Here is a 255566-nt window from a genome sequence, read left to right as displayed (position 1 = left end):
CAGTGGCTGCCATCCCCCCAACTAATGGAAGAACTCTCCTATTTCAAAAGGCAAGAAAACCCTGCTTTCACACTGAGAAAGTCCTTGCATTTCCATGTACATTTCCATGTCCATGAAGTCTAGCTTTAATTTTTTTATTATGTAATGTTAGTCACCATACAGTAGTACATCATTAGTTTTTGATGTAGTGTTCCATGATTCATTGTTTGTGTATAACACCCAGTGCTCCATGCAGTACGTGCCCTCCTTAATCCCCATCACTGGGCTAACCCATCCCCCCCCCTAAAACCCCCAGTTTGTTTCCCAGAGTCCATAGTCTCTCATGGTTCGTCTCCCCCTCTGGTTCCCCCCCTTCATTTCTCCCTTCCTTCTCCTAATGTCCTCCCTGCTATTCTTTATGTTCCACAAATAAGTGAAACCATATGGTAATTGGCCTTCTCTGCTTGACTTATTTCACTTGGCATCATCTCCTCCAGTCCCGTCCATGTTGATGCAAAAGTTGGGTATTCATCCTTTCTGATGGCTGAGTACTATTCCATTGTGTATACGGACCACATCTTCTTTATCCATCCATCTGTTGATGGACATCTCAGCTCTTTCCACAGTTTGACTATTGCGGACATTGCTGCTAGGAACATTGGGGTGCATATGGCCCTTCTTTTCACTGCATCAGTGTCTTTGGGGTAAATACCCAGTAGTGCAATTGCTGGGTCATAGGGTAGCTCTATTTTTAATTTTTTGAGGCACCTCCACACTGTTTTCCAAAGTGGCTGTACCAACTTGCATTTCTGTGTTTCTGTGGGAAAACCATGGATGGGACTTCCTACTCTGCCATCTTGCTGATGTTACTCTTCAGATTGTTTTTGACATAAAGCTGCAACATTTACTCTTTGCTGGGTCTCCAGCCCGCTGGTCTACCCTGATGATTTTGGACTTTCCAGCCTCCATAACTGTGAGAAATTCCTTAAAGTTCCTTAAAATAAACCCCCCACACTCTTTCCCTCTCTTCCTCTATGTATGTGTACACACATGCACACACATGCATGCACCCTATCTGTTCATTTCTCTCTCGAGATTCTGGACTAATTGATTAATACTTATGGCAAAAGAATAAATAATATTCTATATTGCAAGAGATGTTTAAGTTAGGATTTTGAGCAAAGGAACTTATCCTGGATTATCTTGCTGGGCCCCAAATGTTATCATGTATACTCTTATAGACAGAGGCAGAGGAAGTTTTGAGGGAGAAGAGGAGGCATGTGACCATGGACGCAGTAAGTAGACTGATGTAGCCACAAGGAAAGAAACACCTGCGGCCACAAGGTGGAAGAGGCAAGGAAGGGTTTTACTTTTCTGGGGCTACCATAACAAGTGATTACAAACTGGATAGTTTAAAACAACAGCCATCTATTCTCTCAAAGTTCTGGAGGCCGGAGGTCTGAAATCAAGGTGCTTCCAGTGCTGTGCGCTCTCCAGTTTCTAGAGAAGATACCCATGTTCTTTGTTTATTTGGGAGTTCAACCACATTTGTGACTCAATATAAGTTCTGGGAGATTACCCTAAAGAGCCCTCAGGTAAAAACCTCTTGCATTTCTTTCTGGCAGCTCTCCTTAGGATTACAGGTTGTACCAAAGTATTGCTATTGAAGAACAAAAGAGTTCAGAAAGTTCCTTGTCTTCAGCAAAGGAACACACACAACCAGCAATTATGTCTCTTCTTCTGTGAGTGCTCTTGGTCCCTGTCCTAGTGTTACTACCTCTCCCTACACATAGAACATGCTATCGAGTGGTACAGGACACTGCTGGCTCTTTAGGCAGGCCAGGAAAGGAGAGGCTACCATATGGACCTCAGTCTAGGAGCAGGTGACTTCGAAGCACCTGCAAGAGGGTTAACTGATTCTTGCCCACCAGTGACCAGTATAGTTTCCTAAATGCAGGATCTAAACAAGTGTCCATCAGCTGGAAAGAGATCAGGAGGAAAGAAGTGGTGGGAACAATAGGGGTTTTATGCTCTACAGTTTGAGTATCATAATTCAGGATAAAGAGGTTGATGGTAGAACCATGCATTCAATGTGGTGATATGATAAAAGCAATTTACAAAATTGTTCTGTAACTTGTTCTGGAATTCTGAAAAAAGCCAGATTATCTCTGACTTCTGTTTGAGTTCTGTCAACAGAGCCCCAGGCTTCTTCCCACTGGGCTCAGCAACAGCTTGCTTGGTTTTGTGTTCCAGGAAGATAAGACTATAAACAGTAAACTGTTTAAGCAGACTATTTCAGCAACGGATCTAATTTACAAATGCTTGTCAATCTCTGCCCAGATCCCAGTCCTAGTAAACTCCTGCCTTAAAACTCCCCTAATTCCTTACTAAAAACAAAGAAACAAAACAAAAAAAGACCCTTACAAAATCCAAGTGCTCAAAATATTGAGGAGATAATTTGATGAATTCATTTGGTCAGTGGAACTTTTGCCTGACAAGTTTCTAATAAACCCAGCTTGTGAGATTGTTTTTCTCAATCAAAAAAAATTTTTCTCCTGGTGGTTTTATGGGGAGCTTTAAATCTAGCCAAAATCCCCTCATCCATTTTGGCCCAAGACCCCACATCAGTAACCCCCTGAGTACCCTGATCTGAGGTCCTCAGCTCTCACAGCCACTGAGTCTCCAACATTAAGTCTGAGTTCCCATTCCTTTCCTGTGAACTCTCTAGCTGCAATTATTTTAATTCAATCATTATCCTTCAGGAATTGTTCAACTTTCAGTAAATTTCTATTCAAATTCCTTGTTAGAAAACTGACGAAGCATTTATTTACCATTTTTTGTTCTTTTTGCCTCTCATGTTTTCTGTCTATAAGAGGAAGCTCTAAGGGTAGGGGGCATACATAGGTCTGATAAGTCTACCTCTAAACTGGCCCTGAGGATAAATGAATAAAAGGTCTTATTAGTCTGGCTTCCTTTCTTAGACATCTTTTTCTTGATTCACCCATCAAAACTTTATAACAGCTTTCTTTAGTTTGGTCTACATGTAAGAAATTGCTTCTAGAAAAGATCTCTCACCATACCCCATCTTCCAGGGCCATTGATTTATCATTTCAATGACAGGAAATGGCTCAACTTCAGGTTGAGGGGCCCAAGACATGGGTTATAGAAACAACACTTCCTACTGACTCCTCGCCAATTCCACATGGATTCACCTGCTAACGAATACATCTACAATTCTTCCTGGCAGAGATCTGGCTGGCTACATGTATTCTCACTTAATCCCAACCCCTGCTGCTGTGCCTTTATATGTCACAATTCCACCAAGGGTCGTATGAATTTGCAGGTGCTACTTTGGTGAATTTTTGATATGACAATTGATCATCTAAGGGGTACATTAAAAGAGAGACAAAACAAAACCCCTAATATTTTTGGTCAACACTTTTGACTGATATGAGTAAGTTTCAAAAAGAAATTCAGATTCAAAATTGGACCTTTACAATATAGCTTAGCCAAAGCTAATAAAAAAGGTGTAAAGCTTAAAACTGTGTGTCCATTAGATTCATCATGAGCAAACACATACCATGTATAAATCTACTTCCCCCTCCTCACACCCACATGCCTGCTCTACCTTTTGCTCTCTACCTGGCTCTGACTCTTTTTATTGTCCTGCTGGTCTACCTGAATCACCTAAGGCTCAATAGCTCCTTAAAGTCAGACAACTGGAAACCTTAAAACAGACTTGAAACCACTGTCTGGGTCAGAATTCAGAGCTATCAATGACTATCCTAACATTTTACTGAGAACTTAGAATAGTCATATGAATTTATAATTCTGGACTGCCAGGCCTATATTGACTAGTTCACACACTGGTGGACTCCTCAGATGTCAAATCTTGGATGAAAAAAGACTCACTAGGATGAGACCACAGAGAATGTTAGGAACCCTGAATTTCTTAGGACAGTCAGTGGGGTCAGCAAGGATAGAAGACACTCTCCTAAAGATCACATCAGACACATCTTGTAAAGATAGACTAGGTTCTTCCTCAGTTTTATAAACAAGGCAAAGATGAAAGTATGGTCAATTCAAAGACAGATTATTAAGCAACACTTAGCATAGATGCTGGGGTCAATTTCAGTATAGACCTGTTTTTATTGTTCATCAATGAATGAAAACCTTATTGGATATTTGACTAGCAAAAGCAAGTTAGAGTGGAAAATAACTCCCTTCCCTCAACTACAGCACTCAGAAGAATACTTTTAGAGGGGAAGAGATCAAACCCAGAATAAAACTCAGAATAATAAACTTAAGGTTTTCCAACTTAAACAGCGACATGTTTCAGGCACCTGGGTGGCTCAGCCGGTTAAGCATTGATCTTCAGCTCAGGTCATGATCCCAGCATCCTGGGATCAAGCCCTCCATCAGGCTCCCTGGTCGCTGGGGAACCTGCTTCTCCTTCTCCCTTTGCCCCTCTCTCCCACTCATGCGCGTGCTCTCCTCTCTCTCTCTCTCTCTCTCTCTGCACTCTCTCTCTCAAATAAATAAATAAAATCTTTAAAAAAAATAAAAATAGGGGCGCCTGGGTGGCTCAGTTGGTTAAGCGACTGCCTTTGGCTCAGGTCATGAACTCAGGGTCCTGGGATCGAGCCCCACATCAGGCTCCCTGCTCAGTGGGAAGCCTGCTTCTCCCTCTCCCACTCCCACTACCCCTGCTTGTGTTCCCTGTCTCGCTGTGTCTCTCTCTGTCAAATAAATAAATAAAATCTTTAAAAAAAATAAAAATAAAAAAGTAAAAATAAACAATGACATGTTTCCCACAGAAATAATTGCTAGAACCATAAACAAGGAGATTCCCAGGAAAGTGAGCTTACAGATACTGCAAGCAAAAGGGGAGAATGGGAAAAATAATTATCCTGTATTAGCCATGAAATAAAAAGAGAAAATTAAGATGCCCAAACAGAAAAACAAGCATCCAATGCCCTATTGTAACTTTAAGTTCACATGGAAACATTTATCTAAATATAAAGGACAAACATGCAAATTTGATTGATGTGGATATTAGGTTCAATAGGGTCCTCAAAAAATTCATGTCTACCCTGAGATTGTGAATGTGATCTTATTTGGAAACCGGGCTTTTGCAGTTGTAATGAAGTAAACATGAGGCCATGCCAGAATAGAGTGGGCCCTATAAAAACTGGTGTCTTTATAAGAAGGCCATATGAAGACACTGAAGATATCCAGGGAGAATCCCATGTAACAACAGAGTCAGAGATTAGGGTGGTGCTTCTATAAACCAAAGGGATGCCAAGAATTGCTGACAACCACCAAAGCCTAGGAAGAGGCAAGAAAGGATTCTTCTCTAGAGTCTTCATGGCCCTGTCAGTGCCCTGTTCTTAGACGTTAAGCCTTCAGTATGGAAAGAATATTTTGTTTGTTCGTTTTAAGCCACCCAGTCTGTGGCAATTTGTTATAGCAAACACAGGAAATGAATACAATATGGATACTACCAAACAACAGTGAATGTACCACTAACATACTTCCTTCAGAAGTAAAGGCCAGCCCACCAATCCCCAAATCCTATGTCCAAACACTTAGTTTTCACTTTTGGACTTTAACAGAAGGACATTCCTCCTTTCTTTGTGGTACCTCATCTCCTCATTTAAGAGAGAAACACTCACTATGCCAATGGAATTGCCAGATGAAATGACCTTCCAGAAATTTCCTCTTGAAATTCTGAAGATTCCCCTATTTATAATCAGGTTAAAATTAATTTAGACATTAACTTACCACTGCCCTTATGTTTAAATTAACCCCAAATTGAGGAACTCTGTACTGCTTTAGGACAAAGAATTCCGTTGACATTAGGAGAATTATTGGAGCTGAAGTCATTAAGTTACAGATTGATCCATGTAACTTGAAATTTCATGGTACCCTCACAGACCAGAAATTAAAACATAAAGCCTTGTAATGCAAATTATGATAGAAAGAAAATTTATCATGCCTAACAGAAATGTGATGGAGAAATCCAATAGACAAAGCTATTGATTCATCCAGGACTTTGCAGACATAAATACAAACAGTCATACCTTATTTTTCTGTGGTATTAAACCCCAATACCATCCTATCGTTAATGCTACCTGAAATCACTTTATTTAGTCATAGACCTGTCCATTGCCTTCCTTAGCACCTTCTAGATCAGGACACCAATGCCTGTTTATAGAGCTTGGTAAGAGACAAAGTAAGAGACAAATTATGCAAATAGAAAATTCCTCTCTTATAGAGTTCCTACAAGGAAAAGCTGGTCTCCTGAACTATGAATCTACCTGCTGATCTCCACCGTATATTTTACTGTCTGGTGCTCAGTTACACTTGTTGACTTGTGTCAAAGCTGGAGGATACAATCAGACAACCTCATAGGGGTATTTTGGCCAACAGTGGGTCATTGGATGGCCCCCAATGACTGATAATGGATTTGTCCTACAAAAAGGAAGGAGGGAGGGAAGGAAGGAAGGAAGGAAGGAAGGAAGGAAGGAAGGAAGGAAGGAAGGAAGGAAGGGAAAAGAGAAGAAAAGAGAAGGGAAGAGAAGAAAAGAAAAGAAAAAAGAAAAGAAAGAAACTTGTTGGCTACTGCTCACAGATTAGACAGTGACTTACCATCTCAATATACTGATGCCCACTGTGAGGAAATTCCCTGATCTTCCTGTGGGACCATTTGGCCCTCTGATTTTCCCTCTTAAGAAAAAGCAGTCTTGGGGCACCTGGGTGGCTCAGTCAGTTGTGCGTCTGCCTTTGGCTCAGGTCGTGATCTCGAGTCCTGGGATCGAGCCTTGCGTCGGGCTCCTTGCTCAGTGGGGAGCCTGCTTCTCCCTCTCCCTGCCCCCCACTCATGTTCTCTCTCTCTCTCTCTCTCTAATGAATGGATAAAATCTTAAAAAAAAAAAAAAAGTTCAAAAAAAAAAGCAGTCTTTAGACCTCTTAATTCAAGAAGGAGAAAATATGAGCCTCAATTTGAAACCTCAAATTTTAACCTCTAAGGAAAAATTCTGGGCTGCTTTGTTCTGTCCTCAGGAATACCCATTTCCCACTTTAAAGAAGGTTCCAAAAGTGGTGCCAAAAACCCTACATGCTGTGGTTCAGGGAATGACAGCAAAACCAGACAGTGCCACTAAGGCTAAAGATCTCCTTGCCTGAGAAATTTGTAAGATTGGACAGAGAGTGGATTAAAACAGAGTCATGCTAGACATATTATAGCCTTCTCAAGGCAGAACATGTGCCATCTTAAAGAAAGAATGTCGTACCTCCATCCCTATGGAAGTCTTCTTTGATCTTTAATGTTAATTAAAGAGATCTAGAAAACAAAGATATTAGAAAATTCAGTAATCCGGAGAGTACCCCATATTTGGTTCAACAGACTCCTCAAATTGGGGTAAGATCTGTTTTCTTGGCTTAAACTGGACATACTTGGCTTAGAAGTAGACTGCCAACTCAGTATTTGTCAGTGTCCCATGATCAAATATATGACTCCACAGAATCTTAAATATTGCCCCACAGCTGCTTTATCAAATGATCTTGTTGACAGAAGCAAAATATTGAAACTCAAGTGACCTCCATCATGACTAAGTACTTAAGCCAGTGGCATAGCTCTAGACTGATCACATAGTCCAGGATGTGGTCTGTCCCATAGATACGGTTGAAGTAAAATCCAAAAAGTATGACTGTGAGAAAGGTGAAGCATTTATCTCTTGCCAACCAGATAAACTATACAGAAACCACAAACTTTAAGTACAGGAAGACTGTTTAAGCTGAAACAGCTTGACCATAGTTTGCTTGGTGGCCTTGTATGTTTCCAAAGAATAAGCTCAGAGAAAAACTATTCAGATACAAACTATTTCAACAACTCTCCTAATTTATAAATTCTGACCAACTCCAGTTTAGATTTCAACTTCTAATTTCTTCCTGTGACTAACAATCCAAACAAAACCTTATAAGATTCAATAGTTCAAGAACCTAGGGGAGGCTATTAGATGAAATCCATTCAACCAGTGACTCCCTTGCTTGGCAAGTTTCTGATAAACTTAAGCTTTTGTTATTTCTTTTTTAGTAACCACAGATTTTTCTGATAGTTTCATGTGGGCTCTTTGATAGCTCCTTGGGTAATAATCAGGAAAAAGTAAATAGGACCTTTTATTCCCTTGAACTTGCTTTCCTCCATACTGCTTATCACCAACAATTCTGGGATGGGAAGTATAAGAATGAGGAAGCGGTTTTCTCAGATTGCATATCCCTTTACCTTACCGATTCTCTAGCAAAACCTGCTATGCAACTCAAAACTGAGAAGCACAACTGCAGTAAGCCAGTCAGTAATAGAGGCATGATACATCCCCCAGTAGTGCTGGAGAAAAAAATCTGTTGAAACTACAAGATTATACATCACTACTGCAAACCTACATAGGTAGAAGATACGACAATAAGTTACTATAATTGATTTTTTTAAAACTATGACTTTAAGAAGTACCTCTCCAGGTCACTGTTCCCATCTCTCTCTCCCGTGTGATATTGCACGCTTCCGGGGCAGGTGAGAAGTGTGTGTGTGTGTGTGTGTGGTGGTGGTGATGGCGGCGGCGGCGGCGGCGGCGGCGGCGGCGGCGGCGGTAGGGGGACATGGGAGAAGCATCAGAGGTAGCAACTTCACTGGAGGTGATGTGAGGCAACATGATGTGGGGCCTGGAACTGCTATCACTGTTCACATTTTTGGTGCTGCTAGTGCTGTTTCCCACCCCAATCCCATGTTCTAAAGCACTTCTGACCTTCCTGCACGTCCATTCCACACTGAAAGCCTTGACGGACAGCTAGTACTGGAAATACGACCAAGCCCTTGGCAAGGCCGGTCTTTAACGATAATTGTGAAGGGCAGAGAAGCAGACAGCTTCTAAGAAAGTGCTGGTTCTGTACTCAAAGAGGGCAAGGAGAGATCAAAGAAAGAGGCAGACCACTCCAGATTGTTAGGTGGCAAGTTCAATAAGCAAGGGAACTTATTTACAAGGCTTGTCTTGGGTGGCTGTTAAGATGAGTATATCTCTGCACCCAGCCACCAGAATCTTAAAAGTTTTTATGGAGGCCTTAACTGGGTGCAGGCAGATGGCACAGGACAGACAGTCTCCACAACACCTTACTCTCTCAAGGCTATGTCCTTGAAAACAGCTCCCACTATGGGGACGGTGGGACAGAGCATACATTCCAAGGAAAGGGGAGGGATAAGGGGCCTTCAACAGCCCAGGTCTGGCCAGAGGGTCAACCAGTGGTCACATCCCCTCAATGACCTACTCCAACAAAAACCTGTGAGATTTCTCAAATCCTTAGGATCTATGCATTAACTTACATCTCCTCCAAGATGGAGAAGATGACCGAGCATGGGGAAACTCTCTTGGTGTTCAGGAGGAAGATCAGAAGTTTCAAACAGAAGACACAAATCCAGGAGGCAGTTTATAAGAACATACATCCTGCAGGATTCAAGTTGCTGATTTTGGAGAACGCAGTTCTTAATAAAGCTTATGAGGTTTACCTAATGGTATAGACACCCATTCACTACAAGGTGCAGAAAACCTGACAAGGAAAATTACAGAACTCTTAATGCTTTTTGACCAATATGAACTGAAGGTTCATAGGATTCCTATGAACCAAAGGACTCCTGACTCAGCCTGTTGCCATTTTGGTCCAAAAAACATCATGGTTATAGCATTGTATTTGGGACAGTGTAACCTCATCCTCCGAATCAGGAACATCTATACTCAAGATCTTCAATGCAGGTACTCCAACAATTGATCCGAATTCCAAGGGCCACTTTAGGTGGGTGTTATCAAGACCAGCCTCTGGGATATCTCAGCCTCTCAAGCAACTGTCCCTCACAAGAAGCTCCACACTAAGAGCACGGTGCTCGCTACCCAGAGGACTCTCAGGCAGAGGCCATCAGTGGCCAGCTTCAGCTGGAGCAAGAAGTCTTTGACTTCCCAGCAGGTGGGATCTCACCACAGAACTGGGGTTTGCTGCTACTCTAAGTCAGCTCCTCTGCCCCCATCCAGATGCGCAGGTTAACTTGGGCACAAAGATGACCATTCTTAAGTTCCCTGACTCTATCTCCAGCACCTACTTCCCCACAGACCAGAGCACCAAGGAGTCCTTCTGCCCAGGTCTCCATGCCAACCAGGCTCGTGTTTTCAGCTCTAGTTGGAGATCAGGGTCTTCGGTGCCAAGGAGATTCTAGGGATGAAACCCAGAAATAAAGTGCAGGTCCTAGCTGTGCTGGCCATTGTGAAGGATCCTTCAGGCTGCCTCACTTCCCCGCATGCATAGTCCTGCAACCAGCAGTCAGTGACCTCTGCGCACTGCTCTGGTCTTATCCGTCCCCATGACCACCAGGCTATCACCAACCTGGGCATGGTGACCTTTGCAGTCAGAGTCAGCCTCCTTCTTGGAGTCCTCCAGGTCACCTTCTTCAAGCTGTTTGTGCTGCTGGCTCAGACTCTCTGTTCTGACTGCCCCAGGGGTTTGCCACCCACCAGGGCTTTGCCCCCATAACCAGCCTGCAGCACAACCGGAAACTTTTCCTACAGCATCTCTAACACCACTGCACATCCTGCTTCTAGGATGCTGTGAACCCAGCCTACCCTTCTCATGTATCAGCTTAAAGAGTCAAACAGAACAGATAAGCCAGGTCCTCCCAGGTACAGCCTCAGAGACTAGCATGCCTCTAAAAATAGTGACACCCACGGGGCACCCGGGTGGCTCAGTCCATTGAGCGTCCGGCTCAGGTCATGATCTCTGGGTCCTGGGATCGGACCCTGCATCGGGCTCCACGCTCAGTGGTGAGTCGGCTTGAGATTCTCTCTCTCCCTCTCCTTCTGCCCCTCCTCCTGCTTTCTCTCTAAGTACATATAAATCTTTCAAAAACTTAAAAATAGTGACACCCTGTGTCCACACCAGAGCTATCCCCAGGAGACCCCCTTTCTTGATGCAGATTTCACTGTCCCATCTAGGGATATGTGGCAGTGAATATCCCAAAGATATCTTTGGCTCTTAAATCCATAAAATCTCTTTCAATACATGTTTCTGTACTTAGCACACACACCCTTCCATTTAATGGCATTATCTTGAGCCTTCTAAAAATAAGAGGCTTGAGTGGGAGAACAACACCAACAGTCCCATAGAACAGGGTAGAGTAGCATTTCTTGAGCACCTACTATGTGTTTCACCTTTGCTTTTTGCCTCCAATTTGGGATCCTCATAGAGCTCTTCAGCTTTTTTAAAATTTTATTTTCTGATTGGAAATAGGGAGCCACATTTGAGAAAACATCCTTTTAATGTGTGTGGTGCTAGCTTGGGTTTCATAAAAAATGAGTTTACTAGTTCCTGCTAATTGTATCATAACCCTTAAGGTATTCACTGAGAGATCAGCTCACAAGAGTCATAGATTTCTGGTATACCTTAACTTTATTTGGTATGCATCTTGGGTTTGTGGAGTTGGCCCTATTTGGGGAAATCAGTGTGATTCTAGAATAAGGTATTTCACAAAAAGCTAAATGCAAGATACACTTCTTTCTTACCTAGAACAAGTATTGGAGGCATCCAAAGACTAGTAAACTGGGACACAATTAGAAAGTTGTTGGGGAAGGGCACCTGGGTGGCTCAGTTGGTTAAGCGACTGCCTTCGGCTCAGCTCATGATCCTGGAGTCCCGGGATCGAGTCCCGCATCAGGCTCCCTGCTCAGCAGTGAATCTGCTTCTCCCTCGTACCCTCCCCCCTCTCATGCTCTCTCTATTTCATTCTCTCTCAAATAAATAAAATCTTTAAAAAAAAAAGTTGTCGGGGAAACTCACTAACCAGGGAGGTGGATGTTAATATTAATAGCTAAGTTATCCAGTGCTTACTAGGTGTGCCTTTTGAGAGATGTTTATGCATTTTAGAGATATTCTTGTATAGTCCTCATAATGACTCTATGAGCTGGTATTACTATAACCCCGTTTCACAGGGGAGGAAACAGGCTTCAAACATAATGGGACTATAAAGAAATCAGTGAAACTGAATGCAACTAGTCTGTGCTGAAGCCTTATCATCATTCCTCCCCCAAGATGAACACACAGGCAAAGTAAAAACCAAGTGTGTGACCGGGACAGACCGGGAAGGGTGAGAGAGCGCCATCTAGTGACCATCCTACTGGTGAGAAGCAGTTGGATTTTTTTTGTTTCTTTTCTTTTCTTTTCTTTCTTTTTTAAGTAAACTCTCTGCCCAACCCGGGCTTGAACTCACAACCCTGAGATCAAGAGTTGCATACTCTACCGACTGAGGCAGCCAAGTGCCCCTGGATTTTTTCTTTTAAGTAGTATTTAAGATATGTACACAAGACAAACAATACAATATTGATGAACCACCACGCAGTTTAAGACTTTTAAATTTTTTCTTCACTTATTTTAAATATATGCACGCCAATAAAAAAAATCAAAACGAATGAAAGATACACACTCTAAAGTCAGCCTCCATATCCCGCAGGTACCCAGTTCTCCCCAGAAGCTAGTACTGTTACCAATTTCTTGTGTGCCCTTCCAGAGATAGTCTGTTTTTAAATAAATATTTCTTATACACAAAGGTGCATACTACAGGCAAAATAATGCCTTCTCCCCAAGAGGTCCACATCCTAATCCTTAGAACCTGTGAAAAGATTCCTTTACAGGACAAAGGGGATTTTGCAGGTGTCCTTCAGATTAAAGATTTTGAGATGGGGAGACTATCCTGGATTATCCAGGTGGGCCTAATGTCATCATATACTAACCCTTAAAGCTGAGAATTTTTCTAGGTTGTGGACAGATGTGACTACGGAAGAATGGTCAGGCATGCAACATTGCTAGCTTTGAAGAGGTAGGAAGCCAAGGGATACAGGCAGCCTCAGAAGCTGGAAAAGGCAAACAAAACAAAATAAAATAAAAACAATTACGGGCGCCTGGGTGGCTCAGTCAGTTAAGCATCTGTCTTCGGCTCAGGTCATGATCTCTGAGTCCTGGAATTGATCGACTGATGGCACCCTGAGGTTGGGCTCCCTGCTCAGCAGGGAGACTGCTTCTCCCTCCACCTCTGCTCCCCCTACTCCCACTCAAGTGCTCTCGCGTGTGCCCTCTCCCAAATAAATAAATAAATTCAGTTAGCCAACACATAGTAAGTACATCATTAATTTTTGATATAGTGTTCAATGATCAGTTGCGTCTAACACCCAGTGCTCATCACATCACGTGCCCTCCTTAATGGAATTTAAATAAATAAGTTTAAGTAAATAAATAAATAATTCTCCCCTAGAACCTCCAGAAAGGAATGCAGCGGCTAACACCTTAATTTTAGCCCAGTCAAGACCTGTGTCAGGCTTCCCACCTATGGAATTGTAAGATAATAAATTTGTGTTGTATTAAGCCGTGGAATTTGTGATAATTTGCAGCAGCAACAAAAATCTATGTACACACAACATGGTACTATGCTTTTCTCATTTAGTATATTTTTAAGCCACTTCCATTTCACTACATTTAGAGCTGCCTTATTCTTTTTAACGGATATTTATCCATTCTGTCAAGGACGGTCATGAGGCTGTTTGAGTTGCATACAAATGAGTTCTAAATAAGACTGTGATGTCGTAATTCCCAGTTTTTCTCATCTGATAGCACACACAGATATGTTGCTGTTTATATAAAACGCAGCAGTGAGTCGGAGGCACAGAGGCCATTTACACTGAGCCTTGATAGAAAAGATTACAGTATTTTCTTTATATTACATAATTACGAGAATATAGAACACTAAGGAAGATAGTAAATATTGAATGTGTATAAAACTTCTCAAGTCTTTTCAATCTTTAAGTGAGAAAGTTGATTTTCTTCAATTAATTTTTTTTATTTATTAAAAATAAATAGGGCTTGGCCCCACCTTTCACCGCCCCAGCAGCGCCAGCCGGCCGCCGGGCACACACCGTCCTGCACGCCCGCGCCCTCTGCAACATGTTGCGCACCGCTGCCCTCGCCGCCGCTGGCCTCGGGCCTCGCCTGGGCCGCCGTCTCCTGTCGGCCGCCACCACGCAGGCGGTGCCGGCCCCCAACCAGCAGCCTGAAGTCTTCTACAACCAGATCTTCATAAACAATGAGTGGCATGATGCTGTCAGCAAGAAAACATTCCCCACCATCAATCCATGCACCGGAGAAGTCATCTGTCAGGTAGCCGAAGGAGACAAGGAAGACGTGGACAAGGCAGCAAAGGCTGCCCGGGCCGCCTTCCAGCGGGGCTCACCCTGGCGCCGCATGGATGCGTCTGACAGGGGCCGCCTGCTGAACCGCCTGGCTGATCTGATTGAGCGGGACCGGACCTACCTAGCAGCCTTGGAGACCCTGGATAACGGCAAGCCCTATGTCATCTCCTACCGGGTGGATCTGGACATGGTTCTCAAATGCTTCCGTTATTACGCTGGCTGGGCTGATAAGTACCACGGGAAAACTATTCCCATCGATGGGGACTTCTTCAGCTATACCCGCCATGAACCCGTCGGGGTGTGCGGGCAGATCATTCCGTGGAACTTCCCGCTCCTGACGCAAGCCTGGAAACTCGGCCCAGCCCTGGCGACCGGAAATGTGGTTGTGATGAAGGTAGCTGAGCAGACTCCACTGACTGCCCTCTATGTGGCCAACCTGATTAAGGAGGCCGGCTTTCCTCCTGGCGTGGTCAATATTATTCCCGGATTTGGCCCCACAGCTGGGGCCGCCATCACCTCCCATGAGGATGTGGACAAAGTGGCCTTCACAGGCTCCAGCGAGGTTGGCCGCCTAGTCCAAGTTGCTGCAGGGAGGAGTAACCTCAAGAGAGTGACCCTGGAGCTGGAGGGAAAGAGCCCCAATATCATCATGTCAGATGCAGATATGAACTGGGCTGTGGAGCAGGCCCACTTCGCCCTGTTCTTCAACCAGGGCCAGTGCTGCTGTGCGGGCTCCCGGACCTTTGTGCAAGAAGATGTGTACGCCGAGTTTGTGGAGAGGAGCGTTGCCCGGGCCAAGTCTCGTGTGGTCGGGAACCCCTTTGACAGCCAGACTGAGCAGGGGCCGCAGGTGGATGAAACTCAGTTTAGGAAGATCCTTGGTTATATCAAATCTGGGAAGGAGGAGGGGGCAAAGCTGCTGTGTGGTGGAGGGGCGGCTGCTGACCGTGGCTACTTCATCCAGCCCACCGTGTTCGGAGATGTGCAAGACAGCATGACTATCGCCAGGGAGGAGATCTTTGGGCCAGTGATGCAGATCCTGAAGTTCAAGACCATAGAGGAAGTCATTGGGAGAGCCAACAATTCCAACTATGGGCTGGCTGCAGCTGTCTTCACCAAGGACTTGGACAAGGCCAATTATCTGTCCCAAGCCCTCCAGGCTGGCACTGTGTGGGTCAACTGCTATGATGTGTTTGGGGCCCAGTCCCCATTCGGCGGCTACAAGATGTCCGGGAGCGGCCGGGGGCTAGGAGAGTATGGGCTGCAGGCATACACCGAAGTGAAAACCGTCACGGTCAAAGTGCCTCAGAAGAACTCCTGAAGAACTGTGCCGACTCCTGGTGGAGGTCAAGGACATCAGCAGCAAAACCAAGAAAAATGACACTTGTACACTAGAAGTCTCGAAAGAGAAATTCTCTCACAAAATCTCTTGATCAAGAAAGTCTCAGGGGTGCCTGGGTGGCTCAGTTGGTTAAGCGACTGCCTTCGGCTCAGGTCATGATCCTGGAGTCCCGGGATCGAGTCCCACATCGGGCTCCCTGCTCAGCAGGGAGTCTGCTTCTCCCTCTGACCTTCTTCCCTCTCATGCTCTCTCTCTACCATTCTCTCTCTCTCTCTCTCTCTCTCTCTCAATAAATAAATAAATAAATAAATCATTTAAAAAATAGTGTTTATTTATTAAAAATCAACAGGCTGTGTGCATGAGAGAGTTGATTCCCATTACTCACAGTAGTTAGTGACGCTCTGTAGAGTCCCTGCAAACACTGCATTAGTAACTACTGGACTATTTCTTAGGGTCAGGTTCCTGCAAGCCTCTGGTAGAATGTTTTCAACCAAGAGGCCATTTGTGTTATATGGATTCATTTGCCAACATCCTTGTAAAACGAGCCAGTTTCATTAACACTGAAAACCTGCTCTTCCACACACGACATGTTTATTTGGACACACGTGAGCCAGCCAAGAAGGGCATAACAATTCTCCTGATGCCGGGTAACGTGACTGTGAATTTCTTTGGCTTTCAGCCACCCAACAGTGCTCTCCACTGCAATTTTTAATTGTTTTTTAAAGAATAGTCATCTCATAAATCCACACATTTGGCCCCGTTTCTTTCTTCTCCGTTCCATCACACACTATAGGTGTTACTTTAGTACTTTCCAGAGCAGCCTCCTGTACAGGTCTGCACATTTCTTACTCCTTTCTCTGGATGGAACGTACTTTTCGTGCATTAACATTAAACTCACCACCACAGCACCAAAACATGAAGGGTGGCAGAATATGCCACCCAACACTGATTACTTTGAACTGAAGACACTGGAAAACAGCAGGTGCAGGAGAGACTCTGATCTCCCTCACCTGCTGAAGACAGCTCCTCCAAAGGACCTCAGGGTCGTCATCAATCCCCTCCCGGAGTGTCTTCAGCAGGGAAGACAGAATCTCATCGCAGGAGACGAGACTAGAAGTCAGCACCGCACCCAGACACACTCTGTCCAGAACTGTCGGCCTCCCATCTAGCCTTCTGAGGGCCCCGTTAACTTTCCTAAAAACCATCTGCTGTGCCCCAAGAGACCTACATCCCCTCCCCTTCCCCCATGAGGATGGCATTTAATCCTGAGTTCTAAGCCACCTCGAGGAGTTACTCATAGTTCCCTATATATCTCCCACCTATACACGAGGTAGATGTGTTAATAAACTTCTGTTTGACTCAGCCATTTGCGACAACGTGGATGGACCTACAGGGTATTGTGCTAAGTGAAATAAGTCCGACAGAGAAAGACAAATACCATATGATTTCACTTACATGTGGGATCTTAAAAACAAAACATGAAGAAACAAACAAGGAGCCATAAATGCAGAGAACACACTGCTTGCTGCCGGGGCGGGGCGGGGGGGGGTGGGCAAAATGGGCGAAGGCGAGTGGGAGGCACAGGTTTCCAGTTTCAGAATGAATAAGTCATGGGGATGGATAAAAGGCACAGCATAGGGGATGCAGTCAGTGGCATTGTGATCGTGCTGTATGGTGACAGATGGCAGCTACCCTTGCAGGGAGCACAACACAGCTCCAGACTTGTAGTACCTGAAACTAATGGAACATTATGTGTCAACCAGACTTCAATAGAAACAAAGCAAAGCAAATTACATGGTAATAAACAAACAAGATAGGTTTTTTTTTTTTCTTGTTAATCTTTTACTACAGGGGTCTCAGCTAAGAACCCAGAAGGGTAGAGGGACAATTATTTTTCCTCCCCTACAAACTCGTGCCTGAAGGAAGCTTATCTAACATGTAGATTTTCTCCATGAGGCACATCCCAGCCTTCCTGGGCTTACGACACTAGACAGCACTGCGGCTCTAACCCCGGGGCCATTTCCAACAGCAGAATCACCAACGAAAAGCACAGATATGTGAAAAAAAAGGTCAATAAATAAACCAAAAAAAGGACACTTGTATACAGTATGAAAGAAGAAACAAGAAGGCAGAGTGTCACTTTTTTTAACCTCAGCTGGAAAACTGCACTTTGCACCACCCAAATATTTTGCCACACTGTTCACCTCTGCAATGACTCTGAGAGCCCTGGAAGCAACGACTGGGGGGTTACAAACGAATCTTAGTGAGTGGACAAATTGACAAACACGGGTTCATGAATAATGAAGACCAAGTGTGTATGCAATCCCTGACCAAGATGACTTTCTAAAGATGATCTCTTCCCATTTTTTTAGAGTTACCACTGATGGACAGCTTCATCTGCACAAGTAGGCAGTAACAGGGCTGCCTGGATGGCTGTCGGTTGAGTGTCTGCCTTCTGCTCAGGTCATGATCCCAGGGTCCTGGCGTGGAGCCCCGCTTTGGGTTCCCTGCTCAGCAGGAGGCCTGCTTCTCCCTCTCTCTCTGCCCCTCCCCCTGCTTCTTTTCTCTCTCTCTCTCTCTCAAATAAAATTAAAAAAAAAAAAAAGGAAACAAGTAGGCAGTAACAAACAGGAGACTGTTTCCCCATTTTCCAAAAGTTCTCTGTTCTTGCCATTAACCAGGTTTCAGATAATTCAGTCTCTTTAATGCAGAGTTCAGAGAAATGATCCATTCTTTAAATCTAGCAGCTTTTGTTTTTATTCACAGATTAATGTTTTCTTGTGATCCCGCCAAAGGATTGTAAATCCAGCCAAACTTTTCCATTTCAAATCAGCAATCCCCAAAAGAAACAGAATGTGAGCCACAAATGCAATTACATGTAACTTTAAATTTTGTAGTAGCTACATTAGAGTAAAAAGAAACTGGTAAAATTAGTTTGAATGTATTTAACCCAACACAACCAAAATACCATCATTGTAACATGTCATGAGTAGGAAAAATATTAGTGAGATCATTTACAATTTTTTTAACTAAGTCTTTAATTTTAATGTTATGGCACATCTGCATGTAGACTAGTTACATTTCAAGTGTTTGATAGCCACATGTAGTCGGTGGCTACCATATTTGACACAGTTTTATTTTAAAATAACAGTGAAGCCTCTCCTCAAGCATGTACAGACGTTACTCTCCTGTCTAATTCTTTTTTAGGATTCAATTTATTAGACTAGTGATTGCTACTACACAATTTCTAAACTTTTTCAAAAGTTGCAGTTTTGCTTTAAAAATGCAAACTTTTTCAACATACATTCATATATAAGTACACACGCATATAAAATATATTTTCACGTGGTCCATGCAATATTCTTTAAGTTCAGGTGTTCAGATGCCAGTTAAAACACACCCAGACTTGACCTAATATTTACTGCCTAATGAGCGACTTCAAATTATTTTGCGACCAGGTCAATCTGGGGAGTCAGATGACTTTTCCAGTGGAGCCAGCCAAGATTGTCACATGATCCCTGCCTATTATTAATATCCTTGTGTAGGCTCTTCCCACACTGGATCAGAGTGGATCTGTGTGGCCAGACAACATGGCAAAGTAATGACATGTAACTTGTGAACCTAGACCTTAAAAGACATTTTGACTTCTTTCTGCTTGTCTCCTGGCTCACTCACTCTGGAGGAAGCAGGTGCCAATCTTGAAGATACTCAAGCTGCCTGTGAAGTCTGCAGGGCTAAGAACCGGGGCCTCCAACAAAAGGCCATCTTGGAAGGGATCCTCCAGCCCCAGTAAAGCCTTTGCATGACTGCAGCCCCAACTGACATCTAACTGCAACCTCATGAGACACCTTCAACCAGAAGGTTGCACAGCAAAGCCACGCCCAAATTCCTTATCTCCATAGGGTTGCTGGGGTGGCTCAGTTGGTGGAGCATCCAGCTCTTGGTCTCAGCTCTTGGTCTCAGGGTTGTGAATTCAAACCCTGTGTTGGGTGTGTAGCCTGCTTAAAAAAAATAAAAAATAAATAAAAATTCCTTATCTCCAGAAACTGTGAGAAAACACCTGTTTCTTGTTTTAAACCACTGGACTTTGGAGTAATATGTTATGCAGCAATAAGTTGCTAAACCACAGCTTTAATTTTAAAATTAAAATTGGTAATGGGGAACTATATCTGTCAAATTCTATTTAGATATAAAGTATTTGAGGGATTGAAGACATTAACAGTTTCACAAATTTGATATTTCAAAAAAAAAAGTTTTACATCAGCCACTTCTTCAGAACACTTTAAAACAAATCAATTATTAAAAAATTTTAAGCATAGGGGCGCCTGGGTGGCTCAGTCGGTTAAGCGACTGCCTTCGGCTCAGGTCATGATCCTGGAGTCCCAGGATCGAGTCCCACATCGGGCTCCCTGCTCGGCAGGGAGTCTGCTTCTCCCTCTGACCCTCCTCTCGTGCTCGCTATCTCTCATTCTCTCTCTCTCAAATAAATAAATAAAATCTTTAAAAAATAAATAAATAAATAAATAAATAAATTTAAGCACAGATGAGCAAATTAGAACACTGAAATGTTTTATTTAAAATTCTGAAAAACTGACAAAATATACACATGTACTTTTGAAAAATTTACTTTGAAAGCCATAAAGTCTATAATGTCTTTATTGTATCACCTTTATTATATCCAATTAATACTTTTATTCTTTTTTAAGATTTTATTTATTTATTTGAGAGAGAGAATGAGAGACAGAGAGCACAAGAGGGAAGAGGGTCAGAGGGAGAAGCAGACTCCCCGCTGAGCAGGGAGCCCAATGTGGGACTCGATCCCGGGACTCCAGGACCATGACCAGAGCCGAAGGCAGTCACTTAACCGACTGAGCCACCCAGACGCCCTCCAATTAATACTTTTAAAGATAAATATTTATGGGGCAGCTGGGTGGCTCAGTCGGTTAAGCGGCTGTCTTCAGCTCAGGTCATGGTCCCAGGATCCTGGGATCGAGCCCCACATCGGGCTCCCTGCTCAGCGAGGAGCCTGCTTCTCCCTCTCCCTCTGCCTGCTGCTCTGCCTACTTGTGCTCTCTCTCTCTCTCTCTCTGCAAATAAATAAATAAAATCTTTAAAAAATAAATAAATAGGGGTGCCTGGGTGGCTCAGTCGTTAAGCATCTGCCTTCGGCTCAGGTCATGATCCCAGGGTCCTGATGGAGCCCCGCATCGGGCTCCCTGCTCCGCGGGAAGCCTGCTTCTCCCTCTCCCACTCCCCCTGCTTGTGTTCCCTCTCTCGCTGTCTCTCTCTCTCAAATAAATAAATAAAGTCTTTAAAAAATAAATAAATAAAGATAACTATTTCTATGAACTAAAAGTTCATTATAAAATCTTATCAAGGGACACCTGGGTGGCTCAGTGGGTTAAGCATCTGCCTCTGGCTCAGGTCATGTTCCTGGGGTCCTGGGATCAAGCCCCAAGTCGGGCTCCCAGGGAGCCTGCTTCACCCTCTCTCCCTCTGATGTTCCCCCTGCTTGTGCTCTCTCTCTCTCTCAAATAAATACGATCTTTTTTAAAAAAATAAAATAAAGTCTTATCAAGAATCAGACTTGCTAAATGTGAACTTCAAAAGTCAGTGCAACACAGATGAACCCTGAAACATTATGTTAAGTGAAAGAAGTCCGTCACAAAAGACCACACATCTTAAGGTTCCAGTCAAATGAAACATCCAGAATAGACCAATCTATAGACAGGAATTAGGTTAGTGGCTGCCTAGTGCTGGGGGCATGGGTATAACTACAAATGGGTATAGGGCTTCTTTTGGAGGGGTGATGAAAATATTCTAAAACTGTGGTGATGGCTGAACAATTCTGTGAACATACTAAAAACCATTAAAATTGTAGGCTTTCAACGGGTACACTGTTCAGTACGTGAATTATATCTCAAAGCTGTTTTTCTAAAAAGGGAGGGTTCAAAGAACAAGAGCTGCCAAATAGCAGAAGATAAATATATCTTTTGACAGCAGCACAAGATTCTTTTCCAAGGAATGTGAGGTCTGGAAAATGATTGCTAAAGAATCTTTTCCTCTGTAGACCACTGATAATTGAGAATAGCCATAACCAGTTGAAACAAAGAGGAGCAGAAAGCACAGAGACAGCTATGGAAGAAAATCAGTGTTACAACCTAGATGATTTAAAGTCTTTTTTTTTTTTTTTAAGATGTATTTATTTGAGAGAGAGAGAGCACGCAAGGGGGCGGGGGTAGGGGCATGGGGACAGACTCCCCGCTGAGCATCGAGCTGGAGCAGAATCGATCTCAGGACCCTGAGATCATGACCTGAGCCAAAATCAAGAATCAGACACCCAACCAGCTGAGCCATCCAGGTGCCCCATAAAGCTGTTTTTGAAAGGGTTCCCCCAAGCGAGACTCTACAGTGTAGTGAACCTTGTATGATAATGGGATGAGTTGCAGTGTGAAGCACTAAAAGCAGCAACTTGTTCTGGGCAAGAACTCAGCAGATTAGCTATCATTTCTTTTACAAGCCAGGGAGGAAGGTAGGGAAGAGAAAGTTGACAGTCCAGTTAAGCTCCGTAGAGATACCTAATACCCCATACAAGAACAACAGTAAAGTTAGCATATATAACTTCCGTGGTGATAGAAAAAAGTGTGCGTATCAGAGCAAATTACAGCAAAAGAAAACTAGTGTTATGTATGCGGACAAGAATCCTCATTCGTGATAAACAACAGCTCGGGACTAAGTCAATTATTAGATTAATTAAAATGAATCAATAGAACGGTTAAGGAAAGATTCTGTAGGAGGTTGAAAGTGTCCGCCCAAAATTCATGTCCACCCGCAACCACAGAACATGACCTTATTTTGGAAAGAGGGTCTTTGCAGATGTAATTAGTGAAGATGAGGTCATGCTAGATCAGGGAGGGCCCTAAATCCAAAGACTGGTATCTTGAAAAGAAGGGAAGAAGACACACACAGACACACAGGGGAAGAGGCAGGGATGGGGATGATGCAACCACAGACCACTGAACCCCAAGGATTGCCGGCAACCACCAGAAGTTGGAAGAGACAAGGAAGGATTCTTTGCTAGAACCTTGAGAGGGAGCATGGCCCTGTCAACACCTTGATACCGCACCTCTGGCCTCCAGAACTATAACAGAATACATTTCTGTGGGGCGCCTGGGTGGCTCAGTTGGTTGAGCGACTGCCTTCGGCTCAGGTCATGATCCTGGAGTCCCGGGATCGAGTCCCGCATCAGGCTCCCTGCTCAGCAGGGAGTCGGCTTCTCCCTCTGACCCTCCCTCCTCTCATGTGCTCTCTCTCTCTCATTTTCTCTCTCAAATAAATAAATAAAATCTTTTTAAAAATTAAAAAAAAAAAAGAATACATTTCTGTGGTTTTAAGCCCCCAGTTTGTGGTACTTGATATGACAGCCACAGGAGATGGATCCAGATGCCATGAAGTTTGGCCACTTGACCACCAGAGAGCACTGTCTACCAGCAAGTCCTGCATACACATAAACCAGGGCCCAAGACAGAAGTTTATAGAGCACGCCACACAACGTTCAGACCATTTAAACACTTACACATTTTTAATGATGGTAAACAAGTTATAATTTATCACTTACAAAAATTACAACCATTATCCTCTTGCTGGGTAACGCGTGACCTTTGCAACCACTTGGCTGGGAGCTTTTAAAGAACATCCTTGCCCTGCTGCCATTTTGTACCCATGGGAGGGTATCTGTAGGATAAATTCCTCCTAACAATTTCCCTTCCCAGAACAGGTGTATATTCCGAATTTCAAAAGACGGCCTAATTCCTCCGCAAGGCGGTAATACCCTGTTACATACGTACCAGAAATGTACAAGAATGGCGGGTTTTCCCAACCTTGGCAATACTGCTCTAGAACAAGCAGTGAGGTGGGTCCCAAGGGCAGGGCTAAGGGCCCTTAGACCCACATCTCCCAGTTCAGGGGACTCACCAGTGTGATGGGTACTAACGATCCCCAGTCTTCCGAAATTTCTCCAGCCAAGCATGGGCACAACTGATTCCCTTTTCAGGCATGGAGCCCAGCCTTTCAGACAACACACTACACTGGTTCACACCACACTGCAGGGAGAAGGTCTGGCTCCAAGACTGTGATGTTTCTAATAAGCAGCACTCCTTTCCCTCAGTCCCTCTGAGTACAGAGGCCTGAAACCAATGCCAGGGTGCCACAGGCAGAGCCACCATGGCGTCCTCAACAACAGCCCTCACGCGCAAGCATATACTAATATTTGACAAGGGAGCCAAGAATACCCAGTGGAGAAAAGACATTTTCTTTTCAAAAAACGGTGCTGGGAAATTGGATAGTCACATGAAAAAAAAAATGAAACTAGACGACCGCCATCTTACACCACTCACAAAAATTAACTTGGAAAGGATTAAAGACATGTAAGCATAAGACTAGAAACCAGAAGAAGAAAAGTAGGAAGAAAGCTCCTTGGCATGGGTCTTGGCAATGATTTTTTTGATATGCTATCTAAAGCACAAACAACAAAACAAAAAACAAACAAGTGGGACTACCTCAAATTAAAAATCTTCTGTACAGCAAAGGAAACCATCAAGATGAAAAGACAATCTACAGAATGGGAAAATATTTGCAAATCATATATGTGATTAGAGGTTAATATCAAAAATATATTAAAAAGTCATACAACTCGATAACAAAAAAAAAACACAAAAAATAATCCATTTTTAAAAGTGGACAAAGGACCTGAATAGACTTCTTTCCAAAGAAGATAAACAAATGACCAACAGGTACATAAAAAGGTGCTCAACATCACTTATCATCAGGGAAATGCAAATCAAAACTGTGAGAGACTGCCTCATAACTTCCAGTTATAATATACACAAGTCTTGGAGAGGCAATGCACAGCGTGCTGGCTGCAGTCAACAATACCGTATTGTGTATTTGAAGTTGCTAGGAAAGTAGATGGTAAAAATATCCATCACTAGAAAATATTTGTAACTAGGTGATGGACGTTCATTAAACTTAGTATGGTCATCATTCCACAGTATATACGTACATCAAATCATTATGTTTCCCACCTTAAACTTACACAGTATTATATGTCAGTCTTTCTGAGAGCCTTTTGTGGCAAAAACCTGCCCCCCAGCTCTCTCAATCCACACTGGGAATCAAGTGATCAAGATGTCATCCTTGACTTTTCTTTGCCCCCATAGTCCATCCACCATCAAGTCCTATGGGTTTATCCCCCAAAATAGATCTCAAAGCTATGCATGTGCTTCCATCTGGACCACCACCCCTCAGCTACCACCAGCTCCTCCCTGGACTGCTGCAGTTTCCCAACTCGACCCCTGCTTCTACTTCTGCTCTACCCAATCCATTACACAAATTGCAACCCAAGGAGTTTTTTGAATTACAAACAGACCAAAGTAATATCTCTCCCCTGCTTGAGCTCTTCAGTAGCACCCCACATGCTTAGAGAAGAGTTCAAGTGTCTTACCACAGTCAACAAAATCTTGCATGATCTGTCCTGCACAGCTATCTAACCTCCATTGCCATCGTTTGCCCTTTGCACATTATAGTTCAGCCATGCTCCCTTAATACAGTTTTCCCAGAAGCAGTCCCCGAGACAAGGATTTTGGTTCAAGTAGATAATCTGAGAGAAGATCCCAGGCAGCATGGTGAGCGAGTGGGAAAGTGTAACAGGGCATATTAATGAGTGGATTACCTCTGTGAACAACTGGGGATCAGCGCCACTGGGGACCCTCTGTGTGGACATGCCTCCAAGTCATCCCAGCTCAGAGTGAGGAAGGTGGGGAGTTTATCCACCATGCCCCATCTCTCACTGTTGAGCATCATTCTGGAGATGTAACTTCCCAGTGCTCTGTCGGGTGCCCATCCAGGGCTGGAGAACACTCTTCAGAAGACACGGGAAGCCATGACCACCTAGACAGACTGAGAGGACCTGGATGGAATACCACCAGCTCCTTCAGGACTATTCAGTATGTGGTCCCCAGACCAGCTCCCTTCCACAGAATGTAACCAGTCTGTGATGAGATGAGGAGCTTGGGCCAGAATGTTGATCAGCTACATCATTAAAACATACTAGATTCTACTGACATTTTATTCATAGCAAGACTTCCTCAGTGAATCAAGCACCACACACTGTGCACTCTGGTATAAGCTCCTTACCATGTCACAGCCTGGCACAGAGCCACAGACCGGTACTTTGAATAGCCCTGCAGATTTTCTTCTGTGTTTTGCTAGAACACTTCAGGTTTATGATCTCTATCCTCACCATTCCCACTGCCTGAAGTTACCTTCCCCTGGCTCCTTCCCAGCCTTCATATAGTCGACATAGTCCCACCTCAGGAAGGCCTCCCTGACTTCCCATGTAAAATATCTACCAATCCATTATCCTTTGTCATAGCACCCTGTTTATCTTCTTCAAGGTGCTAATCACATTCTACTTAATCTAGGAGTTTGTCGGCTGGCATATTGTCCATCTCCCCACTTGAATATATATGCTTGATGGGGCAGCCAACTGGCCTGTCTCCTTTGCCATCATATCGCCAGCACCAAGCACAAGATTGATGCTCAATAAACATGGAATGGATGAATGAATGAATGAGTTTGAAACCAAATCCATTTATGGGATATCCTCCTCCCGTCCGAAAGGTGCTTGGTGCTGATGTGCCCTCCCCCTGGTGTCAACAGGAACACAGTTCCCCACACTCAACACTGTGCTCCCACAGAAGACCCCAAGTTGTAGCTCACCCATTGTGATAGCCACATCTGACTTTCCAAGCCCACGCCTTCTCTATCCCTGAAATGTAGCATACCAACACCTTTGGAGCAGTCTACCCGTGTGGTTAAAAGCACTGGCTTAGGAATTAGACACACACAGCTTCAAACCCCAGGTCTGCCCCTGACCAGTTGAGTGCTTGAGTGGATGAGTTCACCCCTGTGAACCTCAACTTTCTCACCAGGGTTGTTGTAGGGATTACAGTAGATCACTTGCACACAGCAGGGTTTTTCAGCCTGGGCACTAGTGACAGTTCAAGCTTGGTCATTCTTTGTCAGGGGTAGGACTGGGGGTGCTGTCCTGTACATTGTAGGGTGCATAGCAACATCCCTGGTCTCTACATATTAGAGGCCAGTAGCAACACCCCTCAACATCATGTGACAACCAAAAACTGTCTCCAGACATTGTCAAGTGTTCCCTGGGGGGAATGAGGACCCCCCCCCAAATCAGTGCTGGTTGATAGCCACTGGTATAGAGCCTTTAACACAGCACCAGACAAGCTTGTTGCACTCTGTACCTCAGTTTCCTTACCTGTCAAATAGGCATAAGAATGATGCCTAATTCATAGATCGGTGTGAGGAGTAAATGAAACAACATAAAGGATGTAAATGGGTAAAATAATATGAAGGAGTAAATAATACAATGTACATGCCTTAGCAGAATACCTTGCACATACTAGAGCTTTTAAAACAAAAGGCTATTGGAGCGCCTGGGCAGCTCAGTCAGTTAAGTGTCCAACTCTTGGTTTTGGCTCAGGTCATGATCTCAGGGTCGTGAGATTGAGCCCCGCATCAGGCTCTGTGCTCAGCATGGAATCTGCTTGACATTCTCTCTCCCAATCTCTCTCTCTAAAATAAATAAATCTTTAAAAATAAGTAAACATGGGGTAACTGGGTGATGGACATTAAGGAGGGCCCATGATATTATAATGAGCACTGGGTGTTACAGAAGACTGATGAATCACTGAACTCTACCTCAAACTAATAATACACTATATGTTAATTAATTGAATTTAAATTTAAAAATACTGAAAAAACAAGAAAATAGATAAAAGAAAAAACAAAAATAAAACAAAGGGCTACATGTGAGGTGACAGATATGTTAATTAACTTGATTATGGTGATCATTTCACAATGTCTATGTATATTAAATCATCACGTTGTATACCTTTAAAAAAAGTCTAAATATGTGCAATTTTTGCTTGTCTATCATACCTCCACAAAGCTGGGGGGAAAAGAAACAAAAACATGCTGTTTTCTGTAAAGAAAAACAAATAAAACAAAAACTATTTTTATCATAAAAAAATATTCTATGTCAGAGCTCAGTAAAGCTGGAAAAAAGATAGGATACTTTGACTCTTGGGTAGTTTAATAGAAATAAGACCTGAATGGACCTGCTAGTGGCACTAACCCTGGTCCTGGTCAAGACAATAATGTCGTTGAGAGAAAATTCAACTGGAAGTTTGAGACCTACTTTTAGTCCTGGAGGCATCAACATGCAGTACAACCACCTGCAGGCCTTCAAGAAAGCAGTCGAATGCGCACCCCCCATGTTCACTGCAGCATTATTTACAACAGCCGAGAGGTGGAAGCAACTTAAGTGTCCACTGATGGGTAAAGAAAATGTGGCGCAGGGTGCCTGGGTGGCTCAGTAGGTGAAGCGTCTGCCTTCATCTCAGGTCATGATCCTGGGGTCCTGGGACCAAGTCCTGCATTGAGCTCCTTGCTCAGCAGGGAGTCTGCTTCTCCCTCTGCCCCTCCCCCTACTCATGCACATGCTCCCTCTCACACGTGCGTGCAAAAATAAAATCTTTAAAAAATGTGATGTATACATACAATGGAATATTATACAGTCTTAAAAAATAAGGGAACCCTGTCACACACTACACCACGGATGAACCTTGAGGACATTATACCAAATGAAATAAGCCAATCATAAAAAGACAAATACTGCCTGATGCCACTTATATGAGGTCCCTAAAGTGGTCAAATGTGCAGAAACAGAAAGTAGAATGTGGTTAAGGGACTGGGGGGCAGGAGGGAACAGGGAGTTGTTCAAGGGGCACAAAGTTTCAGTTATGAAAGATGAAAACCTGCTCCACAATAGGCACGTGGTTAACGCCGCTTTACTGTACACTTACAAATGGTTAAGGGGCAATATTTTACGTTATATGTTCCTTACAACAGTAAAAATATATACGATAAAAGAAGAAGAAGAAGAGCATCCCACACCTGCTTGTCCGGCCTCTTGCCTGCCTGGTCAAGCCTTGCTGGGGCCTGGGATGAGCCCCTGTCCGCAGGTAGGTGCAAAGCGACAGGACGGTGGGGGGCACCGGAGGCAGGCAGCGCTGCCAAGATTTGCCTCCCCACCCCCACAGCCTGCCTGGCACTCAACAGCTCCATGGTTCTGCCTCTGAACCACTTCACTGTGCACTCCTGGGAAGGGCAGGGGCTGAAGAACTGGGGATGGAGAAGAGGAGGAGAGCAGTTACCACACTGTGTTGACTTCTTCATTTGACTCAGGGATCTGACCTTAATCTTACTTCCAGAGAGACAATGGCCCCATTCTTGCCCGGGCCTGCCTTGAGCTTCCTAAGTGTTCTGAGAAGCTGCAGGAGTCAACAGTACTTCCTTGAAGGCGAGGCTGGAGGCAGGTTCTCCTTGTCTCCGACCTCTGACCTCTGCCAACGCTGCTGTCTCCAGCAAAGCAGTGTCAGCAGTTCTAACAATGCCTAGTGCCACCCCTGTTTCCAGGAGGACCTCAATACGGGCCTGTAAGCGCTCGGGTGTGTTGGTTTTAGAGGACTGACTGCCTCCCCTTGCTGGAGAATATAACCAGCAAACATGTCTAAAGGGTTCCCCTTTGCAAGTACGACTCGAAGCACCTTTATAATATTAACTCATTTAACCCATATACCAGTCCTAAGAACTGAGCACTGTAATCATTCCCATTTTACAAATGGCCAGACTGAGTTCAGTAAGCAGGAAAGCTAAGAGCTGCTCCATGGGGGCAGAGAGCTGTCCCCCGTCTGTTCGTTCCTAAATACGCTTGGAACCTAACTGATGTTCAAACATTCCCCAGAGGGATGCAGATGAGTGAATGAATGCCGTGGACACCCAGTCCCCGAGGTGAAAATGTGCCTTTTGGAGAAGAACCATGGACACAGCATGTTGCTGGTGAATACTTTGGTTCTTACCCTCAGGATTTAGGAACACGAAGGGATGGTAGCCTCAGTGAGGGAGTGCAAAGGCAGTCGAAGAAGAATCACAGCTGTAAAAAACAAAACAAAACAAAAAAAAACCCACACCAGAACCCCTAACTCTTCGGAATAGGTACCCACTGCTATTCAAATGGTGGCAACTTGGATTAGGAGTTTGCCCTGCACTTCTGCTTTTAGTTGACATCAACCCACCATCCGAGTCAAGTTTTCTGTGAGACAGATGATGTCAAGCATCTTGCTCCCTTTCATTCATTCTTCCCCAATCCTCAGGAAATGTATCAAAGCTTTTTTTTCCCCAAACCAGTCCTTTTCTTTAAAAATGTGTTCATGATGCCAATCCTTTGTATGATGCTGTGCTGGGTCCAAGTGAAGGGTGTTTTCCTGACATCCTGGAGGTGAGGCAAGAATCCTCGAAGAAACCAGTGGCTGCCAGTGCAAATTAGCACAAACTCAGTGGCTTACAACAACACAAGTTCATCATCTTACAGTTGTAGAGGTCGTAAGTCCTAAAGTCAAGATGTCAACAGAGCTGCAGTCTTTCTGGATGTGAGGGAGGGGGGAGGGTTTACTTGGGTTTTCCAGCTTCTGAAGGCTGCCTACATTCCTGGGTTCCTGGCCCCTTCTGTGGTCTTCAGAGTCAGCAGTACAGCATCTTCCAATTTCTCTCTCTCCCCTCTGTTTTGTCTCTCATCTCCTCTGCCTCTGAGCTTCCTGCTTCCCTTTAATAAGGACCCTGTGGGGGGAAGGGGGAGGGAACACCTGGCTAGCTCAGTTAGTAGTACATGTGACTCTTGATCTCAGGGTCATGAGTTCAAGCCCCACACTGGGTGTAAAGATTACTAAATCATAATTATAAAATAAAATGTAATTAAGGATCTTTGGGATTGCACTGGGCCCACCAAGATACTCCGAGGTAATCACCCCACCACAAGATCCTCGACTGAATCACATCTGCAAAGTCCCCTTTGCCGTGTAAAGCAACATTCCCAGGTTCTGGAGATTAGGCCAGGAACCCCTGGGAGCATTGCTTATTCTGTCTACCACAATAACCTGTGCCAAACCTTTTCTCAGCTTTTCTCTTTTGAAATCACCAACTCTTTCAAAGATCATGCCGATTTTAACCAATCAACCCACCTTGCTACTCTAACCCAATGGCTACCAACCTTTGCTGGACACCAGAATCACCAGCAGAGCTTTTAGGAGTCCCAGTGCTTAGGTCACACCCCAGACCAATGAAATCACAATGTCTGGGGATGGAGCCAGGCATCTGTATTTGTGTTTTGGTTTTTTTTTTTTTTTTCCTGAAGATCCCCAGGAGATTCTAACATGAAAAACTTGGGCCCCATTGTTTTTGTTTTTGTTTTAAGATTTTATTTATTTATTTATTTGAGAGAGAGAGAGAGAAACAGCATGAGAGGGGAAAGGGTCAGAGGGAGAAGCAGGCTCCCCGCTGAGCCAGGAGCCTGATGTGGGACTCGATCCCAGGACTCCGGGATCATGACCCGAGCCGAAGGCAGTCGCTTAACCAACTGAGCCACCCAGATGCCCGGGGCCCCATTGTTATGAGTGACACACGTCCTTCAAGCCAATCTCACCACATACCCCTTCATTCATGGGGGTGACAAGAACCTGCTACATAATTTGCAGGGCCCAGTGCCAAATGAAGATGAGGGACCCTTATTTAAAAAACCAAGAATTTCGGGGCGCCTGGGTGGCTCAGTTGGTTAAGCGACTGCCTTCGGCTCAGGTCATGATCCTGGAGTCCCAGGATCGAGTCCCACATCGGGCTCCCTGCTCAGCAAGGAGTCTGCTTCTTCCTCTGACCCTCCCCCCTCTCATGCTCTCTATCTCATTCTATCTCTCAAATAAATAAAACCTTTTAAAAAAAAAAAAACCAAGAATTTCAGGACAGCAACAGCAGAAGGGCACACGCCTTGAGGCCCATGGCTCAATATCTTCTTCCTCTCCACACCTGTCCTCATCTCTGATGAGGTCAGAAGCCATCCAGGATCTTGGCTTCCCAGTCCCTTGACCTCCGTCACCCCAACAAGATTTCCCTGCCCCCTTTACATGGTTCATCCACACAACCTCCGAGACCTCCATCTCAAAACATCCCACAGTGACGCCCCAAGACCTGGCTTCCTCCAGAGGTGTCCTGCCTTCGGAGACCTCCCCTTCTATCAACCCTACTGTTTTTCCCTCATGATAAATGAGGGAACATGTCCCTTCCTCTATCCTTTGAGGCCATAGCCCTACACTATAATCCTTTCCTTGCAAACACCCTTCATGCTGTTGTGTGTGCCTGGCAAAACACCAACCCTCAACTTCACCACCATTCCCAGCCTACACTAGCAGCTAGACATGCTGGGGGTTGGGGGGGGCGGGGCAATTGCAGGAAGCTGATCATGCTGTCTTGACATTTATGATCACAGATCACAAATGGGGCCCCAGCTCCACTAGTTAATGCTGCCCAGTTCCCTAATACATTCACCTCCACACTCCACAAGATGGCTATTATTTCCTCAAATCTCCCAGACTGAAACCTCTTGCTAATGACCTCAAACGGCTCATTTTTCAAAGAGAAAATAATGCCTTCAAGAATGACCTAGATAGACCCACACACTCTGCTTTCCTCCTGTTACAAGAAGTGCCTGCTTCCAATGACAAGCCCCCATCTGAGCCCTAGATCCCAACTGCGTCTGCCTCCCACACATTTTGTTCTTGAATTATTCCCTTTCTCTCCATCACCAATTTATACCTCCCTTTGAGAGTATTACCACTGCACAAAAACATGTTTTAATATTTCTCTCCCCGCTTTTAAAACTCTTTAAGAATTCAGGTCTTACACAGTATGTTCTCCAATTACAATGGAATTAAGTTAGAAATCAGTAACAGAAAGATATCTGGAAAACCTCCAAATAGTTGGAAATTTAAAAAAAATACACTTCCTGGGCACCTGGCTGGGTCAGCCAGTAGAGCATGCTACCTTTTTTTCTTTCTTTTTTTTTTTTTTTAAAGATTTACTTATTTGGGAAAGAGAGAAAGAGAGCACACATGAGCAGGAGAGGGGCTAAGGGGCAGAGGAGCAGAGGGAGAAGCAGACTCCCTGCTGAGCGGGGAGTCTGATCTGGGGCTCGATCCCAGGACCCTGAGATCATGACCTGAGCCGAAGGCAGATCCTTAACCCACTGAGCCACCCAGGCGCCCCAAGCATGCAACTTTTAATCTCAGGGACTGTGAGTTTGAGCCCTACGTTGGGTGTGGAGATTATTTAAAAATAAAATATTTTCTTAAAATGTTTTTAAAAATACTTCTAGGGCGCCTGGGTGGCTCAGTTGGTTAAGCGACTGCCTTCGGCTCAGGTCATGATCCTGGAGTCCCGGGATCGAGTCCCGCATCGGGCTCCCTGCTCAGCGGGGAGTCTGCTTCTCCCTCTGATCCTCCCCCCTCTCATGCTCTCTCTCTCTCTCTCTCTCTCAAATAAATAAATAAAATCTTTAAAAAAAAATAAAAATACTTCTAAATACAAGTCAAAGAAGATATCAATAAGCAAATTAGAAAGTATTTTAAACTGATTAAAATTGAAAAGTCAACATATGGATGTTTATGTGATGCCAACAGCAGTACTTAAACGGAAATTAATAGGGGCCCAGGGTGGCTCAGTCGGCTAAGCATCTGATTTTTTTATTTTAGCTCAGGTCATGATCTTAGGATCATGAGATCAAACCCCACATAGGGCTCCTTGCTCAACATGGAGTCTGCTTGAGAGTCTCTCTTTCCCTCCCCCTTTCAAAAATAAATAAATAAAAATAAAGGGAAATTAATAGCCCTCAACACCTGTATAGAAAAGAAGAAAGATCTCAAATTAAGGACCTCAGCATCCATGGTGAGAAACTAGAAAAAGTAAACAAAACCCAAAGTGAGCAAAAGAAAGGAAGTAAAGGTTAGAATAAAAATATAATCAGGAAAAAAAAGAGAAAAATATCAGTAAAAGCAAAAGATGCTTCCTTGAGGGGGAAAAAAAATCCAGAAAATTGACAAACCTTTCCCCAGGCAAAACAGGAGAAAAAATATGACCAACATCAGGAATAAAGGACGTGGCATCACTATCAATATTAAAAGGACTAATCAGAGCATATGATTAACAACTTCACATCAAAAGAATCAACAACTTAGATGAAATAAACAAATTTTTTGAAAAACACGAATTAATCTCAGAAAGAAATAGAAATCCTGAATAGCCCTGCATATTTAAAATAAAGTTCCAAATAATTTTTAGAGGGGAAAAAACTGCAGGTTGAGCCACAGGAGGGGACCACACAGCAAGAGCCCACCTTCCTGACCTCCCTTATTGATTTGATGGAGAAGGATGGAGTCAATGTGACAAGACACAAGCAGCGTAGCCAGCTCTGCTTGGGAAAAGCTGAGTCACAATGAGGTCGCAGCTGTCCATAAATCTAAGTGTCACTAATCAAACACCTTCAGATTACACTAAAGCCGGGGGGGGGGGAGGGGCAGTTCTAATTGCCTGTGCAGACCTCGACACACCTGGGGATTCATTTTCATTTTCATTTGAACTTCCTGGGTGCACAGGTTTCACTGGGAGGAAAAAAAAATATATCGATATCCATCCTCCTTGGACAAACCTAAAATGCAGACATTTAGCACCCACATGAGTTATGTAAGGATTAATAAAAACATTCCAGTAAGAGGCTTGGCACACAAGAGCTTCGTTAACACTCCCTCCCACTTGGGGGCGCACTGGGAATCACACACAGAGAAGAACCCTGCCCACACCTGTGAATCTACACATAGGACCTTTTCTCTCATTGCCTTTCTTGAGTTTAAGCAAAAAGGGGGAATCTATGTCCTGAGAAGCAGTTACCGTGTCTAAATACTTTCATCGCATTTGAGGAAAAGGCAAACATTTTCATTTTGCAGCGGATGGTGGGCGCACGCCCAAGAAAATTACTCAGCCCTTGTTTTTCTCCTTTAGGGGTTTTCCTAAAATAGTTTCTTTCAATCCAACTGCAATGCATCTCTAGACCCCATCGACCCATCACCATCCGCTTTGGCTTTGGGAAAACTACAACCACTCCACCCCGCAGACCACCACTTGACTCGGGGGCGGGATCCAGAGCGCGCAGCGCCGGGGGAAGGGGCGGGCCCGGGAGTGAGCCGTTACGAAACCTTGGGGAACAGACGGCCACTCCTCGCAGGGGAGGGACCGAGGGCTGGGGCCTCGTCCTCTTGAAGTCGCAGCACTGGATCGCAGAACTCAGTTCTCTGTGGCTTCTCTGTGTCTACGCCTCTGCAGCGCGCTCCCCGGTGGCCCACAGCCGGGTCCGCTCTCCACGCGCCAAGTGCCTCCCCCGACCATGTCGTCCTGCAGCCGCGTGGCGCTGGTGACCGGGGCCAACAAGGGCATCGGCTTCGCCATCGCGCGCGACCTGTGCCGGCAGTTCTCCGGGGACGTGGTGCTCACGGCGCGGGACGAGGCGCGGGGCCGCGCGGCCGTGCAGCAGCTCCAGGCCGAGGGCCTGAGTCCCCGCTTCCACCTGCTGGACATCGACGACCTGCAGAGCATCCGCGTCCTGCGCGACTTCCTGCGCAAGGAGTACGGGGGCCTCAACGTGTTGGTCAACAACGCGGGCATCGCCTTCAAGCGTAGGTCGGGGGTGGGTCCCTGGGCGCGCCAAGGGTTCGGGGCAGAAAGCCGCAGGCATCCGCCGCTCGTCCACTCGAGTGATCGCGGAGCGCAGCGCCGGCTCCTCGGGACGCGCTCAGCACTGGCCTCGCGCGGTGGATTCTCGCTTTCCACGGAGTCGCCAGAGCGGTTCGCTCAGCGCAGGGCGGGCGGGACGCAGCCTAGGGCCTTCCCGGAGCCGTCAGCCGCTGCGGTTTGCCAGAAAATCGGCCTCCGGGGAGGGGGACCACGCCCCGCCAAGCTCATCAGCTTTCTGTCTAATGCAAAAAACATTTTCTCTGCGAAGGGTCTCCGACCTCACTTTGGGCTTTCGCTTTCCTTGAAAGGGTGCATTCATAGATGCCCAGAGGCATCTGCTCGGGACAGGAAATGAATCGCTGAGACGCGATCAGCGCGCACTTTGCACATTAGTGGACTTGAGATTTCGTTTAATGGAGAGCTTTGATAGGCTCAGGCAGAAAGGAAGCGAGCCTTGTTCCCTCCCCCCGGGAATTTGTTGTTTGTCATCAAACATACATTTAACTGTGATTTGAAGCAGCATCTTTGGAGGGGAGAAAAAGTCAAGGAGATTAATTTCTCTGTTGCTCTATTTAGAAATTGAGCTACCTTGTGTCGGGGGTAGAAAGAATAATCAAGCCAGCCTCATTTACCAACCTAATGGGGAAGAGAAACCCAAGAGGCAGAACAGAGTAAAAACTAGTGTGAGGCCCTGATCGATTCCCGCCCCGGCCTTGCCCCCTCACCGTCGCTGTGCATCCGCACCTCCAAATCAGCCTGCGGGCTTTCTGGCAGCGCAGGCGGGAAGCGGCCGGCACCCGCTGGAGCACTCCTCAGCGTCTGATTGACGACTGACGAATAGGTACTCCGCTTCCTGGAACACAAGTCGACTGGAAGCCCCCGCCCCCTCAACAGTGTGGGAGGTGGACCAGCTGCACCTGTAGCTAAGGCCTCATGCCACACCTGCTGAATCAGAATTTGCGTTTTAACAGAATCCCCAGCTGCGTCCCAAACCCGTTCAGGATTGAGGAGCAGCCGTGAAAGCCGGGATTTCTCAGTGGGGCCAGACCAGTAGCTGCAGCGTCCACCTGGGAACGCGTTAGAAATGCAAATTCTGGAGCCTCACCCCAGCCCTTCTCAGTCCCAAACTCTGGGGGCGGAGCCCAGAACGCTGTGTTTTAACAGGCCCTGCAGGTGATTCAGATACACGCTTGAAGTTTTGAGAACCACCGACCTATGGGGTTTAAAAATCGTTTTAAAGTTAGCTTGTTTTTCCTTTGATTAGAGGTAAGATGCGCTTTGTCATATAATTTCAGGGGGAAATGCGTGACTTTGTTTCCTTCTCTTTTCGGAAGGTGATGATCCAACGCCCTTTGACATTCAAGCTGAGATAACACTAAAGACAAACTTTTTTGGCACAAGAAATGTCTGCATCGAGTTACTGCCAATAATAAAACCTCATGGTAAGTCCAGCCATGTGGATTGTCAGGTTGCATCCCTCAGCAGGAAGTGGGCCATGGGGCTGTCCCTCAGGAGTGACCTAGGGATGCCATTTCCCCGGGGGGGGGGGGGACAGAAAACTGCACTATTTTCTCACAAGAGCTGGCTCCTCACCTGCACATCTTAGCTTTAAAAGATATGTATGGTACATGGCAATGCCCTTCAGTCCCATGTCATGAACTCAACCCTAGAATGATAAGGTGTTACAAGTCCCCAAAGTCCTCTTGCCTCTGAGCAATCTCAGTGGGTCCTTCTCAGCTCCCCAGGGTAGTGGGGCCACACCCAGCTCATTTGGGGGCCTGAGGGAAGGATCTGTTTTAGCATTTTTATAACTTTCCCCACGTTCCTGTCTTCAAGCTGATGCAGAACCTCCCAAAGAAATTTTTCTTTATTAGGGAGTATCTTACCTGCACTCCCAAGTATTCAATAAATAACTTTTATTACTTTTTCCACAAATACTGGAGGGCCTACCATAACCCAGGTGTTGGGGACACAGTGGTAAGCACAGTGGACAGGGACAATCCCTGACCACAGACCATTGAGTCTAATGGAGAAGACTGTCATTGATGAAGAATCATACAACTGTGCTGGGAAGGAGGGAGGCAGAAAAGACTCTTTTCCCCCAGAAAGGCAGCTTTGATTCTTAGGAAGAATAACTCTGTGGTTCTTATTAGAAATGTGCTTTTCTCAGACATTTATCATATGATCTCACTGATATGTGGAATTTAAGAAACAAGGCAGAGGATCATAAGGGAAGAGAGGAAAAAATGAAACAAGATGAAACCAGAGAGGGAGACAAACTGTAAGAGACTCTTAATCATAGGAAACAAACTGAGGGTTGCTGGAGTGGAGGGGGGTGGGAGGGATGGGGTGGCTGGGTGATGGACACTGGGGAGGGTATGTGTTGTAATGAGCACTGAGTATTATATGACTGATGAATCACAAACCTGTATGCCTGAAACAAATAATACATTAAAAAGCTTCCAAATCTCAACCAGTCAAACTAGAAGGAGCAGTATCTAGAATTGCTTTCCTTTTCCTGTTATGCATGCATTTTTAATTAAAATAACTACATAATAAAAATGTGCTTTTCTCAAGTTAACATTTTGAATGAAGATGATCTCTAGTGCAAACATTTAAAATCTAAAAAGATGCATGGTGAGAGTTGCACCCGGACTCCTGCCCCCCCCCCCCCCCCCCCCGCTTGCTCAGTTCCTGTCCCCAGCCCCTACAGGCAATTCCCTTTATCCTTTCCTCGTGGGATTAGCTCACAGAAAGAGGCAGAGTTGCAGGTACTGGCTGAAGAAAGCCTTGGGTCCGGGTGCATGGATTTGGTGAGTGCCCAGGGCCAAGGGGATGGAGATTTGTTTTGTTCTGTTCTAACTAGGCTCCATGCCCCGCATGGAACCCAACAGGGGGCTTGAACTCACCATCCTGAGATTAAGACCTGAGCTGAGGTCAAGAGTTGGACACTTAACCGACTGAGCCACCCAGGCGTGCCCTCAGGATGGAGTTTTTTAATCCAAATCTAAATGCATATTTCTTTTGCTCCCTTTTTTACACAAAGGGAACATTAGTTTGCCACTTTGCTTTCTTCACTTACTATATCTGGGACTCTTTCTAGATTAGGACAGAAAGCTTTCTTACTTTTTACAGCTGCATAGTCTTTTATTGCAAGGGTGCCTTTTACCAAGTATCCGGAAGTCCTCTCTCTGTGGGCTTTAGAAGCCTAGAATTTGAAAGCTGCAAGGTATTAAAGAAACCTTACATTCCTAGGTCTTCATTTTACAGAGAAGGAAACTGAGACCCAAAGATGTGAACACAGACAGGTAGTAATAGAGCTGGCAACAGTGTTCAGGTTTCCTGACTTAACCCCTCAATCAAATCAGGATAATTCATTCCAGTGAAGGGAAGGATCATAACGCCAAATGATTAAAAACCAAGCCGTTTTGAAAGATAAAAGGTGGCTTTGGGGAGGGTGGGGCTCCGGCAACAACCCAGAGCAGGTGAATCACTGGCTTTAACCAGTTCTCTGTAACAGTAATTCCCAAAGTGAGAATCTGGTTTACAACACACAGAATATTTGTGATTTTTTGGTAAAACTCATATTTACTTGGAGGGTAAAAAGCTGAGGATTATTGCCTCTTGATTTGTAGGGAATCACTTTCTCCCCAAACAAAATGAGTTAATATTCATATTAACAATAATTCACAGCTACTAAAGAGACCTTTTTGTCTATAAAAAAATATGCAGGCCCGAAACTATAAGACAATTTGAAGTACTGATGGAAATCCCCAAACTAGTAAATGTGTGAATTTATGCAGTTCATCCAACATCAAAAACCACCATATTTGGGGCCACATTTTATTTAGTGTTAAAATTATCTCTTTATAGAAAGTTATCCCTCTTGCTTATTCATTTAAGATTGAGTGAATAGGTTAATCAAATGTTTGCCCACTAGGCGGAGCTACTTGCACACTATTTCTAAGAATGGGGTAGGGCTTGTTTCTGGATCCTGGGTCCCCCAGGACCTCAGCAAAGGGAGGTGTGGGTGGTGTGGGTGCAGCCCTTCTCAGGGATGATTGGACCCATCCGGCTGTTGAGAAGGTCACCCCTTGGCCTTTCTCCCAGAGGTGTCCCCTGAGATCAAAGAGGACACCTCTTACTCTTAGAAGTTTTTAATTTCCACCAAAGGCACAGAGTCACTCCTGTATTGTTTTTCTTTCCTCCGTTCCCTTTTGAATTTAATTCCTCCTAACAGCCAAGTGATTAAGAACAAAGCCATTTAGAAAGTAATGAAGAACACAATGTCATCAAAGTAGTTGTAGTCTGGCCAAACTATTGAAGTGAATCTAATTATAAGATAATCATACCTGGGATGTCTGGGTGGCTCAGTTGGTTAAGCCTCTGCCTCCGGCTCAGGTCATGATCCCAGGGTCCTGGAATCGAGTCCCACGTCGGGCTCCCTGCCCAGCAGGGAGCCTGCTTCTCCCTCTGCCTGCCACTCCCCCTGCTTGTGCATGCTCTCTCTCTCTGAGAAATAAATAAAATCTTTTTTAAAAATCATGCTAATCCAAGTTGGGACAAATACTACAAAATAATGGCCTAGAGTCTTCAAAAAGATCATTGTTAACTATTCTAGATTAAAATAGACTAAAGAGAGGGGCGCCTGGGTGGCTCAGTCAGTTAAGCATCTGTCTCTTGGTCTCGGCTCAGGTCCTGATCTCAGGGTCATGGGATCAAGCCCCACATCGGACTCGCTGCTCAGCATGGAGTTTGCTTGGGATTCTCTCCCTTTCCCTCTGCCCCTCGCCCCGCCCCCTTCTCTAAAAATAAATAAATAAATCTTTAAAAAAATATATATATATATACAGGGATGCCTGGGTGGCTCAGTTGGTTGAGTGTCTGCCTTCAGCTCAGGTCATGATCCCTGGGTTCCAGAATTGAGTCCAGCATTGGGCTCCCTGCTCAGCGGGGAGCCTGCTTCTCCCTCTGCCTGCTGCTCCCCCGCTTGTGCTCTCTCTCAGACAAATAAATAATATCTTTAAAAACATAGACTAAAGAGACAAGACCACTAAATGTAATCCATGATCCCTCATGGGAGCCTGGATGAAAACAGACCTATAAAGGAAGATTATTGAGATAATTGGAGTCCTCTGAATGTGAACTGTACTTTAGGTAATAGTTTTGTACCATGATAAAGGGCTTGAGTGTGAGCACTCTTGTGGTTATATAAAGTAATACCCTTGTTATCATATATATACTAACATGTTTAGGGCAAAGTTTTATATTTGTCTGCAATTAAGAGAAAGAGAAAGCAAATGTGGCAAAATGTTAATAATTGAGGAACTTAGGTGAAAGGTATATGGGTGTTGATTGAACTATTCTTGCAAACTTCTCTATAGGTTTCAATTTCTCACAGTTAAGATTTTGAGAAAGAAAGAAATATGTATTACAAGAGAGAGAGAAAATTACTGAAGAGTCTTAAGTACCTGGAGATAAGTGAGGTGCTTGTGTTCAAGACAAAGTGAGGGCATCCGTGTGGGGTTGGTCGACAAAGATATCTAGTAGAATGTGCAACACCCTCCCCACCCCCACCCCCAACTCCCGCCCCATCTCCATGGTGAATGAATGCCACTCAAAAAATGCAATAAAATCCAATTATCCCGGTGCACCTGGGTCGCTCTGTTGGTTAAGTGTCCGACTCTTGATCTCAGCTCAGGTCTTGGTCTTGATCTCAGGGTCGTGAGTTCAATCAAGCCCCATGTTGGGCTCCATGCTCCATAAGTAGGCATGGAGCCTACTTAAAAAACAAAACAAAACAAAAAAACGATTATCCTATTGGATGCACGGGAAGTGGATTCAGGATAATACGTAAGAAAAGAACCCCCCAATATGGTGGTTTTTGATGTTGGATGAACTGTATAAATTCACACATTTACTGGTTTGGGGATTTCCATCAATACTTCAAATTGTCTTATAGTTTTGGGCCTGCATATTTTTTTATAGACAAAACTGTCTCTTTAGTAGCTGTGAATTATTGTTAATATGACTAACTCATTAATTACATTATACTTACTTTTTAGCTATGGGCTAAAAAAATGATGAAAATCAAAACTGGGTGAAGAATCAACCCACTCCATGTGTGAAAGTAGCCATCATTAAGGATAGACACGGCATTGCTTGACCCTGATTTTTGGTACTCAGAGATAAAGAGGTGGTTGCCCGTGGCCCTAGGAAATTGTGCAAGCCAAGAAAGAGATTTAATCCTCAGGGTGAGGGTGCTGTCTCTAGGAGAGTAAGTTCACAGGCACCTGGAGTGTTCATGGGTGCAGGGGGATGCTTTTATAAAAGCACCTGGTGATTCCACTCCAGACCTACCTCCTGCTCACATAATGAATAATCACTGCTTTTAGCCCCTGTTGCTGATGGGAATGCATCATTCCCTTTCGGGGAAGAGAGCACAATATAATGTTAAAACCTACTGGTGCCTTCTAGAGTCATTTTTTAAAAATCAGCGGTTAAGCCTGCAGTATGAATCAAATTGCATGTTGGGTAGAGTCAACCAACCATTGTTTATTTGTGACATGCTTCCGTGTTTTTACTATTCTGTTTCAGGCAGGGTGGTGAATATCAGTAGTTTAGAGGGTTCAAAGGCTCTTGAAAATTGCAGTGCAGATCTACAGAAGAAGTTCCGATGTGAGATGCTTATGGAGGAGGACCTGGTGGACCTCATGAAGAAGTTTGTGGAGGATACAAACAATGAAGTGCATGAGAAGGAAGGCTGGCCCAACTCAGCTTATGGGGTGTCCAAGCTGGGGGTCACGGTCTTATCAAGAATCTTGGCCCGGCGTCTGGATGAGAAGAGAAAAGCTGACAGGATTCTGCTGAACGCATGCTGCCCAGGGTGGGTGAAGACGGACATGGGTGGGGCTCATGGTCCCAGGACTGTGGAGGAGGGAGCCGAGACCCCTGTCTACTTGGCCCTGCTGCCTCCAGATGCTACCGAGCCTCATGGCCAGCTAGTCCATGACAAAGTCGTCCAAAACTGGTGAATGTCTGCTTTGGTGCTTAATGCTTAATAAATGTGGAATGAATGAATGAATTCTGGTGCTGTAGTCTGCTTCTGTTTCTGTCCTTGGGGAATGTTGATTACAATCTCCCTGGGAGAAAGTGTCTTGTTCTAGAATCAGGCTGAGCGATTTTGCTATGTCCAAACTCTAGCCTGAAAGGGCGAAGAACCTGGTCCAATGGTTCTACAGTGTCAGGGCATCAGGACTACCTGGAGCGTATGTTAAAACATTGCCCAGAGTTGGGGCCCCATCATGTGCATTTCTGACAAGTTCCCAGGTGCTGCTGGTGCTGGGACAGCAGTTTAAGAACCACTGGTCTAGCAAGAGTTCTCAGGCTACGGAGCAGTTTCCAGCCATATTCCAGCCATCCCTTGCTGATTCTAGGTTGTTAACTCTGTAAGGACATGATTTATCCTGTTTCCATAGTTCTGCAATCCTACTTTGTGTCACATTCTGTTTCATTACATTTGAGCACATTTTCATTGGTTCTTATGGCTTGAAAGACTCAGGGAAAATGTCCTTTTTTTCAACGGGGTATGATTTCTTCCACACTGTGGTTTTCACTTGGGTTTTGCGATCTGTGTTCCCAGAAGGTTTGCAAAGTTGCCATGCCCCTTCTTTCAAATTGTTCCTGCATGGGCAACTTTGTCCAGACCATCTCTTTGCTCTGACACATGCAGATACCTTCTCCCAGACCTATTCCTGCTCCCCTCGGAGCTACAGCCCAAGGTGACCCTTCAGATGCCTCCTTGAGCCCCTTTTGTAACCTCTGACAATAAGCAATGGGATTGGTTTTATAATCGGCCTCCTGGGTTCTGGTTATACCCTGTAGAAAAAGGACTTGGAAACTAAAGAATCTTATGAAAGAGAAGTACACTTGTGAAGAACGTTTGCTAGGGAGTCGACCTCAGAAGGAATGGCTAGCCAAACAACAGAAATACAACAGGTGCACAATGGACAAAGGAATGAAAATTTACCAAGTTTACGATGGGCTGTTCATCATGAGATACAGCAATGTTGTCACTTGATTATGACCACAAAGGTCACATTGTATCACCTAACGATGGCATTGCAGAAATAAGGGATAAGACCATTTTCCTTTTGGGATGCCTGGGTGGCTCAGTCGTTAAGCGTCTGCCTTCGGCTCAGGTCATGATCCCAGGGTCCTGGGATCTCTGCTGAGCAGAGAGCCTGCTTCTCCCTCTCCCACTCCCCCTGCTTGTGTTCCCTCTCTTTCTGTGTCTCTTTCTGTCAAATAAATGAAATCTTTAAAAAAAAAAAAAGACCATTTCCTTTTGAGAAGCAGTAGAATATGGAAATGCTCAAGGTTTCATTTATTTGGGGGAACTAGGACTATGCAGGTAACCGTATTATTTGTATATCACAGCATGCAAAGTGCTTCTGGACTCTCCAACTTAATGATGGCAGCATGGCAAAGTGTCATTTAGCTCTGACAACCCATACCTCACTTCTTCATCCACTTTGGGTAGAGGGACGTCTGAATCCCACCCAAACTGCATCTCATTTCCTTTAGCCATCTCTACATTGCCTAATCAAATCCAGCTTGCTCTTGTATTTGTCTAGGACCATAGCTCCCAAGACATCTTAATGACTTCTTGTCTGGCTCTAAAAACATTTTAATGGTTTTCAATATGTTTCCTCGATATCTTTCGTACTCTGGTCTCCAACTGCAGCCAGCCTCCAGAACCCTGCCAATGATGAGCAGTAGCACCAGGACTGCAGAGTACTTTCAGGTTCTGCCTAATGGAGTCACAGACAGGAAATGCACAAGTAAACAGACCAGTTCCTTTTATTTCTTCTCCCTTTTTTGTCTCTAGCCAAGCATCATGTTGACATTTTTGGATCAGTGTGTACCTGCTTAGAAGACTGTTAATTGTAAACTGCTGATCAGAACAGCATGTCTCATGTTTATGGAAAGGTCATAGGGGACCCTTATGGGATGGTCTGCCCAACACCCTCCACCCACTGCTTCTTCCCATGTTTGCAGCTGCCACAGCCACAAGGTGACTTTGTCCTGCTAGCCTCTGTTGATTGTTCCAGCTGTAGGCCTGTCTTCTAAGGAGGAGGACTAGCTAGACTGGATCAGGGAAAGCTCAGAGCTATTACTGTGGGTGGCCCCGCCCCGCCCCACATGGTCTATGGAGCAGAGGGAACCAAGTATAGCCAGAAAAAGAAGCAACCAATTCTCAAGGGACACACTTACAGAGTGGCCCCAAGAGAAACTGTCCCAACTCCCATCGTGGCATCCCTTACCTGGCCTCAGACTATTCCTGAGATCCCAGATTCGAAGAGCTGCTCCAAGATACCCCTGAATCCTTAAATGTTCCTATTCCTTAAGCTAGTTTGAATTATGTTATTGCTTGCAACTGAAAGGAATCTAACTAATACATGTGAATGTTTCACAGTGTGCTGTAGTGAAAAAAATAATTAGGTTTAAATCAGAAGGAAAAAAAAATCATGAATTGAGAACCATGGCATACTCGGCCATATGCCATGCTTAATATTTTCCCTATGTTGTTTTATGTATTTCTTACAGCTGTCCTTTGAGATAGGTATTAATATCATTTTTTAAATAAAGAAAAAGGCTTGGAGAAGTTGATTAACTTGTCCAAGATCCCACAGCTAAGAGCCAAGAGCCAAGAGCCAGGATCGTATCCAGGTGAAAAACCAGGATTGCAATTTCTTGGTTTTTCTCGGTGCCTAGTGCTTGGCATGCCCAGCTTCACTATTACAAGTCTAGAGACCAGGGCAACTCCCTTGGTGTAAAAATTAGGGGAGATGATACATCGAATCTAAGTGATTTGTAAGCCATCTGGTTATTAGATCCCCCATTTAGCCTCTGTATGAACTTTTCCATAAAATAGGTAAATGAAACATGGTTTAAATGGGGCATATTTTAAGTGGATTATCCCATTCTGTGTGTTTTGAGACACCAAATGGAGCCAGTGATCCTGTCCGAACCAGCTTCTCCGTGATACACTTTTCTAGGCTGACACGTGTGTTAAACCCACATACAGTATCAGCTTTAGGCCTGGCCTTTGGGCTTCTCCTTCACCTAGTGAACTTCAGTAAAGAGTATCACAGACCAAGATCCTGAACAGTGATGTAGTGTGATAATGACGGGTGATAATGATGATCCTGACACAGGTTTACTTGTTACTACAAATCAACCACAAAGTGGGCACAGCATCATATATAGAACTATACAGGACTTTGTCCAGATGGGGTGGTGGAGAATCTAGTTTACAGAAAAGACAGGGTGAGAGGATCACCAGGATTTGCATATGGAAATTCAGAATGTGTTTACCTGGCCAATCCCTCTAACAGGTGGGCCAGCCTGAGCCAGAGAATGTAGTCACATCTTATTTATAACCCCTTCTTTATTATCGGAAGGGGCAAGGATTAAAGTTCTGGTTCAAATTAAATCTGAAATGCTCTGATTAGCATATTATTATGTGAGTAACAGGCTCTATTTATATGTCTTAAACAGATAAACACAGCTTAGTAGACTTTTAAGTGTGACAACTTGACCCACGGAAACATTTCGTTTAGGAATAAACTTTCAAATCTTAATGCTGTCAATCCTGATTATAAATGTAGTGGTTCTTTTAAGGGTTTATGATACTTGAATCTGTCAAAATTAATTTAAATTAACTTTCCACACACCTGGAGTTTTTTGGAGATTGGTGACAAATACAAGGCATGTATTTTATTTTAATGTATTAGGACAAAGTTATACATGGTGGTTTTGACATGAATAGACTGGTTCTCCCTTTCAGTGGGGAGTATAAGCAGTTCTTTCATTATTAGTTAAATGCAGTGTGGAATGTGGCTAGGATTTGAGGAGCCTAAAACAAAACCAAAAAAACCCCACCTCACCTCTTTGGCAACTGTTTTTATAAAAATGGAGTTTCTCATATCTTCATCAGGAAATTAGTTTCATGAAATTATTTTTTTCCCACTAAATGCTTCATCCTTTAGCTTTCCTCTGCTTCTACTTTAAGACCACTCCTAAAATTGACCATTAGAGGATTTACATCTGGTGCACTTGGTATATGCCAAATGCAGATGGAATCAGAATCAGAAGCCTGGGAAGGGGGTCCAGCGTCCCAAACGATGAAAATATTCTTGGTGATTTGGGGGCCCGCGATAGATCCCCTTGGGAATCTGATACGAACTATATACCCTTTTCCAGAAGCATATACACAAAATGTTCTGTACAATTTCAAAGTGTTCGTGGACTTCCCACTCCCACCTCCTAACTCTTTCAGGGGGGCCTAGCTTTTAGGAGCCCCAGATTAGATCTGAAAATTCCTTAAGGGACTGTCAAGGGTTAAATAGCCAGAGGCCTGTGCAGAAATTACTACCTCAATCAACAGGTGCCGCAGCTTTGGTTGGCTGGGAGCCCCAGCTGGTGCAATCAGGATGCACAGGTGAACTCTGCCTGACTCCACTCCTTCAAGGTGCGTGTGCCCCTGCAGCTGTCAGGCCAGGTTGGGTGGGTCTGAGCTGTGCAGGTCCGGAGGCTCCTGAGGACGACAGGAAGGGGTTAGAGTTTATCTGGAAATATTAATGCTCTTTAGAATTGACTGAGGTCTCCTTCTGAGCCAGAACCCACATAATGAAACTCATTCCACGAATTAATTCCCTCGCCTCTGACGCCAAGGTCAAGAAAGATGCGGCCTCTGGGGGCGGGGGCGCCTTAATCAGGTCCCCGGGGCTTCCTGCGGCCCCAGGGTGTATGGAAGGATTCATTTCACCTCCTCCCCGAGGGTTTGGGTGTGGTCCCAGCGGAAAGGATGGGGTGAGCCATGTGCCATCGGCCCCACTTTTCTTGGGCCCCACGGTTCTCGTCCGTAACTCCAAAGCCCCTCCTGGAGCACGGTGATAAACTGACCGCTGTCCCCTTCCGTTTGGGTGTGCCGGGGAAGCCCCAGCTGAAACTCGGAGCCACCCCGCCCACCTATGCAGGCCTTCCTCCGAGCAGCTCCGCTGCTAGGGCGGCACTTAGTCGCGGCCGCTGAGAGCTACGCCCAACCGCCCGGAAGCTGTGGCGGACTAGGGATTAGAGCCCCACGCCCCAGAGCCGACGCCCAGGACCCGCCCCCCGCGCGCTGCGGTACCACCTCCTGATCCCGTCCCCCGGGTCAAAGGCCCGCCTCCGGGTTCTGCAACCGCACTGTGGGCTCTCGCTTGGTCCCGCCCCGGCTCGCCGAGGGCCCGCCCCCTGCTCCGCCCCGCGCGCTGAGGGCCCGCCCTGACCCCGCCCCCCTTGACAAGGGCCCTCCTCACTGTCCCGCCCCGCCCCGCCGGCTGGGGCCGCGGCCGCTCGGGCTCGGGCGCGGCGCTTCCTCCACGGTCTCGGCTCCCGGCTGAGCTGCAGCGGCCGCTCGCTCTACCTGCCACAGCCCGGCCAGTTCCTCCGCGCCGCTGGTGGGCGCGCCCGTCGACAAGGGACGCTGCTGCTGCCGGTAAGCCGGCCCCACGCCCTCGGCCGCTGGGCGAAGCCCGGGCAGCCGTGGTGTCTCCTCCCGCGGGCCCGGGAGCGACGAGGCGGCGCGGGCGTCCTCCCCAGGGTGCTCAGGGTTCGAGCAGCGCTGTGGGGGCGGTCCCGGGGCGAGGGGGACTCCCCGACCGCGGCCCGGGCCCGCGGCGTGCACTGCTGCAGTGCGGGGACCGCCCCGGAGAGGCCGCGCGTGGGCGTGGGCCCCGGCCCGGGACCCCGAGGGGCAGCCCGGGGTCCCTCAGGCTCCCCGGCCCCCCGCGGCAAAGGAAGGGAGGCCAAGCCCTCGCCGGCCCCGCGCGGCCTCCCGTCGGGCAGGTGGAGGTCAGGAGGGTCACCGCCCGCCCTCCCTTCACCTCGGCCGGCGGACTACGGAAAGCCGCGCCTTTGTTTGCCGTGCGGTCCTGGTCCCGGCGGAGGGCTAAGGACAGAAACCTTCGTAAAATGAGGGCTTTTATGTTAAGGGAAGACCTTAGAGTCTCCCAGACTGTCCCCTGGAAAAGGGATGGGAGCCGCAGTGCGCGCGCTGTCCCCGCCCGGTCCGGGAGTCTTGCAGGATCGCCGCCAGCTGCCGGGTGGATGGACCTTTAGCAACTCGTAGGGCGACTGCTGTTATCCGCAGGTGTTTCCCTAACCTGGGACAGTCGCTCTGCATTTGGAGAAACCTTTGTAGGATTTTTTGGTAAGGCGATGGAGGCCTTCCCCTCCCCCCCAGCCTGCTCCCGTTAGTCTTAAAATTTTTTCCGCTGCAATTTAATTACCACTCTGAAAGACCAAATTCAAAATAATGTGCCCCAGAGTTGATTAAACCAATGGCAGAAGAGTGTTTCTGTGCTGTCGACAAAGAGTCATTATCTAATGTTCTTGCTCGTGAGAGGGTGGCTATTTGTGATTTTTCACTCTTTTCATCTAATTCACATGTTCCTTCATGTAAACATCTTTACAGTTGACTTCCTTCTGATCTGGCAGTTGATTTTTCGCCTAAACTTGTTTTTCTAAGAAATGTAGAATGGATAAGATGAGAAATTTCTTACATATTTAGCTTTAAGGCAGATACATCTGGTCAGATATACTTGTTTATATGATTACTTCTTTGTGTTTCTAATCGTTAGTAGGCTGTGGAACTCTTATCAGTTTTACAGAGCTGAGTCTCTCACAGGAAAGGTATTCAGGATAGGTTGCAAGATCATTGTCAGAAGAGCTATTTAGGGGCTGAACTGTTAATTTACCTGTAGCATAATGTAGTAAATAAAGGCTCTGTGCCATTGTGCTAACCTGAGCTGGATTCCTAACTCTGCCAGTTGGTTGTTGAGGGCTCTGGGTAATTTTCTGGGGGCCTGATTCCCAATATACTCCTCTTGAGCAGCCTCAAGATAATACCCATGTCATAGGATTCTTGTGTGTTGCATAAGATAAATGCATGCATAATGATGGATTTACCAAGCCCACCCAGACTTGCCTAGTAGCATAGTATTGAATGCCCCATATTTTGAAATAAAGGAGCTTGTTTGAATGACTATTTCTAAACTTCTCATCTGTGCTTTTAGTTACACAGAATAGTACTTTCTTCGTGTAGCCAACCATAACATTGAACTGCTCCAGTTACCTGCTCTACGTGGTCAACACCTGCCTTTGCCATGAGCAGTGGTGCCTTTTTGCCACCCCAGCTCCTAATTACAAACTATCGCAGATGAAGGCTCTCCCTTGTTTTTTGTTTTTTTAAGATTTATTTATTTATTTGAGAGAGAGAGCAGCAGAGGGAGAGGGAGACCCGCTGAGCTAGGAGTCCCATGTGGGGCTCCATCCCAGGCCCCGGGGATCATGACCTGAGCCGAAGCAGACGCTCCATGGACTGAGCCACCCCAGTACCCCAAGGCTCTCTTCCTACTAACTAGCCACCCACATTTTGACTCTGAGCTCTCCTCTGCTGGTACTTGGGCTTCTTCTGTCTTTTCCTTGTGCCAGTGTTAACTCAGGACACCTTCTGTCACTGTGTGTGCCACCTTAAATGGAAATTATGTGTTTAGGTGTTTCCTCTTGTATTGTTATGAACTATGAAAGTGGAACCCTGTTTTTTTCCCCATGTTTCTTTGTCCAGTGCTTAGACACAATATGGTGAAGACCATGCATGGAGTTTTGCAGTGGTTGAGATTTTACATTTCAAACCTGTAAATTTCCTTAAAAAAAAAAGCTATGGACTATTTGGATGTACTAACGTCTTACTTGGGAAAATAAACAACCATTTCTCCTTGCCATCCTTTAATATTTTTTAAAAAGTGTGAAGGCGGGCTCCTGGGTGGCTCAGTTGGTTAAGCAGCTGCCTTCGGCTCAGGTCATGATCCTGGAGTCTCGGGATTGAGTCCCACATCGGGGCTCCCTGCTCAGCAGGGAGCCTGCTTCTCCCTCTGACCCTCTTCCTTCTCGTGCTCTCTGGCTCTCATTGTCTCTCTCTCAAATAAATAAATAAAATCTTTAAAAAAAAAAGTGTGAAGGCAAAGGGCATCTGGGTGGCTCATTTGGTTAAGCGACCAACTCTTAATTTTGGCTCAGCTGATGATCTCAGGGTCCTGGGATGGAGCTGCACATTGGGGTCTGCGCTCAGTGCAGAGTTGGCTTGAGGATTCTCTCCTCCCTCTGTCCCTCTCCCTGCTTGCAGGCTCTCTCTGTCTCTCTCTAAAAATAAATAAATCTTTAAAAAAAAAGTGTAAAGGCTAGTATTTCGGAAAAGGAGGCCTTCCCAAGAATCAGTGAGCAATCTTATTGTGTATGTTCATATACAAAGTACAGTATATTTTTGCAGAGAGCCACAGCATGTGCAAAGGGTCTGTGATAGGCAGAGTCAGCTTTAGGATAAGCAGAGTGCCTTGAAGAGAGAGGCCCTTGTAGGCCATGGGGTGGGGAAGTTTGGATTATTATAAACTTAATGGGAAGAGTTTAAACATGGTGGGGATGTGCTGTAATTTATGTTTTAAGAGGATTCTTGGACTGCTGTGTGAAAACCATTGGAGAGGGGTGAGAGTGAAGGAGAACCATGAGGAAGTGTCTGCAGGCTTATAGGGGAAAGGTGGCTTGCGCAGTGGTGTGGCAGAGATGGAGAGCAATCGAGTCCACAGGTGTTCTGGAAGGACAAGAAGCAGGACTTGGGTGAGTAAGAGAAGGAAGAGCGGGGCGCCTGGCTGGCTCAGTCGTTAAGGGACTGCCTTCGGCTCAGGTCATGGTCCCAGGGTCCTGGGATCGAGCCCCGCATCGGGCTCCCTGCTCCGCAGGAAGCCTGCTTCTCCCTCTCCCACTCCCCCTGCTTGTGTTCCCTCTCTAGCTCTCTCTCTCTCTGTCAAATAAATAAATAAAATCTTAAAAAAAAAAAAAAAAAAGGAAGAGTCCAGGGGGATGTCAAAGGTCCCATGAATGGTGGGGCCACTTCCTGAAGAAAGGAAGACTGGAGAAGGAGCACTGAGCAGGTAGAATCAAGAGTATAGGGATTTTTTAAGAACAGCTTTACTGAGGTGCAGTTTTTTTTAAAAAGATCTTATTTATTCATTAGGGAGAGGGAGAGAGCATAAGCCGGAGTGGGGGGAGGGTCAGGGGGAGAGGAGAAGCAGACTCCCCACTGAGCAGGGAGCCCAACATGGGGCTCCATCCCGGGACCCTGAGATCATGACTCCAGCTGAAGGTAGACGCTTAACCGACCGAGGCCCCAGACACCCCCTCAAGGTGTAATTTATGGACCATAAGTCTATACATTGATTTCAGTGTACAAGTCAGTGATTTTTAGTAAATTTACAGAGTTGTGCAGCCATCGCCGTAATTCAATTTTAGCACGTTTCCATTACCCCAGGAAGATTCCTGTGCCCATTTGCAGTTCCTCCTTGTTGCTACTCCCTTCCCTAGGCGACCACTAATCCACTTACCATCTCTACAGATTCACGGGTTCTGGACATGTAATATGAATGGAATCATACGATATGTGGCCTTTTGTGTGGCTTCTTCCGCTATGTTATTTCTCAGGTTCACCCTTACTGTCATATATATCAGTACTTTGTTCATTGTATGGCTAGACCATATTTTGTTGTTGGATGTTTGGGATGCACTAAGTTTGAGACACCTATGCCACATCTGGGCAGATGAGTCAAGTAGGTATTTGCGTGAATCTGGACCTCAGAGGGGAAGGTTTGGGCAGGCATTATAAATCCATGGGTCATTAGCATGAAGATGGTATTTGTAAGTTGTAGGAATGGGGAGATGGCCAAGGATAGAAAGAGAACAAAACTTGGTGCCAGGAAATGGCAATATCTGGCAGTAGGATAGAGGAGGATTAGCTGGCAGAGGAGAAGGAACAGTGGAGAGGTGGAAACTGGCACAGGGCTGGTGGGGCCAGAGGAGGGTATGGGCTGAAAGGAGGCTGTTTTGGGAAGGAGGGAATGGTCTGCTGCACAGTACTGCTGAGAGGTAAAAAGTCCGCTGATGTTGGAAACTTAGAAGTTGTGGTGGTCTTGGGAATATCGGAATGGGCGCAGAATGACCAGAAAGTGAAGTAGCAGATACCATGGGATTCTCAGAAATTCACCAATAAATGAAAGACTCAGGTTTAAAGAACATGTTGTACCTACAGTTCAGTTTCTTTCCACTGTGATATTTGCCATTTTGCCTGAGGACACACAACTTGGTTAGCTAACTACAGCATTCTGTGTGTTTAACGATATCCCATTGCTCTATATTTTACTGTCTTTTCAGACTGTGTAGTAGTGAAATACTGTCCTCGTATATCAGGATTGTGTTTGGTTGTGAGTAGCAGAAAACTTGATTGAACGGTGGCTTAGATCAGCTCTTCTGTGCAGAAAACATCGAGTCCGGGGTTGACGTGGTGCCTTCTTAAAGTCATCTCTGGCTTCAGCTGCTGTGTCTCTCTACTTACCCACAAAAGTCGTACACCCAGGATGGCTTTTGCCTCTTGCTTGCCACACATGGCTTCACCTCCAACATCAAACCTTTGTTCCAGGCAGAAAGAGGGGCAGGAGTAAAGGCAAGAGGCCCAGGCCAGAGGAGTCTACCTCCTTTCAAACTGCTTTCCTGGAGGCCCCACCACCAGCTTCTACTGACCCCTCATTGCCTAGAGCTGTGCGTGGCTACCCCATAGAGCTGTTAGCACTACCCTGAACAAAATTTGGGTTCCCTTAGTATGGAAAAGGGGACAAGGAATTTTAGGGTAGGTGCCTGCCACGCTTTAAGTAGATCTTCATCAGATGAAGACTAAAGAAGGAGGGCAAATCAGAACGCTAAGGCGTCCCTTTTGAGAAAATGCCAAAGGATGGAACTTGATGCCAGATCAAGGGAACCACTGAACATTTCCATATCTTGTGGAAAATCTCTCAGAGTTGTAATTTGTTTGAATAAACTGATAGATTGACCTACAGATTTTTTTTGTTAATGAAAGAATAAAAACAAAACTTGACATAAGCATGCACTCGTATTGCGTCCATTGTCACGTATAAATGTTGGATATTTTCATGTAGTCAGATGAGTGCAGCATTCCGTGTTGTTCTTCGTTTCCTTTTGTCACCTTGGAGATAAAAAGAGAAAATGGTTGCTGTTGGAACCAGGATGAGACCGTATTGGTCTCAGGCTTTATAATAGCTGCAGTGGTTCATACATAATGAATGCATCTAGCCACAGGAAAAAAATAAAAGAATCCGTCAAAGAACATACAAGGTCAAGAAGAATAAAATGGTGATTGCTTGGGCCCTGGCATCACCACCCCATGTCCAGGCTCTACGCATGGAGGCGTGAAGCTGTCAGGGCAGCGGCTGGTTGGGGGGATTGGTGGGTGATTGGAGCTTAGTAGTTAAACAGGCACCTGGTGGATTTCTGGCAACACTGATTTCAGACAGTGTACTCTTACATCCTTATTTTTTAAACTTTTTTTTTCCCTATCAGTTTTTCTTCTAGAATATTTCCAATCCTCTAACATAGTCTAGTTGTAAAGGATTGGATGACTAAAGAGGTTGCTCTGGTTAATAGCATTGACCTGCTTTTCCTTAGCTTTTATAAATGTCCTACAGTAGGAAGGGCTGCCTGCATTCAGAATTACCAGCGGGCAATAATATTTAGTGAGCGGCTTTGTAAGTTTCACTGCTAGAATTAATTTTGTCAGTTAAGAGGAATCCTGGCATTTTTGCTTCTTTTCTGCTCTGCATTTGTCTCCCTCAGAATCCAAGAGGACCGGAACTGTTTGCCTTTTATCTACCACAGTGCCTGGCCCAGGAGCCTTGCTAAATATTTCAGTTGCGTTGCTGAGTGCATTAGTGCACGGTTGTGTCTGTGGACACATGTCCACTGCAGCTCTGGACCGAGAATGCTCTGTGTCCTTGAGTAGCTCCCTCATTTCTTTCTTGATTCACTTTCAGATACTTTCTCCACTGTGAGAATGTAAGATGGATCCAGAAGAGCAGGAACTCTTGAATGATTACAGATACAGAACTTACTCTTCGGTGATAGAAAAGGCCTTAAGAAATTTCGAGTCCTCAAGTGAATGGGCGGATCTCATATCTTCACTGGGCAAGCTCAACAAGGTATGTGGAGTGTAGAGTATTTAGATTGCATGGAGGCGGGGACACAGCTGTCTTTTTATTGTTTCAAGGAATTCTCTTTATTATTATATGACATGCTGATTATAACAATTAGAAAATGCTGATAAGAAAATCTACCCATAATTCTGTAATTCTAGTTACCTGCTGTTAACCTGGTCAGTATACTTACTTCCAGCTTTTTTTTTTTTCCTTCTGGGCATAGAATTATACCGTGGATATAGTCGATGGAATAGCTGAACAGTCTTTTTCTCAACTATATTTACATCTAAATAAGATAAACTTTAAAACTGACCAATCAGTTATTCAAAGATAAATTATCTTTTTTTTTTAACATTTTATTTATTTGAGAGAGAGAGAAAGGGGGGGAGGTGCAGAGGCAGAGGGAGAGAATCTCATTTAGACTCCCCGCTGAGCATGGAGCCCAACGCAGGGCTGGATCCCAGGACCCCAAGATGATGACCTGAGCCGAAACCAAGAATCAGAGGTTCAACCTACTACACCACCCAGGCGCCCCAAAGATGAATTATCTTTCATGTGCTACTTAGGATTTTTATGGCTTTTTCTTCTTTGGTCCATTTTTTGGCCATTTGACTGCTAATGGGTAACTCATGGAAGACCAAGGGATGACATAAATACTGAAATCTGCCCAGAAATTGTGAGTGTGTTTGGATGAGGAGAAAAGGGTCTGGTCTAGGAAGATCAAAACTGGTCACATGCAGGCTTGACCTTGTATTCTGTAGACGGGACCACTGTGTGTTCCTGTCCTGCCCAAAAGGATGACCTAGTAAAACCCAAGGCTTCTACTCTAGGTAGAAGATATTTGGGCTTGAAGACACTGTTCCCAGGCTTTGTTGCTGCCTGGCTGGGGCTCCTGTCTAGGATACCTGACTTTGGAACCCTAGTGCCATATGGGACTTGGGAGATGCCCATGCGTCCTCTTCAGCTCTCCGCTCATGAGGTCATACACCCCCGGGGTCTTCTAATGAAGAGAAAGAATTTCTCCATTCAACTCCTCAGGAATGCAGGGAGGGCGTGAGGAGGCAGTGAAGAATGCCAGCAGTTATGACAGGTAGTGGCCAGGAAACTACGTGGTCTCTAGCAAGATGTATTTACTACACGTGAGTGTCATGGCTGGCCTGTCTGGGATAGACAGAGGTAGTAAAACAGCAGATAAGAGCTTGAGAGTGCTTTGGCTGTAGAGCCCTAACTCAGGAATTCTCAAGCTGAAGAGAACAGTGACCATGAAGGTGGGTCTCTTTTTTAGGGGAAAGGGAAAAGCGCTGAAATGGGATTTAGGCATTTTCAAGTTCTTCTAGGTGTTTCAGTATTTTATTTAGTACTTGACTCTCCTGGAATCTAAAAATAGCAACTTACTTTGGGAGGGGGTGTGTTCATTATTTTTTTTTGTTGAGGTAAAATCCACAAAACCTAGAATTTGTCATTTAACCATTTTAGAGCATACAGTTATGTGGCTTTTACTAAGTTGGAGTGTTGTGCAACCATCACCACCAACTAGTTCCAGAACGTTTTCACCAACCCAAAAGGAAACCCTCCCATCCCTACCCCCCACCAGGCCCTAGCAACCACTAATCGACTTTCCGTGTCTATGGACATTTCATATACATGCACACATACAATATCCTTTTGTGTCTGACTTCTTCCACTTAGCGTGTTTTCACGTTCATCCATGTTGTAGCGTGTATCAGTGCTTCATTGATTTTTGGAGCTGAATAATACTCCATTATATGGACACACCATATTTTGTTTATCCACTCATCTATTGATGGACATCTGTGTTTCTACCTTTTGGCTGTTGTGAATAGTGTTGCTGTGAACATTCGTGTACAGATTTGTGTACACCTGTCTACACTTCTTTGGGGTATAGACCAGAGCAGTGGAATTACTGATTCTATGTGTAACTATGAGGAACCACCAGCCTGCTTTCTCAGAGGCTGCACTGTTTTATGTGCCCACCGGCAATGGACGAGAGTTTTAGTTTCTTCATATCCTCACTAATGCTTCAGAGTTTTTTTATTTCAATGATAGCTTTTGTAGTGATGTCTCATTATGGTTCTGATTTGCATTTCCCAATAATGACTAATAATTTGGGTATCTTTTCATGTGCTTATTGGCCATCTGTGTATCTTCTTTGGAGGAATTTCTGTTCAAATACTTTGCCCATTTTTTTAAACTGGGTTGTTTGTCTTTTTGTTGTTGTTTCTAAGATTCTCGACATATTCTGGATACTAGACCCTTATTGGATATATGGTTTGCAGATATTTGTTTCCCATTCTTAGGTTTTTTGGTTTTTTTTTTTAAGATTTTATTTATTTATTTGACAGAGAGATAGAGTTAGCAAGAGCAGAAACACAAGCAGGGGGAGTGGGAGAGGGAGAAGCAGGCTTCCTGCTGAGCAGAGAGCCCAATGTGGGACTCGATCCCAGGACCCTGGGATCATGACCTGAGCTGAAGGCAGACGGTTAACGACTGAGCCACCCAGGCACCCCACTTAGGTTGTAGGTTGCCTTTTCACCTTTTTGATGGTACCCTTAATGCAAAAGTTTTAAATTTCTTTTTTCTTTTTTTTAAGTAAGCTCCATGCCCAGCGTGGAGCCCAACACGGGGCTTGAACTCACGACCCTGAGATCAAGGCCTGAGCTGAGATAAAAGTCAGATGCTTAACTACCTGAGCCACCCAGGCTCCCCAGAAGTTTTTAATTTTTATGGAGTCCAAGCTACGTACTTTTTCTTCTGTTGCGCTTTTGGTGTCATATCTAAGAAACCATTGCGAATCCAAGATCATGAAGATTTTCCCTTGTATTTTCTTCTGAGAGTTTTATGTCTTAGCTCTTACATTTAGGTCTTTGATCCATTTTGAGTTAGTATTTATGCGTGGTGTGAAGTAAGGCTCTGAATGTATTCTTTTGTAGGAAATCCAGTTGTCCCAGCACCATCTGTTGGAGAGACTGTTCTTTCCAAAGGCCTTGGAACCCTTGTTGAAAATCAGTAGGCCATAAGTAGATGGCTTCATTTCTGGACTTCCATTTCTTTTCCATTGACCTATCTGTCTGTCCTTAGGCCAGTGCCATACATTTTGATTATTGTAGCTTTGTAGTAAGTTTTGAAATGGGGAAATGACTTTGTTGTTCCAACTTTGTTGTGCTGGATTGTTTTGGCTATTCTGGATCCCTTGAAATGCCATATGCATTTTAGGATCAGCTTGTCACTTTTTGCCAGCACGCCAATGGGATTTTGATAGGGATTGCAGTGACTCTGTAGATCACTTGGGGAGAATTGCCATGTGAACAATATTAAGTCTTCCAAGTCCGTGAACACTGGATGTCTTCCATTTATTTAGGAATATACACATTTTGAACTAGCTAAAATAATAAACTTGGTCAGTGCAATTCTCAAGGCATGAGGTATCCTGTTAAACAAGCCTTGTTTCAGTATGCCTGAAAAACTTCCTAAAATGTTTAATCATTTTAACCCACCTTTTAAAATGCAGGTTATCAAGTACAGATGAACCCTTCTTGGGGGAGTTTTAAAAGCATTGGCTCTTCATGCATTCAGTAGCTGTGTGAGTCCCTACAATGGGCTAGTACTGTCCTGGACATCAGGGCACAGCAGAGAGCAAAACCAACAAGACCCTGCCCACATGGGGGCCAGGGGAAAGCCGGATGATAAACAAAATATACAGGATGGCAGGTAGTGACGAGTGTGTGGGAACAGTAATGAAGGCGACGGTGAGCCGTTGAGGATGCACTGTGATACCAAGTGGGGTCTTTAAGGAAGGCCTTGCTGAGAAGGCACCCTTTGACCAGTGCAGAGGCTCTCGTGTGTCTGAGGCCAGTGAGGTCACAGCTCAAGCGAGGGATGGGGAGAGTGTAGGACACAAGGCCACGGGGGTAAGGGGTGGGGGGCATCCAGTCTTGTAGGTCCTTTAAAACTGGAGTCTGACGGTGGCCACTGAGTCAGGGGCTGGCGGGTGCCCCGGAGGGCAGCCGAGCCAGGAGCATGGCCTGGCTTAGCACGCTAGAGCAGGTTCCAGCTGCTCTGTAGGGGGTAGAGAATGGGTGGGGGTCAGGCAAGGCAGAAACAGGGAGACCATTTAGGAGCTGTTGCTGTAACATAGGTGGGCCAGTGGAGAAGGGTTTGGATTTTGAATATACTTTGAAGGTATAAACAATTTGTTTATGGATCAAATTTGGGATGCAAGAGAAATAGAGGAGTCAAGTAGGACACACAGGTTTTCTCCCAGAAGCCACAAGGTGCAATGGGGAGGGAGCCTGGGGAGGACCCCGCTCCGTGGGGTAGGCAGGGAGCCCAGGGGTTCACTTTGGGACTGGCCAGTTTGAGGTGTCTGTTCGATGTTCCCATCTGATGTCTGTAGGCAGTTGGATATGAGTGATACTGAATAAAAGTTTAAAAAGACAACTTTTTGTTATAGTCGGTACCCAATTCTGTGTAATGGCACTACTGTGTTTTCTATGCTCAAGCTTTCTGTTTTGTGTTGCTGTGTATGATTAAGTGATGAACGAAAAAATTTGCAAGACATCAGTGGGCTGAGGTGACACTGTCCCTCTTTGCCTCAGCCCTGCCCCTGACAGCTGACATTCCGAGAGCATACCATGTGCTAAGGACTTGATGTGCATTATTTTATAATAACAGCGTATCTGGAGATTGGTCTCAGACTAAGCAACTTCTGCAAGATGAGAGCCAGCAAGTGCAGAGAGAGCTCAAACCTTGACTGCCTGGCTGCCAAGCCCACGCTCTTGAGCTTTTTTCATGTCACTATCTGTTGGCTCACATAAAGGGACAGGAATACACCTTTTTGATGTCAGGGGCACCGTCTTCACTATCCAAATGAAGCAGGTACAATGAATTACTAAGACTTATTTTACTGACGGAAGTTAACTAACTTGCCCGATGTCACTCGGCTGCTACGTGGTTGTTATGGGTTGAGTTGTGTCCTCCAAAAAAAATATATTGATGTCCTAACCCCCAGTGTCTCAGAGTGTGACCTTATTTGGAGACTGGGTCTTTACAGAGCTAATGGAGTTAAAGTGAAGTCATTAGGGTGGGCCTGATCCACTCTGACTGGAGTCCTTATAAAAAGGGGCAATTTGGACACAGACACAGACATGCATAGAGGGATGACGCCATGTGAAGAGGAAGGCAGAGATCTGGCTGATGCGATTATAAGGCTCAGAACGGGAGAGATTGCCGGCAAACTGCCAGAAGCAAGAAGAGCAGTCGGGAGTGTATTCTCCCTCGCGCCCCCAGAAGGAAGCAACCAGCTGACACCTTCATCTTGGACTTCCAGCCTCCAGAACTGAGAGACAATCTGTTTCTGTTGTTTAAGCCATCCAACGTGTGGTGCCATGTTACTGCAGCCCGGCAAACTGATACAGTGGTAGGACCAAGATATATTGAACACCTGGGTGCTGGGGATACGGCATTGAACACAAGTTCATAAGGCTTTGTTCGCAGAAGACGGACAATGAATAAATATGTGCTATCAGCTGCTGGATGCTAAGGAAAAATAAAGCAGGCAAGGGAGCCAGGGTAGGGAGGAAGGAAGGTTGGGTGTTAGATCAGACAGGAATGGCTCTGATAACATGACATTTGAGATTTGAGCAGAGGCCTGGATGCAGTGAGCGAGCTGGCGGGGAGACCATCTGGGGCGTGGGCCTGTGTCCAAGGTACAGTAGGGGGCGGGTGTGGCTGGAGTGGAGAGGTGATAGGAGCTGAGGGAGGAGAGGTAGCCAGGGCAGATCACACGGTCTTTTGTTCCACAAGGGAGGAAGAACCACTGAGCAAGGTGCCCGCTGGCTTCGTTACCTGCTGGAAGCATCCCTCTGGCTGATGCGTGGGCAGTGAGCCTGAGCGTGGGAGCCTGCTGCGGTGGCTGTGGGTAGCTTTTGCAGCTAGATCAGAGGTACTGGGGCAGAGGATTTGGGAAGGTGCTGGATGGAGCAAGTCCCAGTCAGTGTCGGCATTCACTTAACTCCTGGGAGACTCACAACTTCTGCATTCGGGGAACCTGATGAGAGTTTATGTGAATAAGGAGGTTAAGGCTTTGGCAATGGTCAGATTGCTTGGACTCATACATGTACACAGAAATTCAGGGAGTAAATTAGTAACGAATTAGTAAAAGATCTTTATAATGCGAACAGAAACACTATTGTAGGTTAATAATAAGGTTAAGTCAAGATGCTTTTTAATTAAGGTGGGTGATTGTTGGTTATAAAACATTAACCATAGACAAGAACGAAAGGCTCACCTAGCTCAACTCTTGGATGAGAAAACTGGGCCCCAAGAGGTCTTGGTTTGTTAGACTATGAGCTCTAATTATATCAGTTTTTAAACTTCTGGTATCATTTTCTGAATTTCATGTATTAGAGAAAAGTTTACCTTTTATGGCTTTCAGGTATAGCAACATGAATAGGGTAATTTTTGCTTGTTTATCTGAGACTTCAAGCCATCATCTTTCACTGATTATTTTTAGACAAATTTTAATTAACAAGTACAAATTGAGCCCTGGCAAACCCAACCCCTTGCCAAGCCTGGGTTACAACTTTGATTATGGAAACGGAGGGTAGTAGAAATGAATAAACTCTGTGCATTTAAAAACTTTATGGGGCACCTGGATGGCTCAGTCGTTAAAACATCCGCCTTTGGCTCAGGTCATGGTCCCGGGGTCCTGAGATCAAGCCCCGTATTGGGCTCCCTGCTCAGTGGGGCGCCTGCTTCTCCCTCTCCCTCTGCTCCCCCCACACTTGTGCTTTCTCTCTGTCAAATAAAAAAAGATTTTATTTATTTATTTGACAGAGAGAGAGCGAGAGAGGGAACACAAGCAGGGGGAGTGGGAGAGGGAGAAGCAGGCTTCCCATGGAGCAGGAAGCCTGATGCAGGGCTCAATCCCAGGACCCGGGGATTATGACCTGAGCCGAAGGCAGATGCTTAACGACTGAGCCACCCAGGCGCCCCTAAATAAATAAAATCTTTAAAAAAACAAAAAACCTGATCTTTGAAACTCCTTTTTAAAAAACGTCATAATGGTCCTTAACGAAGCACCTTTTTTTTTAATGCTTTTTTTCAGCACCCTACTGTTTCATGAAATGGCCAGAAAGCAGGTGACATGAATAGCAAGAGAAATAGGAGGTGCTGGATATTGTTAGTTTCAGCTTCTCAAGTCTTAGCGCTTAAGGACAGCACCTCCTTGTTAACGCAGAGCCTCCTTGTGGCATTTCAGACTTAGCGCTGCATTATTTCCAGAAGAATGTGGGCTGGAGATGGGAGACCAGGTGAACTGTTCTGGTCTACAGCTGAACTGATCAGCTTCGGGACCTCTCTACCTGGAAACTCCATGAGTCTGAGCTGGATTCTGATTCTTACCCTAACCCTAATCAACTACTTTTCTCTGTTAGATAGTATTAGTTCAGATAAAGCTTCTTTAGTCTGAGTTCCATATTAGTCAGCTAAGCTGTCATAGCAAAATCCCACATACTCGGCGACTTAACAGAAATTACCTTTTGCACAGTTCTGGAGGCTGGAAGTCCGAGATCAAGGTGCCAGCAGATTTGGTTTCTTCTGAGGCCTCTCTCCTTGTCTTGTAAGTGGCCACCTTCTCCCTGTGGCCTCATGTGGTCTCTCCACTGTGCGTGTCTAGGTCTTAGTCTCCTCTTACAAGGACGTCAGTCATATTGGACATCACCTGGACAGTGACATTTTACCTTAATTGCCTTTCCAAAGGCCCTGTCTCCAGATAGTCACATTGTAAGGTACTGGGGGTGAGGGTTTCAACATAGGAATTTGGGGGACACCATTTAGCCTGTAACAGGGTCTGACAATGAAGTGCAGCTTGTCTCTCCATATACCAGTTTTTTCAAAAAGCTTCTTTCTGATGGAATCCCAGATGGTTTTCCATCACACCCCTTATGGAACATTAGAGCGTTACTTCTTTGATCTTATTTTTACTGCCCTGCGACATCGTGAAGAACTTCACTTCTGGCACGTGTGGTGATTGGATGTGTGCCAAGAACTTCCCGACTGTCTCAGTCTGTGTGGACTGTAACAGAACACCTGAGACCGGATTCGGAATAGCATGCCTTCCTCTCTCACGGTTCTGGAGGCTGGGGTTCAAGATCAGGGCACTGGCAGAGTCAGGGTCTGGTGCGGGCTGCTTCCTGGTTCACAGATAGTTGTTCCATTGTGTCCTCACATGGCGGAGGGGCCAGGGAGCGCTGTGAGGTCCCTTTTATAAGGGCACTAATCCCAATCATGAGGGCCCCACCTTCATGACTTAGTTGTCCCCCCAACCCCTCCCCCCCCGGTGCTGTCATACTGCAGGACGCAAACATTCAGACCATAACACCGATGATTCGTGTCTCATCTGACTTCACCTCATAAGCTCTGCACCAGCTTTCTCGTAGGGGCTTTGTTGTGGGGTATCTTTTGGGGGGGGTGTTGTCCTTCCGGTTGGCCTTTCCCATGTATCTCCTTATGTCCTCCTCCCCAGCCTCTTTCTCTTTCCTGTGAGATGAGATTTATTTTTTTATTTTTATTTTTTTAAGATTTTACTTATTTATTTGCCAGAGAGAGAGAGCAAGAGAGCACAAGCAGGGGGAGCGGCAGGCAGAGGGAGAGGGGGAAGCAGGTTCCCCGCAGAGCAGGGAGCCCGATGCGGGGCTCCATCCCAGGACCTGGGGATCATGACCTGAGCCGAAGGCAGACACTTCACCAACCGAGCCACCCAGGCATCTCGTGAGATGTGATTGAAATCACTGCTCCTGATCCCCCTGGACCAGACTCTGTCTAGCCAGTGACCTGGGGCAGGACCTGAGCCCCTCCCAGCCTTCACTGCTGATGAATTGCGGCGCTGAGCCTGTGACGCCTGGTTCCTTGTCATCTCACTGTGAGGGGCCATTTTTTTTTCAAAGATTTTTATTTATTTTTATTTGACACAGAGACAGAGATAGAGAGCATAAGCAGGGGGAGCAGCAGGCAGGCAGAGGGAGAGGGAGAAGCAGGCTTCCCGCTGAGCAGGGAGCCTGATGCGGGGCTCGATCCCAGGACCCTGGGATCATGACCTGAGCTGAAGGCAGCTGTGTAACCGACTGAGCCACCAGGCGCCCCAGAGGGGCCGTTTTGTTAGAGGGTGATACCTCAGTTTGGGGCAGTTGTCTCAGTTGTTTCCCAGAGATCTGCTGCTGCCACCTATGGCAGTGACCCCAGGGGTAGAAGCGTTCAGGTAAGCGTGGTGTTAGGGTCATTCTAGAAAGATGTGGCCTGAATGCCTTCTGGGAAGAGACCAAATTGGAAGGTTGTCTGTGGCAATTACTGATTCTTCACGTGTCAGCAAAGTAGAACTGTTTCTTTGAAGGATGGTGGTAAACAGCAGGCCTGTTTGCTTCTGGCAGTGTGCTGATGTCCTTGGCACCAGAAGTTAGAAGACGTAGCTAATAGAAAGTCCGGTGGAACTCCCCACTCTACTGTGGCAGAGGCTGCCAAGTCCCCTGCTGCTGTTCTCTCCTCCTCCTCTTGGTAGGTGACGCGTCGGGGCTCACGTGGCATTATTGCTCCGTACCCTGTCCCATGTTCTCCAGAAGGAGCTGAGAAATCGGCAAGGGGGTCGCTGATTCGGGCTTGTGGGAGCTGCCTCACTGTGAGGCTGACACGGTCCTTTTGGAAAGAACATTTCTCTGCTGAAATCAGGAGACTGATACACTTTCAGTAATTTATAGCTAGGTAGTGTATATATTTTGCATGTCAATAGAGGATATTTTTGCTGTTCTTTGAGATCTGCTGGAGGGGTGGAAATAGTCCAGCTCTGGGCAGGTGAATTGTTCCCCCAGTAAGCTAATAGCAAAAGCACATCTGGGGGCAGAAAAAGCTCATCTAGCAGAATTGAGTTTATGGATAAGGAAAGAGCTTGTTGTCTGCTTAACGTTTTATAAATTCTGTCAAGAAAGTTATGAAACTAGAAATTTCACGTCAGGCCGTGGTAAGGAAGGTGCTATGGACTGAATTATGTCTCCCCTATCCCCACCAAACTCGTGTGTTGGAGGCCTAAGCCTCAGTGTGACTGTATCTGGAGATACATCTTCAGGAAGTAATTAAGATTAAATGAGGTCATTCATTAGGGTGGGGCCCTAATCCAATAGGTTAGTGGCCTTATAAAAAGAGGGAGAGAACAAGAGATGTCTCTCCTCCATGTGGTGAGCACACAGCGAGAAGGTGGCGGGAGAACCGAGTTAGCACCTTGATCTTGGACTTCTAGCTTCCAGAGCTGTAAGAAGTAAGTTTCTGTTGTTTGAGCCACCTAGTCTGTGATATTTTGTTACAACAGCTCAAGCAAACTAATACAGAAGGCATTAAGTTAAACTTGGCTATTTTTCAAAAAGGACAGCTGATTGAACGTGAATGCCTGTGTTCAGGCTTGTATGTGAGCCAAATACAGGCATTCCCATTTATTTATCTTTTTTTAAATGGTCTTTTCCTTTTTCCTTTTCTTTTATTTTCCGGCTTTGCTGACATGCAATAAACTACATATACTTGAAGTATATAATTTGATGAGTTTTGACATGTGTATATCCCTTGAAGATAAGGGGCATGTATCTATCACCCCCAGAAGTTTCCTCCCCTCCTTGCCTCCCCCCGTCCCTCTCTGCCCCCATCTCCAGGCAGCCGCTGATCTGCTAGTTTGCATTTTCTAAAATTTTATATAAACAGAATCATACAGTATGTACCCTTTACTCCCTGGTCTGGTGTCTTTCACTTGGCAAAACCAGTTTGAGAGTCAGCCAGGTGATTGTGTAGATTGACAGTTCATTCCTTTTTACTGCTGAGTAGGATGCCGTGGATGTATACCACTTATTTGTCCATTTCCCTATTAATGGACATTTTGGATTACTTCCAGTAGATACATATTTAACTTTTTAAAAAACTGGCAAATCGTTTTCCAAAGTGGTTGTATCATTTTATAACCCTCCAGCAGTGTACAGGAACTCCAGTTATTCCATATTCTTGCCAGTGCTCAGCATGGCCAGTCTTTATTTTAGCCATTTTAGTGGGAGTGTAGTAGTAGCTCCTTGTGGCTTTTGCATTTCTCATTTAAATGACCACCAGTTAGAGGGGCGCCTGGGTGGCTCAGTCGGTTAAGCATCTGCCTTCGGCTCAGGTCATGATCCCAGGGTCCTGGGGTTGAGCCCCATGTCGGGCTCCCTGCTCAGTGGGGAGCCTGCTTCTCCCTCTCCCCCCAGCTCCTGCACTCTTCTCGCTCTCTGTCTCTCAAATAAATAAAATCTTAAAAAAATAAAAATAAATGACTGCCAATTAGAGAGTTAGTACATGATCACTGTAAATTTGTGTTAATCTTATAGAAATACAATACAAAGATAACCATAAGAATCTACACTACTTTATTGTATGGAATAGGAACAAAGCGAATGTGGCCACCCTCAGTAGGCGAGCGGCAGTAGGAGAAGTCCTGCCACCCCAGTGTGATGACCTATGCAACCATCCAAAGTGAGGTAGCTCTGTCGACACCCCTGTGAAAGAGGCTCATGATAAAACAGGGGCAAAAAAGGCTAGTTGAACAGTCATATATACCTCTAGTCTTGGATGTGGGGGAGAGAAAATGGGGGGCGGGGTTGTACGGAAGGGGGCGAGGTCTGGAAGCCATTACTGCTGGACTTGTTTCCGGATTTTCCTGATTCTAAATGAAGCTCTCGTGAACATCTTCGTGCGCATGGCTGATGTTGCCAATGCACATCACCAGAGGTGGAGAGGCTGTGTCCGTGGGCATAGAGCTAACCCCTTGGTCACACGAGTTTGCGATCCGCTGGTCGGTCTGCACTGACGTCACGGCCCTTACACAGCTGCGCTTCAGAGTGTGTCTGTCCCCAGGACTGGGTTCTCTACACTGACCTAACCCTCCTCTGTTTCAGAGTCTTTCTACTGGTGCCAGGCTGTTTTCCTCCAATGAACTTTAGAATCATTTGTGAAGTTACATCTTGGGGGGGAGGGTGCGGTTGATTGGCGTGGGGTAACAAGGACAGCATGTTTGGGGAAGAAGAGACACATCTGTGCACAGTTGGCCCTCCCACATGGAAATGTGGTCCTTCTCTTCATTGGGGAAAAGGTATTCACTTTTGTCCCAAAGAATTGGGTCATTTTTCTTACGTAAGTCCTTCCTGTTTTCTAAATACATTAGATATTCTGTGCATGTATTTTGCTGCTGTGAATGGGTTTATTTCCCACTCTATGTTTTAACTGGTTGTTGGTGTGTACAAAACGATTAACTTACAGAGTTTAGAAACTGGCCATCTTTGTGAATTTATTTCTAAGTTTTTTTTTCAGCTAATGGTTTTGAGTTCTGTGGCTAGACAGGCGTACATATCATCAACCAATACTGAATTTGTTGTGTTTTTTTTTTCCTGGTATTTTGCTAGCATTTTCTGGAACAGTGTTCATTAGTGATGATACTTGCAGTGTATTAGTTACAGTAATGTCAGCTGCTGTAACAAAGCCATCCAAAAACCCAGGGCCACCAGTAAGATAGAAGTTTCTCTCTCCTCTGTCAGTTCAGCATGGTGTTCCAGATTGGGCAGCTCTCTTCCCCATGGTTATTCTAGAGACTCAAGCCTGGGACTCTGCCATTTTTAACACATGGCTTCTAGAGTTGCTCTGTTTGCTGCCCATATAGGAGCATGCATAGATCTTAATGGCACACATTCCCTCCACTCATATCTTCAAGGGGGAAAAATATTCTCTGGTGGAGCAACCAGGGCCCGGCTACCACTTTTACCACAGAAGCAGGGAGCATGATTCGGATGGACGTTGCAGTCCCTGCCCCCACGTGGTGCGCACTGATTTTGATGGGGGCACCTCCTGTCTCACGATTATCTCAGACCTGCAGGCCCATCAGATTGCGGTCCCCTGAAACATCAGTTTAGTCTTTATTTACTAACTTAAATGCTTATCTTTATATGGCCAGAAAGTATGCCATTTCATTACCTGATCGGTTGGTAAAGTGTTGAATTGCTTTTCTCAAAGCCACACAGTTCTGCCTTAACATTTTATTCATGTGTTTTTGGTGATGATGGTACTCAAACTGATTCTCCCAATGCCTGAGATCGGCCTCGGAAGCAAATCTGCTGCAAAGTACGATAATTCAGATGTTGTGGAGTGAAGGAAGGAAAGAGCTCTCGGGTTCACGTTCAGGCTCACCACTTCTTCTGAGGTTGAGATGCATGTGCTGGTTGTCTACCCCGCTGTTCACCCTCCGCCTTCTCAGTTATGTCTAGGGGTCAGGTGGCGAAGCGCTGCAGGGTGGGAGCACCCATCTCCCAGCCTCAGCAGTCAGTGTTACTGTTATAGGACTTCTTCCTAGTAATTCCGTTTTCCTTGGCAGAGATTGATTCAGACATGAGCATGTGACCTTCCCTGACCTATGAGTTGTGGCCAGCTGGCTTCTGGAAAGGGTTTCCTCTAATACAGAGGGATAGGAAAGGAACAAACACTTAACTTTTTTTGTTCCTTTCTTTAATTGTGGGAGAATGTAATGCCTGATGTGCGGCAGACATCTGAGGCCACAGCAGGGCAAGGCCAAGGATAAGTCAACTCACCATGAGGAGCATGTAAGCACGAAAAGGCTTGTCCTTTTAGGATGTTACTGAGCCCTTGCATTAGCCAAATATAGGAATGTGCTCCCCCAGACCAGTTGCTTGGCCTTGGCACCGTTGACCTTCCGTGATGGGGCAGGGAGTGCTGTCCTCTGCATTCTAGGACGTTCATCAGCATCTTGGCCTTTGTTCACCAGATGCCAACCCCCATTGTAGCAGCCAGAAATGCCTCCAGACATTGTCCAATGTCCCTCAGGGGCAGAACTACCCCAGTTTGAAAACCACTGCTCTAGACTTTTGGTTGTGAGGTGATACATTTCTTCATTTCGATTTTGTATAGTTGGATGAGCTATGCTTTACAGCCCAATGCTGGGTAAATGACTCCACAATATCAGACCATCCTTAACCCACGGGAACCCGTTTCCTCTGTGGGCAGAAGCAGGCATACTTGTTTCTCAACAGTAAAGGTGTTTGTCCTTAAAAGATATAGCATGTGCCATGCTGATTGGCACCCTAACCATCTGCATTGGCGTGGTTCTGGCTGGAATCAAGACATGTACAGAGAAACTGCGGAGGATTTTGTCTCCCCGCCCTGGTTTCATCCTCACTGCACAAGCCCTGTTGTGTTTCTGAGGAGGTAATGTTCCTTCAGTGCCTGCTTTATGCCTCCCTTGTGTTCAGCGTCTTGGTTCTGGGTGGCCCGGGCAGTTTTACAGTGGTTGGGTTCTGGAGAGCGGAGCCAGCTTGGGCTTGAAGGGATCTGGAGAGAGCCCCTTTCATGCCTCAGTCACCATTCCCGGGTGCTTTGTTAGCAGCCTTCTTCCTCCCATCATTGTTCTTTAACTGCCCCCTGCTTCTATGCAGATAGCTTATCTCCGGGACCCAGAGGATTCAGATCAGAGTGAACAGGCAGAGCAGCGTTGAAGTGTGTTCTTCACCTCCCACTACAACTCTGAATTAGTTCCTTGCTGCATGTGCAGGTCACATGATCCCAGCTCCCAGTGTGGTGCCTGAGGCTCCGTACTGGCAGAACCAGAGCACTCAGGGAGGATGCATCCCAAGCTCCACACAGCCATTCTGAATCCACTTTGCTACAGCACCAAGGATTGGAAAGTGTGGCTCCGGAGATCTCAAGAAATCTGCTCTCTACAGGAGATAACATCTCGTCTTATTTGAGTGTGCCAATTCTGTTCTTCTGGGTGTGAATTTTAAAGAATATTGAGTTCTACCAGTAGAACTTTTGGGACTGAAGCCTGTTTGGGATTTGTAATGAGACTCTTTCCCCAAGATATTCTTGCTGCTTTTCTGGCTCTGACTAACAAGTTGGTTTCCATATAATAGGCTTTTGGTTTGTTTGTTAAATATATCATTTGTATGTGGGTTAAAATACATTTAAACAGCAGAAAAGAAGGTGAGTCCAGACAGCAAGTCATTTAGTATCTTAAGATATGCTCACTTTTATGAGATCTTCTGGTTTGCGGTTATAAATTCTTAAGTATTTTAGTGTTCTCTGCATCACATATGTGTCAGTGTTTAGTCCTGAAGGGCATGTTTGCCCCACATGTTCATTTCCTTTAATGTGGTTCACTATCGAACTCTGCTGCCTTGACCTCCTCCCGCCCTTGTCCATCATTCCAGCCTCTTGGCTCATAGCCCCCACAATAGAATGATTCCCTTTAGTGAGCCCCTGTTACGAGCTTGTCACTCATCGTTTCTCAGACCTATAATCCTCTGCAGTTGGTGCTGTTCAACCCCTTTTACTGGTGAGGACACCGCGGGAAGCTCAGGCTTGCTTGAGGCTTCCTCGTTCAGCGTACAGTGTCCAGCTCAGCCTGCGCGGCTGCAGAGCCCACGTACAGGTGCATGGCCGGGAGTGCGGGCTCAGGACCCGCAGTGCACTGCGAAAAGGCTAAGGTGCAAGTCTGGGAACATGGAGGGCATTACAGCTAGCCATCTAAGGTTTCTGTGTGGGAAGACAGGGAAGACTGCTATTAGTGGTGAGAGGGAGTGGTTTCTACAAAAATGTTGTAATAAACTCACAAGGGGAAAAATAAAGAGCAGTATTTGGGCATGTGTATTGCAGCTTGCCTTCTGTGAGGTAGCAATGCGATGTTGTGGTTTGTTTGGGGTTTGTTTGGGGTTTTTTGTTTTTAGGAGAGAGGGAAGGGGCAAGGGGAGAGAGAGAGAGAGAGGAGAATCCAAGCAGACTCCACACCCAGTGTGGACCCCAGCGCAGGGCTTGTTCCCACAACCCTGAGATCATGACCTGAGCCAAAATCAAGAGTCAGACGCTTAACCGGTTGAGTCACCCAGGTGCCCTGTCATGTTTTTTTTTTAAAGATTTTCTTTATTTAATTAAGAGAGAGACACACACACACACAGCAAGAGAGGGAACACAAGCAGGGGGAGTGGGAGAGGGAGAAGCAGGCTCTCCACTGAGCAGGGAGCCCGATGTGGGGCTCGATCCCAGGACCCTGGGATCATGACCCGAGCCGAAGGCAGTCTCTTAACAACTGAGCCACCCAGGCGCCCCACCCTGTCATGTTTTAAGAAGGAGTTTTCTGACCCAGTGTAGAGATTCCCAAGTCCTCTCAACCGAGAGCCTGGACCTGGTATTCGTGTCACAGGGGTACAGATGCGTGCATTCCTTGTGAATCCGATGCCCTGGGGAAATGGGAATGGCATGAACACCCGGGATGTTTCGGCTCCTTTTGAGCCTCACCTGCCCGACCAGGTCCCTGTGCTCAGGGAACCTGTGCTGGGCTAGGCAGCGGAGGAAGGGTGGCGCCCGACTGGGCCCCAGGTCGGCGCGTTCCGAGACTGTGCTTTCCGTGACACTTCCCCTGCCTCGCTTTGTCATGAGTTAGACCAGCAGCATGTTCTCCCCACAGCAGAGCCACCTCTGGGTCAGCTGAGAAAAAGGAGTTTCACAGACTGCAGCTCGGAGGCGTCGTCGGCCCAGGGCTTGCGGTATCAGGCCGTCGTGCCCGTGGACGTGTCGTCGGTGGCCACCGGCCGTGGGTCGGCCTGCTGTCCCCGCCCTGGCCTGGGGTAGCCACCGCCTTCACCTCTGGGCCGCGCTTGTAAAGCCTCCCGTGGTGTGTGTGCTCAGCTGTCGGTGGGGCTCCTAGCAGGCAGCGCGATGAGAAAGTGTAAGTTAGTATTAGCTCCGGCAGTAAGACAGAGCCAATTCAAAAGGAATAAAAATAATTGTAAGACATTTTTAAAAGCAAAACATGTATTCTGATGTGTCTCTACCTCATGTGGAAGGTCGGGTGAAGCAGAGAATGCTGTGCCCTGCTAGCAGCTTTCCTGCAAGCCGAGGTCGTGGTTGGGTGGGGGGGGTGGGGGGGAGGTGGGTGTTGGAAGGCAAGCGGTGACGACTCAGCCGGGGCACGGCTCGACAGGTTTGCCCTCAGCGGGCTGCGGATGCGACAGCGCCACACAGCCATGTGTCAGTCCGGGACCTTCTCAAGAAGCAAGCGCTCATTTCCAGGGAGGATGTACGGGTGTCACTGCCCCAGTTAAACAGAAGCGGACTTCATGGGTCCTCTGTGAAATCCCCACTGCCTGTCCTGCCTGTTAGGGCCCTGTTGCTGCTCCTGTCTCTTGCCGTCCCCGCCCTCCCAAGCTGGCACGGGGGCCAAGTCACTGCCATTTCAGGGGGACATGACGCTCTTCACCATCTCCGCCTGCAGGACTTGGCCTACTTTCATGTGGGAAGTCCTGGCCAGTTGGTTATTAGTGTCTGTCCTGTTTTCCTTCTGTCTGAAGGGCACCATTGGTGGTCCTTGGCAGGGATTTAATGAGTGTTCAAGCTTGTGCCTCCTGGCCAGCCTTACTCATGGTACAGCTTCGGTTTTGGGCATGAAATGAACAGCCTTTTAAAGATGACCAACTTCCAGAAGGAAAACCTGCTGGTATTTTACCATTTGCTTGATGCGAGCCCTGCTTTTAAATTGGCTTGCTTGTGTGTTTCTTTATAGACGAGCATCTGGCATTCCAAAGTCAGTCTTATCACCGCAAAGAGCAGGTCTGGGCGATCTCTTCTGGGAACTTCTGAAAATCAAACGTAACTCACCCCCTTCCCACATTGTTTAATTTCTCCTTAAAAATTTTTCAATTGTGATAAGATATACTTAACATACAATTTAGTCTTAACCATTTTTTAAGTGTATTGAAGTACTTTCTGAGTCCGTGGTCTGCCTTTTTGAAATTTTTAACCGTTTCTTACACAGACCCAGTCTACATCGTGCTGAGTCCTGCCAGATAGCATGATGTCAAAGTAAAAGTGCAGTGCAGACATTCTCATGGGTGAAGCAAGGCGAGATACCTCCTGGTCTCTATTAACGAAGCTTGGATGTGGTTCCAACCTTCCTTTCTCAAACTTATGTTTTATAAATTTTTTTATTATTTTAAGGTCAGCCTGCCGAGCCAATGCAGACAGTGAGGTCCAAACTATTACATCTTGATTATAGCTCAAGGAATGCTTTTAAAATACTGTCATTCTTGAGGAAAATAAGGAAGGAAGGTTTATTTCTGGTTTAATCGTAGCTTTTCCTTTCTGTTTAGCACTTAGCAGTTGGGTGACACACAGCATTCATTTCTTTTTTCTTTTTGGGTGATAAAATATACATAAAATTTACCATTTTAACTGTTTACGAGTGTACTGTTCCGTGGCATTCAGTATGTTTACATTGTTGTACAACCAGCACCACCATCCAAAACTGAGACCATTCCCATTAAACGCAGGCTGCCCTCCCCCTCCCCCAGCCCCGGTCCCCTCCCCCATTCACTTTCTGTGTCTGTCACTTGGACGACTCTAGGGACCTCGTGTAAGTGGAATCGTACAGCGTGTGTTCTTTTACGTCTGGCTTATTGCATTGAGTGCAGTGTCTTCGGGGTTCATCCATGTGGTAGCGTGCCTCAGGATTTCCTTCCTTGTTAAGGCTGAGTAACAGTCCACTGTATGTATAGACCACATTTTATTGATCCATTCTTAACATTTGGGTTGTTTTCACCTTTTGGCTATTGTGAATAGCGCTGCAGTGAACATGGGTGTGCAAATACCTGTTTGAGTCCTTGCTCTCAGTTCTTCTGCACATGTGCTCAGAAGTGGAATTGTTGGATCATACAGTAATTTGGTAAACGTCAAATATTTAATCTTTTTTTAAACAATTTTGTTTTTTATAAATAATTTTTTATTATTATGTTAATCACCATACATTACATCATTAGTTTTTGATGTAGTGTTCCATGATTCATTGTTTGTGCATAACACCCAGTGCTCCACGCAGATTGTGCCCTCTTTAATACCCATCACCAGGCTAACCCATCCCCCCGCCCCAGAACCCTCAGTTTGTTTTTCAGAGTCCATCGTCTCTAATGGTCCGTCTCCCCCTCCGATTTACTCCCCTTCATTCTTTCCCTCCTGCTATCTTCTTCTTTTTTTTTTCTTAACATATATTGCATTATTTGTTTCAGAAGTACAGATCCGTGATTCATCAGTCTTGTACAATTCACAGTGCTCACCATAGCCCATACCCTCCCCAATGTCTATCACCCAGCCACCCCATCCCTCCCACCCCCCACCACTCCAGCAACCCTCAGTTTGTTTCCTGAGATTAAGAATTCCTCATATCAGTGAGGTCATATGATACATGTCTTTCTCTGATTGACTTATTTCACTCAGCATAACACCCTCCAGTTCTATCCACATCGTTGCAAATGGCAAGATCTCATTCCTTTTGATGGCTGCATAATATTCCATTGTGTATATATACCACATCTTCTTTATCCATTCATCTATCGATGGACATCTTGGCTCTTTCCACAGTTTGGCTATTGTGGACATTGCTGCCATAAACATTGGGGTGCACGTACCCCTTCGGATCCCTACATTTGTATCTTTGGGGTCACTACCCAGTAGTGCAATTGCCAGATCGTATGGTAGCTCTATTTTCAACTGTTTGAGGAACCTCCATACTGTTTTCCAGAGGGGTTACACCAGCTTGCATTCCCACCAACAGTGTAGGAGGGTTCCCCTTTCTCCACATCTCCGCCAACATCTGTCGTTTCCTGACTTGTTAATTTTAGCCATTCTGACGGGTGTGCGGTGGTATCTCATTGAGGTTTTGATTTGGATTTCCCTGATGCCGAGCGATGTTGAGCACTTTTTCATGTGTCTGTTGGCCATTTGGATGTCTTCTTTGGAAAAATGTCTGTTCATGTCTTCTGCCCATTTCTTGATTGGATTATTTGTTCTTTGGGTGTTGAGTTTGTTAAGTTCTTTATAGATTTTGGATACTAGCCCTTTATCTGATATGTCATTTGCAAATATTTTCTCCCATTCTGTCGGTTGTCTTTTGGTTTTGTGGACTGTTTCTTTTGCTGTGTGAAAGCTTTTTATCTTGATGAAATCCCAATAGTTCATTTTTGCCCTGGCTTCCCTTGCCTTTGGCGCTGTTTCTAGGAAGAAGTTGCTGTGGCTGCGGTCGAAGAGGTTTCTGCCTGTGTTCTCCTTTAGGATTTTGATGGACTCCTGTCTCACATTTAGGTCTTTCAAACATTTGGAGTCTATTTTTGTGTGTGGTGTAAGGAAGTGGTCCAGTTTCATTCTTCTGCATGTGGCTGTCCAATTTTCCCAACACCATGTGTTGAAGAGACTGTCTTTTTTCCATTGGACATTCTTTCCTGCTTTGTCAAAGATAAGTTGACCATAGAGTTGAGGGTCCATTTCTGGGCTCTCGATTCTGTTCCATTGATCTATGTGTCTGTTTTTGTGCCAGTACCATACTGTCTTGATGATGACAGCTTTGTAATAGAGCTGGAAGTCCGGAATTGTGATGCCGCCAGCTTTGCTTTTCTTTTTCAATATTCCTCTGGCTATTCGGGGTCTCTTCTGGTTCCATACAAATTTTAGGATTATTTGTTCCATTTCTTTGAAAAAGGTGGACAGTATTTTGATGGGGATTGCATTGAATGTGTAGATTGCTCTAGGTAGCACTGACATCTTCACAATGTTTGTTCTTCCAATCCATGAGCATGGAACGTTTTTCCATTTCTTTGTGTCAATTTCTTTCATGAGTATTTTATAGTTTTCTGAGTACAGGTCCTTTGCCTCTTTGGTTAAATTTATTCCTAGGTAGCTTATGGTTTTGGGTGCAATTGTGAATGGGATCGACTCCTTGATTTGACTCTCTTCTGTCTTGTGGCTGGTGTATAGGAATGCCACTGATTTCTGTGCATTGACTTTATATCCTGCCACTTTACTGAATTCCTGTAGGAGTTCTAGCAGTTTAGGGGTGGAGTCTTTTGGGTTTTCCACATACAGTATCATATCATGTGCAAGGAGTGAGAGTTTGACTTCCTCTTTGCCGATTTGGATGCATTTGATTTCTTTTTGTTGTCTGATTGCTGTGGCTAAGACTTCTAATAGTATGTTGAATAGCAGTGGTGAGAGTGGACATCCCTGCGGTGTTCCTGACCTTAGGGGAAAAGCTCTCAGCTTTTCCCCATTGAGAATGATATTCGCTGTAGGTTTTTCATAGATGGCTTTTCTGATAATTGAGGTATGTACCCTCTATCCCTATACTCTGAAGAGTTTTGATCAAGAAAGGATGCTGTACTTTGTCAAATGGTTTTTCTGCATCTGTTGAGAGGATCATATGATTCTTGTTCTTTCTTTTGTTAATGTATTGTATCACGTTGATTGATTTGCTGATGTTGAACCAGCCTTGCAGCCCAGGGATAAATCCCACTTGGTCGTGGTGAATAATCCTTTTAATGTACTGTTGGATCCCATTGGCTAGTATTTTGGTGAGAATTTTTGCAACCATGTTCATCAAGGATATTGGTCTGTAATTCTCCTTTTTGATGGGGTCTTTGTCTGGTTTGGGGATCAAGGTAATGCTGGCCTCATAAAATGAGTTTGGAAGTTTTCCTTCCATTTCTATTTTTTGGAACAGTTTCAGGAGAATAGGTATTAATTCTTCTTTAAATGTCTGATAGAATTCCCCCGGGAAGCCATCTGGCCCTGGGCTTTTGTTTCTTGGGAGATTTTTGATGACTGCTTCAATTTCCTTAGTGGCTATAGGTCTGTTCAGGTTTTCTATTTCTTCCTGGTTCAATTTTGGTAGTTGATACATCCCTAGGAATGCACCCATTTCTTCCAGGTTATCTAATTTGCTGGCATAGAGTTGCTCATAATATGTTCTTCTAATTGTTTGTATTTCTTTGGTGTTGGTTGTGATCTCTCCTCTTTCATTCATGATTTTGTTGATTTGGGTCATTTCTCTTTTCTTTTTGATCAGTCTGGCCAGGGGTTTATCAATCTTGTTAATTCTTTCAAAGAACCAGCTCCTAGTTTCGTTGATCTGTTCTACTGTTCTTTTGGTTTCTAGTTCATTGACTTCTGCTCTGATCTTTATTATTTCTCTTCTCCTGCTGGGTTTAGGCTTTATTTGCTGTTCTTTCTCCAGCTCCTTTAGGTGTAGGGTTAGGTTGTGTATTTGAGACCTTTCTTGTTTCTTGAGAAAGGCTTGTCTTGCTATATACTTTCCTCTCAGGACTGCCTTTGCTGTATCTCAAAGATTTTGAACAGTTGTGTTTTCATTTTCATTGGTTTCCATGAATTTTTTTAATTCTTCTTTAATTTCCTGGTTGACCCACTTATTCTTTAGTAGGATGCTCTTTAGCCTCCATGTATTTGAGTTCTTTCTGACTTTCCTCTTGTGATTGAGTTCTAGTTTCAAAGCATTGTGGTCTGAAAATATGCAGGGAATAATCCCAGTCTTTCGGTACCGGTTGAGACCTGCTTTGTGACCTAGGATGTGATCAATTCTGGAGAATGTTCCATGGGCACTAGAGAAGAATGTGTATTCCGTTGCTTTGAGATGGAATGTTCTGAATATGTCTGTGAAGTCCATTTGGTCCAGTGGGTCATTTGAAGTCTTTATTTCCTTGTTGATCTTTTGCTTAGATGATCTGTCCATTTCAGTCAGGGGGGTGTTAAAGTCATTTAACAATACAATTATTGTATTGTTGTCAATGTGTTTCTTCGCTTTTGTTATTAATTGCCTTATATAATTGGCTGCTCCCGTGTTAGGGGCATAGATATTTACAATTGTTAGATCTTCTTGTTGGATAGACACTTTAAGTAGGATATAGTGTCCTTCTTCATCTCTTATTACAGTCTTTGTTTTAAAATCTAATTTGTCTGATATAAGGATTGCCACCCCAGCTTTCTTTTGGTGTTCATTAGCATGGTAAATGGTTTTCCACCCCCTCACTTTCAATCTGGGGGTGTCTTTGGGTCTAAAACGAGTCTCTTGCAGACAGTATATGGATGGGTCTTGTTTTTTAATCCAATCTGATAGCCTGTGTCTTTTGATTGGGGCATTGAGCCCATTTACATTCAGGGTAACTATTGAAAGGTATGAATTTAGTGCCATTGTATTGCCTGTAAGGTGACTGTGACTGTATATTGTCTGTGTTCCTTTCTGATCTATGCCGCTTTTAGGCTCTCTTTTTGCTTAGAGGACCTCTTTCAATATTTCTTGTAGGGCTGGTTTTGTTTGCAAATTCCTTTAGTTTTTGTTTGTCCTGGAAGCTTTTTATCTCTCCATTTTCAATGATAGCCTAGCTGGATATAGTATTCTTGGCTGCATATTTTTCTCGTTTAGTGCTCTGAAGATATCTTGCCAGTCCTTTCTGGCCTGCCAGGTCTCTGTGGATAGGTCTGTTGCCAATCTAATGTTTCTACCATTGTAGGTTACAGATCTCTTCTCCCGAGCTGCTTGCAGGATTTTCTCTTTGTCTCTGAGACTCGTAAGTTTTACTCTTAGATGTCGGGGTGTTGACCTATTTTTATTGATTTTGAGAGGGGTTCTCTGTGCCTGCTGGATTTTGATGCCTGTTTCCTTCCCCACATTAGGGACGTTCTCTGCTATTATTTGCTCCAATATACCTTCTGCCCCTCTCTCTCTTTCTTCTTCTTCTGGGATCCCAATTATTGTAATGTTGTTTTGTCTTATCGTATCGCTTATCTCTCGAATTCTGCCCTCGTGATCCTGTAGTTGTTTCTCTTTTTCTCAGCCTCTTTATTTTTCATCATTTGGTCTTCTATATCGCTAATTCTCTCTTCTGCCTCATTTATCCTAGCAGTTAGTGCCCCCATTTTTGATTGCACCTCATTAATAGCCTTTTTGATTTCGACTTGATTAGATTTTAGTTCTTTTATTTCTCCAGAAAGGGTTTCTCTAATAACTTCCACGCTTTTTTCAAGCCCAGCTAGTATCTTTAAAGTCATGATTCTGAACTCTAGGTCCGACATTGTACTAATGTCCGTATTGAGTAGGTCCCTGGCTGACGGTACTACCTCTTGTTCTTTTTGCTGAGGTGATTTTTTTCGTCTTGTCATTTTGTCCAGAGGAGAATAGATGAATGAGAGAACAGAATGCTAACAGGTTAACAGCGTCTCCAGCAAATATACTCTATACAAATCAGAAAAGACCTGAAACCAGGGGACAAGAAAGGGAAAGAAAGAAGAGGAAAAAGAAAGGAAAAAGAAAAAGATAAAAACAAACAAAAACAGAACAAAACAAACAGAATAGATCAAATATGATCAGGCTAGTGCATAGATCAGTGCCACACACTAGCTTTTGGGCATATTTTGGTCTGTTAGAAGAAAGTGCCTGCTAAAATTTTAAAGGAAGAAAGACTTATATATGTACAAAATAAGGGTTGATACAATGAAGGGATGGAAGATGACTGTAAAGATGAAAATTATAAAAGATTTTATAAAAGGAATTGATAAGTTGTTTTTAAAAAGAAAGAAGATTTAAAAAGAAAAAGAAAAAAGAAAAAAAAAGGGAGAGAATGTGATCAGGCAGGAGACTAGAACAAAGCCATACACTAGTGATTTAGGGTATATTTTGATCTGTTAGAAGAAATTGTATCTCAAAATTTTAAAGAGAGAACAACATATATATATATATATATATATGCCAAAAATAAGGGTAACTACTATGAAGGGATAAAAATATGACTCTAAAAATGAAAAATAAAAAATGTTTTTTTAAAAAAGGGATTGATAAGATGTTGTTTGAAAAAGGGAAAAAGAAAAATTCAAAAAAAAACAGTTAAAGAAATTAACTTTGAAAAACTAATGAATTATGGTAAAAAAAGCCATGAATTCTATGTGCAGTATTCTCCTAGCGCTGGAGTTCTCCCGTCCTCATTGATCGGTAAACTTGGTCTTGGCTTGCTGGCTGTTCGTGCTGATCTTCTGGGGGAGGGGCCTGTTGCCGTGGTTCCCAAATGTCTTTGCCGGAGGCTGAATTGCCCCGCCCTTGTGAGTCCGGGCTAAGCAAGCTGCTGGGGTTTGCTCTCAGGAGCTTTTGTTCCCTGCAAGCTCTCGGTACAGCTTTGGAGGACCAGGGTGAAAATGGTGGCCTCCCAATCTCCGCCCGGAGGAGCTGAGAACTCGGGGCCCCGCTCCTCAGTGCGCTCCCAGAGAAAAGCAGTCACTCCCGTCTCCCCGGTCTCCGGCCGCACTCCGCGCTCACCCGCCTGTGACCGAGCGTTTCTGTCTCTGGCACCCGACCCCGTGTGGAGTCTCCAAACCCAGCAGATCCCTGCGGTGCGCTCCCGCACCGCTCCTCCTGGGGGAGGAAGGGGAGTCTCCCTGAATCTGCGGCTTGTTGGGTCCCTGCTGGAGGAGCAGTGGCCCGACTGGGCCGCGGATCACAGTTTATGGCCACCCCGAGCTGAGAGCCCGCGCCTCGGCTCCGTCTCTGCAGCCGGCTTCCCCGCTCCGATACCTGGGAGCTCTGCCGCACTCAGGCACCCCTGGTCTTTCTGTGACCCCAAGGGTCCTGAGACCACACTGTCCCGCGAGGATTCCACCCCCCCAGCTCCCCCCCCCCCCCCCCCCCCCCCCGCTTAGCCACTGGAGCGACGTCCCTCAGCGGAGCTGACTTCTAAAAGTTCGATTTTGTGCTCTGCGGCTCTAGCACTTGCCAGAAGCGGCCGACGGAGGCCCCCCTCCCCCACCGTCTATTCCCCCCCCAATATCGCCTCGGATTCACTTCTCCGCACGTCCTACCTTCCAGTAAGTGGTCGCTTCTCTGTTCAGAGTTGTTGCTACTCTCTTCCATCTCCTGTTGAGTTCGTAGGTGTTCAGAATGGTTTGATCCCTATTCAGCTGAATTCCTGAGACCAGACGAAATCCAGGTCTCCTACTCCTCTGCCATCTTGCTCTGCCAATTTTGTTTGTTTTTTTTAAGTAAACTCTCCACCCAAGGTGGGGCTTGAACTTATGACCCCCTGATCAACAGTCACGTGCTCTGCCGACTGAGCCAGCCAGGCACCCCTAATCTTTTGAGGATCTACCATCCTGTTTGCACAGCAATTGCACCATTTTACATTCCCACCAGCAATGCACAGCACTCAGTTTTGAAACCTCCTAGGCCAGGGCTCTTCTAAATAGAACATTTTCTTTTTGAAAAGCTGCGACAGCCGTGGGCATCTGGCTTGATCTTGCTCTCAGCAAGGATGCAGCAGAAGGCCTCCAGTTTCCTACTGAGAGGTGTTTTTCAGATCCTAAAAGTGGGCTGGCCACATGGGCCAAACACTTCCTTGTGTCCAGGGATGCCTGAGTCGACAGCTCCCAGGTAGAGGAGCTCCTGAGTCGGTGGCTCACGGAAGAAAGCAACCATGGCTGAACCACCACCCTGAGCTCTAAATCTTTAGCAGCCAAAGTGGGGGAATGAATCATTGGATGACTTGTTCCCTTTTAAGTTTGCCCTGAAAACATGGAATGGTCCCCTCCTGGCCATGCATTAGCCCTCAGCGACCTAAAGAAAAAGTCTTGGAGAATTTGGGAGAGCCAGAGTGGGAACCTTCGTGGTGGCCACTGTTTCCTTAGCGGCACCAAGAGTTGGCTTGTGTTCCCCTTCAGGGACGTTTGCGAGATGCTACTTAATACTGCTCACCCAGAAGCTGTTTGTTTTGCTTTGTTGTTCTTGTTGTTTTTTAATTCATTTAGCCAATGTATAGTATATCATTAGTTTCAGATGTAGTGTTCAGTAATTCATCAGTTGCATATAACACCCAGTGCTCATCACGTCACATGCCCTCCTTAATGCCCATCACCCAGTTACCCCATCCCCCCACCCACCTCCCCTCCAGCAATCCTCAGTTTGTTTCCTAGAGTTGAGAGTCTCTCATGGTTTTTCTCCCTCTCTGATGACTTCCCATTCAGTTTTCCCTCCCTTCCCCTATGATCCTCTGTGCTGTTTCTTATATTCCACACATGAGTGAAGCCACATGATAATTGTCTTTCTCATTGACTGATTTTGCTCAGCATAATACTCTCCAGTTCCATTCACGTCGATGTAAATGTTAGGTATTCATCCTTTCTGATGGCTGAGTAATATTCCATTGTATATATGGACCACATCTTCTTTTTCCATTCATCTGTTGAAGGGCATCTTGGCTCCTTCCACAGTTTGGCTATTGTGGACATTGCTGCTATGACCGTTAGGGTGCAGTTGCCCCTTCGGATCACTACATCTGTATCTTTGGGGTAAATACCCAGGAGTGCAATTGCTGGGTCATAGGGTAGCTCTATTTTTAACTTTTTGAGGAACCTCCATACTGTTCTCCAGAGTGGCTGCACCAGCTTGCATTCCCACCAACAGTGTAGGAGGGTTCCCCTTTCTCTGCATCCTCACTAACATCTGTCGTTTCCTGACTTGTTAATTTTAGCCATTCTGACCAGTGTGAGGTGGTATCTCATTGTCATTTTGATTTGTATTTCTCTGATGCCAGGTGATGTGAAGCATTTTTTCATGTGTCTGTTGGCCATTTGTATGTCTTCTTTGGAGAAAGAACATTTTATTTCTTGCAAAAAAAAAAGTCTTGCAAAGACTTGCAAAATGTTTGTTTAGAAATTTTCCTTAAATATCATTTAGGAAATATTTTATTTTCCCTTTTAATCCTGTTCATGTCTTCTGCCCATTTCTTGACTGGATTGTTTTTTTTTGGGTGTTGAGTTTGATAAGTTCTTTATAGATCTTGGAGACTAGCCCTTTATCTGATATGTCATTTACAAATGTCTTTTCCCATTCTGTCGGTTGTCTTTTAGTTTTCTTAACTGTTTCCTTTGCTGTGCGTCCCAGTAGTTCATTTTTGCTTTTGTTTCCCTTGCCTTTGGAGACCCGTCTAGCAAGAAGTTGCTGCAGCTGAGGTTGAAGAGGTTGCTGCCTGTGTCCTCTAGGATTTTGATGGATTCTCACATTTAGGTCTTTCATCCATTTTGAGTTTATCTTTGTGTGTGGTGTAAGAAAATGGTCCAGTTTCATTCTTCTGCATGTGGCTGTCCAATTCTCCCAGCACCATTTATTGAAGAGACTGTCTTTTTTCCATTGGATATTCTTTCCTGCTTTGTCCAAGATTAGTTGACCATAGAGCTGAGGGTCCATTTCTGGGTTCTTTATTCTATTCTGTTGGTTTATGTGTCTGTTTTTGTGCCAGTACCATACTGTCTTGATGATTATAGCTTTGTAATATAGCTTGAAGTCTGACATTTTGATGTTGCCAGCTTTGGTTTTCTTTTTCAACATTCCTCTGGCTATTCAGGGTCTTTTCTGGTTCCATACAAATTTTAGGATTATTCCAGCTCTGTGAAAAAAGTTGATGGTATTTTGATAGGGATTGCATTGAATGTATAGATTGTTCTGGGTAACATAGACATTTTAACATATCTCAATATCATAAAAGTCATCTATGAAAAGCCCACAGCGAATATCATTCTCAATGGGGAAAAACTGAGAGCATTTCCCCGAAGGTCAGGAACACGACAAGGATGTCCACTATCACCACTGTTGTTCAACATAGTACTAGAAGTCCTAGCCTCAGCAATCAGACAACAAAAAGAAAAGGCATTCAAACTGGCAATGAAGAAGTCAAACTCTTCGCAGATAACATGATACTTTATGTGGAAAACCCAAAAGGCTCCGCCTCCAAATTGCTAGAACTCATCCAGGAATTCGGCAACGTGGCAGGATGTGAAATCAGATGCATTTCTATACACTAACAATGAGACAGAAAAAAAAGAAAGGATCAATCCCATTTACAATTGCACAAAAAACCATAATATACGTAGGAATAAACCTAACCAAAGAGGTAAAGGATCTGTACTCTAAAAACTACAAAACACTTATGAAAGAAATTGAGGAAGCCACAAAGAGATGGAAAAACAGTCCATGCTCACAGAAGGTGTTTTTAAATGGGGCTCACAGCCTCATTTCCTGCATGAAGTCTGTCGCTCTGGGGGAGGAGGAGCTCTGTTAGGGGAATCCTTTGTTTCCAGAAGTGCTCCGAATCCACTGCATGCAAAGTATTTTCAACTGGTGATTCTAATCTTCAGTTTTAAGACTCGCAAAATGTTGGGGCGCCTGGGTGGCTAAGTGTCTGCCTTCGGCTGAGGTCATGATCCCAGGGTCTTGGGGTGGAGCCTTGGGCTCCTTGCTCAGCAGGGAGCCTGCTTCTCCCTCTCCTCTGCCTGCCCTCCCCCTGCTTGTTTATTCTCTCTCTCACTATCTTTCTCGCTCTGTCAAATAAATAAAATCTTCAAAAAAAAAAAAAGACTTGCAAAATGTTTGTTTAGAAATTTTCCTTAAATATCATTTAGGAAATATTTTATTTTCCCTTTTAATCCTAAATATTAATTACTATTTATCTTTTACTCTGTCTTCTTAAAAGGAAATTTCATGTTCCCCAACTGCACCTCATCAATGCAGATTTCCTCCTTGGCTACAGTGTCTCTTGGGATTTTCATCATATTTTGGGTCTGCAGGGATCTTACCTCCAAACACAGAGCAGTTTGAGCTTTGCTTTTCTGATTCGATGTATTTCTCATCCTTCTTCATCAACATACCTAACTAGTGTCCTTGTTTACTTTTGGGACAGTAAAGGGCATTACCTGTAAATGACTGGGCTTCAGTGGATTGTCTTAGAATGCATCTGCTGTCCATCTCTCTGTTGTGCTTCATTTTTGGTTTGTCATGATAAGAGGTCGTGTTTGCTGGCTGCCTCCTGGGTGGCAGACATTGCTCTACTCTTTGTAGGGGGTGTCTCATTTGATGCTTGCAACTTTGTGAGGTGCCGTGATTTCCATTTTTATAGATGAAACCATAGTCAGAAATTGCCCAACGAGCAAATGGTGGGATGGAATGTCAGCTTCTCATCCTCAAGCTCACGTGGTAAACCAGAATTATAATATTGCAGTCTTGTTTGTTTGCCTGGCCTCAGTGTGAAAGCACCTGTTAAGTGCCAGGCTCTATGGGAAGTGGGTTAGCACAGCCACTATGACCTAGGCACAATTTTAGCCCCATGATTAGTGATGAAAATGATGCAGAAATGTTCAATCTCCTAACCACCCCAAGGAGCAGGCTTGCAGGGTCTGTCTGGCCACATCCTAACTCGGTGAAGAACTCAGCTTGGCTCACGGTCTCTCTGTGGCTGTGCTCCGCTCCTGAACTTGTGTGCTTTGATCTAACTTGACAGCCTGATGTGTGAAAAGAATAGTACTTTCTTGTAGTTTTAATTGCGTTTTTCTTACCAGGAACGACAAGCAGTTTCTCATTTTTTAAGTATGGTCTGTTTATATCCTTTGTTTTTGCTGAATTTTCAGATCCGACAGCTTCCTTTATCTTTCCACCTTTCCCTCGACAGCACTGAGTCCCTTTCTCAGACATGCCATGTTTGCGTGGATTAACACAGACAGCACACAGTGAATAATCTATTCCTCGTTTACTGGTCACAGCCTCAGTGCTTGTTATGTTTCTTTTCCTATGTCTTCTTTCAAATAAATTAAGTCACACATTTAAATGAAAAAGAAATAGCAAGCAGCCTCATTCATTTGGAATGGATGGTTGTGGTTCGTTGTAATTGCATTTATGTGGGAAGAGGTTTATCAGTCAGGATAGAGAGGATTACGCCATGGTAACAAACAATCCCTAATCTCAGTGAGTTTTACATGGTTGAGTTCTGCCTCACTGGGTCAGCACGTGATTTCTGTTCTATAATTTCTGAGGGAGCCAGGCTGGGAGGAGCTTCAGCTCAACCCACATGTCCATGATCTTAGAGTCAAGAAAAGAGAATGCAACAAGCTTTGAGTTGGCTTTTAAAGTCTGTGGCCTGCATGACACGTATTGTTCCACTCACCCCACTGGCCAGAGTCAGTCATTCTGCCACACCCAGGGTCAAAGGGCAGAGAAATGGGATTCTGGACATGCACAGCCCAAGGAAGACAAATGCTGGTGAGTCCCAGGTGACCCACCACCCTGGGTGTGCCCCATCTTTTCTGTCTCAAGCAGCAGGAGTCCTTGGAATACACTGAGCAATGTGAGAGTGGGTAGTGACTTAATAAACAGGTGCTTGGGGGCACCTGGGCGGCTCAGTCGGTGAAGCGTCTGACTTTGGCTCAGGTCATCATCTCAGGGTCCTGGGATTGAGCCCCGTGTCCAGCTCCACACCCAGCGGGGAGTCTGCTTCTCCCTCTGCCTCTCCCCTCCCCTCGCTCATACTCTCTCTGTCTCTCTCTCTCAAATAAATAAAATCTTAGAAAAAAACCCACACAAGTGCTTGCTCTTGACAAAAACAGTTGCTACAGGTGAAGACAGAGGCCCTCCCTCGTGCTCTTGAATCCCTGGAGAAAGCCCACGGCCGGCTGAGTCACAGACGTGATTTTCTAAAAGCCGAGTCTTCAGGACTGGCCGGCACTGGATACTCGTTGAAGCCAGGGGAGGGTTATATTGCTGTTCCGTCTGCTTTTCTATGTGTTTGAAAATGTCCATAATAAAATGCAGTTTCCTGTGCATTTGGCACATTCATTTCCCCTCCGCCAAAGCTGTCTCACTTTGTTCTTATCCTGTTACAGCGTGTGTTTCAGCTTACCTCAGGATTTGTTTTGACAGGAGCACATTAAAAAAAAATTATTTTGGGGGCACCTGGGTGGCTCAGTCAGTTAAGTGTCTGACTCTTGATTTCAGCTCAGGTCATGATATCAGGGTCGTGAGTTCAATCAAGCCCCATGTTGGGCTCCATGCTCCATAAGTAGGCATGGAGCCTACTTAAAAAAAAAAAAATCCGATTATCCTATTGGATGCACAGGAAGTGGCTCTGTGCTCAGCATGGAGTCTGCTTGAGATTCTCTCTCCCTCTCTCTCTCTCTCATAAATAAAATCGTTAAAAAATTATTTTGTTGGCTTTCCCTTCGTTTTAAAATAAAAGATTTTTATATATAATGTTTTAAGGTATTTCTCGATGACCTCTAGTTATATGGTTTTTTTTTTTTCCCCGAGATGCGGTTTTATTGAATTTGAGCGTTCAATTAGACTACAGGCTTTCGATGAAAAATATTATTTTCCTTCCTTTCCCTTTACCTCCTGCATAACCTCAGCATATATTTTAGGGGCAGGATTGTTTTCTTTGTTTATAAAAAGAAAGCTGTCATGGCCCTAAGACCATATGGTCCAGGGACCAGCGGTTGGGAGACACAGATAGAATGCGGTTGGCATCACACACATCTTGTGACATTCTTCCAGAACACCTGCTTTGTTTTAGGCTCTGTGCAGAGTGTTGAAAACCACAGAGGAGAAGACTGCATACCCAGCCCTCCAGTTGCTCCCCGCCTAAGTCAGCCCCGGAGCTGATAATCATTAGGACAGTTGTAAATCGGTGACAGATGTGCACATGTAGCCCAGGGCAGGAGTCACTAAACATGCAGGATGGGGCGCCCTGCCAGGGCAGGGACCATTCTGCCTCCAGGAAAGGAGATGCTAAATCTCATGTGAGGAAAATTAGCCAGGTGGACAGGAAGGAGGTTGGGCAGAGGGGCAGGCAGGAACCACAGATGGATCTGTGTTGCTACAAAGTTTGAAGCTGAAGTATTAAGAGATGGGGATGGGGGCAGAGGAGGCAAAGCAGGCAGGAGTCATGCTATGGAGGACTTTGAGTGGCTTTTTAAGAAGCGTGGACTTCACCCTGTAGGCTTTGAGCAAATATTTGTGGATTGTTCCATAATGACAGACACTTGGTATTATAAGATTGAGTCATGAGGAGCCACCCAGCCACAGCACTCTGCCCATGGTCACTTGAGGCTGTGCAGAACGGCAGTGATCCGCTCACACTCCTGCCCATGTTCCTCAGCTACCACAAATACCCAGGCTGCTTTAGTGTAGACAAGGTCTGTGTCCAGTCTGCAGAGGCCTGGCAGAGTGGGGCATTTCTCCTGTGGGACGTGGATCCTTCCCACCCAGCAGGATCACCAACTGCTGAAGATGCCAGGAGTCATGGCCTAGAGGTGTGCCCCCCCGTTTCTTCTGGGGTGACCCCTCACTCAGAGCCACCTGCCTGTGAAGCTGAGCTAGGAGAATGATGGGGAAAATTCATTCAGACCTCTTCTTCCCCAGAAGATGCCAAGGGCTTCCCCAGCGCACAGACAAGGGTCTTCTTAGGGATGAGGGTCAAGTCCCCCCCCCACCCCGCATATAGTCTATGTTCTGCTTAGCCTCGGGTGTGGACTGGAGCCCTCACCGGTACCCGGGTTTCCGTGTGTGACTGAGGAGTTGGTCTTATGGTGACAGGGTCTCTCTTGCTCTTGATTCTGATGCCTGCCTCATCTCCAGCATTGCTAGGGGCTTTGCTGATACCCATGTCCCTGGTCCCTGGCTCATGGCCCCCCCGGTGTTCCCCATGCAGGCCCTGTATCTTCCTTTTGCATCTGCTCATGTCTTCCTGGCCCTGGAAGATTTACTTTACATGGTAAATGTCGCTCCCTTCTTCCTCATGTTTTCCCTCTTGTTTTCCAGGCCCTTCAGAGTAACCTGAGGTATTCCTTATTGCCAAGACGGCTCATTATCAGCAAGAGGTTAGCTCAGTGCTTGCATCCTGCTTTGCCCAGCGGTGTGCACCTAAAAGCCCTAGAAACCTATGAGATTATCTTCAAAATTGTGGGGACCAAATGGCTGGCCAAGGATTTGTTTCTATACAGGTATAGTAGCTTCCCTACCATATTACATTCTTATTACCTGAATAATCCGTATTTCGGTTCATAAGATGAGAAAATGGCAAAATAGGGAGTGGTGAGCAACAATTCATCATAAAGACGCCAGCAGGAGATAACCAGCGCTCACGTCTGGAGCACCCCCTCCCAGGCCTTTCTTTAAGTGTGTTCCAGGTACAACCATGACGGACCTACTGTCTAGATGCCTGCTCTTTGCAGAACAGTATGATGGGACCATCCCGTGATAAGCAAACGTCTACAGCCCCAGTGTAAACGGCTGGCTGGCTGCTTTTGAAAACTCCCTGTGGCTGGGTGATGGTTGCAAACTTCCGATTCGGTGTCTCATTTGTCCCTCCTCTCCCTTTTTTCTTTTCCAAAGCTGTGGCTTGTTTCCTCTTCTGGCAAACGCGGCCATGTCGGTGAGGCCCGTGCTGCTCGGCCTGTACGAGAAGTACTTTCTACCACTGCAGAAGCTGCTCCTGCCCAGTCTCCAGGCCTTCATTGTGGGCCTGCTGCCTGGCCTGGAGGAGGGCTCTGAGATCTATGACAGGTGGGTCTCATCCTGACGGATGTGCTGACAGTTCTGTGGCTTGTGTGTGATGCTGCTGCTTTGGGAGAAGCGGGGAGGGAGGTACAGGGGTCTGTGCGGCAGGGAAAGGTACAGAAGTCGGGGTGATGCTTGACATTGCTGTGCTGGTCTCTGACCAAATACCGTGTCCTCCTGGGAATTGCCTGCAGTCACAGGTGAGAGTCAGAAAGTGAGAAGGTTTCCCAGAGTCCCACGGTCAGCGAGTGGCAGAGCTGGGATCCTAAGCCACATAGGTCAGATTCCAAAGCCTTCCTTCTTCCCGTTATACTAGGCTGCTTCTCTGGCGAAGCAGAGCCATGCTTCATTGATGGCTGGGGCTCGCAAAGGCAATGCTAAGCAGAATAGCTTGACAAATTTCAGCAGCACTTTGGGGAAATTTGTAAAGCTCGTATGCATAAAAGTTCATGCAGGGGTTATTTTTGGTCATGCTTAGGAGCAGAAGAAAGCATAAATCCATCCAGACTATTGGGTGTACACAGTATCCTGTTTCTCTGGGGAATCATCACATTAAGAGCTCACTACCATCATATTACTCATTCTGAGTGATCGCTGTGATTAACCTCTTAATAGGACCTGCTTTAAGAGCCCATGTGCAACCTGAATGGGAGGTTTAGAAACCTCTGTGCTTGCAAAAGTTTCCATTTGATTACACCATGCACTGCTCACATTTCCCCCATGCCAGAGGCCCCAGCCACACCGCCTTTGTCACATTGGCTGTGACTGGGGGGGGGGTGGCTGGGGTGGAATCAAGGAATCAATCCAAGGTCTATTTGGAGTGCTCCCCTAAACTCAGAGAAACCAAATAATTAGAATGGTTTGAGGGATTGTGGCCAGTGACCAAGGGTACATTTAAGTCATGAGCATTTACAGTAGAATTTGATAAACCTAACCAAAAATTTGCACTTCAGACATTTCAAGCTTTCACATAGAGCAGGTGGTGGCTTCCCACTTCCCAGTAATGAGTCCACCTTTGCAGTGGGTCGGGTCGGTAGGACCTACTTCCTTAGGAGGCGGAGTCTGTCTTGGGGCTACTTTAAGCCTGTGGCCAAGCGCAGGATTGGTAGGTGTGTGGAGGGAATGAGCGGAAGGTCATGTAGAAGTCAGCGAGAGACGCTTCTCAGATCTGCCCCAGGCTCCTTCTAGAAGTTCTGGCCCGTTCGTGTTTCCCAAACAGATCCGTGTATCACAGTGTATATAAATGTTTTTTCCATCATCTGACAGATGAGCACATCAGTTCCCAAAATGTATTGCAGTTGTTTTTTTTTTTTTTAATTTGTAAGAATGAATCACACCAGAAGAGTGTAAATAGTTGGGGTGTGTTTGTGCGTTGTCTTAGCTGATCAGTGAGGGTTCATTTGAACATTTGCTAAAGTTGCTTAACATGGATTTTTTGGGTGTGATTTCTTGACATCGAACCAAGAGCTGAGTAGAGCTGCATGAATCACTGAGTAGATGGAGCCATGAGAGAAAACCAGGCCCAGTGTCGGCAGCACCCCAAAGCCATTCGTTATCAGCTCTCCGAGGTGGATGCTGGTCGAGAGTTCTAGAATCTGAGTGGGTGTGTATGGGCACAGTAATTGGGATGACTGCACCAGAGTCTTTGGTCTCTGTATCCATGTCAGTTTGAGAGAAGTTGGCAACTCTTTCTTCCCCTAAGTGCTCAGGAGCCGAGGCAGACACCCCCAGCAAACACTGTGCAGGAACAGGAAAGGGAGGGGTGGGGGGTGAAGGGGAGGGTCCTGATGTCCCTGTTGGCAGCAAACACAGAGGGCTAAGTTAGGCTGGGACCGCTGCAGGCCGGGTGACTCACAAGTTCCCTGGGGGCGCAGACTGTTCCTGGCTTGTGCTTGTCCATGAAACTCTGGCCAGTGTTAGGACTAATGCTTCACCCTGGCTTTCTAATCCTCGTGTGCCTGCAAATTACTCCTGGCCAGATTTTCTTCTTTCAAGTGCCCATGAAGTAGCTTCACAACTGCGTTTTGCTGCACTGAGAAAGCAGAAGTAGTGTGGAGAAAGTTCCAGACTCCTCTTCTGAGGATTTGGGGGAAAGGTGACTATTCGCAGAGGTCTGTAAGCAAGCAGAAATGTGAGTCCGCGGTTCTCAGCTGGGCTGATTCGTATCCCCCAGGGACGTTTGGCATCATTCTTTCGGCTGTTACCACAGGGTAGAGAGGGTGCTACTGGCGTCTAGCGCTAAACATCCTGCAGTGACATGATTGTCCCTGTGACGAAGGCTTATCTGGCCCAAAGTCCATCATGTCAGGGTTGAGAGAGCCCCATTTAAATAGTAGTTGAAACATATATATATATATATTTTTTTAAGATTATTTATTTTAGAGAGAGCGTGCAAGTGAGTAGGGGGAGGGGCAAAGGAAGAGGGAGAGAGAGAATCTCAAGCAGACTCCCCGCTGAGCATGGAGCCCAACTCGAGGCTCAATCCCATGAGCCATGAGATCATGAGCTGAGCTAGAATCAAGAGTTGGACGCTTAACTGACTGAGCCACCCAGGCGCCTGGAAACATATTTATTGACCTTTCTTTTGGTTGATTCCAGGCACCACGGTGAGCTCTGCTGGTTCTAGAATTTTTTTTACCCCTCTGGACATGGACCTGACCTGTGGTGGTACAGGTCGCTGTTGTCACTGTTGTGCTCCTTCAGATGCTCACGCCCCAAGCTCTTTGCTCTTGTGATAGCCTGGCTTTCCAGGACCGTCCACTAGGCAAGTGGCTACACGGCCAAAGTTGGGAAAGGCTTCGGGTTCATGGCAAGCAGTCTGTGTCACTTGCTGTCCATCGAATAGAGGAGAGAGTGTTGGTGTCATGCGAGTGAGCTGGTGTTCACAGGAGGCATGAGCGCGCCAGCCAGGGTGAGGCAGGAGGGATGGAAGTAGGAAGGGTTTGGAGGTTGCTGGTTGATTCTAAATAGAAAAGATTCGAAAAGATTCTAAATAGAAAAGATTCGATTTCTAATAGAAAAGACTCTCAAATGTGTGTGCTAATTTTGGAATTTCACATCTGAGATGATGGGAGTGATTCTTATTTAGTAGAGAGTTACTTGCCTCTTAACCCAGTTATCTTGCTCTTCGCTGTGCTTTCCGTAGCCAAGGCTTGTCATAATCACCGTTTTGTGAGCCATGGCATCGTTTACTTTTTTAATGTCTATTTTTTTAGGATAAAATGAGACTTAAGCTGCATTTCTTTAATAAAGAAAACTAGCTGGTGCACTCTGAATATTGAAGAAGAGATAGCTGAGGTGGCATTACCCAGATTTCTTGTCTGTGGACCAGCTCGTGGCCAGTGTTCTGTGCAACTGACTTTGGGAATACACTGTTCTGAGCGAAGGGGAATGTGGTATCAGTGTGTATACACTGCAGTGTTTGCCATGGGTTTTATCTAAGCGTCAGTCTTCCCCTGAGGGAGATCCTGGGGAGAGGGGAGCACTCCCAGGGGCTTTCTCAATTAATCTCCTACTGTAGGAATCTGCCTAGCTCAGGGACATCCTGTCTGCCCAGGGGACAGTGACCCATCTGCCCCACCTGCTGCACCATGCTTCTGCCTCAAATTGGGGCCTTTGCTGCGCTATTTTCAGAGCTGGGCAAGATAAGCCGTATTTGTTTGCTCAGCCTCAATAGGAGATCAGTTGGTATCTTTAGCCAGTAAACCCTTTTGTATGCTTTTCCTAAACATTTGGCTGTTACTCATACCTCTTCAGTTTTGTTTTTCTATAAAGATGATACTGTGCATCATTTGCACGGTAAAATTCACATATTTTATGAGACAAAAGAGTTCAGACTAGCTTTAAAAAGAACAAAATTCACTATTAATATAAAAAGGTAGGAGGGGCACCTGGGTGGCTTAGTCGGATAAGCATCTGACTCCTTATTTTGGCTCAGGTCATGATCTCAGGGTCGTGGGATCGAGCCCTGTGTTGGGCACCTCACTCAGTGGGGAGTCTGCTTGAGATTCTCTCTCTCTTCCTCTGCCCCTCCCCCTTCATGTGCATGCATGCACTCTCTCTCTCTCTTTCTCAAATCTTAAAAAAAAAAAAAATGGTAGTAGATAAATTTTTGTATGAAAAGTCTTTGTATACCCTGAACTGATTATTGAAAAGTAAGCTGAAGACGATTTGAGTCGTAATAAAAGGGAAGGAGTGGCATTCATTTCACAATGGTTTTGAGCGCAACCTGTGTGGCCGGTGATCATCCGGATGCTAAGGACGCAGACCCGGTGGTCATGGCAGGCAGTGGGGCCCGAGCGCTGACTCTGTTCGTCCATGCGGGGTTTTACACGAGACTCTCCAGTCCTGCTCAGAACATCTCTCCCTCTCTCTTCTGTATCTCCTAGCTGACAGCTAACATGTACATTCGTCCTAGGGACCACTGCCAGGAAGCAGACACGGGATTTGGACAACAGAGGCCTGACTCCAGGAAGCTGGGTAGCCCACTGCATCACACTGGGCTGCTCCTTCTGTGATGTTTGTGTGTCTTCTTTGCAAATAGGAGACGCGAGGGGTGGAATGCCTTTGGATTTTGAGTCCGTCCACTCATTCAGTGAAATCCCCCTGTGGGAATTTGATTCTGCTGTTTTATCAACAGCTGCTCTCATCGGCCTACCAAAGCTGTTTCCATTGTTGACAGGGCAGGTGCCCTAGTCAGCTGCACACAGGCCACGGAGCAGAGGCGGGGGGCCTGGCCTTGGTCAGTATCCATGGAAAAAACAAACCCAGACCTGCTGATGACACTGCTTCTCTTAAAGGACGGACATGAAGTTGCTGATGGCGTGTCAGGGGAGAGAGACCCAGATAGAGATAAGGGACAAAGAAATGTCAGGCATCAGCAGGAGAACGTTCCAGAGCGGAAGTCAACATACGGGCGCGCTTTGTGGAAGCCCGGGCAGAGTGGGCAGAGTGACAGGCTTTGTGGAATTTGTGTCGAGTGGGAGGCCCCAGCAAATTTTATCCCCATTGTTTCTAAAGTCAGATGTCCCCTGACTGTGCTCAAGTGGGGGGATCTTTATCATTTCTTAAGTCTCCAGTCAGTTGCACCATCTCTTGAGGCTGATCCGCTCGTCCCTTTGTGGCGGTGGAATGGCCCTTCCTGCAGATCCACAGACACAACCAGTCAGACACTTCCTATTGGCCAAGAGGCCGTACATCTTGGGGACATGTTTGTCTTAGCAAACTCCATTTCAGTGACCACTGGCAGGTGGACAGAACATAAAGGCAAGAGATGGCCGCCACTCAGGAGGATGAGGAAATGGGGTTCCATGGGGGCAGGGGGGAAGAGGTCAAGCAAGCGGTGGCTGCTGGGACCGAGCCCTTACAGTCCGTATCTCTTGTCCACAGGACAGACGCTCTGCTCCTGAGACTGTCCCTGGTGGTCGGTAGAGAGGTGTTTTACGCTGCCCTTTGGGGGAGCGTCCTGGTGAGCCCGGCCATCCGCCTTCCCGCCTCGCTCTTTGTGGTGGGCCACATCAGCAGGGACTGCCCGGGCAAGGAGCAGAAGTACATGCTGGGGACGGATTACCATCTCACGGTGGGTGCTTTGCTCATCAGGGGGGCAGAGCGGGGCAGGCGGGGCCGGCTTCCTCGTGCACGGGTTGTCAGCTGGGGCTGCAAAGGGACATTGGTGTGAGCAGCAGGGAAATGGAGGTGTCCTGGACGTCAGAGTGTGTGCGCTCTGCTTAAGAGCAAGACAGGAGGCGTCAGTGCGCAGGATGAAACCCAGGACGGTGGTGGTGGTCTTTCACATATGCATTAAGGATTTACATATTCAGGTACATATCTGCCCCTAAAGAGGGCCCTGCTGGAGGCGCCCCCAGACTTCAGTGGTACGGTTGGCTGTAAGCAGCGCTCCAGGGGCCTCGTAGAGTCTCCTGCTTTAGCTAGAACCTTGCTTCCTCCCCGGCCTGTGTCTCACTGCCCCCCCCCCCAGGCTCCCTCCTCCTCCGGTCTCCGTCTCTCAGTCCTGCCCCTGCCGTCGTCCTCTCCTCTGGCTGCTCTCAAGCCAAGATTGCCAGAGTTCTTCGGATATCCACCCCCAGGCCCGTCGGAGGGCTGCTTCCTTCCCTGGCGAGGCTGTCTCCTCATGACCCTCCCGGATCTTTCCCTTCTCCCCAAACTTGCCGCTTGTGTGTCTGATGGCCTGCAGTCTGTCGCCACCTGGTGGTAAACCCTAACAGCCTTGTGTGTCTCCATTTTCACTGCTTCCTTCAGTTTCTGATGCTTGCTTGGACCTTGCCGTAATCTTCCAACTGGCTCCTCCCCATCCCATCCTCTGCCCATCCAGGCTTTTTTGATCGCTCTTAGCTCTTTGCTTTGCTAAAACATAGCTTTGCTTAGCTTGAAATATATCTGGATTCCTCTTGCCTACAGATAAAGTCCAAACTCAAGAGTATTGTAAGTCCACTCCCAACCCACCAATGCCTTGCCCTCCCTTCAGGCCTTCTGCACTCCCAAATGGACTGCCCAGCCTGGCCTGTAGGTCTGTGATGCCACCTCCTGGCGCCTTGCACTCACTCCCCATCCCTTCTTGATGACCTCCATGCACATCCCCGCTGTCCTTCCAGCTCAGCCTCCCCACAGACTTGGGTTGTTTTCCCCAGTTGAGTGATCTCTCCCTCCCCTCTTCTAAAGTCTCGTAGCTTTTTATTAGCATTTCTCTTATGGCTCTTCTGTATCACATGTATCTGTATTTGGAAAAGACACACAAAATATGTATTGACTTGGTTTGGAGTCCATTTAATGGAATGTCTTTGGAGTTTTAGGTTAGCCAGAAGTCCCTATTGGAACCTAAAGGCATTCCTTTCTAGGATCATAGAATTTGAGGTCTTAGAACCTGACCCTCTGGTCCAAGCCTCTCGAGCTCTCAGATGGAACATGCGAGGGCTGCAGCTGACCGATTCTTCGATGTCACACTGTTAGTTAACAGCCTCCTTGGGAGCTTCTGGGTGTCACCCGAAACTGGCCCGTGTATGCAGTGGGCAGGGAGAGACCAAAGAGAGAGGCAAGCCACTCCAGATTGGTAGGTGGACAGTTTAATAAGCAAGGGAACTTACTTGGCTTGTCTTGGGTGGCCACAGGTCCAGTAGATCTCCGCGTCTGTTCTGAAGAAAAGATTCACAGCAGCCGTACTCTCAGTTTTGAAGGGGAAAAAACACTTTTTTGATATTATAAAAATCTAATCAAAACAAGAAAAGGGAAATCTGTGTATAGATGAGGGCAATAGTAAGCAGTAAAGGAGAATAAGACAGAGTTCCATCAAATCGGGTACTTACAACATCCAACCTCACTAGCTGGGGAAACCCCGTGGAGACAGCCAGGCTGGAGTCCCGATGGAGAGGCCTGGGCGGAGCGTCCTCCCCTCAGCTGAGACTGACTATCCCCATAAGGCCGTATTTATAGAGCATATGATGAGGTCTGAAGTTAAACAGTTATTCACCTATGTTCAGTTTGGTGCGAACTGCATTCTTATTTTATCATGTCTTTATATCTTCAAGGAGCCTGGACTGGGTGTGCTCGCCTCCTCGCCCGGATTCCATTCCGGGGGGGCCAGCCCAACCTGGAGCAGGAGGGGATGCAAGGCAAATTTCATAACTCTTGGCATCCAGACCAAAAGGGCCAGTTCTGACCTGGAGGTCAGCTAATGTCCACTAACCAGCTCCTGAGGTCACCTATGCGGCACGAGTCTCACACACAACATTCCTTAACCTGCCTGCGTACGTGCAGGTCAGGGTGGTTGGTTTTGCAGGACAAATCCCAGAAGCCTCCATCCATACAATACAGTACCCACCTGCCAAATCTTAAAAGTTTATGTAGAGGCCTTAACTGGGCTCAATCACATATACTGCGTGGGTGTTTTCAAAGCCACATCTGTCTCAAGGCTGTGTCCCTCGGGGACCTCTGGAGCAGGGGGGGCAAGCAGAATGCACATTCCAGGACCAGGGAGGTGAGGCATCTCCAGCTCCACAGGTCAGCCAGGTCACGTCTTGTCGATGACCTCCTCCAACACACCCTGCCCCCCAGCTTCTAGGGCTAGAACCCACATTTCCCACATTTACACCTTACTGATCTGTTCCACATGATTTCGCACAGTGGTTTCAAGATTCCCAGGAAAAGTTAGTTTCATTTTTATGACTGTAAACAATAGCCTGCAAATGCTGCCAAATGTCTTGGGAGTGAAATGTTCATGCTGTTTTACCATTCACAGGTAAAGTCTCTGTGTGCCTCACTGTTGGACTCAAATGTCCTGGTGCAAAGAAATAACCTGGAAATTGTTCTGTTCTTCTTTCCATTTTATACCTGTCTGGTAAGTCACTTGTGTTCTTCCAGGGAAGTCACTGGTATTTCCTGAGGACGTGGGGCAGGTGGGATAGACCTCAGGCAGTTGGCAGATCCCAGTTTGCTTTCAGCCAATTAAAGATCCTTGTGCCTTTTTGTGAGGATGACGTTTCCATAGCAAAAACTGAATGGCTTCTGTCTGTGGGCATTGTGGAGAACCAACTCCTTTTGAGAATGACCTTTTTAAGATAAAGCTTTGTAGACTGGTAGGAGGGGCCTCGGGTCAGAAAGCCAATAATCTACTTCATCATCCCTTTGCAGTAAAGTGTTCTTTGTCCTCCAATAGGATTCCAGTGAGAGAGCCATTCCCCTGCTCAGATCTGAAATCGTGCAGATCCTGTCAGCAGCCACCCAGACCCTACTGAGGAGAGACATGTCTCTGAACAGAAGACTTTATGCGTGGTTACTAGGTACTGAGCAGTATCCAACAAGTGAAAGTCAAAGTTAACGTGAAACCTTTTAGTGCTGATTTTTGGAACAAGTTTCAATCTTTGTGATACGTTTCTGAATTATGAGATATGGAAAGTTAGCATGCTGACTGAATATGGCCCAGTCAGTTGAGTTCTGCTACACTGTAGCTTTGGTTATGTTGCAGGTATTACATTTAAAAACAGGGACATAAATAAGTGGGATATTTATTGAATATTGAATATTGAACTCCATTTTAAGAAGCTTGAAATACCACAAAAAAATTGTAGCTAAACCTTATTCAAGTAGAAGCTTGTTGCTATAAAGAAGTCTCATCGGTTTGGGGGTGTGAGAGAAGACCCACAAATGTTACGGAGTTTGTGTAAAAGATGGTTTGGGATGGATGGGAATGTCTGTGGCATTGACAGTTTTGTAAGACATTTGGGTAACTTAAGGGGAGAGCTTAAGAACCCAGGCTTGTGTTTCTGCAGACAGCCTGTAAACTTGTAGGAGCCCCTGACTGTTGGTTGGAAGGCTTCACAGGCACAAGAGTCGGGCTAGGAGGCTAGCGCTTTCTGAATTTTATAAATCCCCACATTCGTGTACCTGAGCAGAAGCGGTATACCAAGCAACCGTGAAAGGATTCCATAGCTTTTTTTTTTTTTTAAGACTCTTTTTTTTTTTTTAGAGCAGTTTTAGGTTCACATCAAAACTAAGAGGAAGGTGGAAAGAGTTCCCAGCTTCCCCCAGGCGCCCCTCCCCCCACCAGGGTGGCACATTTGTCCCAGTCGATGAACCAGCGCTGGCATGTCATCACCCAGACTCCATGGTTTCCATCAGGGCTTGCTCTTGGCTGGTGTGCTTTCTGTGGGTGTAGACAGATGTGTAAGGACATGCGTCCACCATGACGCATCCACGCAGAGTAGTCTCACTGCTCCTCTGCTTCACCGCTTTTTTTTTTTTTTTTTTAAGATTTTGTTTATTTATTTGACAGAGAGAGACGCAGCGAGAGAGGGAACACAAGCAGGGGGAGTGGGAGAGGGAGAAGCAGGCTTCCCGCCGAGCAGGGAGCCCAACGTGGGGCTCGATCCCAGGACCCTGAGATCATGACCTGAGCCGAAGGCAGACGCTTAACGACTGAGCCACCCAGGCGCCCCTGCTTCACCGCTTTTATAACCCTCAACATAGAGGTCTTCTCACACCCAAGTCAGGAAGTTCTCTGAGCCCTTTCTTTCCTCTCTTCTCCCTGGCTATCGAACTTTCAGAACCCATTGTATGGAAGCTTATGAAGAATAGAAGAATATTTACAGGCTCTTTAAGCATTTTTATCAAAAGGATGATTTTGCTAAACGCTCAGCTCCGTCCTAGTTGGCCTTGACTTGCTGTGTATAGAGAGGACCCAGGATCCAAGTTCAGTGCTGGGTCCGACCTGTTAGCCTCGGCCCCAGAGTCCACGCTCTCTCCTTGTACCATGAGTTGCCTCCCCTTGTCCCGAAGACCTCACAGACTTACCCAGGGCTCAAAATAAGGGCATATAGATGAGAACAGCTTGATTTCACATACTGCCATACAAACACTGGTTTTTAAAACTGATCCTCATTCCGTTAGATCCTTGTAATCAGACTTGTCAAAGACACTGAGGGTGAATTCTCAGGACAGACTAAATTGATGCCTATTGAGGTGGAATCCTTAGTACACCACATTTTTGTCAGAAGAAAATGTGACTTAGTCTTGCCAGATTGGAATTTGGTTTTCTGTTGGAGGAATTCTATTTTTAAAAATGCTGGAGCATGAGACCTTTGTACAATATTATGCACCTTAAAACTGTAGATCTTGTTAACAGCTCATGGTCCTTGTTCTTTTATAGGTTCAGATATTAAAGGAAATACCATTGTGCCAGAATCTGAACTCTCAAATTCTTACGAAGACCAGTCCTCGTATTTTTTTGAAAAATATTCCAAGGATCTTTTAGTTGAGGTAAAGGAGCCTTTCTGGAAAGTAGATCCCAATCAGAACATTCCTGATCATGATTCCTCAGTGGATTGATGGGCAGGACCTCAAAGCAGACACGGGCCATGCCCTGGATCCACAGTGGGGAAACCTTCTGTGTGCTTATTCTGTGCTGTGTGACTGGTTTTCTCTCTGTCCCAGCGTATTTACAAGTAGAACAACTAATAATGTCAAACTGTGCTATGTACAGTATCCTGATCTGTGGCTTTTAAAAAAAAAAAAAAAAAACACAGGGTCTAGCTGAAATACTGCACCAGAAGTTCTCAGATGCCGATGTAGAGGAACGTCACCACGCGTACCTGAAGCCGTTCCGCGTCCTCGTCAGTCTGCTTGACAAGCCGGAAATAGGTAATGTGCAAAGTGCGGTCGCCATCATGGGCCCACTGTGGATGGCCTGTGTGAGACACAATCAACACGTTATTTTGAATGTAATTCCGTCATTGGAGTTTCCAAATCTTGAAGTACTTTAGTCATGTGTTCAGTTATCATATCTAGGCACCACTTAAAAGTTTTGCACAATATTCTGAACATTTTCATTAGAAAAATACCTTTGAGCTCCTCTTGTGCACACCTGTGTATGCACCTACAGAGCACATACCGTACTTTGTGAGAATGTTTCTTCAGTCAAATATCAGGCTTCAAATGAGCTTTGATTTTATTTTCAAGGGGTTGGGGTAGGAGACCCTCCTCCATCTTTTTGCCTTGTGACCTGGGGCAAGCCACTTCCGCCTTGTGGGCTTCAGTCCGTTCCTCTGCCAAATGAACCAGGTTGAACTAGACTCCGGTTCCTAAAGGTTCCCCTGTTACACACTGTGGTCCTGTGAGCATCAGCTAAAAAAATGACCTTCTCTCCCTTGCTTAAAGAATGGAAATTGCTCTGATATCCATTCACAGTAAGATCTTAATATCCAAGGCACCTGGGTGGCTCAGTCAGGCATCTGCCTTTGGCTCAGGTCATGATCCTGGGGTCCTGGGATTGAGCCCCACATTGGGCTCCTTGCTCAACAGGGAGCCTGCTTCTCCCTCTCCCTCTGCTTGTGCTCTCTCTCTCTCTCTCAAATAAATAAATAAAATCTTTAAAAAAAAAAAAAAGATCTTAACATCCAGTCACTTGAACACCATAATGGGGTCCTCATCTTCTCCGGGATTTCGAGGGGTTTTTTGTTAATTATTGTTTTTTGTTTTTAAAGATTTTATTTATTTGAGAGAGCAGGAGAGCACGGGTGGGGGGAGGGGCAGAGGGAGAGGAAGAAGCAGACTCCCCGCTGAGTAGGGAGCCCGACAACGTGGGGCTCTATCCCAGGACCCCCGGATCATGACCTGAGCTGAAGGCAGATGCTTAACCGACTGAGCTACCCAGGCGCCCTGGGATTTCAAGTTTGATGGTATCATCTGAGCGCTCAGGATTTGCACACTGCCTGGTAGCTGTTTGCAGAGAACAAGAATCGAGTGCATTTTTGAGGTCCCTTCTCCCTCTGGTCTTAGAGTGGAGGATGGAGACCCTTCATTTATTCACTCAGGGGCACACATGGAGCATTTGCTGTGTGGCAGGGACGATGCTCGGCTCTAGGGATGCAAAGGGGAAAAAAGGCATCCAGTCAAGTTGTATGGAAGGGACACTCTGAGGTCCTCATGTGTTTTTACTGTTGTTAATAATAACAGCTGACATTTTTTGAGCAGTTTTTTTGTGTGAAGTGATTTGTACATGTCGTCTAATGTACGTTTCCATACGTACCTCCTTGCCTCCAACAACCCTGAAGTGGGTTTTCTCACTGTTCCCATCTTACAGATGGAAAGACTAAGGTTGAGTAAGAGTAAGTGATTTGCTACGCTGGCAAATCTCTGCCCAGGAGCTGAGATTAAAGCGTGGTCGGTTTGACTCTAGAGCCTAAGCTGACAGGACACAGCTGCTTACCTGATTGCACGCAGACCCACCATACCCGAGATGCTCAGTCATGTAACACAGATGACCTTGTATCCCATGACATGTACGCTCTAACTGCTCTTAACCAAAGTCAAAGCGTGAAGCATTTGTCCCTCCAAGCTCGGCCTTAAGTGCCATCTGAAGCTGCCCTGTGCCCTTCCCCCCATCCTTCCCCTCCCCTGCTACCTCAACCAGTGATGGCTCCATTAGATTTTCCTCTTTCGAGTGACTGCAGCTCAGAAAAATCATGATTTTGGCTAAAAAATGAAGTGAGCTATGTAAGTGTATGGGGAGCTTCCTGCATAACTTGGGGAAATATCCAGAGCAAAAACGTAACCACATTTTGGAGGATGGGTGTTTTAGGTCTCGACCCTGCACCTGGGTGAGCCAAGTGAAATGTTGCTGTCAGCTTGAGCTCCCCCCACCGCCGCCCTGTCGTTTCCAGAAGGGGGTGAATGGCAGGCTTCTGCCTGATCTAACAGTCTAAGTTTTCTGTCTGTTAATTTCTAAGTCTAAAATTTCTATCTGTCCCCAGGGAGGATGTACTTGAGAGGCAGAGGAGTGGATCACACAGAAGTAGAGCTGGAAGGCCCAGCGCGGTCATTCTTTTGCTACCAGGCTTCACCCACTGCCTCGTTTTCTCCTTCAATCATGGCAACAAACTTGCCTTCATTTGTAAAAAGCATTCAGCTCTCTTATACAATAGATAAAATGTATGTGGGCCTTATCGTGGAAAAAGTTTTCTCAGAGGCACATCCTCTGTTTTTATGAAAAGGAAGCATAAAAGATTGGATCCATCTTTGCTTTTTAACACAGATATATTGACAGAGCTTTCATTTCCTCTGAATCGATCCTGTTTTCATCCGTTTGTGTACATGGGTGAGAAGTCAGTCCCTTCCCTGCCTGATGGTTGCTGTGTGTAGAGCGGAAATATCTAGTTGCCTTCCACCTGCCTAATCGGCAGGAATGCTTCCCTAACCTGCAGCTGGTTATATTCTTTTGTGCCATTTAGTAAGCTTTGCTTATTAGTGGTGGTATTTCTTTTGTGGGGTTCTAGCTCATGATTAAAAGAATTTAGAGGGGCAACTGGCTGGCTCAGTCAGTGGAGCATGCGACTCTTGATCTGAGTCATGAGTTCGAGCCCCATGCTGGGTGTAGAGATTACTTAAAAAAATAAAATAGAAAATAGGGGCGCCAGGGTGGGGCAGTTGGTGAAGTGTCTGACTCTTGGTTTTGGCTCAGGTTGCAATCCCAGGGTCATGAGATTGAGCCCCACGTTGGGCTCGTACTCGGTGTAGAGTCTGCTTGGGTTTCTCTCTGTGTCCCTCCCACTCCCCGCTCGCTCACTCTCTCTCTAAAATGAATAAATAAATCTTGAAAAAAAATAAAAATGTAAAAAAGTTTTTAAAAGAATGTAAAGCAGGAAAATTGCCCTATTCCATTGGTATTTATGCTGAGTAGTGTCTCTGGCCAAGCAGTTTATACACACTTATGGACACTGAGCATGCGTCTTGGCTCCCCCAGACAGAGTCTGGCCTGGAGTAGTTCCTTCACCTCTCGGTCCCTGTCCCCTTCTCTGTAGTCAGTACAACAACGTAATACCTGGTCATATGGCTACTTAAGGAGTAAATAAGGTAACAGATACAAAATATTTAGAACAGTATCCAGCACATGGTAAGTGCTACAAAAATATTGGCCATTTTTTTTTTTAAGATTTTATTTATTTATTTGACAGAGTCACAGCGAGAGAGGGAACACAAGCAGGGGGAGTGGGAGAGGGAGAGGCAGGCTTCCCCGCGGAGCAGGGAGCCCGATGTGGGGCTCGATCCCAGGACCCTGGGATCATGACCCAAGCCAAAGGCAGACGCTTAATGACTGAGCCACCCAGAAAAAAAGAATATCGGCCATTTTAATGGATGTTATTCCCCCAGTAAAGTTGTCATTGTCAAACTAAAGTTTCTGAGCATTTTAGGCAATAAAATTGTGTGTATAGTTACTCTGTTTCACGCATATGTCATTTATTGATTTAAATATGGATTATTCATCTCTGACCATTTTCTTTTTAATTGCAGGGCCTCGAGTGGTTGGGAATTTGTTTCTCGAAGTCATCCGGGCCTTTTATTCTTACTGCAGAGACGCTCTCGGCTCCGATCTTAAACTTAGCTATACCCAGAGTGGAAACTCGCTAATAAGGTATGGGTTTGGGTTTGGCCCCCAGCTTTGCGCTTCCTACCCCTCTCTAATGGCACGAGTCTCATTTCCCTATGTTTATTAGAAGTTGTGTGGTGCTAGAGAAAGCGGGCGTGCAAGGGATCACACCACTCATGAAAATAACCGATGCTCTTAAGTCAGTCACCACGAATGGCCTGTTTCCTGTTGCATACTGTGAAGAGTTTCAAAGGCATTTGAGCTGGTCTCTGCCCAGCCCAGGCTGTACAAACCATATTTACTGAGCAGGTGTGAAAGCCGTTGAAGGGCAGCTGGATCTGGTGTGCCCATGCGGTGACTTACAGGGAGGACGGCGGGGGCAGGGGGCGGGTCAGGACGTGGAGCCAGGGTCCAGTGGTAGAGGGGAGAGCCCGCCAGGGGCATCCTGAGGACATGTGCTGCAGGACCCCGAAGCAGAGCAGGTGGCGTTCAGGACACAGCAGACATGTTGCCTTGGGGCATGTAGTTATCTCTCAACCCTGGGTTTTGTTCTTGTTATTTTTTTTTTAAAGATTTTATTTATTTATTCATGAGAGACAGAGAGGCAGAAGGAGAAGCAGTCTCCCAAGGAGCAGGGAGCCCGATGTGGGGCTCGATCCCAGGATTTTCATATTTTGTTTGTTAGAGAGATCGGTGGTGGGGCGGGGAGGAAGAGTTGAGGGAGAAGCAGGCTCCCCGAGGAGCAGGGAGTCCCACATGGGGCTCGATCCCAGGACCCCAGGATCATGACCTGAGCGGAAGGCAGACGCTTAACCGACTGAGCCACCCAGGCGCCCGTTGCCTTTGTTCCTTTTAAGATAATAGTCTCTTCCTTTTTACTTTATTCTTGATGTAATTTCCTTCTGCCCGAATTGGCATTGGGTATATTGAAAATATAAATCTATTTGAAGATTTCTCTGGCTTCTTAATTGTAAATGTACCAAGAATTCTGAATGTTTGCTTTTTTTCTCCCAGAATGTTTGTTCTTTCTCCCAGAATTACTACTTTTCTGAATATGAAAGTAATACATGCTCTTTGTGGAATATACTGATATTTGAAGGTATCAAGAAAAAAGATATCACCCACAATCCCACCGCCCTTGAGAGAAAACATTTTCATTTCTTTCCAGACTTTGAATGCATACAAAAAATGTATATATTTTTTAAAGATGGAATTAGAGGGGAGCCTAGGTGGCTGAGTTGGTTAAGCGTCCAGCTCTTGATTTCGGCTCAGGTCATGATCTCAGGGTCATGGGATCAAGCCCTGTGTTGGGCTCCAGAGTCAGTGGGGAGTTTGCTTGAGATTCTCTTCCTCTGCCCCTCCCCCAGCTCACGCTCACGCACATGCTCTCTGTCAAATAAATAAATAAATCTTTTAAAAAATCATATTTAGGGGCGACTAGGTGGCTGAGTGTGTGAAGCGTCTGCCTTTGGCTCAGGTCATGATCTCAGGGTCCTGGGATCGAGCCCTGCATCAGGCTCCCTGCTCCGCGGGAAGCCTGCTTCTCCCTCTCCCACTCCCCCTGCTTGTGTTCCCTCTCTCGCTGTGTCTCTCTCTGTCAAATAAATAAATAAAATATTTTTTAAAAATAATATATAAAGTTGGAATTGCATTAGCTATTTAGTTGCCTGTTTTTTTTTTAAATGCAAGTTGTGAGTAGCTCTCCCGTCTTCTGCAATGGAACATAACGTTGCCTTAGGTTCCTCAGTAAGGATTTATCACTTACTTAAATAAATCCTGACTGACCAATCCCCTATTGATTGGCTGTTAGGTGGCTTCTACTTTTTCAGTATTTTTATATGACGTTGCAGTGGTATCCACATGCATACATCCTTGTGTGCCTATACAAGGACTTCTGTAGGAGAAATCCCTAGAATAAATTTCCTGAGTCACAGAAGACGCACATTTAAATTTTAGCCAAATTTCATGCCCAGATGGGTGTACCATGTTATTTCACCAACAGGGTATCTAAGGACTCACAGCCGGACTAAAACTGGTTTTCTACACCAGATTCTTTTCACATTAGCTCTTACACTTATTTCTGGGAGGATGTGTCAATACAAATACTGTTAAGGATGGCGTCATGCAAACTCCTCCCTATATCAGACCAGTAACATTTTTATCTTTGTTGGGATTTGTCCGTCTCTCTAGAAATAAATACACGAATTACAGTTTTTCAGACACGTGTTCTCATGATAGAGGGTTTCTCATAGATCTATTCATGAGCATCCACCTTCCTTTACAGTTCAATAAAAGAAAACAGAAATGCCTCTGAGATTGTTAAAACAGTGAATTTGCTGATCACTTCCCTCAGCACAGACTTTCTCTGGGACTATATGACCAGGTGTTTTGAGGACTGCTTTAGGTAAGTATCCAGTTCAGGATTATGGAATGTTTAGGAAGGAGTGGAAGCTTTCATGTTTTCATAGCTGCTTACTGTGGCTCAGGTTGGGTGGTCTCTGCTGAGCACAGGATGGAAAAGAATTCCCTTTAAATTGTAGTAGAATAAAAACGTTGCCATTAAGAAGGTTGAGGTAATCTCTGCCCCATAACTCTGGAGCTTTTTTATTTATTAATTCTAACTCAAGAAAACCCTCTGCATTTTCTAGTTGCAGTGACCAAATATATCTCCTTCACACAGCGCTCCTAGAGGCTCATTTGTTTAAAGGGGCTGAGTTCTTTGGTTCTGTGACTAGAGCGAGTGGTTTTAAAATCATCAGTCTTCTAAAATTCTTACTGAAATTTTTTATCACTGGTCAGATAAAGGCATTAATGTCTTAAGCTGCCCTAATCAGCTTTATGTCACCGTTCATCTGGTCAGTGGCTTGTACCACCTCGCCGTCATGGACAGTGGCATGCTCTGGGGACCCACGTGTTTCCCTGAGAGCCTCTCCCAGGCCCCTCTCCCCACAGTAGGAGGGATAGTGTAATCTCTCAGACCCTGTCTTGTCCTGAGTCACACGGTTAGGCTTCCTTGCTGTCACTGTTCTTCCCCTACCTAGCAACTCAGTAGAAGCTTTACTTACTGTTTGCTGTGGGCTCTCCTCTGGCGTACTCATTAGCTCCTCAGGACATCCCAAAGAGAAGTAGGCACTTGGATCACATAAGAAAGCCAGAGCCCAGAGATGGGAGGTCCCTTGTGTGGTATTGCCCAGGAAATTAGCAGCGGCCAGCCAAAACAGGAACCCAGGAATGCCTGACCTCCCAGCCGTTCCCACCGTGCTCACCCGTGTCCCCTAGAGCCAGGTCCCGGTGGGCATTCAAATCTGTGATGAATCCATTAACTGTAGCTGGGCCCATGGGCGGCAGCAAGGCCATGTTATACTGAAGCTAGAGTATATTTTGGTCAGCCTATTTCCATTTCAGAGTTACAAGGTGTGCTTTCCTTTTTTTAAAAAAAAAATAATAAACTATGGAATATTTCAAATGTAAGAAAGAATAAGAAATAATGCCAGACACACATGCACTTATTAATGAAATTATACACTTGGCCATTGTTTTTCAGATTTTTTTAAAAAGGAATTAAATGTTGCTACCCAGATAGAACTAACTCCCACCTTCCAGCACCTTCTCCTTTCATACTGTCCTGCCCATGATGTTGTCTGTGCTTTTGTAACATGTGTTTCCAGAGATGACATAGTCTAGTGTGTCTGTTCAAGTTTTACACAAGGGGTATCAAGTTTTATATAACTTTCTGCAGTGTGCTGTTTTGGGGGTTGGCTAACAATCCTCTTGAGATCTGTCTGTACATCCAGCTGAAACACCAGTTTCCATTTTTTCCTTGTTGCAATAGTACTTTGTTCTGTCTCTTCACAGACCTCTGCGGGGTTCCCTTAGAGCAGACTGGGAGAACGGTTGCTAGGTTAGTGTACACAGCTCAAGAGAGGCCTTCTCTTCCTCAGACTCCAAGATAACTAAGTGCTAATTTGCAGGGAAGACAATTAATTCAGGTTGAGTTGTCCTGTGATTGGAGATGAATCCAAAGTTCCTCTGTTTTGAGAACCAACATGTATATGTTTTTTAACTTACCTATTAAACCAGTTGCCTGCTTATTTAAAAAGAAGTGTTACATTTTAATATAAGCAGCTCCCCATAGAGCTGACTGGTGAAGTTTCGCTTCTCTATGGAAGCTGGAGAAACTAAGCAGCTCGTGTGGATGAGCTCATGGGTGTCGTGCAAGAGGAGCCATCTCAGGTTGCTCCTACAGCAGGTGGGACTGCTGTTCAGCCCGTGTCTTCTCTAGCCAGGCAGCTTCCCTTGGAACATGCCATTGGTTTGAGGTGGGGGGACCTAGCATTTGCTCCTGTCGATAGAGCTCCAGATCCCCTGGGTGTGGCATCCCACCTGGGCATGGGTCCACCCTCGTCTGAACAGATGAAGTTCAAGTCTGAGTGAACCTGTTTTGGAGACAAGCAACTTCAAGACAGACTGACACTTCTCTGTGTCTGATAGTTTTAGTCACTAAAGCTTACTTATTTATTAGAACAACAGGGCTGCCTTTCATTATGTTTGAAATAGAGTAACTTGATTGGACATCATAAGAAATGCGTGAAGGTATTACAGGATTTGGTTTTCTTTCCTGTGACTTATGTAGACCGGCAAAGCGGAGTTACACTGTTGGGAAGAACATCAGCCCTCCCCCAACGGTGTCAGAGCTCTGCACCCTCCTGGTGTTCCTTCTGGATGTTATCCCCTTGGTAAGGCCCCTTGCCAGGAAGAGGCGGCTCCACGCGTGCTTGTTTATGTTCTGGTTTGTGTCCTTGGCCTGATAACCCTCGCCTTCCTGAAAAGTGGGTGTGCATAAATGCACAGCGCTTTCAGTGTTGTGGCATGAAAGATGTAGCTGAATGTAATCTCTTATGTCTTTTATGTCTTATTTAAAAGAGGTTATAAAACTTTGAGCCAGTTGTAACTGGCCTGAGCCAAAGTTATGTCAACCAGAGGTGAACTAGCATCACCCTGCACTTCAGTTGTTTAGGAGTGAGAGTAAATGTATTTCTAGGTAAAACTGTGCTGTTGGCTAATTTTCTTAAAGGAAACTAGTTTCCTTAATATAGAAATAAACATGGCAATGATCTTCTATTAAGAAAAGTAAAGACACTTGAGGGGCACCTGGGTGGCTCAGTCGGTTGAGCGTCTGACTCTTGATCTCAGGGCTCTGAGATCAAGCCTCACATGGGGCTCTGTGCTGAGTGTGGAGCCTGTTTAAGATTCTCTCCCCCTGCCCTTTTCCCTCTGCTCATGCACTCTTGCTCGCACATGTGCTCTCTCTCTCTCTCTTAAATAAATCTTTAGGAAAAAAACCATAAAAAAGGTAAAAAGACACTTGAAAAGAGAAGAAGAATGTCCATTGATTTGTCTAGATTAAAAAGAAGTATTTTGTTTTCTGATTTGGGAATGAACACGAAACTTATTCAGGCTCTAAAAAAATTGACTTTTCAGGGCACCCGGGTGGCTCAGTCCATTGAGTGTCTGACTTTGGCTCAGGTCACGATCTCAGGGTCCTGGGATCGAGCCCCACGTTGGGCTCCCTGCTTAGTGGGGAGTCTGTTTGTCCTTCTGCTCCTCCCCCTGCTCGTTCTCGCTCTTTCTCTCTCTCATATCTCATAAATAAATAAAATCTTTAAAAAATTGACTTTTTTAAGGCGCCATTTTGAGGTGCATTTTTTTTTTTCTGACCAGAAATTGGAAACCTGTTAGTTAACTCATTTCTGTTTTCCACAGGAACTTTACTCCGAGGTGCAAACCCAGTACCTCCCTCAGGTCCTGGGCTGTCTGGTGCAGCCTCTGGCTGAGGAGATGGAGGTGTTAAGCTTACCCGAGCTGACGCATGCCTTGAAGACATGTTTCAAAGTGCTCAGTAAGGTCCAGATGCCACCTTCCTACCTGGACATGGAGCCCGCAAGTGGAAGCACGGTATGCCCCCCGGGGAGCTGACGGGGTTCTCTGGGCTGGGCTTATACCTTCCTGGGAGCGGGAAGTAATTAGGGTTGGTCAGGGTAGGAGTAAAGATCAGAGGATATAAAGGTAATATCTAAAATATGCTGCTAAAATCCTCAAACACTTCCCAAGAGCTTTTAGCGTGGAAGCTGACCACCCCCCTTCCCTTTGCGCACCCCCGCCACTTCCTCCGACAGTTACTGGTTCAATTCAGCTCACGGTCCAGACCTTGTTATGTGTGTGTTTGTATTTGTGTGATGTTGGTGTCTTTTTACTTCTTTATTTTTATTTTTATTTTTTTTTAAAGATTTTTATTTATTTATTTATTTGACAGAGACAGGGAACCCAAGCAGAGGGAGTGGGAGAGGGAAAAGCAGGCCTCCTGCTGAGCAGGTAGCTCCATGCGGGGCTCGATCCCAGGACCCCGGGATCATGACCCGAGCCGAAGGCAGACGCCCAACGACTGAGCCACCCAGGCTTATGTTTTAAACACATAATTGAGGGCGCCTGGGTGGCTCAGTCCGTTGAGCATCTGCCTTTGGCTCAGGTCACTATCCCAGAGTCCCGGGATCGAGTCCCGCATCAGGTTCCCTGCTCCATGGGGAGCCTGCTTCTCCCTCTGCCCCTCACCCTGCTCGTGCTCGCTCGCGCTCTCTCTCTCAAATAAATAAATAAAATTTAAAAAATGAAAATAAACACAAAAGTGAGATATTCATTTATACCAGTGACTGACTTAAATAAGAGGACGTTATTGTCTCACGGTTCTGGAGGTCAGAAACCCGAGGTCCCAGTGTGGGCAGGGTTGGTTTTCTCTGAGTGGGGAGGGGGCGAGTCTGCTCCATCCTCTGTTCCAGCTCTGGTGGTGCGGGCTGTCTCTGGTGTCCCTCTGCTGTAGACTCGTCACCCTGCTCTGTCTTCATCCCCACCCTGTCTGTGTCCAGATTTCCTTTTCGTAAGGACGTCAGTCACGTTGGATTGGGGCCCACCCTAATGAGCTCATTTTAACCAGACCATCTGCAAAGAGCCTATTTCCAAATAAGGTCACATTTACAAGTATCGGGGGTAGGACTGCTTCATCTTTTGAGGGGGACACAGTTCAACCATAACATACACTGTTCTCTGACTTGCTTTGGTTCTCAAACAGTGTTCTGGGGACCTCGTTCTATACTGGTTTATGTAGAGATAGCTTCCTCTCGTGTGGCTTCTATGGGATAGTCTAGGTGCGGCTTTACCCTGTCTTCTCTCTTCCCCTGTCAAGGGCATTTAGGTGATTTCTGGTTTTTCACTATTACCAACAGCGCTGCACTAAGCATCCTTGCACAGCTAGTTTGTGGTTGCAGGTTTCTCTGAAGGATCAATCGCTCTCCTTGCAGTCAAACCCATTTCTTTGTAAACTGGGAGAGATGCATGCTCCTTCTAAATTGGCAAGGATGTTGCCAAACGGTCCTCCCAGAAGATGGTAACAGAGTTCCCCAAGCAGTTCAAGGCCTGCAGTTGTTGGATTATTTTTATTTTTTACTTTGCTCAAGGCTTTGAAAACTCTGCCCTTGACACCCATTCAGTGCAGCTGTGGCGGGAGCGCAAGCCGACTGGGCAGCAGGCACTCCACAAAGGGAGCTGCTCCCAGCGCTCAGGGTGCAGACTTACTCACAGACTGTTAATTTCCCTTCCAAAGTTAGTCCTTTTATTGTTCTTCTAGCTATTATAGCTAATTTTAAAAAGTCCCTTAAATGATTGAAGATTCAAAGTTTCATAAGCCTGTGTCTTCAAATATAATTATCAGTGTTTCACAAAGTGTGTACTATTTCAGTGTTTCCTATAGAGCACAGTGGTTTAAATGCTGAAATGTTTTAAATTTAATGGAATATTATCTACATTAGCAGTGTAAGAGGAGAGGTTGGCTGATTATAGGTTGCAGTGTCATCCCTTTGAAAAAACTATGGAGTGCACGTGTGTGCACACAGAGGGTGGGCACGTGGATGGGTGGGCGGGTACTATACACACATGGGTAAGCACTTTATTCTGGCTTTCTGCTCTCATGTCATTTCTTCATGCCTTTATCTTACCCTCAGCCCAATGTCCTCGTTCAGTTTTTTTAATTTAAATATGTCAGAAACTTTTTATTTTTTTTATTTTGTTTTTTTAAAGATTTTATTTATTTAATTGACAGAGAGAGACAGCAAGAGAGAGGAACACAAGCAGGGGGAGTGGGAGAGGGAGAAGCAGGCTTCCCGCCGAGCAGGGAGCCCGATGCGGGGCTCGATCCCAGGACCCTGGGACCATGACCTGAGCTGAAGGCAGTCACTTAACCAACTGAGCCACCCAGGTGCCCCATGTCAGAAACTGTTTTTAAATAACGTTTTTGAACCTTGAACCTAAATAAATAATACAAAGTGGGCTCAAAACCCGCCTGCCCAGAGAGCATGGGGTCCCAGCAGCCTCCTCTTCAGACTTGCTCCCGGTCCTTCCCTGTGCTGTGCCTTCCTCATTTTATTATACACTTTTACACAGGGGTTCTCTTGGTGTAGAGAATAAGGATTTCGAAAAACAGGAAGTACCTATTCATGGTTTGCCCGATTCAGCTGATACTTGAATTCCTTGGCCTCACGAGATGGGTACAACACAAATTTCCATCTTTTTTTTTTTTTTTTTTGCAGAGTCCAGTAAAAGGTGAAAACAGTGAAATGATTATAGACACAAAGGCAGTGATTCCGGCTGATGAAGATGCTTCGTTTCCTCCCCTTAAATCTGAAGACAGCGGGATCGGGCTCAGCGCCTCGTCGCCAGAGCTCTCGGAGCGCTGGAGGGTCCCCAGGGTTTCTCCTGAAAAAGATGATGTTTGGAAGAAGGGTGGGAGTATGCAGAGGACGTTTGTTTGCATCCAGGAGCTGATTGCCAACTTTGCCCACAAGAACATTTTTGGAGTGCGGCTGACGGGGTCCAGAGAAGAGAGCCAGTGTGAGGAGCCCGCGGGCCAGAGGGACGAGGGTGGGCCGCCGAGCTCGGCGGGCAGTGACTCCAACAGGAAGAACCTGTCGGACGCGAAGCCCATCAGCGTGCCCCAGTTTAAGCAGATGCTCTCAGACTTGTTCACAGCTCGAGGGTCTCCATTTAAGACAAAAAGTGCAGAGTTGCCATCGCCTCTGCCCAGGAGCCCTGGCCGAAAAAAGGAGGGGGACTGGGCTGTGGAACAGGTGGTCATTGAGCTGGGCAGCTCTGGAGAGGGCTGCCGGGAAGCCTTCGCTGCCGCCTGCCGCCTGCTGCTGGACTGCGCCACCTTCCCTGTCTACCTGTCCGAGCAGGAGACAGAGCGGCTCTGCGAAACGCTCTTCCAGCTTCCCGGTGAGAGGGCTGCCCGCCCCGGGGTCCGCCCTGAGGAGTCCTGTCACGTAGCTGGTGTTTACAGACGAGCCAAACCCCCCTCTGCCACGTGCGCTTTTGTCGTTTGTGGTGTGTGCTTTTGACTTGCTTCTTGAAGATGGCAGATTGGTGAGGCTGGGACCGTATTTTTAAACTTGAGGTGTCCCGCAACAGCCCATTAAGAGGTCTGGAACATGAAAGGTGCTTCATGATAATCAGGAAATAGAGTAGTTCATCAGACCGGTTGTTAAGGATTTGTGTTCGTTTGCTAAGATTGCCGTAACGAAGTACCACAAACTAAGTGACTTAAACAACAAAAATGTACTGCCTCACAGTTCTGGAGGCAGAAGTCTGAGATCAGCATATTGGCAGGGCTGTTCTCCCTTTGAAGGTTCAGAAGGATGTGTTCTAGCCTCGCCCCTAGCTTCTGGTGTTTCCTTGGCTCATGACATCATAACTCCAGTCTTTGCGTGGATTCCCCCTGTGTATGTGTATACGTCCTGTGTTCAGTTTCCTTTTTATGAGGACACCAGTTATATTGGATTAGGGGCCCACTCCAATATGACCTTGTTTGAACTCATTACATCTGCATCGACCCTATTTCCTTTTTTTTTTTTTAAATCTTTTTTTTTTTTTTACAATTTTATTTATTTGTTTGAGAGAGAGAGAATGAGAATAGAGAGCACGAGAGGGAAGAGGGTCAGAGGGAGAAGCAGACTCCCCGCTGAGCAGGGAGCCTGATGCGGGACTCGATCCCGGGACTCCAGGATCATGACCTGAGCCGAAGGCAGTCGCCTAACCAACTGAGCCACCCAGGTGCCCAACCCTATTTCCAAATAAGGTCACATTCTCAGGTCCTAAAGGGACTTATGACTGCAACATAAGAATTTTGGGGAGTTGGGGGGACACAGTTCAACCCATAACAGGCAGTGTCTTAGAAGCTCAGGCTGCCATAACAGAATACCACAGATTGAGTGGCTCAAGCAACAGAAATGTCTTTCTCAGAGCTCTGAAGGCTAGAAGTTTGAGATCAGGGTGCCAGCATCATCAGTTTCTGATGAGAGCTCTCCCCTTGGTTATAGATGACCACCTTCTCACAGGGTGCTCACATCCTGGGGGGATGGGGGGGTCTCACTGGTGTCTTATTATAGGGGTGCTAATCCCATCATGAGGGCCCCACCTCTGAATGCCATCACATTAGGCTTTGGGGCTTCAACATATGGATTTGGGGCAGACACAATTCAGTCCTTAGCAGGCAGTGAACACTTTAAAGAAAAAAGAGAGGAAGGTGGAAAACAAGAAAGAAGTGATTAAGTTGGTGGGAACACAGGACCAAGCTGTCCCCTTTTGTAGACATTACAGTAAATTTCCTGTGTAGTTTGTCTCTTGGCTCGTCAGCTGCAGATGACGCTGTACTTGGAGGCTCAGCACTTAGAATTCAAGTCCACAGTTTATTTTGGGCCTCTTTTTTTTTTTTTTTTTAAGATTTTATTTATTCATTTGAGACAGAGCATGAGTGGGGGGGGAGGGACAGAGGGCGAGGGAGAGGCAGGCTCCCTGCTGAGTGGGGAGTCCAATGTGGGGCTGGATCCCAGGACCCTGGGATCATGACTTGAGCTGAAGGCAGACGCTTAACCATCTGAGCCACCCAGGCGCCCCAATTTTAGGCCTCTTTTAAAGCTAATGCCGTGTGTCCCACCATCAAGAGAGCCTTGGAAAAACATTTTGAACTCTACACCCACAAATGTGGATTTACTATATGTAAATTTAAAAGAAATTTGTAACATGAGTTCTATATGTAAATTTTAAAAATAAGGGGCGCCTGGGTGGCTCAGTCGTTAAGCGTCTGCCTTCGGCTCAGGTCATGATCCCAGAGTCCTGGGATCGAGCCCTGCATCGGGCTCCCTGCTCGGCAGGAAGCCTGCTTCTCCCTCTCCCACTTCCCCTGCTTGTGTTCCCTCTCTCGCTGTGTCTCTCTCTGTCAAAAAATAAATAAAATCTTTAAAAAAGATAAAAATAATTTTTTTAAAGATTTTTTTTTTTTTATTGAGAGAGAGAATGGTAGAGAGAGAGCATGAGAGGGAGGAAGGTCAGAGGGAGAAGCAGACTCCCCGCTGAGCAGGGAGCCCGATGCGGGGACTCGATCCCAGGACTCCAGGATCGTGACCTGAGCTGAAGGCAGTCGCTTAACCAACTGAGCCACCCAGGCGCCCTAAAAATAAATTTTTTTAAATAAAAGATAGACACTCTGGGTCATCTCGAAGTCCTGAGATTGACATTTTTAGAATTCGAATAACCTGACCAGCTTCTAAAAGCAGACTCAGTCTCCTTCGTCCCTGGCCCCGAATGATGACTGATAATCATGTCACCACCAGAAGGTTATTATCACACTGCTGACCACCTGACGTGTGGCTCTCAGGGTGTCTTGGAATCTGCACTTTGCGAGCCATCTTCACGTGGTTTTGTCTGTCTAACTGGCTTCCTTGCAGGAGCCGGCGATTGCAGTTTTCCGTCGTGGCTGAGATCCCTCATGACCGTTAGCTGCTGTGTGACTGACTGCTTCCTCCAGAACGTGGCCATCTCCACCCTGCTAGAGGTGATCAACCATTCCCAGTCCCTAGCCATTGTCATCGAAGACAAGATGAAACGCTATAAAAGCTCTGGACACAACCCATTTTTCGGCAAGCTGCAGATGGTGACAGTTCCTCCCATTGGTCCAGGAATATTGAAAGTCATTGCGGAGAAGACAGACTTCTATCAGGTATTTCCCACTAGGAGGAGGTGGGTGAGACCCCCTTCCCAACCATCTGTTTAAAGTAGTCCGCGAGGTGGTAGTCACTGTGGTCGGTATATGGCGGCTCTCGTGACAGCCCCAGAGGGTTGTTTGAGACCTGTGCCTGCCTTGCCTAGCCCCCTGTCCCAGGCTGTGGCACAGTTTCTGGCTCTGCAGCAAGAATTCGGTAAATATTTGTGCTCGGTTTTAGGCTGACCGGACTTCACATGTAAGGATTGTTAAGTTATCTGAATATGCAGAAGAAGAGACTGTGCCCTAATTTATAAGGTTAAAGGCTTTGAAGCTAGTTAACCTCAAGGAAAACTTAGTACTTGGCAAACTTCGGAAAGATGATTGCTGAAGATGGTGAGCAGGTGTTGCGTCCCTCTTTGAGGAGACAAAGTAAAATCGCTTAAAGCTACATATGATAGGGCTTATTTAATTGCAAAAACCTAAAAGCAGTTCCAGCGAGCTCATGAGAAAAAGTGAAGTATATTATAGAGTTAGTGCCCACGGATGCCAGAGGGCGAGAGCGGAATGCAGCTGGGTCTCACAGGGTGTCACCTGGGGGGGCTGTCAAGTCTGAACTAACGGGTCAGGGCTATTAAACAGTCTGTCGGTGAGGCACCCTTGGGTCAGCAGCTTCTGCTTCTCCAGCCCACGCAGCATTGATGGGGGGTAGGAGGTCATGTGGTGCAGATAGGGATGTGGCCACTCACCGGGACCTGCGGTGATGGGGCCACAGACACCCTGAAAAGTTTTGACAGTTAGGAAGAGAGATTTTGTATATCTTATGGGTGAATGAGATAATGGAAACTCCACTGTCCCTTCAGGTCCTAACAGCCTGTGCACTTTTGAAAGCCTTTGAAATAGGCTGCCTTTTCCCTGTTTGGGATGAGCTCTTCTCAAGCAGGTCACATAACTGAGGCCAACTCGCAGCTTTGTTTCTTTTTGTTGTTATTAATAACAGCTATGTTTAGCTATAATTCACATACCATACAAATCACCCACTTGAAGTGTACAATTCAGTGGTTTTTACTGTATTCACAGAAGTGTGCCATTTTACTTACTGTTTTCCCTGTTTTTTGTTTTCCCTCCTTTACTGTTTTTTTTTTTTTAAGATTTTATTTATTTATTTGACAGAGACACAGCAAGAGAGGGAACACAAACAGGGGGAGTGTGAGAGGGAGAAGCAGGCGTCCCGCTGAACAGGGAGCCTGATGCGGGGCTCGATCCCAGGACCCCGGGATCATGACCTGAGCCGAAGGCAGACACTTAACTACTGAGCCACCCAGGCACCCCTCTCCTTTACTGTTTTATTTTTCAGCAAATGGATATTTTCCAGTGTAATGTTTTAATCGCTTTAATGATTTTTCTCAGCATATTTTTGGAGCTGTGTGTTGCTGCGTGTTCCAGTAATAGCACAGTGATGCCTGTATGCCTTGCGTTTTACTCAATTTTTTTTTTTTAAGATTTTATTTATTTGAGAGAGAGCGAGTGAGAGACCACAAGCAGGGGGAGCTAGGGCAGGCAGAGGGAGAAGAAGGAGCAAGCTCCCCACTGAGCAGGGAGCCTAACACGGGGCTCAATCCCAGGACCCCAAGATCATGACCTGAGCCGAAGGCAGATGCTTAACCAACTGAGCCGCCAGGTGCCCTCCTCAACCTTTTCAAAAATATCAGTTGAAAGAAAGGAGATATGCATTTATGCTGTCTTTTTAGAGCTACCTGGTTACCTTTACTGGTGCTTTTTGTATGGATTTGATTAACTATCTGGGGTCAGTTGTTTTCACCTCAAAGAAGTTTCTTTAGTGTTTCTGTTTTGATTTTTTTTTTTATTTAAATTCAATTAATTAACCTGTAGTGTATTATGAGTTTCAGAGGTAGAATTTAATGACTCATCAGTTGCATACAATACCCAGTGCTCATTCCATGAAGTGCCCTCCTTAATGCCCATCCCCCATTTACCCGTTCCCCCCACCAGAACTTCCTTCAGTGTTTCTTATAAAACAGGTCTGCTAGCAACAAATTCCCTCAGTGTTTGTTATCTGGAAATGTCTTTATGTCTCCTTTTGTGGAAGATAGTTTTACTAGATATAATGTTCTTGGTTAGGTTTTTTCTTTTCTTTCAAAACTTGGAATATAAGAATAAATTATACTTTAATCAGCCACTGATATGCTTGAATATGCAATATTTAAGTAAAGCAGCACTTTTTTTGAGAGAGAGAACACGTGTGCACGGAGCACGGGGGAGGGGGTGTGGGAAGCAGAGGGAGAGAGAGAGAAACCTAAGCAGGCTCCACACCCAGCATGGAGCCCATCGCGGGGCTTGATCTCACAACCCTGAGATCATGACCTGAGCCAAAATCAAGAGTCAGATGCTTAACTAAGGCACCCAGGCGCCCCAACAGCACTTTGTCAATAATCCGTAACAAATGCTCATGTGAACGTTTGAACTTACACTGGAATTCACCGTTTGGAGACGTGATCCCGCTGTCTTCTTGCCTCCGGCATTTCTTGTGAAAAGGCAGCTCTTCTTCTTGGGTTTCCCTTCTTAATGAGGAGTGGTTTTTCTCTTGCTGCTTTCAAGATTTTCTCTCTGTCTTTGTTAGCATCTCCTTGTGGGGTGTCCAGTGTAGATCCTGTGGAGTGTATCCTACTTGGAATTCTTCAAGCTTCTTGAATATATATAGATTAATGCTCTTTTATCAGTTGGGGAAGGTTTCGTCCGCTACTTCTGCGCATACTTCTCCTGCTCCTTCCTCTTTCTCCTCCCCCAGCACTCCCTCTGTGGGTGTGCTGCTGCCCTTGACGGTGGCCCACATTTCTCTAAGGCCCTGTGCATTTTTCTTCATTCTTTTTTCTCTCTGTTCTTCAGATTGCATCATTTCTGTCAATCCATTTTCTTCACCAAGTCTTCCTTCTGCCCATTCTAGATGAGCCACTGAGCCCCCTGAGGGGTGAAAGTTTCATTTCAGTTATTATTATTTTTTTTCATAGCACTTTCCTTCTCCATTCCTGGCCCTTCACTTGTGGATTCAGTCCGTACATGGGCCCTAGCCTTCCCCCAGCACACCTGTGCTCCTGCCTCCCTCTTCTATGCTGCTACATGCAAGTGTGTTTCTGAATGTTCCAGTGATACCTATGTGCCTTGTGTTTTACTCAACCTTTTTATTTTTTAAGATTTCATTTATTTATTAGAGCGAGTGAGAGAGAGCACAAGTAGGGGGAGCAGCAGAGGGAGAGGGAGAAACAGGCTCCCCACTGAGCAGGGAGCTGGATGCAGGACTCGATCCCAGGACCCCGAGATCATGACCTGAGCAGAAGGCAGACGCTTAACGACTGAGCCACTGTTGACATCGTCTGCTTGATGGGAAATTGTCATCATGCCTTCCTTTACTTATTTAAACATGGTTTCCTTTAGTTATTTGAACAGACTTATAATGGCTACTTTGAGGTCTTTGTTGAATAAATCTGACGCCCAGTTGCTCTCACAGATACCTTCGTTGCCCACTTTTTCCCCTTGTGTGAGTGTCATATTTTCTTGTTTCTTTGCATGTTTTATTATTTTACAGTTTTTATTGAAGACTGGATATTTTAGATAGCGTATCATAGCAACTTTACTGTATTCTGACCACCCCCCTAATCTTGATTTGTCCTCATCCGTTGTTCACTGTTCGGTGACTTGCCTAGACTGTCTTGGTGGAGTCTGCCTCCCCTGCCATGTGAGTCCTTTGGCGCTGCTCCCTGGAGGGATGTATGGTCACCCTGCAATGGCGGTGATCTTAGCAGGGTTCTCACTGACCGTCTCCTTCCCTGCTCTCTCTGTAGGCTGTCTCTGTCGCTATCACACCCAGCCGTTAGGCTCCCCGAACTGCTGGCTGGCTCACTGCTCTCATGTTTTCAACAATGCCCAAAGGCATACGTTACTCCACAGTCTGGTAGTTTTTTGAGGCCAGCCTATGAGTTGTTTTGTTTACCCACAAGGGTTCTTCCTAGCTATCTCTTGTCCTGGTTGTTTCTGATAAACGAGCCGGCCTGTGGTTTAACTTGTTGCTGTTGTGGAGCTACCAGGCTCGTGGTAATTACTTACTACAGAATTCCGTTGTTCTTGAGAGCACTGCTAGGCTTGAACTTCCTCACACTTTCCTTGCGGGAGCCCTCTGTGTCATGGCCTGCCCCTCGCTCTGGGCAGTCTCTGCATCCCGTTGCTCAGGAAGAGCTGGGACTGGGACAGTTAGCTGTCTCTCTTGGAGGGCTAGCCCTGCGGGTTGCCCTCAGGGGCCCTGGCCTCTAGTCATCTGAGCTTCTCGGAGCGTGTAACATACCCCCACAAGCCCGCTAGGGTAAGAACGATGGGAACTCCAGCACCCCTGGCCTGCAGCGTCTGGATACAGCCTCCACCCAGGAGTGAGGACGGGGTGCGAAATGCTGTGGTCTGCTCGTTCCATGGAGATGCAGAGCCTTGGACTGGGACCTGAGGGGAGGGGAGCCCTCCTGGAGTGGATAGTCACGTTCCTTGTCACACCAAGCTGGGCTGAGCAGGGTGCGTAGAGTCGCAGTTCCACCGCCCCAGACTCGTTGCTTTTACTGGAATTTAGTAGAATTTCTTGAATAAATGCTCCTTTCTTGCCTGAATGCCCCTAGGATAATTTCCAGAGACTCTAAATGTTTGATTGTTTTATTTTTTTATAATTTTCATCAGTTATGGTAGTTTTTTCTGGGAGAGTTTACAGAGCTCCTCACACAGCCAGACTAACTTGTGTACTCAGACCCCATCTGCGGTGCCAGGTCCTGGTGGAGCCTTATTTGATTGCTGTTCAGCCTGAGCCCCTCATCCCCCGCTCCCTTGCTTTCTTACCAGAGTTGAGTCCGTGTGGATCTCAGGACCAGGAACAGTGTTAATACAGCAGCAGTGACGAGGCACGTCCTTCCTTGCTCCTGCATATAGCTGAGAAGTGTGGGGTCACTGTGTTATAAGGCACAGGGACGAGAACAGAAGAAAGAATTTGGTCTGTGAATCTTTGGAAAGCTATCCATAGAATAAAAGTGACTGCATTAAATACTCTTGTTTTGACGATGTACCCTTAATGATGTTTTCGGAAAGTAGGCTTTTCTGAGTTCTTTCTGAAGCCTTGGTTTTTATTTTGAGTCCGATTTGGTGCATATCTGAGTCCTTACCACTTGCCAGGCACTGGAGTGCACTTTATAGAGCATCCAGCCGTCCAGAGCGGCAGCAGTGGCTGGTGCCTGCCCATGTCAACATGTGGATGGCAGGCAGCAAAGCCACCTGCACCAACAGCCAGGCCACGCCCCAGTTCTTGGACTCGGGTGTAGGGCTGGTTCCAGATCTCCTAGCCCTTTTCTCATTCCCACGGAACAACCCACATGCCAGCGTTTGCAATGCCCACGATGCAAAGAATAAGGTCCGCTATCCCACGAGTGGCCCTGACCTTTCTAATCAGGTGGTAACGGCAGAATTCAGTTCACTGAGAAAGGGTTCAGAACATGGGGACTGAGAAGCTTAACACAGATGAAGGAGCAAGCCTGTGTTTTGTGATCAACACCAACTCCTTAACGCTTCAAAAAACATTGTTTTAAAACTTCCAGAAAGGGGCGCCCGGGTGGCTCCGTCGTTGGGCGTCTGCCTTCGGCTCAGCTCAGGGTCCCAGGGTCCTGGGATCGAGCCCCGCGTCGGGCTCCCTGCTCGGCGGGGAGCCTGCTGCTCCCTCTGCCACTCCCCCTGCCTGTGTTCCTGCTCTCGCTGTGTCTCTCTCTGTCCAATAAATAAATAAAATCTTAAAAAAAATTTAAAAAAAAAAATCAAACTTCCAGAAAGAGTCTCTTGCACATAAATTTGCCCCCAGGGGCTACAAGTAAGGGAACTACTCTACTTAATCAAAAGTTTTGTATCAGAGGTTTCATTGCACTTCGATAATTGGAAATCACATTCCCTTAGATTAAAAAGTAATGAAAATAATGGTTAGGGGCTCGAGCCAGTCAGTGGTTAATTTGATCTAAGCAGAGAAGATAGTTTTGTCAAATAGAAATAAATGGGCCAAAAGAAGTCATTTGACCTGAGATGTACTTAAAAATATCACAGTCTGTGAGGCACAGTCTTTTCCCATGACCTGGAAGAATGCCTCCAGAAATTCCCTCCCGGAAATGGGGCCAGCCTTCCCCTTGAGGCTCACCCAGTTGGGTCAAGCACCCCTCCCGTGCTCCCTGGGACTTCGGGGTGGGGGGCGATGCAGCCAGCTCCAGGCCCCGTTATGTGTAAGGAGCTAAGGTCAGGGCTGAGGAGATGGCGGACTTGATCTGGGATGGGATTTGTGTCCTGAAAGTGAGCTGGGCATCTGCTACGGCACTGTGCACAGGTACGGGAACAGACAGGTTTGTGGAATTAAAGCTAAAAGCCACGATTCTTCGTCAGTACCGCGTGGTGACCAATGTATGCCAACCCTAGGTGGTAAGGTGCTGTGAGTGTGCCTGCGTCGAGATCGGCGACCCGTGCAAATGCACCACAGTTCCTGGAGCCCACGGCTCTGCAGCCCCCCGGTGCCAGCACACAGTAAGACTTGGTCAAGTGTGCTTGTCGAAAGGATTTGTCAACCAGTAGGTTCTTGCTTCCAGTTGATTTCCTCTCTGAAAGTAATGTTAATGTCCGGGCAAGAGCTGCAGTGTGCTTAGCTGCAAGTTCAGACTTCCAAGTTTCAGGGAGCACCTGGCTGGCTCATTGGACAGAGCACACGATGCCTGATCCCAGGGTCATGAGTTCAAGCCCCACACTGGCCATAGAGCTTACTTAAAAAATAAAAAGAGTAGCCTTGGGGTGCTCAAGGAGACTCAGTAGAGCATGTGACTCCTGATCCCAGGATCATGAGTTTGAGCCCTACGTTGGGTATAGAGACACCTCCAGGTTTAACCTATAATAACATCGCCTGGTGGGGTTTTGGTTTGGTTTGGGGTTTGGTTTGCTTCATTTTGTTTGTTGGTGGTACTTCTTTGTATATTGAGGATCCAGTTCCTTGGGGCTGGGATTGGACGGGCACAAGGAAGAAGCGTGGGTGCTGCCTGTGTTCACACAGTCTCCCTTCTGCCCCAGAGGGTGGCTCGTGTGCTCTGGAATCAGCTGAACAAGGAGACCCGGGAGCATCACATCACCTGTGTAGAGTTGTTCTACCGGCTGCACTGCCTGGCCCCCACAGCCAACATCTGCGAAGATATCATCTGCCATGCCCTCCTGGACCCTGATAAGGTAAGTCTTTGCAGCCTGTCATCTCTGTCCTGCAAAGATCCCAACTGCCAGGCCACCCATCCCTGTACGTGTCCGGGGTAGACTTACATGTACTCCACCCTTCTGGGGCTCAGTGGACATCCTGATCAATAAGCAGAGGTGTTACAGCATCTCAGGACTGGGAGGCCTTCAGAAGCACTGGCCATCCCCTTCAGAGTTCTAAAAACATGGGTTGTGTCCATATTAAGACCAGGGAAATCTCCCCCAACTCCCATGATGTTTGCGGGACACTGAGTGCTTGCAGGGATCCTAGAGCCTCTGGTGAAGTAGGCAGTCATAGAGAATGCGTCACCCTGGCCATCCTTTGCAGTCAAGTTGTGTCCTTGCTCTCTGAGCCACTTGGGCCTGGCACGTCCAAGGTGTGTGATCTTGTGATCTTTGACCACAGGCCCAGGTGTGACCCTGGACATGGCTAATGTGGAGTCTTGAAAATATGCTTTACTGTGTTCAAGTAAGCAAGGAAGAGAGGATGCAGGTCTTCCTTTCCCCCGGCCAAGTGGGACCCCAGGCACACCAAGGGCCCAGCACCACTGCTGATGTTGCTGTCATTCTGCTCAGCTCTTGTTTGTCGCTAAAGTCGGGTTTGCTGTGACTGCAAACAGGGTGCTGTGGGGGAAGTAGGCGCCTCACTGCCGTTTATTTCCTAATCCAGGGGACAAGACTGGAAGCTCTGTTCAGGTTCTCCGTCATCTGGCACCTGACGAGAGAGACGCAGGGCAGTCGTGTGACATCTCACAACCGCTCCTTTGACAGGTAAGATGGCCCTTAACGCGCAGGACGCTTCGCCGAGGTTCCTGGGCACTGTGCTGGGCCGGGGAGGGGGATATGTAGAATTGATAGCATCACCCCATTTTCTGGATGCACAGCAAACGATTCCCATGATCCCCTGAATGACTTTAGGCCAGATTTATGTGAATACGTAGTAGGAATTTTCTTAATTTTGTCCTGGTGGGAGGAAGCCCAGTACATCAGAATCACCTGAGCAGCTTTGAGATCACGCCTTGGCGGGGGACCTTTGTAGGGAAATGGAGGTGATCTGGGTCTTTATCAGGGCAGTGGCTACCCTGAGTGTGGACACTTGTGTGTCATCGACCATGTGAATGTGAATTTTATTGCGGTATAATCTGTTGCACTTAAAAAAAAACAAAATTCCCTTCCTTGTTTCCATGTGTCTGGGGCCAGACACACAGCCTTAGAGAAATGCCAGCTGATTCTGATGCTGGGGGCCCACCCCCACAGTCAATTTAATCAATTTGGGGTGAAGCCTGGGCATCAGGATTTTAAAAGCTCCCCCAGTGATTCTAGGGCTGGAAAATACCTTGCCTTTGCTTGGGTCTCCTAAGCCCAGCATGGGCGAAGCTCCCCACGGGCATCGTGGTGCACGGGATCACCGGACGCTGGCTCGATGGTACCCTTCCCACCCACAGATCCCTGTTTGTCGTGCTGGACAGCCTGGCCTGCACGGACGGCGCCATCAGCGCGGCAGCCCAGGGCTGGCTGGTGCGGGCGCTCTCCCTTGGTGATGTGGCGCGCATCCTGGAACCCATGCTCCTTCTCCTGCTCCAGCCCAAAACCCAGAGGACCTCCATTCACTGCCTCAAGCAGGAGAACTCAGCGGGTGAGCACACCTCCCAGGGCGGCCGGGGGAGCTCTGTGTCCCCAGGGCCTCTGGCCCTGGGAGGGAGCAAGGGGCCGCCTGGACCCCACCTGTCGGGACAGTCAAGGCACTTAGCCCCGCCCAGTGATTTGGCTAGATTCCAGCAGTATGCGGGTACTTTGTAAAGTTGTGAGGACTTTTCAGGTGTAAGCAGACAAACCAGCACTTAGAAATGCTAGGGAGTGGGTTTGTTGTTTTTGCTGAAAAATCAGATTTTTTTTTTTTTTATTAAAAGAGGAAATCGTTAGTAACCCATGTTCCAATAAAAATAGCTGATTTTTTATTCTTTTCCTACCGAAAACAATTCAAATGCACCTAAGGTAGGAGGAAAGAGTAACAGACCCTCCATCTCCAGTGTCTCCCAGGCCAATGCCTTCACTTACAAGAGTCGCAGTTCAGTGTCTGGCTAGGTGGGCGCTTCTCTTCAGATCCCTGCTTAGACCGAGGGCTAGTTTAGGTTGCCTCCAGCTGTGAGTGGCCGAGAAGTTGAAATTTCCATGTAATCTGGTCAATTGTACTTATCTAGGAAATAACTTTTCTTTGTGAACCTTCAACAGCAAGGTAAGTGGTTTCTTTCCTGTCTGTCCATTTTTCCTATCACGACCTGAGCGGAAACCAAGAGCCAGAGGCTTAACCGACTGAGCCACCCAGGTGCTCCCAGAGGCATCTTTAGCACAGATTAGTAGAATATATGTAGGAAGAAGAAAACCGAGGCTGAAATAAACCTGATGAGCGCATTACATGTGGGTGATTAGGACCTAGCACAGTTTGTGAACTACATGACTTCCCACAGTAGGTGTGTTTTATGACTTCCTGCCGTTTTCTCAGTGATGATTTTACAAGCTTTGAGTTAGCTTGTTTAGCCCACTGGGCTGTAAATATTCTGTTTGTACCAGTCTGATCTTACAGGGAGAAGCAGCCTAACACCCCCATAAGCAGCCATTTCTGAGACGCTTCTTCTCTTTACGAGGTTCCCTGACTAAAACCGAAACCTCTGGTTTTCCTTTAGGAAAGAAAGCTGCTGCCTTCGCAAAGAGAAGGCATTCTATTATTCCATGTTATAGGAAAGTAAAATCCAAAGAACTATAAACTAAAGCACCTTCTTCAAAGTTTGGCTGTCATTTAGGGCAGCTACATTTTTGAGTGTTCCCTTGCGTGAAGAAGAAAGTCCTCACGCCACACATTCCGGTTTTAAAAGTCAGGGCACTTCCTGCTGCTTCCTCTAACCCGTGTTTCCTGCTACCTTCCTAATAAGAGAAAATGTCTTTTCCCTGCCACGTCCTTCGCCTGGAAGCAACTGGAAGAGTTCTGCTTTACCCCCCACCCTATCTCTGTAATATTGTAGATACCTATTTTGAAAATATCACCATGAGCCTTAGGCAGCTCGTCTATTTCTAATGTCTTGTTCTTCTTCCTTTCCTAATCTTGCTTGATGCTCACAGAATAGATTTGCTGAGAGCTGCATATGTAAATAGGTTTGGCCATACCGACCAAACACTGCTTTCTGGCTGTTCCTTTTTAAGGAAACCCGAGTATTTTAAAGTGTTGCGTATTTTCTGATTACAGAAGTACTAACATGCTTATTTTAACAACTGGAGTAATAAGGAGGTCAAAAGGCACACGGAAGTCCCCTGCAGTGCTCGCTAATAGAGCTAGGTACTGTTGATGGTTGGTGGATAATCTTCCAGATTTTTTTCAGAGCCGCCTATTATAGATACTCTCCCCTAAGTGAGCTCATTCGATACAGCTTGATTCTGCAGCTTGATTTTTCTTTTACTTAATACATCCCGCACATTGCTCCATATCAGTATGTATATTAAAAGATACAAGTGTAGGGACGCCTGGGTGGCTCAGTTGGTTAAGCGTCTGCCTTCGGCTCAGGTCATGATCCCAGGGTCCTGGGATCGAGTCCCGCATTGGGCTCCCTGCGCCTGCTTCTCCCTCTGCCTCTCTCTCTCTCTCTCTGTCTCTCATGAATAAATAAATAAAATCTTAAAAAATAAAATAAAAGATACAGGTGTATCTTTTAAAAACCCAAACAGTCCTCCATAGCATACATGTGCGGCAAGTTTTCTCAGTCTCTCAATGTTTTGTTCACTTTCCAGCTTGTCTTCACACGTGACAGTTCAGCAGTACCTTACAGCTTTGAAAACCTGCTGACATTCCTGTGGGATACATTTCTTGAAACTCATTTCTTGAAAGGAACAAAATAATATGCCTTTTTTTTTTTTATTCACCCTCCCCGTAAAAGTTGCAATACTTGTATTTTCTATGACAGTGTAACCAAATTATCTGATTCCCTGAACATTTTAAAAGACATATTCACTTTTACTTGCTCTGCCTTTTGTCCATAATACAATGTAGACTCTGGTGTCTTAGTTTTACGGGAGAATTTTATTAATATCAATCTTTCTGGGGCGCCTTTGTGGCTCAGTTGTTAGTGTCTGCCTTCAGGTCATGGTCCCAGGGTCCTGGGATCGAGCCCCGCATCAGGCTCCCTGCTCAGCGGGAAGCCTGCTTCTCCCTCTCCCACTCCCTTCACTTGTGTTCCCTCTCTCGCTGTCAAATAAATGAATAAAATCTTTATTAAAAAAATAAATAACATCAATCTTTCTGTCTGGCTTTAAGATAAAGATTCTAGAACTAATGTATCAGAGCTAACCCTTCTGTCCTGAAGTCATTTGTCATTTTATAATTTTCAGAAGACTTGCATCGTTGGTTTAACAGGAAGAAACCCCCCTTCAAAGAGTCATGTGGAGCACCCGAGCGTCAGGAAGGCAGCTCTGAAGAAGGCGTGCCGCTGAGCCAGTTCACCACCGTCGACCGTGAGGCCATTTGGGCCGAGGTGGAGAAGGAACCAGAGAGGTGTTCACCCGGCAGCGAGCTGAGCGAGGACGACCTTCCCTCCTACCTGGACCTTCCCGACAGGACGGCCTGCAGCGCCCTGGACAGCAGCGAGCACACGGAGTCTGCAGACACGAGCTCTGCGCACACGGACAGCGAGCGCGCGTCTTCCTCTTCCTCCCCTTCCCACGACCCGCAGGAGCTGAGCAACGAGGAGAGCTGCTGTGCGCCCATCCCCGTGGGCAGCAGGGTTTACCCCAAGCGCTCAGCCTTGCTGGCGGCCTTCCAGGCAGAAAGCTTCAAGTCCGGTGCCAAATTAAGCCTGGCACGCGTGGACTCAGACAAGACCCAGGCTTCGGAGTCATTCTCCAGTGACGAGGAGGCCGACTTGGAGCTCCAGGCGCTCAGCACATCCCGGCTGCTGAAGCAGCAGCGAGAGAGGAGAGAGACCCTCGAGGCCTTGTTCAAGCACATTCTGCTCTACCTGCAGCCCTATGACTCCCGGCGAGTTCTTTATGCCTTCTCCGTGTTAGAGGCCGTGCTCAAAACCAACCCCAAGGAGTTTGTCGAGGCAGTGTCCAGGACCAGCATGGACACCAGCTCCACCGCACACCTCAACCTCATCTCCAACCTCCTCGCTCGCCACCAGGAGGCCCTTGTTGGCCAGAGTTTCTATGGAAAACTCCAGACCCAGTCTCCCAGCGTGTGTCCCCACTCTCTGCTGATCGAGCTCCTCACCTACCTGTGCCTCAGTTTCCTGCGCAGCTATTACCCTTGTTACCTGAAGGTCTCCCACCGGGACGTCCTTGGCAACCGGGACGTGCAGGTCAAGAGCGTGGAGGTTTTGATTAGAATAATGCTGCAGCTGGTCTCCGTGGCCAAGTCGGCCGAGGGGAAGAACGTGGGGTTCATTCACAGCTTACTGCAGAGGTGCAAAGTTCAGGAGTTTGTCCTGCTTTCGCTGTCCGCGTCCATGTACACGAGCCAGAAGCGCTATGGACTGGCCACGGCCGAGCGAGGCCGGGCCCCGCAGGAGGAGAGCCTCTTTGAGGAAAGTCTCATCAACCTGGGCCAGGATCAGATCTGGAGTGAGCACCCCCTGCAGATCGAGTTACTGAAGCTCCTGCAGGTGCTCATTGTCTTGGAACATCACCTGGGCCAGGTCCAAGAGGAGGCCGAAAATCAGCCGGAACTGTCCCGGGAGTGGCGGAGGGCCCTGAACTTCCAGCAGGCCATCAGCGCCATGCAGTACGTGCAGCCCCACCCGCTCACCTCCCAGGGGCTGCTGGTGGCCGCCGTGGTGCGGGGGCTGCAGCCGGCCTACGGCTACGGCATGCACCCGGCCTGGGTGAGCTTGGTCACGCATTCCTTACCGTACTTTGGAAAGTCCCTGGGCTGGACAGTGACCCCTTTCATTGTCCAGATTTGCAAAAATTTGGATGAGCTGGTCAAGCAGTATGAGAGCGAATCTGTGAAGCTCTCTATCAGGTATGGCAAACCGTTTGATACGTTATCACTACTATGAAGCCAGTGTTTGTGACAAATGGCTGATGTGCCCTAGAAGCCAGGTGGAGGATAATTTCAGCCTAATCAGAAGCCAATTTAGCACTGTCAAGAGGGGGTAGCCAGGAACAAAATGCTCACGTCCTTCATTTTTGATTCCACACAGACACCCAGGTTAGCTGAGCGTTGCAGCCACTCGCCGTGACTTTTGCAAAACAGAAATAAAAACATGCATCACCTTCACAGAAATTCTAAAACATCTGAAAACATTTTTTCCAAAGTAACTGAATGAATGTAAAATAGCACAAAAAATGCCCCTCATTATTATAACAAGATTTCATTATGAGGGCCCCAGTTTATTGAAGATAGTGCTAGCTCTCTGGTGTCTGCCTTTATAGGTAGGATTAAAAACCTGACAGCCTCATTCTTAAAAATTCTCAAAACGAGTTTTTCATTTCTTCACTAAAGCATAACCTCCAAGAGGGAAAACATTTCTCCGGATTACCCACTCACTCTTTTGGAAGGTCTGACAACCATTAGCCATTTTTGTCTTTTGGAACAACCCAACCAAAACAAAAAGGTAAGTTTGGGGGTTTTTTTTGTTTTTTGTTTTTTCCCTGAGTTCACGGCACATTTCATATATTGTGTTGTCTTCATTGGATTATGACCAGTTCAGATAAGAAAAGTGCACATGTAAGGAATGTAGATATGTATGCAAATGTATGCTTGCAAATAATGCAAGTGCGTATGCACATACGCGGGCACAAATATGCAAAAGTAATGCAAATGTAGTTTTGTTCTGGCCTCCCCAGGGCGCGTTCCCCTTGCCCATTGTTTTATCAGTAACCAAATGGGTAAAATGTTATCTTTTTTGCACATATTTTTTACTTGACTTCATGGTGTTTGTGAAATCTGCAGTCTGAAGCCATTTTAGCTGTCAGTTGCTCTGCCCTATTGGGGATTAAATTTTCGAAAGCGGCTAATGCTTTGGCTGAATGACTGAGTGTTGTGGAGCCTCAGACTCCCAGGTGCCCAGAAAAAAACGCACAGGAAGCATAGGGCCTAGACTCCCACCCCAGCCGCGCCCTGGCCTCGTGGGGAGGGAGCCGGTGCCACCCACGCAGCCAAGTTTCACGCTCATTTTCAATTTTAGACCACTGCTGTAAGCGATCCTACCAATTTGAAAAATGCCAAGAATGCCATTCTGGAAGAGTTGCCTCGAATTGTTAACACCATGGCCCTTCTCTGGAATGTTCTGAGAAAGGAGGAGACTCACAAGAGACCCGTCGATCTCCTTGGAGCCACGAAGGGATCCTCTTCCGTTTACTTTAAAACCACCAAAGTGAGAGAACTTCCTCTGTGGTTTTATTATTTCTTTTGTCTCGTATTATCCCATCAAAAATAAGTATGTTCAGGAATATACGTATAGATGATAGCGTCAGTACCACTCTGCCGTCACTCTTCTCTCTGCCACGTTCTAGACCATACGACAAAAGATTTTAGACTTCTTGAACCCCTTGACGGCGCATCTTGGAGTTCAGGTGACAGCCGCCGTGGCAGCAGTGTGGAGCAGAAAGAAGGTTAAGCGTCTCAGTAAGATGAAGGTAGAGTCTAAAAATTAGAGTTATACTTGAACTCACTCTGCCAGAAATACCAGAGTCACATGTGATCAAAGGTGACATTGGAGGCCGGCCCGGGAAACTGTTGAAGTGGTTTCATTGTTTTAAAAGGGGCGCCTCCCACTAGACTTGTTTGTGGGGGGGGTGGGCTCACCCCTGGCTTGTTCCCGGTTGTCTGTGTAAAGAATACCTAGGTTAACCTTTTAAATGTAATATCTAATAGCACACATTCAAGAGCGTATATAGCGTGTATGTTCCACAGGATAGAGAAACCACCGTGAACCTACCACCCAGCTCGAGGAACGGTACATTATCCTCCCTCTGAGAACCTGTGGGTCCTTCCCTGGTTGTAGTACCATCTTATAGCTCTTCTTTAAACTATTATTTTAAAGACTTTATTTTTTTTTTTAAGAGCAGTCTTAGGTTCACAGCAAAATTGAGGGGAAGATACAGAGATTTCCCAAATGCCCCCTGCCCTACATGTGCATGGCCTCCCCCACAATCAACACCTCCCCTTCAAGTGGTGTGTTTGTTCCAGTCATGAACCTACATTGACACATCAGGTTCCATAGGCTTTTTAATTTATAAAAATAATACCTACAGAAATGTAAAACCAATTTAAATCCTCCATTCCTATTCCCAAAGATAACTTCAGTTCACATCTCATCCGTTCTTTATCCACTGATTGGTCCATCACTAAGTCCTCCAGGGACTTGGTTTATTTCTGCAAAACCAACACTTTGTTCTCTCTTGACCCTCTAGGTGCCTATCTCATACCTCCCTCAGAGGGTCTCTCCCACCCCCTGGACACTATCTCAAGTGCCCAACATAGGCTCCTATTCCCTGAGAAGGCACGAGACGTTGGTGGTCCAGGCCACGTGCTTATTAGCACTGTGGGGTCTTCCCTGGTGGTAAACCTGATCCTTCCAAGTGCATGCAATCACACGTTATGCAGACTTCCATCATCAAACATGGACTTCCCACATCAGGGCTTTGCCGCCAAGGCCAACTATCAAGAACCTGGTTTGTCTGGTTTTTCTTTTACTGTCCTCATACTTCAGGGCTGTCTTTCAGTGCCATCCTGCTTCCTTCAAATTGTGTCTGTTTCTAAAATGCTTTCCGAGGGGCACCTGGCTGGCTCGGTCAGTAGACCATCTAACTCTTGATCTCAGAGATGTGAGTTTGAGTCCCACAATGGGTATAGAGATTACTTTTTTAAAAAATGAAATAACATGCTTTCTAAGCTTGAACACACCACTGTCACTGCCCCATCATCACCTGCCCCTGTTATTCCTAATGTATGTCAGATGCTGATTACGGTCCTGTGATTGAATGCTCAGCCTCCTCTTTAACCCCACCAGTAGAGTCCTTTACCCAGTTTTTGTTTAAATATTTACTTTAAAAGGTTAAAGCTCTTTCTCCCTGGGGCAGCTATTATAGAATACTGCATCATTCTTATTTTTGTTTTCTCTCTGTGAGCTTTAAGGGAGCTACTTTTCCACTTGGCAGATTGTCCCGGCAGCAAGCGCATCCCAGCTGACCCTTGTCGACCTGATCTGTGCGCTCAGCACCCTGCAGACGAACACAGTGCTGCACCTAGCAAAGGAGGTGGTGAAGAGGCCACCGCCAATCCGAGGGGACGAGGTTGGAAGCCTGGGGATCTTCCAGATGAACGCGCGGCACCCTCCTGTCACCGTGGCTTATAAATTGTGTTTGGGGAAGGGAAGCGGGGGTCACAGGAGCAACTGGGATTTCCTGGGGTTGGGGAATAGAGCTGTTCTAATGGGCTTGGGGGAGACCCTGTGAGGTGTGCCTAATGGGCTTCGGTGCACCTGTTTGGAGGTGGGAACCGCTGGAGGTCAGGGCCCATCTTTCATCATTACACCCCGGCTACAGCGCGCCCTGCCTGGGAACGGGTTCTTTCCAGTCACCTGCAGCCTAAAAGATGTCCTGGAGAAGCAAAGCCAGATACTACTTACAGGTGGCAAGGACCAGCTTTATTTAGTAGTTACCGTGTTGGGGGAGAGAGCTGATCCCAGTTCTGATTTGTGCAGCAGGGGTACTTGAGCCGGAAAATGGGGGAGTAGGAAAGGGTGAACGAGCAAGGGCTCCAGCAAAGTCAAGGAAGTAGAAAATTCCGAAAAAGCAGGTAGGGGGCTTGGTCGTTGTGAGCGGGCCATCAGGTTTGCTGACTGGTGCTCGGGGCACGCAGGCTCCTATACCCCGGAGCCTGGGAGATGGGGCCCCTGTCTCTTTCAATGGCGCTATTTCACAGGACGGCTCCCAGGGCCTTTAGAAAGACATTTCCTATTGTAGGAGATGCATGTACATCTTAAAGGAAGGATTTATAATTATGCTTTTCTTAATAAATGCTCTGAAAAGAGGGGTCAGGAGCCTATCGGGTGTTGACTCAGCAAATGGCAAATTGTTCTGGCAGCCTTGAGCTCTCTTGGGCAGGCATTTTAATGGGACGGGGGTTATCATCTGAGGGCCCCTGCCTTGAGCTGCTTAGAAACCACGGTAGTGTTTGTTCAGGTTAGTGGGGGATGGAGTCACTTCTGCTGAAAGCCCTGGTCCCCACAGGCCTAGTCAAGAAGAGAGCTCTGACCAGAGTTCAAAGAGAAGAGGAATGTCTTCATCAAAGGGCAGGTTAAAAGTCTGCATGATTTTTATGTAAAAGTGAAAAATACAGGTCAGAAGACAGGACTCCTTCGAGGTATTCTGAGAAGGAAGAGATTCATCTGGCCGCGGTGGAAGCGGTGATGTGTGAAGGGTGCCAGAATGGACCTGTGAAGCTCCTAGACTTGGGCTTCTCCGTATCTGCACAGCCGCCAAGAGAGTCCTTGCTACCTCGAGGCCTTTGCCAGTCACGCTCAGTGCTTTTGAAACAGAGCAGACTTTGTGGTTTAACACTTTTTTAAATAGATTTTATTCTTAAATAATCTCTACACCCAACATGGGGTTTGAACTCACGACCCCGAGATCGAGTCACATGCTCCACCGACTGAGTCAGCCTGGCACCCCAGAGCTTTTTGTGTTCGCTAAAGCAGCGTGCCTCATTGAACGTGTGGGAGCTATTTTGTTCTTAATTTGATAGAAACCAGGGATTTATTTTGACTTTGAAATAATTGCCTTCTATCACATGATTTAAAATTGTCAGGAAAAGGGGCGCCCGGGTGGCTCAGTTGGTTAAGTGGCTGCCATTGGCTCAGGTCATGATCTCAGGGTCCTGGGATCAAGCCCCATGTCAGGCTCCCCACTCAGCAGGGAGTCTGCTTTTCCCTCTCTGTCTGCCCCTCCTCCGCACTCATGTGCACCGTGCGCACGCTCTCTCTCTCAAATAAATAAAATCTTTTAAAAAATAAACACCACACAATACTAACATAATAAAAAAATAAGGGAATAAATAAATAAACAAAAATTTAAAAAAATAAAATTGTTAGGAAAAATATAAGACTAATTCCCTAAATGAAAATGGACAAAGTAATTATTTAAAAATAGAGTTTTACTCAAATAGGTATTTGTACACCACTGTTGATAGAATTACTCACAATAGTAAAAAGGTAGAAACAACCCAAATATCCACTGATGGATGACTGGGTAAACAAAATCAGGTCTGTCCATGCAATGGAATATCATTGAGCCTTAAAAAGGAAGTTAATTCTGAGATCTGCTGTAACAGTGGGTGAACCTTGAGGACATGCCGAGTGAGGCCAGTCACAGAAGGACAAAAATGTGATTCCACTTCCACGCAGTCTCCGGAGCAGCCCGTTGCATACGTACATTCTACAGAAGGTAGCCTGGCGGTTGCTAGAGGTAGGAGGAGAGGGGACGGGAGTTCCTGTCTAACAGGGACAGAGTTTGCGTTTGGGAAGATGAAAAAGTTCTGGAGACGGATGGTCATGACGGTTGCACGACAATGTGAATGCTAATGCCACCGAACTGAACACTTAAAAGTGGTTAAAATGGCAAATTTTAGGTATAGTTAAAAGATTTGTTTATTTTGGAGAGAGTGGGAGGGGGGGATAGGTCACAGAGGGAGAGGGAGAGCGAGAATCCTCAAGCAGACTCCCTCCTGATGCAGGGCTCCATCCCAGGTCCCTGAGATCATGACCTGAGCCGAAATCAGGAGTCGGCTGGATGCTCAACCAGCTGAGCCCCTTTTGTATATTTTACCACAATAAAAAGTTTTATAACAAATAAAAGGAATACAGCTTTGGATATTAAGGTCATCACACTGAGGATGGCAAACAAAAGCTGAACCTTGGAATCAGCAATCTTTTCAGCCATGTCTCACCCTGTAAGTGAGAAAACTGACCAAGAATTTCTTTAGCCATTTTTATAGCTCCGCCTGTCTTAGAGTAGAACTCTTCATTTGGATGCCTCCTCCAAAAGGGCCCCTTGCACACGGCAGCAGGGAGCCTCTCCAGAAATGTCCGTGCCAGGAAGGCCTGTCACGGCTTCCAGTCAGTTGTGCTCCGGGCCCTGGTCCCGTTCCTTCATTTAAAAATCAAAAATCAACTACGTGCTTCAGTGGTAAGGAATCCTAAGTAGTAAAACTGTTTCTGCCCTCAGTCAGCTGTATCCTAGTTAGGAAAAGATGATAGGCCGGCCTAAAAATTAACACCATGCAGCCAGATTATGGAACCGTTGCAGCACAAGGAATCGGATGCCAAATGCACGTGGGTGACATCCGTGGCCTTTGTCGGGCCTCCCTCGAATGCCAGGTAGTCTTGTTGTCTTTCACTCTTATACATAAATATTAAAATAATCAACCTTGAAGAGGGGAGCAAGGATGGAGGGGCCATCAGATCCGCGGGGATTTTGCAATTATAACCCTGAGCAAGTCTCAAGTGTCAGGAGACCCTGCGAGCTGGTGGTCACTTCCTACCAGCGGCGTTATGGCTGCAGGACCAGGGTGGGCTGTCCTCCAGGAGGAGCCTCTGCAACAGCTTCTGAGTACACGGCAGGGGCTCATAGTTTTGTTCCTTCATGTTACTTCAATTCCTACAAATATCTGCAACTCCTGGGCTAAAAACAAAACAAAACACTAGATCTCATCTGGCTCGCTGGTTGTTTGTTTGTTTTATTTAAATTCAGTTAGCGTGGCTGGCTGGTTTTTGGCTGTTCGAATAACAGAATTACGTTTTGTGATTAGTGTAAATAGCTCAACTTCTGTAACCTCTACAGATAACTTTTTATAAGCACGGAGGGGGGAAAAATGTATTTTCAAAACCAGTTTCTTAAGTAGTTGCAGCCACTTGGGATTTAGGGAAGTTGGCCTGAGTTTGAGGAAATTCCTTGAGCTAAGAATTAGAACTTTTTTATCGTCTCTTTCCTGTAGCTAGTTGCACATACTCATGAGGGTCAACATTGGCCACCACCTTTTTTGTTTAGGAGTTATTATACCAAATTTTCCCTGAATACTTGCTAGTAGCCTGGTGTGGACTCGCCCTGGAAGTCTGCTAAGAAGGTCAGTAATGTTTCGGGACCTCATAGTATAGGTTTGTTTTGTTACACCTGGGGGATGCGTTCACGTGTGTTATTGTATTTGAAAGACTCTGGCTAAAAACCTTTGCTTTGTGGGGATATAGACTCTTTCATTTTGTGTTGTAATTCTTTTTTTTTTTTAGCCTTATTTCCTACCAACTTGGAGTCATTGGTTTCACTTTTATTTTTAGAAAGCGCCCCTTGTGGATATCCCCGTGTTGCAGTTTTGCTATGCTTTCGTCCAAAGGTAACACAACCCTTTCCAAACATGTCTCAATTATAGATGCTATGACAGCAATTCTAAATGTAACCCTGGTCGTACTTGTTGACGACTGGAGAGCCTTCGTTCAGAAAATATCTTGACGGTGTCTTAGTTTCCTCCTGAGCTGTGAGAATGCCCTGATGATCTTTTCCTTCTGCAGAGATCTAATCTGACTTTATAAAAGCCGGGTGCTATTGAACACTTCATGTTCAGTGTTAAACGTGCTAAAGACTTCTTTTAGAAAAAAGGAGAAATGATTGTTTTGGGTGCTGTCTTCAGTGCTTTCCCATGGCTTCTGCCTGGGTGTCTCAAGCTTACTGGCGCTTTTCAGGAGCCTCTGCTGCAGGAGGCAGTGAGGCGGATCCCCCATGCGGTTCTCCACGGGTGGAAAGGAAAGCTTCCTGGACTGCTCAGGCCTTACATGGGCACATTGGGTGCAGCTCACAGCCCCTCCACTCTGTGGGGCCATCTCTGTTGCAGGAACGAGGGGGAAGTGGGGGGTAGAGCCCCCGTCTCAAGGAAGCCTCCAGATCCTCGCGTGTGTGGCAGGAGTTACGCAATCGGGCAGTCTGACAACCAGATCCAAGCTCCTTGGTTAACACAGTTCCGGTTCCATGGTTCTTCCAACTCCCCACACCCTGAGGTTGCAGGAGGCTAAATCGAGAGGGTCAGCATCCCAGGAGTCCCTGGGTCTGGGTGCAGTTCAGACCAGCTGTTGAGGCTTCACCCCCAAGCATCGTTCAGTTCCTTCTTCCGGGAGTTAAAGAGGACCTGGTCACGTCTTTCCTGGTGATAGCTGCCGTGCGTCGTCATGCTAGCAAGTGTCTGTCACAGTGGCCTGAGTGATACGTGAGCTACCAGAGCAGCTGCAGGTTAGGTTTTTACCTTCCTCCTCTTACAGAAGAAGCACTGCCGAGGTCACTCTGGAGGCGGTACGTCAGGCACCAGGACTTGAACCTGGGGCCCTCGGGCTGTGGCTGAGCTGCAGCATGTTATGCTGCGCAGGCCTCGCTGTGAGAGCTACTGAAGATCAGCCTCCTGGTGGGTGACCTTGTGACCCGAGGGCCGACTCCGTTACCAGCAACACCAGGGAGGCCGGATCCTAGAGCTAGATGGGCCCAAGGGATCAGATAGGCCTCCGGTTCAAGGCCTTTATTTGACAGACAGGAAACCAGGAGCATCTGACCTGTCAGCAGCAGGATTTCTGGTCTCCAGACTCCAGGTTCTTGCCAGAGTACAAAAATCTCGTTTGTGTGTATTTTAATTTAAAAAAGGACAAACAGGTCAGTCAGATACACCATCTTCCCTCTGCTTTCCAACTGCCCAGACCTAAAATGTGCTTGTAAGACGTGTTTTGACTTGTTCACAGTTGGGTGTTTTCTCCTGTTTTTTTTTTTTTTAAAACAGGCTCCCAGTAACAGCCTTGCAAGAGAACTTTCCTTCGTTGTTGGGCGTGTTAAAGGAATCCGTACAGTTGAATCTAGCTCCCCCTGGATACTTTCTGCTCCTCAGGTGTTGTGACCCAGCATTCATGTTAACCCTGTTTTTCTGCTGGAACAGCCCTCGTTTCTGCAGCATTCTTAGTCTAAAGCTGATTGTCTCTTCAACAGCATGCTGAACGACTTTGTGACGAGAACTCCCAACCTGGAAAGCAAGAAGGACCAGAAAGACCTGCAGGTCTGTGTGTGAAAAGTTCAGCAGATGTTACCATTTCCAGGAGTGGTGTCCGCCTTTAGAGGACGTGCCTGTGGATCAGCAACAATGGGCAGAATCGTTGCTTAGATTTGCATGTGTTCTCACAGCTGACTTCCTCTGTTACTGTCTTAAGAGGGCTCCATAGACCCGGGCCAGAGTCTCCTGCCAAAGTTCTTATGTCAGACTTGAGCAATCCGCAATGGGTTGACAGGATGCCCCCACTCCTCACCACACACAGATGCAGCTGGAGCCTCCTCCTCAGCAGCGTTAGGTTAATAACTCTGTCCATGTGAATTTCTTCCCTGGAAAGCTTTCTTTTCCCCCCTGATTAAAGCAGTATATACTCGTAGGAAACCTCAAAAATCCTGAAAAATAAAAGTGAAACTCACCCTAGGAGAAGGGAGATCTTAGAGTAGAAAGCCAACAAATAAATAGAATCAATAGAATGATGGAGTTAGGAAATCACTATTTTGCAGCCATGAGAATCATTGATTCAGGGGCTTTTGGAGCCAAGGCTTCAACTTAAATGGGACATGTATCAGTTTTACAGCCCTGGCGATATTTCTTCAAATCATTACAATCCCTGGCATTTGTGAACGGTCTGTCCAGTTCCCACTGCTGACCCACTGGAGCACCGTCTAGAGCACAGTCAAGCATAATTAGGAAATTCAGGGGACTCCTTTGGCCTCCACTTGTCGAGATGGAAGCGTCATTAAAGCCCAGACACTGTGCGACTGGCACGTGGACGGCATTTCCAAACTCCCCTCTCGAGGCCCCACTTCGTGGCCCATTGCCTACAGCACACCCCTCCCTTCGGTCCATTCTGGGGTAGCTTTGGCCACGAGTGTTACCGCAGCCGATATGACTGGTGCACCTTGCCCCTGCTCTTTGTGGCTGCTTCTGTCCCACAGTGCCCAGCCTCCCGACGCCAACTCCTTTTGCCTGCTTCGAGACGGGGCCTGCCCTTCTTCCCCATCACTCTCTGCATGAGAAGTGGGACCTCCTCTGAGCTCTTGGTCCCGTTTCCTGCTCTTCCCTGCCACAGTCAGCCACACCACACCCCTGCCGGGGCTCAGGGCAAGGTAGTTCCCTCCAGTGCACCTCTACTGGCCACAGGCAGGCGGGCGTGCTCTTGCCTTCCGCCTAAGCACAGCTTAGAGTCGAAGTCAGGGTGGTTCGAATCTCAGATGGCCGGGACTTGCAGCCAGGGTCCGCTGGTGAGACTTGGCGATGCTGGCTTGAGAAAGTGGCTCAGCATTTCTCTCCCTATCACAGCCACATGACCTGATTCTCTGCTGATCGTACTCCTGGTATGGATCACTTCACCCTCATCGAGTCCATTTCATTCATTTCATTGCGTTTCTTGTTATGTTATTGAAAGATGCAATTCTGTCAAGAACCCATGGTCCTCTAGAAGCCGGAAAATGAATCTGCTAGATGCAGTGTGACTTCCTGTTTCTCTGCGGTGTGCCCACAGGAGCCAGTATGGGAGCCGTTAGTCACGTGTGGCTCTTGGGCACGGGGAATGTGGCCCCTCCGAATTGAATGTGCTGTAGTGTAAAACATGCATCAGATCTCAAAGGCCTAGTGCAAAAAAAAAATGTGAAATCTCATTAATTTTTACATTGATTACATGTTGATCGTATTTTGGATATATGAGGTTAAACGGTATGAACTTGTTTCGTCTGATCTTTTAATATGGTTCCTGGGAAACTTCATATTACCTGTGTGGTTCTAGTTGTGGCCTACATTGTATTTCTGCTGGTTGGTGCTGTTGTGGGCCTTTTAGATTCTTTTCCTGAGCTAACTGCCTCTCTTCTTTCTCTCCATTACTCTCAGGAAGTCACTCAAAAAATCCTGGAAGCTGTAGGGAACATTGCTGGCTCTTCCTTGGAACAAACCAGCTGGCTAAGCAGAAACCTGGAAGTGAAGGCCCAGCCTCAGATCTCTCTAGAAGAATCTGATGCTGAGGAGGATTTATGTGGTAGGTACAGAGAGGGTCAGAAGATAATGCCTGCTGCCTGCTACTGTGAGGGGGTCTGGTTTTTCCTTAAAAGTAAACTGTCTGGGGGCACCTGGGTGGCTCAGGCAGTTAAGCATCTGACTCTTCATCTCAATTCAGGTCTTGATCTCGGGGTTGTAAGTTCAAGCCCCCAGTGCGGCCCTGGGCTCTGTGCTGGGTGTGGAGCCTACTTAAAAAAAAAAAAAAGTTGAAAAAAAAAAAAGCAAACAGTCTGTTGTTACTGTTTACAACATCATTTATGTATAATAAACAATAGGATTCCACTGAAAGGGCCCCGAGTGACGTATGCTACCGTGGAAGCCCTCAATGAGCCTAGATCAGAATCCAAGAAAGGAGTTTCCCAAGGTAACTTGCACAGATTAGGTAAAAGAAATCTGTGGGGTATAAAAAATATGGAAATGTATGTTTTTCTTTTTGTGAAACTGTGGAAAGAAAATTTAGTAAACCAACAAACTGTTGTCAGGCCATTGGATTGTGTCTTTTCTTTAGAACTAACACACTCTCGCCTCTCAGTGATCCTTGTGTCTTGTCACTGTCTGAGATGTGAAGATTTTCTAGTGGAGGTCACGTGGGCTGGGCACACCCCAGCCTTATTATTAGTTGTAGCTTCCTAGGAAAGCAGTCAGGAGACTCTCAGAGGAGGCTCATCTGTTTACTCGGACCATCAATCAACCAGTATTCTTGAGGAATCTACATTAAATGTGGTCATGGAGATGGTTAATCACCGGTGCCCTGAAGACCACCGGACAGATATGTCGATGAAGCAGATCACAGATTATTAGACCTACTGCAGGGAGAGACAGACTTGGCAGGGTCATAGCAACGTCTCATCGGGGAAGTTCGGGGAGGACATTTGTAGGGTTGCAGGACCTTGAACAAGTCCTTTGTGGCAGATCTTTTAGGGTGGGGACCTGATTGGGATTAGGCAGAGTTTGGGATTGGTGGGGGCAGCGCAAGGCGAGAGTCCCGAACTGAATCTTGACAAGCACGCTGCCTGTTTCGATATGTAAGCTGTTTTAGTTGGTTTTTAGTTCTTTGAGGATTAAGAGTATCTTGGAGCAAGTAATTGTTTTTGCCAGTTCTCAGTATTATTTAACAGAAGGACAGGAACGTATGTCCAGTCCCAGTATTGGTTACACCAAACGAGTAAACAGGTTTGCTCTCAGTTTTATTAACACAAGGGCAAAAAATTACACTTAGGTTCTTAATACGAACTACATAGTACAGTACCCACCGAAAGGAAATGTTCAAAAACCGTCCTGTAATATTTTACTATCTCTTTCATTGTCACTAGCAATAGTTACAGCAGCAGCTCAAAGCTAAGTCTGTGAACTGTAATCTATCGTAGTAGGGTCAAGAAGTCAGGGCTCTTTTCTCTCACAAGTAGCAGAAATAATAGAAACAACAGAACAAAACATTTTGGCGCCTGTAGGTGAAAAGCCCTGGCATCGGCGTCTGGTTCTAGGCATAGCAGGAATCAGGCGCTCAGCTGAGGCAAAGCAAGGCTTGTGCAGAGATTCTGGGTGGTTCGTCTTGGGCCACACGGCTGACCTGGAGGAGAAGAGGGAAGGGCTGGTGCACGGGAGCCACGAGAAATGGGTGCCCACCGGAAGGGGGCTTCTCTTCCCAGGAGGAGGAAGGATGGCGTACTTAACAAACTGCAGTCCCACTGGCCGCTGCTTCTGCCATACTGGTTTGATAACCTGTTTTGTGGTTTGTGTAACAAAAATAATTATACTTCATTGTGTAACAAAGATACTAGAATTAGTGTGCTCTCATTTGCTAATGTAAAGCAACAGTGAGGCTTTCTCAGGCTGTGGCTCTGGTTATGGTTGTGGTTCAGGGAGGGAGCGCTTGCATCTCCTGGGCTAATTTGCCCTCAGTCATTTCTGTCCCACATACCGAGGTACGGATCGGACTGCTTCTCCACCAGAGTGGCTGTGCCGACCGTGTTCGGTCCACGGTCACTGGGCCTGGCTGTTGTGCAATGATTCCATTTAACCTCAAGATAATACTCTGGGAAAATTACCTGATTTTTGTTTAAAAAAATCAGAGAATTCCAAAGCTGGAGGTGATTTTTGAGCTTCTCTATAAAACTTAATTAGAGAGTACCAAAAACCCTGAGTGGTTAGGTCATGACTATATGTTACTTGACTTGAACAAATTACGTATACATATCGGCCATAGAAAGCATGAAACAAAATGAGGCTTCCAGTAACGTATTTGTCCCCATTTAAAGTTGGTGTGCACGGACCGGGCATGCAGGTTCTCCCTTGGGGTCCGTGTGTGGTGTGTGCCGCGTGCGGGCCCTACAGCTGTGGACATGGGCAGCATGGAAGAGGAAGAGCAAAAAGGACATTAACAAAGGGAGCTTTCAACTCTTGAAAATCTGAAGTTATTTCAAAATGAAAGCTTTTCGGAGATCGAAAAAGGAAGTAAATGACCCTGAGAATTTCAAGTGGTTCTTAGTGTGAGGACAATAAGAGTCCGATTACAGGGAGCGGCTGGGAGCGGGGAGGTGTCACAGAGTGTGTCCCCAGGGAGGTGACAGTTGCGCCGAGAAGTGAGAAGTCATGGGGCAGCTGTGCAAAGACCTGGAGGGCGCTGCCCAGAGGGATGGCAAGTCCTCAAGGTGGGTGTGGGTCAGAACGAGGAGACCAGCCTGGCTGGAGCTGAGGGTTGCTGGGCTTGAGGGGAGCCTGGTCAGGAGCTTAGATTTCCTCCCACTCGCTATGGAAGCCATTAAAGTGTTTAGGGCAGTGACAGGCTCTTCCTCGGTCTTTAGAAAACATCAGTTTGGCTGCTATGAGCAGTAAGGGCTGTATCAAGTGAGAGCAGAAAAGGGAAGCCCAGGGGCACCTGGATGGCTCAGTTGGTTAAGCGACTGCCTTCGGCTCGGGTCATGATCCTGGAGTCCCAGGATCGAGTCCCACATCGGGCTCCCTGCTCAGCAGGGAGCCTGCTTCTCCCTCTGACCCTCCCCCCTCTCATGCTCTCTCTCTCTCTCTCTCATTTTCTTTCTCAAATAAATAAATAAAATCTTTAAAAAAAAAGAAAAGGGAAGCCCAGTTAACAGGATTTCGCAGTGGTGTGGGCTTAGAGGCAGGGGTGATGGAAAGGTGGACTGATTTAGATGCAGAGTCAGCAGAATTTGCTGATGGGCTGCATGTGGTGGTTAACAAAAAGAATCAAGGATGACTTTGGTTTTTAGCTTATGCAATTTATTGAGGTGGACAAGACCAAAATAACATTCTATAACAGGAAATTGAGCTTGGTTTTGCAAGTATAACATTCGAAATGTCAGAAAAAAAGAGAAGGAGCCAGAAGGTCACTGGGGTAGGAGAAAAACCAAGAGCACAGAGTCATGAAACATGAGAAGAGGGTGCTTCCAGAGGGAGGGAGGGGTAACACAACGGAAGGCTGCTGAGAAACAGAGGAATGTCGGACAGAGATCCACTGGGCTCGATTCGACAACATGGAAGCCACAGGGGTGGGAACACTGGAGCGGCTGGGGAGGAGGAGGAGGCCATGAATGCAGAGAATCCCTGAAGCTCACTGGTCAGTAGGACAGTAACCAAGTAGAACCAAAGACCAAAGAATGCCCCTTATTTGCTTTGTTTTTGAATTGGAATATTCCAGAGCATATTTGTGTGGTGACAGACCTGTGCAGCAGAGGAAGAAATAGAGAAAGGATAGAAAGCGAAGCCCTTGATGGCCATGGGGCCAAGCTTGATGTCATAAATAGAATTACTATTCTTCCATAGGAGCCAGGAACATGTCTATCAAAATGGGAGGTAAGGCAGATATAGAAATATATACATATATATATGTTCTAGATTCATAGCACATAGGAGCCAAACTGAGGGAGTTCCTGTTTTGTTGCCATTAATTTTCTCAGTGAAATAGGAGGTGCGTTATCAGCTGAGAAGGGAAGAATATTGATGGTCGGCAAGAATGACGTTGCAGAGTAGGAAAGCCAGCATACCGCCAAGGTACAGATGGTAGGACTATCTGGTAGCATCAGGTCCTTTTTGAGATTCATGGTCATGAAGGAAAGTGAGATCTATTTCATCGTTGTTTGGTTTTCTCCAGAGCATTTAGCTACACAGAACCGCACAGGCTGATCTGTGGGTTTAGCCAGCTTTGCATTTTTCCAGGTGAGTGCCTCCGAGGGAGAGAGCAGCAAAAGAACCCAGGATGTTTGCCAGTAGATGGGAGACCATGGGTATAGGTGGGGAGGCAAGAAGGGCAGACCTGGAGGAGTTGACAGGTGGTCAGGATGGCAGGCCGAAGGGTTTGGTGGTCTGTGCAAGCGTTCGGGAAAGTACGATGTGGTCAGAGAGGGAGGCTGGAAACGGAGATTTGGGAAATTGGTGAAGCCAAGGGTGTGATGGTGATAGTGGGTGACCGAGCTGGGACGGAGTAACAGATTGTTGGAAGAGAGAAGATCGGGGGTCAGAGGCCCAGAGGGTAGGATGATCATCCAAGGGGATGTGGACATTCTGAGAACAATGCTGAGAAGAGAGATCGGGAGGAGGACAGTGAGTCGGTGCTCATTTATTTGATCACAATGCCCAGATTCTTCCTGAAGTTGAACATGTTGACAGAAAGGAACCCCTGAGGTATACTTACATACATCCTCAGTGTGCAAGGTTGGGGCGCATCACACACATCCATGTGATGTTTCAGGGGCATAAATGGTGGCCCATCCGCCATGATTAAAGCAGAAATGCCTCTTTCTGTCAGCAGATACCACCGCCGCTGCTTCAGCAATGGTGTCCGCGTCTGCCCCTTCGGTGTACAGCGTGCAGGCCCTGTCCCTCCTGGCAGAGGTCAGTGCATACCCGACTTGTCCTCCCTCGATGGCATGATGGCCGGCCTGGAGCTTCGTGCAGGCGCTCCGTTCTTGGGCCAGTGAGTGCGGGCCGCCCCTCCTGGCTGACCTGCAGAGCCGCGCTCGGCCTCAAGCTGCCCCTGGGACTTGTCTTGTTAGGTTATGTGGCCCTCGAAGATTAGTTCTTACTGTCGCCGGCTTTAGAAAGTTTCTGTTTTCCTTGTGACCCCACTCTGATAGGTCCTGGCGTCTCTCCTGGACATGGTTTATCGAAGTGACGAGAAGGAGAAAGCAGTGCCCTTGATCTCCCGCTTGCTTTATTACGTGTTTCCTTACTTACGCAATCACAGGTAATGCCGTCTCCTCCCTGGTGTCCCGCCGGTAGGGAGCAAAATAGGTTATGGGAAATGCACCAAGTGGCTTTCTTTGCACAGTCTTTGACCTTGACCCTTTTCCCTCCCCACCCCTGTTCAGTGCCTACAACGCTCCCAGCTTCCGGGCCGGCGCTCAGCTGCTGAGCTCTCTGAGTGGCTACGCCTATACGAAGCGAGCCTGGAAGAAAGAAGTCTTGGAGTTATTCTTGGACCCTGCTTTCTTTCAGATGGACACTTGCTGTGCACAGTAAGAAACGCTGTTCTGACAAAGGGCTGCTGCAAATCCTCAAGTTGCAAAATTCTCATACTTGAAACGGGAGCAGTTAGCATCAACCCAGATCCCAGGACGTCCCTGTCACAAGCCTTCATGTTAACTGTGTTCATGGCAGAGGGGGTGGGTGTTTTAAAAATATAGAGGTGCATTTTTTATCAAAAGGATTTCAGTTACAAGAGCGTATAATCCCCAGAGCGCACAATCCAGGGTTCCAGTGTCCCCTGGCCTAGTGCTGCTCCAGCTTGGAGTCACAGAGTACTCCAACGCTCAGATGACAGAGCCCGCTGGTGACACTGTGTTGCCCTTAGCTCATGCTTCACGAGTTCTCACTGAGACTGTGCAGCCGTGCCAGACCCTGCTGCTGAGGGACAGATGTGAGGTGAACTCCCTGTGCCCTTTCCTGGGAGGTCAACAAAACCGCTATGTTGACTCTCCCCCTGTCATGGCTGCCATCTTTATCAATGGCAGGGATGGCGGGTGGCGATTGGTCGAAGTCTGCCCTGCTACCTGCCGAGTCCTGTGGCTTTCACCTTGAAGTCCTATTGCTCTTCTGGGGAGCCCACTTGAAAACTAGTCGCATTTGATGTCGCTACTCCCACTTCTTTCCATCAGCACAAGCGTATGAACAGCCTCCTGTGTGAACATAGGGCAACTCTTGAGAAAAACATTTTTCTTTTACTGTAAGCTGGGAATTATTCATTCTTTCATTTGTTATTCATCACCTGTGTTGTTACGTTTATAAATGAAAAGCTTTTGCCTAGCTTTCCCTTGTATTAAAACCTGTTCATTTCCCTAACTTCTTTTCAGAAAACAGGTTTTAATAGATCGCAAAGGGGCTTGTTCTTTTCTTGATGCCTCTATTCAGACTGTCATCCTTTACATATTTAATTAATTTTGCTTTTTTTAATATCCAGTTGGAAGTCCATTATTGACCACCTTCTGACTCATGAGAAAACAATGTTTAAAGATTTAATGAGTAAGTTGTATATTACTTGCACATAAATCACACTTTTAAAGGACTGATCCCATCATAATCAGCTTTTACCACGTAGCTCAGAACTCCACTTGGGTCTTTAATGATGCCATCTAAGCTGCAAACTGTAACATAATGGGCTTAATGTGTCAGGACTCATGAATGAGCCTCCCCGTTCCAGTCTATTGACCAGAAGGCCCTGACAGCCTTTCCTACAGCTTTACAGTGGGGGAGGACTTTTGAAAGTAATGATAGGTTTACCATAATTTATTAGGAGTATTTGTCTATCTCTCATATCCTCTTCTAGTGCCCTACTGTTTAATGTCATTAAAGAAGTATTTGTATTTACAAATAAATATGTGAATAATAACCACAAGATCATAATTACTTAGTTAGGACCATGATTTTCACCAGGAAGGATAGAAATTTACATGATTATGAATGTCCTATCACTTACCTCTGATTGCAGTTTTCTCACTAAATGGAACTTATTGGCTGTATTTATTCTAGACATGCAGAGCAGTTCTTTAAAACTGTTCTCCAGTTTTGAGCAGAAAGCCATGCTGCTAAAGCGCCAGGCTTTTGCTGTCTTCAGCGGAGAACTTGATCAATACCACCTTTACCTTCCTTTGATACAAGGTAAGAAGACCACCCCACCCTCACCCCCAGCCCTGCCCCCTTGTGGGTGGACCCCCAGCGGGCTGAGATGGGCGGCCACCAGAGTGGCCCACCGCACGTTACGGTTGAATGGGGGAGTGTTAAAATGAGTACTTACAGAAGAACTCTGAAAATTTACCTGTGAATCTGAAACTTTATTTTAAAAGTCAATGATTATAATGCTTTGAGTTTTTATGAGGTCGTTTCTAAAAGTCTGACAGTACTTTCTTAGCATTGTCTCCTGCCAGGTCCCACCTGCCGTCAAGATACTTGGAGGTTACAGCACTAACCCCCAAGGCTAGTGAAGGAGAAGTCCTTAACCTTTCCTTAACAGTTTTTCTCTCTTTTGTTCTCACCATATTCCTTGCTTCAAAAATGAATTATCACAGCTATTGTACATGATTTTAAAGGTTTTTTCTTCCCTCATAAAATGTGGAGGTGGTGAAGTGGGCATTCTGTCTAAATTCACCCTTCTCCAAGATACAAAAGAATTCTCAAATAGAAATGTGTTTTCCTTAAGACTCATAGCCTGAATGGAATCAGATAAAATTAATACAATTCTTAAAAGAGTTGTTTAATATTATGAAGACTAGTGTAACAAATAAGTTTACAAATATTGGAATTATGTTATAAATTCTGTATTGAGGGCCAGGTTTACTAAAGTATAATTTACATACAATAAAAGTCACCCTTTTGGGTATATAGTTCTGTAAATTTTGATGAGCACATGTAGTCATGGAACCATCACCATAGTCAACATGCAGAACATTTCCATCACCCAGAAAGTTCTCCTATGCCCCTTGGAAGTCATCCCCCTCCCCTGCCCTCCCCTGGCCCCTAGCAAGTGCTAATCTGCCTTCCGCTCATATAGTTTCATCTTTTCCAGAATGTCCTAAATGTAATTAGGTGGAGTGCAGCCTTTGAGTCTGGCTTCTTTGACTTGCATAATGTATTTTGAGAGTCATCTGTTCCATCGTGTTTACCAAGAGCATACTGTTTTTTATTGCTGAACAGTATTCCATTCTGTGACTTGCTCATCAGTTCACCAATGGTAGGGCATTCGGGTTGTTTCCAGGAAGAATTATGACATAAATCTCTTGCTCTGCCCTTTAAAAAAAAGTGTTTATACACATCTGTCAGTTGGGCTCCTGGTGGCTCAGTTGGCTCAGTGCCTGACTCTTGATCTCAGCTCAGGTCTTGATCTCAGGGTCTTTAGTCCAAGGCCTGCACTGGGCTCCATGCCGGGCATGGAGCCTACAATCAATCAATAGATAAATAAGTATATAAACGTATCTGTCAGCTCACAAAGCATGTTCTCTTCCCCAAGTCATCCTGATGACTCTTAGTGGTAATGACCAGCCCCATGTGCCTCCTTGATTAACTATTTGAAAGGCCCTAATTGTTGTAGTTCAAAACATTAATAGCTCTCACAATTATTCATTATGACTATATTTTATATTTGCAATAATAAAGTATCTTTATACTAAAACTGACATAATTTCAACCTGTGAAACACATAAGGAGATTTTCACGTCATAATGTCCTGAGTACTTAAAATACATGAAAGCTAATGTTCAGATATCAACAGATCCTTTCTTGAATTGCTGATTCAGTCAGATGGTAGCCAGGATTGCCAGTAAGGGTGATGGCAGCTCTCCAAAGACTTTGGCTGAATGCAGAGTGCCATAAGAGACTCTTTTTTTTTTTTAACTTTTTATTTATTTATTCATGAGAGACAGAGAGAGAAAGAGAGAGGCAGAGGGAGAAGCAGGCTCCCAAGGAGCAGGGAGCCTGATGTGGGACTCGATCCCAGGACCCTGGGATCATGACCGGAGCCGAAGGCAGACGCTTAACCATCTGAGCCACCCAGGCGCCCGCCATAAGAGACTCTTAACTCTAGGAAACAAAATGAAGGTCGCTGGAGGGGCTGGGGGTGGGGGGTGGGGGTAACTGGGGGATGGGCATTTAGGAAGGCACTGGATGTGATGAGCACTGGGTGTTATATGCAACTGATGAATCACTAAATTATACCCCGGAAACTAATAGTACAGTATATGTTAGCGAAATTGGATTTAAATTTTTAAAAAAAAAAGTGAATGCAGAGTCAAAGCCGTACTTTGCTGCATCCCTACAAAACATAGAGGGGAGAAACAAGAACAGGAACCACCTGTCCTCTAGTGCGTGTGCAGCGTCCGTGGTGGTCCGTATGCACCTGGTCGCTCAACAGCGCCGTAAAGTGCAGCCTTGAGTCCGCTCTCAGTGGAGGCAAGAGGAAGAAGCTAGAAAGGAGAACGTGTAGGCCAGTGCACCAGACAGTCCTTTTGGTGCCTTTCCACTTTGAGGTCAAACACCTGTTCATTCTCTCCCCCGTCTCCCATCACACACATCTTTAAAATGCGGGGTGAGGCCCAGAGAGCTAAAGAGACAGTATATTAGGCGTGTAGAACAGGAAAAGAACAGACCAGAGCCTTTCTCAAACTGTCATATGGTTTGACCGCGGCAGGATCTAAGCATCCAACAGTTCTAAGAAATCATGCCTCTGAGAGGAAGAGAGAGGTAGGGGCAATATGATACTGTATCTATTCTATAAAAGTGTGTGTGTGCGCCCACGCATGCGCGTACTGACTAAATTCAGAGATGGTTTTGGGCCCTTAGGGAAGGAGGAATTTCTCCAGATACCCCTGCATTTTGCATAGCTCAAGTGCTGTATTTCTAAAAATGCTCCATGTTTTAAAAAATAGACATTTTTACCCCCTTTCATTTTTTGTTAACTGACACTTTACAGGGGCGCCTGGGTGGCTCAGTCAGTTAAGCATCTACCTTCGGTTCAGGTCATAGTCCCAGGGTTCTGGGATCGAGCCCTACATCGGGCTCCCTGCTCAGCAAGGAGCCTGCTTCTCCCTCTCCCTCTGCTGCTCCCCTTGCTTGTGTGCACGCTCTCTCTCTCTGTCAAATAAACAAATAAGTCTTAAAAAAACAAACAAAAAAAAAACCTGACACTTTACAAAGCACTTTCCTCTTTATTGTCATTGTCCCCCAAACTGTTGAAAGGCCCAGCCTCTGGGAGGTCGTGGGGTGATAGAATTCAGAGCGTTCTCCAATAGTCTTGGGACACTTGACTGGCCCCTGTGGAGCAATAATGCCCAGGCTGAAGGAGTAGATACATCCAGAAGCTTCTGAGTTGCACACCATGGTAGTTTAGGCCTAATCACAAAGGCAGGAATAGGGAATTTCTAATGTTTCTCCTCAGGGATTCTCTCTGGAGCCCCTTTTCCTGGTTGATGGCACCATCAAGTAGCCCTGAAAAGAGGTCGGTGTGCACAGGGCGTAGAACGAGCAGCTCCGTGCATCGTGGCTCAGAGTGACATAAATTTTACATTGATCACGAAAGAGATAGATAAGCCCAAAGCAAGGATTTTTTTTTTTAAAGGGCAAAATGCTATTTGTCTAAGATAAGAGGAGGACAGGCATCACCCCCAACATAGGCCTGACTAGGCCTATGTTTACATCAGAAAGATGTAAAGCAGCAACACTCTGTACCCTCTAAGCTGGGCGACTTTGGCCTGTCCTGGGTCCGTTGGAATACTTCCCATCCGTTAAGGCTTCCTCACTGTCCTATACATCATAGCTCTGTTCTCCCTCAGGATGCTGATGCTCGGGGTTGTATTGCCATTAACTGGCAACACCTGGCCTGAAGTCTGAGCCCTTTGGCTCCCCACGATAGGCAAGGGTCTTTAGTAGGCACCCCTTGAGGTGGGTGGGGTAGGGGACTATTCCGGTTCCACAGACGGGAGACAAGGGTGCAACACGGTTAAGTAGCCAGCCTGAACAAGGTCCCACGACCTGTAGTTGTGGCGGAGGGGTTCTGGCTCAGGGCTCTCTCCCACTGTCTGCTCACAGAAACTCCTTCAGCTCGTAAGGTTTATCACTCAGCTAAGGAAGGGCTGTTAGAGATTGAAGAACACTAGTGATTCTAAAATAGATCATCTTGGCTGAAGAATAATCTCATGAATTTAGCTTTTATTTGGAGCACCAATGTGGAATATGCCCCATGTGTACAAACCACTTTTTCCCTTCATACTTTCTATGTTGAAATGGATTAAGACCGACAAACAGTTGCACAGGTAGTACTGAGTGTCCCTGTGTACTGTGCACCCAGCTTCCCCTGTGATAACTTCACACACAGCATGGTCCAGTAGCAAAACCACTTCAGCTGTTTAAGTAGAAGATAGACTTCTATCTTCTATCTTCTATCTTAGACTATGACCTCTAGTTTAAGAAGATAAAGAATATCCTTTTTACTCCCGGATTTACCCTTTCGGTTGCTCTTTTGTCTTGATGTTCCACGTTTCTGACTGTTAGCGTTTCTGATTTGTCTGAAGAACATCTTCTGGATGTTCTTTGAGTACAGATCTGGCCACAAGTTTTCTCTGTTTCCCTTCATGGAGACTGTTTATCTCACCTTCCTTCTTTTTGGTCTGGGTGACCAAGCACCCAGAAGGATATTTTCCCTAGAAATAGAATTCTGGGGTGAAGTTCTTTTCTTTCAGCACTTGAAAAATGTGCCACTTCTTTCTGACTCCATGGTTTCTGAGGGAAATCTGCTCTCATTCAAATTACTGTTCCTTTTTAGGTACAGTAGGCCCCCTTTTCCGCATGGGGTACATTCCAAGACCCCTAGTGGATGCCTAAAACCAGGGACAGTACCAAATACTACGTACACTATGATTTTTGCTGTACGTACATGCCTATGATAAAGTTTAATTCATAAATTAGACACAGTAGGAGATTAACAACAACAGTAATAAAATGCAACAGTTATAACAATACACTGTAGTGAAAGTTGCGTGAATGTCCTCTCTCTCTCAGAATATCTTATTGCACTGTCCTCACCCTTCTTGTGACTGATGAGAGGTGATAAAATGCCCATGTGATGAGATGAAGTGAGGTGAGTGACGTAGGCATATGATGTGTAATGTGAGGCTACCACTGACCACCCCCCCCCCCGGCGATATGTCAGAGGGAGGGTCATCTGCTCCTGGACTGCAGTCGGCCTCAGTTGACCATGGCTCAGTGAAACCTCAGAAAGCAGGACTGTGGATAAGATGGCACACTACTGTAATGTATCATTTCCCTCTGACCAGTATCAAGACTTTTATCTTTACTTTTTCAGAAGTTTTGTGAGGTAACTTAACTGATGTCTTTGGTTTTATCCTTCCTGGAGTTCATCAGCTTCTTGTATCTGTAGATGCACATCTTTCACCAAATTTGGAAGGTTGTCGGTCATTATTTCTTCAAATATTTTCCCAGCCTATACCCTTTTTCCTTTTTCTGGGACTCCAGTGACCGAAATGTTAGATCTTTCATTGTCCCACTGGTCCCTGAGCCTGCTTACCCCCCCATCTTTTTTCCTTCTTTTGTTCAGTTTCAGTTGTTTTTCACCAATTCCATCTTCAACTTCCCTCTGCCCTCTGTCATCTCCATTCTGCTGTTGAGCCCATCAGTGACGGCTTTTCTATTTCAGTGATTTTACTTTTTAGTTCTAAAATTTCCATCTGGCTCTTCTTTGTAGCTCCTATTTCTTTGCTGACATATTCTATTCTTTATTTGTTTCAAATGTCCGTAATTGATTACTGGAATATTTTTAGACCACATCTTTAAAATCCTTTCCCGATAATCCCAACCTCCATTATCACCTCTTTATTGGTGTGACTCTTGATCTTAGGGTCTTTTTTTTTTTTTTTTAAGATTTTATTTGACAGAGAGAGACACAGTGAGAGAGGGAACACAAGCAGGGGGCGTGGGAGAGGGAGAAGCAGGCTTCCCGCGGAGCAGGGAGCCCGATGTGGGGCTCCATCCCAGGACCCTGGGATCACGACCTGAGCTGAAGGCAGATGCTTAACCGACTGAGCCACCCAGGCGCCCCCTTGATCTTGGGGTCTTGAGTTCAAGACCACACTGGGTGTAGAGATTACTTAAAAAGAATTTTAAAAACAAAAATTCCAACCTGTCTGTCAAATGTCTGAACTGTGCTTGAACCTTCATTTGGTCAAGAGTATTTTTTTCTTAAGTTTTTATTTAAGTAATCTCTACACCCAATGTGGGGCTTGAACTCACAACCCTGAGATCCAGAGTCACAAACTCTACAGACTGAGCCAGCCAGGCGCCCCTGGTCAAGAATAGTTTTAAAAGGAAGAAGTATAAACCTACTCAAGCTAGTACAGATAAAGGCAAGTTTATTACTAAGATACTACAAACAAATCTTAACTAGCATGACTATAGTTTAGCTGTTTGCTATAGCAATTTGTTATGTTCCTAAGAAACCTTAAATTATGGGGGGCGGAAATCACATTCTGCAGACAGTTACTTCAGTGGAGAAGTGGGGAAGACTTCTAGGGGCTAGAGGAACTCACACCTTTTTTCCCTACAGGAATTAAAGTTTTTGTCTTGGCCACGAAATCCCAACTTCATTGAATACCTCTCCTTTTATTCACTCATGCCACTTCCCACTCCTCACTCCCAGAATATGGTGTCAGCGGCCAGCCAACCTCTTTGATCCTAGAGCACCATCACTCACCAAGGACTGTCTGTGGTTCTTGTGTCTTACATTTCATATTCTCAGAAGAGAATTTAGTGGTCATTGGTCATCCAATGGATTTCTGGGTTAAGTCAGAAGTTGGTATCTTTCTGGTCAACTGTGGCAGGGAAATAAGAGCCACTTGGTTCATTCCTTTAGCAAAGGTCATGAACTGCTTCACCTCATAAAGAAGAGGGCTGGAGGTAAAGGGGGGGGGGGCAGAAACATTCTCCCAGCACCCATGTCTTAGGCTGCATTGTTGTTAAATGTCGAAACAAATACAGTTTTATTTTTTTCTTTGTCTAATGAGAAACCTCAAACTGCATATTTGTGTGACATCTTTAAAATCTTCTTTCCTTAGAACGCCTGACAGACAATCTCAGAGTTGGACAGACATCCATAGTTGCTGCTCAGATGTTTCTTTTTTTCAGAGTTCTGCTGCTAAGAGTATCTCCCCAACATTTGACTTCATTGTGGCCCATAATGGTCTCTGAGTTAGTAAGTACAAATATTTTACTCTTGAAAGCGGGACTGGAGCTTTTTTAAATGATTTTTTCAGGAATAGTATACTATTTCATATATATCTTAATTTTATCTGCAAAATTTTCAACCAAGCTCATAGCACACAGTCAGCTCTTGGTTAAATAGGGAAATTTTTTTTGAGACAAAATCATTTAATGTATCTCTGGGAAATGTTATAGTTTGTATAAACAAAGTATAAAACTTTAAGGCACAGTGAATAACTATGTACACGTTACTAACTAGCCACCATTGGGCAAGTCGAGAAGGTAAAATTCAAGAAACGTAAAATCTCTGTAAGTTACTATCTTCCTGCTACTACAGTCAGGAAAGTTCCTAGGCAAGCTCCTTTAGATCTAGTGCCTCTAGGGAGAAAAGATTCAGATCATCTTTAGATACGGATGCCTTCACAATATCTGAGTTGGAGGTGCCATCTCAAGTGAAGTCAAAAGCAAATTAGAGGGAAGATGTCAGGTTATCATGTTTCCAAGCTACTGGTGTAAACTGTAATTTATGGTGACATGAATTACATAATCTGCAGATTAATCCTTTAAGTTCTAAACTATAGAGTTTACACCCATGACTAGAAATATTACCACCACATACCATGACCTACCATACCGTACCATGATTCCACATAACTAAAGATTCCTGTGAAAAATTATCTTTCCTAAATCCTTCGTATTTCCATTGAAGAACTTCATGGCCAGATGTTCACATTCACTGATAATGGATTTCCATAATAGGCCCACTGTACCTATATTGTGAGTTTCTTTGAAACCATATCTTATACAGAAATATTTAAGGTTGATGGGTGCCTGGATGGCACAGTCGGTTAAGCGTCTGCCTTCAGCTCAGGTCATGATCCCCCAGGTCCTGGGATAGAGCCCCGCGTCAGGCTCCCTCCTCAGTGGGGAGCCTGCTTCTTCCCTCTCCCTCTGCCTGCCACTCCCCTTGCTTGTGCTCTCTCTCTCTCTGTCAAATAAGTAAATAAAATCTTTAAAAAAAAATTTAAGGTTGAAAGCTTACTGCTGTTTAGAAGGCTATTAACAACCATTAATCTCTGAAAGCGCTGTAAGTTTGTGGGTAGGCTTTTAAGAGCAGCATTTCTGAAATACTCCACACATTTAGTTCTTCTTCCTTACTCACGTCTAGTTATAAATTAGTCGTACAGACATGTCATAAGATTCTAAACACATATTTAGGAATATTTTCAAAATTCTTTATCAGGAATAATGGACTATTTCATATATACCTAATTTTATCTGAAAATTTTCAAGTTGATAACACATAGCTTTTGGTTAAATAGAGAATATTTTATCTTCTGCAATCATATGTGGTCTTTTAACTGTCAGCTTATTCCAACTAATTTGTATTGTTTGATATTATTTGCTATTTTTTAAACTGTTTTTTTCCAGTTTTACCGAGATATAATTGGCATACAGCAGTATACAACCTTAAGGTGTACAAAGTGATTTGACTAACATATATGGTGAAGTGATGACCACAGGAAGTTCAGCTAACATCCATCATCTCGTAGATTATGAAAAGAGAAAAAAAGATTCTTCCTTGTGATAAGAACTCTTAAGATTTACTTTTAATATTTCATATATATCCTACAGCAATGTTAACTATTGTCATGTTGGATGTGACACCCCTAGTACTTTTTTATCTTAAAATGGAAGTTTGTACTTTTGGGCCATCTTCATGCCATTTCCCCTCCCCCACACCTGCCTTTGGTAACCACAAATCTGATCTCTTTTTCTATGAATTTGGCTTATTTTTGTTTTGTTTTTTTTTTAAGATTCTACATATAAATTAGATTATGCAGTATTTGTCTGACTTATTTCACATATTATAATGTTGTCAAGATTCATCCATGTTGTTCCAAATGGCAGGATTTCCTCCTTTTTTATAGCTGAATGATATTCCACTGTATAATATACAACATTTTCTTTATCCATTCATCCATCAGTAGACATTTAGGTTGTTTCCATGTCTTGTAAATAATGCTGCAGTGAACATGGGAGTGCAGATATCTCATCAACATCATGTTTGCATTTCCTTCTGATGTACTCCCAGAAGTGTAATTCCCAAATCAGAAAGTAGCTCTGTTTTTAATTTTTTTGAGGAACCTCCTTTCCACAGTGGCTGCACCAGTTTGCATTCCCACCCACAGTGCACGAGCGTTCCTTTTCTCCACATCCTCACTGACACTGGTTGTCTCTTGTGTTCCTGATGCTAGCCATTACAACAGGTGTGAGGTGATATGTCACTGGGGTTTTTGTTTGTTTGTTTTGCATTTTCCTGATGGATAATGATGCAGAGCATCTTTTCGTGGACCTGTAGGCCATGATATCTTCTTTGGAAATGTCTATTCAGGGGGCGCCTGGGTGACTCAGGCGTTAAGCATCTGCCTTCGGCTCAGGTCATGATCCCAGGGTCCTGGGATGGAGCCCCCACATCGGGCTTCCAGCTCAGCGGGGAGCCTACCTCTCCCTCTCCCACTCCCCCTCTCTCGCTGTCTCTGTGTCAAATAAATAAATAAAACTTTAAAAAAAAAAAGGAAATGTCTATTCAGGTCCTTTGCCTATTTTTAAATTAAATTATTTGCTTTTTTGTTATTGAGTTGTATGAGTTTTTTAATATATTTTGGATATTAACCCCTTATCAGATATTTGGTTTGCAAATATTTTTCCTCACGCTGTAGGTTGTCTTTTCATTTTGCTGATTGTTTTGCTTTGTTATTTTTTATGGCCATATACATTCTAAACATCAAGCTGGATTTAATCTCTCTCAAATAGTAAATTGAATTTATGTTTTCTTGTTAAGATTCAGATATTCATACAGCTTGAAGAAGATCTGAAAGAGGATGATGAGTCATTGAGGTGAGTTGTGCCAGGGTGTGTCTGCATATGTGAGCAGACATCACTGTGTGATATACGGTTATCTAACAGTCAGTGTTATTTTCTTGACGTACTTGTGAAGGGACCAGCTATTGGACCATGTCTTAAATGGAAAAAACTTCCTAGGGACCTTGCACAGGCAAATGGACTACAGCGTATGTGAACGAATTTATAACAAGCGTTTCTTTGCAAATTTATAGAAACAGCAACAAAATCAATAGAATGAAAGTTTCAGTTGCCGATGGAAATGGGCCCTCAGCGGGGGAGATACCCCAGAGTGAACTGGTCTTATATTTATCAGCTTGCAAATTCCTGGACACAGCACTTTCTTTTCCACCTGACAAGATGCCGTTATTTCAAATGTAAGTCAGATTAAGACCACATGTCCTCTTTGAAATGGTGACTTTCCTTGTCAGCGCTTTCACTTTGTTGTGTAGGGTGTGTGAGAAGCCCCAGTTGGGGGTTTCTAGTGGCCAATGAGAATACCAGGTTTCAGAGTTCTTACAAGACCTGTGGTTTTCTGAATTTGGCTCATAATAGTGTTTATGGATGGGTTTCTGGGCGGGGGTGTGTGTGTTGAGGGGGCTTTGCTACTGAATGCGTATAAAACAAGAGTCACGGGCTGGTGGTCCTCACTGCATTTGTGTAGATTTCTTTGTTTGTTTTTAATTAAATAAATGGGACACTCTATCTCCAGCTCACTTTGCCCATATTGGCTTACATTTCCTATAGGCTTAACACAGCTGCTCATGTGGTTAATTTCATGCCTGGCCCCAGATGCCACTTCTCTCTATCCTATCTCCCTACAGAGAGTAAGAGAGTAATCATGTAGAAATGTTTGTGGTTAAAATGTGGGTTCTTCTTGGGGCGCCGGGGTGGCTCAGTCGTTGAGCGTCTGCCTTTGGCTCAGGCCATGGTCCCAGGGTCCTGGGATCGAGCCCCGCATTGGGCTCCCTGCTCGGTGGGAAGCCTGCTTCTCCCTCTCCCGCTCCCCCTGCTTGTGTTCCCTCTCTCGCTGTGCCTCTCTGTGTCAAATAAATACATAAAATCTTTAAAAAAAAAAAATAATAAAATGTGGGTTCTTCTTAACTGCATATTACAAAGTGAAAGAAGCCAATTTGAAGTGGCTACATACTGTATGCTTCCAGCTCTATGATATTCTGGAAAAGGCAAAACTATGGAGACAATAAAATGATTGTCAGGGGTTACGAGAGAGGGAGTCAGAACACAGAGGATTTTTAGGACAGTGAAACTACTTTATTTGATACTATAGTGGTGGATACATGTCATTATACATTTATTCAAACCCATAGAATGCACACCACCAAGAGTGAGCCCTGTGGTAAACTCTGGACTTTGGAGGGCATCGCAGGCCGGGCGGGGGGCGGGCACATATGGACTTGCCGGGCAGTTGTGTTGCAAACCTAAACCTGATGTAAGAAAAGAAAGTTTTTTTTAAGTGGGTTATGATGTATAGGAGTATGCATAGTGGCATTATGCATAATAAGCAAAAAGTGGAGACAATCTAAAGTCCATCGATGTACGAGTATCCGTACGATGAAATACCCAGCAATAAAAGAAATGAAGTACCAACGTGTCCTTACAGCATGGATGCACCTTGGCAGCAGCATAGGAAGTGAAAGAAGCCATTCACAAAAAACCACATGCTCTATAATCCAGTTTATATGAACTGTCCCGAATAAGAAAATATGAAGAGACAGTAAATAGATTGGTGGTGGCCCAGATGAAGGGGGTGCAAGGGATTGCAGGGTGATAGCTAAAGGGAGCAGGGATTCTTCTTGGGGTGATGAAAATAACCTAAAGTTGACTACGGTGATGGATAGACAATTCTGCAAATAAACGAAAGGCTATTAAAGTATACACTTCAAATGGGTGAATTGTATGGTGTGTGAATTATATCTCAATAAAACTGTTTAAAAAATCTTTTTGAAGTGGGCTCTGAGTCAGCATGCCTGACATCAGATTTTTTTTTCATCCAGTTACAGGTGGGCGTTTGTTCCAGAAGTGGACACAGAGGGCCCTGCCTTCCTGTCAGATCTAGAGGAGAATCACCAAGAATGCAAACCCCACACCGTTAGGATTCTCGAACTTCTAAAATTAAAATATGGGGTAAATGTCTTCCTTTTTGCAATTTATATTTGTGGCAGAAGGGAGAAAGTCTAGGCAGCAGGAGAAGTCCTCCACGCGCCACTTGATTTTAATGACTTTGAATAATTTTCTAAAGTTCTTTGATCCGAGTGTTAAAACTCGGAGGTGGTCTAAAGCCCATCTTTATTTTCTCATTTATATGTCACTTTCTCCTCCCAGTTGCTGAGGTAAGCATCCTGGAAAACAGAATCGGGATCCGTGGAAGTAGTTTTATACAGAGTCCCTGTATTATGCAGAGGAAGGGCCTGCGGGAAGAATGGCGGGGCCTCGGGGGCCGGGGTGACATCCTGATGGAAAATGTCAGTTGAAGACTAGCATTTGAGTTCGTTTGGAAACTGCCATTAGTGCTGGTAGTGAATGTTCATAAAGAACCCACTGCTTGGGGCGCCTGGGTGGCTCAGTCGTTGAGCGTCTGCCTTCGGCTCAGGCCATGGTCCCAGGGTCCTGGGATCGAGCCCCGCATCGGGCTCCCTGCTCAGCGGGAAGCCTGCTTCTCTCTCTCCCACTCCCCCTGCTTGTGTTCCCTCTCTTGCTGTCTCTCTCTCTCTGACAAAAAATAAATAAAATCTTAAAAAAAAAAAAAAAAACCCACCGCTTAGGTTTGCTGCCTTCATGTACCTCACTTGCATCTCTAACCCTTAGCAAAGCCATATCATCTTTATGAGGTTGTTGTGTTGTTTTGTTTTGTTTTGTTTTGTTTTGCAGGAAATTGGCAGCTCTGATGAGATCACCATGAAGAATGAATTCCCCCTTCTGCGCCAACATTCTGTTTCCAGCATCAGGCAATTGATGCCATTCTTCCAGACTCTAAATTGTGCTTTTAAAACCCAGAGTAAACTGCCTGCTGATACCCGAGGACCTCCGGTCTTGGAGTTTCCTGTCACAGATAGCCGAAGGGTCTTGAAACAACTAGAAGAATGTGTTGAATATGATTTTTTGGAACATCTAGAGTCTTAACCACATAAGACAGAATTTTTCAGAATATATCCTGAAAAGCAGGATATATTCTAAACAAGAGAGGAGCCAGGATAGTGCTTTTAAATAAGTCTGTTTCCATTTTCAAGGTCGATTTCAGATAATTTTCTGTTGGGCAACAAAACACACCTCCCTAAATGCCTTGTAATATATTTGGATCTGATTGTATGTTTCTTCCTCAATTTATGTAAAGAAAATAAAATTAATATATCATCTAATGCTAGCACAAAATGTGTAATATGAAGTGCAAAGGTAATGAGTTTTCTTTATTGATGTAAATACATGGGCTGTGTCAGTATATTTCTGTAAAAGTTTACACTTGTTGAATATTACTTTTAACCTTTCACACATATGTCCTTTTTTTTTTTAAAGATTTATTTGAGATAGAGTGAGAGAGAGCATGAGAGGGGAGAGGGTCAGAGGGAGAAGCAGACTCCCCACCGAGCAGGGAGCCCAATGTGGGACTCGATCCTGGGACTCCAGGATCACGACCTGAGCCGAAGGCAATCGCTTAACCAACTGAGCCTCCCAGGCACCTACATGTATGTCTTTTAAAGCATTTTTTTTGGTACCACATTTTAGAGCCAAAGTATATTATTTTCTGAAAATAATTGCCCATTACCATTGACTATTCAGCAGTGGTAAGGGCTTGAAGATATTGCAGTGTATTTAACTCTTACCCATTAAAATCACATGGTAGGGGCGCCTAGGTGGCTCAGTTGGTTAAGCCTCTGACTCTTGATTTTGACTGAGATCATGATCTCAGTGTTGTGAGATCGAGCCCCAGGTCAGGCTTCTTAGAGAAGAGTCGGCTTGGGATTCTTTCCCTCTCCCTCCCCCTCTGCCCCACCCCTACCCCGCCCTCCCACCCCCGCTCTTGCTTGCACTCTCTCTGTCTCTCAAATAAATAAATAAAAATCTTAAAAAAAAAAAAAAATCACGCGTTAAGGGGCACCTGGCTGGCTCAGTCGGTGGAGCATATGACTCTTGATCTCGGGGTTATGAGTTCAAGCTGCACATTGGGTATAGAAATTATAAATAATTTTTGTTTTAAATCACATGTTAAAATCACAGGGCATCCAGCTTCGAAAGACATACATAGTTTGCAAAACTGACAGCTGTAGCCTTACTTTTGTACCATTATGTGCTTTGCCAGCACTTTCCATCTAACATAAATCAGTCGATGTTGTCCTGGAGCCTTTAATGCCTGAGGCTACTTCTGGCACACTGACCCTTTGGACTCTTTCCTCGCACTCTGTCCTTTCTGGGATCTCTTTCCCACTTTGTAGACCTCCCCATTCATTAAAATAATCCCTTTCTAAGCACGGACTCCTCTCACCTGGCAGCAGGTCGCCCCACTCTTTCCAAGCCTCTCTGTCTTATGCCAGCTACCCTATTTAGAGTCCTGGCTTGGCGCCCCTGCTCTGCTGTGGGAGCCTTCACTCTGCCAGTGAGTGTGGTTTGCCTTCCAGACTTGCCTACCTCATGTCCCCTTTTCAGCCTCCAGAGCACTGCATGGAGTCTCATTCCGGGCCAGATGATGCATACGAGGCCTAAAGCATGCTCTCCTGTCCATCCTTTCTGTAAACCAGGGTGTTCTGGAATGCGGCCAACATCGGTTAAGTTTCTCCTAACATCCTTCTACTTACTACAAACTAGTAAGTTTGTGTGCAGTGCAGAAGAAATGTGCATCATTAGCCCCAATCTAGGATTTGGGGAGCACAGAACCACCTGATTACCTAAGTAAGGGCTGAAGATAAGAATAAAAAAGCACCGGGGTGCCTGGGTGGCTCAGATGGTTAAGCGTCTGCCTTTGGCTCAGGTCATGATCCCAGGGTCCTGGGATCGAGTCCCGCATCAGGCTCCCTGCTCCTTGGGAGCCTGCTTCTCCCTCTGCGCCTCTCTCTCTCTCTCTCTCATGAATAAATAAATTTAAAAATAAATAAATAAAAAAGCACCACTGGAAACGGGTATTCGTACAAACGTGTGTGAAAGTTATGGTTTTTTACATGTGAGGGGATACCTTTTAAAACATTTGCAAGTTTGGTCACTGAAATTTTAAATATTGAAGTGTAGACTTATAAATCCTGTGTAACTTACATTGTGAGTTAGCTGTATTCAGACTGTGAGGAGATAACCATAAGCTGATTAATAGTTAACATCAAGGTGGGTGCATATGTTCATATATCAAAATTTACAACAAAACTAGTAACTTAATGTCATCCTGGCTATTATGCCATGGAAGGCAGTTCTTGTATCTGTACTTAGATTTATAAATTTTGTTTTTCATTTTTTTTCTCCCCAGTATCTAAAACAGCTTAATGGTTTCTGAAAATATCATATTAAATGGAAATCTTAAAAGACAGGGATTCAACAACACATCCCTATTTTTCTCCTACAACACTGAAGAAGTCTTATAAACATGAAGTAATCTAAATCTTTAGTTAGCATGTAGCACAGCAGTTGAGGGTTTAAGCTCCAAAGTCAACTTGCCTGGGTGTGACACTTAGCTTCCCCACGTACTAGCTTGGGCAAAACTTTGTGCCTCAGTCTTATCATCTATAAAATGGGAATATCGAATGTAACTATATCTTAGAGTTGTAGCAACTAATCATCTCCATGCCGCCTTTGTGATCTATAAACAGTTTTGATCATGCACCCATCACTAAAAAAAGAAGGCTGTGCCCACCCCAATGTCTGGAAGCATGCAGAAAAGCAAGATTGATAGTTCTGATATTTTCTGCTTCCCAACAGAGGCCCTTCTGCACCCCGCTTTGGAGCCAACCACTCTGACTCCATTCCTCCCAGAGGCAGCTGGTGCTCTGTGTTAAGCCCTGAGTCACTGCACCGAGGGCGGGGAGTGTGCTGCGAGAGGTGGGGCTTGCCAAGGGCAGCCAGGGCAAGCGGAACAGACTGGTGCTCTAAGAGCAGAGTTTTGGACACCCAGAGCTGTGGGCAGTGTTGGTGGGAGAGGGGCGCGTGTGCGTGGGATGAAGTGATCCCCACTATTAGGGTGCTTGCCAGGGGCCAGGCACGGTGCCAAGTGTGTTACCTGCCTCATTTGCTTTCTTACCACCTCCTTAGGAGTTAGGGGCTTACCCCGTTCTACAAGTTCAGCAGAGCCAGGAAACAAAACCCAGGTCTGACTCCCTCTAGAGCCCTCTGTTCTCAACCCCAGGGCTGAGAAAGTGAGACAGGAAACCCCTGAGGTTGCTGCTTCTTTTCAGTAATGTGTGGAAGACAGTTTCTGAACCTACCCCGCCCATTCATGACTTCCTGTAAAACATGCTCGTATTAGGGCCACACACGGCTCCTAGCTTTGAAGGGGTGGTGATGTGTTGTAGAGGAGAATGAGCCTTATTTCCCATTAGTTGTACGTTATGCCCATTTAAATTAGGAGTAGAAGTAGCTAGATTTGTGGAAATAGTTGATGAAGCTTGTACTTAAAAGTTACCCAGAAACAAATAACGCAACATATTTTAAGAAAAAAGAAAAAGAAGAAGATAGCAGGAGAGGAAGAATGAAGGGGAGTAAGTCAGAGGGGGAGACGAACCAGGAGAGATGATGGACTCTGAAAAACAAACAGGTTTCTGGAGGGGAGGAGGGTGGGGGGATGGGTTAGCCTGGTGATGGGTATTGAGGAGGGCACATTCTGCATGGAGCACTGGGTGTTATGAACAAACAATGAATCATGGAACACTACACCAAAACAAATTATGTAATATATGGTGATTAACATAACAATAAAAATTAAAAAAAAAAGTTACCCAGGAGAACAATTACCCGGGAGACCAGACAGAATTCTGTGCCATTGGAAAAAAATGCTCCGTTGTAAGACAATGCCCCCTAGGAGGTATTACTTGCAGTTCAGTGAGACAAACCAATGAACAGGCAAAACCAACACCTTCAAACGAGAGAATATGATTAGGAGCAGGATGTGGACCAGCTAAGGAGTCTCCCCGTTCTGCATGAAGGAACAACTGGGCTTGTGTTGCACGAGTGTCCTGTGTGTGTGATCGTGTGTCCGTATTTTGTTAAGTCTTGTCGTAATCATTCCAGACCATTCAATCCTCTTCGACCACTCGGTGCTGTCTCTGAAGTTCAGAGTGAAGGGGACCCCTTCAAGCATTTTTGAGAATGGATATGAGTATCCTGAGGTTAGAAATCTTTCAGTTACAGCTGGAATCCAGCAAAGCAACTATGCTTAGCAAGGGTCCTCCCACTCATCTGTGCAGGAGACTCACCTGGAGAGCTTGCTAACTTGCAGAATGCCTAGCCTCCTCCCCAGAGCGTCTGGATCAGTAGATGGGATGACATTCAGGAATTTGCTTGTGTAACAAGTTGTTTTTGTCGCAGGAGCTTCCTGAACCATTCTGGGAGAAACCCTAGTTTTCAGAGCAATGTATTCAGACATATGGTGACTTTTATGGAAACCAGGAGGAAACTAGCAAGGCTGAGCTTGTTTGGTTACTTCTCATCCCATATAGGTAGCTCCTTCCAAGTGGTTCTCCATCAAAATCAAGGAAGTCCACCTTTAAGCCAAGGGGGAAAGGAAATAGACTTTAAAATACTGTAGGTCTAGGACAAGAGTAAGGTAGTGCCTCAAAGAGTTAAAAATAGAATTACCTTATGATCCAGCAATTCCCCTAAAAAGAACTGAAAGCAGAATCTCAGAGGCTTGTACATCCATGTTCATAGCAACATTTCCACCATAGCCAAGAGGTGGAAATGACCCAAGTATCCGTTGACAGATGACTAGATAAACAAAATGTGGTCTATACACATGATGGAATATTATTCAGCCATAAAAAGGAAGGAAATTCTCACACATGCCACAACATGGACGAAACTTGAGGACATTATGGTAAGTATACCAGTCACAGAAGGACAAATGTATAATTCCACTTGCATGAGGGACTGGAAATAGCCAAATTCATAGACAAAGTAGAAGAGTGGGTACCACAGGCCGGGGGTGGGGGGGCTGGGGAGTTGGTGTTCAATGGGTATAGCATTTCAGTTTGGAAAGATGAAAAAGTTCTGTAAATGGATGGTGGTGATGGGGACACAACAATGTGAGTAAAATTAATGTCACCGGATCGTACGCTGAAAAAAAATGGGTAAAATGGTAAATTTTATGTTCTGTATACAATACAATTTTTAAGACAAAAACAAAAATACTGTGAGTTTAAAGTGAGGGCATGGGAGACAGCTGGGGTTCCCCCTTACGTGATGAGCAAACATCTGTCTCATTCTGGGTTTCCCCCCAAAGTCAACCAGAAGCAGATAGGAGGTGGAAAATAAAGGAGAAACTTGCCCTTCAATGTTTGGCTCTAAAGAAGTCACTTTACATGTTACCCTAAATTGAAATTGTAATAATGACTCTTCAGACCTGGAGGCCTCTTGTCTGTCTCTTCTGTCTCCTCCAACCACTCACCATTTCTCATCTCTTGCATTTCTTCCATATGTCGTTCCAACTGCTTGATACTACTTTCTCCTCTTCTTTCACCAGGCTCAAGTCATTTACTTAACAAATATATGGGAGCCAATCTTTGAGACCCAAACTCCTCAGTCTTGCTCCTTTCTACAGTTCCTCAGACACAGTGAGGCACTTTGTCACAGGGCCGCCCTATTAAAGCTTGTACTGACGTCCTAGCCCATCACCAGCTGCAAGGCAAGTGCCCCTTTTGTGGAAGAGACAGAGCCCGTATCTTCAGTTCCTTTGGGGTCTGGCATTTATAAGCAGCCCGAGATAACTAAATGAAAAACATAAAGTTGATATCTCTGATAAAGATGGGTGCTGGAGGAGGAAGAAAGAGCAGTAAACCCAAATTTGAATGAAGTAATTTATAGGACTAGACAGCTGGGGGCTCAGGGAACACAGTTTTTGGTGTTCTTTTTTTTTTTTTAAAGATTTTATTTATTTATTTGAGAGAGAGAGAATGAGAGATAGAGAGCACGAGAGGGAAGAGGGTCAGAGGAAGAAGCAGACTCCCTGCTGAGCAGGGAGCCCGATGCAGGACTCGATCCCAGGACTCCAGGATCATGACCTGAGCTGAAGGCAGTCGCTTAACCAACTGAGCCACCCAGGCGCCCGGGAACACAGTTTTTGGCCCTAAACTCAGACCACCTCCCTGAGGCTCATGCTGTCTCACCACCCAGTATTGGCGCATGAGGCTGCTTGGCTTGGCTTCCTTCCCCCACTCTTCCCTGCTGGTCCTTGAACTGCCTGATTCCATTAAGAGTCAGCCCAGCCCACCTGAAAAACATGTGAAGACTGCTTTTTCTGTCTTCACTGGGCTTGTCCTCAATTCTTATTGGACCCTTTGACAACAAAACACCGCTGTACTGTCTGGAGGGTGAGCACTTGACCCTGGACACTACTGTATGGCGAGAGCTCGCTGTGTTACAGTAAAGATACTATCTGAACTGATAAGCACGTGATTGTCTATTCTTTCATGTTTCCCTTGTAATTGTTTTATGTTTCTTTCTAAATCTAAGCCAGGTTAACAATCTAATTGTTAAGGAATCTAAATCCTTCAGGAGGGCACCTGGGTGGCTCAGTTGGTTAAGCGACTGCCTTCGGCTCAGGTCATGATCCTGGAGTCCCAGGATCGAGTCCCACATCGGGCTCTCTGCTCGGCAGGGAGTCTGCTTCTCCCTCTGACCCTCTTCCCTCTTGTGCTCTCTGTCTCTCATTCTCTCTCTCTCAAATAAATAAATAAAATCTTTAAAATAAATAAATAAATAAATAAATCCTTCAGGAAACAGACAAATGGTTTACTATGATTGAGACAGGCGGAGCTTGCGGCTAATTGAAGTGCATGATTAGCCTAAAGGCAATCAAACTCAATGAAAAGTTAATATATATACAAATCAAGGGGTGCCTGGCTGGCTCAGTCAGTAGAGCATGTGACTCTTGATTTTGTGGTTGTGGGTTCGAGCCCCACCTTTGGGTGTAGAGGTTACTTAAAAATAAAATCTTTAAAATATACGTATACACATCAAGACAGTTTTTTGAGATCAACATCTCTATATCTATCTACCTATCTAAATGGCCAGTTATGAGATAGATGAAATCCCACTTACAATAACAACGATAATAAAATATTCAGGAAAAAACTTCATAAGAACTCCTTGAAGAAAATATTTCCAAAGGAGTAAAGACTTGAAGTGAAAAGAAAGGCTTAGTAGGTCTTGAAGGGTCAGATCCAACATCACCAAGTTGTGAATTCTAAGTCAATCTATAAATTTAATGCAATCCCCCAGAAGCAACACTTAGATTTTTTTTTTTGAACCAGAAAAACTCATTCTAAAATTTATATGGGAAAAATAGGCAAAAGTAGCCAGGAATTTTCTGAAAAAGAAGAGTAAAGAAGAGAACTAAATTGAGTAGATCTTGAAACATATTACAGCGCTAAAATAATTGGTACCAGTGCAGAAATGAACAGATTAACAGAAGAAAACAGAAATCAATGGACACAAATGCCAGGAAGAATTTAGTATATAATAAAAACGACACTTCAGATCAATAGGGAGAAAGAAAGGTGGCTTATTTGATAAATGATATAGAGATAAGTGGGTAACCAACAGAAAAAAAAATAAATTGGATGTATACCTTCCATCTTTCACCAAAATAAATTCCAAACAGATCAAAGATTGAAACCATGAAAAAAAAAACCATAAAAATACTAGAAGAAATCAAGAGAAGACATTTATATAAGCCAAGAATGGAGATGATCTTTCTTAGATGAATATAAATTCCAGAAGCCACAAGAGAAAGTTCAATAATTTTGACTATACAAATTATCTTTTAAAAATTCTGCATAACAAAAATCATAAGCAAAGTAAAAGATAAATGGTAAACCAAGAAAAATATTTGAGACTCCTATTACAAAGGACTAATTTCTCTAATACTCAAAGAACTCCTATCAAAAAGAATAGTAAATGGGCAAAAGATATGAATGGGGAGTTCTACACACAAGAAAAAACAATAGGCTTTAACACATGTAAAAAGGTGCCCAAATTTACAATATGAGGAAAAAATTAAAATTTCTCTGAGACATTATTCACTGACCATTTCAGCAGGTGTTAGTAATAGAGGAAACAGGATCCCTTCTACTTTGCTATAAGGACTATAAATTACTACAAGCAATTTTAATCAAAACTATGGATGGATGTATCTTTTGACCCAACAATTCTACTTTCAGGAATTTATCTAATATACATATATATGTGTAAAATGACTTACATACAAGTTTTTCATTGTAGTCTTATTGATAATAACAGAAGTGTAGAGACAACCTGTGCCCACAAGCAGAAGGATTGGCTGAAGAAGTTACAATACATCAATAAAGTAGAATGTTACTGGGGCACCTGGCTGGCTCAGTAGAGCGTGTGACTCTTGATCTCACTGTGAGTTTGAGACCCACATTGGGCATAGCGATTACTTAAAAAAACAAATAAATAAATAAAGGAATGTTATGAAGTTGCAAAATAACATGAGGAAGCTCTTTATGTAGTTATGGAAAGATCTCCATGATATACTGTTTTACATAAAACCCAAGATGCATAACTGTATAAGTTTGTGAAAGCAACCAGATATCACATTGTGTTGATTTAGATCAGGTGGAGGTTTTGTTTTATCTGGCTAATATTCCAACCATTGTGTGGACTTTAAAAAAATTTCTCTTTCCCTGACTTAGTCCATTTGGGCTGCTATAACAAAAATACCATAGTCTAGGTGGCTTAAAGAACAAACATTTATTTCTCACGGTTCTGGAGGCTGGGAGTCCAAGATCAAGGCACCTTCTTGGTTCTTCTTGCCTTGTCCTCACATGGCACAAGAGCTGAGGGAGCTCTGTAGGGCCTCTTTTATTATAAGGGCACTAATATTCATGAGGGTTTCACCACGTGACATAATCACTTCCCAAAGGCTCCACCTTCAAATACATTGGGGGTTAGGACTTCAACATATAAGTCTGGGTAGAGATGAACTTTCAATCTACAGCCCTCCCCAAAGAAGATAGTTTTTATCATTAAAAAAAAAAAAAATCACATCGGGATGCCTGGGTGGCACAGTCAGTTAAGCGTCTGACTCTTGGTTTTGGCTCAGGTCATGATCTCGGGTTCCTGAGATCAAGCCCCACCTCGGCTCCATGCTCAGCGAGGAGACTGCTTCAGATTCTCCCTCCCTCTCCCTCTGCCCCTCCCACTCGTGCTCACTCTCTCAAATAAATGAATACATTCTTTTAAAAAATCACCTCAAGTTAGCTTTGACTTTTTTTTAAATAAAGATTTCCATGCAAGCTTGGGTTTGTCTGATACAAGCACCAGAGGGGTGTGGTGGGGCATTTACTTTCTTGTTAAATCCCCTTTTATACCAACCTGGTCTAAGCTTAGCCTGTACATGTTGGCCTAAATTTTATTCGATATGAGTAAGCCTTGAGAATGCAGAATTCCACAGTGTGCTCAATTGTGTGAAAAAGGGGGGAGGGGGACAAGAATTTGTATGTTTAGGTAAGTACTTGCTTGTACATGAACATATTGTCTATGCCTTTTGTTGCCGTAACAAATTATCACAAACTCAGTGGCTTAAAATGACAGAAATTTCTTCTCTTCCAGTTCTGGAGGCCAGATGTCTGAAATAAGTTTCATTGGGCTGAAGGTGTCTCCTCCGCAGACTCGGGGGGCTCTAGAATTGAGTTGCCTGGTCTTCTCTAGCTTCTAGAACTGCATTCTTTGCATTCTTTGGCTCCAGGCCCCTTCTATATTTTCAAAACCAGCAGCATAGCAAGTCTCTCTCTGCTGCAGAGGTCAAATAACCTTTCTGTGACCCCATCTCCCTCTGCCTCTGTTTCATAAAGATACTTGGGATTGCATCTAGGGCCCAGCCACATAATCCAGACTAGTCTCATCTCAAAATCAAAGTAATTTGCTGAATAGCACATAGCTAGTATGTGAAGAAGTTGGATGTAGTCCTAGATTGACATTGCACTATACTATTAAATTAAAATCCTATTTTGTTTTTCACAAAGCTCTAGTAGAGACTCATCAAATCGATTTCACAACTCACAAATGGGCCACAATTTAACAAACACAGCCTTGAGATCATAAGTTCTCTATTTTGTTCACCACTAAATCCTTAGAGCCCTGACACTGACAGACGCGAAGAAGGCTCTCAATAGAGTTGATGAAAAAGCCTCTTACATAATAGTCTTAACGCTGGAGGAAACCGAGAAATTATTCAGTCCAGGGCATTACAAGTGGTGTTAACTAGCACTTTGACTTAGGTGTTCACATTATGTCATTTGCCCAATGGTGAGTTGCAAGAGTGACAACAAAACACTTTTTTTAAAGATTTTATTTATTTACTTGAGAGAGGGCAAGAGCAAGAGCGAAGAGAGTACAGAGGGAGAGGGAGAAGCAGGCTCCCCACTGAGCAAGGCGTCCAATGCAGAGCTTGATCCCAGGACCCTGGGATCATGACCTGAGCTGAAGGCAGAAGCTTAACCTACTGAGCCACCCAGGCACCCCTAAACATGTTCTCATTCATGCAGATCTTCCTTGACTTACGATGGAGTTACCTTCCAATTAACCCATCGTAAGTTGAAAATATTGTAAGTTGAGGGCTGCCTGGGGTGGCTCAGTAGGGTAAGCATCTGCCTTTGGCTCGGGTCATGATTCCAGGGTCCTAGGATCGAGCCCAGCAGAGGGCTCCCTGCTCAGAGGGAAACCTGCTTCTCCCTCTCCCACTCCCCCTGCTCGTGTTCCCTCTCTCGCTATCTCTTTCTCTGTCAAATGAATAAATAAAATCTTTTAAAAAAAGGAAAATATTGTAAGTTGAAAATGCATTTAATACACCTAAACACACTGACTGTCATAGCTTAGCTTAGCCTCACTTTAAATGTGCTCAGAACACATGTTAGCCCACAGTTGGACAAAATCATCTAATGCAAAGCCTATTTTATAAGAAAGTGTTGGATGTTTCATGTAATTTATTAAATACTGTCTGAAAGTGAAAAACAGATTGTTTGGGTGCAATGGTTGTGAGTGTATATAGGTTGTTTATTTTCCCAATAGCATGGCTGATTGGGAACTACAGCTTTGCTGCTACCCAGCATCGTGAGAGAGGATCATACCGGATACCGCTAGCCCAGTGTTAATTTTAAAAATAAAATAAAAACTGCCAGTTATTTTACTAGTAAAAATGGGCTCACTCAAGAATAAAAGAGGATTGTAATCCGGGACAAACAAGTTGCGGCAAAACCCATAATCGAGTCCAGGGAATAAAGGGGAGGTACCCTTTTTTTAAGGAGAAAAAGTAGGTTGGGAAGGCTGTTATAAACTAAAAAGTCCACTGGAGTAAATTGGGAGTTCAAAGTATAGCGGCTTCTTGAGCTGTTTCGGGGGTGTAGGAGATAAGGTTAAGTGGTTTTTCTTTCCCCCAGGGATAGTAAAGTAGTACCAAGGAGCAAGGTCAAGACCAGGTAATGTCAAGTCGGTCTCTTCCTATTGGGTCTGCAACTGATAAGGATGGGTAGGGCAGGAGAGGTCACCCTGTGGAACCTCCAACTCCACTTTAGTGAGGTTTCTGGCTATTAATTTTCACACCAGCAAAAGAGCAAAATTCAAAATTTCAAGTACAGTTTTTTTTAGATTTTATTTATTTGAGAGAGAGAGAATGAGATAGAGAGAGAGAGAGCATGAGAGGGTCAGAGAGAGAGGCAGACTCCCCGCTGAGCAGGGAGCCCAATGCGGGACTCCATCCTGGGACTCCAGGATCATGACCTGAGCAGAAGGCAGTTGCTTAACCAACTGAGCCACCCAGGCGTCCCTCTTTTTTTATTTTAAGATTTTATTTATTTATTTATTTGAGAGAGTGCAGAGCAAGAGAGAGAAGTATCACGAGTGGGAGGAGAAAGGTGGGGTAAGGGCAGAGGGAAAGGGAGAAGGAGGCTCCCCGGTGAGCAAGGAGCCCAATGCGGGGCTCCATCCCAGGACCCTGGGATCATGAACTGAGCTGAAGGCAGACACGCAACCGACTGAGTTACCCAGGCACGCCCCAAGTACAGTTTCTACTGAATGCATATCATTTCCACACCATGGTAAAGTTGACAAATCCTAAGTAGAACCATGGCAAGTGGGAAGACCATCTGTATTGGAAATAATATTTAGTATATAGTAAGCCTGGATTAATGTATACCAAATTGTTTATACGTTCTGGTGAAGAGATTGGGGGTAAATTTTATGTTTTATATTTCCATATTATCTGAATTTTTACAAAGAAAATGTATTACAGTAAAAAACGCAATAGGTGGGGAGTGGGTGGGAGAAATGGGTTAACTGGGTTTTGGTGGATCTTTTTTTTTTAGTTAAAAAAAATTAAACAAAAACAAGTGTTGGAGACCTGACATGTGCTTAAACTTCCCAAAAATCAGGACAAAGAGATAAAAGGAAAAACAAAAAGCAAAAAACCTAAATGGATATTTAAAAAACCCTTTCCATCCTCTCTTTACCTGCAGTATGGAACAGCCCTAGACTTACTCATTTCTATATCCTACTCACTTAGCCCAATACCCAGCGCAAAGTCGACACCAAGTGTGCATGAGCGGAACGACTCAATAAACGTGCAGGCAAGAAAGGACTCTTCACCAGGCCGAAGGATGATGACTTCCAGAACAAATCCAAAATGCACAGAGTTTACATTTCGTTAACAAGGTTTCAAATCACATTGGCACAGGTGGGCATGGGCGGCTTGTTTTAGTGCAATACACGTCCAGCCAATCAGGCGCCTCGAGTTCACCTCTCCGGGCCCCAGCGCACGTGCGGACAGACTTCAAACTCTCCACTCTCAAGTTTCCAGGTCCAGTTAACGCAGCGAGCGACCCTTTCGCTCCCCCCAGTCTCACGCATGCCCCCTCTCCCTGCAGAGCCCAACGCTTCGAGCCCAGTTCTCCCCGGCTTCAACCACCTCGGCAATTTACTTCCCCCACGTTGTTAATACAACTGAGCCTGAGGCGGAAGTGGGCGGGCGGGGCAGTCGCGCGCCCCGCCCCGGAAGTGGGCGGGCCCAGCGGGCCCCACAGTCGTCCCGGCCGCCTCCCAGTCGGGTTGCGGCCGAGGCCGGTCCTGGCTTTGTAGCTCGCTCAAGATGGCGGCGCAGCCACCCAGCGGGATCCGCCTCAGCGCGGTGAGCATCCGCGAGGGGTGGAGCGGGCCGTGTCCCAGGAGGGCGGGCAGGCGGGCAAGCGAGGGGGGGCCGGCAGTGGGCGGTGGCGACTTGTCGGCGCGGTGCGGCGGCTGGGGCCGCGGTGGGGCCAGGGGAGGGGGCGGCCATCTCGCTCCCGTCGGCGGAGCGACTCGGCGGCGGGCAGGGCCGGGCGGCACGGGCCGGGCTGCGTTCCGTTTCCTCAGCGCTGGGTATCTGTTTTGCCCCCGCGGCTTTGGGGCGGGCCGGGGCTGCGGCCCCTCCTCCCGGCTCTCCTGGCTGCCTCGCAGCTGTCGGTCGAGGGCGAGGCCTCGGTGGCGGGACTGCCCGCCCCTCGGACCGCGGGGCCCCTGACCCCTTCTCGGCCTGAGGGCCCGCGGGGCGCCCCGGAGGGGGAGGGAGCGGGAGCTGCAGTCCGCGGCCAGAAATGCCAGGCGGCCTTGACCTCTAGGCGGTGGGACGGGGTGAAGCGAGCCGGGACGGGTCTTCCTGATTCGTTCACATTCCTACCGCTTCCCTCCAGTTAAGCCCTCGGGCCCAGATCACCAAGTCACTGGGTTCTCCCGTTTCCTCTAGCCTCTCCGTCGTGTCTGTTTTGGGGCGTTCCTGGAAATCCTCCAGCGTTTCTTGTATCTATGAGCCTTAAGTCGTAGGGAGTGGTCACACACAGGAATTGAAATTTCACCTCCTAAAATGTGGGCGTGGTTTTCCTACCTGATTATCCTTAAAAAGTTGGTGTTATACAGAAGGTACGTCCTCTGTTGAGGTTGGTGACTCTTGCCAGAGAATGGCTACCATAGTCTTGTTAAATTTAACAGTCGAATGGTAATACCATTGCTTTAAAAATGGTGCATTGCCCTGTGACTTCTTCCATTTAATCATTCTTACCCACACCTGATATTGTTGGACTTTATAACAGTTTTCCTGTATGGTGAATGTGAAATGTATCTGGGTTTATTTTGCATTTTCTTAAAAGTTAAATATTTAACTTTTTAAAAAAACACCTATTTGTGTCCTTTGCCCATTTTTCTATTTTCTCTTAGATCTTTATTGATCTATATATAAGCGTTCTTTACCTATACTGAATAAAGTTCCTTTGGTTACATAACTGGCCTATTCAATGAGATAGTATTTAGTAGTTTGAATATAGAGAACAACTTTATTCTTTTACCACTGGGTTTAAATATTTGCTAATGGTTCTCTTCCACGCTTGGGTGAATCTGGGCAGATGTAAGGCTTTCCAATTAGCCTCAGGTATTGTGAAGTCGGGCCTCATCTAATTTAAAATATCTTATTCAATTTAATGCCCAGCCCTTCCCCCTCTTCAGATTGGGCCACATTCTGTACCAAAATCCTGTAGTGGGAAAAGGAGTGAACTGGTTTCATCCTGTTTCTGCCCTTGGATTCTCATCTCCTTTCCTGCACCCCCCCCCCCCCCCCCCCCCCGCCTTGTTGCTGTCTCAGGTTCTTCAAGATTGAGGTGATAAAGGGGGCAAAGATAAGGGTCAAAACAGTGTTAAGAGACCGGTATTGTTAGCTGGCTTTCTGGGTGAAGCAGCTGTCCATGTGCTAAATATTTCTTTTGTGGGTAATACGGGCTGTTTGGAACCTCATTGGCAGTAATCTCCCATCTGCAGCTTCTGGACTGTATCTCCACCCATCTTTTTGCTTTAGGACAGGAATTGGCAAACTACAGCTCATGGGCCAAATCCAGCTTGCCACCAGTTTTTGTATGGCCCATAAGCTAAGAATGATTCTTAAACATGATTCTTAAACAGTTGGAAAAAATCAAAAGAATATTTTGCAACATATGAAAATTATGTGACATAGACATTCCAGTTTCCATAAAGTTTCATTTGAATACAGCCATGCTCGTTGTTTGGGTGTAGCTATCAAATGCTTTCGTTAGGAGTCTAGGAATTAATGAGTTTATGCATTTGTCAGAAGTCATAAACCTAAGACACAAGGGGTGAACCGTAATGATGTATGCAAAATTTTAATTTAGGAGGGCAAGAGATCCAAGAACGGAATTCAGAGTGACAAAAACATATTTTTGCTTTCTGCTTTCGTATTTCTAAGTAAAATGGTGGTACCATTTTGTTGTTTTCCAGTAGTCCTGCTGTGGATTTAACTGATATGTGCACACTCTTTTCACCTTGACCCATCCTTCCAATGCACTTACCTCTTTTTTGTTGAATTGTTGTATGATTTATCACTCTTACCATTATTCACAAATGAGCCAACCAGAATTATGATTGCATTTTCTTTGTTGTACAGCTTTTTGTTTTTCTGAAGTTAATATATTGTATTTTGTTTGCTTAGATTTGCTCTTTTATCCAAACTTTAACTGGAAAATCTTTTCCAGATGTGCTTAAGCACACCCAATATTTTGTCAGTTTTGTTGGCCCCCTTGTGTTTTGGGGACTTCCCTTTATCATCTTTCTGGAAATTTCCTTCCCCTTTCGTTGTGTCTCCATCCCACATATTCCTCTTTCGGAGTTTACTCCCTTGGCAGGCGCAGTAGATTAATGATTGAGAGCATGGGCTCTGGAGCCCACCTGCCTGGGTTCAAATCCTGACTGACAACTGGATATGTAACCTTGGCAAATGACTTGCTCTCTCTGTGCCTGAGTTTCCAGTCTGAAGGATGGTGGGCACCTCAAAGGGTGGTTTTAAACAGTAAAAGAGCAAATACATATAAAAGGTCTGTGCATGCAGAAAGCACTCAGTAAATATTGTTATTTTTGTTCCTGGTAGTGGTGGAGTCCATCCGTCCTTCCAAAAACAGGTATAGCTTCCTGAGAGCAGAGTACATGGGAAGAAAAAAATTTTATGTCATTTCTTAGAAATAGGTTTATGCTACCATTGCTTGCTCTTTACATATCATTTATCTGGATTTATAATTCTAAATTAGGAATGATTTCTCTTAGAAATTTAAAGCATGCTTTTAGAGTCCTATGTATTGTATTGGGCACTTAGGCTGGAAACTCAAGTTCCTAATAATCTGGAAAGATTTCTCATTTATTTGACATATTTCTTCCCTCTGTTTTTCTGTTTTCTTTTCTCTCCTGTTTTCCTACTCATTGTTTCTTTTCTGTGAGATTTCCTCCACATGTTCTCCTACTATTTAACTATTATAATTAAATAATTATATTGATTATATATAATTATATATCTTTTTTTTTTTTAAAGATTTATTTGAGAGAGAGAGCATGTGCACACAGCAGGGAGGAGGGGGAGAGGGAGAGTCTGAAGCAGACTCTGAGATCAGGACCTGAACTGAAACCAAGAGTCAGACACTTAACAGACTGCACCACCCGGGTGCCCCACTGAATGTCTTTTCAAAATCTTCCCTGGGGAGGGGTGCCTGGCTGGCTCAGTCAGTGGAATGTACGACTATTGATCTCAGGGTCATAAGTTCAAGCCCCACATTGGGTGTGGAGCCTACTTAAAAAAACAAAATGCTGTACACACACACACACTCATCTCCCCTGGACACACACACACACACACACACACACACACACACTCACTCACTCATCTCCCCTGGACAAAATATTTGTTATCACTGGGCATATTGATCACAGTATTTTTGAAGTTTTCTTTTGCTCACTGCATTGCCTCTACTTTCTTTGTTCCTTTTACTTTGTGTTTTCGACTTCTAATCTTACAGTCTCAAATGTCTGGAGATGGTTAACCTGATTACATTTCCGAGTAAGACACACAGCTGACTGGAAGGTATTCATACATGAATAGAGCTCCTTTGGTAGGCTTCAGTGTTGGGTGATCATATAGGTAGGAATCAGTTACGTTTTGTTGGGGGCACCCTTTATCAGTATTTGTAAGAGCCTAAAGAATGGAAGTGTTAGAAAATAAAATAGGTTTGTTTAAAGTAACGTAAAAATTTGTGATGAGCACCGGATGTTGTAATGAAGTGTTGAATACTATATGGTTGAATCACAATCACTGTAAGTGTTGAAACTAATATTACACAGTATGCTAGCTAATTGGAATTTAAATAAAATCTTAAAAAAATAACTTAAAAAATTTTTAAGTAATTTTTATAAAGTGGGAACAACAGAAATAAGATGCTATCCAGAAAGGCCTGGCACAACTGTAAAAGAAGCACATGAAACTTTTAGAAGTCATTCGGTTTTCCAGAGAGGAATTCTGCATCTAATCTTTTGCCATGGTATAGATAATTCTGGCTGCTAGCTCTTCTGAAAGCTCAGCTGGGGAAAGAAGATGGGTGTATCACGTTGTTCAGTTTGCTGACTTGGTATTTAGCTCTTTATTACTGTGGTAAAATACACTTAACATAAAATTTACCATCTTGACCATTTTTAAGTATTTAAGTCAGTAGTGTTAAATACATTCACATTGTTGTACAGTCTCCAGAACTCTTTTCATCTTGCAAAACTAAAACTCTATACCTATTAAAAAATAAATCTCCATTCTTCCTTCCCACAGCCCCTAGCAACCACGATTCTACTTTCTGTGAATTTGACTACTGTAGGTATCGCATATAAGTGTAATCATCAGTTACTTGTCTTTTTGTGACTGGCTTATTTCACTTAGCATAATGTTCTCAGGGTGGTTCATCCAGTTGTAACATATGTCAAGGGATCTTTTCTTTTCTTTTTTTTAAATCTTATTTATTTATTTTTAAAGATTTTATTTTTATTTATTTATTAGAGCGAGAATGAGAGACAGAGAGAGAGCACATGACGGGGGGGGGAGGGTCAGAGGGAGAAGCAGACTCCCCGCTGAGCAGGGAGCCCGATGCAGGACTCGATCCCGGGACTCCAGGATCATGACCGGAGCCGAAGGCAGGCGCCCAAGGGATCTTTTCTATTTGAGGCCGAATAATATTCCCTTGTATGAATATAACACATTTTGTTTATCCATTCATTGATAGATATTTATGTGCCTTCCACCTTTTGGCTATTGTGAATAATGCTGCTATGGACAGGGTTGTACAAATAATCTCTTCAAGATCCTACTTTCATTTCTTCTCAGTATGTACCCAGCAGTGGAATTGCTGGCTCATATAGCAATTCTATGTTTAATTTTATAGGACCATGCTAATATAATAAGTATGAGGTGGTGTCTCGTGGTTTTGATTTGTGTATCCCTAATGATTAGTGATGAGCATCTTTTCTTGTGTTAGTGGCCATTTGTATACAGTCCTTGGAGAAATAGATATCTAAGTCCTTTGCCCACTATTTAATTAGGTTTTTAGTCTTTTTGTTGATTCGTGCAGGAGTTCTTTATATGTTCTGGGTATTAACCTCATCAGATACTTGATTTGCAGATGTTTTTTCCCATTCTGTAGATTGCTTTTTCATTCTATCAGTTGTATCTTTTATTTTTTAAAAAAATATTTTATTTATTTATTTACTTAGAGTGAGCACGAGCAGGGCAAGGGGGGGGCGCAGAGGGAGAGGGAGAAGCGGACTCCACACTGAGCAGGGAGTCTGACGCTGAGACGTGGCTTGTCCAGGGACCCTGGGATCATGACCTGAGCCAAAGGCAGACAACAAACTGAGCCATCCTGGCGTCCCAGTTGTATCCTTTACAATTGATTTCGTTTCGTTTCCTGTACTTTTGGTGTCATATCCAAGAAACCATTGCCAAATCCGGTGTCATGAAACTTTTCCCCTATGCTTTCTTCTAAGAGTTTGGTAGTTTTAATTCTTTATGTTAGATCTTTGATCTATTTTAAGATGTTCTTTTTTTCTCTATATGTTGTGAGGTAAAGGTACAACTTGAGTCTTTTACATAAGGATATCTAGCTTTCCCAGCACTCTTTATTGAAAAGACTGTCTTTTTCCTATTGAATGGTCTTTACACCCTTGTGGAAAATCATTTGACCATATATGTGAGGGTTTATTTCTGGGCTATTTGCTGACTTGCTTTTAACCCACCTGTTTTCCTTGTCCCTGAACTTGCCATCATCACTTTCTCCAGAGAACAGACCTCCAGTTTTCTGCCGGTTTGCGTCGAGTAGTTGGCAGGGTGAAAGAAGGAACCAGAGGGGAATCTTTACTGCTTCTTTAAAGACTTTGAAGCTGTCTTGTTTTCATACAGCCTCTAGTACCTTTGACTTTGGAGGCCCGAGAAAGTCTTAATTCCTGAGGCTTTCTGGAGTTCTGCCAAGGTTCCTGGTCTTGTTTTGCTTCTTGTTTTGTTTCCCATCTCTTTTAGGTTTCAGATTCCGCTCTTTACAAAGGCTGTTAAATCAGTTGTCACTATTTGTGCTTTCCAGTTTCCAAACTACTATTTTATCTCCTATTATCCATCACTTCTCTGATCATTTTTGTTCTTCTAGGTTTATTTCTCTTTTTTCCCCCCCTTCATTAGAAAACAGTTTCAGGCAGGAGCACAGGTAAACATATTGTGAATAAGGCTGCTATGAACAGGGGTGTACATATGTTCAGGCTTCCAAAAAAGTTTTATATTTAACTGATTTTTAAAATGTGTGACTACTTGTTGATTCTAAAAGTTATATTAATTCTTTAAAAAAATCTGTGCAGTCTTCAGAGCATATCATTTGTGTGTGTGTGTTTCCTAATGTTTAGGGGTGGGAAGTGATGTCTAATACTACTGTATCTTGTCTGCTAACATTTTCTCCTGGTGGATTGTTCCTTAAATGATTGTTCCCTTATTTTAGGTTTTGTACTCAAATATTCTCCGAAATAATGAGCTAAGAGAATCCTATGTGGTCTGGTTGAGGTTGTGTCTCCATAGTGTTTCCACAGGTTATAGAAATCGAAACACTTAACCAAAGTGAAGGCATGCCCCTTTTTACAGAGCTTCCTGTTACACTTTTTTTTTTTAAAGCATCTAGACCAAAACAAACAAGCTTCCCATTAGAGAGAGTCCTGCTGCCCCCAACTTCTTATTGAGGTGTGGGGAGGGGCAGTTACTTCCAAATCTCCTATCCCTGAGTTACCATTAAAACCAAAACCTTAAAAAAAAAAAAAAAACTCTGTATTTCAGTTAAGCATCTCACTCATTGTATCCTTGTTTTCAAATCTTATTTTTGTTGTTAATTCCTTCTTTACTCGAAGCCCTTAAAGATTTTCCTTTTTAAAATATTTTTAAGGTTATTTATTTATTTGAGAGATCCAGAGAGAAAGAGTGCACATGACTGGGGTGAGGGGCAGAGGGAGAGGGAGAAGCAGACTTCCCGCTGAGCAGGGAGCCTGATGCTGCTCACTCCTGGAACTCTGGGATCATAACTGGAGCTGAAGGCAGATGCTCAACTGACTGAGCCACCCAGGCGCCCCTTCCTTAATTTTTATTTCTATATGAGCTCAGTTGTGCCTTTAAGGAATACTTAAAATAAGCGCACGCGCGCGCGCACACACACACACAGTGCTTATTATGTTCCAGTTGGTCTTCTAAGCATTTACAAATATTAACTCATTTAATAGTCTTAATCCCTGGTAAGCTGATACGATTATCATCCCCATTTTTATAGATGACAGAACTTGAGGCACAGAGGTTAAGCTTTTTCCCAAGGTCACACACCTAAACATACTCTGCTTCGCGTGCATATTTGTGTGTCTGTATATGTGTCTACGTGTGTATCACTGCTTTGGCCGTTCAAGGGTGTTTTTTTCCCTCCACAGCTAATGACATGTTCTAGAGATGAGAATTCAGAAGAGTTGAAAAAGCCACTGTTTACCGTTCAGTTATTTCTTATTGATGCCTTTGCTTTGCTCTCCTGGGGCTCTTATGCAAGAACAGTGTGTACCATTGTCAATTTGGAATTGATACATAGGATGAAGACATTAAATGAAAATTGACATTCCCACTACCACATTCTGCCAGTACATCTAAAATTCGCAGTACCCCATTTCCAATTCCAGATTTCACACCTAACAGAAATGCATAAATTAATAGAGCAAAGACAGATATTCTAAGGGTGTCTTCTCCTTTGGTAGCCAGAAGTTTCACACTCCAAAGCCATTCCCCATTGTAAAATTGATAACAGGTGAGGAGTATGTCATTCTATAAATGGTAGCGTGATAATTATGCAAAGGCAGGCGGCTGGGACGTAAAGAGCCTCCTCATGGCTGACCCCTGGCACTGTCTCAGGTAGATTAATTTGAGAAAGGCCTCTTGTGCACGATGAAGATCTGGAAGTTGATTTTTATTAAAAAACTCTTTGTAACATATGCTGTAGAAAGGCTGAATTACTTCATATTCATGATTGTGTGCCATACTCCAGTTTGAAGACTGCTTTTCTACAGAATTTCATTTCTCACATGTGTACTTCAGTCTAATGGTGAGTGAATGCCTGGGAATTATCTAAAACCAAGTGTGGACAAAGGAAAAATAGACCTCTTTCTGACACCTTGTGGCAGCAGCTGAGCACTACAAACTCAGTTGGTTTCATTTATAATCTATAATCTCATCACATTTCCAGAGCTCTTCACATTGAATACTTAAAAGTGCCCCTCTTTTTTTTCTTAAATATAAGATAATCAGTTCAAAATGAACACAAAATCCCCATTGCATGGAAACTGTCTGAAATGGAAATTTTTCAGCCTCAGCCTTTGAAGGCCACTTGTACATTTTTACACGTTTGCTATCTATATTACTCAGGAATTTAGAGAGTTCCCTGTAGCATGAGGTTGATTGGCATAGTCTTTCATACTGTATTACTGTGAATAAAATCAGACCTAAAGTCCTTGGATTTGAACTTTTATTTGACATTGTGTAAAGGGTTGATAGATATATTACTCCACTGCCAAGTTTTAACTATAATGAACTGGGAGTCAATAATATAAAAAGTATCAAATACTGGCCTTCCAAGAGACCACTAGAAAAGCCTGTTGATTAATAAGTGAAGTTGAGTTTATTAAGCTAATGCACTCAGGAAAAAACACTCCCTTGGCAAAATCTTAGTTGTGTCTCACAGTAATTTTGAGGTAGGCCTTGGAAGCTGGGTAACTTTCTGATTGGGTGGTTTATGATATCATGGCTTCGGATTGGTGGACCCAAGGAGGCAAGGTTTTTGAAGCAGGTGTTGAAGCAGGTGTTGATGAGTAAACTATTTAGTTGATTAGCACAGCCTTCCAAGAATCTTATCTTCAAGGTTATAACTTCCACGTATATCCTGAAGCAAGCAGCTATTATTTTTGCTTGGTCTCAATGTTGATTATTTTCTTTTTATTCTTTTTATTCTTTTAAAGATTTTGTTTATTTATTTATTTATTATTTATTTGTAAAGATTTTATTTATTTGACAGAAAGAGAGCATAAGTAGGCAGAGTGGCAGGCAGAGGGAGAGGGCGAAGCAGGCTCTCCGCTGAGCAGGGAGCTGGACGTGGGGCTCGATCCCAGGACCCTGGGATCATGACCTGAGCCAAAGGCAGCCGCTCAACTGACTCAGCCACGCAGGCGCCCCCTAAAGATTTTATTTTTAAGTAATTTCCACACCCAACGTGGGTCTTGAACTCACAACCCCAAGATCAAGAGTCACAGGCTCTACCAACTGAACCAGCCGGGTGCCCCAATGTTGTTTAATACAGGGACAGAAAATTATATTGGTTTCTGTTCTCAAAAGTATGACTTGAATAAATTTACATGAATCATTGCTTTGTTTCAGCTTTGCCCGAAGTTTTTACATACAAATTCTACTAGTCACACTTGGCCATTCAGTGCAGTTGCTGAACTAATAGGTATGTAAAATTGACATTAATGTATAATATGTTGCTTGCAATTGAAGTTTTAAAAAACTTTTCATTGAAAAATAATATGCAAATGTGCTGTTTAATAAAACATGTATTTTGATACCATCAGTAAAGGTTATCTAGCATAACAACTATTCAAATAGATGTCAAATTAATTGCTGCTCAACCTTCTCTGTACTATTAAAGTATTTTGCTAAATTTATGAAACGTGTTGAAAATAGTTTTATTCTGATTATAAAAGAAATTGACATACTGCAAAAATGGGAATTGTGTTTTTTAATAGCTGGAAAGTACATATAACAGTCGATTTGTTTTTCTGATGTTAGTAAGTAGGGGGATTAATGTTACATTAGATTTGTGATAATACATTTTTGTTTCCTCCAACAGAATGATTAGGTATAGAATTGTATTTTAATAGTGTTTCAGTGAACATGAAAAGAGGCATGGTTGTGATCAGATTTGCATTATGGGTCATGATTTTTTTCTATCTGGAAAATTCTTGCATGTGAAATTTTTTTTAAGATTTATGTATTTGTCAAGAAAGGATTCTCTCTTAGATGTATAAGAGAGGGGAAAAAAAAAGGAGGAACTTTTGAGCACCCTTCTTTTCTTTGGCATAGTTAGATTTTCCAAAGTCTCCCAGCTAACGTGCTCTTCAGCTGGTTTTTTAAAAACCCGGAAGTGGGTATAACACTGCAGCTATTCAGAGCCATTCTTTTTTTATGGCAACCCAGAGGAGCCACCCAACCTGGGATTGATTGTTCGTTCATGTACAGTGATTGTCTGGCTTTGGGTTAGAGCAGCTGAAAGTCCTGGAGCTCTTTGTGCTGTACCAAACTTAAGTGAAACACCATTTCTCCCAATGTTGTTGATTACAAAGTTGATTTTAGTTCTAGGCTGCCTTATGGAAGGATAGTTTGAGAACCATTATTTATGTTTAGTCATAAAGACTTCAAAATATACCTCAGCAAGTATTTGTGGTCAGTTAAGGATGTTCACGTAGAACTTAGATAGTTGACAAGCTGATGTTATTGCTGCTTCTGTTGACATTTTTTTAATTTTTCGGTGTGTGTTTTTTTTTTTAATGTATTCCTTCCTACTTATTTATTCTGAGACAAACAAGGAAGCTAAACAAGAGTGTTAAATGGGGATCTGTACAGAGATCATAGAAATGTAAAAGCCACCAGAAACTTTGGTTAGATTGGAAAGGGCCACAATTTGAAGAACTGTGTAGAAGATAAACCTTTATCTGTGTATCCAGCTTAGCAGAAAACATGACTGGTTCCTTGGTTATTCAGTAACTGCATTGCATTCCCTCAGTGTCAGCTTGTAGTGCGAGAAGACACTTAGCTCTCAGTTTCTCTCTTGATAGCCAGGCCGGTTCTTGGGGCAGAGGAAGACCTCCCTGTCTCATTCGTCTCTTAGGTACAGTCATTCTTCTTGTTTGTACTTTTTCAGTATAGTGGGTACCAGTGTGACAAATGGAGGGCTTTGGAAAGAGCTAATTTTGTAATGATCAGTGAATGATGTATAGCAAGGTACATTCGTTTCATGTTTTCAAATTTTAGGAGTTACTAAACATTTCAATTTTTAAAAAATATGTTGGTGGTTAAAGGATTGTACTTAACTAATTGCTCTTTAAAATGAAAAATCAAAATTTCTCAAAACTTCTGTTTCCCAGATAATGCTTACGATCCTGATGTGAATGCTAAACAGATATGGATTGACAAAACAGTGATAAATGACCATATATGCTTGACATTCACTGATAATGGGAATGGTATGACTTCAGATAAGTTACATAAAATGCTAAGGTATGTAAAAGTGTCACATTTCTTTCTTTTTTTGAAGAGAGGGAGCGAGAGCACAAGCAAGGTGAAGGACAGAGGGAAAGGGAGCCTGACACAGGGCTCGTTGTGACCTGAGCTGAAGGCAGACGCTTAACCAGCTGAGCCACCCAGGCGCCCCAAAAGTGTCACATTTCTTAAAAATATTGCTTTTACCCAGTTCAGGGGCTTCATGGGTCCTACTTACTGCCCATACTTTTTGTTTTTTAAATATGATATGCTATTCCCCCAGCCCATCTGTTCTCTTAAGTCTTCCCATCATTTCCTACTACTATTTGATTATCAGACAATCCCTGCCGTTCTCATCCTCTGCATGTCTGACTTATCCAAAATTCCACCATTCCTTTAAAGTTATAGTACAGTGATAGCAGTTATTTATACTCCAGTGTTAATTAGTTTTAACCAGTATTTCCAGTAAAATGCCACTTTTGGTGGGGAGTCATTTTAAAGCGATTCTGAGGATAAGGAAGGAAGCAAGATAAAATAGTCATGAAGCCTTGGGCTCTAGGGTCACAGAATAGATGTCAGTGTGAAGCCAGGTGTGCCCGAAAAGGAAGCCAAGGTACCTAGTACCAATAGAGGATAGAGAAAAGGTGGCAGCAGAGCCCTTTCTACTGTCCCTAAATACTTGTTATTCTGCCAAAAACTCTAGTCGATGCCATTAGTAATCATACTACAGTAGGCTTGCTGAGATCAAGGGAGTTGTTTGCATTTAGAAGAAATATCATGGGGTAAAATCTCAAGGGTCTCAGGAGCCCAAATGAGAACTCAGTCATTTTGGCAGGATGTGCTAGGCAATGAGCTCCTGTTTTAGTGTATAATTCATACACCCTACGATGCAGATTTAGTTTTCATTTTAGAGATGGGGAAAAATGTCAAAATAGATTAAAAGTAGTTTGCCTAAGATTATGCAACTAGAGGATGAGGCTAACGTTTATACCCAGGCTTTTTACTTGATATTATAATTTTTGAATTAAAAAAATGAAGATTATACATATTTATTTAAAAAAATTTTTTTTTCCTTTTTAGCTTTGGCTTCAGTGACAAAGTCACCATGAATGGTCATGTCCCAGTTGGATTGTATGGGAATGGCTTTAAGTCAGGTTCTATGCGTTTGGGTAAAGATGCAATCGTGTTCACCAAAAATGGAGAAAGCATGAGTGTGGGCTTCTTATCTCAGACCTACTTGGAAGTCATTAAAGCAGAACATGTTGTTGTCCCAATAGTGGCATTCAACAAACACCATATCCTTTTGATTTTGAAATAGAAACTATGGAGAAACTGAAGAAATACTCTGAACCCTTCCCTCCTTTTGCCCTCCTCTAGATTCTCGTTTTTTAATCACAGTTTCCATGATCGCTGTTGTTCCTACCCATTGCCTCTTAGATCTGAGGCTAAGCCTTTGTCTCTTTCTCTCTTCTGTTGGAATTGTGCCATGGAAACCCTTAACATAAGGTGGTTGCATTCTGTGTGCAGCTTCCTGTAGCTCTCCCCTTTATTTCAGTTGCATTATGCCTAATAAGATGTGTGGTCTGCCTTGAAGTTTCCCCTAAGCCCATGAAAAGCAAGGTATCTTTAGGAAACTGTCTTCTGTGTATAAACACATTCTGTGTATAAACACATTCAGATATTAGGAACCATTAAATTAGTTAGGAGTCATAATAAACTTGCTCATACTTCATCTTTCTTGGTGTTCATCTGAAATCAAACTACAGTTTTAAACTTAGAAATTGATTTAGGAAATAGTTATCTGTTACTGTTTCAGTCACCATATTGCAATTGTGAAAAAAATGTTGCTGGTCTAAGTCTTTAACTTAAGATATACGACAGATGATAAATTTATCAGAATCCAAAGCAAGCCTTGCAGCAATTCTGGAACATTCTCTGTTTTCTACGGAACAGAAATTACTGGCCGAACTGGATGCTATCATGGGTAAGAAGGGGACGAGGATCATCATCTGGAACCTCAGAAGGTAACTGAGACTCGGCAAACGGTTTCTCATTGGGAAAGGCAAGTGCTCGTGCAGGAATGGTTGTATTACATGATCCATTGTCACATGGAGTACAAATATGTTGGAAGGCACTGATTTTTTGGCATAGGTAACGATTTGTCTTTTCCAAGAGTGTTTTGTTGAGGCCACTTTGCCTTCAATTTGAGATAATTTCCTATTAAAACTAAATTTCTAGCCCTGCCATTCAGTAACCATAGAGCTCAATTCTCACTTTCTGTTATTCTACCCCTTCTCAAAAAGAAAGGGGAAGAAAATATCCCAGCTAATAAGCCCTACTTGTGTAAGTTAGGAAGAGAAATCTTTGTCAGTTACTTAAAGCCAAGCATAATTTAACAACTGGTGAGAAAAGTAATGTAGATGAGACATCTGTATTGCTAAAGATTGTAGTCCTGTATCCTTGTGAGGATAAAATCATTTGCAAATAAGGTTTTTTTAAAACTTAGGAGGAATGTATAATGTTGAGATATTTAGACACACAGAATGATAGGAATGAAGCACAAATTGAGTGGTAAGCCTAAAATACTTTAAATCTTTTCTGATTTATATTCTCTTTTTTTCTTGTTTTGCTGTCAAGCCGCTCCCATTCTCACTCCCCTCTTTTTTAAATTTACACTTTTTATTTTGAGATACCTGTAGATTTGTGTGCACAAATCTCATGTACTCTTTATCCAGTTTCCCCCAGTGGCAGCATTTTGCAAAACTGTAGTACAGTAGTGTTGATATCGACATTGATAGAGTCAAGAGACAGATGTTTTCATCAACCGCGATCCCTCATGTTGGCCTTTTATATCCACACCCCCTCCCTCCTTAATCCCTGACAACCTCTAACATGGTCTCCATTTCTGTAACTTCATCATTTTAAGAATGTTATATGAATAGAATCTTATAGTGTGAAAGCTTTTGGGATTGGCTTTTTTCATTCATCATATTTCTCTGGAGATTCATCTGGGTTCCTGTGTGTGTCAGTAGTTTACTTCCTTGTCCTTGCTGAGTAGTATTGTATGGTTGGACCATCGTGTGTTCAACCATTCACCAGTTAAAGAACATCTGGATTTTTATCATTTTGAGTTATTGCAAATAAAGCTGTAAACATTTGTGTACAGGTTTTTGTGGAAATATAGTCTTTCTTTTTCTAAGATAAATGCCCAAGAGTATAATTGCTAGGTCCTATGGTAGTTGCCTGTTTCGTTTTTTAAGAAGCTGCCAGAATGTTTTTCAGAGTGGCTCTAGCATTTGACTTCCCGCCAGCAGTGTGTGAATGTATACAGTTTTTCTGCATCTTCCTGGATTCCTTTTCTTTTGTTTTTCCCTTGCTTTCGTCTCCCCCCTCACCCCCAACCAGGACGGGTAGGTGTTTTGTTTTGTTAATTAAGTATATTTGCTTATCTTGCTGGGAAGTTAAAATTTAGCTCTTTCAAAAAATTGTTTTTATAGCTACAAAAATGCAACGGAGTTTGATTTTGATAAGGATAAATATGACATCAGAATTCCTGAAGATTTAGATGAGACAACAGGGAAGAAAGGGTACAAGAAGCAAGAGAGGATGGACCAAATTGCTCCTGAGAGTGACTATTCCCTGAGGGTATGTATTCAGCTCTTTCTGGACATGAGAAAATCATCAAATAATGGAAATTGTGTTATCCACTTGTGTTACAAATGCTGTCAGTGATCTCTAAGTAAAAGTATCTCAGACAGGAACCAATTTATTTCACTTTTCATGAGCACACTGATTGCTTTATTTGCTCAAAAATTTTTTTTTTGTTTTTTTAAAGATTTTATTTATTTACTTGACAGAGAGAGAGACAGTGAGAGAGGGAACAGAAGCAGGGGGAGTGGGGGAGGGAGAAGCAGGCTTCCTGCTGAGCAGCGATCCCGATGCTGGGCTCGATCCCGGGACCCTGGGATCAAGACCTGAGCCGAAGTCAGACGCCCAATGACTGAGCCACCCAGGTGCCCCTGCTCAGAAAAGTTTTTTAATTGTAAAGTCATCAGGTCTAACAGCACTTGTTTTTTCACTGGGTGGTTAGATTATTTGCATTAGGAATTCTAGAATCAGTATGTCCGGTGGTAGCCATATTGATTAATTCAGGCAAAAACACCAAGTTCAGTGTCTCTCTTTTTTAGTTTAAAATATTCTAGGCCGCCTGGGTGGCTCGGTTGGGCGACTGACTTTGGCTCAGGTCATGGTCCTGGAGTCCCGGGATCGAGTCCTACATCGGGCTCCCTGCTCAGCGGGGAGTCTCCTTCTCCCTCTGACCCTCTTCCCTCTCGTGCTCTCTCTCTCTCATTCTCTCTCTCTCAAATAAATAAATAAAATCTTTAAAAAAATAAAAATTAAAAAATTAAAATATTCTAGAACACCTTAATTTACATCCTAAAGCAAATGTAGACTACAGATCATACATATTAATACAGTTTTGTGATAAATATCTCTGACATTTGACCTTATTAATAAATGTTTTTGAGATTGAAATTAATACAGTTTAAAAATGTTGATGTGATAGGGGTGCCTGGGTGGCTCAGTTGTTAAGCGTCTGCCTTCGGCTCAGGTCATGATCCCGGGATCCTGGGATCAAGCCCCGCATTGGGCTCCCCGCTCGGTGGGAAGCCTGCTTCTCCCTCTCCCACTCCCCTTGCTTGTGTTCCCTCTCTTGCTGTGTCTTTCTTTGTCAAATAAATAAAATCTTTAAAAAAAAAATAAAATGTTGATATAGTAAGAATATTGTTTCTTAGTCACTGTAAGACATAACACTAACTTCCCTTTATTTTTTTGTGCTAAGATGATTCATAACCCCAAGTTGAAGATACATGTGACATTTACACATTTACAACTTTCTGATACTCTAGCAGTTACATACCCCAAAATGTTATTGAAGTATGTCCTACTTGTTAAGAAAATGTTGCTCAATTATGAAACGGGTCCAGAGGCAGGCCCAGCAGGTGGTGTGGATTTAGTGTACCATGAAGTAAAATGTTTTAAATACTGTTAATAAATTTTATAAATGACAAAACACCACTAATTTTGAAATCAGGAATCAGGAAATAAAGAGAAATGTTCAAATTTTGTGTTGAACCTTCATCTCTCCTTGTGTTATTCAGTTCATTTCTTTAGAGATATATGATGGCTTAGAGGCAGGCATAGAACAGCATATTTATTTTTTAACATGTTTTAGAATATAGACTTCAGTCAAGATTGTAAAATATGAGGGCGCCTGGGTGGCTCAGTTGGTTAAGCGTCTGCCTTCAGCTCAAGTCATGATCCCAGGGTCCTGGGATTAAGTCCCGCATCGGGCTCCTTGCTCAGCAGGGAGCCTGCTTCTCCCTCTGCCTGCAGTTCCCCCTGCTTGTGCTCTCTCTCTCCCCCCCATCCCGTCAAATAAATAAATAAAATCTTAAAAAAAAAAAAAGATTGTAAAGTATCTAAACTTTTTTTCCTCCTTAATTTTTAAGATTTATTTATTTGAGAGAGAGAGAGTGCATGTGTGAGCAGGGGGAGGGGCAGAGGGAGAGAGAGAAAGAATCTCAAGCAGACTCCCTGCTGAGTGCGGAGCCTATGTAGGCCTCAATCCCAGGACCCTGAGATCATGACCTGAGCCAAAATCAAGAGTTGGCTGCCTAATTGACTAAGCCACCCAGGCATTCCAGTATCTATATTTTCATACATTAAGAATGGAAAACACATTTAGATTAGTGCTGATTGTTACAGTTCAGTTTTTAAAAAATACTAAGCTTGTCTACTTGGCTTAAGTGTTGGTGTATTTATGATATTTTCCTTTTCAGGTGTACAACAGGCGTTTCTGTCTATATTAGATTTTGCTTGTTATTTTTGCCTAAGTAAAATTTATCATTACTTTTAAAATGCAATAGTAATATATATACTTGACAAGAGTCAAAATACAGTCCTTTTTTGTACATACGTACATTTTTAAAAATTAAAAAAATATCACATGCTGTTTTGTAACTTTAAAATGTTTTATTTGTAATATAACATAATATTCATATAGGTCAATAGATTGTTTTCTGCAAACCATTTTTTAGGCTATAGTATATTGAGTATATTTTTAAAGAAAAGCAATCAAATACTAACTAATAACAGCTTTATAGTCTATATTGTTGAAGAGTTCATGGGTCCTTTATCAAAGCAAAGTGGTAGGTTTCTTTTTAAATACACATATCAGTAATGTTGAACAAATTTGTAGGTAATTATTTGGAAAGGACAGATATTGTTGTGTGTCTTTGCAGGCTTACTGTAGTATATTATACCTAAAGCCAAGAATGCAGATCATCTTACGTGGACAGAAAGTGAAGACACAGCTGGTTTCAAAGAGTCTTGCCTACATCGAACGTGATGTTTATCGACCCAAATTTTTAGTATCCTTTTTTTTTTTAAGATTATTTATTTATTTGTCGGGGGTGGGGGGAAGGAGGGAGGGAAGGCACGACCGGGAGGAGCGACTGGCAGAGGGAGAAGCAGGCCCCTGCTGAGCAAGGAGCCCAATGCAGGACTCGATCCGAAGGACCCTGGGATCATGACCTGAGCTGAAGGCAGACGCTTAACTGACTGAGCCACCCAGGTGTCCTTTATTTTCCTTTTTACGATGCTGTATAAAGATACATTTGTAAAGTGTATTTCTCTTCCCCTTTTCTCCATCTATCCTGATATGGAGTCTCATCCTCTCCAACTTTGCCTTTTTCTTTACACTTTTGGATTCATTAAAAAATGACTTGGAAAGTATGATTTGGGGGGAGTGAGGTGGTGTGTTCAGAATTTTCCTTAACATTTAAGACTAAAACGGTGAGAATTACTTTTGGATTCAACTGCAGAAATAAAGACCATTATGGGATAATGATGTATCACAGAAATAGGCTCATCAAAGCTTATGAAAAAGTTGGATGTCAGTTAAGGGTAAGCTTTATATCTGAAATGTCTGTATCTTTTATAAAAAGTTAAAATATCTTACTGGGTCAAGTGTGAAATAATATGCTTTGCTTAATGACTTTTAAATGTCAGCGTGTTTAATAATGTTGGTATGGCACTTGAACTTAAAATACTTTTATATTAATTTCCCGCTTGGTCCAGATAATCTTATGAGGGGGACAGAATATTTTATCTCTGTTTTACAGATGAGGAAATGGGGGCTAAGAAGTTAAGTAATTTGCCCTAGACCTAAAATGAGTATGGTTCTTAGATCCAGATGCAGATCTTTTGACTGTATTTGGGTATGGATCCCTGATTATTTTGGGGATGAAATTGGTTAGTTTTATTTAGTCCTGACTTATTAGTCAGAAAAACAGGGTCATACAGGTGATTTACTTCTTTGGAGTTAATTCCTAAATATATCGGAGCCTTCCTCTTAAACCACTTCCATTGTTGTAGAATTCAATTTAGGATGATGCACGTTGCCCACTATGCTAGTCTGTTCATCCTTTACATGTTTTAACAGAAAGGTTTTTTTGGAGTGTATGTGTTAAGAATTCAGTGATAAATTCTGAAAATGAAGTTTGTTTAAGGTATTAAGTCTAGGCATATCTTGTTTTCCAAGTTTATGGTTTTCATCTTCTATTCATCTTGTTTCATTCTAAGTTCTTTGTAGAACGGTGTGAGCTCTACATAGTATAATAGTGTGGGTTTACCTTGAATCTTGCTCAAAAGGGGTTGTAACTCTGTTACATGAGCCCAGAATATAGCATTTTCGCAAAAGTAAGCAAACTTTGTTGGATTCTTCTTGGTAACCACTAATTTCAGAACCACTAAATACAGAAATCTGGCAACCATGATATGAGGTGTTAATAACTTTTATTTAAAATGCTAACTTTCATTTATAATTGGAGTAGTAATTTTCATCAGAAATATTCTATAATTAAAGTTACAGGGAATTTCACTGGTAAAATTAGAAATGCATTTTTGGTATTAAGCCTTGTTTCTCAAGTGCTTTGGGATTCAAAAGAAACAATGTATCTGCAACAGAATGTAAAATATTTTTTTCTTTTATCATTTATGAATCTGACTTAAGATACACAGCCCATTTTTCCAACCCAGTTAAATTTGCATTGTGTATAATTTCTGGTTAAACTTGACCTTGTTAAAAATGGGCTTTTATAGCCAACTCTTACATTGTTTTTCTTTACCAGGTGATGGACTGGGCATAGTATTTGCATTCTGTGGATTCAATAAACAGTTACTAAATAAGTGTCAGATACCTGGTATGTTTTGCCGTGCTTGATGCTCAGAATAAGAAGATGATAAGATACAGAGCATGCTCTCAGAGCTCTGGTGAGGGGAAAATGTGGTACAAGTTGGAAGAATCAGAAAAAGCTTCTTGGAGAAAGTGGTGATTGAGATGAGTCTCAGTTGATATTACTGTGTTGAAAAGTCTGGCAAGGGTTTTCCAGGCAGAGAAAAATCTCTGCAAAGGAGGGGAAAGAGGCTTCAGAGAATGTGACCTCATTAAGGGAGTAGCTAACTGCTTGGGGCATATGCGACTAAGGAGAGTGTTGGGAGAGAGACAAGAAGATGAGCCTGGAAAGAAAGTGAACAGGAACTACAGATTGAAGGGTATTGTGGTTTATTAATGGTTTGAGATGAGGAACCACGGATGGTTTTTAATAGAGTGGGATTACGATTAAATCTGCATGGTTTCATCTATATTTCTGAAAATTTTCACTTTTCTTTCACTTTTTCCTTTTGTAGACTCAGCTATAATTGTGAACAGAATACACTTGTTAATCACATATAATCAGAATATATGACTCCTATACTTTGATTTCAATATTTTAGCTAGCAGCGTTTTAAAAATAACTTGAATTCAACTGACCTGGGTTTTTACTTCATCACCATTAGCAACTGGATGTGTAACTTTGGATAAATGATTTTAATTTTTATCTAGCAAACTTGGAATATTATTGCTAGGGTCTTTGCTAGATACTGTGGATATAGAAAGGAGGTAGTTGTGGTTTCTACTATCTAAGAAATGCAGCCCAGTAGAGGTGGTCTTTTTTCTTTTGTATAAAAGTGGGGATGATAATATTTGTCTAAATGGATATTTGACAACAGTGGAAGTGGTTTTGGAGGAAGGCTTTAATATATTTAGGAATTAACTTCTAGAAAAGTAAAATATACCTACCAGACACTATTTTTCTTTCTTTCTTTCTTTTTTTTTTTTTTAAAGATTTTATTTATTTATTTGACAGAGAGAGAGACAGCGAGAGAGGGAACACAAGCAGGGGGAGTGGGAGAGGGAGAAGCAGGCTTCCTGCTGAGCAGGGAGCCCGATGCGGGGCTCAATCCCAAGACCCTGGGATCATGACCTGAGCCGAAGGCAGACGCTTAATGACTGAGCCACCCAGGTGCCCCCAGACACTATTTTTCAATCTAAATTTCATAAGAATCATGACATAAAATGTAGGAAAATGGTTCATATAAATTATAAATCTTTGTGGAAGGGTAATTATTTTGAGCATCATGTCTTATGCTTGAAACACTGATTTCATTTTCTTTTTCAGGCAAACAATATGGGTGTTGGAGTAGTGGGAATTATAGAGTGTAATTTCTTAAAGCCAACTCATAATAAACAAGATTTTGACTATACTAACGAGTACAGGTATGTTACCTATTTAAGTTACTTTTTAGTTTATTTTGGAAATACTTTCATCTCTTTTCCTAAGCTGAGTTTTTTTTCTGTCTTGTGGATGTTTTTATATTATAGAACTTTAAGAAAATTCGTAGGTGGTAGGCTTGCATAGAAAACACATTTAGCCATCTTCTCCCAACCTAGGAATTATATTTTACTCCATTACCAGTAGAAATTTGTTCTCCCCTGTCTTTATTGATGAAGTATTTCTGAGATTTATAGTAAAAATAGAGGATATTTCTGCTTTCTTGGTGTCAATATTTACTGTGTAATATTCTGAAACTGTTCTTATTAGATGGGAACTTGAAGGTAATTTAGTCCTGTGTACATTAGACAGAAATACTCTGATCTTTTAAGAGTGGTTAGAAGTCACAGAATGAATATGACCATCAGTTTCACTTGTAGATTTAGGAGGCACACTTTCCTTAATGAGCACATAATGCAGTTGCATGTGAACATTGGTGATAAAGACAAAAATGTCATAGGCCCTTTTTTCAAATAAAAAACAAATAAAGTAGAATAAATAATAAAGGTAAGAGCAAAATCAATGAATTAGGAATCACGTATAATAGAGAAAATCAGTATATACTCAAGAGTTCACTCCTGAGGCAGAGGCTACTCCTGTTAGTTGAACAGGGATAATTATTAACTAGGATAGTAGAGGGTGATTACTAGAAGGGGTAAAAGAGAAAAGTAGGTTCCCAGAACTAGCAGATATAAAAGACTAACATTCCCTCAAGGTTGAAAAAGAGGACTAGGAACTAGGAGAGGGCCCCCTGCCCCTAAAGTCAGAGACTCAGATCTTGTAGTGGTCATGACAAACGTAGGAACAATCTACCTGCAAGTTTCTTGCCAGAAAAAGAAGGCCTGGCCAGTGCTGGTCTGTAGATGTGACCTGCTGTTGCCAGAGGCTGTGGGTGGGCTGGAGCCGTTCTGTAGAGGAGACCTGTCTTTGCCCAAGGATGTGGACACACTGGAACTGGTCTCTTGCTGGAGGTTGTAGGCTGCTGGAGAGCAGAGCATGGTTAGAGAGCACAGATGGAGCTCCTGGGGGCCACTGGGCTCCAGCCAAATAATAATAGTATATACCAGAACCTGAAGGACACATGTCTTGCTGTCACCTAGCAGGTTCATTGACCTGTTAATCCAGTCCACCCCAGCTGCCAAAGGGTAAATGTTTACATGATCAAGCTTCAGAATCACAAAACTGAGCAAAAGAAGACTGGGTGTGGAGCTGAGAGACGACAAGTTCATAACTGAAAAAATAAAAAAGCCCAGTTTGTTCTTTGATAAGATTAGTAAAGGGGCAATAAAAGGGGAAAGAAAGGAGAAAACAGAAATCATCACTATCAGAAACAAAAAGGAGACAGATGCAAAAACATCAAAGGAATAGCATGAACTATTTTTTACCGTCTTAGATGATATGGCACATTCCTTTATAATTGAATCAATTTTTAGAAAACTTTCCACATATTAAATTCAAACATTTAAGAAGGAAGTAGCACCAATCTTACACAATCTTTAAGATTTTATGAGGACATGTAACTTTGGTAGTGAACGTGTGAATACATTACAAGAAAGGGATTTATGTCTCTCATGATCAAAATATAAAAATTTTAATTAAAATAGCAAATACCGGGCGCCTGGGTGGCTCAGTTGGTTAAGCGACTGCCTTCGGCTCAGGTCCTGGTCCTGGAGTCCCGGGATCGAGTCCCACATCGGGCTCCCTGCTCAGCGGGGAGTCTGCTTCTCCCTCTGACCCTCTCCCCCTCATGCTCTCTCTCTATCTCATTCTCTCTCTCAAATAAATAAATAAAATCTTTAAAAAAAAAAAAATAAAATAAAATAGCAAATACCATCTAGTGATATATAAAAAGGATAATACATTAAAACCAGTTGGATTATATTCCACAATGACATGGTGGTTTTAATATTCAAAAATCAATGTAGTTCATCACATTGATGTTAGAAAAGAAAAATCTTAATGGTTATTTTCATAGGTACAGAAAAAGCAGTTGATAAATCACAACACCCATTTGTAATTTTTTTTTTTTATTTGAGAGAAAGCACACGCACAAACGAGTGGGGCGGAGGCGGGGTGTTGGGGGTAGGGTGGGACAGAGGGAGAGGGAGAGAGAGAAGCTTAAGCCTGCTCCGTGCTGGGTGTGGGGCTTGATCCTACGACCCTGCGTACGTGACCTGAGCCAAAGTCTTGAGCAACCTAGGCACCCTGCCCATTTGTAATTTAGGAGAAAAAAGGGAACACTTAGAAAATCATTAATAGAAGGGCATATTAGCAATACAGAGCATTTACAGAAACACCAAGCATCATTCCTAATGGTGAATTATTAATAGCTTTCCCCTTAACAGTGAAAATGAGATAAGGATTCCTGCTATCCACCATTGTTCTTGAGGAAATAATCAGTATAATAAGGAAAGAAAACGAAGTAAAAGTTATAAGGGTGAAAAGGAAGAAATAAAACTTTTCTGTACAAGATAGTATTAAGTGTATAGTAAGTCCAGAATAATATGCACATTTAGAATTAATAAAGGAACAAGTTAAATGATATATATTCTAGGGTTGCTGGATAAGAAGTATTCAGAAATCAATTGTATTTCTGTTCACCAACTAAAAACTAGAACATGAAATTTAAAAAAATTCATGAAAAGTGTAAAAAAAATCAAGTACTCTGGAGTAAATAAAATATGCAGCATATACACTGAAAACTATGAAATATTATGGAGTGAAATTTAAGCCCCAAATAAGTAGGCAAACCAGGTTCAAGAATTAGAAGGCTGTATATTATAAAATGTCAGTTTTTCTCCAATTAAATAAAATTCCAGTTTTTTAAAAAAAATCCTTGCCAGTTTGTGTGGGTGTTGATATTATTAATAGGCTTATTCTAAACTTTATGTGGAAAGTCAGAAGACCCAAGATAGTTAAGACAATCATTAAAGAACAACAACGCAAGAAAACTTAACCTACTAAATACCAACACTTGTAAAGCTATGGTAACTAAGTGTGATATTAATTAGAGGATAAGCAGTCTATTGAAACAGAGAAGCCAGAAATAACCCCCCACTTTTTATGTTTGGTGACCTGATTTATGACAAAGATTACATCATGGTATAGTGGGAAGATGATCATCTTTCCAAAAATGCTGGATCATTTGGCTATTTGTGTGGATAATATGACTCCTACATCAAAGGAAGCAAAAAATCAATACCAGATGGATTTTAGACCTAAATGAGAAAGACAAAAACAAAATGAGAACAAGAATATTTTAAAAACCTTTAGTTAAGCAAGTTTTTAAAACAAGATGCAGGGCACCTGGGTGGCTCAGTTGGTTAAGCAACTGCCTTCGGCTCAGGTCATGATCCTGGAGTCCCGGGATCGAGTCCCAAATCGGGCTCCCTGCTCAGCGGGGAGTCTGCTTCTCCCTCAGACCCTCCCCCTCTCATGTGCTCTCTCTCTCTCATTCTCTCTCTCTCAAATAAATAAATAAAATCTTTAAAAAAAATAAAACAAGATGCAAAAAGTATTGATCATAATGGGCAAAATGGAAAAGTTTTTTAAAATGAGTAAGACAATGTTGGCAAGATGTAGAGCATTTGGAGCCCCTGCACATGGCTGGTGGGTATGAAAATCGATCAGTTTTGAGAACTGTTAGATTATCAAGTAAAACCAAACATCAGTGCCCACCCCTATGACCCTGCAGTTTCATTCCTCAGTATATTCTCAACACAAATGGGTACAGTCTCTTGGACTGAAAAATAGTGGTGATGAGAGGAAGAAGACTAGTGAAATGTAGGGAGGATATGTTTGGGAAGGAAGATTCATTCTCATTTGGACACTTACATGTTATATGATAATGGAGAAAAAATTAGTGGGAGATAACGGGTGGGGATAGAAATGTCTGATTAATCTGCCAGTGTAGAATTTGAAGTCTTGATATTTGAAAGCCTTATTTTAAATTTAGAATGTTACACTGACTGTACCTTGTGTGTGCATAGTTCTGGCAAAGTAGGTGCTTAACTCAAATGATTACTTAAGTGTGGCCTTAGATCCCACTGATCTGCTTTTTATTAATATCTTATTGGGGAAGAAGTGACAGTCTTAACTGTGGGACAGAAGCTATTTTGAAATATACTTGCTGGTGATGATAGCATACTTTTATAAACTTAAAGTTTGAGTTCTAGGGGTGCCTGGGTGGCTCAGTCGTTAAGCGTCTGCCTTCGGCTCAGGTCATGATCCCAGGGATTAAGCCCCACATCGGGCTCCCTGCTGGGCGGGAAGCCTGCTTCTCCCTCTCCCACTCCCCCTGCTTGTGTTCCTGCTCTTGCTATCTCTCTCTCTCTCTCTCTCTGTCAGATAAATAAATAAAATCTTTAAAAAAAAAAGTTTGAGTTCTAATATGAATTGAAGCTTATAAATTTATCGGTTGGGGTTGGAATTCAGAGAGCCTGTGGTTCTCCCACTAATTGGTCTGCAACATACTTTCTCAACAGAGGACACGAAATACTACTATTTGTATCTTCAAGGATGATCCTGGCTCTGTTCTGGGAACTTGAAAGTGTCCTTGTAGAAAATTGCCATTAGAGCATTCTTTACTAACAGTACCTTTGGGAGTCATCAACCTCCCCTCCCCCACAGTGTCCACATGATCCTTACTAAGTCGTTTGTGCTTTTTCTGTGTTTGACAAAGATTTAAGCTTTATCTTTTTTTTTCTTAAATTGATTTTGATTTGCTTTTTTAGGCTGACAATAGCAGCGTTAGGAGAAAAGCTGAATGATTACTGGAATGAGATGAAAGTGAAGAAAAATGCAGAATATCCTCTAAATTTGCCAGTTGAAGATATTCAGTACGTACATTAAAAAATATCAACCCACTCTAATACCAAGAGGTGATGTTGAAGAAGTATAGTGATGGTACACAAACTTTGAACTAAGCCAGAGGAAAAAGTAAATTGTACAACTCCAGTCAGCACACCATGAAATGAGCCAGTGAATGTATACATTTATACATACACACAAAAGATTCATGAAGCAGTATTTATCCATACATTGCATGCTGATACTATTTCTTTTAAAAAAATGTAAGTCTTGACTTTATGGTCCACTAATGGGTTGTATCTCATAGTTTGAAAAACTCTGGTCTTGTGTAATAGGATCATGAGTCTAAAGCCAGACCTGAATTTAGATTCTACTTCTGCTTAAATAATGATGTGACACTGAACATGTTACTTGGCCTTTTATAAGCTTCCATTTTTTTTTTTTTTACTTGTAAAATGGGAACATTAGTAGCACCTCCCAGAGTTACAAGACTTAAAAAATATGCCTAACAAGCATTCAGTAACAGGATAGCACATAGTACCAATTTTGTGAATGAATGAATAATCATTGTGTACTGATGGAAAGATGACCAAGATGTATAATGACGAACAAAAAAGATGCAATTCAGGGGCGCCTGGGTGGCTCAGTCATTAAGCGTCTGCCTTCGGCTCGGGTCAGGACCCCGAGGTCCTGGGATCAAGCCCTGCGTTGGGCTCCCTGCTCCACGGGAAGCCTGCTTCTCCCGCTCCCACTCCCCCTGCTTGTGTTCCCTCTCTCACTGTGTCTCTCTCTGTCAAATAAATAAAATTTTTTAAAAAAAGATGCAATTCAATGTATTAATTTCCCACTTTATTTTTTTTGAAGTGTCCATATACACATGCATAATTCTGCAAGCATAGAAAATTATGCCAGGGTTTAAAAAAATGAACAGTGGTAAGCTCCTAAAAAAAGGGGTTTGTATTTACTTTATGAATTTCTGGAGCACATCCGACTTTGACCCTCCAACTCTTGATTTCGGCTCAGGTCATGATCTCAGGGTGGTGAGACAACCCTGCATCATGCTCTGCACTGGGTATAGAGCCCGCTTGGGATTCTCTCTTTCCCTCTCCTCCTGCTCCTCCCCCCTCTCTAAAAATAAACAAATTTATGGATTGTTTCAAGTTTATGTAACTATGCAGATGCATTTTTTAAAATTTAGATATAAAAAGTTACTGTCATTAAGATGAAGTCTTCATATATTCAGTGAATTGTTAATAATTGTTAAGTGAAATGTTAAATGAATACCTAAATTCTTCAGAGGATCATTGTAATTTTCAAATGATAAAACTAAAGCATTTTATAAACTAAAAGAATATACAAATTTTAGATATTCAGAGATACACTTGTAGAGGCTAAAATGTAATAAAATTATTAAAAATGCTTAAATTATAGGAATAACGGCTTGTCTGTTTTCTGTACTTGAGCTAATGAATATACTAGATTGGACATTGCAAATGCTAATTTAATATAAATTTCAGAGCAAGGCGTTTGGAATCTTAAGTTTGAATTTTTATTACCAGAGAACAAATTGAATAGTATGCTATTAAACAAGACATTTAAGTCTCTTTGTTTAAATTGGCCTGTTAACTTTAACCTTTTGAAGGTAACCGAAATTGTTTTAAAAAATTTAACTTGCTGTACAACAGTAATTATGTCGCAGGCATTTCAGGAACAGAATTAAATAATAAAGGCATTTAGCGGTAGAAATGATGTAGAAGATCTAATGAAGTGTACTTTGCATGGTATTTTCATACTAATATTATGTGTTTTGTTACAGAAAACGTCCCGATCAGACATGGGTTCAATGTGATTCCTGTCTAAAGTGGCGAAAATTACCAGATGGAATAGATCAGCTTCCAGAAAAATGGTATTGCTCCAATAACCCTGACCCACAGTTCAGGTACCATATAGTTGGTAGTACCCTTTTTGGAAAGGCAGAAAGTACTATTCAAGATGTATGAATAGGCGCTGGTGACGTGTTATTCCCCTGTGATTTTTCTGACTAGAAATTGTGATGTTCCAGAAGAACCTGAAGATGAGGATTTGGTGCATCCCACTTATGAAAAAACCTACAAAAAGAAGTGAGTATTGTATTAATGTTTGGTGGGGAAATAATGCTCAATTTATTAATAGTGATGGGTGTGCAGCATTAATTGGATGCTTCTCCAAGATCAAGCTAGTACAACCCAGAAAAGATTATGACCCCAGAAAAGATTTTGATGTGGATGCCTAATACCGGATGCTTTTGTTGTTGTTGTTTTAACTTTATACTGTGGATGCCTGCTCTTTTTTCACTTGCTGTTTATCCTGTCCTGTCTGCAAGGTAGTGTGCACGCAGAATAGTTTGGTTGTTTGGGCCACACACAGATGAATCATAAATGAGTAATGCCTGATAGGAGTTTATAGTCTTAGCAGGGAAGGTGAGACATGTGCGTTGCCGATGAGAAGTTGATGAGTACTATAGAAGGCAGGGTCCAGTCCTGTTGGGAAGCCTTAAGGAGAAATGACTTCTGGCTGGGGATGGGAAGGGAAATCTGGATCAGGAAAATTCATGAAGGGTATTTGTGTAATGGGCCTTGAAGGGTGGGTTAGATGCAAATGTACAGGAAACTGATTTGTTCAGCTTTAGAGCAAACACGTGAATGGGCATGATGGAAAATAGAGGAGGGAGGGAGAAGCTGGGTAATGAAGGATAGTCAGCCCTGGTGAACTGTAGGCTACTGTCCACACACACAGGCCGAGTGCATGCAGAACTTCCAGGTGGTTTTGATGTAGAGTGCACGGTTTTTGAAGATAAATCCAGCAGCAGAACTGTGAGTAAAGAGACCAGTTAGAAGCCTGTGTGATGTTCCAGCTCAGAGGTCTGAGAATAATGCTGGTGAGGGTGCAAAGCTTAAGGCAGACATTGGGCATTACTGAGGTAAGAGGTAGAAAGTATTTCCCTCCTAAAGGCTTACAGATGAAATTGAAGCAGAGTTCAGTGTACATATCTGAGTGACTCCGTAGTGAAATGCCAAGTATGTCATTGAGAAACAGTGAAAAGTAATTAAGTTTAAATATGTTCACTTTTCTTTCTTTTTTTTTAAGAGACAAGGAAAAATTCAGGATCAGACAACCGGAAATGATCCCTCGGGTAATTAATGAAACCTTGCATTTTATAGCTGTGTATTATATTGGGTAGTGGCTAGTTTAACAAATAGTTTTAAAGCTTAGGAGTTACATAACAAATTGAGGTGATTTTGTTCATTCAGTTCACATACTCCTTTTCTTATACCCTTTCTTGCCTTCCTTCCTAGCCCAACAACTTCATTCAAACTGTTCAGTTTTATTATTTAGTTGAGCATCTTCTGAGGAAAGGCAGGCATTAAGAATCTTACCACCCAGGCACCTGGGTGGCTCATTCAGTTAAGCGTCTCTTGATTTTGGCTTAGGTGGTCGCAGGGTTGTGAGATGGAGCTCCAAGTCGGGCTCTCTGCAGGGCATGGAGCCTGCTTGGGATTCTCTCTCCCCATCTCCCTTTCCCTCTGCCCCCCCCCCCCAAAAAAAAAAAGAGAAAAAAATGATGAATCTTACTGTCACATAGGCAGTTAAGGAAAAATTCACAGGAAGCCCTGGGGAGCCATGTTCTGGTACTAACCTGGACTAAAGCTACAGTGTTTTTCTCTTTGTTGACCACTTTCTTAGTGCTTAATGGTGTTAAGGAGCTTTTTCTGAGTATATGGGTAGGCAGTTGTACTTCTTTTGTAAGGAAGTTTGGTCTGCTGCAGATGTGTATGTTTGCTTTTAGTTACATTGAAATGTTTTCTTATGGCAAAGGCTGAGGGTTTGGAGGTGAGAACAAAACTGGGTGAAAAAGAATAGTGGGCTTACTTATTCTAAAGGCAGTATCTTTGACTTTATTTTCTGTTTCTTTCTTTGAGAAAAATAAGTTAATTGTATTTCATTAGGTTCTATATAGTACAGGGTCAGTAAATCTTGCTATACAAGACCAGGTAGTATTTTAGGCTTTGTGGGCCACGTATGTAGTCTCTGTTGTGTATTCTTTGTTCTGTTGTTTTGTTTACACCTTTAAAAATACACAACCATTTTTCCACTCACTTGCAGGTTGGATTTGGCTTATTGGCCTGTTAGTGGCTCTCTGGTATAGCCTAAAGAATTTTACATGATTAGGATAGTTCTCAATGTTTTCTGGGATACAGGGCAAAGGGAAAATAATATCTCCTGTTTTGGGGCATGGCACATTAAAAAAAGTCCTTTAAAATTGATTTTTTTCTTCCAACAGATTAATGCTGAACTCTTGTTTCGGACAACCCCCGTGTCAGGTCAAAGCTTTCCTCCTGTGAAGGAAAGTGTTCCAAGAGGACATCTTTCAGAAGTGGCAAATACTTACGCAACAAGACTTATAAATAATCATCGAGGTTCACCTCAGTCTGAACCTGAAAGCAACAAGTCAGTGGCTAAAATGTATTTTTCCAATGGGGAATATTAAGCAGAGCCTTTACTTGACACTTTCATGGCAGTAATGCACTTCTAAGAAGTTATAGTTTATATATGCATGTAAAAAGTCTTAAGGATAAGTTAACTTACTTTTTTTTTAAGATTTTATTTATTTGAGAGACCGAGAATGAGAGAGAGAGAGAGAGCACATGAGAGGGGGGAGGGTCAGAGGGAGAAGCAGACTCCCTGCCAAGCAGGGAGCCCGATTCAGGACTCGATCCCGGGACTCCAGGATCATGACCCAAGCCGAAGGCAGTCGCTTAATCAACTGAGCCACCCAGGACCCCCTAAGTTAATTTACTTTTTTTTTTTTTTTTTTAAGATTTTATTTATTTGAGAGCACAAGCAGGGGGAGCAGCAGACAGAGGGAGAGGGAGAAGCAGGCTTCCCACTGAGCGGGGAGCCGATGCGGGGCTCGATCCCAGGACCCTGGGATCATGACCCGAGCCGAAGGCAGATGCTTAACTGACTGAGCCACCCAGGCGCCCCTAGTTAATTTACTTTTATTATCTAAACCTACCCCACCCCACTCATGCCACCCATTTAAATCAGTTTTTAAAATATCAGTTGTATTCATTGTGGAATTTGATCAAATTTTAACCTCTTTGAAATTCTGTATAATAGGAAAATTCCTGCTTTTAAAATTACCAGTATCTTAAGAAAAACATAAAGCAATTAATTGTACAGAACTATAATGTCAAGGGTGACCCATGAGTTCTTAGCTCGTGGCAGGCTATTTATTTTGGATGAGTGGATGAAGAAGGAAGGGAGAAAGAAAGGTATGAGTGATAGGTAAATTGGACAGTTAGCTCTCTTGACTGGAATGGTCAGGGAAGGTTTGGGATGAGATAGTGCTTGGTTTGGTTCCTGAAATTCTGAAAGCAATACTCTGTGCTGGTGGCCATTAAGGGGGAATAGAATTGAATACAGGTGAAGAAGAAAACATGATGTCAGTGAACTAGGGGATCAGACTGAACTACACTTGGTCTTTTTTGTTGAAAGATAAACATTGAAACCAGGTTCCCAGAGATAGTGGGATGGGATTTTCTGAGCGGTTTTATAGCCTTCATTAAATTCTCAAAGGGATTTTTGACCTCCAAAAGGATTAGAAATAACTGTTTGCATGCATATGTACATCAGGAGGGCATGTTCTAAAATAGTTTAGGCTGTTTGTGGCCTACATTTTTGGGGCTGGATTGCTACTCAACTAAGAATTTGTGTGTATTTTTTAAAAATAGTCTCCTTAATGTTCTTGGCTTTTCTTCTTAAAGATGGTTCCAAACAAAGTAAGAAAAAGTGAAATCTGTAAAGTTTACAGATAAAAGATAATGGAACTTATTCTTTTTTTTTTTTTTTTTAAGGGGAGAGGGGCAGAGTGAGAGGGGGAGAGAGAGAGAATCTCAAACAGGCAACACGCCCAGTGTGAGCCCTGCGGGGGGCTCAATCTCACAACCCTGAGATCATGACATGAGCCGAAATCCAGAGTACTACGCTTAACCGACTGAGCCACCCAGGTGCCCCTGAAATTTATTCTTTGAAGTGATTTATTCCATCCAAGTGGAAGAAGAGAATAGAGAAATTTTTTATTAATTTTTAAAGCCTGAAGAATTTGAAGTTTGAGAAAAATACAAGCTTTTTTTTTTTTTTTTTTAATATAAGCTTTAAAAATAAAGCCAAAGACTGGAAAGGTGTTCCTAAACTAAGTCTTCAGAAAGACAAATAGGAATTAGCTTCATAAGAAAAATAATAGGGCAGCTCCCAGTTAAGTGATTAACTCCATGGAACCCCAGGCGTGCTCCAAACTCGGAAGCATTTCTTAAGGCAGAAAATGGGTGAGAACAGGAGGCTTGTTTGAGAGTTTAAGGAAGAGTAGTTCCCTAAACCTCTTCATAACCTGCCAGGTCTGGCAACGTGGCTTATCCTCTGTCAGAAGGTAGGATGTTTTCCTTCTGGAGCAATTTCACTGCTGAAGATGTGGTTGAGCCACTTTTTTGAAAGAGGAGGAGTAAGGGAAAGTGAGTACTAAATGATGAGAAATCCTCTCCCTTCCCCTCATTGGGCCCCCAGGGGAAAAGCCCTGGGTGGTGTTGACAGTTTGAGCACCCCTAGCACCACAGGGCCAGCCCTCACTGCTTCTAGTCGGTCTCACCCTGAAACATAAAGATAGGCAGAGATCACCAGGAGTGTAAACTGAAACAAAGGGAGTAGAGGAAGCCCTGTGAAATTTACTGGGAGGTGGGTAGGTGTGGAACAAACACGTTTCTTAGAAAAGATAAGCAGGTAGAGGGTAGAAAAAGGAAAAGACAAGGTACAGGAGGGGCAACATCTAAATAAGGGAATTTCAGAATGAGAGATCAGAGAAAACAAAGGGGAGGAAATAGTATGACTTAACTTCCACTAAATACACAGCAAAAATGTCTGGAAAAAGATCCAATCTAAGAAACATGAAATTTTCGAACACCAGGGAAAATAATTTTTTCAGGGAGAGAAAACACAAGTTACCTTCAAAAAGATCAGGAATCAGAATGGCAGGAACACCAAATGGTACATAACAATGAAATGATGCTTTTAAAGTTTTGAGAAAGTAATTTCCAACCTGGAAGTCTATATAGAAACCAAGCCAGCAATAAAATTGAGAAGTGAATAAAGATACTTCCATCATGTAACCTTTCACACTTTTTTATGTCCTGTGTACTGTTTCTCAAGATTTTATTGAAGACTATGTCCCCTCGATATGAGGGAGTAAAGCCAAGAACCAGAAGAACCTTTCCTGAGATGGAGGAAACAGGAGGGCTAACACCTAGGGCCTAAACAACAAACCAGCAGATAACCCGCTGAGGGGGAGCAAATAGTATCAGTTGGTGGTAAATTCACAGAAAACTGAGTCGATGAGGAAAATGAGGCAGTTTTTTAATGCCAGGAAAACCGAAGGGGAGGGCATGCTGGTTTAGTTTGTGGCTCACTTCTGATCATCGAGCACTGATAAAAATGACAGCAAATTGGAAGGGCAGAGCCATTCACTGAGCGCTGGAATGCAAGGAGCAGACCTGGGGGGGTGGCATTCCCATTTGGCTGTGTATATGTTGAGGTGCCCAGAGGACATCAAGTGAAGGGATTTTTGGCAGTATGCAGAGCTCCTACTTTAAGGCAAGCGAAGTAGTCTAATTGTTTCCTCAGCTGTACAGGAGAAAATCGTCTCTACTTCATTAAATCATTGAGCAGTGCTGTGTTAAACATTTTTTTAAATGAGCATGGATATTTCTTAGAATTTCAAGATAGATTGCTTCAAGTCGTCTATTTTGTTCATTTCTATATTTTATAGTCTTATATTTTATATATTAAATTTTTTTCCAGCCTGAAACGGAGACTTTCTACTCGTTCGTCCATTTTGAATGCAAAAACTCGGAGATTGAGTAATCAAGCATTTGAAAATTCAGCTTATAAAGATGATGATGATGAAGATGTCATCATCTTAGAAGAAAACAGTACTCCCAAACCTGCAGTAGATCATGACATTGAAGTGAAATCAGAACAGAGTCACATCGAGCAAAGTGGTCATCAGGTTGAGCCTCCGGCTGATAAGGAACCTTGTGCCCTGACTGGTTCATCAGGCGTCTCATCATCCAGGTGTGATCAGGGAACCACTGCGGCCACCCAGACTGAAGCCCCGAGTGTAGTTGTTAAAAAGGAAGAGGCACTTGAAGATGAGATAGACGCACGAAATGATGCAGCCGTGCCGCCAGCCTGTGTGGAAGCTGAAGGGAAGGCACAGGAAACCCAGGACACCTTTGATAAATCTGCGGGTGATGCTAGTTGCCAGCTAAATGAACTGAGAAATGAGCTGCTTCTAGTTACCCAAGAAAAAGAAAATTATAAAAGACAGTGTAATGTGTTTACTGACCAAATCAAAGTGTTACAGCAGAGGATACTGGAAATGAACGACAAATACGTGAAGAAGGAAACTTGCCATCAGTCTACCGAAACTGATGCTGTATTTTTACTGGAAAGTATTAATGGCAAATCTGAAAGTCCAGACCATGTGGTATCTCAGTATCGGCAAGCTTTGGAGGAAATAGAAAGGCTGAAGAAACAGTGTAGTGCTTTGCAGCATGTGAAGGCGGAATGCAGTCGGTGTGCCAGTAGTGAGAGCAAAAGTGAAGTGGACGAAATGGTTGTGCAGCTTGACGATGTGTTTAGACAGCTGGACAAGTGCACTGTGGAGAGGGACCAGTATAAAAGTGAGGTGAGTGTATCATTCCGCATAATGAGAGTCCTGGGCGTCCCAGAGAGTCTGAACCACAAAGAACTGCCAGTTGCTAGATTGGAATAAATTACTTAGTAGTATTTCCATGTATTGTCCTGCTGCTTCTCAGCTGGGGAGTGGTCATCCTGGGGGTGTATGGAAATATGTGTTGAGGAGTTGGGCATTGCTAAAATTTAATGGGTGGTGACCAGGTATGGTGGTTTCCTGTAGCGTACTGGAAATTGCTGTGTAATGAAGGATTATCCTCAAAATACTGTTCTCGTTCCCATCAAGCCAGTCAGTTGCTAAATATAGGGAACATCACATCCATTATTAATAGGCCTTGCAATAAACATACAAGGTAGGTGATGTCCTCATTTTATAGATGCACCCTGTATTAGTTACGATTAGATTTGTTGGCAGGTGACCAAAAACACCGTAGAGCCGTGGCCAGTCCATGGGCGTCCGAGACAACAGGCTCCTGCATTGTTGCTTCGCTTCTCAGCGTGCCATTGTGGTCCGAGGCGGCCTCCAGGTCCCGTCCTCGTAGATCTGTGTTCCAAGCAGCAGCAAAGAAGAGGAGTGCAGTTCCTCAAATTTGCTGATATTCCACCTGTCAGCACTTAGTCACCTGGCTAATGGGTGCTTTGGAAGTGTAGTCTTTATTCAGGGGTTCTTCTACTGAGGCAGAAGGAGAAAAGTGGTAGACATCAGGAGATAGGTGGTAGGCTCTGCATATATTCTCCATTCAGATTTAGAGAGCTCCTTTTAGAAACATGTATTTTATATATTGTATTAATGTGTTTGAAAGAAGGGTTTTTCTGCTAAAGAATTTGGAAACAACAGGATGGTGCTGTACTGCCCCTTTCTTCCTGGAAATAATGCTGACATAACAGCTCATCCATATATCCACAATACCTTCATCTTGATGTATTGGCTTAGAGTTAGATGACAGAATATATAAAAATCAGTACAAGCTTTCGGTTACAACTTAGAGCTGGTGAGTGCAAGAAATGAAAGCCACTTTGACGTCGACATAATTTAGGCATTTTTATCTTGGTTTTCCAGTTTTTAGGTACCATTTGTTTTCAGTCAAGCGGTATTTAACATTTCGTATTCTTTGAATGTGACAAGATGTGGAGGTGAAACTAAAATGAAGCTTTGTTTATAGAAAGCTATTGTGGGTGGTTTTTTCCCCTTTTTTGATGGTAATTTTCATCAAGCAGGATTATCTATATTTCTTAGCAAATTAGTACTTTGGCATTGGTATTTTTAAGTTTCATTTTAGCATTAGTATTTTTAAGTGTTATTTTTATTAGTATTTTTAATTTTTAAATTTAATTTTACAGTTATGAATTTTTTTGTCAGGTTGAATTATTGGAAATGGAAAAATCACAAATCCGTTCACAATGTGAAGAACTGAAAACTGAAATTGAACAATTAAAATCTACAAATCAACAGTTAGGAGCAGATGTTTCAACTTCAAGTAACATTGAGGAGTCTGTAAATTATACTGACGGGGAAAGGTAATATTACATGAGGCAGGACTCTGGGGCTACCTTCTGGTTTGCATGATACTTGGTAGCACACCTCGAACAGATACTGTTCTATCAAAAGAACACGATCCTTCCCTTCAAGGAATGAACAGTTTAGGTTCAACTTAAGTGAAATAGGAATTTGGAAAGAATAAAGCACTTGATCAGTCAGAGTGGTTTGGAATGCTGTTTGGGGAAAAGTGGAAATTGAGTTAGATATCAAAGGTGGTGGTGAATTTGGCCATGACTAGAAGACAAGGGAATATTTCATGAAACGTACTTTTTCACCTGGATTTACTCTGTACTTGCCATTTCTTTATGGTTTTCTGTCCTCATTTTACTACATGCCATCCCCAATGTTAACTTTTAGGTAATCACAAAATTACTAGAAATTGCCATAGTACAGGTGATTACTAGGAAGAAGTTCCTCTGTGAAAATAAGAAAATAGTAAATGAATGATTACCCTATCTCAGTAAGATATAAAATGGGCTTGGGGTTTTGTTTCGGTTTTGAGCATGGGGGAGGCAGACATTCAGGTGGGCGGGGATGGTGGTGCTCGTGGTGTGTTGATGACTTACCATCTGGAAGTAGCTATTAAAGGCTAAAACTGGGCAACTCTTCCTGCTCATACAGTTATGACTTCAGACCTAAAAGGCACTGTTGTTGAGAAATAATCTCCTACCATCCTCACTTGACATCAATTATATTATTACCTTGTTTTTTAAGTTAAGTTTTTGAAGGATTTCCGTAAATCTGTTCTTGGAAATGGAGTAGAGCATTACATAGCCTAGAAGGCTAAGGTCAGAAGAACATTCCAAGTGGTGTTTCTCAAAAGGGGAACCACAAGCATCTGTGGCGCTTGTAGAAATGCAGATCCTTGGCCTACAGTGCAGCTTATTAAATTGGAAACTTTTAAACAGTCTCAGATAATTCTTTTGCACACTGACCTTTGGGTAACTGATGATCGATTGATTATTTTATTTATTTTAACCGATACACCTGTGCTTGCTTTCTAAAACAGTATAGGAATATGTGGCTATTGATACTTGAAATCTAGTCTGAATTGAGATGTGCTTTAAGTATAAAATAAATAAAATTTTGAAGCCTTAGTAAGAAAAAGAATGTAAAATGCCTCATTAATAATGTATTTTGATTTTGTGATGATACAATATTTTAGTTAACATTGGGTTAAATGTATAACTAAAATTAAATTTACAGCTGCATTTTGCTTTTTATCGTGGCTATGTGAACATTTTAAACTGCATATGGAGCTTGCAGTATTTCTCTTGGACAGTGCTGTTCTGTACATTAAGAATCTGTGGCAGGTCCAGTAGATAGTAGAAATTAGCCAGGGACAATCAGAAGACTTAAAGGAAAGGAGATGTTAAGAGGATCATTGGGTCATACTAGTGTTTTATGTACTTTTCATATAGATAAAAGGTTGTGGTTACAACAAAGGGGACATTCTTGCTAAGGATATAGGATGGTAAACAACTTCTGGAAAGCAAAGCAGAAAAGTGTTTGAACCATGGGCCTCTGGTCAAAGGTGAGTGAGGAAGCTTGGACAAAAAATGGCTGGAGTGGAAATGATGTAAAATTTTATCCAGGGGCCAATGGAATCTTACAATCCAAGTTTACAAAACATGTTTTAAATCACCTTACTGTGGATTGTCAACTTAGGGATGAGCATCTTGCCTCTTCAGACATTTCCACCTTAGATCAGTATCTAAGCTAAACGTGGGCTGTTTATATTTGGGAGAGGGGCAGAATAGGAGCAACTAACATTCAGTTCCCATGTTTCACTCAATCTTTGAAGCAGAGGCTGCTGAATAGTTGTAAGTCTTCAAAAAGTCTAGGATGTTGGGGGTACCTGGGTGGCTCAGTTGGTTGAACATCTGACTTTTGATCTCAGCTCAGGTCTTGATCTCAGGGTCATGAGTTTGGGTCCCACCTAGCCTAGTATGGAGCCCACTTAAAAAAAAAAAAAAAGTCTAGGATGTTGATATTCAGATACATGTATATAAATTTGGAAGGAATGATAATGACCATTTAATCCAGGGATTCCCAGTGTTTTCAGCAAAGCACCATTCCCTATAAATGAATAGTAAAATGGATCATCAGTGAACTTTAGCATATGAAAGGTTCAGAGAAGTCTTGATTTTAAAAACTGTTTAACATTATTTAGCCCAAAATTTTGTAAGCTTATTTGACCACAGAACTGTTTCTCTTTAACACAAGGGTGGATATCTCATAGAACACGTTTTAGAGAACAGTTCAGTTTTTATTTTCCTCAAAAGCTGAAATTCAGGGAGATGCATTCTTATTCTGAGACCAGTGTTCTCACTAGTATATCACTGCTGTTTTCCAGGTGACAGTATTTTATATTATAAATAACACCTTGTAATTATATGTATTTTACCAGTCCATGATTTCTCCAATAGCAAGTTAAAATTGTTTTAGTTAGAACCACACAGAGCCACTAGTTTTATGAAACACTCTACTTACCAAGAGATTCATAATTATTAAGTTAAATTATGGATTATTAAAGTAGGTGAATTCATGTTTCACTTAAATATTAGGCTCCACATGAATATTAAACTGTGCTATAATGTTCATCTAATAGACATAATATTTGTATTTGCAGCCTCAAACTTCGATCTCTTCGAGTTAACGTAGGACAGCTGTTGGCCATGATTGTACCTGATCTCGATCTTCAGCAAGTGAATTATGACGTTGATGTGGTTGATGAAATTTTAGGACAAGTTGTCGAACAAATGAGTGAAATCAGTAGTACTTAAAGTCTATTTTAAGTGAGATAATGAAAATATTTGCTCAGTCCTGTGGTTGTATAGCTTTCATAATGGAAACACTTTTGTTTTATGGATATGACAAGTGACAGACTGAAGAACCGTAATCTTTACTGTATTCTATGCATTCAAGTGTGGTCCCAATACTGTGGGCACACTTACCACACCTTTTGAAATGCCTGAGAATCATTCTTACTGAACGGCTGAACAGCTCACTCATGATTATGTTTTGAAGTGTAAATACTGTAATTAAGTCTGCACATATTTTTTTATTACCCTAGAGGACTTAAGTGTTTTTCACCAAGAGCTTTTCAGGTTGCCCCTAACCTTTGTGCAATTTTTTCTGGTTCCTAAAGTGTATTTTTCTCTGAAGTGAGGGCCGTGCCATAATACAGATGGAAATGTTACCTTTGATTTTCTTACAGAAAAGTTTTTAAAAAATGGAATTATGCTCCTGATAAGTTGTAAGTGAATTGAACATTAATGTTTCTTTTCTATAAATTCTTATCTCCTGAAATATTTTATTCATGGAAACAAGGTAAGCAGAAACTCTCCAACCATTTTATCAGGATTTTCCTTGTGCTGAGATTGCCAATCATAGTTAAACGCAGTGTTTTTATAGAACAAAGAAATCTTTAGTATAAAAAAGCATCAGAAATATTAAATGTCCCACCACGTTTACTTTGAAGCCCATTTTTGGCTGCTTCTTCAGCATGGAATGGGCAGAGTAATTGTTTAATATTTCTTTTTGTGAAATTTCCTGTACAGCCTTTTGTAGGATTACTACAGGTTAATGAGAGTTGAGGAAGACAATCTTTCTCAAACAGTACAGTATACTTTTCATTATATTACAGAGCTAAGTGTTTTATGTCCTGGAGGTAAGCAGCAAACTGCCCTAGGATTATAGTATTACATGCCATAAAAATTATGCTTTATTGGTTCCTTGTTTGTGCAATTTTAAAGAGATGGCTTTCTATTAAGTATAACGATGTATATATAATTAAGAATCATATTTTCCACAACTGAAATGTGCATTATTTTTTTTCAAAGTTTTATCATTGCTATTTATTTTTACTTTTGTTTCTGAACATTCAGTACATGTTTCTTTTGTATGTATGCTTAATTACATGTCTTTCATATACAATATTAAATTTTTACTGTACATTAACTTCTAGAAAAAGCAAATAAATGAAGGTTGTTTTTATTTGCTTGATAAAGTAATTGAAAGTGTATTTTTGGTATGAAGCTGGTTTTCTGTCCTAATTGTATCTGCCCAAATTTTAAAATATCTTGTAATAAAATAAAAATATATATGATGGCTAACTCTTCAGATACTACTTTTAAAGAATTCTATATTCAGATTATATTTTGGAAACTAAAAGTGTCCATTGAAGGACCCTCAAGTTGAGCTCATTTTAAAATCTATATTAATTACAAGTTCTATTTAGGAGACCAAGACTGTTCCCATTAAGACTCTAAAAACTGAGCTCATCTTGAGAGAGTGTGTGCGTGCGTGCGTGTGTACATGTATTTTACACTCAAGAAGAGACTCTGTAAATCATTTAGCCTAAAGAAACCTTGCTTAAATGATAGCAGCAATGTATAGCATGTCTAAGTTTGTGAATATTTATGTAGCAGTTCTTTCTGGAATTTGCTATTTTTCCCTTCCTTTGGGTCAGCTATATTCTTGCAAAAATACATATTTTATATGGCTGTTGTCTTGCTTTTAATGGGAAAGTTAGTCATAGGATTAGTAATTTTGCTTGCTAAATTGATTCTTTGGAAGTACTTAACGTATTCCTCACCCTTTAAGAAAATATTGCCAAGATATGATTCTTTGAAAATGGAGCTAACAGAATTTAACAACAACGTGGGCTTTCATGTATATATCATATTTACGTAGAGATATCTATCTTTTGTTGGTAAGTTAAATTTGTAAAAGGCTAGTGGGAACACAGTGGTGTTTAAACTAATCATTACTTTAAAAACAAAAACGGGGCACCTGGGTGGCTCAGTCGTTGAGCGTCTGCCTTCGGCTCAGGTCATGGTCCCAGGGTCCTGGGATCGAGCCCCGCATCGGGCTCCCCGCTCCGCGGGAAGCCTGCTTCTCCCTCTCCCACTCCCCCTGCTTGTGTTCCCTCTCTCACTGTGTCTCTCTCTGTCAAATAAATGAATAAAATCTTTTATATATATATTAAAAAAAAATAAAAACAAAAACAGTATGAGGAAGTAAACCAGCATAGTCCACAATCCCTGCAAACAGGACCCACTGTAATTAGCAAAGCATTCACGCAGCAGGAGTGGTGTGGGGCATATTGTTGTGTCTTTTATTTGGGCCTCAAATTCTTAATGTAGGCAGGTACTGCTGGGGACTCTGCCCATAGCCTCAGACACTTAATTCTTGCGATCAACAGCCCATTAGTTCATTATTTATCATTGGAGAATAATTAAAGTGATACATCTGGTGGTTTTCACCCCTGGCTGTCTATTAGAATCACCTGGGGAGTTTTTAGGACTCCCCATGCAAGGATGTACCCTGTACTAATTAAGTCAGAGTCTGGGTTTGGGCCCAGATACCAGTATTTTTTTAAGGCCTCCCAGTGTGCCATCAGAGCTGAGAACCATTGATCTTTACCTTCCTGTGATGAGTGTTTACAAATGTTGAACTCAGTTGGCTCCTGAAACAAACACAGGATTTGCATGGCTTATTCTCACTGGGGCGAGCAAAGAGGGGAAAAGGGAAGCATAGTTGGTGCCCAAGTTAGAAATGTAAATGGGACAGAATGGTATAAAGTGAAAAGACTTACCTACTGCTTCCCTAAAGTTAACCACTATTGCTTTTTGTATGTCCTTCCAGAAAATATTAGCTGCATACATATACACATTCATATATATGCATTCATTTTATATCTTTATATTTGATTATATATTTGTATCTCAAGTTTTCACAAAGGTGGTACACCGTATAATTGGTGATCTTGACATTTCCATGTTACTTTTTTGAACAGGTTTGGTAACAGTCTATGATCTGCATCTTCTCCTAGCACTCATTTATTTCTCATGTTTTGACATTACAAAATATGCTACTGTGAGAATAGTCACCACACACACTTTTACAAGTATACCCAGAGTGTAAATTCTTTGCAGTGAATATTGATAGGTCAAAGAGTGTGTGCTATGTAACTTTTAATAAATGTTACCATGCCAAAATGAATTTAAACTCCTATGAAAAAGAAACGTATGAGTGTGTTTTTTTCCTCTCTCCATCAGATTTACTAATCTGACATGTGAAGAAATGACAGCCTGCATTCTTGGTCTCAGTTGAACATGCTTTCATGTTTTATTGTCCATTGTAATTTCTTTTTCTGTGTACTACATCATATTGCTTGTTTATTCTTTTCTATTGGGTTCTTTGTCTTAAGTGTTTTAAAGAAGCTAAAAACCTGTGCTAATGTAGCAACAAACACCACCCAGACAACTAGCTTTCAGAAAATTCACAGTAGGTTAAATCTTACTTTGTACACTGTCTCATAAATACTGGAGAGGAGTGAGAGACCCACTGGATTCATGTTTTTCCCATATATTTGTCTTTTGGACATTGGCCACAGTTCAGAAAAGGAATGCCATTAATATCCATCTGGTGTAGAAGGACATCTATCATCTATCTATCTATCTATCTATCTATCTATCTATCTATGATATTTAGAATTAAATTTTGTGATCACAGTTAATTTCCATATCCTGGCCTATAGGGAGAAAGTCAAGATCAGAGGAGAGAGTCTTGGTAAATCAAGCCATTCAGACACAGATGGTTATTAAACGAGTGCGGTCACAGAGAGTGAATCAGCTCTTCTAAAACTGGAGTGTGAGTCACAAGTCCAGTAAGTTTTGTACACAAACCTAATATGAGTTGTGAGTAAATGCAGTTGCCTACTTCCCACATGTACAAGTTTAACCCCAGGCTTCCTTGTTAATTTCTTGCAAAGCAGTCAGGACTCAGTATCATGGTAACAATATATAGAACAAGTTTAAATTAGACTCAAAATAACTTTTACCCCAACCTGACTAATACTTAGATTATGAGTGTCTTCACCATGTGCAACTATCCAGAATTCGGCTGTAATCTTCGTAACAAAATGTAATGGTGCTTATGTTCACCAAGTATGTGAGTCAGCAGCCTTCCTAATCTCCCATGGGTTTCCTGGTAAATGTTGATAGTTGTGGCCAATGTTTTGAAAGTCAGTACTGTGATCTAAAGCAAGGCCGACTTAAAGCAGTTTGTGTTTATAATGTGGTGCGCATGGAGGCAGCTGAGCTACTGCAGAGCATTGCCGGTTTGCCGTATGACCTTTGGCAGATCGTTCCAGGGGAGACGTGTTCACAGACTGTGGAATGGAAACTTGCTGTGAGATTCTGAGTTCCAGGGGTGTGAGTTGACTAACCAGCCAACAGCAAGAGAAGTGACACAGTCTCATAACTACACCTGTTACCTCTTCCTGGTAGAGAAATACAGGGGTCTAGCACAATAACTTATTATATATCATTAAGTAGTCATTATAATACATGATCATGTTATAAAATATGTAATCCTAGTATTACCCGCTATTCACTGTAATCACTCTTAACCAATAGTTTCACTTCCCACTAATTTACTGTGTTCTTAAATTTTTTTTCAGTATCAGATATTCTAAACTCTGTTACGGGAATTTCCAAATGTATGCAAAAATAGAGAAAATGGGGTGCCTGGGTGGCTCAGTCGGTTAACCATCTCCCTTCAGCTCAGGTCATGATCCTGGGGTCCTGGGATCGAGCCCCACATCGGGCTCCCTGCTCAGCGAGAGTCTGCTGCTCCCTCTGTCCCTCACCTGACTCATGCTCGTTCGCTGTCTCTCAAATAAATTAAAAAAAAAAAAAGGGAAACTGTTCTAATGAACTCCCATGTACCCATCACCATTTCAACATTTTCAACTCATGGTCAATTTTGTTTTATGTATACCCCCATTTACTTAAACCCCTTCCATAATATTTTTCATGTATGTGTTACAAACATTAACTCACTTTTTAATTGCAGAAAAGTACAAAGTTTCCTATTTAACCATCTGTTAAGTATGAGTTGAATTAAGTACATTCACATTGTGCAACCGTCACCACTATCCATTTCCAGAACTTTCTCATCCCAAACTATCCACGAAACAATAACTCCATTCCTCCCTGCCCCTGGTAACCTCTGTTTTCAGTCTACGAATTTGCTTATTCTAGGTCTTCGTATCAGTGGGGTCATAGGATATTCGTCTTTTCGTGTCCAGCTTATTTCACTTTCCATAACGTTTCTAAGGTTCATCCATGTTGTCGCATGTATCAATTTCATTCCTTTTTAAGGCTGAATACTCCATTATGTGTATCACATTTTGATATTCATTTATCTGTCATGGACATTTGGGGTGGTTTCACCTTTTTACTATTAAGAATAATGCTGCCAAAGGGCGCCTGGGTGGCTCAGTCGGTTAAGCGACTGCCTTTGGCTCAGATCATGATCCTGGAGTCCCAGGATCAAGTCCCGCATCGGGCTCCCTGCTCAGCAGGGAGTCTGCCTCTCCCTCTGACCTTCTTCCCTCTCATGTTCTCTCTCTTCCATTCTCTCTCTCTATCAATAAATAAATAGAAAATCTTAAAAAAAAATGCTGCTATGAACCTTGTTGCATACGTTGTCTATTTGAGTCTTTGCTTTTAATTCTTTGGGATAACATACCTAGGAGAGGAATCACTGAATTATGTGGTAATTTTTTATGTAAGTGAGGAATTGCCAAAATTTTTCCACAAAGATACACCGTTTTACATACCCACCAGCAATGCAGAAGCATTCTAGTTTTTTCACATCCTTTCCAACACTAATTTTCTGGGTTTTTTGTTTGTTTCTGTTTTTACTTAGCCATCTAATGAGTGTGAAGGGTTACCATTATAGTTTTGATTTGCATTTCTTTAGTGGCCAGTGATGTTATGCTTCTTTTGTGTGTCTACTGGTCATTTGTATATGTTTGGAGAAATGTCTATTCAAGTTCTTTGCCCATTTTTAGCTTGCTTATTTTTTACTGTTGATTTGCAGGATATGATTTTGTAAAGCAAGTATTCTGGCTCTTAGTCCCTTATCAGATATATGATTTATGAATATTTTCTTCCATTCTGTGGCTTGTCTTTCCACCCTTGAGTTTTTAGTTTTGGTGAATTTGAGCTTATTTATTTTGTTGCCTGTGCTTTTGGTATCATATCCAAGAGAAATCCCTGACCAATCCAATATTATGAAGATTTTTTTTTCTGTTTTCTTCTGAGAGTTTTATAGTTTTAGCTCTTATATTTAGGTCTCTAATCCATTTAGAGTTAATTTTTGCATATGGTGTAAGATTTCAACTTTTTTTTTAACTTCTTTTTTGTGCATGTGCATATCCAGTTTTTCCAGCAACATCTTTTAAAAAAGACTGTCTTTTCCCCATTGAAAAATCATCTCATCCTTATTAAAAATTGACCATATAAATGAGGGTTTATTTCTGGGCTCTGTACTCCACTGGTCTGTATGTCTGTCATTATGCCAGTACCACACCATTTTGATCACTGTAACTTTCTAGTAGGTTTCAAAATCAGGAAGTGTGACTCCTCCAACTTTGTCCTTCTTCAAGATTGTTTTGGATATTCAGGGTCCCTTAAGATTCCATACGAATTTTAGGATAGGTTTTTCTGTTTCTAAAAAACATGCCATTGGGATTCTGATAGGAATTGCACTGAATCTGTGGATTATTTGGGGTACCATTGACATCTTAACAGTCTCCCAATCCATGAACATGGGATGTCTTTCCATTTATTTCTATCTTCTTTAATTTCAGCAATTTTTAAAAAAGATTTTATTTGACACAGAGAGTGAGGGTGCACAAGCAGGTGGAGTAGAAGGCAGAGGGAGAGGGAGAAGCAGTCTCCCCCCGCCCCCCCCGCCCCAAGCAGAGAGCCCAACAGAGGGCTCAATCTCAATCCCAGGACTCTGGGATCATGACCAGAGCTCAAGGCAGGTGCTTAATTGAGCCACCCAGGCACCCTTAATAATTCTTTAATACCAAATCTAGTCAGCATTCAAATGTCTGGTCATTTCATAATTATTTTTCCAAGTGGTTCAAGTTGGAATCCAAACAAAATCCACAAGTTGCATTTGGTTGGTATGTCTCTGAGGTTTCTTTAAATCTGTAGGTTGGTTCTTCTTCCTCTGTTTTCTTATTTTTTAGTTGTTGAAGAAATCAGAACAGTTTTCTTTGATAATTTTCATTTTTTATATCATTTAATTTTTAGGAAAATCTTTCTCTTGTATTCCTGTAAGCTGGTAGATCTACAGAGTTAATCAGATTCAAGTTCTTTGGTTTTATTTTGCTTTGTTTGGAAGAATCCTTCTTAGGTGGTACTATGTTCTTTGTGTTGCATCATACCAAGAGGTGCATTATATATATTCATCCCTTTTTGTTATATTAATTATTTGAGTTCGGGTGTTGTCATCTTAAACAGTCCTTTATAAAGTTCCCTATCAGTCTTCACCTAATGATTTTAGCATCCATTAATAATTGCACCTAGATCTATTATTTTATTAGGAGTTGTGAAATGGTGGTACTTATATTTTATCAATCCTTCTGAGTTGCGGGACATCTAAAAAGGAAACCTATTTAGTTATCCTGAGGCATATAGTTCATATAGGACAGGCGGGATAAATGTTTGGCTTATGCCTTGTTTCCCAAAGGTAACCACTGAGGCTTTTTTTTTTTTTAAATTTTTTATTGTTATGTTAATCACCATATATTACATCATTAGTTTTTGGTGCAGTGTTCCATGATTCATTGTTTGTTCATAACACCCAGTGCTCCATGCAGAACGTGCCCTCCTCAATACCCATCACCAGGCTAACCCATCCCCCTACCCCCCTCCCCTCTAGAACCCTCAGTTTGTTTTTCAGAGTCCATCATCTCTCATGGTTCGTCTGAGGCTTTTTGTTAATATCATTATGTATGAGTAAATTTTAGCATTTAATGTGTTTCAATCCACTGTGGCATTTTTCCAATGTTAAATTGTCTCACTTTGGCTACAGGTCTTCAAATTGGCTCCTGTGTCCTTATTACATATTCCTAGTAGTCTTTGATGATTTTCTTGCTTTCTGGTATAATAAAGTATTTCAGGCTCATCTAAAACATTTCCTGTTCTAGACCAAGAAACAGCCATTCCTCCAGGAAGCTGTGGTTCTTTTCAAGGGAAATGCTATTTAGAGACCATATCGAGGCACAGACATACTCATTGCTTCTGGTTTGGTTATCTTCTAAGCCTTTTTAGTGGACTTAGCTAGGAAATTCTATTTTTTTTTTTAAGATAAAAAATATATTGAATATATACCAATACTGCCAATTTAGAGAATTTATCTTCTTAGATTTTATATATCTAGATTTCTACTCTCTTTTTTGCTGGAAATCTTGGTTCCTAACCACATAATATAGTTATTTGCTTTTCCCAATAAGCATATATATATGCATATACATATATACCAATACCACTATCACTTCTAACCATGGGATGACTGAAAAAGTATAAGTTTTCTTTGGGATATTACCACATTTCTGTGTATCACTTGAAGTAATTCCTTCTTGTGCTCATCATAATGCTTCATCCATGCTGTTGCAGTATTTCCTTTTGATCTCTGAATAGAATTCTACTGTATGAATATGGTATGGTTTGGTTATCTTTTCTTCAGTTGATGGATATTTGGTGTCTCCAGTTTGGGCTATTATGAACAAAGCTGCTATAAACATTCTCCTGCAAGTTTGCTTTCAGTTTTTCTTACATATACACCAAGAGTGGAAGATCCTTAACTCTAGGAAACAAGCTGAGGGTTGCTGGAGGGGAGGTGGTTGGGGGGATGGAGTAACTGGGTGATGGGCATTAAGGAGGGCATGTATATGATGTAATGAGCATTGGCTGTTATATGCAAATGATGAATCACTAAACTCTACCCCTGAAACAAATACTACACTATATGTTAACTAACTTGAATTTAAATAAAATCTTGAAAGAAAGAAAAATGAAATTGCAGGACCATAGGGTAGACATAATCTTTGACTTAAAGAAACTAGTGAACAGTTTCCTAAAGTATTTGTATCTTGGTTCAGGCTTATGTAAAAAAGGTATAGATTGGGTGGCTTAAATAACATTAAATTCTCACAATTCTGTGGGCAAGGAAGTCCAAAAAGCAAGCACCCGCAGATGTGGTGTCTGGTGAGGACACTTCCCAGTCTGCAGATGGCTGCATCCTCACGTGTTGGAGACCTGGGAGAGGGTGGTGGGTGGGGAGGAAGAGAGAATTTTGACTTTCTTCATCCCTTTATAAGGGCACCAATCCCATGATGGGGGGTCCACTCCCATGACCTCATCCAAACCTTAATTACCCCCTTAAGCCCCACCTGTAGACACCATCACTTTGGGGATTAAGGCTACAACATAGGAATTTGGGGGCGGGGGGAGACCCAAACAGTCCACAGCGATTTGTATCATTTTACACTTGCACCAGCAGTGTGCTCGACTAGATCTTGTGCAAATTTTACTTTCCTTTTCTCCTGTTTTTCCTTTTTATTTTGATAAAACAATATCTTTTCCTAACCCTGTATTGAACTTTCAATTTCTGCTGTTAAATTTTCAGTGTGCTCCTCTTTCCTATTCCTTTAATAATGTTTTAGTAGAACATACTCTTGACTTCAGATTTTTATTCTAGAGTAGTCACACTTAGAAAAGGGAACTATAATAAAGTGCATTCAGAGAAATCTTTGTGTTTGTTTTTTTTTTTAAAGATTTTATTTATTTGACAGAGACACAGCGAGAGAGGGAACACAAGCAGGGAGAGTGGCAGAGGGAGAAGCAGGCCTCCCACTGAGCAGGGAGCCCGATGTGGGGCTCGATCCCAGGACCCTGGGATCATGACCTGAGCTGAAGACAGTCGCCCAACGACTGAGCCACCTAGGCGCCCCGAGAAATCTTTGTTTTTGAAGTCAGATTAAGATTTACTCCCTTTATATTAATTTTCACTATAAAAAAAGTTCTCAGGAGACCAAATAACTTGTGGTCCCCTTAGAGTGATGCACTTGTGTTAAAATCAATGCTTGCAGCCCAAAGTGAAGTTCACTGATTATTGAGGCATCTAGGTGGAATCACTTGCCGTGGATCTTGGTGCAAAAGTCTGAGGTCTCCACCAAACACTTGCCTTCCTTCTTCCTTCTCTCCTTCCCTCCTTCCTTCTCTTTACCCCCTTTCTTTTTGAAAACATTTGACACATCTCAGATCCCCACTCTGGCCACCATGTGGCTCACCAGGCAGGCACTGACATCAAGGCCCCCCCCCCCCAGTTTTCACCAAGAAAGCCATCTCCTTCATGTATATTTAGTACCTAAACCTATGTCTGTTTTTTTTTTTTTTTTGATCTACAGTCTAGAATCCTGGCACTCTAGGAGGTGGTCAGAGGATTCATTTGTGAACCAAGAGCATTGTCAGAAATGGGGAGAAACCTGGTGGTTATGAGAGACATTGAACCCCTGGATCCAAACCAGATTCATTATCACTCACCTGGGACCTTGAGAAAATGCAGACCCGCCAGGGGCGCCCCCTGCTGGATACTCTGAATCAGTGGGCCTACGTAGGGCCAGGAATCTGTAGTTTTAGAACAGCCAGATTACCTACGTTAGTCATTCCCAGTCCAAGCCCTCTAAATCCTAGCCATGATTTAAGAGAGAAGACCTAAAAGCTACATATCTGGATTAAATTCTCTTAGTTTACTGTAGAAATCAGGCTTAAGGAGTTTCCAGTCATTCCTCTCAACACAAGACATCCATTTATAGACAAATTCTATAACTTTCATAAAATTGGCTAAAAGAATAACCAGCATTTATATAAGAATCCAGGTCATTCTTTTTCCTAAAAAAAGAATTGGCTCCTCAGATGAACCTATATGTTCCTTTTATCAAGTAAAAGCGATTCATCCCAAGGTCTTTGTTTCCTGGCCTTCTTGGAAGCTCACTGATAAATTGTCCCATTTAGAAAATTATCCAATTTCAAAAGGCCTGCTGCATCTAGTTCAGGCTTCTGATTTACAACCTTTCTTGAAAATGTTTAACAGGTGTTTATGACCACATCTGCTTATTGCTTTGAACTCTCCAAAACATTCTAAAAGCCAATATATATTAAAAAAAAAAACCCAAATTCTACATTTTTGTTTGCAAAAGGAAGAAGAAACCTGGTTAAGTTCAAGTGCAATGATATCCAGGGAGGGGGGCGGAGGGAGAGGGAGCGAGGGAAAGAGAGAACAGCGGAAAGGTGGGGAGTGGGAGAGCCACCCGGGGGAGGCTGGCAGGCTCTCTTCTGCAAGGTTGCACAGGGCAGCACTCGTTTTGCAAAGTCCCTTGGTGTTGAAGACCCAGAAACCTGCCGTTTGTCAGCACAAAGAGAGTGTCCATCTGTCATCTCGTCTCAACGAAGCTCCCAGACTAATTAATATATGCAGGATTCCAGTTAATTTAGAATAAGAAAACTGCCTTTGAGACACACACGTCCAAATGACCTGCTCCTTCACGTCTAAATGCTTCCGGGGTTTTGCCCCATCCATCCTTTCCCATTGCGAGTCCCACTGCTACCCCCTCTGTGCCTCTGTTGTCAACTGTGAGTTTCTTTAAGCTTAAATTCCCATTTCCCAGAGCTGATCATCCAAAACTCTATCACCTGAAGCCCATTTTAAATGCCTTCTCTTCAGACTTCCCTTGAGGTTTCAGATCAAAATAACCGAGCACATTGTTCCTTATACACTTTTTTTCACACTCCTTTTTAAAATAGTTATTTGCGTACATGACTCCTGGATGCCCAAAAAGAGTTTGTGTTTTACTGATGCTTGAAGCTCCAGAGACCGAGACGGGGCCTGATGCAGAGTTACAGCTCTCAAACACTCGCTGTGAAAGAATACCAGTGACAGACGGGGTGGTCTTGGGGGGGGGGGTCTCAGAGATACAGCCTCCCCACCTGTCCTACAGGACCGCTCTTTTCCTTTCACCGGACTGTCAACTCCCTGAGGGTAAGTATGTCTGAGTTTCTCTCTGCACTGCTTGTCCAGCACCGGCATAGGGTCCAGCATCTGGCAGATGCTCAGGAAATGTTTGCTAAAAGAGTTAAGAAGGGAAGAACTGATTTGAATGAAGGAGACGATGAACTCGCCTTCCACAGAGGCGTCGGTCGGGCACGTAATTAGTGAACCGGCGGGAGCCGGCGGGGATTCCGAGGACCCAGCACCTCGGGACCACTCTCTGCGGCCGGAGGAGGGGCGGAGCGCCACGCAATCCCGCCCACACGAAGGCGGGGCGAACAGAGTCCCACCGACAAAGAGGCGGGGCGTCGCGGGGAGTCCCCCCCATAGGAGGCGCGGCTTGCGGCGCGCGGGAAGAAGCGCAAGCGGCGGCGGGAGCTGGCGGTGCAGTCGACTGGCCGTGTACGTGCAGGTACTGCTTCCCCGGCGCTGGCTCTGGCGTCCCCACGGTCTCCCTGCGGGGCCGGACGGGGGCGAGAGGATCTCGCTGAGGGCGGGCCGCCGGATCTCGGCATAGCTCCGGAGCGGCGTGCATTCCGGCGGCCGGTCCCCGCCCCGACCCCGTGCGGCCTCCTCCCGGCCGGGCCTGCTTTCGGCTTCTCGGCCGAGCGTCCCGTCCCTTGCGGCCTGCGAACGGGGGAAGGTCCCCTCCGGCCCCGGTTTCCTCCTTCGGGCGACCCCCTCCTCGTGGCCCCCGCCCCTGGGAGGTGGGTGTCCCCCGCGGCCCCCTCCCCCAGGCGGCCTCTCCCGGGCGGCCCCTTGCCCCGGACAGCCCCTCACCCGAGCGACCCGACCCCTGGCTCTCCGGGAGCGCCCCCCAACCCCCACCAAGCGGGGGCGGTCGCGCAGCAGGGCCCGGCCCCTTGATTTCCTCTGCCTGGGTGTTGCATTTTGCTTTTCCGGACGTAGCAGTAAAATAAACCCAACAGCCTCGGCTCAGTGAAGCTTCTTAGGTGCACCTGCAAAGGTGTTACGTGAGAGGTCAACACTGGCATCCTTTCCCGGTACGGCGTGCATTTTTAATGATGAGCAGGGTTCCCGGCTCATAATAAGCGTTCAGGACCCCTTTCCTGCTCTGATAACTCATTACCAGCGATTTTCAGCTTTCCTCTGTCTTTGGGAAAAGAACGGTGCTGGAGGAATTTGTTTTGCTCCCTCAAGGCTCAGGAGGATGAAAGTCATTACTTGCGAAATAGCCTGGCACAACAAGGAGCCGGTGTACAGCCTGGACTTCCAGCATGGCGCGGCCGGGAGGATCCACAGACTGGCGTCGGCGGGCGTGGACACCGCGGTTCGGGTAAATGGGGCGGGATACAGAGAGGCGCTGCTGAAGCTTCCTTCTCCATTCTTTCCTTTAAGATGAGTGTCAACAAACTCCGACTGTTCTGTCATCTGGCGCAGAGAGAGAACTTCTCAGGGCCTTGAATGAGCCATGAAAGCAAAAGAAAGCTTTGCTCCTTGGGGAATGTTTCCCTAATTGATGATAAGCTGGATGCTCATGAAATTAGAATCCCGAGCCAGTTCCTTTTGGGGAACAGTTTGCACTAGAAAGAGATAGGAGAGAGGGCAGCGAGCAATGGGACTGTTAGTGTATGTTTCAGAAAGAAGTTCCATTTTACGTAGCAAAAGAAAAACTGTTTTCTTCCTGAAAATTAGCCTAGTGTTCTTTTAGTAAGCACAGTATGGTAGGTGCTCACTATATGGTTCTCTGAACGAATGTTTTGGTTATCAACAGATCTGGAAGGTGGAAAAAGGACCCGACGGAAAGGCCATTGTTGAATTTTTGTCCAATCTTGCTCGCCATACCAAAGCTGTCAATGTCGTGCGTTTTTCTCCAAATGGGGAAATTTTAGCATCAGGAGGAGATGGTGAGTGTTAGTATTAGCTTTCAAAATTCCTTAGAAACCAGATACCTTTGTGTCTCATGTTAAATAGTGAGATCTGAGCTAGGTATGCTTTTTTATTTTAGAGGTCACTTGACCTCTCAATCCGTCATTTAGATAGTTTAGTAAAATAGCGTTCTGAGGAGTATGAAGGGATGGAGGACAGCAAGCTTAACCTGAGAAGAGCTGTTTGTCAGTGTCCAGTGCACCCCCCCAGCGACTCCCCCTCACCCCACTCTGCTGGTGGAGACAAGTGGGGCACTTACCATTTTGCCAGTGTTCCAGTACAGCTGTCCTGGCCTTGTTTGATCGCTGGCTTGGTATCCAAGTGATCACGGTCTTTCCCACATCTCTCGTAATTAATTCACTTGGGGGAGTATTGTCTGAATGGCCCTCTAAATTATGTTTCCTTGGTGGGAGTAGATTGATTCATATTTTCTGCTTGTGCTTAAATAGCATAAAACTACTACCAAAAAAGTAAATCTTTTTACCATGCTTTGACACCAGAAGAGTCTAGAAGTTACTAGAAAATAAAACACATCACAGGTTTTGTTTGCAGAAGGAGGAAAGCGACCCGGTGAAGTTCAGTGCCATGGTGTCCAGGGCATGTGTGCACAGAGGTTAAGGTGGAAAGTGGGGAACGCCCCTGGGGGAGGCTGGCAGGCTGTCTTCTGAGAGGTCGCACAGGGCAGCCTTTGGTTTGCTAAGTCCTTTGGCCTTGGAGGCCCAGAAACCTGCTGTTAGCAGTGGAGAGTGTCCAGCTGCCAATGTCAGGGCTGATCTCCCCTCCACCCGGCTCCCCGAATTCCACACTTCTGCCCATACAGCCGGCTCAGTGACTGTCCTGCTGGTGGCATTCAGAGGGAAGCCAAGCGGTGCTCAGACTTGTGTGGAGAGTTGGGGTCAGAGCACAGGGAGTTGGAGCACCCGGACAATGGATGACATCAGGCTGAGGTATCTGATGTGTCCATATGAGTAGCTAATGCGTCCATGCATCACCATGTGCTGGGCATTGTGTTTTAAGTGCTTTATGCATATTAACTCATTTAATCCCCGAGAAAGCCCTATGAGGTAGGTATATGCTGTTATCCCCATTTTACAGGTGAGGTAACTGAGGAGTTAAGATGCTAAATCCTGCTGAGGCTAAGACAGCTGGGAATGATTTGCCAATCCTTGCTTGATGGCTCTTGGTTTTTCCCTATTCAGCCATCCATAGGTAATGCCTTAGGATTTGTTAACACAGCGCTTTGTAATGGTGTTTTGCCGGCCTAGGGACTCTTCTGTTGCACGTGACTCTGGATAGCTCTGATCTGGTATGAGTTTGATTTTGGAGTTTTAGATCAGAAGGCAAACCTGTTTTTCCTTTCCAAATTCGTGGAAGTCACTCATGGTGACCATAGTGTCTATTGAACAACGTAAATAGGGTTTAATATCCTAAAAGCCCAGAAATGAAGGAGCATGCAAAAAGCATGGCTTATCTTTAACTGAATCACTCCACAGATGCTGTCATTCTGTTGTGGAAGGTCAACGACAACAAGGAGCCAGAACAGATTGCTTTTCAGGATGAGGATGAGGCTCAGCTGAATAAGGAGAATTGGACTGTCGTAAAGACCCTGAGGTAACTTGCGGAGGCCCACGGGAGTGATTTATCTAACTGATCTGAATGCATTCAACTCACATGCATTTTTTTATTATTTAAAAAAATTTTTTTTAAGTAAGCTCTACACCCAGCATGGGGCTTGAACTCACAGCTCTGGGATCAAGAGTCGCATGCTTTACTGACTGAGCCAAAATGCAGGTGCTCTGCATTTTGACTTAGAAACACGATTAAAATGGATCTTCTTTCTTTCTCTTTTTTTTTAAGAGAGAGAGTTGAGGGGGAGGGAGCAGAGGAAGAGAGAAAATCTCAAGCAGGCTCCACAGCCAGCCCAGAGCCCAACATGGGGCTCGATATCACGACTCTGAGATCATGACCGGAGCCCAAACCAAGAGTTGGACGCTTAACCGACTGAGCCACTCAGGCACCCCAAAATGGGTTTTATTTCTGCTATAAAATTTTCTTCAGTCAGATTGAATCAATTATAAAGCTATAACTACCCGTGAAGGTAGCAGATCCTAGCTGCAGCCAATATAGTTCCCGTAGAAATTTCGGAAATCCTAATGTATGGTCTCCGAGTTTGCCTGTAAATTTTTGATGGTTTTTCTCTTGTTGAGACAAGATTTGCTTTCTTTCTCCTCTTTGGACTCCAGGGGCCACTTAGAAGATGTGTACGATATTTGCTGGGCGGCCGACGGGAATTTAATGGCTTCTGCCTCTGTGGATAATACAGCCATCATATGGGACGTCAGTAAAGGTAGCTGACACGTTTCTGTTATTGTCGGGGGAAGGAATCTTCTTAGTGGCTAAAAAGTCTAATCTGTATCTTTTTTTTTTATTTTTAAAATATTTATTTGAGAGAGCGAGAGAGGGCATGGGGGGAGAGGGAGAAGCAGACTCCCCGCTGAGCAGGGAGCCCAGTGTGGGGCTCCATCCCAGGACCCCGGACTCAAGACCTGAGCCGAAGGCAGACACTTAACCTACTGAGCCACCCAGGCGCCCATAACCTGCTTTATCTTTAAAGGCATAAGAAGAGTTTCTGAGTGAACTAAAATAGGTGTCTGGCTCAGCAGGTGAGGATGCCCCTGTGTCATGGATCCGACTTAGTTTTAGGGTCCCAGTCCGAGTGCAGGAGGCTTAGCCATGGCGCTAGAGCGAGGTCCGTCCCACATGCATGGGGATGCAGACGTGTTGGGGGCAGGGCTCACCCCTGCCTTTGTGGAACTCAGGCTCTTGGGCAGTTTTAGCACGTTGTCATCATCGATGGGCCCTGAATTCACCGTGTTGGGAAAGGTAGGGTCAGGTGTCCGTTTGACAGCAAGGACCGCCAAGGACAACCTCGCTCATTTATAGAACCTGTTCTCTGGGTGGGGAGATAGTAGACATGTGAGAATCTATAAAAATGGCAGTGAAATGCCAAAAGCCGGTTAGTGGCTAACGCCGGGCCATTTTTGCCCCCTGCAGACCGTTACTCAGCCTTGATGTTTCCTCGTAGCCTCTTGCCGAGCTCCCCCTGATGCTCCCGTTGGTGCTCCCGGCTGGTCCTCCTGCAGCCCGAGAGTGCTGGGAGGGAGTCAGGGTGGAGAAGACACCCCCGCACCCCCGTGCTGCCTGCACCTCTGGATTGTCCACTCTGTGAAAGTCTGTTTGTTCTAGGTCCTGCCATTCAGCCAGACCCCCTCTATCTTGCCCCACCTCTGTCCCGGACTTTGGCAAAGCGGAGGGCAGTGTCCCTGTCGTCTTCTCTTTCCCACATCAGGCCATTGCTCCGGACAGTTTCAGTGTCTGTGTGGACAGTCCACCCAGCAGCCCCCTGATGCCAGTTGGAACGACCCTGAACGTGGCCAGGTCATTACATCCTACAGGATGATGGCTGCGTGTCAGGGGCATCAGATGCAGGTGTGACGTCCGTGGGGGGGCGGTGGCAGTGCCAGGCAGGCTGCTCTGGCCGGAGGCAGGGGGGCGGGCCGCGGGCGTTCCTTGGGGAAGAGGCTCCAGCCTGTGGGAGCGGCAAGGGCAGGGGCCCTGGGGCAGCCGCTCGAGCCCCAGGGCAGGTCGCTTACAGAGTCCCTCTCCAGAAACCCCTGCACTCACACACCGACTCAGTGACGCAACTGTGGGTTAAAAAGACTCCTGCAAAACTCAGAGGTCGTCTGAGGAGGTGCTGTCACCCAGCCCCGGGCCACCTTAATGTCACACACTCCCCGAAAAGACTCGTAGGAAGGCTGGGGAGGTGGTAGTTAGCCTGAAGCACGCTCACTGCGTTTCACAGATGTGGGGGCGGTGTCGGGGCCACAGGCAACTTAGGAGGGGAGCGGAGCGGAGGCCAGACTGCAGAGGGCTGAGAGGAGAAGACTGGGGGAGGTGAGTGAGCGAGTGTAGACGCCTTTTCAGAGAAGAGGGTTTTGGGGTTTTTGGTTTTGTTTGTGCTGAATGGCCAGGGCTTCATAACTCCCTCCTCTCTCTATCCAGGTAATCTTCGGCACTGCCGAAGTTTAATCTCTTTCCGCGGAGTCCCTTTTCCATCCTGCTAGCTTTGCACGGGCCCCGCCCCCGCCCTGGCCTGCTGTCACCTCCTAACTAGGGCACTGCCTGTGTTCTCTGTGAACCTCGGTTTCATCTTCGTCACGCGGGTCGCTTCCCAGTTGAGTGTTGCTCTCGGCCTCACCTTGAATTCCCAGAACCTTGTACACAAGGGTCGCAGTCACGTACCTCCTCCTCCCTGTCTTGCCATTTTGGCCCTGGACGTGACCCTCTAGAGTTCTCCCTTCCTCATTGCTCCCTGTGCCTAAACTGCCCTCCCTTCCTGCCGTGGATCTGCTCACAATACCTGCTCCTTCGTGACCCCCTTCGTCCCGCCTGACCTGGAGAGCCGAACTCGCCTCGCCCCCTTCTTGACCCTCACTGCTGCCTCAGCTGCCCCTCTGTGTCCCGTGCTGCCCGTCTGTGGGTGTGTGTCTCCCGTGAAGCTGCGGGCTCCTTGGGAGTGTGGGCTGTGTGAGGTCCTCTTTGTCTCCCCAGAGCCCGACACAGAGCGTGGTGCAGAGGCAGAATGACGGGATGGGGTAAAGGGCGTCATACCTAAAGTGGTTGACGCCACTCGTGCTTGAGTAGATTTCCACAATGCTGTTGTGTGCTTTATTCACAGGACAAAAGATCTCCATCTTTAATGAACATAAAAGTTATGTCCAAGGAGTAACCTGGGACCCCTTGGGTCAGTATGTTGCTACCCTCAGCTGTGACAGGTACGTAAGTATTTGGCAAGTTGTCTTCTCTATTGGCTTAATCTTTCTGCAGAGGTGTTTTCGTCACCACTTAACCAATAATAAAGAAAAGTCTGGGTTTGATTCATCCGTCTGTCCATCCATCCACGTTCTTGGTTTCATATAAAGCATTTGGTTTTACTGTTATTCTTACACCATAACAAGAAATTGGAAACTAATTAGGGCAAGTGCCTTATACGTAGTGCTTAGTAAATCTTTATTGAATGGGTGAATGAATGCATAGAGAGCTTTGAATTACATTTGAATTTCATGGGCAACTTTTAAAGAAAAAGTGTTTTTTATAACTATGACTTAGGCAAGAAGGGGCACCTAGTGGTAGGGTTTGATATTTCTTTCTTCTTTTTTTTTTAAGATTTTTTCTTTAAGTAATCTCTACACCCAGTGCAGGGCTCAAACTCACAACCCCCGAGATCAAATCGCACGGTCCACTGACTGAGCCAGCCAGACGCCCCTATTTCATTTTTTAATTATAGTTTACTACTGCGGGATTTTAATGATTCTACTTAACGTAAACCTAGAATATTTTGTCTTTTTTGGAAGGAGGTTTTGTTGCTGTCTTTACTGGTGTCCTGCATTTAATTGTGTTCTTGGAACAAGGAACTAAACATCAGAGGTGCTGGATATATTACTCATTGGTCACGATAGTTGTTTTTTTTTTTTTAAGATTTCATTTATTTATTTGTCAGAGAGACAGAAAGAGCACAAGCAGGGGGAGCAGCAGGCAGAGGGAGAAGCAGGCTCCCCGCCGGGCAGGGAGCCCGATGCGGGACTCGATCCCAGGACCCCGGGATCACGACCTGAGCCGAAGGCAGACGCCCAACCGACTGAGCCACCCAGGCGTCCCCAGAATAGTCTTTTTGAGTATTTACCCAACTACTTTTATTTATTTATTTATGTATTTAATTTATTATTTATTTTTTTAAAGATTTTATTTATTTATTTGACAGAGAGAGACACAGCCACAGAGGGAACACAAGCAGGGGCAGTGGGAGAGGGAGAAGCAGGCTTCCCGCTGAGCAGGGAGCCCGATGCGGGGCTCGATCCCAGGACCCTGGGATCATGACCTGAGCCGAAGGCAGACGCTCAACGACTGAGCCACCCAGGCGCCCCACCCGACTACTTTTAATCATAACACCTTTGATTTCAGATGGCCCAGCAATGTGGAAGAGTTAGGAGAAGCTATGAAAAACAAACACCTTTATATTGTATGTGCATTTATTTTCCAATCTGTGTGTTTTATTCGGGCATTCAGGAATATAAGGATCTGATTAGTGGGAATAATATGAATTAGCAACAACCAAATTTATGTGCTGGTGTTTTCCTTACTCTTGCAAATCCCTGAGGGCAAGACCGTTTGAAACAAATATCACCATAGTCTTACAAATCACCAATGGGCCGAGTGTCCAAAGCCTGAAAGGACCAGGCCTAAAGCCCATCTTACTTGATAAGTTGAAACATTCAGTAAGAAATGAAGTTATGACCTATTTCCTGACTTCATTAGTGACCTGCCTTGGTGGCTTGTTTCTGCCACAATTAATGTGACAGGGTGACAACAGTTACTATAGGTGGTCTCGCAGGCTGACATTGTTTAATCGGTCTTCAGTTTTGGTACTGGTTGCTTCTGTGTGAAACACTTCATTCACTAGAAGGGACCAGTCAGAGTCTTCTTCTTTCTTTAGGATCCTGAGGGTCTACAGCACCCAGAAGAAACGTGTGGCTTTTAATGTCTCAAAAATGCTGTCTGGAATAGGGGCCGAAGGAGAGGTAGGAAATATTTGACCTTCTACTTTAGCAGGGCTTCTGTTGCGATTCGGGAGGTCGTGAGCTCCTCCGTGTCTTAAGGCTAAACCGCTGGTCTCAGGCCCCCAACGCATGAACTACCTTGTACTTCCTCAGATCCAGTCAAGGCTCAGTTAGACCGTTGGGCCGGTCTGCATGGGACTGGGGACATCTGGGGGGGGGCAGGGGACAGCTGCTGATGGACAGAGGTGTTCAACCCTGGCTCACTGTGGGGTCCCCTGGAAGCATTAAGAAATATGGGCGCCCGACCCCCTCCCCCCAGATGTCATTCACTTGGCTTGAGGGTGGCAGGGCCTCTGGGATCCTGAGGTGTAGTGAGGGTCAAGAACTTCTGACCTAGGGGACCCCGGCACTGTGCAACAGGAAGGCAGGTGGGTCAAGCATCAGGTTGTCTGGCAAGAGGCCGTATACCATTCTGGCCGGTATGGAGAGAATGTTGCTGGTGGACAACAGAGACCCAGCCATTGGTCCTAGAGGAATCAAGACTACGGACACAGGCACTTAGGCAAAAGGGAGCAGGTCGGTCACTGGAACAAAAAAGGGACGCAGTGTGAATCCCGTCCTCAGGCAGCTGGCTACTGGTGGCATAGGTGAGCTCCCCTACGGTGAGGAGGGTGATGCTGGGTCTTTGGGTCCTGGAGACCTAATGCTTAGTGTTTATCAAGTGTCAGTGAGTTGGAGCAAAAACCGTCCCACACAGGCGTTTAAGACATGTTTGGAAAGATAGGTTTACCAGTTTAGTAGTGGAGTGTTTTCTAAGAAGTGTTAAGTTGGAAATTCTAAGTGGACACACACAGATAACAAAGGGCCCCTGGTTGTCATCTTGCTTCTCCCAACTCCCAGGCTCATTCTCCAGAAAAACCACTGCCGACAGTGTGCTGTGTTCTCATAGAGGCTTCGTAAAATAACTGTAGAGCCAGCCACACACACACACACACACACACACACACACACACACACACACCTATGTACACCCACAGCTTTCCTTTTTTAAAGATTTGAGAGGGGCAAGGGGCAGAGGGATAGGGAGAAGCAGGCTTCCCGCCGAGCCGGGGGCCCAATGCAGGATTCCATCCCAGGACCCCCGAGATCATGACCTGAGCTGAAGGCAGACACTTAATGGACTGAGCCACCCAGGCGCCCCAACACACACAGCTTTCCTTAACACAAATGGGCAGTTAGCTTTCATGAGACTCTTGCAGGTTTTTTTTTTTTTTTTAAGATTTATTCATTTTAGAGAGAGTGGGGTGAGGGGCAGAGGGAGAGAATCTCAAGCAGACTCCCTGCTGAATCTGCCACAGGGCTCGATCCCAGGCCCCTGAGATTATGACCTGAGCCGAAATCAAGAGTTCGGTGCCTAACTGACTGAGCCACCTGGGCACCCCTACTCTTGCAGTCTTGAGTGATTTTTTGATTTATAATATATTTCATCTATTATTATGTAATAGATGATACTATGTAAAATTAAAAAAACTGGTTAGCCTTTCTTGTGACTGTAAAGATTTGGATTAATGTTTAAACTTGTGTGCCACAGGCAAGAAGTTACCGGATGTTTCATGATGACAGCATGAAGTCATTCTTTCGTAGACTTAGTTTTACTCCTGATGGATCTTTGCTCCTCACACCAGGTGAGTTTAACAAGTTTTTTTTTTTTTTTTTCAATCCATTTAGAGAGAAGGAGGGCATCCCAAGCAGACTCTGCCTTGAGTATGGAACCTGTTGCAGGGTTTGATCTCATGATCCTGAGATCATGACCTGAACTGAAATCAAGAGTTGGACGCTTCACCGACTGAGCCACCTAGGCGCCCCAAGAATAATTTTAAAAGTATGGAAAATAATAATACTTGAGCAGGTGTTTGACTAAATGTCAGCAGATACTTTTGGTGCTACTACCATCAAATCAACATGGTTATTAGTACAGGAATAAACAGATGAGTGGACCAGAACAGAAAATCCAGAAATAGGTCCTGAGATCAAAGGGAATTAAATATCTGACTTGGGTGGTATTTCAGTGGGAAGAATGAATTACTGAGTGAATGGTGCTAGAATGTCCAGGTGTCTGGAAGAAAATGATACTGGACCCTTAACTTACATATAAAAAAAAAATTCCAGGTGAATTCAATACTTAAATATAAAAGGTGAAAATGTAGAAGGACATCCTAGGAACAGGGAGGACAAACTTAACACTAGAAACCTGGAAGTTCTTAAATGATAGGCCTTTTCGACTGCATTTGACTGGGGAGCCTCTGTACAGCAAAGACCCCGTAAGTGAAGTCAGTTGACAAATAACAGAACTGGAATATACTGTTTACGTCACAGGAAAGAGAGAGCCTATGTGTATCATTTACAATGGCTCTTCCAAATTGATGAGAAAAAAGGAAAACCCAGAAGAAAAAAAATGGGTGAAAGATACAAAAAGGCAGATCTGTGCGTTTCAGCACACAAAGGAAAAGGTTCGGAAACTCAGTGACAGAAAGAGAAATTAAAGTGACACACAATGAGGTATCTTTTATTCTTTTCAGACCAGAAAAAAGTGAAAATATCGCTGCTGATGGGCAAGCAGAATGTGGGTATTGCTGGTGGGATTGTGAATGGTTACAGCCTGTTCAGAAAACATTCTCGTCACCGTTAAATGCATGTCCTTGTCAGCCAATCTGCCCCTCATCTTAGACTTAGTCTTTAAGAAATGAAAACCTAGTACGAAAAAGTATATTTTCAACCCTGTTTATTGCAAGTATTGTTTGGAGCTGTGAAAAAACAATACTGATTAACAAGATGGGTGAACGAAGTATGGTATCTTCAGAGCAGTGAATATTAGGCAGCTAGTAAAAAGGTGCATTACCCAAGTTAGCGTTCATGAGCGGTTGACGGAGCAGACCAATGGAAGGAGGGGTGTAAACAAGACCCCGTTTCTGTGAGCTGGACTGAAAACCACACCATATGAATAGATATGCAGTTGAGCTGTAACTGGTTGCGGTGGGTTGTGTGAGCGTGGGGGAAAGGCAGAAATGATCCATGGCTTGTTCAAATGGGTTACGTGGGGATGGCAGGCTGGGTTGGGTGGGGGAGGGTTGAGAGTGCTGACAGGACCTCTGCCCACCCTGGTGGGGATGAGGGGGTCCCAGGTGAGATTTCGCGTGTATCAAGAAAGCGGTGTCCAAGAGCAGCTGTGGCTGGCGGTCATTCTCTGCCCGGGTCTGGCCTGGCTTTCAGGACATCGTGGGGTGCGTGTGGAAGAGCTCAAATGTGGGCTCTCCCCAGAACAAGGTCAGCTGCTGCAGGGGGCTGGGACTGTAGCAGAGGCCTGGGCCCCCCCCGGCGGCCTCCTGGCTCCAGCGGGCAGGTGGAAAAGAGCAGGCACAGGCTGCCAAGTTCAAATCCAGGGACCGAGCCGGGGGGTCTAGCGAGAGCGCTTCTGCAGCAGGAAGTGGCTGGTCTCCCTGGCAGAGGTCTTCACCGCAGGGGCCCCCTGCTCTGTTCTTTCTGCCCAGGCCTCAAGCCGCCCTGGATGGGTGGGCCGCTCGGGGGAGGGGACAGGTGGGTAGAGCTTGGGTGAGAGCCGAGCCCAGACTGGGACTGTTTGTATTCGTCCTCAGTCACAAAAACATTGTCCAGAGTAGACAGCTAGCGGGGGAGAGTATTTTACGAGCCAGGGGTGGATGCTCTTGAGTTTATCCTCTTCAGTCTAACAAAACCTTGCCTCTTCTCCCTCTCCCTGCTTCCCCAGCTGGATGTGTGGAATCTGGTGAAAACGTAACAAATACGACTTATGTTTTCTCCAGGAAAAATCTTAAAAGGTATGCAATTGAAGACATAGTTGAAACGTTTACCCTTTCTTTTTGCTCTTGGTGCGAAACAGTGCCCTTTCTAAAAAGGTCATGACCCATCTTCCAGGCCTATCGCTCATCTTCCGTGTCCTGGCAAAGCGACGCTCGCTGTCCGTTGCTGTCCGGTCTACTTTGAATTGAGGCCCGTGGTGGAAACAGGTACGTTAGAGCTGCAGTGGTTGTGCTACGGGTCGTGATTTGGGTTTTATCTTGTGGGGAAAGGTATGTGGGTTTGGTTCAGTTTAGTTCCTAGGAGGAGCTGGAGCAAAGACCGGTGTTATCAGAATGTGTGTCCAGTTTTTGCATTGTCCACAATACACCTTCTTCACTTTAAAGGAAGAAAGGTACTCGTATTTTTCTACTGAAGCAGGTCGAATATCATTCATCCATCTCCTATGCAGTAAAGTTATGTTTGAATTGGATTTTTGTTTTTAAGGGTTTTTTTTTTTTTTTTCTTCATGTAAACAGAGAAATCTTGTCCAAGGCTTTAAGCAGTCAGATTATGATGGGCCTTCGTGTGGTTTTCCTCAGGTTTCTCATGCTTGGGGTTCATTGAGCTTCTTAGATCTATGGGTTTATAGTTTTCATCATTATGGGTTTGTAGTTTTGGGGAGTTTCGACCACTGTGGCATCACATTTTTTCCGTCATGCCCTGACCTCTCCATCTGGGACTCCACCTACACGTGCATTAGGTCACTTGACGTCACCCCCTGGCTTCCTGCTGTATCTCAGTTTTCTGTATTGCATATCCCACGTCTCTACTTAACATGCTCCGTCTTTCCTCTTCTTGAACATGCAGAATACAGTGTATGTACACAAAGACATTGAGTTATTACAAAGGAGTGGCTTTGACCCCCCCCCCAACCTCATCGTGGGTCATAGTTTCTTCTTTGAATGCCTGGTAATTCTTTATTAGATGCCAGACATTGTGAACTGTACCTTAGTGGATGCTGGAAATATATATATGTTTTAAAGATTTTATTTATTCGACAGAGAGAGAGAGAGAGTAGGAACACAAGCAGGGGGAGTGGGAGAGGGAGAAGCAGGCTTCCCGCGGAGCAGGGAGCCCGATGTGGGGCTCGATCCCAGGACCCTGGGACCATGACCTGAGGCGAAGGCAGACGCTTAACGACTGAGCCACCCAGGCGCCCCTGCTGGATATATTTTTATAAATATTGAGCTTTTTTCTGGGATGCGGTGAAGTCACTAGGAAATACTGCGCTGCTTCTCTTCGGTAGACTGGACCCCAGGGGCATTTGGTCGACAGCTAATTTCCCCACTGCTGCAGCAAAGTGGCCTGAAGTAGGCTCATCTGAGCCCCGAGAGCTAGGTTTTCCACCTGGCCGCAGGGAGCGCCAGGCATGGCTTTCCTGTAGTTCTTGCTCTGTCCTGGGGTGGTTTCCTCACATGCTCGCTCCCATCAGTGCTCAGCTGGAGACCAGAAAGGGCCCCTGTGCGTCTCTGCCCATGAGCTCCGGCCGCCCAGGCCTCCTGCTTCCACCTCCGTCCTGTCGGCTTCCCTCTTACCTTTTCCGGGTCTGGAAGCTCCAGGCGGTAAACTGAGGCAGATATAGGCCTCCCTCTTCACTTCCTTCCCTCAGGGATCCGTGTCCTTCAGTGCCTGATGCTCGGGGTCTGAAAGGCCGTCGTTTGGTCAGTTCTGCCTGGTGTTTGTTGCTCCAGGTGGGCGAGTAAATCCTTATTCCTTGATGTGAATGCACATAACGAACTGAAGGACCGTTAAAGTGTCACTTGACGGGGTGTTTCTCGGTGACCCTTACTTTTCCTTCTCCGAAAGTGGCCCCTCAGCCTTCCCTGTTCATTCACACGTCCGGTCCCGTCTTTTTGGACCTCCTGTGGTGCCCCCGACGCTCGGGTTGGGACCCTGTGTCCTCGCCGGCTCCTGGGGCGTTCTCCTTAGAACTGGCCTTGAGTAAAATGATGTCATTTATGTCCCCTGATAGAGGGCTTTTGGGGGGGATTTGTTGGCGTTTGCTCCTTATTTTCCTGTCCTTTGTCCGTCTTCCCCCAGCAGACGGACCCTCGCAGGAGCTGGGTGTGGAGCTGGTGCGCCTGCCCTACCGCCTGGTGTTTGCCGTGGCTTCCGAGGACTCGGTGCTCTTGTACGACACCCAGCAGCCGTTCCCCTTTGGCTACGTGTCTAACATACATTACCACACCCTCAGTGATGTGTCCTGGTGAGTGGCCGGCGCTGAGGAGGTGCAGGGCGTGGGACCCTGGACCAGACCCTTGGGGGGAGCATGTCAGCACGATAGATGGCTTTTTTGGCCCATATTAGTAATTTCTCTTCTCTTCTTTTTTTTCTCTTCTCTTTTCTTCTCTCTCCTCTCTCTCCCCCTCCCCTTCCCCCTGCCCTCCCCCTCCCCCCTCCTCCTCTCCCCTCCTCCCTCCCCCTCTCCCCTCCTCCCTCCCCCCCTCCTCCTCTCCCCTCCTCCCCTCTTCTTGTTTCGTTTAAGATTGATTTGTTTGAGGGGCACCTGGCTGGCTCAGATAGTTGAGCGTCTGCCTTTGGCTCAGGTCATGATCTCGGGGTTTTGGGATCGAGCCCCATGTCGGGCTCCCTGCTCAGTGGGGAACCTGCTTCTCCCTCTCTCAAATAAAATCTTTAAAAAATAAGATTTATTTGAGAGAGAATGTGTGCGTGCACAAGTCGGGAGCGGGGGGAGTGGGGGAGAAGAGTCTCCAGCAGGCTCCCTGCTGAGTGCAGAGCCCCATGCGGGGCTCGATCCCAAGACCCTGGCATCATGACCTGAGCTGGAAACCAAGAGTCAGACACTTAACCAACTGAGCCACCCAGGCGCCCCTTCCAGTATCTTTTTAAAGGAATTAACATTAAAAAGAAAGCCATTTCTAATTTGCTATAACACCGCTTCCTACGGTAACAGTAACATCTGAATGATGCCATTCCGATGCCCTGGGGATTTCTCTAATTCTCAAACTGAGGGGAGGCCCCGTGGGCTCCCTGGTTGTTGGGAACTTGCCAGCCCCCTGGCAGGAAGCCCACACCAGTGAGCTCCCGTCACCCAGAACTGCGCTTGTCGGTGGTGGCACTTGGCACTCTGCCTTCTGCTGGGGCTCCTCCACACCCCCGGGGTCCCTGATTCACCCCTAGCTCCCGCCGGGCCTGCCCACCCACCATCTCTTTCTTGCTCTTTATAACCTTTTTCCTTCTTTTTCTTCTTGGGGGTGAGGGGGGAAGGTCATCACACCTTTATTTGGGTGATTTTGATGACAGTCCTGGGATGCCGCAGTGCCTGGGAAAGTCGAGCCGGGGCTGGGAAGGAAAGGGTAGGAGTGAGGAGGACACAAGCCCTTCCCCCTTTCACACCAAGCCTGTGATCCTGTGTGAACTTGCCTTTTCTAACGACTACCGAGAGCCTTAAGAGGGGCCCTTTTGGACTTTGGTACAGTTTCTAACCTTTTTTCCTGTTCGGGGAACAAAGGTCCAGTGATGGGGCCTTCCTGGCCATCTCTTCCACGGACGGCTACTGTTCATTTGTGACGTTTGAGAAGGATGAACTTGGAATACCTTTGAAAGAGAAGCCGGTTCTAAGCATGAGAACGCCCGACCCAGCAAAGAAAACGAAGAGTCAGCCACACCAAGGGTCTTCGCCAGGACCCAGGCTGGCCGAGGGAACCCCCACCGGCAGAATCCAAGACCCCAGCAGCCCCTGCACACCCCCGCCTCAGGCGAGACCGTCTCCAGCCCCAGCAGCACCTTCCGAGGAGAAGGCCCTGCAGCCTGGCACTCAAAACCCGAGAGCGCCCCCGTCCCGGAGGGTCACTCTGAACACCCTGCAGGCCTGGAGCAAGACGACACCCCGGTAAGAACTTCCAGTGGAAGAACTTGTCCTTGCGTTGAAAAACAAAATAGTAAACCAGAAGGCCCCAACGTTGAGCAGGGGACATCCTGTAAGGGCTTCATAGTGTGGCCAGAGAGATTTCGGGACAGACCTGAGTGCCAGCCCTTGCTTCCAGACCTCTGCGGGGTCCCCGTTTCCGCCTGTCAGGGAGGGCACACGGGCAGACGTGGCTGCAGCCTGCCACCCGGTTTCTGGAGCTTTCCGTAGTAGAAACTGTGTCTGCTTGCCTTACGTACGTGGCGTCCATGGGTGTTCATCATACCATTGGAGATGAACAAAACAGGTTTTGGGACTTTTAGATGACTAGTTAAGCCTTGGCTGTTGTAACTGTGATGATTGAACTTAGTACCTGAACATAGTCCTTAGTTCCTAAATAAGTGGGCACATCAACACTTAGTGTCTTGCATGATATGATCAACTCCTTGGGGTAGTTTTGAAATTTGGTATCCTCACAAATGATTCCGATGACACTAATGAGCCATTTACCCCTTTATTACTTTTTTTAATCAAGGAGGATAAACTTAATACCCTTAAAGACAGATACCCCACCGAATTCTGCACCAACCAGTATAATTTCCACCCCGCCCACAGAAGAAATTCAGTCAGGTGAGTGACGCTGGTCCTGGTTTAATATAAGTAAAGGTAGACTATCTTCTCTTTTGTTCTCTTGGAAACTTACCACCTTTTTTTTTTTTTTTAAAGATTTAATTTATTTGACAGAGACACAGAGAGAGAGGGAACACAGGCAGGGGCAGTGGGAGAGGGAGAAGCAGACTCCTCGCCGAGCAGGGAGCCCGATGCGGGGCTCGATCCCAGGACCCTGAGATCATGACGGGGCTGAAGGCAGACGCTTTTTAACGGCTGAGCCACCCAGGCGCCCCACTAACCACCTAATCTTAAGTCCATTTTGAGAAAGCGGGGATGCATCTTACTAGACCGATCATTCAAACTCTCTGGCTGCCCACTTATGCCCATCAGGGAGGCCACCTTCCCACGCAGCCACTCACAGTAAATGATAGATGGCACGTTCAGAGGTGCTCGAGGTCAGGGTTCTCCACCTGCAGGGCTGGATAATTCTTTGCTGTGGGGGCTGTCCTGTGATTGTAGGCTGGCGGCCCCCCTGGATGCTGGTACCCATTCTCCCCTCCCCCACCCACTTGGGACATTCTCAGAGGTCACCAGACATTGCCCACTGTTCCCTGAGAGGCGAGATCGCCCCCCCCATTGAGAACCACTGGATCCTTTCTCTTATATCCATATAGGACCTTGCTAGGCAGTTCAGTTCTCGTCCGGGCACAAAATTTATTTTGTAAACATCCTTTTTTTTTTTCTTTTTTTAAGATTTTAGTTAGCACGCGGTGGGGAGGTGCAAAGGGAGCGTCTTAAGCGGACTCCTGCGCTGAATGTGGGGCGCGATCTCAGGATCCTGGGCCCACAACCTGAACTGAAACCAAGAGTCGGATGCTTAACCAACTGCGCCACCCAGGGGCCTTGTAAACACCAGCTTTTAATTTTAAAGAAGTGTTCACTTACTTGCCAACCTGTGTTTGTTAACGTTCCAGAGATGCCTGGAGACCCTCAGGGCAGTCCTCCGGAGCTCAAGCGGCCGCGACTTGGTGAGCATGAGGGAAGTCCCCAAGGTCTGGACCCTTGATGAGACCTGTCTGGTGCTGAGGGCTGCCAGGTCTGGGGCCCCCTGTGTGCACAGAGCCGGGGGGGCCGGGCCGGAGACACCGGAGACCAGTGGCATTAGGCAGAGCCTGACGGACACTCGGGAATGGATTTCTGTAGCAGAAGATACACAGGGACCAGTTTTTCTGCAGAACTATGTTTGCTCTTGTGTTCAAGATACATTTTTACCTCGGAGATGTGAACATTTTAATAGACTAAATCCTCTTTTTGATGAGTTTCTGAAACTGGAGTTCAGCGTTATCTAGAAACCGTGAATCCTCCTTTAAAAATACTTGCTGCAAAGTAGAGACATGATGCAAGCGGACTCCTTCTAAAGCAGGAATGAGAAAGAGGAGAAAGTTATTTGAGGTTTATTCTGTTGAATTGACCTTCTGCATAGTCGATTTTTAGGAGTTTGCTAGTTTGCTTTCTGATTTTAAAGGTAATAACGCTTGTTCTTTGTTCTGGAAAGTTAGGAAGTGAGAATAAAATAGGAAAACTGGGTCAGAGATGGGACCCCATTACCATCAGAAGGAGCCTGGTTGTTGTTCGGGCATATTTATTTCCTTGACTTTTTTCTTAGGGAGAGAGGTGCGATTTCACTTTAGCTACAGCTTGGTATCCAAATAGGTTAACTTTTCAGATTGATTTTTCAGAGTAAAAGAACTTACCTTAGCAATTTATGCCTCTGCCTTTGCTTTCCCCAGCCCGGGGATGGGGGACGTGCGCTCCTTTCTGCGGGGAGTAAAGCAGGGCTGTGGGGTGGGGTGCAGGCAGGGCCAGGACGGGGTCATGGGCCCGAGGTCGTTCTGGCTTCTCACCGACAGGAGCTGCTACCGGCGCATTTCATAACACTCGATGCCCGTCATATGGCAATAATGACCACCATGAGTCGTGCAAGTGAGGCTCCCCCAACCCCAGATTTTGTTCCAGTCTGGGAGAGCTCACAGCATTTAGGAGCCCTGGTCAAGTCTGACAGGAAGTGGCCGAGGAGTGGATCAATGTGTCCCCTTTGACAATGTTGTCCCTCCAGCAACAAAGAACTGGAAAAAGGATCAACGGGTTGCTTAATCCATAACCTTAGTTAACCAGAAAAAGAGCTTGCTTCTCTTTCAGGTGGGAAAGTGGCTCACGAGGGGTAATGTACGGTGTAGAGAACTAGAAGTTGAACAGATTCTTAGCTGTGATGACAAGGGTGTGGGACACATTCAACATGAAGATATTTAAAATGTCAGACAGTATCTGTTCTGCCCAGTGATTCTCAGCCTTCACTGCGTGCTGAAATCACCCAAAGAACTGACTAGAGTATTGACGCCTGGGTACTCCCTCCACAGGGCATGGCCTAACAGAACTGGGGCATGGTCAGGATTCTTTAAAGCTCCAGGTAATTCGGATGTGCAGCCAAGACTGGGAAATCCCAAGAGAAAAAACTCTCCCCGGGTATGGTCTCTTGTGGTTAAATCATTTCCACCGAAAGCTTCCTCTTATTTATTCTCTGCATCATCACTGATTGGCAGCCTGAGAAGATAACGGGTGGGAGATGCCCTCAGCTCTTCAGAGAAGAAAGATTTTACGTTTCCTGCGGCTGGAGTGGTGTATCGATCCCTGTGCAAAGAGGTGTGATTGTGGGTCCCGTGTTCTGGGTGGGCGAGCCTGCTTTCCTGGCCACACTCCAGACTTCTCTACACCTCTGTCTCTGGTGCAGCAACCGTGGGGGGAGGGGGTACCTACAGCCCAACGCGTGGGTTTATAGGCAGGACTAGTTGTCTGTCAGCTGTCACTGAATATGAATTCGCGAATCGTCCGTAAAAGCCCAGGCGATGTTAGCTCTGTGTCCTGATCTAAAACGGTCCGCTTCCATCCGAGCACTTTACTGAGAAAGCCTTCTGCAAAAGGAGCCTAGCGTGAGGGTCAGGCGGGGTCCCGTCACCCAAAGTCACCGTGAGCACGGCTGCCCTCGCGGGGGTCTGGGGCCCACGCCATCGTGCCAGGAGCCCCCGCAGGCGGGGCGTCTGCCAGGGCAAGGGCGCTGCAGCAGACACACGAAGTGGGTGTCACTGGGGACAGGGCGGCTGTCCCATCCAGTCCCCTTACTCACATCTGCATGTTCACGGCGTTGAGGACCCTTCTTAGCAAAACAGTTGTCAGCGTCCATTTCAGCAAGTAGGTCTGGAAACTTCCAAGTGGGGAGAGGACGACTGGCCCAGCCCTTCCCACCAGGAGTCTCGAGAGCCTGCAAGTTCCCTTTGTCACCTGACTAGTTCAGCGTGCGGCCTCACACCTGCCATGGGCACACCTCGGACAAATGACTTCACCAAAAGCTGTTTCTTTACAGCTCTACCACCTTTCCCTTTGCCCACTGTGGCCGGGGACAGGGTGAAGCGAGGAGGCGGAGACGAGACATCAAACCGAAGGGCTGGAGGGTCGCAGGAACAGGTCCCTGTACTCCCGCACGAGCTGTCGGGGCCGCTGGGGGTCGCTGTCCCAGCTGGACAGGCCCGGGCTCGATGGCTCCGCCAGCCCCGCGGCCCCACCGGCTTCCGGGGGTCCCTGTCCCTGCCCCTGCCGGGTTCAGAGCAGGCTTTGCCAGAGTGGCCCTGGTGGCTGGTCCTAGAGGAGCACGGCTCCAGATTGGGGTAGGGGAAGATGAAGAAAGGAACGTGAGGACCCATCTCTTCGCCCGTCCGTCCATTCAAGAAATACTTATCAAAGAGCCAGGTACCCAAGCGTCCATCAGGGAACAAGAGAGAACCCTTCCCCTGGGGCTTACATTCTGGCTGTGGAGACCACCGGTCCGCAGGGAGAGCCGTGATCGAAGAGCACTATGGGAAAAGGAACGCCGGCTGGGGCGGCCTGCCGTCTGCAACAGGACCGGCCCCTCTGAGGGTGAAGCGGCAAGCGGGTCAGGTTTTCCCACTCGTCAGGAGCAAGATCACCTCAGCTCAGGCACAGGCTGGGTGTTTCGGGCTCCCTGGCACTCAGGCGCCTCCTGAGCGATGGGGGCACGCAGGGTCTGGGGACGTGGCTCGGGTGGCCCAGCGCCGGCCGCGGGTGACCACTGCCCAGTCGTCGTCGGGGCGGGGGGGCGCCTGCCACTTTCCAGGGGCCACAGAAGCTTCTTCAATCGTGCCTCTGTCTCTTCCTCCAGACCAGAGGCAGAGCCATACATCACGCAGCTTTGTCTTCCACTTCCTGCATTTAAGCAAATCCCAGAGGTTGTGACAGCTGAGTTGTCAGGGTGGGGGCCGCGGAAGGCGCCTCGTTCAGCACGGCCTCTGCGCCCGAAGGCCTGCCCTCCTCAGCACAAAGAGCAGCACGGAGAGCCTTGGATCCCTACCTTAGTCCTGGTTTATTTCCTTGCATTTTGGCTCAGAGATGCTGTGAAGCAGTAAGTATTGCCCCTTTCGAAGCTGTGGTGACAGGTGCTTAGTAGCAGTTGTGTGGGGTTGAGACCCTGGCCTCGTTCCTTAATACCCCAAATGACTTGATGTCTCCTTCTGTCATTGCTCATTAGCTGGGAAAGGCATTTCAAGTGTAATACCAAGACTTTGGAACAACTCGGGGTCTCCCTGCCCCCGGGTCAGCGCCCCTGGCAGGTCCCCGGAGAAATGCATGCTTGGGAGGAAGTCGGTGCTGTCATCAGCCCCTCCAGACCTTCTTTCCCGCACAGTTCCCTCTTCTGTCCCCGCCCCCACCTACCTGCCAAGTACAAGGAGCTGGCAGCACCACCACCCCTTCCAGGCCCTGCTCCGGGGCACCTGTGGGTCTTTACAAACAAAGCCGACTCAAATCTAGGCTTAGTCTATACCCCGGAATCAGCCTCTGTAGGTGGGGAGACCCAGTAAGGCATGTGCATTTTTAAAAGCGGTCCGAGAGATTCAGCGAGCAGTGGGCCTGAGACCTACCACTTGGAGGGTTGTGAGATCTGCAAGACATACGGTGAAGGGCAGTTAAAATTCCTTGAACTTACCGATTGTATAAAGAAACTACATATTCGGGCGCCTGGGTGGCTCAGTTGGTTAAGCGACTGCCTTCGGCTCAGGTCATGATCCTGGAGTCCCGGGATCGAGTCCCGCATCGGGCTCCCTGCTCAGCGGGGAGTCTGCTTCTCCCTCTGACCCTCTTCCCTCTCGTGCTCTCTATCTCTCATTCTCTCTCTCTCAAATAAATAAAAAAATCTTAAAAAAAAAAACAAACTACATATTCAACTACTCAAGAGGAGGCTGAAGCTCGAAGAAACGAGCAGATGCTGTGTTTTTGAAGCCACCTCCAAGCTAGCCGCCCACAGTGGCCTTCCCCCCTCGATTTGAACCCCGGGCCGCATGAATTTGGGTTCCGAATGAATGAGTACTCGAATGTGCCACTGGGGGGCGATGTTGCTAGCCCTTCGCTCCACGGTCAAATATACGAACGAATGTATTTTTAATGGGAGGATTTTTTAATCCCATTGTTATGGAAGTAGTATATTATCTATTGCAAGACATTTTTCATGTTTATTACTTTCTGTATAATTACATGATATCTTGTTGTTCCAAAGAGTTCTGTAAATCCACATCATATACTGAATCGGAGTCCTCCGTGAGAACTTCCCACACAAATAGCTAGATTTAAAAGGTGTTTCAGTTAAATGTAGCCAAAGGTATAATGAGTTTGAAGAAGCTAACCTTAAAATGTTTCTTTTTAAAAATTTTTAAGCCAAAAAAAATAATGTCTTGGTGACATTTTTCTACATTAGCTACAATGTCCACCGTGACTTATAACTATACAAAGACATATGCACAGAGTTGTTGCAGTATTTTGAGATGGAAAACAAGACTGGAAATCCTCTAAGTGTCTACCAACAGGAGATCCATGAAATTGCAGGGCGACCATACAGTGGCATGTGATGGAGGTCTGAGCTGGAGCTGTGTGCTCTGCTGTGGAGAAGGTTCAAGTGCAAGACCAAGGAGCAGGGGAAGCCTGGTGTATATATATATCCTCTTCCCGGTGAGCCACCAGAGAACAGAACCCACGCCGAACGGACGCGCAGGCACCCTGCTGTGATAGGAGGGTTGTCTGGCTCCAGGACCTTATCCTTAGGAGCAGAGTGGGGGGCGGGGGGCTTGCAGTTAGGCCATTCAAGGCCCTTCCAGTTTTAGATCACAGACCAGCACATAATATTAATGTTAGGTCTTATGTCACATGCTGGTATGTGGAAAACCAGGGAGGATGTTGTCCTTGATGGTGGCAGGGGAACTTAGGCCAAGAAGCCAATGATTGTGGGGAATGGTGTGAAGTGGGGTGTAGTGGCAGGGAGTCACCAGGAAGGTGGGAAGGGCATGGGCTTTAGAGCCAGAAAGGGTGGGGTTTTAATTCTGCTGCAACTGCACATTCTGCGTCCCTTCCTAGGCCTCAGTCTCCCCGTCTGTCAAATAGGGGTCTGCCTCATTTGGTGGTTGAAAGGACTGAATGAGGTATAGACCTTCCTCTTCAGCTGAGAGCTCCAGCTTCTCATGGGAGAAATTTTGTGATTCCTGGGGAGGTACTTGACCACTGGCTAGCATTCTCCAGTGGCACCAAACCAAGAGCACATTATCTATCTATCTATCTATATATATATATATATATATGGATGGAGATTTCTTATCAAGAATTGGCTCACCACATGATGGAGGCTGGCAAGTCCAAAATCCACAGGGTAGGTTGGCAGCTTGGAGAGCCAGGAAGGCTGATGCTATAGCCCTATTCCAAAGGCCTTCAGGTGGAGACCCAGGGGAGCTGATGGTGCAGACGAGATCTGAAGGCACCTTGCTATACAATTCCTGTGTGCTTGGGGAGACTGGTCTTTTTGTGCTATTCAGGCCATCAACTGATTGGACGAGGCCCACTTGCATTATGGAGGGCAATCTGTTCACTGAAAGTTTATTGATCTAAGTGTTAATTTCATCCAAAACCACCCTACAAATTGACACATAAAATTAACCATCCCAACCACCACCACCTCAGAGTTGGGAATTGGGAACTCATGTGGCCTGACAAACTGACCAACAAATGCACTCTGAACAGCAGTGAGTCTGGATCCCTAATCCATGGCTAATTTGACATTTAGTAGGATGCTCTACTAGACATTTAGTAGGATGCCCACCCTCCACCAGAACATCCTAATCTACAGAATGAGAACACACGGTACTGTGAGGACCTCTAAGAGAGCAACTCAGGAACTGCCAAAGCAGCACTGAAGTGCTCTCCCGTGAGCAGGAACGACCAGTCACCTGTGATTTAATGTGTTGCAGCGGAACCCAGCAGAACGCAGGTTCTCAACAATCATAGGGTTTGAAAGTCCCAGGCTCTGGGGTCAGCCAAACTGGGCTTGAATCCTGGCTCTGCCACTTGCTGTGTGGCCAAGGGTTGGTTGCTTAACCTTTCTGAGCCTTGTCTATCTCACCTGTAAAATAAGATGACAGCCCCTGCCTGATGGACTTGCAGTGTGGGTTAAATGAGAAGCCATGTGTGGAGTGCATGGTGCAGGGTCTGCCCCATAGTGAGCCTCAAAACACATCAGCCATTATTGCTCCTTTCCAGATCTCCATTCCCCTCACCACTAAACAAGACCCTATAGGGGTTTGGGTCCAAAACCAAAGCCCCAACTTGCATTGCTCATCCTAGTTGACCTTTGAGATGCCAGAAGCTATAAAATTAACATCTCAAATAGCTTTCTTGACAATTGGATACTTTGCCACCAGAAGCAGGTGTCAATAAAGCTCACACTAAACTGGGGAGGGAGTTCTCTTTCTTGGATGGAAGGCTTCAAACTGATCACCAAGAAAGGAGCATCTGCCATGAAAGACAGGCTGGGTCCTAGGTGCTGTGGGAGAGAAGGAGATGAACTCATTCTTGACCTATAGTCATTGCTCCCCAGGAGATGGGCTTTAGGGATACCTACTAGGGAAGGCCAGGCCAAGGTGAAGTGGCTGGTGACACTGCTCCTAGAGCTATGACAAGATGCTGAGCAAGGTATGCACATGCTCTCTCTCTCTCTCACACAATTGCCAACAAGCATTTAAGACAGCCAGCGCTTTCTTGCTAGACACATCTCCAAAGGCAAGAGAAACAAAAGCAAAAATGAACTATTGGGACTTCATCAAGATAAAAAAAGCTTTTTCACAGCAAAGGAAACAGTCAACAAAACCAAAAGACAGCCTATGGAATGGGAAAAGATATTTGCAAATGACATATCAGATAAAGGGCTAATATCCAAAATCTATAAAGAGCTTGTCAAACTCAACACCCCCCCCCAAAAAAAAAATCCAGTCAAGAAATAGGCAGAAGGTATGAACAGACATTTCTCCAAAGAAGACATACAAATGGCCAACAGACACACGAAAAAATGCTCAACTTTACTCGGCATCAAGGAAATACAAATCAAAACCACTATGATATACATCTCACATCAGTCAGAAGGGCTAAAATTAACAAGTCAGGAAACAACAGATTTTGGCGAGGATGCGGAGAAAGGGGAACTTTCTTACACCGTTGGTGGGAATGCAAACTGGTACAGCCACTCTGGAAAACAGTATGGAAGTACTTCAAGGAGTTAAATATAGAACTACCCTATTACCCAGCAATTGCACTACTGGGTATTTACCCCAAAGATAAAAACGTAGTGATCCAAAGGGGCACCTGCACCCCAATGTTTATAACAGCAATGTCCACAATAGCCAAACTATGGAAAGAGCCCAGATGTCCATCGACAGATGAATGGATAAAGAAGATGTGGTTCATATATACAATGGAATATTACTCAGCCATCAAAAAGGATGAAATCTTACATTTACATCACCGTGGATGGAACTGGAGGGTATTATGCTAAGCGAAATAAGTCAGTCAGAGAAAGACAAATGTCATATGATTTCACTCATATGTAGAATTTAAGAAACAGAACAGATGAACATAGGGGAAGGGAAGGAAAAATAAAATAAGATGAAAATAGAGAGGGAGAGGGGCGCCTGGGTGGCTCAGTCATTAAGCGTCTGACTTCAGCTCAGGTCATGATCCCAGCAACCTGAGATCGAGCCCCGCATCGGGCTCCCCACTCCGCGGGAAGCCTGCTTCTCCCTCTCCCCCTCCCTCTGCTTGTATTCCCTCTCTTGCTGTGTCTCTGTCAAATAAATAAATAAAATCTCTAAAAAAAAATAGAGGGAGGTAAACCATAAGCAATGCCGAACTCTAGGAAACAAACTGAGGATTGCTGGAGGGGAGGTGGGGGGGGGGGTAACTGGGTGATGGGCATTAAGGAGAGCACTGGATATAATGAGCACTGGGTGTTGTAGGCAGCTGATGAACCACTAAATTCTACCCCTGAAAGTAATAGAGTATGTTAACTAAATTGAATTTAAATAATTAAAAATAAAACAGCCAGTACGCTGGACCCTCATACCAGGTCTAGGAGGCATGCAGAAACAGGCACAGAGAAGGTAAGACACTTGTTTAGGCTTGAAAGTACAGCTATAACTGGTGAGTAGCCATCTGGCTCTGAAGTCTGTGCCTGGACCCACTGACTATGTTGTCGGGGTTCTATCTTTACGTAGAGAATGTGGCCACAGACCTACTGCCAGAACCTGGTTATCTGGACAAAGAAGAAACTCCAGGAGGTCAAGTAGAGTTCATCCATCATCAGCACTGGCTTCCCTTTCACCAGCAAAAGAATGAAAGTCTCCCCACCTGGCAACCCAGTCAGCATGGTAGGCTTGGATCACAGCTTAGCTTTTCTGAGCCTCAGCTGTGTAAGGAGAGTGGAACAGGGTCATGTCTAACCCATGGGGATGATGGAGACAGCCTATGAGAGGGGCCTAAATTTAGAAAGGAGGGTGAGGGAATGTGTGGCTGAGGTCTAAAGTGAAAGATTTCTTGGCTTGACCTTGGTTCCTGCCCTGTGGAGGTGGTCCTAGGGGCAGCAATGGAGAAAAACAGGGTCGGAGTAAAGGGAAGACCTGGTTTTCAAAGTATGTTCACATAGGCTGACTTGAGGGATGATATTGAAGCCAAGTGAAATATGAGGAGGGGTGGAATGCACATCTTGGGTGGAGGAAACCACTGGAGAGGCTCTGAGGTGGGAAGCCCCAATCAACTTGAGGAGTGGATGCACAGACAGACACCCATGTGGCTGGAGCTTTGTGGACTAGTGGGTAGATGGTATGTGATGGGGACCGTGGAAAGGAGTCAGGGTGCATTCATAGTGCAAAGGGGGTGCTTTACAGGGACCTGACTCCCTGTGTTCTACCAAGAGCCCTCTGCATGCCAAGTGGAGAATGGATTGTGGTGGAAGCTGTAGTCAGGAGACTACTGCAGGCATGGGTGGTGGGCCTGGACCAGAACACTGACACAGGCGAAGCTGAGAGGCAGGCCCACCTGAACGTGTTGGAGATAAAGCAAGGAGGTCGAAAGGAAAATACTTCTAGCTGTTAGATAAGTAAGTCCTGGGATGCAATGTACAGCACAGTGACTATAGTTAACAATATTGTATTGTCTATTTCAAAGTTGCTAAGAGAGCACATCTTAGAAGTTCTTATCACAAGAAAAAAATATTTGCAACTATGATGATGGATGTTAATGAAACTTACTATGGTAATCATTCCATGATATATGCATATATCAGATCCTTATGTTGTACACCTAAAAGTAATACAGTGTCATATGTCAGTTGTATCTCAATAAAACTGGTAGGGGAAACTGCAGTGACTCCGTCTCTAATTACTATAGTTACTGATGATAGAAATTCTGGAACTGCATTGTTGGGGGAGCTTCAGGCATTTGAGTTTCAGAGCTGGAAGCAGGCAGTCTGGTAGGATTGCTCCTATCCGCCCAATTTCCCTTTACCTTTCCTGCAGAAAAAGGAGGGACTGAGGCCTGGGAAGTGTAGATGCCTCTGTGAAGGGTAGATGCCAAATTTGCTTCCAGGAAAACAGAGAGCCCCAGGTCCAGGTTCTTTACCACACCCCCGGTTGTGCTTATATAATCCACCCTCTTCCTAATACAGGGATACCATGCATTGCTGCTTCATCTCACTCAGCCTCAGCTTGAACCCCTCCAGCAATGGAGAGCTCACCACTCTGTGGGGAAGCCTGCTCTATTTCCACACACTCTCCCATCTATGGCCTCAACCCTAGCTCTGGTTATGTTCTGTGAGCCACAGAGTAGTCGATTCCCTCTGCCCAGAATTTCAGAATTTCCACCTCCCCATTTGGGGCCTTCTTTTCCAGGCTAAACATACTTCCTGAACAGCAGGACCTCCTAAGCTGTAAGTTGCCAAACCACCCTGCTGCCCCAGCGGTAGAAGCTGCTGCAGCAGCGGAGGTAAAGACAGCTTCAGAGAGCAGCCTGGCTCGAGTGACAAAACCGGGTCTGTCTGGTATCGGCTCCAGCTGCGAGTCACTGGCTATCCTTATTTCAAGGCCAGCACCTTGGCTTAATCGGGAGCTCCTGTTTCCTGGCTGATGAAGCAGATGGAAGAAACATGAGCTGGCCAGCCAAAGGCCTGTGCAAAATGCAAGACCAAGCTGAGTGTGGGGGGGGGAAGCTGACTGAGAGCTTAGTGGGGTAGGCCTGGAAGCCACCTCTGTGCCTCTCACGTGTTCTGGCCAATACTTGGCATTTGCCTTGGTCTTCTCGTTGCTTTCTTGTGCTTATCTGATCAGTAGGGTGGGGAACTGTGCAACCAGTTTTATTTTCTGATGCAATGTGGGGTAGTCATACTGCACTTAACTAAATGAGATCATTGAAAACAGAGCCTTGGTTGAGACACTCCCAAACACTTTTGGTGTCCCTGGGCATTCCCTTTTGGTCTGTCTCCAGGGCTCAGCTCTGTGTGCTGGAGGAATTAGGACTGGCCCTTATTCACACATCTCCATCAGAACTTAGAGCTGGTGGAGTGTCCAGTAGAGGACCTGGGGTGAGCTTTGTAGAGCCCAGAATGTTCTGTGGAGGGCCTTGAACATAGTGGCTGTCAAGGGGGAGACTGAACTTACCACTCCCCCACTGCCTGGTTTCGCCAAAGACCCCTACCACCAGCTGCTGTGTTGGATCTTCTGGGTTTCCATTGTCAGAAAGAGGGCACCCATGGGCCCAGAGAGCTGGACTGGAATCCTGGGCCCACCACTGAACCACTGTGGTCTTGGACAAATGATGTGGCCTCCCTGTGCCTTAGTTTCTCTTGGGAAAGGTGAGAGTACTGATGACTCTTATTTCCTCAGTTCTGTGAGGATGAAATCAGACACTGCAGAGCTTTCTATATACTAGGCACTAAGTGGATGTCAGTGTTTTGTTTTTAAATTTGGAAACCATTGATAGGAAATCTAAGATTTGGGGAGTGTCCAAGAGGGTGACATAGGAAGACCCTGAACTCACCTCCTCCCATGGACACCCTGAATCTATACCTACATATAGAGCAATTCCTCCTAAAGAAAAACTGAGACCTGATTGAACAGCTTCTGCACAACAGAGGATAGAGGGACCTCAGAGAATGGCAGTGGGAGAGACAGAGAACAGTAACAATGGAGCTCCAGCCCTGATGCTGAAAACTACAGCGGGGAGGGATAGCCCTGAGTTACCTGCATGCAAATTTGCCTGCCCTGGGACACAGGAAAAAAGTGGCAGCTTAAAGGGAGATGAGACTAGATAAGTAAAGGAAACTCATTCACTAACTCTAGGGTGTCCACCGAGTGGGGGAACTACTGGAACTCTCTCTGGGTCAGAGATGCTTGCAAGTGCCCTTGTTTATAGCCCCCCCCCCCCCTACATCCATAGCACAGACAGGAGCAGGGTCTGGACATTCTAGCTGGTCTGTTGCTTCAGTGAGGCCCAGGCCCCTAGCCCACACCAGCTTCAGCTGCTCCCACAAGGGGCCCCCCACTTGTATCTGCCCAAGCTCCAGCCATCCTACCAATGCAGCCCCAGCATGGTACACTCTGGGACACCTCCCATCAGTGCCTGCTTCAGCTCCAGCCATCCCGTCAGGGTGCCCCCTGTAGAGAACACCTTGGGACCTGGCCTGCACCTGCTTCAGCTTCAGCCATATCACCACAATGGCCCCAGTGTGGAGTGCTCCAGGACCCCCAGCTCATGTCTGCTACAGCTCCAGCCAGCCAGGCAAAGCCAACTGGCACATGTAGTCTACACAGGAGATGTTCCTACATAAGACCAACTCCTTCAAGACAAGGAGAGGTAGTTATTTTACCTAATTCATAGAAACAAACACAGAAAGTCAAACAAAATGAGGAGACAGAGGAATATGCTCCAAACAAAATAAGACAAAACTCCAGAAAATGAACTAAATGAAAGAGAGGTAAGCAGGGGTGCCTGGGTGGCTCAGTCAGTTAAGTGTCTGCCTTCAGCTCAGGTTATGATCTTGGGGTCCCGGGATTGAGCCCTGCATCGGGCTCCCTGCTCAGTGGCAAGTCTGCTTCTCCCTCTCCCTCTACCCCTCCCACCCCTGCTCGTGCTCACTGTCTCAAAGAAATAAAATCTTTTTTAAAAAAATAGAGGTAAACAATGTACCTGATAAACGAGTTCAAAGTCATGGTTATAAAGATGCTCACCACACTGGAGACAAGAGTGGAAGAACTGAGAACTTCAAAAAAGAGATGGAAATATTAAAAATGACCATCAGAGTTGAAGAACACAATAACTGAAATGAAAAAAAATACACAAGGAATCAGCAGATTAGAGGATGCAGAAGAATGAACCAGCAATCTGGAAGACTGGGTAATAGAAA

General features: G+C 44.7%; 4 protein-coding genes, 1 long non-coding RNA gene and 1 pseudogene across 11 annotated transcripts; 5 read left to right on the top strand and 1 right to left on the bottom strand.

Annotated features, from left to right (window-relative positions):
* Positions 1-14004: 14004 nt before the first annotated feature.
* On the top strand, positions 14005-15589 carry LOC114218492 (aldehyde dehydrogenase, mitochondrial pseudogene; annotated as a pseudogene).
* Positions 15590-34814: 19225 nt separating this feature from the next.
* CBR3 (carbonyl reductase 3) lies at positions 34815-42427 on the top strand. The gene is made up of 3 exons (XM_028116683.2): positions 34815-35285; positions 36678-36785; positions 41941-42427. The coding sequence occupies exons 1-3, from the start codon at positions 34997-34999 to the stop codon at positions 42375-42377; spliced, it is 834 nt and encodes a 277-aa protein (XP_027972484.2). The 5' UTR covers positions 34815-34996; the 3' UTR covers positions 42378-42427.
* Positions 39137-47448, bottom strand: LOC114219190 (uncharacterized). Of its 2 annotated transcripts, none has more exons than XR_015768340.1 (4): positions 47380-47448; positions 46784-46945; positions 40998-41122; positions 39137-39855 (listed from the first exon to the last, which is right to left on the bottom strand). It is a non-coding gene; the product is annotated as an uncharacterized LOC114219190 (long non-coding RNA). The 2 variants fall into 2 exon arrangements; XR_003611336.2 differs by lacking the exon at positions 47380-47448 and adding an exon at positions 47177-47314.
* Positions 47449-47738: 290 nt separating this feature from the next.
* Positions 47739-160634, top strand: DOP1B (DOP1 leucine zipper like protein B). Of its 3 annotated transcripts, none has more exons than XM_028113968.2 (37): positions 47743-47887; positions 54321-54485; positions 88015-88196; positions 88588-88758; positions 94141-94330; positions 97004-97102; positions 97421-97544; positions 99410-99519; positions 99786-99900; positions 103549-103669; positions 105909-106028; positions 108258-108360; positions 109388-109579; positions 112261-112945; positions 115453-115724; positions 122841-122993; positions 123685-123785; positions 124460-124650; positions 127392-129021; positions 129505-129616; positions 130190-130378; positions 130518-130640; positions 132165-132299; positions 136337-136392; positions 137815-137919; positions 138018-138084; positions 139942-140086; positions 144875-144957; positions 145200-145309; positions 145434-145580; positions 146522-146583; positions 147091-147219; positions 154176-154312; positions 157166-157221; positions 157440-157601; positions 159240-159369; positions 160114-160634. In XM_028113968.2, exons 2-37 carry the CDS (start codon positions 54348-54350, stop codon positions 160363-160365), a joined length of 6897 nt encoding a protein of 2298 aa, XP_027969769.2. In that variant the 5' UTR covers positions 47743-47887; positions 54321-54347; the 3' UTR covers positions 160366-160634. The 3 variants fall into 3 exon arrangements, 2 of the variants coding, with proteins under 2 accessions (XP_027969769.2, XP_027969762.2); XM_028113961.2 differs by having other exon boundaries at positions 144872-144957; XR_003610916.2 differs by lacking the exons at positions 157440-157601; positions 159240-159369; positions 160114-160634 and having other exon boundaries at positions 47739-47887; positions 144872-144957; positions 154246-154312.
* A 12844-nt stretch (positions 160635-173478) lies between these two features.
* MORC3 (MORC family CW-type zinc finger 3) lies at positions 173479-214011 on the top strand. Of its 2 annotated transcripts, XM_028115026.2 has the most exons (17): positions 173479-173572; positions 183212-183284; positions 184978-185110; positions 186173-186387; positions 186969-187116; positions 188590-188737; positions 191398-191526; positions 191942-192061; positions 194659-194756; positions 199545-199649; positions 201437-201559; positions 201666-201740; positions 202747-202792; positions 203942-204108; positions 207511-208399; positions 209768-209925; positions 212580-214009. In XM_028115026.2, exons 1-17 carry the CDS (start codon positions 173534-173536, stop codon positions 212731-212733), a joined length of 2820 nt encoding a protein of 939 aa, XP_027970827.1. In that variant the 5' UTR covers positions 173479-173533; the 3' UTR covers positions 212734-214009. The 2 variants fall into 2 exon arrangements, with proteins under 2 accessions (XP_027970827.1, XP_027970834.1); XM_028115033.2 differs by lacking the exons at positions 191398-191526; positions 191942-192061 and having other exon boundaries at positions 212580-214011.
* Positions 214012-224804: 10793 nt separating this feature from the next.
* On the top strand, positions 224805-243497 carry CHAF1B (chromatin assembly factor 1 subunit B). 3 transcript variants are annotated; one of them, XM_028116914.1, is made up of 14 exons: positions 224805-225284; positions 226034-226169; positions 226608-226740; positions 228256-228373; positions 229006-229109; positions 231501-231597; positions 233316-233400; positions 234971-235064; positions 237164-237233; positions 237331-237422; positions 239299-239461; positions 240728-241108; positions 241659-241753; positions 242710-243497. In XM_028116914.1, exons 2-14 carry the CDS (start codon positions 226044-226046, stop codon positions 242799-242801), a joined length of 1650 nt encoding a protein of 549 aa, XP_027972715.1. In that variant the 5' UTR covers positions 224805-225284; positions 226034-226043; the 3' UTR covers positions 242802-243497. The 3 variants fall into 3 exon arrangements, with proteins under 3 accessions (XP_027972715.1, XP_027972690.1, XP_027972706.1); XM_028116889.2 differs by having other exon boundaries at positions 225187-225284; positions 239296-239461; XM_028116905.1 differs by having other exon boundaries at positions 225241-225274; positions 239296-239461.
* Positions 243498-255566: the final 12069 nt, after the last annotated feature.

Source organism: Eumetopias jubatus, unplaced genomic scaffold (assembly GCF_037043125.1).
Source record: "Eumetopias jubatus isolate StellerSeaLion01/CBP00866 unplaced genomic scaffold, mEumJub1_p1.0 scaffold_1, whole genome shotgun sequence".
Lineage (NCBI taxonomy): Eukaryota > Metazoa > Chordata > Mammalia > Carnivora > Otariidae > Eumetopias > Eumetopias jubatus.
Note: the sequence above shows the minus strand (reverse complement) of the source record. Positions and strands in the feature narration are given on the sequence as shown.

Coding starts and splice junctions, on each gene's coding strand:
- CBR3 (XM_028116683.2), top strand. CDS start 34,997: ATGTCGTCCTGCAGCCGCGTGGCGCTGGTGACCGGGGCCAACAAGGGC. Junction 35,286..36,677: donor CGCGGGCATCGCCTTCAAGC/GTAGGTCGGGGG, acceptor TCTTTTCGGAAG/GTGATGATCCAACGCCCTTT. Junction 36,786..41,940: donor GCCAATAATAAAACCTCATG/GTAAGTCCAGCC, acceptor ATTCTGTTTCAG/GCAGGGTGGTGAATATCAGT.
- DOP1B (XM_028113961.2), top strand. CDS start 54,348: ATGGATCCAGAAGAGCAGGAACTCTTGAATGATTACAGATACAGAACT. Junction 99,901..103,548: donor GCTTGACAAGCCGGAAATAG/GTAATGTGCAAA, acceptor TTTTAATTGCAG/GGCCTCGAGTGGTTGGGAAT. Junction 157,222..157,439: donor GAGGATGATGAGTCATTGAG/GTGAGTTGTGCC, acceptor GCAAATTTATAG/AAACAGCAACAAAATCAATA.
- MORC3 (XM_028115026.2), top strand. CDS start 173,534: ATGGCGGCGCAGCCACCCAGCGGGATCCGCCTCAGCGCG. Junction 201,560..201,665: donor AACCCTGACCCACAGTTCAG/GTACCATATAGT, acceptor TTTTCTGACTAG/AAATTGTGATGTTCCAGAAG. Junction 209,926..212,579: donor AATTATACTGACGGGGAAAG/GTAATATTACAT, acceptor TTGTATTTGCAG/CCTCAAACTTCGATCTCTTC.
- CHAF1B (XM_028116889.2), top strand. CDS start 226,044: ATGAAAGTCATTACTTGCGAAATAGCCTGGCACAACAAGGAGCCGGTG. Junction 226,170..226,607: donor GCGTGGACACCGCGGTTCGG/GTAAATGGGGCG, acceptor GGTTATCAACAG/ATCTGGAAGGTGGAAAAAGG. Junction 237,423..239,295: donor GAGGCCCGTGGTGGAAACAG/GTACGTTAGAGC, acceptor GTCTTCCCCCAG/CAGACGGACCCTCGCAGGAG.